General features: G+C 35.8%; 1 protein-coding gene across 3 annotated transcripts; it reads left to right on the top strand.

The window, feature by feature from the left end:
- The first annotated feature begins 120511 nt into the window (after window positions 1-120511).
- Window positions 120512-271441, top strand: prr16 (proline rich 16). Of its 3 annotated transcripts, XR_015936023.1 has the most exons (4): window positions 120512-121702; window positions 180725-180781; window positions 214914-215827; window positions 269457-271441. XR_015936023.1 is itself a non-coding variant. In XM_088629890.1 (3 exons), the coding sequence occupies exons 1-3, from the start codon at window positions 121565-121567 to the stop codon at window positions 215667-215669; spliced, it is 951 nt and encodes a 316-aa protein (XP_088486016.1). In that variant the 5' UTR covers window positions 120512-121564; the 3' UTR covers window positions 215670-215959. The 3 variants fall into 3 exon arrangements, 1 of the variants encoding a protein (XP_088486016.1); XR_015936024.1 differs by lacking the exon at window positions 180725-180781; XM_088629890.1 differs by lacking the exon at window positions 269457-271441 and having other exon boundaries at window positions 214914-215959.
- The last annotated feature ends 721 nt before the right edge of the window (window positions 271442-272162 follow it).

Genomic DNA, 272162 nt, shown 5'->3' with positions numbered 1-272162 from the left:
TAAACATGATTGAGGTTTGACTGTTGACTAAAAAGCCCTTTGTAAACATTTTTTTCATTGAAGCATTACTGAATGATGCCTGAATGTCTACCACTGAGAAAATTGGATTTTTTCCCCAAAATAAAGTATATTTTATTTTTAGAACAAATTCTCTGCTCTTTGCAAACACATTTACAGTAACAATATTAAAAGAAGAAAGGCAGGTGTAATTACTAGTGCTTAGCAGACCAGCTCTACCTGACAGTGAATGTGGCTGTGCATTTGACACAGAATATGCAGGTGGGCCTGAAGGGCACATACGACAGGCAGAATTACTACAACAGAGATCGCATTCATATTTACATTAGAAGAATTAATGGTTTGAAGTCAAGATTTCTTTAAACAATATCCAGTCCAAATGTGGGTCCAAGTCTAGTAGCCTCTAGGAGAGCATTAACATACACATGCAAAGGCAAGTTCTGACAGCAGTACAACGTGCTGGATTCACACACATTTAGACAATATGACATTCTTTCTACCTCTAGGAATACTATGTATGCTATTCATTTTATAGAATTTCTTTTTCATGTCTTTATTGTGTCTGTTAGGCAATGTTGACCTGGTATTTTTCAACTCCATTTGTATAAAAGAGCACTGTGTGACAAATGGTAAAGTCTATCACATTTTTCTACAATCATGCACTGTATGGGCATAATCAAGAATTATGTCTACAGAAAATGGCTACAGCGAGAGATGGTTCAGTGACGGTTGTTGTCACAATGAATCACAATCACGCAAGGCCAGGCAGAGTGCCTGCCCTTAGGTGAATCACAGATTCATGGTAATGATAATACAGTTACAATTGTTCCAGTTACTTATTTTCAATGGAGGGTGTCTTAAAAAGTGGGTTATGGTTTCATAATAAGGAATATTGGTAGACAGGTGTAAGTGAAACAAGCACACAAAACATCTATAAGTAAAAGAGCACTTTCTCACTTTACATTGTAAGGAAATCAGTTCCAAAACTTAAAAAAAGTATCTTTGACCCTAAGCACCTCTTTGAGTTTCTCATTAGACTGCTTTTAGACTGGGACTTGAGAAAATCAGGCAGCTGGTTGCTTAGTGGCTCCAAACAAAAGTCTGTCTCTAAAACTTTCAAAACTCACAAAATGTTCATCAGGCAGCCAGTCCATGTTCTCCTTATCTTGCTCCCTCTGGTGCAGGTTGTACAACAGACGTTTTTCCCTGTCTCCGGATAGCTGATGTTGATTGACCTTAAAAATCTCCACTTCTAATAATTTAAATTTTCACCTGCTCAACTGTTTAATGCCAAACAACAGGTCATTCCTCACAGCCTTCTGGGAAATGTACTTCAGTGAAATGTTTAATGTTGTCTGAACCTACCATCCTCTCACAGGGAGGCTGCACAGCTAATAGACTCCAGAGAATTTCACAAACTTCAATAAAGGTTTGAAATATACTGTACTACATCTCTGAAATTAAATAAAGAGTGATTTTTTTTATATTCACATTAACAAATTGATGTAACCTTAAGAAAACATACATAACGTGCATATGCATAAAAAAACAATTAAATAGCATAACCCCTAGCATTTAACACTTTAATACATAAATAGAGTAAAGTAAATGGAATTGCTAAATTTTCAAATTCACACGATTGTATTAAGGTGCAACTTAACAATACAGTATGAAATGTAGAATTAGTATCAAATATAGCAGTGATAGCTTTGATTTAAAAAATGTTATTAATATGAAAATAAATAATTTGTTAGAAAGTTGATATAATGTTAAACTATGACTGTGGAAGAGTACAAGCATTTTTTTCTACTGTACATATTATTGAGGTTTTTCTTATGAAAATGCCTAACTAGTGAAAAGCAAACCTAGCATGGGAATTGATATTCTCAGATGACATTTACAATAATTATAAATGTTTTTTCCATAACCTTTCAAGTATTATTGTCAGTGCAATGTCTAGCATTTTCACTCCAAAATTGAGCTATTATAGCAATGTGATATTGGTGTTGTTTAATTACAAATCCTATGCATAGAAAATAAAATAAAAATATTGATATTTTCAAAATGTTAATGTATGAATCTGTTTTAGGGACTTAACCTCTCTGTAATCTCATTGTAAATTTTAAAGGCTGAAGATGTTTACACTTCGCAGAAAGTTTTTTTTGCCATCATCGATTTTTTACATTTCACTTCTGAAATACTTTTGCCAAACTATGACTTTGATGTTTGTTTTTTTGTTTTCCCTTACACGCTGCAGTTTAGTTGAGTTGTAAAGCCAACTGTAATATTCCTTGAACGTGTTAATGAGTGGATGCTTGAAAATTACTTGAGTACTAAAAACTTTTTAACACTCTGAAAATCCAATATCTGAGTATGTAGATTGCTGCTTGGTTTGCAAGGGTAAAGCCGACACAACCCTTGATAGCTTTGATATTGATTGGAAATTCAATTATGTTTTTCAAATTACAAACTAGGAAGGATAGCAAACATTGTAGAAGCTGCAAAATAAACTCACAAATGTTAAGGTCCACAAAATACGGTCCTTGGGTAAGATCTGGCCCACCGAGCTCATTCATTAATCCTAAGTGACAGATGATGTGAAAGCCTAAACTGGGATTCCATTCACACCTTCTCTGAGCTCGAATACCCACTTACCAAGCAAATGTAGGTGATGTTGATATGAGAGTTTCACATACTGTACACAGAGTTACCTCAGCAACTGAAATGCCATTACTGTCACTGAATCTGTACCTGTGTGGTCTTTTTACAATCTCAAAAGCATAATATTGAATATTCTAGTAATTCACACCTGAAGAAGGCTCCACTGCCAAAACGTTGTGTTTTCTTTCTTCTCTTTTCAGCATGGAATAAACCTATAACTTGTTCCTTTGCATTCGAGTAACTACTGCTGTTTAAGAAAAGTGAAAATAATACTGGGTGACTCAAGAGAAGTGGTGAAATTTATATTTCTTAATTGAAGAGAGTGGAAAGCTGCTATGTTTAATGTATACTCACCAGGCAGCTTTTGGTAAAAAGCAACAGAAATAGATGTAGAAGTGAATTTATTGCAGTTTTTGTATCCCTTATAACAAACAGACTAATAATTCTATATTTTCTGTGTTTATTTTGTCACTCAACATCCATTTAACCTTTTGCTGATTTCAGTTCCCATGTTAAAACAATAAAACTCTGCTAATTACAAAACAAGATGCACTTTACTTGACTTCATAGCCATAAGAGTTACTCTTAGCAATTTGTCAAGCACAGTTTACAGCCGATGCTGATTTTCATCCATTATTAAATGAGATGTCACAAAACATGAAACACTATAAATTAATACTATATAATTGTGTGCCTATTATTTCAATGCTTTATGGTATGTATGACCCCATTTAAAACAAATCTGCCCTCCATACAAATGAGTTTGGCATCCCTGTTTTCACCTGTTTACTATTAATACCCAACACATCCATTTAGCATTACAATATAATGAGAGGCATTAAACATAAGAAATGAATACTGAAATCAGTACAGTTTTTATTCTGTATCTATACAGACTGGAAGCCTGCATGGCTGTGTTGGACTTGGAATCCAGCTGGGTCAATGCCAGGGCCAGCTACATTGTTTGCACACTGAACCTGAACTTTCATTCAGACAGTTTACTTTTAAATGCGTCACATTACCGTTTATTGTTTTTTTTTATTTGCATTGACATAAGGATGTAAGACTATGCACATAGAACCATTGCATTAATTTTTTCAGGGTTATAGTGGAGACCACAATTACAGACGAAGCCATTCAAAATGCACGGTAAAACCGTGTACCGCGAGATCAGAGCTATAGACAGCCCCAGTATGTGATTGCTGGCCAAAGATGATTGACAGGTGGCAGTTGGTAGTGCATTGATAGTGAAACAATTGCTTCATTTAATCTCACTTCTGTGCATGTTTAAATCGGCTAAATATGGAATATTAATATGGAATTTTCCAACTTAAGGCATAAAAATAATGGAGCATAATGTCTCTGAACTTCGATCCTCATAAATGAAATTAAAACAATATTAATTTAGGAATATAAATATATATATATACAGTGCCTTGCGAAAGTATTCGGCCCCCTTGAACTTTTCAACCTTTTGCCACATTTCAGGCTTCAAACATAAAGATATAATTTTTTTATTTTATGTGAAGAATCACCAACAAGTGGGACACAATTGTGAAGTGGAACGAAATCTATTGGATTTTTGAAACTTTTTTAACTAATAAAAAAATGAAAAGTGGGGCGTGCAAAATTATTCGGCCCCTTTACTTTCAGTGCAGCAAACTCACTCCAGAAGTTCAGCGAGGATCTCTGAAAGATCCAATGTTGTCCTAAATGACTGATGGTGATAAATAGAATCCACCTGTGTGTAATCAAGTCTCTGTATAAATGCACCTGCTCTGTGATAGTCTCAAGGTTCTGTTGAAAGCGCAGAGAGCATCATGAAGACCAAGGAACACACCAGGCAGGTCCGTAATACTGTTGTGGAGAAGTTTAAAGCCGGATTTGGATACAAAAAGATTTCCCAAGCTTCAAACATCCCAAGGAGCACTGTGCAAGCGATCATCTTGAAATGGAAGGAGTATCAGACCACTGCAAATCTACCAAGACCTGGCCGTCCCTCTAAACTTTCAGCTCAGACAAGGAGAAGACTGATCAGAGATGCAGCCAAGAGGCCCATGATCACTCTGGATGAACTGCAGAGAACTACAGCTGAGGTGGGAGAGTCTGTCCATAGGACAACAATCAGTCTTACACTGCACAAATCTGGCCTTTATGGAAGAGTGGCAAGAAGAAAGCCATTTCTCAAAGATATCCATAAAAAGTCTCGTCTAAAGTTTGCCACAAGCCACCTGGGAGACACCCCAAACATGTGGAAGAAGGTGCTCTGGTCAGATGAAACCAAAATCGAACTTTTTGGCCACAATGCAAAACGATATGTTTGGCGTAAAAGCAACACAGCTCATCACCCTCAACACACCATCCCCACTGTCAAACATGGTGGTGGCAGCATCATGGTTTGGGCCTGCTTTTCTTCAGCAGGGACAGGGAAGATGGTTAAAATTGAGGGGAAGATGGATGCAGCCAAATACAGGACCATTCTGGATGAAAACCTGTTGGAGTCTGCAAAAGACCTGAAACTGGGACAGAGATTTATCTTCCAACAAGACAATGATCCCAAACATACAGCAAAATCTACAAAGGAATGGTTCACAAATAAACATATCCAGGTGTTTGAATGGCCAAGTCAAAGTCCAGACCTGAATCCAATCGAGAATCTGTGGAAAGAGCTGAAAACTGCTGTTCACAAACGCTATCCATCCAACCTCACTGAGCTCGAGCTGTTTTGCAAGGAAGAATGGGCAAGAATTTCAGTCTCTCGATGTGCAAAACTGATAGAGACATACCCCAAGCGACTTGCAGCTGTAATCGCAGCAAAAGGTGGCTCTACAAAGTATTAACGCAAGGGGGCCGAATAATTTTGCACGCCCCACTTTTCATTTTTTTATTAGTTAAAAAAGTTTCAAAAATCCAATAGATTTCGTTCCACTTCACAATTGTGTCCCACTTGTTGGTGATTCTTCACATAAAATAAAAAAAATTATATCTTTATGTTTGAAGCCTGAAATGTGGCAAAAGGTTGAAAAGTTCAAGGGGGCCGAATACTTTCGCAAGGCACTGTAAATATTATACAAACTGTATATGGCTGATAGTGGTAGCTTAAATAAAAAGTACACAACAGTATTCCACTTTCTTCATAAGCATTTTATGCCCAAAGTCTTTAACTCAGTTACTTACTGTGGTTATTTTGGAAAGGTTTTGACATGCTCATTCTGACTATATTAAGTTTACATACTTTGTAAAAAGCTATAATGCTATAATTATATATAATGCTTTTTATAAAGTTATAATACATTTCTATGAATACTTGCTGGCTTTTTTCAGTAAAAAAAGACGTGTACTTTTAGAATTCCCTTAGTAGGGAACATTGTAATGGGATCGTGTTAATTAATAATGATATTAATTTAAGGATTACAGTAAATATAATATATTTATATAGCTCAAAGTATAACCATATTCCACTTTCTTTGCAAACATCTGCATCAATTTCTTAGACTCATTAGTTCGTGATTACATTAAACATTTTAACCTGTCTGTTTCAGCACTGTCTCTAAATGACGCTTTGGTACAGCAGAACTAAGTCTTTGGAGAACTTTACAACCATTTTTAATAGCTTTGTGATTCAAGTTTGAAGTGTTACAAATTAAACCAATTGTAAATATGACGTTTACATTGATGTTTTTATTAATTTTATATTTCACAGTATATTTAGGTGACATTCACGATCACTTTAGCGCACAGAGGAGTGTCTGATGTCAAGGAGAAGCCCCCCGATGGTCAGACTGACAAAGCAATTTGGCAGGGTTAACTATCCCCCCATTGCAAAGGGTGCAACTGCACCAGCCACAAATAAATACAAAAATAAACTTTTCTTCTGATCATAACTAACAAATTGTCACATTTCACTTCCTTGTGTAACAATCATGACATTTCCAAATTATGAAGCTTCTTAATTTGTGAAGAATGTGCTACCAATAAGTTTCTGAGCATCGTTAACAATATTAATTTATAGATAAAGATATATGTATTTAGCTGGTTATATCAGGGTATTAATTTTATACATCACAGCATTTAAATGAATTCACATTCAAGTTCATTGCACATTCATTGCACTTTATGTACCCTATGCCCCGTCAGAAATGTTTATGTCTACATTGTTTATAGCATTGTCTTGTCAGTGTCTTGTCTGTATTCGAACCGTAGACCTGGAGAACGATATCTCGCACCTCTGTATACTTGTATATGGCTGGATTGACAAATAAACTTGAACTTGATGTTCTCATAGCGGAGTACTGGGGACCCCACCCCCCCGTTCAGACAAAGGTGATAAAGGTGTTAAAAATTCAAAGGGGTGCCGTGTGGCAGAATAAAGTGCATTTTAAATTAATGAGGGGTTATGAACAGCAGCAGCACCTGTGTCAATGTTAGTTAACAATAATAATAATAATAATTTACAAATAATATAATAAATCGAATTCCAAAAAGATTAACTACAGAACGTCTTATTTTTTCTGTTTCAGCTTAATGGGGCAAATAAAAAGTCAAATCAGTGAGGATATCAGAGTTTAACAAGTGCAAAAAAAGAAAAACACCTTAAAATTAGATAGGGTATCTCCGTAGGTTTCTGAACAGTTCAATGAAATAAACTGCAATACAGTTAGGCAGACAGATTTTAAATTCTTCAAGCAAAATCAGCTCTTTAAGGTTAGTCAAAATCAGATCTTTGCAATCAGTACAGGGCTTCTCAAAAGATACCCTTTTCTCTCATCCAAACAAAGGTATGATTTTTTTTTTTTGAATTTTGAAACCTTGGATGGCAAGCCTCAGGGAGCCATTCATAGTTTAATCCAAATAAAAGAGCTCCTGGGCACACCGTGATCTTGACATGCAGGTGTGAAGTAGACCATGGTGAATTTAATTGAGATTCTACTGTTTAAAGTTTAAACTTTTAAAGCCATGCAATGTCTTAGTTCAGCAGGGACATGTCATTGTTTCTTTTTTTGATTTTCTTTAAAAAGGTTTAAAAAATCAGCTTCACACTTGCCTTGCCATAACTGCAGTGGGGATGCAATATATTTGGTTGCTTGTTTGGGATTTGTTTTGTGGAGCCATTATTTTTTCTTTGGTTTACGCATGCTGTACTTGGGGTCATTTTAGTTTCTATCACAGGTATTACGGTACTACAGTTTGTGTTACGTTATATTACTGTTTTTATTTTCAGCTACCAAAATATACAGTACCTTTGGATTTTCTCTATGTTGATGTAAACCTGAAAGAGGCACATCATGTTCACAAGCTACAGTATAATAATAAACTTTTTTATATATCCAACAGAGCAATCTTGCTTTTACAAAATATACCTACATTTTAATTAGTTTAATGTTTAACATGCTGTAATATGCTATTTAAAATTATTAAATGTCTAAACAGTATACAATTTAAATTCTTAATTGAAAATCATCCCTCAGCATTGACCGGGATTTGAAACCAGGCTTTTTTTTTGGTGACAGCCTAAATGGTCCACACGCCACATTAAGTTTTCACTGCTCCACATGGTGGTTTTACAAAGTAGTGCAGTCACACAGCTGAGTTTTTCTAAAAAGCTGCGGTACTCCGCAGCCACTGAACTGCAATTTACTGCAGTATCCCCTGTGCATTCTGAATGGATGGATCTGTATATGCTTATTTACAAACCTTTTTTTGTTTTAAATAAATATTGCTTTTCCTTTGAATCTGTCATGTCTGTTTCTTTCAATGCTACATAGCTAGCCTATTCACTATATATTAGTTGAACTATACTGTACCTATGAAATCCATCGACAATCAAGTCAAACTGGATAAAGCAATGTTTTTAGAATAAAAGCCAGAACAGAGAAATTAGGATCTGAACTAAAGGATTAAGATATTTGTAGGAAGTGGTGGTATATGGCTACAGCATTGCATTCTCAAAACCAAATAATATTAGAACAAGACAGAAGAAATATTTCATCCTGCTGCAGCCACAAAAAAGTTAAATGGTATCGTGGAATATGCTGAACGTGAATGCAGACAATGATGAAAATATTAGAAAGACTTACTTGCTACTGCTGATTACTGGGGGTTTCTAAAGTATACAGTATGAAGCAATAATGTAGGAGGACATGTATGTCACAGAAACAAGAGGGATGTTTAGATAATGTAGGCTAGCCGCAGAAACAATACAGCAAGCACAAAATATTTGTGGGCTGCTTGAGAATTGGAAAGTTCATAGATAATTGGAGCAGGAAGAAGGCAGAAGTATTTGTGCTTACAGTAGCCTCCCAGCCAGTATAATAGATTAGTGTTGTCCAAAGTTGCCCTGTAGCAGATGGAGATGTCATAGTTATAAATTAAAATCAGATGCATAATATAGAATTTTGCGGGAAAAAAAAGATCATTTGAATACCATTTCAAATGTTATTATGGCATTAAGCATTACTACACCATTAAGCAAGGATGAACTGGAATATCTGCTTTTTAGCCACCCTGGGTCCAGCTAAATTTCACATCACTGACTTCTGATGGAAGGAAAAGTCCAAATAGCTGTATTCTCTTTTTATTTATTTTTTACAAGAAAATATAGTGGGGACTTTATTACCCATATTAATTTCCAGGAATTTTGGAAATCTTTGTACACATTCATACAATATTACCCTAAGAAGAAAATTCCTCAAAGTGATCCTTTGCACATTTCCTTTGCACTGGGTTCAGTGGGTGAACTATATTTTTTGCATTTTTCAGCCATTATCCAGGCATTTCTAGTAACATTTTTAATATTTTCAAAATTGGACTCATGTTAATTGTTTTTTGTCTGTAAAAACAAAACAATCAATCTGTTTTAACACATTTTGTTTACTAATGAAATAATCACAAGAGTACTTATAAAACTGAGTATTTAGAAAGAAGTGTACATACTGTAAGTCACAATATAGTAAAACTTTTTTTCCTTCCAATTTTCTGTTAAAGGATAATGGCACAGTTCATAATAAATTCCATAGGAAAAGCATAATGTTCGTATTGAAAGTACTGTATATTACAGAAATAATTACAGAAAAAATGACAAATCTAAAACCATGGGCAACTATGAATGTCTAGTGGAAATAATACCACAGTGTTTTGTAGGTATATTCATTTCAGTGCTGGAAACAGTTATCTACAATGAGATGTACAGTATTCTCTATTTTTTTGTTAGGGCACAACATATTTATTTGTAGTGTGTTGGTGATCCAATGTGGATAATGAATGGCTAAGTTGAGTAGCTTCAACAATTTGAGATATGTTTTCATTAGAAACCTTTCTAAACCTTTCTAACCTTTCATTAGAAACCTGACAGATTACAGCTCGTCAGAGCTAGTGATTACAATTAGCCACACAGTGTCTTCCCGTTAATAATTATTTACTGTACATGATGATTTGGTATCAAACGTAGAAGCTCAGAGTGTGAATGAACATGTCTTATGATGGGTATATTAAGTCCCAAATTTTTAAATGAGGAATACAGGTGGTGAAGATAATGTGCAGTGCCAGAACTTGATTGCTTGATACCTCCTGACTCTCTGCTCTTCCATTCAAATACTGTACCCTACACATAACAGATATTTGTTGTTCTGAAAAATGTCATTGGTCTTAACTGATAAAAAATCACATATTTCAATTTGAGTAAACATGGAATACATAACATGATTTACTTGTTTTTTGAGATATGAACTGATGGTGCTTTCTTTTCTAACATTTCAAAATTTGTAATTAATCAGTATTTCCACAACTTCTTGTGGAGACATATAGACTTGTGTATATTTTTTCTAAATGTTAATAGAAATACCCTCCTAACAGAGATGTCAAAGATGCAGGATTATAAGAATGCAATTATAAGAAGGCAAAGGAAATACATAAACAAAGATTAATTGTTTTACAGAGATATGTTCTCAGGGTCAAAACAAAGGTATAATTCCCAGCTCCCCTTATGTTTTTGTGCAGCAATGAAGGCTTATGTATAATAAACAGCAGTGTTTATGATGTTCCTACTTGTGCTGCAATTATAAATAAAAGTGTTCCAGGCTCTTTTTATTCATTTTAGGCTCAGGCTGCCTAGTTCTTCATTCCATGCTAATTGTACTGACCCCTGTCCCCTTGCACAGCTGGATCTTAATTATGCATCTTCTACTACAAGATAAATAATTTATTTTGTTCATGCAGGGCTTAATTTTAAAAAATCAGACTTTCAAAAACAAAATTACATAGTTCTGCAAATACAGTACTTATGGAAAACTATGAATAGCTTGGATAGATAATGTAAAGGATTATGTATATACTGTAGATTAATATTTTTTTGTGTAAAAACGAAATGTTATCAAATATAGTATTATAGTTATATATCTGTAGTAAGAGAAGGAAATCTCACAAGAGTAAGTTTTATCTTATAAATACAACTAGCTCCAGACTACAGCCCAGCTTCATATTTCACCCATCTAGTTTTGTAAGGCTCAGAGAGAGGTTATTGAGACTGGTACCACTGAAAATAGAAGATGTGAAAACCACCATACAGTATGTGACATAAAGCTAAGTGAAGAAATGGAGAATTATCTTGAGGCAAGTTCTTTTTTCAAGAACATTAAGATATATATATATTTTACATACATTTCAATAAGTGAGTATTTCCAGGGTACCTAAAGTTCTATCGGTAGCCGCAATCCCTATCATCTAGGTGTGACTCAGGTGTGCCCTAACTCCACCCAAATTTAGAGGCAGTCTCCTCTTTTCAAATTTTCTTTTGTTGATGAACCCAAGACAGAGGCTACCATGGGACTTAATCAATTTGGCGGTTTCCCTCTCCTTTCAAAGAACCAGAATTACTGGAGCAACCTAACATTTCCTTTCATTTTGAAGAGTAACCACCCATCAATAGTATAGAATACTCCCTGTTTCAAAACTTCCTTGTCCCTCCTCTGAAACTCCTTCCTTTCTCTTGCAAAAGCTCCATAATCTGTTTATGATCTGTTTTCTGAGCATCCTTCGTCTCCCCTCCAAATCAACAGAAGTAGTACTGTACAACGAGATCTGTGTGACAGATAATCTGGGAGACAGTAGATCAAAAGGGAGCATGCAAAATTCACAAGGTTTCCTCTGAAGGTACTTGTTATGACAAGAACCAAAAGGGGTATGAACATGAGTATCCTTCAGATAAACCATTAAAAGAATGATCTGGATAGAGAATGTTCTTGTGCATGAGCATCTTGAAATACCCCAGTATGAGGAGCTGCTGAAATACTTAGATCTACTATAAGATCAAGTAGAGCCTACTGTCATTCTGAAGTATCAGGATGTATTTCAAATTAAAAAAATTGCAGGAGTGGGGGTTCAAATTCTTGGTTAGTAAGAACGAATTACTTTAGCTTCAAGGATGACTGAGTGAGATGATATCTGCACCATCATCACCATGACTGGCTTTAGATTAAATTGCTGTTCATAGACAGATTAGATTGTATTGAGCACCAGGTGCGCAACATGATGAAATTAGAAAGATCTCTGTGTTAAAAAGATAAAGATGTCAGGGGTTCTTTGCAGGCTGCAATGAAAGGGCTTTTAAATGACCCAATGTAGGAAGATTACTTTTATGAATGAGGGAACTCCTGGGTCAGACCACAACAAGTGGCACTGCCATGAAGGCCTGGGGATTAGGGCTGGATCTGGGTCAGACAGTGCCAATGTTCCCGGAGAGGAGCAGGTTCACAGCTTTTTCATTAATGTAGTTGTAGAGGGCCTATTGTGAGGGAACAATTTCCACAATTGCTAGGAGGATTCCTGCCATCAAATGCTGGATCAAAAGCAGACCGTATTTTGAAAGGGGTTTCAAACAGAATTATGTTTTTTTAGTTGGTGATACTGACACGTTAGAGATGCAAGACTCCCGACACCAGAGTGTGAACGGAGCTGGGTGCCATTCAGAACAATCTGGGAGTTTCTAAATGGGGGTGCTTCACACAATTGAAGGAAGAGAACACTTAGTCATTGAGTAGTCTAAGCTACTGTATAATGAAGACGATTCTATACCTATTCTATGGAGCCTTATCTTCAGTAGGATATACTATATGCAAAATAAGAATGGTTCCTGCATAGCACCTTGTGGTACACCCTAAATTGCAGGGAATTCATGAATCTGCAAAAGCCAAGATTTTCCAAATAATAGGAAGCTACAGTAGTTACAACATTTTCAGTATTATAGCATTTTGCCTCTTAGGGGTACCCATAGACTTCCGAGACAATTTGCATGATATTTTTGCCCTCCCCACACATGCTAGTCCCCCTACTCCTATCAAAAGTGAGAGATGGGCATTGAGTCTATGTCACACAGATTGCTATAGCTATGCTCCCTCTCATCCACTATGACTAACAAACTAACACCATAACACCTGTTAATGATGGAAAAAGATAAAACATTGTGAGCTTTGTAACAATGCATCATAGCCCCCTTCATCACTTAGCCCACATTGTCTGAAGGGAAAAAGAGGGAGATTGTTGTAATATACTCATATCTAGATGGAATAACTACATTTAACAGCAAAAAAAAACTGTAGGACTCAGGTTTCTTTGGACAAATCCACTTTTTATGAATTATAAACTCATTGAGAATCAGGACCTTATTTAATGATTTAGTAATGAAAAGTCAAATCTTATAGAATTTCTTACTAATTAGATACAGTACATGCTGATGGTTTTGGTAAGATTGTGCAGAGCAAAATTAAAGTCATTACCCTGGGATGAATAGTGATAATGGTATGACCAAAAAGCAAAAAAATACTACCATTAGAGTTACAGTATTATAGACTTCTGCATAAAATTAGCAGGCCATGGTAGTTAGCATATAACGTTCTCTGTTATATAATGTGAGGGGTTAAAATCTCAGTAACATGGAGAGAGAAGCAGAACTCTTGATTAGTCCAAAAACAATTGAACAGTTAAAAAAATCTACAGGTTAAAAAATGTCTTCCTCCCCTCACCAAAGGTTTTGACATTATAGTGCATTAGTATAACACTCTTAAGTAACATTATATTTTCACACAAAAGCTATGAATTTTGAGGGAATAATTTACATTATACTGTATATTCACTTGTCCTCTTGTTTTCATATTTCATATAGCATCAAAGCCTTTTATCCAAATATAAGACAGAGCACCTGTTATAGCCAGTAGAATGTAAATGCACTTTCTCCTCTTTACTTTATAACAGGAAATGAAATGCATTTAATTTGATTTGATTCTCTTGAGGACAGACAGGCTTAGCTACTTCCAAACCAAAGGAAATGTATTCCTCAGTCTGCCACTTGATGCAATGCTGTTCAATATATACATGTATTTCTTATTGCTTTGTGAAGAAAAATATGCAATGGAAAGGTTCCTTGTACTTAGGAGGTACTTTACAAACCTCACAAATTTGTCAAATGTCTAAATTTCTGATAATTCATTTTAAGCATGCATTTATTGGTTACCTGGAATTCAGAATCTCCCCCAGTGAGGCAATCCCAGATATATGCACATACTGTATATTATCTCCATGACTGATACCAAAATAAGAGCAGGAGGTATTGTTCCAAGCTTTTTCAAATATTAAAATAAGGCTCTCAAAAACCCTAACCTACACTAGCACCATGCATTTAAATACCAAACAACCACTAATTAAATCCATATAAGAATGTGACTTTCTCCATTCAACATCAAAAATCTAATAAAAAAGTGGTATGGTGTGTCTATTTCCAATAGACACACCATACCACCAAATAGACCCGGTGTGTCTATTTCCAATAATTAGAGGTCTTGTGGTTGCTTTATTAGAGTCAAGTCATTAGAGTCCTTAATGTCATAAACCTCATTCCCTATCAATACATTTTCCTTTGTTTATATTAACATGCAGTATGTACTATATATGCAGACTAGTTTAACGGTGAAGTTACTAAAAAGAACACCAAGTACAACTGAAAGATTAACCTTACCGTTAGTGATCAATACAAGTCAGACAAGAATTAACTTTAACTTGATACAGTAAAACATGGGTCAATGTAAGGTACAGCTACTGTATAAACTTTCACTTTACACAAACCCGGATTAAGCCTGTTAAACATTTGGAAAAAAAGTATAATTACACAGAGAAATCTATTCACACCTGAAAGATATTAAGATGTAGGATGGAGATAGGATCTAAGCTGTTCCAAGATTTTGAATTTATCCTGAAGTATAAAGAAACATTGTTTTTGAGAAAGCAACAACAAAAAAAACATGCTGCATACAGTATGACAACACATTTTGTACCCAAGGGTTTACTGTATAGAAAGATTTGAAAATGATCAAATAGTCTTGATATGACCAGGAGAAACAAAGCTTTTAAACTGGGTCAAATGGCAGGTCGAATGTAAAGGTTGAAAACTGGTTCTGATCAGTTCACAATTTGTATTGGGTAGATTTGTAGAGTGGCATTAGAATTTACAGCATATGCAGATTAGACTGAGTAGTCATTTTGTACACTTGAGAAGACAGAAGTCCCCATTTATTAGAATTAGAATTCTATTAGAATTAGAATTTAGATATTGTATGCCTGTTAGTTAGAAGTAACAAATAATTGCTTTATACTGTACATTATTTGTTATTGCCAAATTTGTAATACCCAGATACCTACTGTAGAGGCATGTTTATTACACATTATTAGAGTTAAATAATTGGCCAGGGCATTAGAGCTTCTGATTACACAAGAGCATGCATTATCAGATTTCAGCAGAATGGAGATGCAGTTTTAGATTCTTCATTTTTTTATTTGTACATCGGTCCCCAGGCATAAACTGCATAAAAATCTACTACTGAGCACCAACTAGACACAAACTTACAGAAATGTTTCAAAGGCACACTGAAAAGGTGTCTTAACCAGACATTCCCAGTTTTCCATCTAATGTGCAGTATATTCTCTATACTGTATACAGTATTTCAGGTGGGTAGCTGCATCAGCATGCGTAGGCTGCAAAGGAACAAGTAATAGGTTTATTCCATGCTGAAAAAAAGAAGAAAGAGAACACAACATTTCGGCCGTGGAGCCTTCTTCAGGTGTGAGAGGGACAGGGCAGTAGGCAAAGGTAAAGTAGCGGGAGAACAAAGGTTGAGAGGGAGGTGGAGTGAGAGGCGGGAGCAGGGGACAGAAAGAGAGGCCAATCAAGAGGTGTGAAGTCAGAATGGGTGCAGAGAGGTTTGAAATGAAACTTCCAATGAATGGAGAAAATTTAAAAGAACAGTAATCTGTCGTTAAGGGAAGGGAGAATGTGTGATCCTAGCTGCAGAATAATTTTAGTTTCGGTGGTCATTCTGATGTATGAGTTCGGAAAACCGTCTTTGAGAACACAGACGGAGAGATTAGAGTGGTCGTGGCCGTCAGAGGTGAAATGAGAAACAATGGGCTTGGAGAGATCTTTAATCTTCACAGCCCTGATGTGTTCTCTGAAGCGGTCTCCAAGTCTCCTTCCTGTTTCCCCAATGTATATGGCTGGGCATTTACTGCAAGAGATACAGTAAATAAGGTTGCTGGAGGTACAAGATGCTGTCTGGGTGATCCGGAATTGTCCTGAGGGGCCTGAATGAGTGTGGTGGTGGCTGTGTACTTGCAGGTGATACAGCGAGCTCTGTTGCAAGGGAAAGTGCCTGGTGTGGATGGTTGCTGAGGGCGGTCAAGGGATCTGTGAACAAGGAGGTTACGCAGATTAGGTGGTCGGCGATATGAGATGATAGGGCGATCAGAAAAGAGGGCCCCAATGGAGGGATCTACTTGTTCCTGTATACAGTATTGTACTTATATTGTATATATCTCTTATATCAACTAGCTCTGGCATAAACAACACCTGTATTTTTAAAGCCTACCTAAACTAATAAAAAGAAACCACAAACCATCAGAATGAATGCATGTGGCTTTCTGAAATCTGGCTTTTGTAATTTGCTTAGATTTTTATGACACAACATTGTTTAAATACAGTTAAGACTTTTCTTTCTGAGTTAAGTAACTCTGTTTTACCAGTCCTGGGATGAAACATCTGATTTAATGAATAAAAAGGACATGAGTTACATTTTTGTGGAAAAAAAAACATTTAGATGCAATTGATCCCCTCTAGAAATATTTGTATACAGTACATTTCCCCAGGGAAAGCCCAAATAAAAATTGAATTACATCACAATTATTTCAGTGAAAGAGTAATTCCATGCAGAAGAATTTCCTAGAAATAATTACTACAGATGCAGCCATTCAAAACAAGCGGGCGATACCGCATTATTTTGCGGTGCGCTTTACGCAGTCTGCCAAGAGTTACTGTAAATTCTCGCATAGTACCGCAAGTAAAATAATAGTATCCGGAATTTCCGCAAGGTGGAGCTAATAAAGCTCAACCTCTCATGTTTGAGCTGTCGCCATCAAAGTCTTTAATGAAGATATTATTAATAGTATTAATAATGAATGACCTTGGACAAGCTGTTAACTCAAAGTATTGCCCTGGTCCACATTTTTTTTTTCATTGACCGTCTTTGTAAAAGTAACACCACAGCGTTTCGCAATCACGCATTTGTTTCCAATCATGCAAAGTACAGTAATTTTTGAGAATCTCCGATTCACCATGCCTTTCACATGCTCATAAAAGTGATTGATTTAGGAACATAAACATATTACTGTATGCAAACTGTACTGTATACAGTATGTATATGTATATTTAATGTCTTTACTGTGCCCGTTTAAGTGTTGAAGATTTATATGGAATTTTACCACTGAAGGGAAATCTTAGTAGCTTAGCATAAAAAGAATAGGAGCATACTGTAACGCGTGTGAAGGCCATAAATGATATTAATTTTGGAACATAAACATACAGTATATGGCTGGTCTCGGTACTTTAAAGAAAACATACACACCAGTATTCCATTTCTCCCTAAACATTTTAAGCATCAAAGTCTTTAACTAACATGATACCGGAGTCAACAAGCATACTTTTAGAATTTGATTAAAAGGGAATATAATATGGAATCGCGTATCTAAAGAAATTAATAACGATATAATTATATTCATGTACCGCAACACAAGAATAGTACATGCTGTACATTGTCTGTTGATAATGTTTCTGTAGTGCTTTTTCAGCACTCTGCATGTGACCTTGCCGGTGGTGCTGTGGGTTAGGTTCCTGACTCCCATGTCACATGGTCTGTGATCGAATCCCACTGGAGCCATGACTTTTTTTTTAACAAACATTTCTTTGAAAAAATGAAACGTTTCCCTTGGTCAGAGATTAAATAAAACCTCACTCGCACCAAACAAATTTATATTTCTAAATATCACAACATGATAGAATTTAAGTCATTTTAATAACAATGAATAGTCACCTATGCGTTACAATATACATTTATATTGATTTAAATCGCGTTTAAATCGCCTTTATTTAAAAGCCATAAATAAAGCTGATACTGTTTAGACTTTTAATTATTTAAAACTGTATTACAGCAGCACAATGCACAATGCAACGTAAATCGCTATCTTTGTCTTCTGGTCTTCTGCGTAATAATGTTCACCTCTCTGTTCAGCAAATTAACAATAGTAATAATAATGAACTTTATTGTATATGGTGCCTTTAAAGGTGGCTCCTCAAAGCGCTTTACAGGATAAAAACAATAACAACAATACTGTTAGGCTGGGCAAACGATTTTTTGTAAAGAAATACAAAATGAGATATAATGATGTGTTCCGGCTTAGACATTAACGAAGAGCATAACGAAGGTCATAAAGGTCATAAACGATATTAATTTTGGAACATCAACATATTATGTAAACTGTATGTTGCTGTTGGTATTTTGGTATTTTAAAGAAAAAATACGATAAAATCCTGGGTTCGGTATAATGATTCAGGCATTCATGTGAAGGACAACAGAGCTTTCACTGGCCGATTATCAAACTTTATTGATAAAACAAAAACAAAAACTATCCGACCAAGCCAGAAGAAGACAAAAAGAATAACGGACACAGCGCGAGCCTGCATTCTCTCCTCAGCCGTCCACACCACACTTCTCCCTGGGTCAGAGATTAAATAAAACTTCACTCGCACCAAACAAATTACCACACACTGAACACTGAACATGTTAACCCAAATATTGTATGTCATGTTTACATCCTTGAAACATCATTATACCTTAAAATGAAAAGAAAGGAATATTGTGCCAAACTGAAAATAGGACATTTTCATGATTTTTGTGGATCTTATATTCTTGACTTTCTGATGAATTATGAATAACATACAGTTCCACATATTAAGGTTTAGTTCTAAATGGATTAAGTTGGATTGGAATAGATAAATATTTTATAGATAATTAAAATACTATAATGTCATGCTAAACAAAAATGAAAATAGAAATATATACCGTATATATCAATATCGGATGACAAAAAATACCTGCACACCTTTTCAATTAATAATACATACTATATTATAGTTTGTAAGAGGACAGGATGAATCAGATTTGACTGGGTCAAAATGGTAAATTATAAGCAGTCACTGATTAAAAGAGTGCAATGTTTTGTGTGACAGCTTTTCTAAATTATATAGTATTATATGTTCTTCTGAGGCTAATAGTAGGCCAGTATTTATCTTAGTGTCTATTAGATTGTTACTAAAATCTCATACACACTATTAATAATTATTAATAATGCAATTGTTAATGGTGTAAAAATTGATATGTGATACATAGGAATATACACTTAGGTGTAGTAAATGGTAATAAGCTGTGATTAGTAAAGCTTTTATTATGAAATAAATGTTTTTTTTTTTAGAAATACTAAATATATAACTTTTATGATTTTAAATATGTTTTAGCATAAAGTTGTTACTTGTAGCCTTGACATTTGCTCAAGTGTTCTGTGGCTTCACAAAAATGCAATTGACTTGAAAATAACAACACTTTATATACCCCTTGGGTTTTAACTGCTGTGACAAATCTGTGCTGCCAGGCAGAACATAACATAAATAAAAGAAATGTTTCATTTTTAATCTATGCTTTAGGTTTTCTTCAGTCCTCCTACCCCTGGGATATATACTTGTTGTTACACACTCCGTGCAAAGATTCCCTTTTCAAGGAGGATGTAGGGTTTAATTCAGTATATATTAAAAAAAAATCTTCCTTATTTCTCTACAGAAGAGTTCTCAGAGAAATTAATCTAGGGCATACACTATTTGTCTTTTTTTCAATGTAGACAAGAAATACGATGTTACTGTTTATATGCACATTTACAGGTCATGATTTGTAAGAATTTTAACAGTAACTAAAAAGTTTTAGAATGTTTATTTTCTCTATTCATTACTTATTTAACTTTTTATGTGATGTCACTGTTTTGAAAAAAAAAACAGGGTAATAAAGAAGAATTTTGAAGACCATGGCACACCAGCCATCAAAACCCATTACAACAAGGTTGTCGTACATATTCAGGAAAATCAATTATCTTTCCTTCCTCTATGTAGGTTATATATACAGAAGATAGTAAATCACTGTAAAGCAGGAGTAGGGATATAAATTAGGACTTGCTCATTTTTAAATTACAAAATGTAAATGTGGTCATGAAATGTCATATTATCTGAGGCCTATCTTGTATGTTTCGAATACCGGCCTTTTCAGAGGGGGAAGTGTAGAATGTGATGATAATAATGATACTAAGAAGCTATCCTTTAGTACTGTAAATGCATTTATTGTGTAATCATACATAGACTTATCACATCAAATTATAATTAAAACTGAGTTATCACTTTTTGTCTGTTCTTAGAAAAATATAAATTTGAATTAAATGTTATTGACATCAGTTTGATTAACTGATCACTTATTACTGATCACAATACAGTTGAATTACTTTTATAGATCCCTAAGCACAAAATCACCTATTTTATGACAGAGCTGAATGAGCATTAGTGAGGAGGATATCCAGTTTCATGCAACAGTCCAAAGATACATCGGTAGGCTAATTAGCTTCTGGGAAAATTGGCCTCGGTGTGATTGTGTGTGTGTGCGTGTCTGTGTCTGTGTGTGCCCTGTGATGGACAGGTGTCCCATCCAAGGTGTTTCTTGCTTTGCACCAGTTGCTTGCTGGGATAGACTATGACTCCCCTTATTGATTAAAGTGGTTAGAAAATCAATGGATGGATATACAGTATTTACAAAATGTATGTCCCTCCTCTGATTCACATCTTTCATATTATTCAATGTGTGAAGCTACTGTATATTTCCCAATGTATTTTCACCTTTATTTTCACAGCTTTTGAAAACCCTTGTGTTACTTGTGCCTCATTCATATCTTAAACTATAAGATTAGTATGAAGAAATCTGTGTCTGGGTTTACATTCTTCCTAAAAAAGGCAGATTTTTTAAAAGACTTTGACACTTGCTGATTTGTCTTCTATTTTGCAGCATGTTGTAATGAAGTGAGCTGTAAAGAGGGAATGTTACTTAGCACTGATTAAGGTCTATGGGGGAACTCTGTAGTGAAAACTAGAAAGGTATTTTTATCTTTCTGTCGTTACTGTAGGTACAGGTATCTTTCAGTAGATTTGACTACTTCATGTCCTAAGATCTTCAAAAGGAAACACTGAACAACATTAATAATAATTAAAAATCTGCTGATCAGATTAGTTGAAAAGTTATGATTCAGATCCTTCTGCAGCTCGCCCTAATTAGAACAACCAAGCTGAGCCCTTAGCACTGTAATAAGCAATTGAGCTGGAGACGATCTCCAGTTAGTACCAAATTAACTTGTCCACAATTTAGTAAGCCGCTGTGTAGTAAATCTGAAAATATCTTGCAATGACCCAGAGTTTTGAGAGCTACAGCAAGCTTCCCCACCATTTTGTTAATGTTAAGATCCTATTTGAAATGGCTGGATGAGGTTCTTGGATCAATTACCAGCTAGAAACTGAACAAGAGAGGTGTGTCAAATGGCCTCCTCTCCATTGTAACCTTCTTGTGTTATGTTCATTCTTGTATTCCTTATTCGTTAGATGCGCACATTTAACTAGACAGTTTTGACTGGATTCCAAATTACAGAATTTAAATAAAAAGTAGCAGTAATATCTGTGTGAAAAAATTAATAACCATACATTTTAATAATGATTTATTTTATATTGTAGTACAGTATATTCCCTTTTCAATGGTGTGAATGTACAAATAAACAGATTACAATATTTTTTGACAATATATTATTGCCAAATACTGTAGGATTTATTTTATTTTTATTTCAGGAAATTAAAAATAAAAATTGTAAACCACTAAATTGTGGTCATTTAGGTTAGCAGCTCAAAGTGCCTTTTAGCAGCTGAAAGGCAGATGCAAAGCACAACGTTACAGGGAAGGGACAATACTAGACAGATACTGTAAAGTCCAGGCTTTCAAAAAGAACACCACACATCTACAGAGGTATAAATTAAAATAATTATCCAAAATACAAGAACCTATATTTATTTTATATTTCTTAATGTTTAAGTTATTATTTCACTTTAAAACTTTATCTCCCAATTCAGTAAAGAGTCACTTCCCATTATTTCTAAATTTTGAAGTACAGTATCACAGTAACAAAAGAAAATCATTCAGAGGGGTAAATATGAAAGAGTGCTAAGTCAGAATCCAAGAGCATGCAGAAAATGAGACCAGAGACCATTGTAACCTTTAAGGGTTAAATAACTATCAAGTGAATTGGTTAACTGAGGCATGATTTCTGCAAATACTATCTTACTATCTCAGAACTGTATTACATACAGCTACTAAAATGAGAGCTGAAGGAAACTGTATAGCTGATCATTTGACAGATCACTGGTTTCAATATAGCTCTGTATTTGCATAAAGCTTAAAGATAGTTTGTATGAATCTAAATTTTAGACACTTACTCATACAGTAAGTGCTAAACCTCACATAGTTATTTCACACAGGAAATTTCTGAAGAGTAATGAAACTGTCTCTATTGCATGGGCTGCCAGTTTAGCCAAAAAGTAAAATTAATTTATTGATACAAATATTTTCTTATAAAGTTTTTTTTTTCATATACAGTAGGAAAAACATTTCTTGTACAATTTAATTTACTGTATAATCATCAAAAAATATTTACTAGGGATTTGCACATTACACATTCCAATACTGTCGGAAGGCAGCATTGTCAGAGGCAGGTTTACTCCGTGCTCTTATGCCTTATTAGGGAGAGACAGGTAAGTCAAATATTACAAGACACACATAAAGGGAAACGTAATATATAAAAACAAATGCACTGCTCTGTCTGAATAGTATCTGATGTCTGAATAGAACAAAACACATCTGTGACATCTGAGTAACACAGTGAAAAGGACAGGAAAAGGGTATTAAATGTGTGGGTTTCCTCTGGGTGTTCTGATTTCCTCTCCCAGTCCAAAGCCATACTGGTAGGTTAATTTAACTTCTGGGAAAACTGGCCCTGGTGTGATTGTGTGCTTGTTTGTCTCTGTGTGTGCCCTGCAGTGGACTGACACCCCATTCAGGGTGTGTCCTGCCTTGTACCCATTACTTACTGGGATAGTCTCTGGCTCCTGCAGCTCTGTATTGGATAAAGATGTTAGAAAATAGGTGGATGGATAGAGGGTTACAACCAAGGTAGTTTAGAATGATCAATTAACCAGCCATGGCCTTTAAATAAGAATGGACAGGAATCCTAGAGAAAGTGTGTCTCAAAGTCTAAAATATTGTAATCCACATGTTTTAATACATAAACTAAGAAACATATAAAGAGAAAGAAAGTGTTTTAGTGAAAATAAAAGTAATGGCAATCTAACTGATGAAAAGTCGGGTTGTTCGATTGGCAAAAAAAGAGGTAAGAAGTTGGATCCCTCCTTCTGACAACACAGTGTCATTGCAGATAAGTAGCATGTCTGTAAACATTCTCTGCCAATTAGCCAATCACTGCACTGCAAATTGATGAGTCAAAAGACATTGCAAAACTGGCATATCTTTTGGTTTATGTTCACTACTGTACATATTTGAAGGTACAGTATTTGAGGTTTATTTGTTTTGTTGGCCCCTTGCCATCCATACAATGGGGTGAGATTTTTTTAAATTAAATTGACATTTTCACAAATGCCAACAGAATTGACTAGGTGCCCAGCATGGGAATTTATATCAACAAGGTTATTTTGTTGACAGGGAAACAGTTGTAAATCACATCAAGAAGGTTGCTCGACTGGTTTCCTGGGTACACTATAGCATTCATCAAGAGGCCCTTGCCTCTAAAAATATGCAAGGAGAACTCTTGTCAGTACTAATTGATTCTGTGAAAATTGTTAGCTTCATTAAAGTTTGCCACCGAAGTAAACAATTTTTACAACACTAGCTAATGAAATGGACATCTAACGCAAGATATTTCACCTGCACATTGTAGTGTGCTGGAACTTACACGGCAAAGAAATATGAAGTTAAGCAATTTTTTTTTTGTGGACAAATTGTTTTAGTTATCTCCTTGCTTGCATGAAGAAGACTGGCTGCAGAAACTAGATTACCTGGCAGATATTTTTTCTGCTTTGCACAAAATGAATTTGAGCTCTATGTTTTCACCATCACAACATTCAATATGAAAGACAAAGTCCAAGCAATGATCCAAAAACTGGAATTCTAGGCTACAGTAGTTGCCTCCAACAAAAATTCCTTAACTGCTTTCCAACAGTGACAGAATTCACTGAAACAAACAAAATGCTCTTAAATAAGCACTTGAAAGAACTCAAAATTGAACATATCAATTACCACAGTCAGTTCAAATGAAAACCACTCATGGATTTCTGGGCACAAGTGATGGGAGAATACCCAGAACTATTGAAGTGAGCCCTGAAGACATTAATGCGCTTTGCTACACGTACCTTAGTGAGGCTGGTTTCTCTGCACTCTGCACTAAAGACAAAGTATTGCCAAAGGCAGGATGCCAACAGCGTTTAAAAGGTGAAACTGTCTTCTATTAAAACTGACTTCATTAACCTTATTTCTGAAATGCAGGACCAGTCATTGCATTAGCAGGTAAGATATTATTTTTATTAGTAGAAGTAGGGAGTGATTGCATGTTTACAAGTGCATCAGTAAACAAGGAAAGTGACGGGGGTAACGCAGATGAGGTATATACAGTAGTAATTGAGTTTCATCTATGCAAACAGTGTGTTTTTTTATCTTTGTTGATTGCTAACTGTCCTGCCCTGTGTGGAGACTGATTAAATGCAGCAAATACACAGAATGAAACACACCAAACTTGACAAAGACACTGGCTATCACAAACATTCTTAAAGTCAATATAGGCCCCAAGCTACTGCCATACCCCACTCTGTGACAAGGGAATTTGCTAAAAACACAACACAATACTTTCTACCCTTTGCAGTTTCTAAAGAAAGGAACTTACAGTAGTATGAGGTTTCAAGTATATCTAGACGTGGTGTGATCCCAGATAAATTGAGAATAATTCTTTTGAATGTAATTTTAAAGTTCGAAAGTCAAAATCAAAAACCTACTTCTAACACTGTATTATGTTTTGGTTTTTTTTTTAGAAAATATGATGTAGTCTGCTCAGGAAAATGGAAAAACTTGTTCAATACCCTAGAAGTAAGTCTTTTTCAAATCAAGCAGTAATGTAATCTAACAATTTACAAAACAACAGAAATAATAGAAGTAAATCTGATTCAAAACATCACATATATAAATACAACTTTGCAAAAGATGTATTTTTGTTTATCTTTGAGGAATTCTTCATTCTTTCTGCAAACAAACACTTTCATCTAGTACACATAAGTGGGGAAAAAAGCACTGATTTCAAAATTCTTTCTGTAAGTTGTTTAACACAATGTGCAGGAAAAGCAATTCAGTTTTGCACTAGCTTTAAGTGTTTCAATTAAGCTTTGCTTGTAAGTAGGAGAGGGGATGCACATTATACAGTACATATAACTAAGCCTAAGAAATTATTAATCAAATATTTTAAAAACAATAGTAACTGTATCTTTGATGACATTCTAAAACAATACAGGAAAGTAAACAGGTCAAGGGTTTAGGTTCAGGTTTAATGTAAGATGTAGGTAGATTATTTTTTGTCAAAATATATGGATTTGAACAAGAAAAAAGTCCATAATTACCTCATTATAATTCAAAATTCCACTACAGAGGTGTAAAACCAAAGGAGATGCAGTACATAATTACGGTAAAGAACATGGTGCTCAAGGATAATAGCATCAATTGTATTTGGCAGGGTGTTATATAAGGGAGGAAAAAAGTAATATGATGATACTTCTGAATATAAGTATGAAATAATTACCAAGGATACAATTATGGTTTTAGGTTTATGGATTTGTTGAAATAGATCTATGGCTTACTTAATAAATCTTCTTGTACCATCAAGTCAAGTTTCTACTGGAACATAATGTAAGAGTGGAAGACAGCTTGTGAGTGACAGTCATCAGGATTCTCTGGGGAATGACCTGTCATCCTCTGTCACCTGACCAATTGGTGTAAGATAATTGATTGAGTAACCGTTAAAAACTTGAAGAATGGCTGAATGAGCGTGTGTTTAAGAAGAGTCTCAGAGGGAAATTTATGGTCTGGAGCCAGTAAGGAGCTTTTAGAAAAGGATAATGAATTTCAAAGTTAAAAGCTATTTACAAGGTCCAAAAAAGCTTAGGCTTTTGCTGTGAGTCCTGGAGTTTTGGCTATTTTGCCTTGCACTGTAAATAGAAGAGCCCTGCTTCTTTATATTGTTTTGTTATTTTGTGTATCTGTTTCACCTAGGCCTATAAACAATTTTGTTTATGACATCCTCCTCCAGGGTGTTTCAAACTGACTTTACAATATTAACACTTAAGTTGGTGTTTTTCTGGATTAGTGTTAACTTTGTAAACTTGGTTGAATTACTCCAAACCAGAATACAATAAAGGTAAACGCATAGTTCCTAAGAAGCCAAATAAATCAAATTTGAAGTAACAGCATTTTCCAAAGAGCAGAAGCTCTTATACAGCAAACCAGTTTTTTCCAGATAAGGATTCGTTGTCAGCAAACACTACCATCCCCCCTCCCCACAACCCCTTGTTTCAGTCTGCATTTATCTAGACCTAATCTGACAGCTATTGAAAATCCTACTGTATTTCTCAGAAGTCTTCTGGATAATGTTTATTTGACCTAATAAAATCAAATGTCAAATGTTAAATTTAAAATTCTGCAGAATTTGAGAACAGTCCAGCAAATGTTAAATTGAAATTCTTAAGTGTGTTAGAATAACTAGGGCTCTTTGCTTTAGTTGCTGCCCTGTGAACTGACATATTACATTTTTATTAGTCTTATTTCAGTAGCAGTTGTAGAGTGATAGTGCCATCAGCAGCATGAGCAGTAGCAGAATGGCTTGCCACTTTATGCTAAAGAAGGCACTGTACACCTATAGTATATAATAATTCAGACTCATAAATCTGTTGGCCCTGCCAACATTTTCTATAGAATTAGCCATAGCTAGTTCTATAGAAATTGAATGATTTAAATTCAGGCTAGGAGAGTAGAGTAAATACTGGACTATAATAATGGCTCATACTCCTATCCACATTTTTTACTCTGAATAATGTAGCTACAGTACATAATTTCCATTTTGTGGAAAAAGCAAACTATAAAGGGAAAGACATGGATTAAAAATAATGGAAATCAGTATAGAATGGGTGACAGCATTTTAAAGATACTTGCTGTGGTATCTAAATCTACTGTATACAGTAGTCAACACACTATTTTCAGAATCTGGCAGCCAGAATCCTGACCAGGCCATGTGCAAGTGATCACATTACTCCTGTCCTGGAGTCCTCACACTGGCTTCCTATCAGGTTTCATGTCAACATCAAAGTCCTCATGCTCATTTATAAGGTTTTTCATGGCTTGGCAACTCTGCCAATTCTGGTCTCCTGTTTGTCCATCAAGCTTTCTTCCATCCATAGCTGAAAAACCCTTGTTTTTAAATGTACTAATTTTGTTACTTCTTCTCCTTGTAATTTTTTTTTCTCCTTCTGAAAAATTCTTTGATAAGTTAATTTTAAAAGCCCTATGTAAAATAAAGTTTCTTGTATTGTGTTAAATGACTACTTTACAAAAATACAAAAAAAGTATTTTTGAAAAGGTATTTACCAAATAATAAAATGGAAAGAAAAAAAGAAAAGGAAAGACAAGGTACAGGTATGTATGAAATAGTATAAACACATCCCAAGGTTCAGATGGTATTCTAACAGTTGTACAAAGGGCAACAAGAATTCATAAATATTGTATGTAGATCATTGAGAATCTCTTTTGACAGGAAAAGGTAACTCCCAAGACCACCACAATCTGGACAGGGGTATCGCTCACAGATCGTAAAACTGCAAATGTAACACACTTCCACTAAAAAGGCTGTACAGACACCTCCAGGTAATTATGGATTTAACAATTAATTAATAGTAAATTAATTTAATATGTAATTAATAAGTTCTACTTCTATTACATGTAAGATTGTGGAACCAGAATAGCACTCAGTACTCACTGTACTGTACGTATGTCTCTGGCCTAATGACTGGTAGCCTAGTGCACCAATATTGTACTGTATCTTGAATGAGGAACTTCACATTGATTGCTCTAGTCCACCCAGCTGTCTGGATGGGGACCAGTTACTGTTGGCAGTAGTCTCTGCAATGAACTGGCATCCCATCCTAGGGGGTAGCCTGGTGCTCTCTGTTCACGTAACTCCATGGAAACCATACTAAGCTCTGGAATGAAGGGCAGTTGTGGCATTAATAATCAGCTGTCTACAGAACCTCTTTGTAAGGTTATAGATATGCAGTTTAGGGTTTCTTATTTTATATGTAGTAATAGGACTTTAGGGGATAGTCAACATGGATTTAGAAATATCTTGCTTGAGTAATATGATTTTCTTGTTAAAACATGCCCAAGTAGTAACTGACTTAAACAAAACATATGAAATGATAGGTTTTTAAATTTTCACAAGACTTTTGATAAAGCTCCACATAAAATATTAATTCTTAAATAAGAGGTTGTAAGCCTAAAGCAGTGCATATATTTTTAGTGAGAGCTGGATAATGGATTGAAAACAGGATATAGATTATCAGAGAATATTCAGGGTGGGGTGAAATAATTAGAAGGGGACAACAAGGATGTATAAGGCCTGCAACTTTATTCTGATTTATATCAATGTTCTAAATTCTGACACAGTGAACTCTTCAGATTTATAAATTATATCAAAATAAGAGTAGGAACTAACACTAGAAATAGCTAAACAAAATCAGAAAAGCTAATTCCATGAGCAAGTTCCTAGCAGATAACATTTAATGTACAGTACTGTATATACAGTAAATACAGGTTGCACAAATGTATAAAATGTAAAACACTCATGTAGGACGTAGGATGTAGGATATACCTACAGCTCAGATAAAAAAAAATTCTAAAAAAATTATTTAGGTTTTTGGTTTTTTCACCACATTTTTCTCCACTAGACAATTTGGGGGAAGCAATAAAAGGGCAAAAATAATTTAAGATCTCATGTCATTAGAGGTGTACAGATGCAGCCATTCAAAATGAGCAGTAAAAACCCGCGGTACAGTAACCAACCCGCAGGGCACCGCGGTAAGTGATTGGCTGGCCAAAATGACCGACAGGGGCACTCGTGGTGCATTGGTTGGTAGTAAAAAGATTTAATCATTTAATGTCTTTACTGTGCACATTTCAATCCGCTTAGTTTTGAATATTTATATGGAATTTTACCACTAAAGGGAAATTTTAGTAGCTGAGCATAAAAAGAAGAGGAGCATAACGCATCTGAAGGTCATAAACGATATTAATTTTGGAACATAAACATACAGTATATAGCTGGTCTTGGTACTTTAAAGAAAAAAATACACACCAGTATTCCATTTCTCCCTAAACATTTTAAGCTTCGAAGTCTTTAACTAACGTGATACCGTAGTCAACAAGCATACTTTTAGAATTTGATTAAAAGGGAATATAATATGGAATCGCGTATCTAAAGAATTTAATAACGGTATGATTATATTCGTGTGCTGCGACAGGGCTGTGTAGGGCTGTTTCGCCTGCTTGTTCATGCGAGCTGTCTTGTAGCCTACTGGTCTAGGTGCGTGACTAACAACGCCCAGGTTGTGTGTTTGAATCCAGCTGGTGCTGGACTTTTCTTTTAACAAACATTTCTTCGAAAAAATAGAATAGCGATATTATGGACAATCAATTGACTTTTATATTTCAAAATATCGCAACATGATCGATTCTAAGTCATTTTTGATAACAATGAATAGTCACCTTCTTCCCTTCTGACAGCGGTTCCTGCTTCTATTGTGTGTGTGTGTGCAACAGAGTAAATTTTTATAGAGAAATGGAGGCTGGACAGTATGCGTTACAATATAAACATTTATATTGATTTAAATCGTGTTCTGATTTAAATCGCAAACGCGTGTTTAATTATATGTGTTTTTTAATCATAATCAGGCTAATGCATTTCTACATTTTCTGTATGAACCATCTTAGAGGTTCATACAGAAAGACAGCTTGTGTTTAAATTGAGTGTAAGGTAATTTATGCTTCTAAAGTCATGGTCAGCATTTATTATTGTACTGTGCTGTAAACTTTTTCTGTGCCTAGTCACATTATTTTATAGCGTTTGTATTGTGTTATTAAATCCGGTGGCGCTGTGTGTTAGTTTCCTGACTCCCATTATTTAAACTGCGACACTGATCATTCATCTCTAAATAAACTTTATTTTATATAGCGTTTTAGGCGAATAGGTAATTAGATTGCTCATAAACCTAATCGCTTTTTCTACATAAACACAGCGTGATTGCTCTCTGAAAATGCTTTTCCTTTATTTTTAAAGTAGGCTCAGATTTCAACTATAGATCGTATTATTATAAACTTTCTTGGAAAAATGTATTTTATGTAAACCATGTTTGCTATTAATTCATTTAGGGCTAAAATACGTTCATTGTCTTCCAATCGAGTCGAGTTGACATTGGAAGCCTGCCACACCCGGACTGTTAAACCAACCCATTAGCACGTCACCAGTATTGGCTTTAGTATTCCCCCCCTCTCCCCTCAATTCAATTCAATTCAAGGTGTTTTATTTGCATGACAGATGGGTACAAGCAGTGTTGGGTATGTATATTGTAACGCTTACGGCAGACAGGCACTGTGTAAGAGCCGGCGCACCAGAGCAGCGCACCGAGGGAGCGTCTGCATTTGTAACTTAGTTTTTAAAATTAGTCAAGCAATATGAAGCATCTCCTTTTACTTAGTGCCTGAGCATAAAAAGAATAGGAGCATACTGCAACGCGTGTGAAGTCCATAAACGATATTAATTTTTGAACTTAAACATACAGTATATGGCTGGTCTCGGTACTTTAAAGAAAACATACACACCAGTATTCCATTTCTCCCTAAACATTTTAAGCATCGAAGTCTTTAACTAAAGAGGTACCGGAGTCAACAAGCATACTTTTAGAATTTGATTAAAAGGGAATATAATATGGAATCGCGTATCTCAAGAAATTAATAACGATATAATTATATTCATGTTGCAAAAGAACTGCAACGGACATAAAAACTCCCTTGCTTTTAACAGAGCGTTCCATAATTTCTAACTACGAAAAAGCCAGGTGAAAGGATTTGTAAACATATTTTGTTAAAGCAAGTCAGTTTTTTCCGCAACACATAAAATACATTTTTCGAAGAAAGTTTAGCCTTTGTCACTAATGAAACCACTAAATAAAGACATAAATATAGAAATCTTAAGATTTGTTTTATTTAATGTTGGTAGCAGGATGAACTGTCAGGGTGTATATTTTGTCGCAGAGTTGCTGCAAGATGTTAACAGTGAAAAAGGTATTTAGAAATGAGTTATTTCAAGATGAAAATTTTCAGAATAATTGCAAATCTAGCAGGATAGAGAAAGCACAGAAAACTAGCAGTTAGATTGATCAGATTAGTATGAAAAGTCATTTAGCAAAGGGAATGAGAAGAGTGACAAACTAGTATACTTTAGATCTTTTTTTCTGAACCAGGGAAAATCTGATCATGTTTCCCTATAACAATAATAAAAAACTTTATTTGATATATCACCATTAAAGGTGGCATCTCAAAGCAATACAGTAGATGTAAAAACAGATAAAAGGACCACAGATTACAAAGTAAATGCATATAAGAAAGACAAGCAGTTAGAGGTGCTACCAAAATTAGAAAATGAAGCAGATACAGACACTAAGTCTTCTGAAAAGAAAGGTTCTGAGGTTAGATTTAAACTGGCCCTGGTCTGTGTTTGTGTCTGTCTGTCCTGTGATGGACTGGCGCTATGTACAGGGTGTATTCTGCCTTGTGTCCGTCGCTTACTTGGATAGGCTCCAAATCCTCTGTACTGGATAAAGAGATTAGAAATGGATGGAAGTAAAGGCACTGAAGAAACCCAGAAACCCACTATGAAATGGCAGCATCTCACTGAGAATAAAACATTTTATAGTGCTGGCTTAAGGAAACAGCCTTTCCACCTCTCTTGCACATCAGTATCCATACCTAGTTATTTAAACAAATTGCCTCTAATTATAAACATCTTAATATGCTGGCTCTGTGGATCCGCATCAGCTATGTTTGCCCATTCCTTCAATTCATGTGCATCCAACACACAGTTCAACGCTAGCAACTACACAAAATCTAAAATATGAGCTCTACTTGCCACTTACAATACCAACAGTACCAGCTAACTTTAGTAGTGACATTTTCATGGATCTTTTTAACAATAAAATTTACAACATCAGACTTCAGACACAATTAAACAGGCCTCAAAAAAGTCTGGTACAAACATTTTCAGCATGGAATAAACCGTTACTTTAATGGTATAAACCTTAAATGGATTCATATTCTCAGTAAGATTTGGTGCTCAGTAAACTGACTTAGAAAATGACAGAAGACATACGTATCATGCTTATCCTTCTATTTTTCATAATTGTAAACTCCTTAAGGCAGTTACATTTTCTCTGTTCTGACCTGGAGTTACAGAGAAATGTAAATTCTAATAAGAGATTTGTAATGAGGAAAGTCATACCAATCACTCATACAGTACCAGGATTTGCAATTACAATACAAATACTTTCTTTCTGTATGTGTTTATTTTGCAGTTTGAGTCTATGGCATTCCTTTGGGGGTCTATACTCCAAGGCATGACTTTTTTATGTATAAACATCAGTATTTACTGCTATTAATTACTGTACGATGTATACTTGAAATCTGAGCCTAGATATAAAGTTAGATATAAAGTTAAAATCTCGACAAAGCAATGTAGGAAATACAGAGAAAATAAATCCTTTCTGACATCTAAAATCAGTTTCGATCAAGGTCTCTAAAACGAACAAGAAAAAGAGGGCAATTACGCTGTGTTTATATAGAATAAGTGATTTATGAGCAATCTAATTTCTTGTTCGTTTAAAACAGTGAAATGTCAGCTGCAAAAGATTGCACCAGAAACAGCACTCTCTCTGCCTGTCATAGACGTTCAGGAAAGGCTGAATGAAGTCATGTCAAGTACAATAATTCGGAGATCAATAATAACAGTTGTAGGACAGTATATAAGGAGGATAAGGATTTTGAAGTTGACTCGAAATCTGATAGGTAACCAGTGCAAGGACTTGAAAACAGGTGTAATGCATCCCTGATAGGATTCTTGCTGTCATATTCTGAACATATTGAAGATTGCTCAGTGTGGATTTAATTTCCCCAGTGAACAGGATGTGCATTTATTAATTCTAGAAAAAAAGCCTTTCTTGATTTCTCTAGTTCTTAGTTTCTCTAGTTCCCTTTAAAATAAACTATTATTCCACAATGCAGAGTATTACATGGCCAGTATTTACACATGATATTTGTGATTTAAAGAAATTAACACAAGCAGCTTTTGGAGATTTAAGTGTTGGCTGAGTTATTGCAGGATAAAAGACTAGAGATGTTGGCAAGAAGAAGATAATTTGCGGAAAGCTGAGGAATACACTTATAACAAGAACACTTCCTAATGGGGTTAGGCATACTTTTGATGAAGATGATGAAGTTAACAGACTATATGTTTACATAGATACTGAAATAAGGATTGTATTTTAGATTATGTGTAGTTGCTGGCATTGAACTGTGTGTTGGATGCACATGAATTGAAGGAATGGGCAAACATAGCTGATGCGGATCCACAGAGCCAGCATATTAAGATGTTTATAATTAGAGGCAATTTGTTTAAATAACTAGGTATGGATACTGATGTGCAAGAGAGGTGGAAAGGCTGTTTCCTTAAGCCAGCACTATAAAATGTTTTATTCTCAGTGAGATGCTGCCATTTCATAGTGGGTTCTAACACTGTGTATGGTTCCATCCACACAGTGCCTTTACTTCCATTTCTAATCTCTTTATCCAGTACAGAGGATTTGGAGCCTATCCCAGTAAGCAACGGACACAAGGCAGAATACACCCTGGACATAGCGCTAGTCCATCACAGGACAGACAGACACAAACACACACACACACCAGGGCCAGTTTTCCCATAAACCAATTAACTTACCAGTATGTTTTGGAGTGCGAGAGGGAGTCATATCACACATTTGGAGAAAAACCATGTAACCCAGAGAGAACATTTAAACCCCACACACACAGGATGGCAGGAATTGAACCTAGGACCCCAGTGCTGCAAGATAGCAATGCTAACCACTTTGCCACCATTATAAATGGATGGATATCTTAGTTATCTTTCTAGTTCATAGGTTTGCATGCATAATTTAATTTTGAAAGCCACTGAGACATCAGGTACTACTGTTGTATTTATGAAAAAGAAACAAAACAAAAAACATACTAACAACTGTGCCATCCTTCTCGTTAGTTAATACATTTTATTATTCATAAACAGTTAACATTGTTAGCAAAATATTTTGAATTATATTTAACCCTATTTTTTCTTTAGTTTTGTATTTAACTTATTATATGATAGTCAGACTTAATGTATATTTGAACAATTAGAATATATTTTTACAAGATTTTACATTAAGCACTTAAAATTAATATGGTTAATAATAGTAAACTGTAACATGCTGTAACAAGATCGGTTAAACTGCGAAGAAAATGCTTTCAGAGAAAATGTTTCAGGTGTGAAGAACATAGATCTCCAATGCAATTTCAACCAAACCTGTTCCCACACACCCTGCCCCCACTACCATTTGAATATACACAAAGCACTCAAATCTTTCGAGCTAATGATCAGGTGACCCGAGAGAGAGCGAGAGAAACACCAAGGGGTGCGGAACCAGGGAACTATTTACATGGAAAACGGGCGATCTCCCCAGACTGTCCGCCCGTTTCACTGTTACCTGGATACCTCTTTATTTAGAACTCACTAACACTCATTTTTAGTTTAGAAGGATTCAAGTAGGGTTTTAGATGAAAGGCAGCGACCTTAATCAAGCCCAAATCATAATTGAACTAATTCAGAGCCTACATTACATTTTAGCGTTTCATTCTGAGCAGAAGACCCTCACACCTGAAGAAGGGGGAGGTGTTTTTCGCTAGAAATCTCGCCTGCTTCTACTTTACAACCGGAGTGCTGGCTGTGACGAATTAAACTGGTTTTACAGGTTTCAATCACAGACCATGTGACATGGGAGTCAGGAAACTAACACACAGCGCCACTGGATTCGATAACGCTATAAAAACGCTATAAAATAATGTGACTTGGCACAGAACAAGTTTACAGCACAGTACAATAATAAATGCTGACCATGACTTTATAAGCATAAATTGCCTTACACTCAATTTAAACACAAGCTGTCTTTAGCCCTCTAAGCTGGTTCATACAGAAATGTAGAGATCCAGGCTCAGAACACACAGCTTCATTAGCGAATACATATGCAGGACAACTAGAGAAGACGTTTTACAGAGGATGGATTTTTAGAAACATCCCATCAATGACATCACTGAAGTCAACTCCTAGGTACTGTAACTGTCGTGTGGATAGTTTCACAAGAATCAGACAAAGGTTTAAGCATCGCTTGTTCTAGATAAAACTGCAAAAAAAAAACAACAACCTATAATGTACTTCTTTGCGGCTCTGTTTGCCCAAATCATATATTCACAACGTGAAATCTAGAAAATAATATTACGTAACCAAAATCCGCAATATGGAAACAGAACCTGTGTAATTGTTGATAGATGATGTACTCGTAACATTTTTTCAAGACGAACTACAACATTTAAAAAATGACTTGTATGTACTTGATATCTCTAATCAATCCACGGGTCCCAGCACAAAACGAAACTAAAACGCATACCGTTTTGCGCTTTTTATTAGTTGCTCAAAAGTAATTTGACCGTATGAAATGCATAATATAAACCTAGAAACATATACCTGAGCAGTACTTAAGCACTGTAGTATCGGTGTTAAGACATACCTCTCAAATACTGTAAATCAAGTTAAAAATATCTCAAGACTGATTTTGGTCATAATGAAACCATGTTTCGTGTATGTTTTCTTTAAAGTACCGAGACCAGCCATATACTGTATGTTTATGTTCCAAAATTAATATCGTTTATGGCCTTCACACGCGTTGCAGTATGCTCCTATTCTTTTTATGCTCAGCTACTAAGATTTCCCTTCAGTGGTAAAATTAGATATGAATATTCAATACTTAAACGGGCACAGTTAAGACATTAAATATACATATACATACTGTATAGAGTACAGTTTGCATACGGTAATATGTTTATGTTCCTAAATCAATCTCTTTTATGAGCATGTGAAAGGCATGGTGAATCACTGTACTTTGCATGATTGGAAACAAATGCGTGATTGCGAAATGCTGTGGTGTTACTTTTACAAAGACGGTCAATGAAAAAAAGAATGTTGACCAGGGCAATACTTTGAGTTTACACTTACAGCTTGTCCAAGGTCATTCATTATTAATACTATTAGTAATATCTTCGTTAAAGACTTTGATGGCGACAGCTCAAAACATGAGAGGTTGAGCTTTATTAGCTCCACCTTGCGGAAATTCTGGATACTATTATTTTGCTTGCTGTATTATAGGAGAATTTACGGTAACTCGCGGTATTTACTGGTAACTCGCGGTAGACTGCGTACAGCGTACCGCAAAATAATGCGGTATCGCCCGCGCATTTTGAATGGCTGCATCTGTAACTGATTGCATAAGTATTCACTCCCCTTACTGTGAGTCTATACTTGGTAGAGGTATTTTTGGCAGAAATTACAACCATGAGCCTTCTAGGATAAGCCGCTACCACCTTTGCATGTCCAGACATCTGCTGTTTATGCCCATTCATCTTTGCAAAATTGCTCAAGCCCTTTCAGGATGAATGAGGATATTGGTGAACAGCAATTTTCAACTCTACCACAGATTTTTAATTGGAATGAGGTTTTTAAGGCTTTGGCTATATGTTTTGAGTCTTTGTCATGCTAGAAGATACTGTAAATCTCCAAAGTCCAAGGTCTCTTGCAGACTGCAACAGGTTTATCTCCAGGATTTCTCTGTACTTTTTACCTTCTGTCTTCATGTCTCCCAGGCCCCAGTGCACTGAATTACCATAGCATGATACTGCCACCATTGTTCTTCACAGCAAGGATGGTCTCCTTAAAATAATGTTATACAGTACTTGTGCCAATTATAGGTTATAGCCTTAGCATTGAGGCCAAAAAAATCAGTTTTGATCCCATTGCATCATAGAATCGTCTTCCATTTGGTCTCCGAGTCTTTCACATGCCTTTTGGTAAACTGTAGTTGAGATGTGATGTGTGTTTTTTACAACTTATTTGGATATTCTCCCACGAAGCCCAGATTTGTGAGGTGCTTGCGCCTGTTTGTTGTTTGCACAGCTCCTCCCATCTCAGCCATGGAAGACTTTAATTCATTTAGAGCTGTCATAGTCTTCTTGGTGGCTTTCCTAATTAGTGCCCTTCTTACCAGGATACTCAGTTTTTGAGGACTCTCTGTCCTGCACAAATTTATAGTGGTGCCATATTTACTCAGTTTATTTATAAAGGACTTTACTGTTCTTCAGAGGATATTGAATGCCTTGGAAATGATCTTATACTCTAGTCCTGGTTGGTGCTTTTAAAAAAAATCTATCCTGGACACGCTTTAAATGTTTCTTTGTCTTCATGATGTAGTTTTTGTTGCGAGTTGTACTGTACTAATTAACCATGGGACCTCCCAGAGAGGTGTATGTACAGATGCAGCCATTCAAAATGCGCGGTAAAAACCCGCGGTACGGTAACCTACCCACAAGCCACCGCGGGGCACCGGAGCATACCGCATACCGCAGGGCAGCCGATTGGCTGGCCAAAATGACCGACAGGGGCACTCGTGGTGCATTGGTTGGTAGTGCAAAGATTGAATCATTTAATGTCTTTACTGTGCACATTTTAATCCGCTTAGTTTTGAATATTTATATGGATTTTACCACTAAAGGGAAATTTTAGTAGCTGAGCATAAAAAGAAGAGGAGCATAACGCATCTGAAGGTCATAAACGATATTAATTTAAAACATTACTGTATGTATGTAAACTGTACTGTGTATGGCTGGTCTTGGTAGTTTAAAGAAAAAATACACACCAGTCTTCCATTTCTCCCTAAACATTTTAAGCATGAAAGTTTTATGAAACGGTACCCAAATATGCGATTGCTGTATAGAATGAATTTTAATTAAAAAAAAATATTTAACACGAACATTAAGCTGTTTACATCTTCCGCCTGAGAACAGTCACCCGTTGCTACCCAACGCAGAATGGTGATTGGCTGACACCATCTGACACCCCTCTGATTGGAGAAAAAAGACGTGCTGGTTTGCTATACCAGGAAGAGAATTTCTTTCAATTCTAAACGTGTATTTTAAAAGTTTAAGAAGTAAAAACCTTACAGCGTACACAGATTTCTAAACTGATCAGGATCGTTATCTTTGTCTTATGCATAATAATGTTCACCGCTCTGTCCAGCAAATTAATAATAAACTTTATTTTATATAGCGTTTTAAACGAATAAGTAATTAGATTGCTCATAAACCTAATCACTTGCTTTTTCTTTTTATTTAGGCTCAGATTACAACTATAGATCGAATTATTAATAACCATAATAACAACCAACCAACAAAAACAACCATATAAACATAATGGTGGTGCTGGACCTTCCAGTTTTATTTATTTATTTTTTAATCGCGTAACATAAACATATTACCGTATGCAAACTGTACTGTATACAATATGTACATGTATATTTAATGTCTTAACTGTGCCCGTTTAAGTATTGAATATTCATATCTAATTTTACCACTGAAGGGAAATCTTAACATAAACATACAGTATATGGCTGGTCTCGGTACTTTAAAGAAAAAAATACACACCGGTATTCCATTTCTCCCTAAACATTGTAAGCTTCGAAGTCTTTAACTAACGTGATACCGGAGTCAACAAGCATACTTTTAGAATTTGATTAAAAGGGAATATAATATGGAATCGCGTATCTCAAGAAATTAATAACGATATAATTATATTCATGTTGCAAAAGAACTGCAACGGACATAAAAACTCCCTTGCATGGTTTCATTACGACCAGAATCGGTCTTGAGATATTTTTAACTTGATTTACAGTATTTGAGAGGTATATCTTAACACCGATACTACAGTGCTTAAGTACTGCTCACGTATATGTTTCTAGGTTTATATTATGCATTTCATACGGTCAAATTACTTTTGAGCAATAAGAAGCGAGAAACGGTATGCGTTTTACTTTCGTTTTGTGCTGGGACCCGTGGATTGATTAGAGATATCAAGTACATACAAGTCATTTTTTAAATGTTGTAGTTCGTCTTGAAAAAATGTTACGAGTACATCATCTATCAACAATTACACAGGTTCTGTTTCCATATTGCGGATTTTGGTTACGTAATATTATTTTCTAGATTTCACGTTGTGAATATGATGGGATGTCTGATGGGATGTTTCTAAAAATCCACCCTCTGTAAAACGTCTTCTCTAGTTGTCCTACATATGTATTCGCTAATGAAGCTGTGTGTTCTGAGCCTAGATCTCTACATTTCTGTATGAACCAGCTTAGAGGGCTAAAGACAGCTTGTGTTTAAATTGAGTGTAAGGCAATTTATGCTTCTAAAGTCATGGTCAGCATTTATCTTTGTACTGTGTTGTAAACTTGTTCTGTGCCAAGTCACATTATTTTATAGCGTTTTTAAAGCGTTATCAAATACGGTGTTACTGTAGTTTACTGAGTCCCATGTCACATGGTCTGTGATTGAAACCTGTAAAACCGGTTTAATTCGTCACAGCCAGCACTCTTCAGGTGTGAGGGTCTTCTGCTCAGAATGAAACGCTAAAATGATTGTGTATATTCTAATGGTAGTGGGGGCGGGGTGTGTGGGAATAAGTTTGGTTGAAACATTTTCTCTGAAAGCATTTTCTTCTTGTAACCGATCTTGTTACAGCATGTTACAGTTTACTATTATTAACCATATTAATTTTAAGTGCTTAATGTAAAATCTTGTAAAAATATATTTTCATTGTTCAAATATACATTAAGTCTGACTATCATATAATAAGTTAAATACAAAACTAAAGAAAAAATAGGGTTAAATATAATTCAAAATATTTTGCTAACAATGTTAACTGTTTATGAATAATAAAATGTATTAACTAAGGAGTAGGATGGCACAGTTGTTAGTATGTTTTTTGTTTTTTTTTAACCCAATCTCCGGGAAACCATTAGTACGATGGTGAATCGGAGATTCTCAACCCTTGCTGCGTACGACTGGAAAAGAATTCGTGATCGGATCAACGAAATGCTTCGTAGGAGGAGGCAGTCTTTTCCTCTTGTCTAACAGTCTGTCCACAAACAAAACATTCCTGTTAGACAAGAGGAATTGAAAAAAAAACAATGTTGTCAATGAAAACCGGTGTGTGTGTCTCTCCCTGCTGGATGTCCCTCTCACAAACTGCTGAATGAATAAAATAATTTTATTGAAAACGAGTTTGCGATTGTCTGGTCTTTAAATTCTGTAGATACGCGATTCCATATTATATTCCCTTTTAATCAAATTCTAAAAGTATGCTTGTTGACTCCGGTATCGCGTTAGTTAAAGACTTCGATGCTTAAAATGTTTAGGGAGAAATGGAATACTGGTGTGTATGTTTTCTTTAAAGTACCGAGACCAGCCATATACTGTATGTTTAAGTTCCAAAATTAATATCGTTTATGGGCTTCACACGCGTTGCAGTATGCTCAGGCACTAAGTAAAAGGAGATGCTTCGTATTGCTTGACTAATTTTAAAAACTAAGTTATAAATATAAAAATTGCAGGCGCTGCTCTGGTGCGTCGGCTCCTACACAGTGCCTGTCTGCCGTAAGCGTTACAATATACATACAGTACCCAACACTGCTTGTACCCATCTGTCATGTAAATAAAACACCTTGAATTGAATTGAATTGAGGGGAGAAGGGGGGGATACTAAAGCCAATACTGGCTCAATGGGCTTTGACGTGCTAATGCGTTAACGGTCCGGGTGTGGCAGGCTTCCAATGTCAACTCGACTCGATTAGAAGACAATGAACGTATTTTAGCCCTAAATGAATTAATAGCAAACATGGTTTACATAAAATACATTTTTCCAAGAAAGTTTATAATAATACGATCTATAGTTGAAATCTGAGCCTACTTTAAAAATAAAGGAAAAGCATTTTCAGAGAGCAATCACGCTGTGTTTATGAAGAAAAAGTGATTAGGTTTATGAGCAATCTAATTACCTATTCGCTTAAAATGCTATATAAAATAAAGTTTATTTAGAGATGAATGATCAGTGTCGCAGTTTAAATAATGTGAGTCAGGAAACTAACACAGCGCCACCGGATTTAATAACGCAATAAAAACGCTATAAAATAATGTGACACAGTACAGCACAGTACAACAATACTGACCATGACTTTAGAAGCATAAATTACCTTACACTCAATTTAAACACAAGCTGTCTTTCTGTATGAACCTCTAAGCTGGTTCATACAGAAAATGTAGAAATGCATTAGCCTGATCATGATTAAAAAACACATAATTAAACACGCGTTTGCGATTTAAATCAGAACACGATTTAAATCAATATAAATGTTTATATTGTAACGCATACTGTCCCGCCTCCATTTCTCTATAACAATTTACTGTTGCACACACACACACAATAGAAGCAGGAACCACTGTCAGAAGGGAAGATATATTCAAAATATCGCAAATATCGATCATGTTGCGATATTTTGAAATATAAAAGTCAATTGATTGTCCATAATATCGCTTACCTATTTTTTCGAAGAAATGTTTGTTAAAATAAAAGTCCAGCACCAGCTGGATTCGAACACACAACCTACCAGTTGGAAGTCACGCACCTAGACCAGTAGGCTACAAGACAGCTCGCATGTTCAGGTAGGCGAAACAGCCTTACACAGTCCTGCCGCAGTACACGGATATAATCATACCGTTATTAAATTCTTTAGATACGCGATTCCATATTATATTCCCTTTTAATCAAATTCTAAAAGTATGCTTGTTGACTCCGGTATCACGTTAGTTAAAGACTTCGAAGCTTACAATGTTTAGGGAGAAATGGAATACCGGTGTGTATTTTTCCTTGTGATATTTTAAGCTCTAGTTGAATGATAGGTGTCGCATTTTAAATCATTTTCGTAGCTAGAAATTATGAAACGCCCTGTTAAAAGCAAGGAAGTTTTTATGCCCCGTTGAAGTAAAACAAAATGCCTGACAAAGTATGGCTTGGACAGATTCCAAGTGCTTGTACAAATGTGCTAAAGAAATTATACTTTGAGTATACAGCTTGTCCAAAGTCATCCATTATTAATACTATTAGTAATATCTTCAGTAAAGGCTTTGATGCATAAATATTTCTGATAAAGGTAGGTTGTGTACTTCTGTCCAACTGAGCAATCTTGCTTTCATAATATATACCAACATTTTAATGACTGATGATTAACATGCTGTAATACACAGTTCAAAATTAAAGGCTCAAATGCTGTACATGAGAGGTTAAGCTCCCCCTGGCGGTTTTACAAGGCGACGCCGGATAGTTAGTCACGTGACACACGTGAAATGCGTGATACCGCGTGATACTGTGACACGCCCACCGGGGTATGCCGCGAAATACCTCACCCATTTTGAATGGCTGCATCTGTAACCTCTGCTTATGTAAACACCTTAATTGCTGATAGGTGGACTCAATTACCGTAATTATGTGACTTCTAGATCATCCCAAAGTGCAAGTACATCCACATTGCACCCGGGGCCTTTTACCAGTTTCCAGTGGATGCTGCCAAAAGATCCCTTTAGGTTTCCACACTTTGGCAGGAACTGTAGGCTTTCACACACAGTAAAGCAATCCATCTATTTGCCCCCCTCCCACCTCTGTTGTTGAGGTGAGGGTTGAAATGATTTCTCATACCAAAGAAAGATGGCTCTGTATGCCTTATTCTGATCTACTCCTATAAATCCCTTGTTGTTGTCATATAAGTTCCACGAACAGTACATACCATTCACCAGGAACTCCAGACTGCTCATCCCAGTAATCATAGGATTAAGGGGTGCTAAACTTTATATTCAAATAGTAGGGTAAGTCTTGTGTCTTAGTTCTTACAATGAAATGCACTAAACTGAGAGAACAGCACCTTGGCCCTGATACAAGTTTTGTCTTTTGTGGAGTACACCTGGACAAAATCTAATTTCTAATGTACTTTGACATTACAAAATCTGAGGCTTTTTTCCATTATTAAGATCCCTCTTTTATTTTCAGCACTATAAGTAATTTTCAGCGTTACTTTGTAATGTTTAATTTGAAAAAATGTGCCAAAACATAAACACATCACAGAATAACTTTACTGTATTTTTTTAAATAGCTAGATGCCAGCTATTTAAGACTGGTTAATCTTTACAGTCTGTAAAACTGTAGATTAACCAGACATATGAAACAAGGTATAAATTGGGGTGGTTCATCTCTAGTCTCTGAGGCCTGGTGTGTCTGCAGGTATAGATTTTAAATCGGATGCCTTAAATCAGTTTGTTATTAGCTTTGAACTCCCCAAATCAGTTTTTTTATTAGCTTAGTTCAAATGTGCACAATTTCAATCCTTGAGGTCCAGAATCCAGCAGGTTTTTCATGTCTCTTTAAATCAGCAACAGCAGATGACCTTTGAAAAGTGTTAAATTGATCCAGTGAAGCTAATGATTCACTAAATTAGGCAATTAAGAACATAGCTGGAATGAAAGCCCACAGACACTGAAGTCCTCTAGGACTAAAGTTGTGCACTACTGGCTTAATGGCACCAATTTACTAACTTAGTCCTGCATTTCAGGTGCTGCTGCTATGAAGAGACCTAGAAAAATGGCAGACACATGGCCCTCCAGGACATGGACCACTCTGATCTAAATCAAAAGTGAGACATAATGTGAATTATATAAATGAATAAGTATGCACTGTATGATTTTAGTTTTCGCAAGTCAAAGAATTTTCCACATCTAAATTCTTTTTCTGATACTAAAAACACATGCTTGGTAAATGTGTATACAATAGCATACTGTATTCATATATGGCATGTCTCTTGTCTCTTCAGATGCGTATGACTTCTTACATCGACCACTAAAAGTACCTTCTGTGTTTTCTCGGAGGATTTTTAAAACATTGTGATGTTATTTATGCAATTTGGGCTTGAAAACAAATGGAAGGTTCCATCCTTGTCATAACAGTACACAGTTTAAGTTCAGTTACTCCAGCTAGTGCATAATATTTACGAATCATGTATTTTCCCCTTTTTTTATGAAGCCTATTCAACATCTTTTGTTTCCATTTCCATTTGTATTTTTTTCCATTAATTATCACTCATATGCTGTATTTGTTTTCAAAAGCTATTAATGAGTATATTGTAAACTGTACATAGGCTGAACATTAAAGAAATGGGAAGTACAGGCCTCCACAGTTCACTACAGTCTCAGATCAGAGGGCAGATACACTGAAATCCAGCTTCTAAAGTTGCCAGGAAGAAAGGTCAAGTGAGTTCCAGAGCTTCAGAGCAAGAAACAAGGTAGAGGTTTTTAATTTAGGTTAGCAGGTTAGCAGAAGGTCTGAAGAGTTTTGTTGGTGCTAAAAGACACATGGTAGTTTTCTGTTCTGTCTTTCTATCATCACTATAAATAACAACTATTTTACTGCCATCTGTGTATGTGTGTGTGACTGGAACCCAACACCTGTCTTTTAAAAGATTCTGTTTCACTCACTATTAGCATATTGCTGGAACTATTGATGCATAAATGTGATTAGCCTCCATATAGAGGAGTCGTTTAGGTTGTTCTGCTTCTATTTCCATATGGCCTCAGCAGGCTGGCAAAGGTTGCTTGGTTGACATTGTCTTCAAGTGTGATGGCACTGGAGAGTTGGATTCATGGATGTTATGCTGGATTCACTCAGGAAAAGCTGAGTATTTCTTGAAATCAAACTGTTGTAAACCTAAAACTGTGTGGTTTTGAATTGTTCTACAGGAATATTAACACTTTCAGAATCGACAGTTTTCAGAGAAAATGTTACTTGGACCTTGGATATATTTTTCTCAGCAGTAATGGTATCAGTTTGAAGCACAGGCATTCAAGGAGACTCCTCCCTAAATCATTTTCTACACCACTACTTGTCCAACAGTGTAACAGTCAATATAATGCTCATCATTAAATCTCCTTTGTCTTCCATGAGGTCTGCCAAGGTCAGAACATAATTTATCAATGAATAAAGAACTCCACTACTCCTTCCACTACCACCTGAAATATTCTCTGGTCCACAGGAAGATAATGATTGGGTCTCTCAGCTGATAATGTTACTCCCAAATGGCCATTGCAGATCATACCAGTGAACTACTGCCTTTCTGCTGTGTGTGATATTTCATCAAAAGTTTAATGACTGATAGAGATACAGTAATGTACGTGTATCACACAGAAGTTAAAGTCCTGGGTCACTGTGATAATGCCTTTGCCTCCAAGACATAGCCTGTTCCTCACATAGCTAATTTCCTGGATTCTCTAGACTAGTCTTCTGATTGCAGCAAAGCATCTCAATCATTGGGCAGCTCCTTTCATACAGTACAACGGCTGCAATTAATTATGTCAAAAGCATCTTCATTATGTAAGCAGGACATGGTCATATCTTTCACTAATCTTGGATAATTAAAATCAAATCTTTTGAATGTCCATCTATAATTATATGTAAAAGAGATTCATTGCTTATTTTGGCAGATTAAATCAACTACCAAACAACATATTGAGAGTAGTTTGGAAAAGAAATGTAAGACAAAATTCTTATACTACTGATGCATGAATGGATTTGAATAAATCAGCTCAAAAACACCTACACATACTAGTAATTCATTTCTTGAAACACCCGTATGAAATATATGAATATTTAGAGATAAATTTGAACTTGACATTGAACCATATTGTCACATATTCATTACACATTATTAATTGATGTTCAGACTCTCCAGTTAGGTTAGAGAATTATTGTGAAATTAACATTTTACACAGTATATAATATATTGTGACTGAGTGAGATATTAGAAGATAATTCAGTATTGTTTATATTCACTAGATTTTCCTTAATACTGTAACAGTTTTGGGTTTGGCGAGGACGTACTCAGTGACTCAGACACTCGTAGAGTAAAGAAAACAGGGCTTTTATTGAACTTTGGTACAGCCAGCACAGCACTCCTGCACCTGCACGCCAGCAGAGCAAAAGACAGACTGAAAATGAGAGAGAACAAGCAAGCACCAGAGAGAGAGCAACACACTGGGGGTCTAATTGGCAATTGGATACAAGTATAACAGGGGTGCAAAACCAGGGAACTATTTACAAGAATGTGGGTGATCTCATCACACTGTATGCCCGTTTCGCAGTGGGTCAGCTGCACTGGTCAGCGGCTTTCCTCGTCCCCGCCCTGACCACTACTACTCCCGTCCTGCCACTCGCCGCGTACCCCAGCCGGGCGATCTTCGGCCGCAGCGCCAGGCGAATGCACTACAATACCTTAAGGGTTTTTAAAACCTATGCCATCTTCACTTCAAACAGCATGTCCTTTCTTTGTGTTTTATGTACTCCCAGTGAATAACAAATAAGGGCCAACTTCCAAAAACATACATGATTTTCCTTCACTTTTTTTAGTTATTTCTATTAGAGGTCTTTAGCTGTAGATGTTAAAGACCTGCCCCTGAAGCCTTCTTCGAGGACTGTTAGTGTTAAGAGCCATTTCTCATAAAAATAGACAATGCTGTTGCCAGACTGCACTTAGCACAAGGATTGAATGTTAAATATAAAAGTAACACTGAAATTAAGAGTAATTAAAAGTAATGTAATCTCTTAGGTAATGACTACGTTAGACCCCACCAGTTAAAGATTCTCATTTTCCTGTTATTTTCTTCTTCGAGAGATGTTATATGGTGTCTGCCATCTGTCTGGTTTGAATTATATGTGCAGACAGAACCATTAGCATCATCTTAAAAGGAATAGTGGGAACAATTAACTTTCCCATGAGTGTCTTTACAAATAAGTCAAAGTTGAGGTCACAACAGTTTAATATCAATTTAAATATTGTATTCTATGAAACAGATGTTTTATAACAGTGAAACCTCCTTGTCTGCATTCAATACAACAATCATGTAAAATAATTTAAATTAATCATAAGTGTGCAAAATATTTTATAAACTTTTCAGAGTTTTAGGCTGTTCGCTGCATTAAGCATACTTTTCTCTTTTTTCCTGTGATCTCAGATATCACATCCCAAAACATTGCTTAAGATTGGTAATTCTGGCAGTATAATAAAATTAAACCCCCCTTTTCACAATGAAATCAATATGCTCTCATATTTTTTTAATTAATTTGAATCTTTAATATTTTCTTGCAAAAAAGCACCATTGTTTCTTTAGTAACAGAATGTAGTTTGAATTTAGAATTAATTACTGTACGAATAACTAATTTGATGTTTTGTATTTCCAGATCCACCACAAAGCAGCAGCAAAATAACGTGGTGAGAAATGTGAAGACAAAACTGTGTACTCTAAGCTAATTTCTTGGTTTTCTTTTTAGGAACTTAAATATATTCCTAAAACTGATGTTTTACTTGTAAAAAGAGTCTCTGACAGAATTTAAAAGTGAAATTGAAAAGTGAAAAGCTTGGGAATTATGAAAGAGGCACCACACTATCCGCTTGGATTTAATTTTACTTTTATATGCTTAGTAAACCTAAGTAGTTTGCTTAGTAACCTGTTTCTATTACCTAACACTGTTGGGATTAAAAACAATTGTGGACACAAAACAGTCTGGAAACAGTAATACTGTCACCTAATCCACATGATTGTTGTGGATTGAAAATGCAAAGAAGCAGTAATTGGCATGCAATCACTGTCACCTGGGAGCTTCATCTCTTTCCCTGACCTGAAGCATTAGCATTTTAGCTTTCTAATTGTAGCGTTCCATTTTTTTACGGACCAACTGTGATCTCTGCAGCTGCCTCATCTGTAGCCAAGGTAAACGTATAGGGATCAAGGAGCACAAATTGGAGCTGAAAACATAATCAGGAGCTAATGTTGGCAGGCTAAAATACTTCAAATGCCATGTCAGTGACCTAGGGTTAGAGCTCCTATTGCTGCTACCATTTTGTAATCCACCTTGTCTTTTTCTAATTGTATTTGTGATCCAATTTGAGATCATTAGGACGCAGGTCCACAAGTATGTCTAGCTCGAGGATGAAGAATATGTACAGAATGACTCTACTCCCCTTGTTTTACCAATTAGGAAGGACCTGGAAATATGCAGTTCTCCTGAACTAATTAAAGTGACTGCTGCACACTCTAAGCAACAGCAAGCTCAGCTTCTAAAAACAGAAAAGGGAGCAGCAACCTCACTGATTTTTGCAATATATGTGGACTTAAACCTTCAGATGTCAACCATACAGCAATCGATTTTACAGCTGGACTTGGTTTTGGGTAAACAGTGGGAACATAAACTGGTTCTGAATAGAGAAAAGCATTATCCACATAATTGGTCGGACAGAGTAGAGTGAACAAAACAATCCAGTAAGATTTTTTAAATAAACGTGTTTCCTAATATGGCATAGATGGACGGGGACGTGAAGACTGTATTCAAAATCAATAGGAAATCTCTGTCATTGAGGTTGCAACAAGCACAAAGCATTTTTGTTGCTTTGGTGGATGCTTTGGTGGATGCTGCACATTGGTGGTGGTGGAGGGGAGTCCCTATTACCTGTAAAGCGCTTTGAGTGGAGTGTCCAGAAAAAGCGCTATATAAGTGTAAGCAATTATTAATTATTATTATTATTATTTGTTTGAAAATAATTGTATGTGAAAATTGATTCTTTTAAAATGTCCTCAATAACTATAACCCATCAACTGCCCAGTGGACATGGAATTTCCACTAGTCACTGTTGAAGTCAAGGTAGACTCTGACTTGAAGAGACGGGACTTCAGACTCAAAAAATGAATGCATTTCCTGACTTGAATTTTAGTTCTGTGATTTTTTCTTCTCTCTGGGGTAAAAAGGAATAATCTAATCTCTGTCCATCAATTTCCTAAACTGCTTTAGCCAATACAGGGTTGCAGGGAACACTGGTGCCTAACCTGGAAAGGCATGGGTGCAAGACAAATACACTCTGGATGGGACAGCAGTGAATCACAGGGTACTGTACATAAAAACACAAATACACATACACTGACACTAAGCACAATTTGAACAGAAGCCAATTAACCTACCAGAATGTTTTTGGACTGTGGAAGGAAAACCAGAGCTCCCCGAGGAAACCCACGTAAACATTGTGAGAACATACATACTCCATGCAGATGACACCCCAGGAATTGAACTCAGGGCCCCAGTTCTACAGTGTGTGTCCAAAATGCTTACCAGTGTTCCCCTGTGCCTTCCAGATTGTAAAATCATATTCATGAAATTCATACGGAAAGAAAGTTCAGACTATCGAAGAGCTGTGAGTTTACAAATTTTCCATTCTGCGAGATGAAAGATGTGTGTGGAGCTTTGCTGTGCCAAACCTAAAAATGTTATGTCAACAAGCACTGAACATTGTCTGTTTAATCCTTACCTTCTTGTATCTTGTTGTTCATGTGAACAAGGTCGAATCTCTACCAACAGATTTCAAGATTTATTTTTACCCTCAGATACTTAAGACACTGTAAATAGAATTTTAAACCTATAATTATTGTACAGCTTGGCATTTAACAGAAAGATTCTCCTATTTTCTATAATCAGCCTTCTTAAAGGAAAATGTATTTTCTCTACCCTACTTTGAAGAAATAAGGGGATTCTAATTTTAGGAGTCCATAATTAGGATAGTTCCTGGACTTAAGAACTATGTGAGCTACAGTACATGACCTCGTTTTCTTCCTTATTTCACCGCTTCATAATTTGAGGACACCCATAGTGTCCCCAGAAAAATGAGGTTGTTTACACACCCGGTGCATAATTTCAGGGAAAAAACAAAGGGATTGACTTTCTCTGTTTAGGTCTCTTCTGTTAGAGATTTCTTGCAAGTCTTTGACAATTGTGTGTTTTTTTAATAGTAATTTGAGTGTTCATAGATGAACACTTTTTTGAAAAATTAAATTTGTTTTCCAAAACAGAATGAAATACTTAAATGGTGTGGACACAGGTCTCTTACTGTACCACCAAGTAGACATTATCACATCAGGTTTATCACTAGTCACTTGTATACTCTCTATCCATCGGATGTTAAGTGTTCTCATGTGGCGGTTTTGGAAACAGGTTAAAAGTTTCATTACTCGTCAAGAATGATATTCCTTGTTCTCACATAGTACTTTCATTAAATGATAACTAATCTTGCCTCTTGTAGCAGAAATGGATTCAATCACCTGGTTTAACAACAGCATCTGTATTCCCCCCTGTGGCATAATTCAATCCTAGATTATCATGATATTTCTTATATGGAGCTCTTTACTGTGCGCATCTCATGTCCTGGAGATAGAATTATGGGGACATACAGTACAGTGCCACTGTCAATGTAGTCAAAGCCTTATTTGACAATATTTCCAGTAAATGATCTAATCTCATTTTTGGATCCTTTATAGCACACAGATGAGGGGGTATGACTGATGATGCGGTTAAGGGAGAAGGCGTTGTAATGTTATGCTATTTTGTTCTTATTTGCATTAGGTAAAAATGTATAAAACAATTTCACAAAGAAAATAAAATGCTTATGTTTTGATCTGTGGGAAAAACAGTATAGCCAATAACCTTCAATAAATGTATAACCACTATTTTACTGCCTCAATACATTTTCAGTCACCTACTGTAGGTCAGCTGCTATTGTAATACATTACACGTTGATACATCTATAATATCTATAATGGAATAGTCAAGCACAATGTAGTATAGGTGAATGTCTATTTTTGTCTTTGGCTTCCATATATAAAAATAAAAGTAAAACAAACCACTTTTTCCTCATGGGTGTGCTTATACTGATGTAGAAATATTTTACATTTCATCTGAACTACTGAAAACATGATTGAGTTAAAGACAGTGATGAAAGCTTTATAATTAGCAAATGAACATGCTTTAAGTACTGTTTCTACAACATTTTCAATTACAAAAAGAAAACTATGATATAGCTATTATATATATATAAAAATCAGTTTTTAAAATATATATTAAAATTGAACAATACATTTGCATGCTTCATTACACATCGCTGTTTTGCCACCATAAAATTACAGTTAAAAACTGGATTTCTATATCTCTAGCAATGTTGTGGAATAAAAAATAATCATATATTCTGTGACAGTTCTATCAACATACTGAATCAATAACTAAATGTGATGTGGAAATGTGCATACTGTATATCATCTATAATTGTAAGATGAGGGATGTTTTTGAAAACCAAAATATTTACTTATATGGCCACAGGAATTTTACATTGTACTCAACCTTGTAGATACAGTACTGTATGTATCAATCAGTACAGTGCACCTCAGGAGTTTAACTGCCTGAAAATCTGGACTTAATATGCTATTAACATGCCTCATAAGTTTCTAAAATTGTCCTCACTTCCCCTATAAAATGCACACACCTCAAACATAATTTAATATCCCTTGATAAGCTTTCAAGAGTTAATGAAACAAGGTCATAGCTAATGTATTTCAGTTAAATTACAATGTCTCATAGTCATTTAATTTTCTGCTTTGTCATGTAAGCCCTATATGACACATGGGAAATCTATGTTCCAGCCATGCCTTGGCAACATTAAATGTTTATTATCTCATCTTTGATAGTGTTTTCAAGCACCAGGATTAAATGTCGTCTTTTTGGTTAGACATTACAAAAATTAAAACGCCACTTCTGATCCTTGACAAATGGTCATCTAGTATGTACTATATACTTTAACTACCATGTGGACAGTCACAACAAAAAACTTGACTTCCATGCAAATGCAGTAATAAGGCAGATACTGTAAGTGTGGTCATCATTTGCCATTTGTGGACTTTTCTCATCTTATTTACGATATCTTTTGCAAAGAAAATCCAGCATTATTATAATTAAGATTATAGGAATAAAATCATTCAGCCCATTTTGTTAATTTAGTAGTTTTGCAGATAAGCAAACCTAAAGTTTTATCTAGCCAACTCTTTAAAAAGCCTAATGCTTAGGCCCCAACCACCAAACTAGGAAGCATGTCTGGATAACCAACTCTATTTTATAACAAAGCTTTTCCTATTCTCTGATCTACAGTAAATATCTCTGATCCAAACACTTACTAGTTTGATCTACCTATACCCCTTAGGATTTTTGATACAATACTTGGATCAAATCTCCTTTCAATCTTTTTTGTTCTACTGTATACTGCAGAGATTTAACCTTCTTAAATTACAATCCTCTGAGACTATATCATATTTTTCATAGTATGGCTAAAAATATTGAAAACGAGGTTTTACTGGTGTATAGTAAAGCTTAAGCATAACTTTCCTGGATTCCAATGTTTTTCTGTGTAGCTAACCATTTCATTCACTTTTTACTGCTTTCCCAAATTGTCTTGATGAGGAAGGATTTACACAAACCTTTGATGATGCTCTTCTTGCTTTGTTTTAGCATTCTAGACAATTAAATAAATAAGACCTTCCTTCTATTGGCTGTATATTAAAATTACATTTTTAATACAAATACTTCTAATTTAGCTCTACCATTTACAAAACCTAATCTGCAAAAGAAGTTGGACTAATTGTTCCATGACTTCCTGGTTCAGTTCTGTCTCCTATTTTATTAATTAATGTGAATTTGCAGTTCTTCATTCAATGTGTTCTGTTCCCATTCTAAGTAAGAGTTCACATATCCTACCTAGGAGGCTATGAATAGCATATTTCATTTCATTGTGTTTGACAGGAAAAATATCACCAGGACATTTTAGGTTTGGAAAAAGGCTCCACAGCTGATACGTTGTGTCTCTTACTATTTTAATAAGTAATTATTAAATAATTAAATAATTTTTGCTTCATAGTCTCACTATTTTGATTTCACCAGTTAATAATCAATCTAGTTTGCTAACATTATCCCTGAACAAGCACAGAGGAAAGAAGAATTTGTCTATATCCTCTTTCCCCACCTGTTCACCATTGAGAGTTACAGTAATACTGATCGAAATATGTAGCATTCCTTTATTTGCAACAAGGTCACAGGCAACTGACAAATGTCAGAGGCTTCTGTAATGCTTCAAATCAAGCTCACTCAATGTAGGAGTTACCTGACAAACTCTGGACTGCAGTGAGCTAGATAATGAGAAAAGTGATTGTATGGTCTATACAGCTTAGCCTGCACTTTCAGTAAGTGCCATTGCTTACTGGTTACATTGGTTGACATACTCTGGAACCACTTTGCTTGCAGTATTTTTGAAGTATATATACAGTGTATACTGAACTTACACTGTATACCTATTGAGGGGGAGGTAATTACACTACTTTTTAAAACTATACAAGTTTCACAAACATAAATCTAGCTTTAGGTGTACTGTGAACATTTTAACATTTACTCCACATTACACTAGTCTGCTTTCTTATTGAAAAATTCTTATTTTGAGCAACACCTTATTTCTTTCTAGAGACAAAAACCACTTGAAAGAATGGCATTATCTGCTTTTAAAAAACTCCATTCGTCATTTATGTGTTTGTGCACTTTTCCAAATAGTCTCAGACAAGCTTCCTTGCATACCACTTATTTATTTAGTAAATTAAAATTGCATGTTGCTGTTATTGAAGTATGCTATTTAATATTGCATAGTTGTGGATTACTGTTGCAACATAATGGCTTCTTGCTGTGAACATTACCTCTTATACACCTCCTTTGGTATAATGCTTCTTGTGTTATTGCTTAGAGAATCCCCTGCCAGCAAAGGGAATTATTTTCTCTCAGAACCTGGAGAGTTTAAAGAGTCAAAATGAACTCATGCAAAAAAGGTTTCAGTGTTTCTATTATACATTTAGCATATTTCTTTACGGATTAAAAATTAAGCAGTTCAGGGATGCAGATTACCTAATTTTGGTGGATAGCCAGTTTTCATCTTTGCTTCTAGCTCAGTGCCTCACCACCACACCTACAGTAGGTACAAACTAGAGTATAATGCCAGCAGCCATATCACCCTGCAACTCACAACTGGCAACCCAGTGAAGCTCAGCAGGTGTGAGCCTGGTGAGTACCTGGATGGGAGACCTCCTGGGAAAACTAAGGTTGCTGCTGGAAGAGGTGTTAGTGGGGCCAGCAGGGGGCGCTCACCCTGTGGTCCATGTGGGTCCTAATGCCCCAGTATAGTGACGGGGACACTATACTGTAAACAGGTGCCGTCCTTCGGATGAGATGTAAAACCGAGGTCCTGACTCTCTGTGGTCATTAAAAATCCCAGGGCGTTTCTCGAAAAGTGTAGGGGTGTAACCCCGGCGTCCTGGCCAAATTTCCCTTTGGCCCTTACCAATCATGGCCTCCTAATAATCCCCCTCTATGAATTGGCTTCATTACTCTGCTCTCCTCCCCACTGATAGCTGATGTGTGGTGAGCGTTCTGGCACACTATGGCTGCTGTCGCATCATCCAGGTGGATGCTGCACATTGGTGGTGGTGGAGGAGAGTCCCCATTACCTGTAAAGCGCTATATAAGTGTAAGAAATTATTATTATTATAACCAAAGAATTGCATGTATACATTTTCTACCATTGATTATTACAACGGTAGATTACATTGACAACAGTCAATGTAAGTGACTATAATTCACACTTTTGAGGCAGATATTGTGGTATTGTTTTGAAAGGTTCTCTCAGTGCATTTTTAGAGGCAAGAATGTTAGCAACACAAATAATGTAATGAAAGTAATGAAAAAGAACTACTAGAATTCTTCAGCTAAATGTAACAAATTTATGTGTGAGTCACAAGCCAAAAACTTCACAGCATGTCTTAACTTTATTGCTCATCTAATGTGATGCTGTTGGAGTAATCAAATTAAATACAGTACAAATGAATTTGTTTTTAACCACCACTGAAGTAATTACAAGGCTTGGGTTGAAAACATGTTCAGCATCTCCTAAAAACAAAAGGAGTTGCTTAAAAACATTTTTTTTCTTTTTGGGTTTACATTCCATCCACTTCTCCTAAGCTGTAGACACAGATATCACATCTCAGCCTTTAATAATTGCTCTTTTATACACGTGTTTAGTTTAAGATTCTAGGGTCTCATCTCTATATCTCTTAGCTATTGACTGGAAATGTATCTGCTCTCGATGGCTGCTTATCCCATTTTAAGATGTTCCAGCTTAAACATTTCTATTACCCATCCATCCATTTTCTAAGCACTTCTTCCAATTCAGGTAACGGGGGAGCTGTTGCTCGGCAAGCAATGGGAGTAAGGTAGGGTACACCTTGGATAGGACACTAGTCCAATGCATACACAGACACAGATGCACAACAGAGCCTTTTCCCCAATATTTGTCAGGTTTTCCCAGAAATCAATTAAATTACTGTACCAGTATGTCTTTGGACTGTGGGAGGAGACGGAAGCATCTGGAGAAAACCAATGCAAACATGGGTAGAACATACAAACAAAGCATTTAGAATCAAGGCAAAATTATTACAATTTTTTAGGGTTCCATTATTACTAACTATAAGTAATCTATGAATTTAAAAAAAAAATCTGATTATAGAATATTTTTCAAAGAAATAACTATTATATGACGGTAGTTTATGTACTGTAAGTGGTTTATGTTACATGTCTAAAGCGCAAGTTCCTTGTGTGGATGAGTAGCTCAGAGTTAAAATCTCCACCAGGGCCGTTTTGCTCTTCAGTCTCGCTTTGTGAGGTAACTTTTTTATATTATCTCATGCTTTTTCACTGCAAATGGTGAGTAGCCTATATAGCCATCATATCAGTGAAGCACATACGTGATTGTATTATTTTTATTTTTTATTGTGTATTATATTTTGCATTTTATTACTGAACAGTACAGTGTAAGGTAATGAGATGTACAGTTTTATAAATATGTAAAAAAGCTCATTCTAATTTGATGTACTGTACATTTCAAAGTGTATGTTAAACTTGGTGTTTATTCTATTTATAGGGGTTTAAAGCATTTTTCAGGGGTTGTGGAGAGTTACAAACAGTAAATGGATTCTAACCATCCCTATCCACATACAGTATGATGAAACTCTTCCTGTGGAGGAGGAGGTATGATTAGGCTGAGGACAATGTCCAAATAAGGAAAAATAAACAGTAATAAGAGGTGTGTAGTAAGGTTGTGTTTAACTCAGGTCATTAGTTTTCATCCACCAGAGAGGAAAACACAAAATATTGTAGAGACTTCCACTTCCCTACAGATCCAAAGCACTAGAATTTCCATTACTCTTTGCAGACTGTTTTTCTATGAAAACTGTAGGGACCAGAAGTACATTTAGAGAGAAATAGCTGTTTTTTTTATAATTGAGTGAAGATTTATTTTCTTTTTATTATCTTCCAGACAATGCTTGTATTTCTTGGATGCAATATCTGATCTAGAGAGAGAGACAGTACTCATAATTTGGTATCAGTTTTAAAGAGAAGATTGTTGGGGGGGTCTTTTGTCATTTACAAATGATAAATATTTATATTTACTTCCATACTTTTAGATTTACTTCCCTAAACTGCTATGCGTCAGCTAATGGCTCTGTTAGTTTGTACTAACAATACATTTTAAATGGTTGGTACATTTTAAAGTGGATGTGTAAAGCTACAGATAATTTTGGACTGTAGAAAACCTGGACTGAGAGACTTATGGTCTTTGTAAATAACTTATAAATAGTAGCTTACAGTATATGTTAGTTTATAATTAAGTACTGTAAATAGGTATTGGTTTGTATTGTAATTTGCAAAAGTCTTTATCTATTTGCCATCTTACTGTTTTTTCCTATATACAGGATGGGAGTGTTTAATCAGGAACAGTGTGTTAAAGTGGTGTGAGGACTATTTCTACATTCACCTTCATACAACATCTCCCACTCTGACTTTATTATTACTATATTATTGTAATTTATTACAAATGGCATCAAAGCCGGGTATTTTGTTACAAAGGAGATTCTATTTATTATGTTTAATGGATATACAGTATAAACTATTAAGCTTGATTCATGTTGCTTGTATTCGGTATGCAAAATCCCATTATGGGCATTTTTACCTGTTTTTTTTTTAATTTGATGTATTATGCAGAAGGATTGAGTGTTTTGGTAAACTGACATCTTTAGAAAATACAAATGAAATTTCAATATAGTTTATTTATAATTAATGTATACTGTATGTCAGAAATGAAATACTTTGGGGCATTATTGTGGTGCAGTGGTTAGCATTGCTGCTTCACAGCACTGGGGCCTGAGTTTAAGTCTGGACCTATTGTGCTCTCTGTGTGAAGTTTGTATGTTCTCCTGATGTTTACATGGGTTTCCTCCAGTTGTTCTCGCTTCCTCCCACAGTTCAGACACAGTTCAGGTTAACTGCCTTCTGGGAAATTTGGCCCTGGTCTGTGCCATGCAGTATATGCGTTTCTATGTTTGTGTCTGTCTGGCATGTGATGGATTGGCATCCCATCCACTGAACGCTGCCCTGAATTGCAAGAAGTGGTTAGAAAATGATTAGATTGATTAAATACCTCGGAACTGATGGTTGATGTTAATTAGTGTATGTGTGTGTGATTCAGAAGCCTATATGGAAACATCTGTTAGTTTAGTATATAGTAAGTAGAAAGAATAGTGGATGACAATTTTTATGTTTTCATATAACTGTTTTCTAAATAGGTTTGACAGCACAGTGAAAAAAGCTAATTGACTTGTGTTTTCTAAAGATGCTAGATGTCCAAAAATCAATCACCATTAATCACCCTAAGTTCTCCGTGACAGCCCATTGACTAATTAAAATCCTCAGCCAAGTTGTAGCTGTACTATTGCCTATTTAACAGAGCTTTGTCTCCAGCAGGAGGCAGAGGAGCAGAATCACTGACCAACTGTGAGCATGAACTAGTTAAAACTGGAGCATCTACAGTACATCAGAGCAATAATACTTGGCTAGAGACATACTTTCTGCTCTTTGTTCATGTTGTTTTTGTGTCAGGGTTGTTCTCTTTTTTCAGGTTTGGAAACTCATGGCTGGAGCTCTTGATGGTAATAAAAATGCAGTTACATTACAGAATGAAAGATCTCTCAGAGATTATTTGTTCACCTCATCGCACTTTCATTCTGTTCCTGGTTGCATTGCTAGAGTTAAACTAGAGTAAAAGAAGAACAGCCTATGCTGGATTTTCCCCACACAGAACACAAGCAATACTCTCACATGGCCTTCAGAGACAATATAATGTTCTGGGCATGTAATGATCAATATAATTAAAAACTTTCAGGTTTTTGACCAGACAGGTACTGCATGTCTCTTTTCCTTAGTATTTTCTTTTCTCAACAGACCAATTCGGTTTTACCTTCCACGAGAACCTCTTATTCATATATTAAGTCAAACTCCAGCTTCCTTACTTAAATACACCCCCCAGCCAATTTAGCACCTGTGTACTTAATTCCCTGCTATGATTTTTCAGGTGAGATAAATTCTCATGTGGAAACTTAAGATAAGCTGCCTTATGCTGATGGGTTTAACTGTAGTTGAAAAAATCTGTTTTAAAGATTACAGACTTTACAGAAGGTTACAGACTGATATATCTTTATATTGTATTGTGTTTTAGGGAGAGATGTACGGCTAACCTAAATTTCCTACTGATGCAAAAACCATGAAAGCATGGTCTGATGCCTTTTTGTGTTTTAAATAGCATTTAGCTTTCTCCACTTGACTTGTATGTTGGTTTATGACATTATTGTTGCCATTAGTTTACATTTTCCTAGAATCTTCAATTTGATTTTTAGCACATGAAAATTGTGTTTTTATTTTGTACTAATTGAGGGGTATTTTTCTATCACCTTTATGACTCTTAATTGACAAAAATGTTTTTTTTATAATCAATGTTAACTAACATTTTCCATCAAAATGTTTTTTTTTTCATTTTATACACCTAATATTCTTTTCTTTTATCATTTAATGTGCTCATCATAAAATAACAAGCCAATATCTAGGCTCTTGTGCAGATATTAAAATCAAGTCAGCAGATTAGTATCCCCTTTAGACACATCTTAACATGCCAGATAACAAAACTATGTGGAAATGTTTATTTTAATTATTGATGTGTGAGAAGAAAAGTGACCTTTAACAACCTAACTCAGACAGTTTCTCAAGATAATTACAAAACAGACTTAGACAAAATCACTGGACAGACACATACCAAATAAGATTGTACATTGGTAAGTGCAAAGCTGTCCACACAGGTAGAAGAAACACATACTATACATATTGCATATGTTATTCAGAGCTACTGGAAGTGGCCCGTGAAAGGACTCTGAACATTTGTATAGAATGTTCTACAGTATGTCCTCATCAAGATGGGGAAGCACTAAAAAGTTAATAAATGCTCTAATATTGTAGAATATAAAGAAAGGAAATGTATGCTTTACCTTTAATATGCACTAGCAAACCCTTGCTTAGTACTGTACAGTATATTACATTTTGTTTTAGTCACCATTCTACAAAAAGGATTACAGTATATACTGTTGCCTTAGAAAAAGTATGAGGAACAGTACGAATCTGTTTTCAGGGTATTAACATTCACAGACAGGTTAAGAGAACAAAAATGTCTTCATTTTAAAACAAGGAAAGTAAAGATTTGATTCCAGTATATACTGTAAATTCCTAAGGGATGTACTGTACTATAGTTATGGGAATTTTTTACACTCATTAGAGAAACAAGGAAAAAGGGTCATAATTGGTAACTATAAGGGAATACATTTAGGATGAAGAATAGGGAACACTTTAAAAAAAAGTTTCAAAGACAGATAAATAGTGTTGTAGGTATCTGCACTAGGTTTGCCAGCCAGGGAGCTGAGGTCCATTTATTGGATATTCTTAAGAAATTAAAATGAATACATTTTTAGTTTCACATACAGTAGCTAGTACAGTATGTATTGGTAAACAAATTTTACTCTTTTACTGCCAAACAAGCAAAGGGGGCAAATGGCCTTCTCTTGTTTGGATCTTCATTTTTTATATTCTTATTTGACAGTGCATATTTACAGGTTAATTTACTTGCTTGTTGTTTGTGTGTGGAATTGTATTCTACAGATGCTAAAGTGGAGTTAAGTGCACCTCTGTATGTGAGTATGAAGATTTAGTTCCTATAACTTAAGCACATCTGCACATATTAGAGCTGTTATCAATCATGTTTAGCAGTTACCAACACTGACAGTCTTATCCTGTGGTAAGATGAGTTTCTGACAGCCAGAAGATGCTTTTCTCCTCATCTATCAACGGTACTTCAACAATGCATTATTTAAAATTCAAGGACAAATGTGAAGTATGCAGCCTTGTAATTCACATATTTTCATAGTTTCTGCACATTTTTATGTCTGCCATGTTAAGATGTGTTTAAAGGGAAGAATAATTGGAAATCATTTTAATTTAAATTCTGCCGTTTCTCCTGAGGTGCCACTCAGCACAATACTAATTATGTCCCTGAAACCTATTTCCAACTATAACTTTGTAAGTGATTGATTGTCAACATGTAAACAACACATCTATCAGTTTTTGTAACAGCAACACTGCTGTACCACATCAGTTTTAACAAAACAACATTAACAAAAATTGTAAATATTTCTAAGACATTTTGGTTAAAAGTCACATTGATTGAACAATTGTTTTTTATCATATCATTTTGATTTGGCTTTTTTTTAACACTAGGTTGCATAACCAAGGGTCATATTGTTCAGTAGTCCTTAAATCACTCTCCAACACATATGCTCTATCTAATTTCAAGTTTCTATTTGATTCTATTTAATTTTCAGAAAAATTAACTATCATTTGATTTGAGTTCAAAACAATTATACTTTGTACAGGTACAGAAACAGTAATAGTTTGAATGTTCAGATTGCTTCCAGGATTCCTGGTGTTGAACAAGTGAGACCATGGATTTTTACTGCTACTTGTGTCACCACACTTAAATGTCAGTATCACAACATACAAGTCCTAGAGGCATAAATGCTGTATCCATTTAGATTGACATTAAGCATTTCCATTGATTCCTGAATGATAGGAGTGAAAAAATAAAAACTTTAATACATAAGAGAACAGCTGTTGAAAAGTTATTTTTTCTTCGGAGTTCTGTCAGGCTTGCTCTTGCACCTGCTGCAACAGTTCACTGTTGTATATATTTTTGTCAATATTCTTAAAGCTGTAGGTGACTAGGAAGTGTCCCTAAGAGATTAGATAAAATGTATAACACTGGAAAGCATAGGAGATGTAGGGGGTCCAGATTCTGTGATCAAAGAAGTCATAAAGTTTTCCTTGATTCACCTTAGTTAAGTTCTAAGTTCTAGGTAAATGATTAAGTGTCAATGAACAGTCTAGAACGACACCACATGAGATGATTAAGACAGAGAAAAGGGGGAACAGAAGCGGAGAGACATAAGACAGAGGAGACAGAAAGAGATGGAACTTGAGGCTTGTGTCAGGTGAGAGTCCCTTCTTTATGATAATTTGAAAAAAGAAGGTTTGGAGAGAAATATTTGAATCTTGCTTAAGAGAGCTTGCTATTCTGTGCTTTTAGGGAATTTGGATTTCTTGAGTAAAGAATACCTTGGTTAAAAATAGACCTTACTGCTCAGTGGGTGCATTTTTAGAATAGGGAGATAGGCTGCCATTTATTTAGTAGCATCTGGGCTAGAGAAAGAAATTTAACTGCAATTTGTATTGTGTTTAGTTTAGGAGGCAGCTTTTTTATTTTGACATCTGTAGGCATTATTTAAGAGTCAAATACTTGGAAGCAGTCTGAGGTTTTGTGAGTGTTCTAGATGTAAGTCTCTGAAATACCTTGTCTGTAAAACATACACATAAAAACTATATGTTGTGTGTAGTGTGTTTCATGTGTCATTCTTAATAAATATGTTTAACCAAGTGCTCTTGAATTATCGCTCTTTTCACCAAATTATGCCCCTAATTATACCAACCATTTGGGTATATTCTTGGAAAAAGCCTTACAAATCGGAGGTTTGATTATTTTACTTATTGACTCATCTGCTAAGTCAGTTTTTGTTATTCACCGTTTTCAATACCCTAATTTGTAACAATATTATCATACTCCCAAAAGAACTAAATCACTGAAAAAAATCAAACAATAAGCAAAACATTATTTCTGTTGTTTGCAAAACCTCTTTAATATAGTCAAAAGCTATTAAAAGGACAAGCCAAGCCACTAAAACATGTATGGTCAGAATACCTTTTGTGAAACAGATTAACTTAACAATGACAAAGACAAGGAACAAGTCATATAAAATTACAGCACACTACAAAACCATCCATTAATAGCAAGACCATCAAACCAACATTTTTTTAAATCAACAGCTCATTTGAATAAACCATTCCTTGACATTTTCAGCTTTTATGTGGCAAACACACACACTGGTTTATACTGCTCATAGAAAATAAAATTGATTAGCTTAGTTTAATAGGGTAATGAAAGGAGTATGTGACAAAATGGTCAAATAAATAAATATCTGCTCCTGACACCAGTTTGGTATGCATACACATAAATAAAAATTAATAAAATTAATAATTTCACCCCCATAAAATCCAATTATATAAAATGGATCCTACTCTGGACTAAATCTCTCCCCCTAAAGAGATGCTCACAAATGAATAGCAACCAAGTTCTAAACATGTAAACAGGATAGACATTTTAAGCCTGTGGATTCCATACAAAAATGAAATCAACAATTCAGAAAAAGATAGTAAACCTCTCTTATTTCAAACATTGATAATTCAAACTAAATGTGTCTACATTTCTGTTCAGGGATGCTCAATAACCTTATTCCTAATTTTGTTTTATACAGTACCTTGCAACAACATTCACTCCTTTTCCAGTAATGTCCTATTTTGTTAAATTAAAAATAAAGTGTATATATTTTTATGGTGAATTTTTTTTAACAACACTTGTATGCACATTATTAAGGGTATAAGAAGCTGAGTTTTCATGTTTACTACGTTATTCACTCTCATTAACACAAGCAAACATGGGGTTTAAATGTTCAGTAAGCAATGGCCAAAATTAATTTTGTCAGAGGACTATTAGGAGATCAGGTGATCAGAACATGGACCCTCCAAGCTACAGTCACTCAAGTGCCCAAGTTCCCTCTACCTACAGTTTGGATATCTACAGTAGCTGCTTCTCATGTCACCTGCAGCCAGTCGGGCTCCCTTACAACTCAAAAGGTCTACTTCCATGCTTTCAGTCCTTGGCAGTACACTATACCTGTTTTCATACGGATAATTTCAACACTTATCTGACAGTGATTGTGTCTTTACATGCTAACAAAACAGGCACAGATACTGTATGTCCCTTCATTTAATATAATCAATCCTCAAGCAGCTCAGACTACCACTTTTGTACTTAACAGTAGCAAAAATATTGTTTTTGTGTTTATTGTTCCATGTACAGACAAAAGTCGTGATTACAAATTGTTCAACTAATCTCTCGTGATGTAGGTGTTGCTTTGTATGTTAAGGGTTAATTACCAAAATTGAGTTTCTAATAGAACTTGCTAAAGAAAACATAGGTCAAGTGGACATTGTGGTTCATCACATGGCAATTATACAGTATATCTCAAAATACACATTTGCTTGTTCATAGAATGATGCCAGCTGATTGGCTACAAGGTTTGTAGACAGTCTAGGAGTTTTTCGAACTTACTGGAACAATTTATTAACTGTAACAGTAGATCACAAGGTGATTCTTTTTTGGCTATTAGAGGATCAATCACCAGAACAATCAGCAACGCACATACACGGATTCAGATACATATACTTAGTATATAACATATAGTTGTAATTATGAGTTTTTAAGTCGCAATTCTGAGATACAAAGTCACAATTCTGAGATACCAAGTTGGAATTCTGAGTTACTAAGTCGCAATTCTGAGTTACTGAGTCGGAATTCTAAATTACTAAGTCGCAATTCTGAGATACCATAGCGCGTTTTTTTTACTCAAATCAAATCAAATCAAAGTTTATTTATCAAATGCACAACAATTGCGTGCAGCAGTAGTTGCTGGCAATGAAATGTCTTTTTCTGCGAGCTCACAAAAATCACAAGAATCACAAAATTCACAAAAACACAAAAAATCACAAAAATTAAGGTTACATTTTTTAAATTGAATAAAACTCAATATGAGTAGAGCTGTTATGTGTCCATGGTGTATGCAATATATACATGTAGTGCAGTTATGCTGAATATAGTGAGAACTGTGTGTCCACGTAGCCATTACAGGTGATTTGCTAAAGGAGCTGCAGGTTGGCTATTTTGCAGTCTTATTGCCTAGATGTAGAAGCTGTTCCGTAGTCTGTTTGACTTGGACCAAATGCTTTGATACCGTTTACTGGATGGGAGGAGGGAAAACGGTTTGTGACTGGGATGACTGGGGTCCTTGAGAATGGACATGGCTTTCTTCAGACATCTAGCTGAGTAGATATCCTGGATGCTTGGTAGCTCACAGCTGGTGATAAGCTGTGGTGACTTCATGGAGCAGTTTCCATACCAGGCAGTGATGCAACCAGTCAGGATGCTCTCAATAGTGCACCTGTAGAAGTTGGCCTGGATATGTGATGGCATGCCGAACTTCTTTAGCCTGCGGAGAAAGAACAGGCTCTGCCGTGCTGTCTTGACCACGGTGTTGGTGTGGTGGGTCCAGGTTAAGTCCACTGAGATGTTAACTCCCAGGAACTTAAAAATAAACAGAGTTTAACGACAGGAAATTGATTCCAGTTGTCAGATCACATATACGCATACCTTAGCTTTGTGCAACAACCTGAAACTTTCAGGTACCATAAATAATATTATTGCTAAACATATGCCATTCTAATCTGCAAGCGACCAGAATATAGAATACCAATTTTTGTATAAAAATGCATTAAGTCCTGTCCTGCTGACCCTCACCACTGCAGTCCCATTGATGTAAATAGATGTGTGGTCTCCTCCCTGATGTTTCCTATAGTCCACAATCATCTCCTTTGTCTTACTGATGTTAAGAGAGAGGTTGTTCTCCTGGCACCATGCTGCCAGGGTTTCAACCTCCTCCCTGTATGCAGATTCCTCACCATCAGTGATCAGGCCAATGACTGTTGTATCATCCGCAAACTTAATGATGGAGTTTGAGTTATGCCTGGTGACACAATCATAGGTAAATAAGGAGTAGAGGATAGGGCTAAGAACGCAGCCTTGGGGGGCTCCAGTGTTTAGAGTCAGGGTAGAGGATATGTTGATGCCCACTTTCACCACCTGCGGACGTTCCGTCAAGAAGTCCAGGATCCAATTACAGAGGGAGGTGTTCAATCCCATCTTCTGTTGACCTGTTCTGGTGATACGCAAATTGCAGTGGGTCTAGGGTGTCAGGCAGTGAGGAGGTGATGTATGTTTTGACCAACCACTCGAAGCACTTCATGATAACTGATGTGAGTGCAACAGGGCGGTAGTCATTTAGGCAGCTGACTCTGGGTTTTTTAGGAACAGAACAATGGTGGTTTTCTTAAAGCAGGAAGGAACTATAGACTGAGCTACAGAGAGATTGAAAATGTCCGAGAAGACATCTGCCAGCTGGTCTGCACATGCCTTCAGAACACGGCCAGGGATAGCATCAGGGCCAGGAGCCTTGCGTGGATTGCTCTTTTTAAAAACTGTACACACATCCGCTCTGGATATGATCAGTGGGTTTCCGTCTTGGATTATAGCTGGGTTGCGTTTTGTAGTCTGTAATGGTGTGTATACCACTCCACATGGTCCTTGTGTTGCAGCCATGATAATATTACTCTAATTTAACTCTGTAGTTGTATTTAGCTATTTTGATAGCTTTCCTGAGGTCGTATCTGGATTTTGTGCATTTATCCATATCGCCAGAATTGTAAGTAGCTGTCCTAGCTTTCAGTTTGGTGCGTATCTCACCATTTACCAACAGTTTCTGATTTGGATATGTGCGAACAGTAATCCTGGGAACCACATCTTCAATACATTTACTGATGTAGCCAGTAACATAGTCCGTATACAGATTGATATTATTTTCGGCAGCTTCGTGGAAGATCTGCCAGTCAGTGAAAGCAAAACAGTTATTTAGTATAAAATCCGATTCATCCGACCAACGTTGAATGGTTCTTAACGCTGGCCTCTCCTGTCAATATTCGATCTTATGTTTATAAGTGTTTGTCGGTTATAACTAATCACCGAGCAAACTGATGTGCAGTTAGCAGTATGAAAAACAACAAAAAATAAAGAAATAGACAAGGACGAATGGGAGCTCGCAGGACGGCAGCCTTCCCTGTCGGCGCCATCTTGAATGTCTCCCTGGTGGAAACAGGCTTCCATAAACAACAGTGGCAGTCACGTGATTAAGTCTCAAGAGTCTGGAGGAGTGAGGTTCTGGGCATTGCCTTTTAAAGGGGAACAAATAGGCCGGTTGATTGGTCGAACGTTTGGCTGGCATTTGAGATCCACATGGGGTTACCACACCTTGCAGGTTCCTGATTGGTTGCTCAACTGTAGGAAAGAGGAGTAACATTGACCTCTTGACCCTAGGACCATAAACCAGGTGTTGTAAGGTCAAGTGGGCCTGAGCAGACATCCCGGCACCAGGAATAGCCCATCCATTATAATAACTGGAGAATCCCCTAGGAATTGTTCCTTATCCTTAGTTGCTCCTAATTGTTCCTAACAATTCCTTAATTGTTCCTTAGTAAGAAAACACTTTAAATCAGAAACCACATCGGATGACCTCTGTGTTTCCTGCTCAGAGATGAGAGAGAGGAGCTTCTGGAAGAGGCACAGCGACACTTAATTCTGTCGTATTAATAAGCATTGCCGCTACAACAGACATTTTTTTTAGTTTGAGCCACAGAGTTACAGCGTTTTTTAAATTGAATATATGTTACTAACAGCTTATGTTTTGCAAAGGAGCAGAACATTGGACAGGGTCCTGGTTTATTAACTGCAAAGTTGTGAGTTTGCAGCCCCTGTCAGTCACTGGAGTTGTGCCCTTGAGCAGTTTATTATATGACTTTTCCCTGAACAGGATGCCAGTTACAGGATATTAGCAGTCATTGCACTAGTCCACCCAGCTATGCAAATGCGTACCGGCATTTGCCAGTTATAGACTGGCACTCAATCCAGAAAGAACCCATATACTCTCTGTTTACTTCAAGCCACAAAAACTGGGATAAGCTCCAGAGCGAATGGCATTTGCCAAATTTCAAGTCAATCACTTGATGGTTCAGAGGAAAAAAGATTTAGAAATGTATTTTGCAGAAACACGTCAGGCTGCCATTCTGGTGTAAGCCATTGCACATTTATTCTAACTTGAATAATCTGTCCCTGATAATTATAAATAGAAATTAATAATTTTAAACTTAATAACATAATAATTATTAACTGTCCCTTCGATGTCACTTACTATTTTTGGAATTAATTGCTTAAACAATTTTGGATCAAGTGTACTCAGAAGGACAAAAGTATTAGGCTTCCAGCTGCAAGAAACATGGAACCCTTAATAGTGTTAAATTCACAAGCATTCTTCAGCTTTGATTTGATTGATTTCATGGGTCAGGTAGTGATGTACAGTAGAAGTTGACATGCTCATATAGTGTTAAATTGTTTGCTTGGAATGTCTTTTGTTATTTAATTTTGGGAATGTGATTTCTCAATGTCCACATCTGTTCATTAAGGGGGCACTTCAGAATTTTACAGATGTAATAATAACTCAGATTTCACTAAAAGAGCAGTATTGTACACAGAATCACAGAAGTACTACCCTAGCCTTATTCTAATTTGAGTGAAACCACTGCAGTAACTTTAGATTATAATAATAGAACAGCTACATTCTTTATTTAATGAATCAATTAAATAAAGATTAATAAACAAAATTCTACTTCAGTCCAAACAAATAAAAACTCAAAAATATACCCAATGTGTTTTATTTTCTTTCAAAAGTCCAAACAGGATAAGCAGCTTGATTCCCACATTACAGCACCTCAGGGAGAGTATACAGAGACTTGACCACCTTAGCACAGTGTCCAATAAAAATCTGATTCTGTAAAATACTTAAAAATAAAAATATCAAAGTAAGCAACCTCTTAGGGACTGAAATTCGGCAGAACATTAACGTGTTTACTGCTCACATTATTTTATTTTAGTTGACTTGTACTGATTGAAATAAAAAATGTCCAGTTGTCTATCACCTATCTTTTTTGTGTGGCATACTGTCTGCACAGACAGAAATCCATATTCCCTCCAGTCTTGCACTTCTCTGTGTGTATCAGCTGGTACATTCTGTGTCTTTCATAATCTGTCGAGAATCTGTTCCAGTGCCCTATAAATAACTTTGTTAATTTATTTTAATGTACTGGGTTAGATGCAGTGCGGACCTGGGAATTTGTTGGTTTTTCAAGCTACCAAACCATTTGCTATGTCTTTTTCATTTATGGTAAGTATACCAACTGAAGCATAAGGGCTGGCTGTCCTTAGTGCTTAGTGCGTAGTGAATAATCTGGGGAATATTATTGATGTGTTTGGTGTTACAAATACAGTATATATGAAGTGTTAATGGCCTATATTTGAAACAGTATTACTCTTCTCTCTTTTATAGTTACTTTTATTATTGTCACAATTAGATGATAGTGTTAGAATTTTGTTCTTTACTGTTTTTTACTTTTTTATTTTTACATTCCCTCTTAAATTTTAAAATGCTGAGTTAGTGCATCACAAAAATACATATTTATATTAATTATATGTTTAAACTCTGTTTGTCTACCTTTTCCAGTGGATACCTAGACTGGACATTGAATCAAACACATTTAAAATGTAAAATAATGGCTGTCACCCCTTATTTAGTCTTACACTTTGCATACAGGCTTGTTAGTTAGTTATAGTCTTTACTGTATTGCTGTTTTTATGTTCCACCTGGAGTGCACTGTGACAGATACTCTGGGATTAAAGAAACATTCTTCCCTAAATTCAGAAATCTAATCCAAGAGTTCCCACACCTGCCAGAATCACAACGGGTCCCAATGGGACTGGGAGAGGGAGAAGGGAACTCAGTTGAACTGGCAGCTCAGTATGTGATTTCCTGTCACACCCTGAGGAACAGTGAGTCTATCTCCCAGTAATGCTTAATATGTTTAAAGTATATGTAAATATTTTATGATATGTCTTTGTTGTCAATGTCTGTAATATGTCTGTAGATTTTATTTTACTTTTATTTTTTTGTTTTGTTTCATGTTAATTTTAATATTTTTATTTGCTTTGGCAACACTGATTGTACCCATCGGTCTTGCTAATAAAGCACCTTGAATTGAATTGAATATACAGTCCTGTTAGAGGCCAGTTCTGTTAGTGGGTTCAAAAAGGTCAACAGAGAGTAATGGCCATCATTGTCCCTTGACCTCCACATCTCATTAAGTGGAATGACATGTCTTTTCCTCAAGAGGTCACCTCTTCAGCATGTCCTTGAGAGACTGTCTGATAAGAGCTTCCACTCATTTCAGGTTTAGCACTACATGTCAAGCTGCCAGTAAATCACCTCACTGTACCTTATTTTCTTTGTCAGTACAACTGATGCTGTTAGGTTTTTTTATCTCAGAAAATTGTGAGAAAGTAAATCATGGAACATGAAGAAGGAATTGAAGAACCTATGATGGTCCCCCTATAATTAAATAATAAAGTTCACAAACTATTGTATTCAGGGGCAAATGAAAGCTGTGGTTAAATTATATAAATAGCATTTTTTTATTTTCAAATAATTGACCTTTTTCAGTGGAGGTATTCTCCTGGGGGTTACAACTTAAATTTGTAATTGTAAAAATTAATGGTATTGTGTAAACGTAAACAAGCCACTTAATGACTTTTAAGGAGAAAAAAGTTGTTTGTTCTTGAAAACAAAATATATACCTGTTTGCGGAACCATATTATAGAAAACCAAACAGTAAAGGGCAAAAGTGGCAGTGGTTAATTATTTTCTCGAGTTAGTCAATGCCTTATAATTGCACAATAAAAATAAAACATTCAAGCACCCAACTGTCAGAGTGATTTAACCAGCAAAGGCAGCAGTCTGCAGCACGGATGTAGCTGAGAGATCACAATTCTGAGTCTTGATTGTGTCATTATCGGGGATGCAGGGATTCAATTTGTTTGATTTGGCCAGGATTGCCATGCCAGGCATTGTGAACTTGCAGCATTGTCAGTGATAGCCTAATGACTTCTCCAATAGAGAAATGTAACTTCACTTGTACAGTGTGAAGCAGCATGAGTGTGCAAGCAGTGTTAATTTAATGACCAATTTTTATTTAGTTATAGGCTTAGTCAAGTGGCTAAAAGTCACATTTTAGTCACAGACTTTTCATTTAGTATAGTAGTTTAGGTTTTGATTAAAACCACTCTGGTTAATTTAAGCTTGTTTTGCATGTTGAAGTTGTCTGTCATGGTGTTTAATTTAACTTTTCAATAAAATGTATGACCATTTTAATTTAATTCATTTTTAGTCTAAATGAATTAAGTGAATTTAGGAACAAGTAAAGGTTAATTCCATGCTGAAAAGAGAAGAAAAGAAACAACATGATGAATTTCTTCCGGTGAATTTAGTTTATTTCTTTTTAGGTTTAGAATAATAAGGATAAATAAGTTTAGTCCTTTTTAATTGACAATTAAGTGTATAATTGAATAAGCTTATAATTGTGTTGCAACATTTTACTTACCAACTTAGGTAAGGAACAAGAGTATAAAAAAAGATGAGAAAGCTTAACTGTAACTCTAAGAAAAAATATTACACAATGTGATTACATTTTATCAAAGAGCACAAATCTTGGTTGCACAGTGTAAAGTATATTGATCTCCAGAGAGGTCAAAGATCAAATACAACAAATGATTGTGCAATAAAGGGTAAATCATAAATAATCATATTCAGAGACACAGTTTGAGAATTTCCTCATACGAAAATCTATTTTGGCACTATTATTATAATTTCTTACTTTTATATAAGGTTTGTAAAGTACCCAAAGTGATATTATTATTAATTTATCAAGCAGAGGCCCCTGCCAATACTGAATTTGCAAAAACTATAGAGGAATTACTACATGACTAACTCAAAATAATTAAAATTGGACAGGCCAATTGACTCTGTGCACAGTCTTCTAAAAAATAAAAAGAATGTACAGAGGATTATAGGATGTGATTTACCATCCACATAGGATGTGAGATCCACACCATCCGCTGTCGCAATAAAGCCCAATCCATCATTCAGGATCCCAACCACCCCAGCCATAAACTGTTCTCCCCCCTTCCCTCTGGCAAGCAGTACTGCACTGTTAATGCACGGACCACTAGACTCAAGAACAGCTTCTATCCCACTGCAGTACACATCCTCAACAGTTAACTGCAGTGCCTTAATACACATCTGCACTACACACTTTTTACATAGTCTACCATTGCTTTTGGTCTAACTACTACATTTATTTATTTTTGCATTGTGGGTGTTGTCTGTTGTATGTCCCGAGAGATCAGTGTGATTAAGAATTCCAATGTACATGTACATCTGGGAATAAACTACTCTGCTCTACTCTCTACCCTACTAAATACAGATTATGCTTGCTTAGTTTTCTAATTAAGTTGTTGTTTAATGTAATTGTGTAATTCCAGAATCCAGATCTTTTCCAGCTGAAAGCATGGGATACTACAAGAAAGTATTACTTGGTCTCTGTGGCTTTTCGTTTTCAACGTTTTCTTAATCTAATTACAGTAGTACAGCACATTAATCACACTTTTTATTTGGGTGCCATTCAATTAACAGACATTAGTGGTTCTTGACATGGTGTATGGAAAAGATTTGCTGGAATTGAAGGACTGATACAAAACAAAAGAAAACAGGAAAGAAAACAGCAATTGTCACACAGAAGTAGGCCTGCAGCACTGTGCAATCCACACGCAGTGACAACTCCAGGATTATACCCATTACAGTCAGCATGCTCAAACAAAAATGCAAACCCATTTAGTCATTGTGGATTATTTCGTGAGCGCTTTATTATTGTTGACTACAATGAAATAAATCATGTTGAATATAAATATTATTGTTTTGTCAGAATTTTCGTCAATTAAATTATCTCAGTGTAAAGGTATAGGGAAAGACATCAAAATACACATAAGAACATAAAAAAAGGTTAGAAAAGAGAGGAGACCATCTGGCCCATTTGGCAATGGTAGTAGTAGTTTGATCCATTGATCCAAGGTTCTCATATGGCTGTTACTTGAAGGAAGCTATGGTACCAGCTTCAATAAAAAGGTTGTTGAAGTTACCTTTGGATCACTAGATGGCCAGAGGAACTAAAAAAACCTATAGCTTCTCTGCAACTAGAGGCTGTCAAAGAATCATTTAGGAAAGGTCAATAATAACATTACTATTCAGATGAAAAGCTATATTTGCCTATGGTGTACAGACATGGAAATTGATGAAAGTTAACTGCATTTAGGCATGTGCTTCAGCTGCATGATCATGTTATAATAAGTTATCCCTTAATGACTTCTTTGTTTTACAATAGATATAGTAGCTTACAGCGATCTTTGTAATTTTGTAATAAATATTCTGGTTAAAAGATGCTGCAAAGAGGTTTGACAGTGTAAGTATCCTTTCTCTCTAAGAGTCTGACTGTCTAGTGTAGTTTTCAGTCTGTAGCATGTGTGTTTTCCCTTCCTTGTGTTCTCCACATGTCAAGAGGGAGAGACTGCCTGCATGATAATCTCACCCAGTATGAAGAGTGTTTTTCCCTACCTTATGTTTTGTAAATACAGCGAGACTGGTGGAAAATTCACTTCATCTAATAGTGTTTTCCATTTCTATATAAGAAGGTATAACCATCAACTGAAAGAATCATTGGCAACCATCTGAAATCTGAAAGATTTCAATATACAGTAGGCACTACAGGACTCACAGTGTGTGAAATAGTTCTGATGAGTGCAGATTCCTGGAGGAAAATTATGTACTGTCCTTATGCCCCATAAAAGAAATATGTAAGCCAGGGAGCCAAGATGATGAACAATCTACAATTCCAAATTAGGAGGGACTAAAAAGAAAAATAAATGGTTATTCCAAAATTTCTAACTTCTAGTGAGTTGTCAGTCAGAATATGCAGAATATGATATACTATACTTTGTAAGTGAAAATAGGATAGATATTTTGTCCTAGAACATGAATTTTTCAAATTTTTCATTTACAATTACTGAACATAGCAACAGTGGTTAACAACTGAGAAAAAGTGAATTTTTGAAACCAAGTTACAGAAATCGTAATGGTAGTGATTATATACAGTGCAGTATGTCACTATAGAATATCTCCAAACACAAAAGCTGTGCAACTTTTAAATTTTTGTGGAATTGTGGAGTTTTAAGTTTTGTGATCTACAAGTTATCTGTATTATGTGAGAATTAAATTGTATTTTATCCTCCAACAGTTTTGACCAAATTTATACCACAATGTCTCACAAACTGCAGTATAGTTTTATGATATGGACAGTGAAATGTTTGTAGCCCAAGTCCACATTAGGACGAGGGATAATTTGCTTCTATCTGCAATTTTACAGTATATTTAGGATACTTTTGGCTGCTTGTGTTGTATATTGCACCGTTCAGTAACTGCATCTCAAAACTGTGTCAGATCAAAACTTTTGAGTCTAACTGTTCTAATAGGTAAACACTCTTAATTAATTTTATTATTTAAAGTGCACTTATTATAACTGCGGTGAACATTCAAGTGTTCTTCTAACCCTAACTCTACACAGGCCTTAAATGCATGCAAATTTAAATATCATTTTTACTGTGTTGACAATGCTATTGAACAGATACCTAAAGGTAAAAAAACAATCCCCATTTCCATACCTAAATCATCCTTTAAAAGGCTCTTGAAGAAGATGAACTTCCAAGAGTTTATATCAACAGTTTTGACTGTTTTACAGTCATATTTTTTTAATTTGAGGAACATTTCAAATCTGGTGACTAGAAGGCATTAGAGACTGACTGCAGAAATGCTCAGTTGAAATCCCAGCTAGGGTTAGGGTTAGCGCTCCCACACTACGTAGACATTTTTTATGTTCAGTGCCGGATTTTGGGGTCCAAATCCACTTTAGGATGAGTCATAATTTGCTCCTATCAGCAGTTTTATATTTTGGAGACTTTTTGTTGCTTGTGTTATATATTGCACCGTTCAGTAATTGTTTCACAAAACTTAGTCAGATCAAATGTTATAAGAAAACCTGTTCTAATGGCTAGGCACCCTTAATTTTGTCATTTAAAGTGCAACTAGAAAAAATAACTGCAGTCAGCGTTCAAGTATTCTAGTAACCTTAGTAATTCATATTAAAGACAATGCTAGCCAATACTGTAATTCTTCTGATGGCATCTTCCATGCAAGCCAATGGTAAACTATCTACCTGTATTATGACTCCAAGCAAAGACAAAATTATATAATTTAGAATTTAACTTTGTCTAAACTAATTTATTTTGATATATGCAGTTTCATGCCTTCCTTCACACAATGTTCCTTCACACATATGTAATTAAATTTGTTTCAAACTTACAGTTGTCTGTATAAACGATAAAAATAAAATAAAACTTCAGTTAATTAGGCACAGTTAATAAGCAACAAACATGGCATGATTTGTTGGATAAAGTGATCTTTCAAGCTTTCAGATGTAGCCTAAATTCCAAATTAATTGCTTTTCCAAATCTAATTACAACATTAATCAAGACCCAGGAGATATTTATGAACACTACAAATTAAAAAGTGTTCCAGGCATAACTTGGTGTCAATTCTGCTGTCATTTTCTGTTATGAAATTCCATGTGATTTATTTAACATTCATTATATAATAATAATAATAATAATAATAATAATAATAATAATAATAATAATAATAATAATAATAATAGCATTTTAGCAAAAAAGTATCTTAACATTTAATAGAGTCATTTTTATTCGATATTAGAATTCATAGCAAAGTCTTACCTTCTGGTTAAGGTATCTTTTTTGCTGTTCAGTGTTCTTTGACATGATACAAATATCCCACCTACTGTAAATATTGTATAGTTCAAATCTAAGTCCTTATGCATACTTTTAACATTTATGATTTTCCTGTTCAGCTATTGAGTCATTTGAAAAAATAACATCCTTTCCAGATCTTACAAGGGCTTTCTTCATTTTACTTCTTAATCTTTAACTGTTTTTAACTGCAGAGAATTCCCCAAATATTTGAGCATGTACAACTATGTCAAACAGTAAGAGGTGTACAGTATTTCTGCTATAACTGAAGACTGTTCATGCTAGCACTAAATGGGTGGGCAAGTACCGTACAGTGCTGAAGATAGTTCAAGTGATAATTATGAATAAATATATTAAAATACATTTTGAAATAACGAAAAAATAAATAAAAAACTGCAAATGCCATTTAAAACAACTTCAAAAGTTGTTACTTTTCTAAGAGTTATCCACATTTATACTCACAATTGTTGATATTTGGAACAAGATACTTATACTGTAAGTTATACCTGCAAAAGTACATAATATGTTTTGACTATAGGTGAATATAATATAATGTTTTTTTATAACATCAGTATTATAAAAACAGCTTCTTATTATTGTAACTGACTGGTAGACTATGATTCAGTTTCTTGCACATTGTGGGCAAAGCTTTTTGTACTTCTACTCCCCTGTTATAAGATGCTGAATTTATAATGTGTAAATGGCATGTCTTGCCTATTAAAATACCTAAATATGTTTGTTTTAAACACTAAAGTGAACACTTTCAGCATGCCATAAATACCATTTAAAAGTAAAAAACATTCTGACTGTTCCACTTTTTGTGTTTTTCAGCACAATATGAAATATTTTACAAACATGATTGAAGTGTCTTTATTAAAGTATGATATAAAAGGACATAACCACAAGAACAAAAGAATAATTAAAAATGAGAAGAGGCCATTTCACCAATAGATCTGATTATCTCATAGAATATTTTCAAAGATTACAAGGATTTATTTCATTGCCCATTTACATCTATTCATCTACTCTACAGTGGTTGGAGCACTTTACAGAACAGAACAAACAAAACATAAAATAAAAATAAAAATAACGACTTAACAGACATAAAGACAAAGATAAAAACTGCGAAAAAATGGATAAAAATTAAAGGCTAAATAATATCCTGACTAACCAGGTAACTCTAGTCTAGATTAAAAATCAGTAGAAGAGTTTACATTTCTCAGACTGGCAAGGAGTGACTTCCAGAGCTGAGTAGCAAGGTGGTTGAAAGTACATGACCCGAATCGCTATTGCTCATAAGGAGGAATGACTATAAGAGGTGCCTCAGCAGAGAGTAAAACCCTGCTTGGTACATGATACATAGTGTGTAATGAGAGATGCTAATTATTGCAAGTATTTAGTACTGTACAGTATGTACAGCTTTCTCCTTTACGTTCCGAGTGACTTCCGGCGGGCACCAGGTAGTCTATTATTAGCATTAGGACGCACGTCTCATTTAATCGTTTTTAACAAACAAAACAACAAAACCTTTACAGAAAACCTAATCTCAATCGAAAATAAACAACCGGAACTTCACAAAAGAGTTTTCAGAACTGAAAACCATCAAGGAAATCGATCACAATAATAATCTTTATCTCTTGATGCACTTTAGCAAACTTCCAAAGTGCATCGATAAATAGTCAATAAGCCAACAAAACATGATTGCAAAAGCAAAAACCAGCAAAAAATAATATATCCCATGTTTTTGCCTTATTCGGAAGTAAGTTATATACTGTATCCATAAAACACTAGCCTGACTCATCTCCAGACCTGGAGATTACTTAAATGTATTGGCTATTGGAATCAAATTTTGATGCTGACCACCTGAAAAAACCTGGTCTGATAGGTGAACAGTGCTGTCATTCATTGTTTTTTCAGCCATTCAGAGCCCTTAGGGGATGGGATGTCCTCGGGGAGTCTCTGGCTGCCTTTTGCCAGCATTCCAGCTGTCAATCATTGACACAGAAGTGGTAATCAATCAGATTATTATCAGTGGTCATTGTTTTACAACTGAAGGCCACTCTAAAGTTTATTTTCAATGCCTACCAGCAGGAAAGGCTGTCTAGCAGTGTCTAGGGGCTTTTTATAGCACTTGCAATAGTTTTTTTCCCCCTATTTCTTTGGCTTTCCAGTAACTTTTATAAGTTTTATGGGGTGGCAAAAAATTAAATTCCAGGTCCAGTCTTCAAAAAATTATGTTGATGTTTTTTAAAAAATGTGACCTTTGAAGACCAAAAATATTGTTTTCGCCTGCTGTTTTTTTTCATATCTTTGTCTGCTGAGTGGACATATTAACAGATAAAAGGAATTTGACTCACACTCAAAGCCAAGGGGGTTAGCTTCAATTTAAGACCTGCACCAGGCTTCTGCTGTGTTCTGCTGCAGAGATATAACAAAATATTTAAGGGGAGAGAATTCCAGGTGGAAATTGTCTCTGGATGTAGGAGGTACTATGTTTGATCTTCTCAACACAGGTTACCAGCTTTCTGTCTACAATATTGATAAATATTTTACTCTTTCTGTTTCTAACAAGGACACTAGAATGCAAAAGAGCCTGAAAGCAAAATAGATCCCTCTCTGTGGTTCATAGAGGAAATGGGAATGTTTTAACATCTGAAGAATCACAAAATTTCTGACCATACTAAAATTGGGAGCACTGATGTATCATTGAGGATAGTTGCACAGTCAACTATGAAAGATCAGCTATGTATTTTTATAGGCTGTGTTGGATGATGAATAGGAAGTCATATGATGCAATATTTAACAGATGAAGATAACAGATACTGCACCCACGTCCTTAAAGGAACAAATCCTGTAATGAATGCTTCACAGCTATGAGGAGTTCTTTACTATACCTAGCTGGCCCTACAGCAGAAAGAGACATTTATCAGTTATGGTTACCATTATAATTTATTGAACAAGCACTTGAAATTGAAATTGAAAGATTTGTGCATCTAAATCCCAAATGTACTGTAATCGTCTTACTTTTTTATATGTCTACAAAAGACATTCAACATTGGCTGATATTGAATATACAGTATGAATTGGCTTAAGACTAGAATTTATGTAATGCCTCAGCTGGTTACAGCTGTGAGAGGGATGTGTCAGCACCCAAGCACAAGTGACTGGAGAGTAGCGGAACACGCAAGGAGACACGACTGACTGAGGGCTAGGATGCTCCAGGAGAAAGGGAAAGTGAAAACAGAAAGGTGATGATGGAATAATTGATTACTGGCCGGTGGGGCTTAACCAGCCCAGGCCAGACAGTAATGGGAAGGAAAAAGGGAAAAACAGAATTGGCTGGTGGAGCAGGTAAGCAAGAAAAGAAGCCAAGTGAATGGCAACATTCTGGGAGATGCCGGCTGTCTGGATCCCTGGCGACTAAAGAGAGAGGATGACAAAGCAAAGTGCCAGCCCCAAATTAGACTGCTGATTTCAGCCTGCTGACTGGAATTTGGTATCCTTGGCTCCAAGATGGAACCGGCTCTTGAGCCAGAGGTGCAGGCTGGCAAACCCACTAGCCCATGCGCAGGACAGGAAACGGAGTCTCCGCAGAGCTCAGCTGTGCTTTGCTCTAGGGACTGAGAGGGGCGGTCATCGAGCTGGCGCGGCAGGAAATCTACACAGTGTGTCCCACACAGTGGTCCAGTCAGAGGGCTCAGGAACGGGTGATTCAAGGTGCACGCCCTTATGAGGGGTCTCCTCTGAGACCAGGCAAGGCGCTCGCTGTCAGCACGATCTCCCAGGTTCACTCTCTGATGGAGGTGCGAATAGAATTGGATACCCAGGCATCCTCTGGATCAACTGGGGGAAACATCTGTGAAAGACTGTAGAAAAAGCATCCTAAGATGCCTCTCAGCTCTCAGAGCACTGAGTCAGCACAGCTGCAGAGAGCAGTCCCAGTTAGAGCCCAGAGACAAGAATCCTCAGGGAGACCAGGCTAACAGGGAAATGCTCCCCAGACAGAGTGGAAGCAGGATGCCTGGCTCCTCAGGTAGGAATAGAAGGCTCTGCTGGAACACTAAATGGAGACTAGGGTAAAAAGGAGAAAAAGATAAGAATCCAGGAGGGCGAGGAAAAGAGCCCTGAACCAAGAGAGAAAGCCATACCAAGGAGGAGCCAGAAGGGAAGAGGACAGAGAAAAGAAAAAGTGCAAGAGACAGGACTCTATGAACCAAAATTGGGCCCCTGGGCAAAGAGGTGAGGGGACTGCATGGACAGAGCCCTGGGCTCCTGGAAAACAGAAGCTGTCTCCTGGAAGCGGGACAGAACCGCTGGAGGAGGCCAGCAGGGAAGAGTCCAGGATTCCCAGGGCAGAGGCCAGGAGAAACCAAGCAGTCAGAATGAGGACTGAAGTGCACGGCTGTATTAGGAGAGCCTCAGGGTCCTGGATGGCAGAAGCTGCATCCTTGATATCAACATCAACAGACTGCTCAAGCCAAACTGCCCCACCACATTACCTGCCTCATCACAACTTTGCAACACATTCTTAGATTTCTTTAGTTCTAAGATTGACAACATCCGGCATCACATTCTCTCCACTACGGATATAATTTCCACACCTCCTCCCTCCTCATCCAACTTCTCTGGTTCCCGTCTCTCCAGCTTCTCTCTTCTTGACTCAGCATCCCTAAACAAACTAGTTACGCGCATGAAACCCACCACATCTATTTTAGATCCCATTCCCACCACTTTATTCCAGTCCTGTTTCTCTTCTCTCTGTCCCATTGTCCTCAATATAATACATGAATCCTTGAGCACCGGCATTGTACCAACGGTCCTCAAAACTGCTGCTATTACCCCAGTGCCAAAGAAGCCTAACATGGCTCTCGACAATCTTAACAACTTTCGCCCCATCTCCAACTTACCCTTTCTCTCTAAAATTCTAGAACGTGCTGTCACACTTCAGTTACATAACCACCTCATGACAAACAACCTTTTCGAACCCCTCCAATCTGGCTTCCGTCAACTTCACAGCACAGAAACCGCCCTAGTCAAAGTCACCAACGATCTCCTAATAGCTTCTGATTCTGGTTCTCTTTCCATACTCATCCTTCTTGATCTCAGTGCTGCCTTTGACACTGTTGACCATAACATCTTGCTTTCTCGTCTCGAGACTGTGTTTGGAGTCTCTGACACTGCCCTCAAATGGTTTAAGTCTTACCTCACTGATCGCTGTCACTTTGTCTCTCTCAATGGGTACAGGTCTGAAATTGGTCTTGTCAAGTCTGGTGTCCCTCAGGGCTCAATACTGGGCCCCTTGCTCTTCAGCATTTACATGTTCCCACTTGGTCAGCTTTTAAGATCACATGGCCTCAGCTTTCATTTTTACGCTGACGATACTCAAATATACATCCATACCAAACCCGACACTGATGTGGCTGTCTCTATTCTATCTAATTGCATCTCTGACATAAAAATTTGGATGACTCAAAACTTCCTTCATCTTAACTGTGACAAGACTGAAGTCATGCTTATTGGTACCCCCCATCAACTTCGCAAAGCCAGTCCTGTAACCCTGTCTGTAGATGGCTCTGTACTTGAGCTCCAATCAAAATTGAAAAACCTTGGGGTTATATTCGATTCTGGCTTAACATTCGACCCACATGTACAGCATACTGTCAAAACATCTTTTTTTCACCTTAGAAATATCGCAAGACTACGCCCTATGCTATCATTAACTGTGGCTGAAAAGCTGATCAACATATTTGTATTCTCTCGAATTGACTACTGCAATGCTCTGCTCCCTGGGGTATCTAAATCTACTCTGAACAAGCTGCAGTATGTCCAAAATTCAGCAGCCAGAATCCTGACCAGATCTAGTGCAAGTGTTCACATTACTCCTATCCTGGAGTCCTTGCACTGGCTTCCGGTCAAATTCCGCGTAGACTTTAAAATCCTCATGCTCACCTACAAGGCTTTACATGGCTTGGCACCTCAATACCTGTCTGAACTTTTATCGCCCTACTCCCCACCTCGCAACCTCCGCTCTTCAAATTCTGCCCTCCTTACTGTCCCCCAAGCCCGTCTACATTGTATGGGCGACAGGGCCTTCTCCTGCTATGCCCCCAAGCTCTGGAACTCCTTGCCCAAGGATATTAGAGAGTCACCTTCTCTAAACTCCTTCAAATCCAGACTCAAAACCCTCCTTTTCAGAAAAGCCTTTACTTAACTGGTTCCATTCTTCACCCCTCTGCTCTTCTTAATACCATCTTCCACGGTCTCCTCTATTGTTATTGTTGTATTGCTGTAATTATAATTGTGTCCTGTCTTGTGAAATTTTTCTTATTTATTGTTGTAGTCTTCTTATTTATTGTTATTGTCATCCTGTAAAGCGCTTTGAGAAGCCACCTTTAAAGGCGCTATATAAAATAAAGTTTATTATTATTATTATTATTGATATGGGACGGAACCACAAAGATGGAAGGTCAGCAGACAATTCCAGGGTTCCCAGGGTGCAGGTCTAGGGTCGCTGGAATAGAGGTTACAATGCTGAGAGAATGGAGTAATCTGGATCAGAGACTGAGCAGACTGGCTCAGTGGCGAAAGGTGGCTGGTCCGCATGCAGCCTGGGGATCTCAACCCTGGTGAATAAGCCTGTCAACACAATTGGGCAGCCTTGACTATGGAACAGAATCCTGTGCCGAGATCCCATTAAAAAAATTAGAACACACGGATATCTTGGACTTGCATCAGAATCCTGAAGCCAATCCCCGAGGAAGAAGGGGAATTTAACTTCAGAGCGGAATCCTGGCGTCGAGAGCAAAAGACAGGGGTATAGACAAGCTTCGTAATCCAGGGTGAGACGACCACCCAGAGAGGCCACCAAAGCATCTGCCCAATGAAACAGAGAGCAGACAAAAAAATAAAAATGGAATGAAGAAAAGAACAATGATGGATCAACTTTGTAGTTGGGGCTCCGGCTTCAAATGGAGAAATTGAGCGATTAAGAAGAGAATGGAATAATTGGTAGTTAAAGGAAGATTAACTGAAGAGAATTTGGTTAATGCAGCAAGCCCTGGAAAACTGTGAGCCCTAGTGAGAATATGATGGTTTCCCAGGGCAACTGCTACTTGAGAGACACCATATGGGCGTGATCATGACAGGTTAAATGTATAAAATGTATAAAATGTTTTTTTTAGGTTCTATATATATTGATTGCTTTTATTTCCACATAATTTATATTTCAGCTACAGTTTTTAGATTTCATATTTAATTGATAATTATCTTCTAATAGAATGATGAAACAGATTGCTGAAATAACCCTTGTATAAAAAGTTGTATCTCTCTTATCATTTCCAGAAATAATTAATGCCATTTATATAAATCAGAATAGAAGTTGTTATCAGTACCACATGGCACATTTAACAAGCTCATTGGAATGCACTCCACTGAGTTAATATTAAACTATGCAAGGGTCATCTCCATGGAAAGTTAATATGAAAACCTGTCCTTCCTGTACAAAATTTAAAATCATGAGCACAGTAAATCTAAATTAGAAAGTAACAATTTAATTATCATAACATTGATACTCTTGTGTTTTTTCTGTACATTTCTGTAATACACATTCTTTTACTTTTTAATGTATGTATATAATTATTTTCATATGATATTCTGTGTTTCCTGTCTGTATTTCTACTCGACTTAGCAATTATGTTTTCTAGCATAGCAGAATTTGAAAATACAAAACATAGACAGGCTACTTCTCTGAAGTCCATCAGGAGGTATTGTGAACTGGTCTGTGCAACACTGACACACTTCCAAATCTCATTCCCTTATGTTCAGTCTTGACAAATATCTTCAGAACCAGACTTTAGCACAACAAATAGAAAGGAGAAGCTAAAATACGGGAAACAAATGAGATATTATTAAAGGGCTCAGCCATGGGGTTGCTGAACAGGATTGTTTATGGTTCTTTTTTTCTGCCATTACTTTCAGTTTAGTACTTTGATTAAACCGTAACTAAAATGAAGTTGAGGCCTCTTTGGAATTAGTTTTCTTTACTGGCTTAACTCGCACATCTCAGAGAATAACAATTTGATTGTATGGACAAGGCTATCCAGCAGGACATAAGAAAATCGAAAGGAGCTGCTGCAAAGGTGTAATACACATTTAGAATCATGATGTATAAACATAGAGAGGTGGAACTATGTGAAATGTTTGATCTCCTAATAAATCTTCTTTTAAAAGTATGGTTAAACTCTAATTATGAAGGAATTACAAGCATAGTTTAAGTTAGTTTAGTTTATTAGCATACTATAACACATCCATCTGAGAGAACAAGGCAACACACAAAAGAAATAAAGGATATAAAGAAAATGGCTTATAAAAAGATCTGATGAAAACCTTAGTCACATCTACATGCCGACCAGTGCGAGTAGAGAACTCTGTACGTGATGCTATTAACAATATTACTTGAGCAAGGGTGACTGAGGTGGCACTGGATTATAAAGTCTGAACTGGGAAGAGTCATCTAAGAGCTGCGTTGCTTCTGGAGCTTGCCTCTACATAGAACTTCTCCCAAAAACTGTAACAACACAGATTATTGCAAAATACCATTGAAGAATCCAAAATATAGACTTGGAGGCCATGTGGTTTCAAGTCTGTTTTCCTGTAGGCAAGTATTCACGGTACTGCGCAGGTAGACTGGGGCAGCAGTTGGAAAGGAAGGGGATAGGTGTCCCATTCTGCTTAAGTCAGACACCCAAAGGAACTGGAACTGCATTGTAGGTTATCGGTCCAATGCAAGCTGTGAATGAGGAATGGGAAGAGAAGATAGAAAAAAGGAAAAGAAAACAGGGCAGACAGGGCTTGAGGAATAGGAGAGTGAAGGAAGGACAGAAAGGGTGTGGATGGGAAGCTGGACAGGGGTGCCCCCAGGGATTGTGTTTGGTCTGGAGATTCATGGAGATCCATGGGAGACATTGTCAGGATGGACTGAAGGTGAAGGGAGGATGGCTTGTGACCCTGACAAGTGGGTTGTTTTCCAAGTGGAAAATTAAGACTGATGTTGTCTGATGCAGGATCAAAAGAGGGATAGATTGATGCCTGAAAAAGGGGAAGATTGAGGCCAGTGTAACAAGGTCAGTTGTTGGGAGATTTGAGAGAAGATCAAGGAATTTTCAAAATTGTTGTTCTCTGTAATTAAACGTGATAGAGTTTTAAAAGTTTTTAAGCTTTGTCATGCCATTGTAATAATCAGATCTGGGTCTTTTGTCCAAGTCTGGACTTCATGTCATAAAAAATAAGGATACGAATTGTCATAAAACAGCAAACATATATAAATATATAATCTTTTGATTTAGGACAAACTAAATTGAGAACACAAATCAGTACAAGCAAGGATTACAAATTTAAACTTAACCAAGAACAATGAAATATTGAACAATGAAAACCGAATCACACGTAACAAAAGAACATAAAATGGTTTCATATGAGAGGGGACCACCTGGCCCATATAGCCTTTTTATATAACAAAACAAACAATCATCCTTTATTGGCCCTAAAGTATATGATGTTTTCACAAAAAGATTCCTGGATTGCTTTTAACATGTTATTTTGAATTGAACAGTCCTTGCCTTTGTATGACAGTGAAGGCAGCTGGCCTTAAACAAAAGAAAACTGTCTTTTTTGGTCAGAGCTTCCTGGTTTTTCAATGACATAGCAATCCAAAGTTTTGTCCAAGGCACTAATCCAGGAGAGATGAATTTACAACAATAGAATGCTAATTCCTTGTTTTTCGTTTTGTTGGCATAACATTTTAGCAAAAACAAACTTCGTTCCCAGACAGGACCCAATGAAACTCTAACATAAGGCTGAAACCTTAAACATGGTAGGGCCACTTTTGAAAAACAAAATCCGCCACTTCAAAGCAGTAGCTGCCTTGAAAAGAAAGAAAAATCCCATGAAGCCAGCCTAATGGCTAAGATTCAGTCTGTAAATGTAGATTGGTCACCTAATTTAGTTGATAAAAAAACATCCCAGCAACATTTTCTCTGAATATGTTTGGCAGATTGGAACTCATTTTAGTATACTGGACATAGACTAGGGCACATTACCTCTCAAAACTACATTAAAAACATGAACATAAATCAATCCCAAATCAGGTATGTAATATGCATTTCTTTGCATATCTTTCAACATGTGTTAGAACGTTGTAGGTCATGAATCATTACAGAGAAATAAAAAAAAACAGTCCACAAATATATTAAGAGGACTAGTCCATTATTTAAAAAAAATGATTGACAAAAAAGTGATATGTCACATTGGCCACAGATGATTGCTACATCAGGTGGTACTGTATATTAATCATGATGCTATTTGACTGACTCTTTTATCTGAAAGCAACTTTATACAACAGGATATGTTACTGGAGAGTAGTTAGTGAAGTACCTTAAGAGTATAACAGCAATCCTGGCCTTATTTCCAGAGGTTTTTAGTGTTGTTCCACTGTGCTAACCCAATATGAACAATCTATTTACAGTAAAACAAGGGTATGAAACAAGACGAATGAAAAAAATATAAGAGAACAAGGCAATAAAATTAGCCTTGCCTTTATTTACCACTTTTGTCTAAAGTGTCAAATGTTTAGGACTAAGGGGAATGTTTTTGTGAAGTTGAAGTTGAAGTTGAAGTTTCTTTCCTCAAAATGTACTTTACATATTCTTAAAGAAAATAAAGATCTATTGTCTTGTTAATTTCTATGGTGATCTACTAAAGAACAGAACTATAATAAACATTAACCCAAGCAACAGTGGTGATATGTGTGTTTTTAATAAGCATATTTTTTTTGTCAGGAATGCAAACTGTAAATTCTGCCTCATTTACCAAGACTATTATTTATAAGGTTTTGATTGAATAGATCCTTATCTAAATTGTTCCTTGTCATTTTTTGATTTAAAATGACTTTACAATCATTGCATAATTAAAATGGCATATGAGAACACAAGTGGCTATTCATGCAACTAAACAATGCACATAATAAAAAAGACATTAGGAGGACAAAGACATGCGGAGAAATGAATACAAAAGCCATTAAACAAAATTAACCCAAGACCCCAATAAGTTCCAGCATGCTTCTTTGCATCTATTTGCATATGGGCAGTACTTCTCAGTAGGCTTGCCATTCACCTCTCACAGCATGTTGTCCCATTATGCCCACTCTACAGCAAGTGCTCCTATTTATTCAATACCTATTTTCCTTGAACAGCTTTTATAAAGAGGGCTTTGAGGACAAAGCACACATTTGTGAGAAGGTAAGGATACAATTAGATTAGCACAAAAACAATCCATACATTTAAAAACCAAAAATGCAGAATTATAACTTTCTGACTATACATACATTTACTCAAAACAATACTATTCTAACCTTTGTTACTGCAATTTAATTGTTGATGTTGCACAAAAGAGAAGAAAACTGAGAATAGGTCATCTTTACCTACAGGTATTTACCGGATTTACTAATTAGAGCATTTCAGGAGCATTTGAATGATGCAATTAACTTTCATTTCTGGTTCAAGGAACCTACCCTGGCGTATCAGTGCAGCAGCAGCAGGCGAAGAACTGGGAGAGGATGGTAAATTAGGCCAATAAAGATACGATTAAAATCATGAAGTGCTGAGATGAACTGAGTTGGAACATTTTAGTATGTCTTAAAGGACAAACTAAGTCAAATATAACTTCCTGTGTAACTCCAAATTAGATACTACAGTTGACTGACAGCATTACAATTCTGAAATGTTAATTTAATTGACATCTAATTGATATGGAAGAAGTGATTCTTCTGTATTTGAGTCCCCAATCCTTTGGGAATTTTACAGGAATTCAGGAATCCTTTCTTTACTCTTTGTCCTACTGTTGGGTTCCTGTTGGACTGCCTAATGGAAGGTTGAATTTGAGACAAAATCATAGAGATAGAGACAAAGTCTGTCCTCATTCCTTAAGATCTCTAAATTACTGTAGAAAGCAAGTTTATTTGGTTTGAGTAGAGCAGCAGTATTTGCTGTGTCTTCTTTGGCAGCTCTTCTAACAGTACATCACGGTTTAGGTGAGAAATTTGGGGAAAAAACACCTTTCCACATTCTTTTGTCAATCAATCAAGGTTTATTTATCAATGCATGAACAGTACATCATACAGTGGTGTTATCGGCAATGAAATGCTTTGTCTGTGAGCTCGTTAAGAGGGATAGAAGAGTAGAAGGACAGGAATTTATAGGGATTAGATTAAGATTAGGATGCGGTGGCTCTGTGGCTCTGTGGCTTATCACCTTTCGCGATCAGTCCGATGATCATTGTATCATCCGCAAACTTGATGATCAAGTTTGTTTTGTTTCCTGGTGACGCAGTCGTGGGTGAATAGGGAGTAGAGGAGAGGGCTGAGTAAACAGCCCTGGGGTGAGCCGATGTTCAGAATCAGGGTGGAGGATGTATTGACCACCTGCGGTCAGCCTGTCAGAAAGTCTAGGATCCAATTGCAGAGAGGTGAGCATAGTCCTAGGTCTTGGAGCTCGGTGATAAGCTTTTAGGGTACGATGATGTTGAATGCTGAGCTGTAATCAACAAACAACATTCTCACATACGTTTCTTTCTTGTCTAGGTGTGAGAGGATAGTGTGTAGAGCAGTAGTGATGGCATCCCCGGTTGATCTGTTTTGTCGGTATGCAAATTGCAGTGGGTTCAGTGTAAGGCAGTAAAGAGGTGTTGTGTACTTTAATCAGCGGCTCGAAGCATTTCATGATGATGGATGTGAGTGCAACAGAGCAGTAGTCATTTAGGTAGTTGACTCTGGTTTTCTTGGGGATCAGGATGATGGAGGTTTTCTTGAAGCAAGAGGGGACTGTGCATTGAGTGAGGAAGAGATTAAATATGTCCATGAAGATGTCGGCTAGTTGATCTGTGCAGGCCTTCAGGACACAACCAGGGATAGCTTGTCCTTGTCCGGTTTGCATGTTAATTTCAACCGAGTTATGTTCTTCCATCTGTCCAAGTTCTTAATATTCGTTGAAGTTCCTCCACCAAAAGATCAGTCATCTAAAAATAAATCATTACTCTTTCTATCTCTCCACCTTGTGTGATGTTCCTTGCAACCTCCATTACTCTCCTGCTAGACAGTTTAAGCCGAGACGAGTATTTTGTATTCACATAAATATTGACTGCTGGCTGATGTTTTTAGATAAATGACAAAGTTGATGTTATTTGTCAAATTATGTAAGGTATATCTACTATTAGAACTTGGTGGGTACTAGTTGAAGATCAGATATGTCTAAAAATGTTAAACCATAAAATCTTAAGGGGTGTACTTACTTTTTCATCACACTGTATGTCTATTTTTATTGAGACCTGTCTATTTATTTAAAACCCTGTTATGGCACCCCAGTCCTGGGTATTTCACAACCAAAAATAATAATATTGCAGGTTGTGGGGAAAAAATTAATATATTCTTCCAGGATGTAAAAAGCTTTGCTTAAATAAGTTATAATAACTACATATACTGTACAGTAATAACTATACATAACTAAAATAATAACTACAATAGCTGACTTAAGCTCTAACTGTAGCGTATTGTATTGTTATTGCAATTGCAGTTACTCACAAGAAGTGGCCACAACAATCATGCAGCATTTTTTTGTAAGTCACTTTCAAATCTTTAATCCATAAACCCTTTCATCCAATTAAAGTGAGTGCTATAGAGAAAGAAAGGACTCCAAAAACACACAAAGCACAGGTTCTGCAGAATCATTATTTCCTCCACTCTGACACATACAATGACAACTGTAAAAATAAACAGAAGATGTTTCATTTACAGTGCTGTAGATTGTGCACTTGAGCTAAAGAAATAGTAGCACTGGTGCTGGTAAATCAAAGAGATAAACAAGACACAAATCTTATTTCACGATTGATTTAGTGAGTTTTTGTTACTGCTTAGACCATGTTTCTCCCAATAACACAAATCCCGCTCAGCTACCAGTCTTGAAATTTGCAAAGGTGAGGTAAAAAAAGAACCACACATTTAAACATAAAAAACCATGAAGAGAGTAAGGACAAAACAGCACATGATATATCAATTTCATAAAGAGAAGAAGAGGTGTCATCAACACTGTCAAAAGCAAAAGAATGAAGGGACCTACCTTATACAATTATTTTGATATCAGAATGGAAGTACAGTAGCTAGGGAGCAGAGTGCTGTTGAAAAGTAGGAAATGAATGGCTAAAATAGAGTAGTGATTGAATAGCTTTCTTTGAAAGGTTATAAGAAATGGGAGGATCATGGTCATGATTTTGGAATATCAAAGGACTGAAGGTGACAGACAAATGAATGAGTAGATGAGTACAAATGAATGAAACAAAACCATCCAGTGAGTTAGAAGAGGAAAGTATCTGTAGAGATGTTGATAATAAACACACAAAAGCAAAAGGAAAAGGTAAAGAAGGGGTGATGGAAATGTAGAGAGGAGAGCTGGATGAAAAATTACAAATGAGGATTTTGTTGAAATAAGATTTAATGTGAAAGAGAAGTTTACGATGACAGGTATCCAAAATGGAAAACAACTCAGGAAAGTGCCTCTCGGTAGGGGATAAGACAGAAAGGTCATGTTATCATGACCAAGAGAATTAAAATGGAGAACTAATGGCTTGAACAGAACTTTGAGAAAGGATCTCTGACACTAGTAGCATGTTTGAGTCAATGAGTACAAGCCTCCTCAAGTTTTTGCTCACCTGATACTCCACCCATTACAGTCTACTTATCTCCCACTCTTCACAAGTAGTCATATCTGCCCTCTACAATGCTGCCCTGTGTATCCCTAGTAAATGTGTCAAGAACCATTTAAAATAAAAGAGCCCAAATAAAATAATATTGCACTCTCACAAATTTCTCAGCCGCTCTATAAACAATAAACAATTCAATTTCTCTTATCCAAAGTAACACACCTGTGCTCGATAATAATTTAGGTTTTCCTACCCTTGTTTATGCCTTGCTGTCCTTTGCTGTACCACAAAATAAACTTAGACACAAATGTAAATGACTTAAATAAACACAGTTATGTAAATGACTTTTAATATCGTCTCTTATTCTGGTAATCCCAAAACAAGTATTCAGCTCCCCACACATATAACTCTGTACTTACAGTGCAAATTCTTGCTACCAACTTCTAATACCTTGCACAGTAAATCCCATATACAGTAGTAAATGTCTACCCAGATCTGAATAATGTCAGACCTTTTTCTGTAGTTTGCACTATGGAAACAAAACATGGACCTTTACTGTACATAGCTCTGTTTTAGCCACATACTGTATTTGATGTTTTCTAACTACTGTATGTCATTTTTAGATCATTTACAGAAGAGTAGTAGGAGACTTCACTCATGACTTCATTCCACTCTGAGATTATCAGTACACCCTGTTTTTGGCAAAACACCAAATCTTTAGGATGTGTGGAGCATACATTAACTTTTCTAGTGTGAGGGTTACTCTTACATGTGACACTTTTTGAAGTCCTAAAATTATCCTCTGATGTTGGTGCTTTCCCAAAATTATTTTGACATGATTAGTGTCCTCTGGAACTAGAACTGGAATATATTTTTTTCTTTTAGTTTGTTTCTTTCATTTTTTCATAGCTTTACATGTAATTGATTTATGACTATTAGTCTTTAATTGTCTATCTCAGATGTTCCCAAGTTTATGAATTGGCATTGCATTTGGGTTGGGTTAAGGGGGGGGCAGATCAGGGAGCTGAGATTTGAAGTAAGGGAAGAAAAGGAAATGAAGTTGACAGAGCTTACTGGGAGTTAAGAGAATGAGTCTGATGGGAAAAAGAAAGAACAGAGATAATGAGAGAAGATGGAAATAGAGAACTAAAAAAGAATTGCAGGAAGAAGGCCAGCAGAGTTGTTAACATTAGAAAAGAGAAGGTTTGAACTGTCTGAAAAGATTGACAGGAAGAGAAAAATACATTAACATTAAAGTAAGAAGCTAACATCATCTAGAAAAGATTGTCTAAGGGGCATAGGCACTGTATTGTGTTGAGAGAGGCAGAACTGGTGTCAGGCAGCTGTAGAATGTTAATTTCTCCATCCATTTAAGGGAGTTAGGAATTAGCATTTCGTTTGAGAAGAATGATATTGAACTTAATTTCATATTCAAAGATAATAATACACTTTCAAGAAATGTTGAAGCAGTTTTTTTTGGGAAAGTTGGGAAAATGTAACACATTAGCAAAAATTAATATATATTAGTAGATGAAAAGTTATATCTACTGTTGAAAAGTAACATACAGTATAATTTATATGTTTTTAGTGAAAACATTGCACTTGTTATCATTGTACACACCCTTATTGTGCCTGTTTTTTAAAAGTACTGTACAAGAGATCAAAGGAAACAAGAACTGCAGTTTGTTTACTATCTAGAGTCCATCTCACGTAGCTCCAGGAGACAGAAAAAGAGGATGGTATTTTCATATTGATTTTTCACTGAGAGCAGTAAATCTGAAAAGTGCACCACTTTCATTTTTTTATGAAGCACCTACAGTACATTTGATATTTTTACACATATAAATCTTATATTAACTATGATGAGATTTACCTGCTTTATTTATTTTGATGAGACAGCTTGGTGGTGTTGTGGTTAGAGCTGCTTCCTCACAGTTCTTGGTACAGTATCTGGACTTTTTTCCAGGAACTTTTTTGTTTTGTTTGAATCTTTCATGTTCTTACTGTGGTCACCAGGGTTTAGACTGGGTGTTCCTACTTCCTCCCACAGTCCTAGACTTACTGACTAGGTTAATTGGCATCTTTAAATTGTCCCGTTATTATGTGTTAACGGTCAGACTTTCGTCTACATGAATTGTGCATTTATTATACCATCAGTTATACTAACTTGTTAATCAGTATCATTATACATACTGGGTATTCCAACACTCACAAGTAAATCCTATTACTTTGATGAATTAATTTGATATCAACAAGTGTAGAATAGCAATTGAATTATTGAGGTAATGTTGAATATTAAACTATACTCATCTTTAGCCTTGAATCTGTAACTCCAGTGCAGAAGGAGAGTGAACAGCTGACAGGGTCTGTCTATAGTGTTGTCCACTCCATGCTCTACTGGATTGATGCTCATTCACTCTTTGTGAGGTTTAAGGGGGAGAGCATTAGAGAGATAGCAATCCTGCTGTAATCTCATGCTGGCAATCAGTTCTCTTCAGTGAGAACTGTAGCATTCAGCTGAACTGGGACAGTCTGTGCACAGAGGTGTCTGCTTGGTCAGGGCAAGTCACACAAAAATGGGAGAACTGGGTTTGTTCTTCCTACATAAATGAGGTATACTGTACAGGCATGTCGACAAAAGCCTAACTGTAATGCTCTGGTGATCAAGTAGATGCGTGGTGGTAGCTAGCTAGTTGGAAGGTCCTGGCTGCAGGCTAGATCTTTGGTAGTATTCTGTTAATGTATGGGCTTAATCTCTAACTTGGTGCTTCAGACAAAAAGTTTAAGTTCCAAAGTATAGACAACATTTGTGGCAGTAACGTGTTTCTATTGTCAGACAGCCAAGTTGGTTCAATGGAGAGAAATAGAAAAATAGAAGCAATTTGATGTGACAAAGATGTCACCAAGTATTGTGGGTCTCAATGCCCTACAAGTTCCTGTTGGTCATCTTTGGCTTATTGACCACAACCTGTGACTTTAAGACCATCATCCAGACATACCTATGGTTCTCTGCCAGACATCCAGGTGCCAGGGGCGGACATACATCATAGGTAGTGCTGGTACTGGTTGGTGTCACTGTCCTGGGAGATGCTACTTATCAAAAGACAAATTAATCTACCCTACATTCCAGCGAGTAAAGATCACTAGGTTATTCTGTGGCTGGGACCACAGAGAAGAACCTAACTGAACAATGTACATCAACACTTAATTCTGTGGCTTATTAATAAGCAGTGCTGCTAAAACTGCCTTCCACTCATTGTCTTTTGGGCAAGATTCCAGCTCATTGCAAACCTATATTGAACTAAACAATTATTAAAAACGATGCTCAAAAACTTGCTACAGAATGATTTCTATAAATAGAACTCACCAGAAAGTGGAAATATAATCAAATACTGAATAAGAATGGACAACCAGTTTACTTCTGTTTTCACACAGAAATCACATAATTGTAATTAATTAATGGAAGTGGAGCTTCCTTACTTAACTAGGTAATAATTTTACTTCTCCTGCATTAAATATAAAATATTTTCTGCAAGAAACAGAGAAATACTGAAATACTGAGATGATTTTTGTGTTAAATCCTATTTAACAGTCCAAGAACCAAATGCTGTCAGTCACTGTCATAATTCATAGTTGTCACAAAGAAATCTATAGACACAGATGAAATAGACAAGACTGCCACTAAAACTGTAACTGTCAAGATCCATTTCTAAGGAGCATTAACATTTTTCTAGTTATTGTACAAAATCATTTAAAAAACCAAAGGCACTGCTTCATATGCAAGAGCTACAGATAATGTAATTTCAAGCGTATCAGATACTTAATCTACCATAGACTTCAATTTGGTAAATTCTGCCTGGTGGTGGATTTATTCATATGCATTTAAATTGAAAAATAACTCACATAGGAATTTTTCTTTTTAGAGAACTATATAATAATGTACATGGCATCTACACCAGAATATGTTTTGTGGTTTTATAGTAACAGGCACATTTTGCAAGAAGTTTTTGGTAAATTTTAGATATCTAACAGTTTCTAAAATATTTTTTTAGGTTTGTGTCAATATCATTTCAAAAGTGTATAGGATAATATGCTACAGAATCACTGGTACTGTATACTGTATGTGGTTATCTTGTCTATTATCTTATATTACAATCATGTTTATCTTAATAAATACTATCCATTTTAATGTGTAACATTTGCAAACCTTTTGAAAAAAATCAGTTTTAAAGGTAAATATAGTGCTGACTGCAGTTCATCTTAATATGTTCAAATTCAAGAGAATTTAAAGGGGAACTGCAATGCTATTTGTATATTTCGTGGTTAGAAAGACTCAGCATTGATAAGTGCATTTCAAACAACAATAAAAATGTACACAGTAACTTGTAAAACCTCTAATTTACCTCTCAAAATTGACAAAATTTCCAGGTATGCACAGCGCCATATTCTCTGATTCAGAGCGAGGCAACAAAACTTCCGGTGATGTGAAGCCTTATTAGTTTTTAAAGAAACAGGTTTGTGAATTCATCTCTTTTAATCCAATCACAATATTTCTCTTCATTTTGATATGGTTTTGCAGAGAACATTTGGGACATTTGGAAATTGTCTGCTGTGAAATGTCTGCTGCACAACCTGTACTTATTCACTCTACATTGCACTACATTGGTCATTACAGCGACTACAGAGCAGGAAGGGGCTGCATCATGTCACAATTCATGTGAACTCTCCTTCTCACCCATGGCGAGACCAGTGGTTTGCAAGTGGTTTACAACATGGGGACATTACAGCACAAAGTTCACAATTTTGTGCTTAATTCAAAATCTGTAAAATTTTTCTGTACTGTCACTGAATTTAGTTACTGAGATTTAAAAACTTGAATGAGAATTTGGGACTGTAGTTTCCCTTTAACTTTACATATATGTTAACTGTTCCAGTTACTGTATATAATATAAGGAAAAGGGAATTCTATTTGACTGTCCAGCATTACAAAAGGAACACGCTTTTATCTTCAAAACACATTGCCTCCCTGTTGGATTTTTTTGCCACAGTGAACTCTTATTAAAATGATCATATTAATTATTGCTGTGAAAGCAACCTTTCCTGATGATTGTTTTAAAACTTAGTGTTTGTTAATTTCAATGTTGTCATTTGTCATGCTGAAACTTTGTTTAGAATGAAAACCCACTTTTGACATTTTTTTAATTAACAATCTTAAAATTCTCCTTAAAGCACTGGTAATACAGTATATTCTCTAATATTCAAGAAAATGTGTGTGAATTTTTGTTTTCCTGATTTCTGAATCTCTAGATTATAGCATTCAAGGCTATTCCAACTTCAGCTCTCCTATTTTTAATTTCTGTGCTGCTGAAGCAATACACTCAGACATCTCAAATCCTTTATTTGCACACCATTACACTTCAATTAGACTTACCAAAGAGATTCTAACTATATTTTTCCCATTCATGCTAATCAGTAAACAAATGGCTTGTTTAGGTCAGAATGATAATAAGGTCTTGAAATGCAACCAGTTCAACAGCTTTCAAGACAGCAAGTCTGCAATAAAAAAGACTCGATAGTTTGACCATCTTTATGTATGTAGAAATAATGTTTTCAGATTTAAAGCTACTGTATATTGTCTCTGTTATGAATTTCATTTCATTAGCTCTGCATTCCAAATGTGACTTATTAGGCTTCTGACTGATTACTTGACAGGTTTCCAAGGTAATTCTAATAGATTTAAAAGATACACTGAAAGAATAAGTTCAAGTATTTTATTCCAACAATTATTACATAATTCATAAAAAAGAAGATAATACGTTTAAGATTGGAAAGTGTTTGCATTAATTTTCACTAGCTAGTAACATCACATCTGATAATAATATGCATTACAAACCTGAAGTGGGCCAAGGTGCTGACAATGTTTGCCATGTTTCAGTGTTTCCCACCCCTTGACCTGGTGGACCCAGGGCCTGCTAGTTTTCGTTACCATTGAGCTCTAAGTCACCAGTGATAACTGAAGTGATTGTTTTATAGGCTTTTGTCTATCTGTTTCTGAGCTTAGTCCTGAATTTCAAGCAGTTTCGCATCAACTTGTGTGCTCTTATTTCTGATGAAACAGCTATTAATATGTAATCAATATATGATGAATATATATGTGAGTCTTTTTTATCTTTATTTATTGCATATTTTTATCAGTTTATCAAATATTCCCAAATAGTAATGTTTTCTTTTTATGCAGAGTTCCAGTTGTTTATATTTCAGCTAATACACTTGAATGAGGAGTGTTCTAAAATTCAGACATTCCAACAGGGCTCATACAGTACCAATTACCAAGTGTTAGAAGCAAATTTGAAAATGTGCCTAAAAATTGAAATCAATTAGCCTGTGATTCAGAACTTCACTGGAGCAAAAACCAGAGGACATAGAGGTCTCCCAGGACCACCGTTAGGAACCCAGAGCTAAATGGTATTTGAGCATAAATTAAATTTAAAGAAGTGAAAGAAAAAAAAAACTGACTATCCCTCCAAACCCCTGACAGTAATATACAGTACATAACTAAAATGTTTTTTGATACATTTGTTGATATTTTATGTTGTATAAAGAATTGCATGTTTTTGAAGAACTGTATTATATATTTTCTTTATTGCTTTCACTTTTTAACTAGCATATATCTTGTCAAGATACCTGCATACCTGATCACAAATAAAAAAAACTCTGCTTGATATTTACATTTGAGTTGCATTTCTTTTAGTGAAATTTGAGATGTTTCTATTCTGAAGGAAGTATGCTCATAAATGAATCAAATGAGTGTTCACAGAGAAAAAAAATCATTAATCAATATTAACATTCATTTATAAAAGAATGTAAATATACAGTTTAACACTGTTCAGACAAGAACGTAATTCTCACAATATACATTCGATTGGCCTCACCCTCCACATCCTAAAACTTTTAAATGTATAGTAACATGCAAGAAGATTTGACTTACAGGCCAGTATTAAGAAGTATAGATTGCTTCTTCAGAAATGGGTCCTATCAAAATCCAGTGCAGTTGTAATGCCTCAAAATCCCCAATGTACAAATTCTTTGCTTAAATGCTACAACATCAGATGGCTAGTAGCAAATTTGCATTTTTGTTCTGTTCAGATGTTTATTTTAATTGTATATTAATATAATTAAGACTATAAACAATATTTATATTTAAATAGTATTTCTACAAATTAAGCGTATATTACAGTTTATATTTTATATTGGGACCTATATTCAAAACCTTAAGATGAATGAATACTCACAGATTCTTATGGAAATGCAAGCTCTTAAGTACTTTCAATGTAGGGCCTCTAATATACTGTATAATAAAGTTATTTTGTTAAGAATAAGAATAATAATTATTTTATAGAATTTCATTCAGAACAGTTTTGAACAAAATTTTGAATCAAAACAATTTTGTTTTGATGCCCACTGTCTTTCTAAATGTCATGTTTTCTTGAGGAAATCAATATATTCTACATAGTCTAAAAGGTCACATCAGTACAATCGCTAGTGGCTTGTTAAAAAGTACTTCTTAATTGTAACATTTTTATTCCTGTTGTGTTTTGGTGGCAACATCCTGTGAACACCTTCTCAGGGAGGAAAGAAAAAATAGACACATTAATCATCATTCAGGTCTCCCTAAATAAAAGTATAGATTACTAACTAATTGATAATTGAAATGTTCCCACGAACAGCTGTACATATATCATATAAACCCATACAAGTCAGCTAATTAACCAATCAATCAATTCCTCCAAAGCAGTAATTCAATTAATTCTAGGAAAAAATGCAGTTAAGTATGACACACAATTTGTACAGAAATACATAAAAAACATACTCATTATTGAGTTCCTAGAGGTATAATAATCATAATTAAACATAAAAAAAATAATTTCCTTACATTCCCTAATCAAATTGACTTCACGTTTAAATATTTGCGATAGTTTATCCATTTTGAAATTTCTTCTTTCGTTCCTGAAGAACACTGTTAACTTTTTGATACTGATTATTGGTAATAGAAGTAAAGTGCCTTAGAATACTAGATTCACAGTGAATGCTAAGATTTGAATAAATGGAGATTTATGTCATGTCATTTGCCAAACTGCTTTATACCATATAGTGTCACGGGAAGCCGGAGCCTATCCGGCAAGTAACAAGCGCAAGGCCTTTTTTGAACAATTTGAAGGCCACAGTAAAGGCAGAGGGGGGAAATTTGGCCCGGACACCGGGTTAACTCCCTACTCTTATCAAGAAATGCCCGGGGATCTTCAATGACCACTGAGAGTCAGAACCTCGGTTTAACGTCTCATCCGAAAGACAGCACCCACTACAGTATAGTGTCCCCGCCACTATACTGGGGCATTAGGACCCACACAGACCGCAGGGTGGGCGCCCCCCACTGGTCCCACTAACACTACATCCAGCAGCAGCCATAGCCATAGACCAAGAGGTCTCTTATCCAGGTACTGACCAGGCTGAACCCTGCTTAGCTTCAGTTGCTAGCCACTTGAAAGCTGCAGGGTGATATACAGTAGCTGCTGGCATGGAAATGTACTGTATATACTCATAAAATTTATAAATCTTTATATGTTTATATGCTTTGGAATAGCTTAGGTTCAATTCTGGACCTGGGGTGTTGAGTTTGTATGATCTCCCCATGTTTACGTGGGGTTGGTCCAGGTGCTCCGGTTTCCTTCCACAGTCCAAAGATGTACTGTGTGGTTAATTGGCTTATAGGAAAATTGGTCCTGGTGTTAGTGTTTGCGTGTCTGTGTCTGTCTGTGTGTGGTCTGTGATGAACTGACATCCTGTTTAGGGTGTACCCCACCTTGCAACTGTTGCTTGCTGGGATAGGCTCCATGACTCTAAAGCAGTTAGGAAATGGATGGATGGAATGTGTATACAACAATTTTATTTTATAAAGTGATTACACAATGTCCCATTTCTGATGCCTAATTCAAAAATGTTCTTGCAATTCTATATTTTTTTCTATTTGGAAATGGAAAGAATATACAGTATATAGCCAAAGTTAGATAAAGTTATTAAAAGGGGGGCTTTTGTGTAAACATAAAAGTAAAAGAATGTCCACAGAGATGCACCGCTAGATTAGTAATAATAACTAACCTCATTAGAGAGACTGGTGAACTTAAACTCACTCAGTTTTTATAAAAGACAAATATTAATTTTTCTCACTTAACACATAAACGTAATCATTTACAGATGCAGCCATTCAAAGTGCGTGGTACAGACACATACCGGAGGTAATTGGCTATGGCGTTGCGCATTGTGACGCACGATGATGCGCGGTACCGCGGTACGTGATTGGTTGACCGACAGGGGCACTCGTGGTCCATTGGTCTGTCGTAGAAAGATTTACAGTAAACGTCTTTACTGTGCCCGTTATAATGTTACAACCCCAAGTGTCTAGGGGTAAAGGGGTGTAACATTTAGGATAATTCTTTTGGAAGCAGGTGGGTTTTGGTGAGGGACTAGGAAGCGTGATAAGGGTAAGGAACTAGAGTGGTGCCAAAGAAAAGAAAATAAACAAAATGGAGCTGCTAGGACAGTGAGGGAAAGCTAATCTGACTACAAAAGAAAACCCGAAACACACGGTCTTCGGCGACTCCAACACCCTAGCTAACCTGCACTTACTACCCAAAACCATACAAGACAAATGGCACTCACCCGTACTAAACTAGTGTACTAATACAAAATCAACTAAGTGTGTAAAGTGTACCCAACAACCTAAACTAACCTTATATACAAAAGTTCACACAAAAACACAAGTGAACCAGGAATACAAATAAGGGAAAGCAAGAGTAATCAACAGGAGCAGGGTACAAAAGAACACAAAAGTTGAACATGTAACACTGGGGCAAGGTAATGACAAAACAAGGATGAACACACAAACAAACGAAAGTACAAAGAAACTAACGTAAAACCAACAAAACAAAGACGAAGCTTTACGAAAATACACACACACACAAAGCAAAACAAACCAACAAACAAAACCGAAGCAATAACCAGAAGCAATAACCAGAATCAATAACCAGAAGCAAACGGGACCGAAGTCAAACGAAAGGCCTTTTCTTCCTGAAAGCCTCCATGTTATATAGTGAATAAAATGAGTTCTGATTCGCTGAGAGCTAATTAATGATGACATCATACTGAAACAGTGGTGTGATGGTTGGCCAATGGGGAAGGGAGAACAATCAAGGGTCAGCAGTGTGGAACATAGAAAAAAACACACACAGAACACACACTGGGACGTAACAGTAGTATTGAATATTTATATGGAATTTTACCACTGAAGGGAAATTTTAGTAGCTGAGCATAAAAAGAATAGGAGCATACTGTAACGCGTGTGAAGGCCATAAACGATATTAATTTTGGAACATAAACATACAGTATATGGCTGGTCTTGGTACTTTAAAGAAAACATACACACCAGTATTCCATTTCTCCCTAAACATTTTAAGCATCGAAGTCTTTAACTAACGTGATACCGGAGTCAACAAGCATAATTTGATTAAAAGGGAATATAATATGGAATCGCGTATCTAAAGAAATTAATAACGATATAATTATATTCATGTACCGCAACACAAGAATAGTACATGCTGTACATTGTCTGTTGATAATGTTTCTGTAGTGCTTTTTCAGCACTCTGCATGTGACCTTGCCGGTGGCGCTGTGGGTTAGGTTCTTGACTCCCATGTCACATGGTCTGTGATTGAATCCCACTGGAGCCATGACTTTTTTTTTAACAAACATTTCTTTGAAAAAATGAAACGTTTCCCTTGGTCAGAGATTAATAAAACCTCACGCGCACCAAACAAATTTATATTTCTAAATATCACAACATGATCGAATTTAAGTCATTTTAATAACAATGAATAGTCACCTAGGCGTTACAATATAAACATTTATATTGATTTGAATCGCGTTTTGATTTAAATCGTAAACGCGTGTTTAAAGATATGTGTTTTTTGATTCACAATCAGACAAATTCAACATAAATTGATATCTTTGTCTTCTAAGTATCTTAATAAACTTTCAGCATAACTTTCTCCCCGTTTAGATTTATTTTTCTTGGGACTTGGGATCAAACGTGGAAAGATTAGATTGTAATCGTTTTTATTTTTTAAATACATTTTAGAAAAGTGTAATCTATGCTAAAAAGTTGTACACCACCTGCTATAAAGATACATATTGTAATACTTTTGGGTTCGGATAGGACAGACACGAGAACTCAGACTTGCGGAGTTAAAGCAAGTTAAAGCCTTGATTTTATATATCACCTTTAAAAGCGGAATCTCAAAGCAAAGTAAATACCCAACACTGATTGTACCCATCTGTCATGCTAATAAAGCACCTTGAATTGAATTTAATTGAGGGAGAGAGGGAGGAGGGCGAGCGAGAGAGCCAGGACAGACAGGCAAATAAGATACACTCCACAGACATTCACAACAGCGACATATCATAAAACGTTTGCACATATAGTTAAGTTATTACTTGGTTTTCAAAGTGCAATGAAATACAATATTGTTGTTGTTGCTGTTATCGTTGTTTTTATCCTGTAAAGCGTTTTGAGAAGCCACCTTATATGCCAGCAGCCGTATCACCCTGCAGCTCACAACTGGCAACCCACTGAAGCTAAGCAGGTGTGAGCCTGGTCAGTACCTGGATGGGAAAAACTAAGGTTGCTGCTGGAAGAGGTGTTAGTGGGGCCAGCAGGGGGCGCTCACCCTGTGGTCCATGTGGGTCCTAATGCCCCAGTATAGTGACGGGGACACAATACTGTAAACAGGTGCCGTCCTTCGGATGAGATGTAAAACCGAGGTCCTGACTCTCTGTGGTCATTAAAAATCCCAGGGCGCTTCTTGAAAAGAGTAGGGGTGTAACCCCGGTGTCCTGGCCAAATTTCCAATTGGCCCTTACCAATCATGGCCTCCTAATAATCCCCCTCTATGAATTGGCTACATTACTCTGCTCTCCTCCCCACTGATAGCTGATAGCTGATGTGTGGTGAGCATTCTGGTGCACTATGGCTGCCGTCGCATCATCCAGGTGGATGCTGCACTTTGGTGGTGGTGGAGGGGAGTCCCCATTACCTGTAAAGCGCTTTGACTGGAGTGTCCAGAAAAGCGCTATATAAGTGTAAGCAATTATTATTATTATTACCTTTAAAGGCGATATATAAAGGCGTTGAATCTTATGGAATGTGTTCCGCCGGGGATTCAAAAAATTTATTTTTTTTAATCGTGTATCTAAGGAAATAGCAGTATAACTTTGTTCATGCACAAACAGTGGCATGTTACATTATTAATTTGGGTGTCTCCTCTTGCCAGAAAGCTCTAAATAGCATTTTGAGTGCGGTTTTTGACTTTTTCTAAATTGCAACCCATAAATAAAGCTGATACAGTTTAGACTTATTTTAAACTGTATTACAGCAGCACAATGGACAATGCAATGTAAATTGCAAAAATGCACTTGGAATCTGTCCAAGCCCTACTTTGTCAGGCATTTTCTTTTACTGCAACAGACATAAAAACTCCATTGATCTTAACAGAGCGTTTCATAATTTCTAACTACGAAAATTATTTAAACTGTGACACTTATCATTCATTCCATTCCATTCCATTATCAGTCTTCCATTTCTCCCTAAACATTTTAAGCATGAAAGTTTTATGAAACGGTACCCAAATATGCGATTGCTGTATGGAATGAATTTTAATTTTAAGAAATTATTTAACACGAAAATTAAGCTGTTTACATCTTCCGCCTGAGAACAGTCACCCGTTGCTATCCAACGCAGAAACACAGCCACTAACTAGCAAAGAGAGGACATTAGCTAGCCAATATGATAAAGAAATAAATGATTATTTTATTTCTTTTGCACATTTATTTGAACATTTCCATCGATTGTACAAGCACTTGGAAACTGTCCAATCCCTAGTTCATCAGGCATTTTCTTTTATGCTGCGGGCATTCTCCTGGTCTGGTGCCGATCTGTTTCTTCTAGGATATAATGCCAGCGAACTCTTGTTTTTATGTCCACTATAACAGACAATCTCCTTTGCTTTTAACCGAGCGTCTAACCCCTCTAATTGGAGAAAAAAGACGTGCTGGTTTGCTATACATACTGTACCAGGAAGATGATTTCTTTCTATTCGAAACGTGTATTTTAAAATTTTAAGAAGTAAAAACCTTACAGCGTACACAGATTTCTAAACTGATCAGGATCGTAATCTTTGTCTTATGCATAATAATGTTCACCAAATTAATAATAAACTTTATTTTATATAGCGTTTTAAACGAATAAGTAATTAGATTGCTCATAAACCTAATCACTTTTTCTACATAAACACAGTGTGATTGCTCTCTGAAAATGCTTTTTCTTTTTATTTAGGCTCAGATTTCAACTATAGATCATATTATTATAAACTTTCTTGGAAAAATGTATTTTATGTAAACCATGTTTGCTATTAATTCATTTAGGGCTAGAATATGTTCATTGTCTTCCAATCGAGTCGAGTTGACATTAGAAGCTTGACACGCCCGGGCTGTTACACCAACGCATTAGCATGTTAAAGCGATTTCATTGAGGAGCCTAGCTTTCTTAACTAGTAAGTACTGTACTTCCTTGGCTTTGGAGGGGGGAGGTGTCTTTCGCTGGAAATCTCGCCCCCTTCTACTTTGAAAATACCTGTGAAACCGGTTTAATTCGTCACAGCCAGCACTCCCGCAGAGAGGGGAGTTGTACTCGTTAATGTCTTAGCCGGAACACATCATTATATCTCATTTTGTATTTCTATAAAAAAATCGTTTGCCCAGCTTAACACTATTGCTGTTATTGTTTTTATCCTGTAAAGCGCTTTGAGGAGCACAGCTTTCTCACCACTTCTTTTTGATACCATCCTTACACAAAGCAGAAACTTCTTGTATTTTCCGATGACATACAAGTGGAAAGATTACAGATTTTAATCGTCTTTTTTCTGAACCAGTGAAAATCTGACCATGTTTCTCTATAACAATAATAAAAAAACCTTATTTTACATATCACCTTTAAAAGTGGCATCTCAAAGCAATACAGTAGATGTAAACCACAGATTACAAAGTAAATACCCAGACAAACGCAAATGCGTTTTTAATTAAATGCTTTTATTCATTCAGCAGAGAGAGAGCGTAAAACCTGGGCGTAACAGCTATTCCTTTTTCTGATCACTCGCTCTCTGGATAAACTTCTCACCTGTCCTGTTCTTTGTTTTCCTAATTTGCTGATTATGCCTTCTGCGATCCACTCCTGCCCTCACACCTAAAGAAGACTATTTTAAATTTCTTTGCGTGGTCCATTGTGCAATTAACCCTTGTATGTGCTGTCCTTAAGGTGATATCACATAAAGGTGATATGTAAAATAATGTTTTTTATTATTGTTATAGAGAAACATGATAATAAAAGATCTAAAGTATACTAGTTTGTCACTAGTATACTTTTAATACAGTCTTTGCTGTGCTCTAGAGGATCCTTGTGATATTTCGAGCTCTGGTTGAATGATAAGTGTCGCAGTTTAAATAAATTTCGTAGTTGGAAATTATGAAACGCTCTGTTAAAAGCAAGGGAGTTTTTATGTCCGTTGCAGTTTTTTTGAAACTGAATCAGCGCTGAACTTGTTCGGATTGACTGAGCTCCGTTCTGTACCACACAATGATCCCCCCATCTCTGCCCCGGGTGATTTGGGGTTTTTTGACAGAGGGTAAAAAACTCTCTCTCTCGCTTGCCCTCCCCCCCCTGTGTATTGTCTGTTTTTTTTTGTGCTGTCCTTTGACAAAACAAGGCTTGCCAGATAATGTGAATCGAAACCTGTTTTTCTAGCTTTTAAAGTCGTACGATGTGTAAGCGGGAACACATCATATCTTACATATGAAAAATACATAATATAGCTCCCAAACAAACACAAACATGTTTTTAATAAGATGCTTTTATTCACTCATAATCCGACAATTTCAGGAAGACTAAGGGAGGTCTGGCTTTTTTTCTGGAAAACCATAACTCTGGTCTTGTCCAGATTGACTGTCAGCGCTCAGGTCTGACAGTGCTGATCCAGCAGTGCCAGGTTCTGCCGCAGCCTCTGTTCTGTGGGCGACAGCAGGACCAGGTCGTCTGCAAAGAGCAGGAACTCGATTTCTGTAATTAATGCAGATCAGTTAATCAAGGGACAAAACAATTATTGCGCCCAGCTCCTCAATGGGCTTTGACGTGCTAATGCATTGGTTTAACAGTCCGGGTGTGGCAATGTTTTTTATTATTGTTATAGAGAAACATGATCAGATTTTCCCCGGTTCAGTAAAAAAAGTATACTAGTTTGTCACTCTTCTCATCCCCTCTTTGCTAAATGGCTTTTGAATAGAGTCACATGAAGAGAGAGGTGAAACAGCCCTACACAGCCCTGTCACAGTACACGAATATAATTATATCTTATTAATTTCTTTAGATACGCGATTCTTTTAATACAGTCTTTGCTGTGCTCTAGAGGATCCTTGTGATATTTCGAGCTCTGGTTGAATGAAAAGTGTCGCAGTTTAAATCATTTTCGTAGTTAGAAATTATGGAACGCTCTGTTAAAAGCACGGGAGTTTTTATGTCCGTTGCAGTTGTTTTGCAACATGAATATAATTATATCGTTATTAATTTCTTGAGATACGCGATTCCATATTATATTCCCTTTTAATCAAATTCTAAAAGTATGCTTGTTGACTCCGGTATCACGTTAGTTAAAGACTTCGATGCTTAAAATGTTTAGGGAGAAATGGAATACTGGTGTGTATGTTTTCTTTAAAGTACCGAGACCAGCCATATACTGTATGTTTAAGTTCCAAAATTAATATAGTTTATGGCCTTCACACGCGTTACAGTATGCTCCTATTCTTTTTATGCTCGGGTACTAAGATTTCCCTTCAGTGGTAAAATTCCACATAAATATTCAATACTTAAACGGGCACAGTTAAGACATTAAATATACATATACATACTGTATACAGCACAGTTTGCATACGGTAATATGTTTATGTTCCTAAATCAATCTCTTTTATGAGCATGTGAAAGGCATTATGGATCGATTCTCAAAAATTACTGTACTTTGCATGATTGGAAACAAATGCGTGATTGCGAAATGCTGTGGTGTTACTTTTACAAAGACGGTCAATGAAAAAAAGAATGTGGACCAGGGCAAGAGTTTACAGCCTGTCCAAGGTCATTCATTATTAATACTATTAGTAATATCTTCGTTAAAGACTTTGATGGCGACAGCTCAAACATGAGAGGTTGAGCTTTATTAGCTCCACCTTGCGGAAAGTCCAGATACTATTATTTTACTTGCGGTATTATAGGAGAATTTACGGTAACTAGCGGTATTTACCGGTAACTTGCAGTAGACTGCGTAAAGCGCACCGCAAAATAATGCAGTATCGCCCACGCATTTTGAATGGCTGCATCTGTACAAAGACTTTCATGTGGGTAGCTGAGTCAGCATGCATTGGCTGCAAAGGAACAAGTAATAGGTTTATTCCATGCTGAAAAGAAAAGAAAGGAAACACAATGTTTTGCCTGCTCTCACCCGAAAAAGGCTCTACGGCCAAAATGTTGTGATTTCTTTCTTCTCTTTTCAGCATGGAATTTACAAAGACTGTCAGTAATGCTAATAATATATTCGTGTAATATATTATTATAGTGTAATATTATAATAGCTATATACTATACTTATAATTATGTACTATGGTAATACTTCACTTTCATATCATTTTAGTCATCCATTCACTGTTTTGTTAACTCTCATATCATTTACAAAAGTAACGATGTTTATTTGTTCATTAGCTGGGACAACATATTGAAACTGTAAACAAAATAAGACTACCACAAAACAAAATCATAATTACCTTGAATTAAAATGGTACTTTCAATTACAACATACCTAATCATATCAACCAAATCAGATTTTATTAATAGTCTCATCAATCACAACATAAGGTTAATGCTTATCTCTCAAAATGATTTATTAGGAATGGAATAAGACAGCTCAGAACTAAGGCATTAACAGGTTATAATGACATTATTGGAATGGCTGAAAAGTTATGAATATAAAATTAATGGTTACATATTTTAGATAGACAGGCTAGATAGGAGGTGGGACTATATATCAAAAGTAACTTCCAAGCTAAAGAACTCAAAAAAGAGAATTCAGTCATGGGCACAAGTAGCTTTCTATATCAGGAGGACAGAAGGCTACAATTTTTCAAATTAATTAAGGATGTTGTGGTAATACAGCATCTTGAAAATCATAATGTGGGAATAGTTCAAGGTTGCTTTTTTAATCTTGTTTTTTTAGTTTGATTTGCTTTTTTAGTTTGTAAAGGACCCTACTAAGGAAGATGTTCTTACAGACCTACAGTAGTCTTTTCCAACTGTAAGGATACAATTAAGTACTGCAGCTGTGATAGAACCACTTGGAAATTGTGGCCATAATATGTAATCATTTAAGTATATGTTAAATCTATGAAATTCAAGTCTAAAATTAAATTTGCAATTTTAGAAAAGCGGACTATGAATGAATTAGGAAGAGCTTACCAGTAGCAGACCGAGAACAAATGGATTCAGAGTCAGTAGAAAATTAAATAAAATTGCACAAAGCAAATTCATCTATAAAGTAAATTAGTAGTTTAGTTAAAGCAAGAAAATAAAATTAAAATAAGACATTAAGTTTTCAAATGGAGAACTAAACAAAATCATAATTAACACTCCATAGTACAATTATGTGTTGTTTATATTATGTTTAGTAAGTCATTTGCAATATAATAAGGAATTAATAATACAAGATAAAATAGAAAGTAAACATGCAAAATTAATATTTCAAACAGTCATACAGTAGAAGATTTCAATAACCGGTTTTATACAAGGAGCTGCATTAATATTGATTGACACTGAGATTCTGTAAGGGACTATTTCACCTTAAATCATAAAATTGGGCTTGAGTAGTTTTCCATTTGTATTTAAAGAAATGATTGATATTATTCACAGAACCCTAGCTGGGATATTTCAGCTCTCACATAGAATGGGAGCTGTACCCACATATTGGAAAATTGCAAATCTAACAGTAGAAAGGGAACAAAAATGGACCAGAGAGCTATATACTGTACCAATTAGTCTTACGTTTGTTTTATGGGTGTGCCATAATGGGATCTTTAAAATAGGTAGGTCCAATCAATAGATATACCAAACACCCAGCTTTAAGTTTTAAAATTACCAGTGTAATTCATGCACAGTGCAGGGAAAATTTAAAAAGACCACAACCAACTACCAAAACAAAAGCCTCAGCTCTTTAAGCTTCTACCTGACCTTTTCGAAGTTCCTCTCCATTAGGGCCGAGCAGCTACCCTACTTACCAGCCTCCAAACAGTCTCTCCCAGATTCTTCAAAAAAACAAAACTTCCAAAACTTCATAAAACGTACAGTTCTTTTGTTCATTGGTCACTCCTTCTCCCTTTGTTGAGTAAAGCACACAGAGGTTCTGCTTTTTGAGCTCCCCCATCAGCAGCTATCTACTCCCACAGATTGACACTGGAGGTTTCCTTTTCCTGATACTGTATTTAAACAGTTGCAGGAATTTGATTGGTTAAGTGACAATTAACCAGCTCATTCCCCCAGAGGAATCTGGGGAATGTGGTCCCTACCAAGGCTGGGCTCTGCAAAAAACATCACAGATGCTCCAGAACCTGACAAAGCAAGAAACAGGTGCAAGGCAGGGTACACCCTGTCTACTACAGGGCAGAAACAGACACAAACACTCACACAATCATACCAGGGTTACTTTTCCCAGAAGCCATCCAAACAAGCAGTATGTCTTTGCACTGTGGGAGGAAACTAGATCACCCAGAGGAAGTGCATGTGAACATACAAACATCATGCAGATACTGTAGAACCCCAGGTCAGAAATTGAACCTAGGGACCCAAAGTTGTGAGGAGGCAGTGCTGCCCTAAAGAAAGAATAATGAACTAAACTTAAAGAATGCAACATGTGTACAAAGAGAAAACCCAAATACCAAAATACATTTATGAAATAAAAAAATGTTTTACATACTAGAACTCTTTGAACAAACAACAAATACAACTGATAAGAATCCCCCCATTGAAGTAAGCATTACCCCCCTATTCACCCTGCCTGTTTTTGAATTTCACTTTTCAGATGTTCCTCTGTGCCTTAATGCTGTGTTTTCTTCTGGCTATGAAACTTGCTTTGCTCCTGACTTTGCCCTCAGACATTTAACTCCATCACAACCAACAGACATTACAATTACACCATACAACTTCAGAAACTAAAACCATAGGAATCCAAAGTAAATTATGCACATGGATCAAGAATTTGCTAACAAGATGCAAGAAGACTTTAGTGGTGTTCTACAGGGATCCATTTTAGGTCTGTATTGCATCTTGAGCTATATCAATGATTTATATTCTGGTATAGTTTGAAAACTAGTTATATTTGTAGAAATATAAAAACAGGTAAAGCGGCAAGCCCAGAAACCCATCATTTGGATCTGCAGGAACATATGCATTTATTAAGTGTTTTTTTGTAGATTTTTCTACAACCTCATAATGACAGTGTGAGAAAGCAATTGAATACCATAAAAAATAGAATACTTGGATACAGAGAAAAAAGTGAAGAATTGAAATCAAGAGATGTTGTTCTCAAGTGTTACAATGCACTACTAAGACCTCACTTTGAATACTCTGCTCTCTTTTTGTCAACTTACTTGAACTTGAAATTTATTGCCATATGTAACCAGTACATGTACTGCTACAATAGAATTCTTACTTACAGAAAGTCTCTCGATTGTTAAAAAAGTGTAAAACACAAAGTGCAGACAGTGCATCAAGACAATATACAAACAAACAGTAGACAATGTACAAGTAAACAAGTACTGTAAATAGTCAAATGTAAACAATGCAGACATGTAAACAATGACTGCAGATGTGCAATAAATAAAATTATAATCAGGTTGGTGGTATAGGTGTGGTCCGATGGGCATGGCCAAATATGTTCACCAATTGCACTGCTTGTGCGTAGTAGCTATTGAAGAATCTAGTAGTAAGTGTCAGTATGCTCTTTTATCTCTTGCCTGAGGGCAGTGGGATGAAGAGCTCATGCCCGGGATGGTAACTGTCCTCCATGATGGCCAGAATTGTACCACGGCAGCGGTCCTCATAGAGCTGTTTAATCTCTGTGAGACCACAGCCAATGATCGTCTGGGCCACATTCACCATTCTCCGCAGTGCCTTGCTCTTTTAAAAGAGGTATTGCCATACTACATGGTGATCCGGTTGGTGAGGAAGCTCTCGATGGTGCAGCAGTAGAAGTTTACCAACACAGGTACTGGCATCCCCCATCGCTTGAGGCAAGGGGTCCAGGAACTCTGTGATGGAGGAGTTGATGTCTGACAACACCAGCTTCTCCAGGCATTTAATCATCACAGATGTCAATGCTACTTGGCGGTAATTGTTCAGGCACGTTACTTTTGCCTTTCTGGGGAGTGGAACAATGGTGTTTTTTTAAGAAGGTGGGGACAATGGACTGTGACAGGTAGGAGTTAAAGATATCTGTAAACACTGTGGTCAGCTGGGATGCACATATCCTGTGGAGGTGGGGTGGTATCCCATCAGGCCCTGCAGCCTTACTGATTTTCACCCTGCTCAGAGTTTTCTGCACGTGCTGCTCAGAGAGTTTCAGAACAAACTTGCACTGTGCACTTGAGGCCTTCTCAGCAGTGTCCGTGTTCAGAGCATCAAAGCAGGCATAGAAATGGTTCAGCTCATCAGGCAGTGATGTGTTGTTCGTGCAATCTCCTGGCTGCAGCACTTGTAGCCTGTGACTGACTATAATCCCTGAAACAGCCTCGGGGTGTCAGCGCATTGCATTTCAAAACCAAACACCATGGCTCCGTTTAGTGTGTTTAATGGCTTTCTCTAATGCATACTGTGATTCCCTGTACAGCTCTTTGTCCCCCGATTTGAATGCGGCGGATCTATTTTTTATTTTATTGCGAATGTCGTTTTTGAACCACGGCTGCTGATTGGGAGATGTCTGAATTTTCTTTACTGGTACACAATTGTACAGTCTGTACATTCAAAGCAGTCTATTAACCTGCTTTCCGCCTCCTCAAACCAACAGCGCACTGACCTGTTCACAATGGGGGAGGTCTTCGGCCACTGTTTGTAGTCCGCAAGCAACAGGAGAGCGATGTGGTCTGACTTGCCGAAACTTAGTTTGGGAAGCACTTTGTATGCTCCTTTTATTGTTGTGTAGCAGTGGTCCAAAATATTGTTTCCTCTTGTTGGTACAGTGACGTGCTGAATGGATTTTTGCAGTACTTTCCTCAGATTGCAGTGGTTGAAGTCCCCAACTACAGTTGAGACGGCTTCCGGGGGGGAGTTTTCTCGTGTACTGCTAATGTCGTGGAGTTCGCTGTGTGCTGCTTCCTTGCAGGCTTGAGGTTGAATGTAAACGGCCGTAATAATGGTGGTGGAAAACTCCCTTGGCAAATCAAATAAAACTTACCGTAAAAAGAATATTATAGTTTTAGAATTAAAAGAAGAGCTACAAAACGTCTTCCTGATCTGAGGAAAATTGTTGTTTACTAACAATTTAAAGGAGCTAAATCTCTTCAGCCAAGAAGGGGGACTCATCCTGCAACCCTCCATTCTGCTCCTTTACAGATTTTTTTAAATAACCAGCTATTGATATCATAATTAGCAGTATGACTATACTGTAGGAGTTAAAGAGTCGGTTGCATGAAAGCACCGCAATGGAGTGTACTAAATAGGCCCAAGTGAATAAAACTCTAAAGGGATATACAGTAGATAGAATTAACCTGCAGGACTATTTTGGAATCAGTGGTGAAATAAGGACACAGACTTACAACTGGAAATTAAAATTGAATTAATTTAGGATAGAGAACAACACAAACAAATTAATGCAACATAGTGTGGGTATCTGATGGGTATCTTCACATCAAGGTTGAAGACTGTAGAAAACAACTTATTTTTTCCTTTAAGAAACAGCTGGATGAATTTTTTGATTCACAGATCTATGAAAGTACTTAATGATCTTGATTGCTCTTTCACACCTCTCTGCATGAAATCCAATACAACAAAAGAAAAAATAATATTTAAAAATAAAAAATATTTCTATTGAGAAATATACTGTATGTGTGCAAATCCACATTACAGAATATAATGTGCTTAGCTTAATCCTTACTAGACTTTTTTATGTTCCTAAATTCTACAAAATATTTTCTGCTATTGGATTTTTCCAACTTTGAGCTGATATGAACCTTTTGAAACCGTAGAGTCATTTGCTGAAGGAAATATATAACTAAAATAACTCTGGACTGGACAAAAAATATGAAGCCTGAATACAATTTCAGTGTACATAATGGGATAATCTAAAATGAATGTGGTTTTCATCTTAAAAACCTGCCCACAAAAAAAACTCTTGAAAAAGAATATATCAGAACAAGAAACTATCTATATGAAACTGTACAGAAGACAGTTTAGAGGAACAAGTAATCAAATTGAATGGAGATGTTATAACAACATATAGCAATACTTTAATTTCTATATGAGTTGTATACATGCATAAATTCACTACACAACATTAGTGAGATGATAATGTTACAATCATTTTCCTCCTCTGCAGACAGATCCACAGGGAATTTCCTTCTGGAAGGTTTTCTCTTACTTTTTTTCTGCTGCTCTAAATATTGTTTTGTTAAATTGTATACATTACAAATATTTAAATCAAAGGCATTGTTCCTTGAATATTTTCAGTAAGCATGTAAAAAATATCCAGTATCAAAAATATCCTTTTAGTTGATGTCACATTGGGAGAGGTGTAGATTACAACAGAGCAACAAAGCTGTAACGCTGGAGTGAGGGTAAGAACTCTATTCGGCAAATAAAAGCCCTGTTGTTTTGCACTTCTTCACAAATTAGTGTGTTGTAACTCAAATGTTGTAGCTCAATTACTCATATTATTTGTTTATTTGTATAAAAAGTCTTATATTCTGAAACTTGTAGAATATAAAACTTTTTTAGAAATTTGCTGGGGGGCTTATAATATAGAGGAATGATTTCCACTAATAATACACACAGTGTTTTGAAAAAAGTATTCACCCCCTGCAAAGTGTACACATTTTGTTGCAATCTAAGCTTGTAATAATGATTTTAATATTTCTACTCTACGTTACCTGCTGAAAATCTAAACCTAGTCTGCATTACCTTCTAAACCTAAAAACCTAAAATCTAAAAATGCTTTAAGTAAGTATGTACTGTAAATAATTTAATTTTTAAAGAAAAGTTTGAGATTCTCATTTGCATAATTATCCAGTTCCCTTACTTTAACAACTATAAGTCAATTGGAAATAATTGGGAAGATCACAAAATTATGTGTAACATTATGTGGGTTATTAAAGTGCTTTAACCTGACTTCAATGTACATGCATCTGTGTCTGTACATACATTTCGTTAGAGAGATATTGAATTTCAAGGCATATCTTGCACAGTGATAGGACAAATTGATTCTTAAGACATGGGAAGCTTTTGAAACATTCCGGGGAAATGGAGAGACAAAGATCACATGGTAGTCGGGCCATCATTAAGAATTGGCACACACTCTATATTATACCACCCAGACATTACCTTGATCAGGCTACCTTTTCCAACTGAGCATTTTGTGAAGCAGGAAAGTAGTTATGGATACCATTTGAAACTGAATTTGAAAGACGTGCAATGTTATGTGTCTGAGATGAAAGTCACTGTTCATCATCATATATACAAAAACAACTTTTTCTTGATGTAATATTAATATTTACAATAAGTTTAAATGCAAGGAGTTATGTCTCACACAATTCTAACACTGCACATCACCCATTTAGCATTATTCCAGCTGCCAAGTATAGTGGTGGTGGCATAATGTTACACGGATGCTTTTTATAAGCAGAGACTAGGAAGCTTGTCAGGAAAGGGAAAAATAGATGATACAAAGAATAGACAAATCCTTGAGAAAAACCTGCTTGAGTCACCCGATAAGCTATAACTGGGTTGTAAATACACATTTCAGAAGGACAGTGACCTAAAGCACAAGACATAAGTCACAGTGAAGTAGACTGACAAGCAGAGAGTGAATGTTCTTGTCAGAACTGGGGCGATTTTGTCAGGAAGAATAAACATTCCAATATAATTCCAATATACAAAGAGACCATTCCTGAAATTCTAAGTGCAGTAATTGCTGCCAAATGTGCTTTTCCCATGTACTTTCTTAAAGTAAATACTTATGCAATCAATGAATTTCACTTTGAATATCTTCTTTTTTCAGTTTTTGCTGACATTCAACCTCCTTCACATGTGATAGTGTTTAGTTTGATCATTACAGCTTTGAATAAAAAATAAATAAAACATATATACTTTACTTGCAATTCATTGAAAGCTGTTATTTTTAACAGGGGTGTATCTTTTTGCAAGGCACTGTATATACTGTAGAATTCTGCATAAATTAAAACCTGTAAAGTGTGGACTGCTTTGTTGACATTCAGACATCTAGGAGACCTAATGGAAAAACTTTAAAATAATGGTCTAATATATTAGACCGTCAGTGTCACGATCGTCATCCCTCCTCTAGAGAGCACTCTGCCCCTTTTGTATTTAGTTTCATTATCATTTTCACCTGCCCCTTGTTCCTTTTATTATTTAAACCCGGTCCTCCGGAAGCTCAGGGCCCTGCATTGGAAGACGGACACCTGGAGGCCCGCCAAGCATCAGGTCGCCCTATGTCTGCCGCCTGAAGATATAGGCTTCCGATTGGCGCCCTGACCCAGCTGAGTCCGGAGCTCGGAGCACCTGGCCTCGTCTTTCTGTTTTTAACTTTCTATTCCTGTTCCAGATCCCGTTCCGGATTTAACTCTTGTCTCGTTTTGGATGGATCACCCTGCTTTGGATTTTGGACTGTGGCTGGATTTCCCGCTTGGACTGTTTTGGACTTGTTTGTCTGAGCTCCCCCCTTGCACCTGATTACTGTCGGCACCATCCCCTGTTCGCCATCCCTTCTCTTCCTCACCGTATTTTCCCTGTAGCCTTTCTCCACTCACTTCCGGATTATACCGTCTGCATAGGCTGCTAAATATACACTACATGGGATTCAGGACCGGTTTCCGTGACAGTCAGTAATCTGTGGCAATTACTGAGTTAAGACACTAACTCTAATAATGATTAGATAATCTAATTATAATAATGTAACTAATAAGGATTCGATAATAATCACTAACAGTCCCAAATTTATAAAGAATACTACTAGAATTGTTCATTATTCTGCAGTATGACAAATTCATGGTTTATTCTGATGTCAGTCTTCTTGACACAAACATAACATTTATTAAGTTTATTATCTAAAAATAAAATTTTTACGTGAAAGTAATTAAATAGAACAATAAAGAATACTCTGCTTTTAAAAAATAGAATTTCAATATTTATAGAAAGATTTGGCATTATTTTGATTAATCGATCATTCAAGAAAAACTGAGATACCCATGAGTGACCTTCACTGTTGCCCTACAGCACTTCCCTTAGTGAAAGAGTTGATTCAAAAATTCAAATAAGTGATAAGGTGATTTAACCTGTTCAATATCAGTCCTGGTATAAGTAAAGAAAGGAAATTAAAGTTTGAATATACCTATGCCTGTTCAATACTAGGTGCGTTTTTTGATGCTCTGTATATAACTAGATATTGTCAGGCCGGCGACGTAATAAACAGCTGGACCCTATACGGAGCGTTTAGTTCATATGAGAGCAAACTAGTTTAGTTTATCCGAGAGCAGACTATCCGATAAGGGCAGAGCAGAAGGCTAAATCCAATATTCTTGGCGGAGGTCGAGAATCCAGAAAATCCAAAGTAGAGAATAGCGTGGAACGAGTAGACTGAGCTGGCAGCAAGCTGACAAGTCAGGGACTCTAATACTGAGTGGTGAAAAGTGAGACAAGAGGGTTTAAATAGCGGAGAGCTGAGATGTGATTGGAAAAAGAGGTAATTAGTGAGGGCGCGTGTGGAATGTTGTTGTAACCAATACACAATCTGATCTACCATGCCATTACCACACAGCAGAGCTCCTCCTCAAAATTCCAAGTTCCAAGTTCCCCCATCCCAAACAGCTAATTAAATGGTACCACACTACTTTGCCAGTGACCAAATTGATACATGTTGAAACAATTGATACATGTTCAATGCTTGTAGTGCCAGGTTTGGAGAGAACACTTATATTTTTACATCTGCTCACCCATGTGATATGTAAAATCTTTTGAGAAACAGTGCAATGTACTGTATATTATATGACTCAAGTAATGTATTCTTTATTGATACTGTAAATGTCATTAAAGTGATCATTGTAAACTTAAATCTGTCATACTCCACAATACACTTTGCTAAGAAATCTCAGACATTTTCAGATATTATATATCTCATTCATAGCAAAAGTAGCATGTTTTACTACTGCTTAAATTTTCTTACAATGTAAAAATCTTTGGTAATTCATATTATGTAAAAACAAAATACAAAAACGAAACCTTCTGAGATTGTTTGTGACCTATAAAATAAATACTTTTTCATACAAAATGTGAAGTATTTGTGGCACGATGGTGGTGCAGTGGTTAGCTTTGTTTCCTCAAAGTGCTGGTGTCCTTGGTTAAATTCCAGATCTACAATGCCATCTGTGTAGAGTTTGTACTGTATGTTCTCCCAGTGTTCGTGTGGGTTTTGTCCAGGTGCTCCAGTTTCCTCCTGCAGTCCAAATATATACTTGTAGGTTAATTGGCTTCTGTAAAAATTGGCCCTTGTGCTCCAGCTGCCCCATAACACTGCATTGAATAAAGCTGTGGAAAATAGATATTAAGTATTAGTTAAGTAGGTAATCTAAATATAGTGAATTATGTGGAATACTGATTTAATATTCCCTGAACTGCAATTCTGAACTAGAGCTATTTCTAGTTTGGTAGTTCTAGTTTGGTCAGATCCTAATGTAATTGTGAAATAGAGATGAAATGTATTTGAGTTGTTTTGGCATGGCTTCTTAAACTGAAGGAATGGCTGTAATTCCATGAAGATGAGTCTGACCAAACCCATCCTCCCTTTTGCTAGGAATGACCTCTGGAGCTGCCACAAGAGTGAAGATAGAATGGCAAGGGTAGTGTGTAAGATATGCAAGAAGGGAAGCTAAGGTGTGTACTGTAGATACATATGTAGGAGAGAGGAAGTAGGTGAGATCAGGATCTGATCTTCCTCCTAAATTTCTGTTATAAAATTATGTGATGGGAGTGTAAACTGTGTGTGTAGATTAGATAATGTGGGGGAAAAACAACATAAAACGCTACAAAATATTAGGGATACGTAGAAAAAAGTTGTAACAAACTAGCAATTCATATTGTTGAAGCAAACTCTCTTGAATTGTTCAAAAAGTAGTGGATGTGATCCCATGATCTGTAAGATTTTAGTAAACAGTCAAATATGATGAGGCAAATGGCCACCTCTTATTTGGAAGCTTTATTAAACTTCATATTTATAACTGAATATATTATTATATATTATTTCTTATTTTTACAAGTGTGCTATATTGTATAGAGTAGTGGGCTTTTTGCAGTACAACCAAAAGATAACACAGGAGCATTTTGTATTTAAAAATATCAAAAAAGAAATGTACTTGTGCTTTTCATAACCCCAATCTAATGTGTTGACTGGAGATGAAGCAGGAGATGGTATCAGAATCAGGTATCAGAATCAGGTATCAGGTGACGCTTGTTTCAGATTGAAAGCAACATTTTTATATTACATAACACAAATGTATTGTCTGGGTTTTGTGTTAAAATTAGAGTCTAAATAACAATCAGTCACACAGAAACAGTTATCTTTTTAATAAGTGTGCATGTTGTTTTATATTAAAATTTATTACTGAAGTACTATATATCCGTTTCGGTACATGAAATAGAGAGCAAACACAATTTTGCCCGTGCTTCCGTTGTGGCTCATGTAACTTGTTTATTAACACAAAGCATTCTAATTTCCTTTTAAGCACCCACAAAATCTTATTAGCTGCCTAACATTCTTGCTACACTACCTTTGTACTTGTTAAAAGCACTGATTTCTCAGTGCACCCACCCACACTAGTTCTAGTGCCAGTCACAAAAGTCTATGATTTGTGTTTCTCATTTCCATACATTGCTAACCATAAGATCTGCCATAATATATATATTATATATTAAATATTTTTTCTATATTGCTGCTTCATGTTGTTTATTTCTGGGTTCAAAAGAAGCATTTATTAAGTGCTTAGACTCACTTAATCAAGTTATCAAGACCATTTTTTTCTAAGCATAATTTAGTATGGATAAAATGTCTTGACTGCAATCATGAAATTGTTTTTAAAAATCAGAAAGAGAAGCATTTTAATAATACAGCAGTCAGTAGCTACATAATTAATTGAATTTGATTAATCCATATTTTTTCATGGAGTTGCAGAATCTGGAACCACCAAAACGCTTCTAATGAAACACTTATTTTTCAGTTCTCTATACTTGTCAGGGTTTTAAAAACTGTTGGACTGTACTGTTATAGTGTGTTGACTTACGAAACCCATCAAACAAATCTATATTACTGTATATTGTAAAGCAACGGGGGCTCAGGCGGGCGCCCTTGCCGCATTAGGTCGGCCCCCCACCGTCAGGGGCTCGAACCCAGGACTCCTACGTCACTCAGCAGGGACCCAGCCCGGTGAGCCAAAGAGAGATCTCTCTACAGCCCAGTAGCTGTAGTCCTGCTATCACAGGGAAGGGCGGTGACGTCACCTGCTCTGGTACGCCGGCTCTTACACAGTACCTGTCGGCCGTAAGCGTTACACTCTCCCCCGCTTAATTTGCCATCCCCGGTGAAGGGCTATCCCATCCCACCCTCACACCAATGTAACACAACAGGGGCTCAGGCAGGTGCCCTTGCCGCATTAGGTCGGCCCCCCACCGTCAGGGGCTCGAACCCAGGACTCCTACGTCACTCAGCAGGGACCCAGCCCGGTGAGCCAAAGAGAGATCTCTCTACAGCCCAGTAGCTGTAGTCCTGCTATCACAGGGAAGGGCGGTGACGTCACCTGCTCTGGTATGCCGGCTCTTACACAGTATCTGTCGGCCGTAAGCGTTACAATATACAATAAGAAAACATCTAACAAACACATATAACAGATCTTCATATACAGTATGACATTAACACTATGAAACATATTATGTTGTAAACAATTTATGTTTAAAACAAGTTATGTTTTAAACATACATTGTTGCATTATCTTTGCATAGTAAGAAGAATCATACAGTACTGTATATACAGTAGGAACTACAGTATACTTCTAACCTATACCTATTCGCATTTATTCGCATATATAATCTAGTTAACGATCCAGTTGTAATTTCAGCATGTGCGGTACAGTACGTGCTTATTTATAACAAATATTTTTCAAATTATATCATTGTAGTTCATATTTTACATAACAAGCTAAATTAATATGAATATCTATTTATACTGTACAGACATGAAATTCGTGCAATTATATGTTTGCTGGAATGTTTTAAGACAAAATGACACAACATAATTATCCTTCCAGCTACTGTAACTTTCGTAACTTATACTGTAGATCAGACCTTTTCAAGGTTGTGCAAAGTGAATGCCAATTTATTTTAGGTTACAGCCTCAGAGCAGTGTAATCGCGTCTGCCTTGCTTAGTGCCTCTGGTGTGCAACTAAGTAGTGCATTTTCGTGTTCGTAAAGGTAACAAGGGACCGTTCTTCATACAAGTCGAGGAAAGCCAGATGTTTTTTTTTTCTTTTTGTTTTTGCTTTTATGGCGCTCACTATAAATGCACAAACAACGTCGGGCGATTTACGTTGAATTTTGTCCACTAATGGGTTTAGGAAAATATATTTTAAAGTGTTTTCGACCTTGTATTTTTAATTCCCACACTGGTTGGTAGTCTGCCCATTCATTTCTCGTTTGATAGCTAATGTTTTTTTTAAAACTGTCGGGGGGATAATGAAGAAAAGCGTTGGCACTACCACGAAAAGAGTAGCACTATCATCGGCGTTGAGTCGGCGCCAGTGTCATTACTTTTTGCAAGCTTCTTTGGAACACTATGCTATGCTACAGTATATCCAAAAGCGAAGTATAGAAAGACATGGGCTCTTTATGTGAGGGGAGAGCGCTGAGACGAAATCTTAATCCATAAAGAGGGTCTATTTATATACAAAAACGAAAAAGCAGGCGACTAGTTAATGTTGTGAACCATTTCCTTGCAATTTTAATAGTAACCACTAGATGATCTCAATCTCTGCCGTCACATATCTCGTGAACACTAGAATTGTATCAGCGCCGCTTCACAGCAGCATTATGCGTGAGAACTGTCTTATCAAATGAGTTCATTTTAGTTATTAACAATGGCTGCATCTGTAAACTATTCAGTTGTTTACATAACTACTACTTCCACAGTGATTTAGGAAAATACAGATACTCCAAGAAGTACAGTAGGTATTGTAATGCTTGATGTGGACATTTGCCATGCATTACCTAAACTGAAGGTAAGAGTCGGGAACCATCAGATTATAAGAAGGGTGATTTCTGCATTAATTATCTGCGCATCTTTGGATACTCGTCTTTTTTCTTCACTCTCCTGCCTCAGTTCAAGAAAATAGTACTTCATACTGTTGATTCCAGTAGATACATTTTCTTAAATAAAGAAAAATGCAGGACTTCGGGCTGACTTAAGGGAAAGACACGGTCCCCCTTTGGATTCAAAGTGGATCTGTTATTTTTTACATACAAAATGCAATGGAGTGCACAGAGAAGAGGATTTTTTATGTAACATTACTTCAGCCGCATCTTTTAATTTTTATTTTTCTTCTAATTTTGATATGGACTCTCGCGCAGGCGTGCTGGCCAGGATTCTGCAGCCCTGGCTCAGTACAGTTTTGTTCAATGTGAAGGAAAGTGTACAACACAGACCCTAAAAATGCAGGGGCACACTTTTCTTACTGTGGCGAAGGGATTTATTTGTGATCCTTAAAAATCTCCTGACCTGTACCCAAGAATGTCAGGGAAATCAAAGGCAGAGTCGTCAGAGGGAACAGCCTCCAAAGCCAAGGTAAAAGAGCAGATCAAGACAATTGTGGAGGATCTAGAAATTGTCCTGGGCGACTTGAAGGATGTAGCAAAAGAACTCAAAGAGGTTAGTGGTGTTATTTTGGGGTTTATGTTTGTTTAAATGCTGCTGACTTGAAAAACAACTTTTTCACAGTAAAAGGTGAGAGGAACGAAAAGGCTTGCGGATGCGCTGAGGTCTGGAGGAGTAAAGCTATCTAAAATATACAGTTTTATCAGTTTGGGAAATTCTGCTTTTAAAGAAGTGTCTTAAAGAAAATTAACGTGTTTTAAGTTTATATTTACGAAATCACGATTGCTCTATATGCCTTATGTATGTATAATTTATTTACTTTAAAGAGGCATATATTGTTTTTAAAAAAATCATTCATGCCCCTCCGCCACCCAATACATACACAGACACATAAACCTCCACATCTGCGCGTAAGATTTATTAATTTTTGTTGACACGATGCATGTTACGTGTACAGGGACGTGACCGTGCGTTTTTTTTAACAAAGTGACTAAAGCAAAACCACCTCATATCACACTTCTATAAAACAATGCTTCATATATTGTTTTGAATTCAGCCTTTTTGATTATTGTTAAAAATAGATCCGTTTGAAATTATAAAGTCACGACAGCTCTTGACAGCTGAAAATATATATTTGTATTTTAGTGAAAGAATGATTTATTAAAGCCAAGGTTTCGGGCGAAAGCACAAGTACATCGAATGTAAACATTTCCAAGTACTTCGAAGTAAATTGGAAAAATAATTGCTTTTCGTCATTTCAGTATAATTGCAACGGCCAATTTGCCGTTATCAACGCAGAATTATTTATTTTAAGGTTAGGTGTTTAGTTTATGTGTCTGTCTGTGTTTAAAATAAAATCTTAAACTCATACTGGGCATTATAATTCTCAATTTGTAAGTATGATTTTTACGATCAGACATTTTTTTTCTCAATCACATTTCATGTCCTGCCCCCTCGCTGCAAGTTAACAAAGCCAATCTTTGCATCTGGTTTTAATTAGATGGGCCCTTCATTTACTAGCGGAGACTTCAAGCAAAAAAAAAATCAAGTGAGTCATTTTGCTACAATGTAATTGTGGTAGACTGCGTGCAGGATGCGCCACTTGTTTTTACTATGATTTCAAGGTTGTGAATGCTTTGCGGATTACAGCATGTTCTTGATTCAACAAGCTCTTGATAAAACCACTAGACCCATTGTAAGTTTCTGTAAAGAACCTTAATTTTTTATTTTTAATAGCATTAGCAAAAATTACAAAGTAAAATACATGCATGAAACTTCTTCTGCAACGCACAGAGCAGGCAGTAGTAGTTCATGATTTGAGCAGTGAAGTAGTTGGCTTAGTGACAGCAGTCAAACCCTATAGGAGTTCTGTTACTTTTTGAAGATCATGATGGCTCAGTATTGTAAGGTCGTAAGAAAAAGGAAAACCACAAATGGTGAAAGAAACAGATCTTGATAAATGTTTCATACTGACGGTATGAAAACATATTTTAAAGCAATATTTTTATATTTATTTTGAGAGAAAAATAGAATTCTCATTTTATAAAGCAAGATTGGAAATAATTTATTGATGAACAGAAAATAAGTTTCTCTAAAACTGTATTTTCATACTATAGTCAAATTAACTATTAGGGTGATGCTTTTGATAATTATGGCTATTTGGGTGTGTTTTGACGATGTAATCTTAAACCTTCTTGTGCTAATTCATTCATCTCTTATCTTTTCAATTAAAAAATAATTTCCTTGCAGACAATACTAGTGTATCTATTAAGCAATGTTTAAGTTATGAAACACAGAATATGCAGGTTTTTAATAAGAGTGGGTAAGAATAAAAGAAAAACAAAACTCAGGATTTCAGTCATGCTAAAAAAGGTTGCTTAAAGCATGTATTGTTATGAGCTAGACTGGACGGATGGGTCTTTGACTATGTGTGTTTTCTCAGTGGTGGTAAGGCTTACAATAAGAGTGTAAATGGCTACATCTTCCATCCTGTGTGCCCACTGTGACCAAGGACTCTGACCCACACTCGTATGTCAGTCTTGCTCTTTCTCCCCAGCACAAACCCAAGTGAGTGCAACAGAATCAGCCCTGAAGGCAGTAGCTGTCTTAGTGCTGGGTATGCCAGAATGATTTTAGTATGTACAGTAGGTGCACTTCTCTGGTGATAATATGCATCTGTGCAGACACTCAGAGGACACATTTCCTAGATGGGAATTAATCACTTTCAGTTTTTGAAACCACCTTTTAAATGCCTGTTATTTGCATAATTGTTTTCCCTCAAATGAAATGTAATCACCAGCATGCACTCTTAGACATCCACTGGACCTCTGAATCTTTTATGTCACAGACCCTTTTAGGTAACACTAAGTTGCAAGCAGGGAAAATCAAAGGATGGAACGTTCACATTGTATGGATTTTTTTTCTGTGTAAATCATATTTTTGCTGAGTGGCCATCCTCAAACAGGAAATTAAAAAAAACATTTGACCTTTTGTAAACTCTTATAAAATGTGTCCATTTCATGCTTTATATTTGTCAAATACTCTACAAAATATACATACATATATAAAATTATGTATGACAGAATAAGGCACTTAGCTACCTACCAAAATACTGTAGATGTGCAGGTCCTGTACCCAGTGCTAGGACATACTGTATGCATGTCATTCTAAATTGAGTGGAAACAAGTGTTCTGTGTCTGGTGTTGATATATATGAGATTCTTTGGGATTCATCCAGGGTTCTTTGGATTTTCACCCGTTTTTTATCGGTCATGTACATGCAGCTATGACACAAATTATAATACTAATAATGGAAACTATAATGTAGATAAAATGTTACATCAAATATACATTTAAGTGCTGATGATGTCATGTTATTGGCCAAATTTAGTCTGTCCTATGTTGCTTTTAATATTGTTTTATTTCCTACAAAAACATTAGGAGTGAAATGTATCTATGATTTGTTTGTATGGGCAAATATTTGACTTTTCAGAAACAATGTTGCATCCATATTCATTGTTATTAGTGCAGATTTGCAAATAATAGACTTGTTTGCACATGGAAATTTGCTCTTGATGCAGCACTTTATGATTATAAAGGAAATGTCTCTGGTATGCTACAGTAGTAATATTTTCAATGTGCATACTTTCACGTATGAAGACATATTTAGGAAATAAAATAGAAATTGAATATCCCAAAATAATAGGCTTTGTCTTAAATAAATGTGATCAAAGCAAGAAAGATATTCCTGTTTTATTCTCTTAGCAACACTGTGTCCATACACAGAAAGCTGTAGTGCAGTATGACTAGAACCTACCTATGTATTCTCAAAAACTGGTTGATTCTTTTTCTCTTTTATTTCTTCAGTGAATGGCATAATTATTAGAGCACTCTAAGATAAAAATATGCCATGGTGGCTAACAATCGAAACATACTGTAGGTCAGTATTACGTCATGGCAGAGGGTGTCACCTTTGTATAACATTACTTTTCATGCTATTCATTTGCAGTATGTGGATTTATTTGGTATTTGGTTTCTGACATCATAATTGACAGAGTACATTTAATAATTGCATACAGGTTATAAAGTCACAGCCTTATCTATGAGAATATCCATAAAATTAACATAAAGTGTTTGTGTTTTATATTACCTGTTGATTGAGAGATCTTTGATTATATACATATATACATATACAGTTCACATTGCTTCTTGCCATTCTTGCTAATAAATTACAGTATACACTCTTTGTCCAAATTTGCATATATCTAGTTTACAGTGGGATACACACAAACACAATTGACGAATTTAAACTATGGTCTCATACCTACATTTAAACGTTCTGAAGTTTCGGATCAGCTATTGGGATCAAACACTTTATAAACAGCAATTACCTCCCTCGTGGTTGGTCTTTTTATTTGTTTCCCTTTAATGTCCCTATCACTTGCAGTAACCAAAAGAAAATGTGCCTTCATTTGTGGGAACAATTTATATTTAGACCTAATTTATGTGAGTTAGATCTTGTTGAAAACTGTGTATGTATACAAAACAATGCTAATACAACACTAATAATGAAAACATAATAGGCTGAAGTTATGGTTATGAGAAACTGCTGTGGTGGAATTGGAAATATGAATGCCTGTGTTTAATAGACGTTTCAATATTAAATTTGGGTATTTGCATCTAGAAAAAAGGAAGACTGGAAAATGTTGTGCCAGATGTGTTTTGTGCATTTTCAGGTAAGAAAATCTGCTGTTTTACTAATTATTTCGTTTGCAACATTGTGAACATTTTTCCAATAAATCCGGCTGCTCCAAGGCGAATGGAAGTCTCTCTCCCTGATCTAAAAATGCATCCCTTTCCAGGAGAGAATGTCCTTACTCTGTGGATTCCTTATGAAGGAAATCAGAATGGCAAGATCTCTTAAACAAGGTTAAACTATTTATCTAGAATCTTGTTTTTAATGTTGATTCAACCAAGGTACTCCTCCCTGACATTTTCTCTTCCTCTGTCTGTCTCTCTCTCTCTCTCTCTCTCTCTCTCTCTCTCAGTCTGTTTCCTCCTCCTCCTTGCCTGTTGGAGTATTAATTTGTGTCATGCTGAATAAAAATCCATTTCCTTGCCACTCTTGTTTTTGGGTGTTCCTATGGTCTGACTTTTGTGTTAAATGCTCAAAATGGCTATTGTGTATAATCTTTTAGGTAGCCACTTAACATAAAATTGTTGCTGTATTGTGAAAACCTAAATGCTATGATGGTTGCATGCAGAACAAAATAGTGCTGTGAATTAACTGTCCAAAAATATGTGTGATTGACGTGAGAAGCTGCAGATAGACTTTTATAATGAATAATGAATGTATTAGGATTTATTAAAATAAATGCACAAACAATAATGGTTGTAACTTAATAAATAAACCAATGAAAGGGGATAAACCAATCTATCACAGTAATGCAATCTGTAGATATTATCTAGAATGCAAAACTGTTAAAGGAGGTCTGATTAGTATACATAGAATCCAAGTTTTGTTTCCCAGTGACTTAGAAAAAATGAAAAAGCTACATATTTTCAGGGCTAAAATGCTTCAGTGATCATTGCAGTTTAATATTTTGAGGCAAAGATTCGGGCTTATTAAAGATAATGAGTTTTTGAAAACATTTTGTGTTCTTTAACTTGTACAAAACTGCCCTAAAGATTTATTTTAAGCATTTGAAACTGCTTGGACAAACTTTCTAGGACAAATCATTGGCATAGTTTTGTACATGTAGAAAGTCTGATCTGCGAAATGATTTCTATTAACAATGTTAAAGCACAAGTAAATACCTTAATACGTTGTGACACCTCAAGAGGTAGTGAACACCACTTGAACATGCATAGGCATGCCCAACGCTATGGACAAGCGGCTTTTCAGCCTGCTGGAAGGTTCATACACTGTCCTCCAAGAATGGTGTTGACATCGGCCCTGTCCTTGATGTAACACAGACACATGGCGTCACATACTCTGAGAAATCTGGGCCCTTTGCTCACAGATTTCCAGGCCCAAAGTCTCCATCACAGCCACACTACAGTCCTGCTATAGGAGTCCCTCTTCTCGCCAAGCCCTTTGCTTGCTGTTACCTTTCTCGATGAGCGTTACCTCCATCCTCCAATCATACTACACAAGGAGTCCTGTGTCCACTTCCAGCCACTGGCACCCTCACGCAACGCCACCAGGCTGAGTCACACACTAACTACACCAAGAGGCCCTTTATTGCATACTCTCTCGTGGAGAGACCCAACACACTCTGCCTTATTACAACTTTGAACTTTGAACTTTATTGCCATATGTAACCGGTACATGTGCTGGTACAATGGAATTCTTACTTACAGAAAGTCTCTCGATTGTTAAAACAAGTGTAAAAACAAAAACACAAAGTGCAGACAGTGCATCAAGACAATATACCAACAAACAGTAACAGTAAACAGTTTGAATGTAAACAATGCAGACGTGTAAACAATGACTGGAGATGTGCAATAAATAAGAAATCATAATGAAGTAGAGGGTGTAGGTGTGGTCCGAGGGGCATGGCTAAATGTGTTCGCCAATCACACTGCTTGTGGATAGAAGCTGTTGAAGAATCTAGTGGTCAGTGTCCGTATGCTCTTGTATCTCTTGCCTGGGGGCAGTGGGGTGAAGAGCTCATGCCCAGGGTGGTGACTGTCCTCTGTGATGGCCAGAATTCTACCATGGCAGCGGTCCACATAGAGCTGTTTAATCTAGGTGAGACCACATCCGATGATCTTCTGGGCCATATTGACCATTCTCTGCAGTGCCTTTCTTTCTTGAGAAGAGGTGTTGCCATACCAAACGGTGATCCCGTTGGTGAGGATGCTCTCGATGGTGCAGCAGTAGAAGTTCACCAACACAGGTACTGGCATCCCCCATCGCTTGAGGCACCCGTCTTATGGACCCTATTCTCTCCCCCGATACGCCATATCACCTGGGGAGGGTCCCTCTACCACTTCCAACACTCTGAAAAACTTACTCTGACACATGGCACACTAACTGACATACCTGTGTACACTCATAAACCCTTTTACTCAGCGGACATCCTGACAGCCCTGCTGTCACACCATAGCAGACATCAGTCTCCTCTGAGACTATTGCTCTTTTCAGGTGGGTAGCTGCGTCAGCATGCGTAGGCTGCAAAGGAACAAGTAATAGGTTTATTCCATGCTGAAAAAAAGAAGAAAGAGAACACAACGTTTCGGCCGTGGAGCCTTCTTCAGGTGTGAGAGAGACAGGGCAGTAGGCAAAGGTAAAGTAGCGGGAGAACAAAGGTTGGGAGGGGGGAGGAGTGAGAGGCGGGAGCAGGGGACAGAAAGAGAGGCCAATCAAGAGGTGTGAAGTCAGAAGTCAGAATGGGTGCAGAGAGGTGTGAAATGAAACTTCCAATGAATGGAGAAAATTTAAAAGAACAGTAGTCTGTCGTTAAGAGAAGGGAGAATGTGTGATCCTAGCTGCAGAATAATTTTGGTTTCGGTGGTCTTTCTGATGTATGAGTTCGGAAAAACGTCTTTGAGAACACAGACGGAGAGATTAGAGTGGTCGTGGCCGTCAGAGGTGAAATGAGAAACAATGGGCTTGGAGAGATCTTTTAATCTTCACAGCCCTGATGTGTTCTCTGAAGCGGTCTCCGAGTCTCCTTCCTGTTTCTCCAATGTAGATGGCTGGGCATTTACTGCAAGAGATACAGTAAATAAGGTTGCTGGAGGTACAAGATGCTGTCTGGGTGATCCGGAATTGTCCTGAGGGGCCTTGAATGAGTGTGGTGGTGGATGTGTACTTGCAGGTGATACAGCGAGCTCTGTTGCAAGGGAAAGTGCCTGGTGTGGATGGTTGTTGAGGGCGGTTGAGGGAGCTGTGAACAAGGAGGCTACACAGATTAGGTGGTCTGCGATATGAGATGATAGGGCGATCAGAAAAGAGGGCCCCAATGGAGGGATCATCCTGTAGGATGGAAAAGTTGTGGTTAATGGTCCTGGGGATAGGAAGTGTGTTAGGGTGGTAAGGAAGCACCAAAGGAATGCGGTTGTTACGGAGGGAGTTCCTGATCGGGTTGATGGTCCGGGGGGTGTTTTTGGCTCGGGCAAGGGTCCTGTCAATCACACTGCTGGGGTATCCTCTGTTGATGAAAAAGGAGTACATTTCGAGGGCTTGGTTCTCGAAGTCAATGTCGTCGCTGCATAATCGTCGTAGCCTAAGGAACTGTGAAAAAGGAAGAGGGTTTTTAGTGTGGTTGGGGTGAAATGAGCTGTACAGGAGGTAGCTGTGTGAATCCGTGGGTTTGTAATAAACTGAAGTGGACAGTCGGGGGTAGTTGCTCTTTTCTGTACCTATCCGGGATTTTTCTGACTGTTTTTTCACAATCCCCTTTGGGACTGTTGCTCCCAGAGCTCATCCCCTTATTGTACTTATAAGGCAGGAACGTTTTCCTAACAGCGCAAGCACCAAGAGCATCTCACCAGCTGTCTCACTACCGAGCCTCTGCACTTGGTATTTGGTGTGCTCTTAAACATTCCCACAGCTGAGGTTCGTTAACAGTCGAGAGCTCCGCCTCCACACTGAACACACCCCGCATGACTCCACAACTTATTAAGACTCAACAGAAATCTTGTTTTGTAAACACTGGAAAATCAATATTTATGTCATATCAGTTCAAATATTAAGAGTTTGGTTATGGTACTGTATGCATTTAGATTCATTGTTGCTGTTCGCTTCTGATGTTCCATATAGAACTCTCATGATGTTCATTGAGATATTGGTTAAGAAGCTTCATTGTAATAATGACTTTATAATGAATTAATGAAGTTTAGTTGTAAAATATAAATTGTTTTTTCTGAGTGAAGCTTTATTTGCAGTTATCGTTTAAACTGTAACAGTATGAGAGTTTAAAGCTATAGAAAGCCTAAAGTAATTATTTCATGCAACTGTTAAGGAGACATAGGAATAATTATAGGGATAATTTTATCATATATAATAAATAAGTAATATCTTGTGAACACTTGAATCAGGTGTTTTGTGTGCATTACCTTCATTAATACAGAGACTGAAAACAATTGAAGTTAAGCATAATTAATGGCAGTTAATGTTTCTAATACATATACTGGAGAAAATCGAAGTCTGTTAAAAGACAGGTAGGTTAACCAGTTAAAAAAATGAAAACAGAAGGCCCTAACCTTCAAATTCTGTTTCAGATGACCAGTTTTAATTACATTTTAGTTTACTTTAATATAATGTTTTTTTAATCTAAGATGCCCTTGTCTTTCATTTCCACTTGCTTGTTTGCTGCTCTGACTCATAGTTTCCAAACACACCTCTCCATTATATAGAACAAATGTGGGTGAACACATTCCTTCATGCTTTTTGTTGGAGGTAGCATTATTTTGATAAAAAATCTTTTACAAAAACGATTCTTGTCAAATATGTAAGAACACGTATTAGTATGTTTGTCAAACGTATTAATGTGAGCTTCATGGATGAAAGAAAAACAATGTTTATATTCAGGGAAACTGAGATGACATGAATGATATTTTGTAGAGCATAAGCTATTTGAGTTTTGACATTTGCGGAGGAAATTAATGTTAGACTCAATAGGAGTAATTTCAGAAATTGTTTAAAAAAATTAGAAATAGGCAAAATCCAGTCCTTCTGACTCAGATCTATAAAGCATACAACCCACACAGCAATTTTTTAACCCAGTATTTTTTTCTCACTTTACTTGTTACATTTTTTATCAAGTGCCAGTTAAATCTTTACTACACGTGAAAGATTAACAAAATCGATGTGCTTTTATATGTAGGTATAAGCATTTTAAAAACTTTTGAGGTTTCCACATATTTTAAGCAAGAATGATTAGATTCAAGACCTTTCAGCTATTGCCTAAATTACAAATTTGAATGCATCTTTAAAAATATTCATTATTTAAAGAAAGAGAAATACAATGCAGAAATACAGTCATTCCATTCATTGACTATTGACATACTCCTTCATTTTTACAGTCTAATCATGCTATTCTCATTGCCTTGAAAAAGTTCTTACAGTCCTTGACCACTGTGTTACAAAACTAGTTTCATGAGTTTGTAATTAGAATGAAATAGCTGAGTGAGTAATCAAATGTTGCCTAACCTTTTCATCTTATGACAAAAAGTCTGGACTGTGGCAAAAAGAAAATGTGATTCATTCAGAATATAAATGAAGGGATTGTAATCAAATGAAAACTACAATACATTGTGAATAGTAAGGAAAGAATGCTACAGAGTATGCAAGAAAAATACCAAGATTTATACTGTACATTATATTCAGTTTTAATCAAATATGTGTCCCAAGACTAATGGAGAGACATGTACTACATAATATGTAATTATGTAAGTAATGTATGTGTATGTAATTTTTCTGTATGCAATTTTTTGTATACTTTGTGCAACTTTTATGTCTACAGCCAACATGGCTGGTTTCTAGCAAACAATGAAATAAAGCCGGACTAAGTAGTTATAAAGACAATATGGCAACTTCTTTTATGACCATCTATTTTACATAATTTATGTGATGAAAAAAAATATGTCTTGGAAATCTAGGATTTTCTTTTTAAAATTGTTTTGCAGAAGAAAAAAATAATGATCTGTATTGGTATCCAGGTGCTGTGGTAAGAAAATTAACATGTCTGGAGACACTGTAGCTCCCTGTTCTGACAATAAGATCTTGCTTGTTTATTGCCATTATGTAGTCTAATTGAGCCCAGAATTTCAACCCAATACTTAGGATCACAGTGTATCAGCCTTAACAGCCAGGCTTGGAAGTTTGTCCCAGACCCTTGTAACTATTATTGTTGAAGGAAGTGACATATAATTTCACATCTCTTAATTTATATACATTCTTACTTCTCATTTCATTGACTTAGGAGAAGTCCCTTTGCTTGACTGTATCATTTCATCATAAATAAGGATTTTCAATGTTTTGGTCAAATCTTTTGATGATCTTTTGATGACCAAGGTGGATGCTGCAAATTGGTGGTGGTGGAGGGGAGTCACCATTACCTGTAAAGCGCTTTGAGTGGAGTGTCCAGAAAAGCACTATACTGTATAAGTGTAAACAATAATAAATAATAATAATCTTCTTTGCTCAGGACAAAAGAGCAAATGTTATTATGCCCAACTTGCTTGATTCTAAGTTGGTATTTGTTCTAAGGATCTAACACAGTTGTTTCATGATGGATTTAAGGGCATTTAAAGTATCTGTTTGAGCAACTGACTAAGTAGTGTAGCCTAGACAAGCACAGCACTTTCTGTAAAGAAAAGACCACTTGTTCCCAGTTTTAAATACACTTCTTCTTAATTCTCATGTACATGGTCACATTAGATATACAGTAGCAAATGAAAAACTCTACAGGCCTAGCTTGTCTATATAGGCCATTCCTTTGGGGGCAGGAATTAACCTAGTTGTTCCTCTTTGAATCTATTCCAGAGCAGTATTTAAGTAATTTTTGTAAAATGTCAGCCAAAATGGTACATAGTGTTATAAGTGAGATAGAGTAAAAACATTGTTCAGGTTTAATGTAGGGTCTCTGTATGTAATTTGTATGCTTTCAACTATGTATCTTAATAATTTTCTGTCCTTTTGAGTGCTACAGTCCAGTTTAATATTTATTATAGAATTGAAATAAAATATTTGTTAGCTCTCTGTTTCTTACTCTCTGATATATTGGTGCCCTTGTTATAATCAATCAGATTAAATTGGACCCTGAAGGCCAAGATAGAATGAGGTGGTTAAACTGTATATTATTTTCCCCCTAAGGTTTTTGCTATATTGTGTCCTTAATATATAGATTTATATTGGATTCTGACACCTACAGTTATCTTGGTGGTATATTTTAACACTTCTAGCATTGTAGTATAGACATTTAAGGATTACTTTGGTTGACACAATATTTTTCATATTAATATTTTCTTCTTTTCTACTTGTCTTACTTCTTTCTTGATTTTCAATGGTTTCCCTCTCCTTGTGATCAGCTATAGTGTTTTCTCCTCCTTTTCAGCAAGAGTGTGACTTTCAGGCTCAAAGCTTGAGATCACACCAGATTTCAGCAATAATTATTTTAATTGATGTCTAGATCTGGGCAACAGTCAGTCAAATTTTAAAATATAATTAATTAAAATAGTAGTTAGTTATGTTGACAAACTGAATTATCCTCAGAAAATGAAAAACAAATTTAACAACCATGAACCTAATATGTATAAGATTCTGATATAAAATCAAATGCACAACAAAATTAACTGTACTATTAAATTAAAAAGGGGGAACATTTTACTAGTATTTATATAACTAGTAATCTGCACTGGTTGGTTATGCTAGATTACACTCGTTCTTTACATATATAGCTGTAGTTTATCTTGTATTTTTAAAATAATTTACAGTTGTACATGTTTTTATATTTAAAATACAGGCTTGAATTATAAAAAAAGCAATAGGATGCAGAGCCTATTGGTGTGCAGTTGATGTGCAGTTTGCCATACCAGTGTAGATTGCAGCATTCTCTATAATTCGCATGTAACAGGAATAGATGCTTGTTGACTTCTGCGTCTCATGTGTTGCCAAACAAAGCACATGACAGCCAACAGACAAACACCACTGAGTGCTGAGAGTCAATTCAACAGGATATAGCAGAGAGTACATTATTCTCTAAAATGCTACAACTTTTTTTTAACAAGTTGAGCATATTCAGGGACTTGGATTTTAACAAAAACATATATACAGTATATCGTATATGCTTTAGCTTTTTTGTATTGATTCCCTGGAAATTCTGTAATTATTTCCTAAATACTGGTGCACCCCTTTTCAGGCTCGAACATGTTGTCTCCAGACAACATTGGTGAACTGTTATCTCCCTTAACACCTTAACACCTGCTCTTCAGAGTCTGGTCCTCTTTCTTTTGGGATGGAGCGGTGGCACTGTGGCTAATGATCTGCACCTATGGCTGAAAGGTTGCCAGATCAAATCCTGTGGCTGGCAGAGGAATCCTACTCTGTTGGACCCCTGAGCAAGGCCCTTAACCCCAACTGCTCCAGGGTTGCTGTACAATGGCTGACCCTGCGCTCTGACCCCAAGCTTCTCTCCCTGTCTGTGTGTCTGTGTCTCATGGAGAGCAAGCTGCTGTATGCGAAAAAAGATGAATTCCTAATGCAAGAAATTGTATATGGCTAATAATGTGAACTTATCTTATCGTATTTTCCTAGTATGAGGCTACACACGCTAGGAGACTGTGCTTTCTCTTCTGTTTTTCCAAGACTGTGGAAAGACAGTCTGTGAAGACAGTGTGAAGACAGTGATTCCCATATGAAACCTTTCAAGTCAGAAAATAGTTTCAAATATAGACAAATATAATGTTGAAACTCACTTTCATTTCTGTTTACTGGTTTTATTTTGTATACCTGTCTTATTGTAAAGTGTCTGGAGATTATGGATTTTAAAACAGAAGAGTATAATCTGTGGTGTCATATATACATCAAACACAGTCACCCTTGAGAATTAAAGGATGTAACTGTGTGTACTACATCAACATAAAGTTAATATATAGTATATACAGTATATACTATATAGTATATAGTATATATAGTATAAACTCCTTTCCAGGCCTTCTAAAGTTATAGAATCATTCCTGTATCTACTTTCCAATGTCTCCACTGTAGTTTTATCAGATTGCTTTGGTCTGCATCATCCCAAAAAAATATTTCAAGGTTGGAATTGTGCTAAATTAATGTGGGAATGTTGCTACTCCAATTGCTAAATCATAGTCTCAAAGGTATAAATGTAATATACATTTGTGCCCTTGCCTCCTTGAGTCAGTTCAGATATTCAGTAATATCCACCATGAGAAAAGTCTTGAAGCCATTATTGCTTATTAATTCAGGAATATCTTTCCCTTTCTGATCCATGAACATTTGTACCTCACATTGCAATTCAAAGAAATGCTTCAGTATGGCTTCCTGACTTAGCCACTGAACTTTATTACAAGACCACAGCAAATGTAGTTTTCTTCCAGCAGGCAGCTGAACTGATGGTAGTTGAGAACTCTTGCCTGAAAAAAAAATGTTTTAAAATCACATCTGTAAAATTAAAGAGTTTTGTGTTTACTGTGTGCTTCTCAGTTGGAAATACAGAACTGACTTTTTAAAAATATTTTTTTTTTATTTGATGTTGTTATTTATTAAAACTACACATTTCTACTTTGCTATGTATTTTATATACAGTAGATAAGTCTTGCTCAGGAAGATATAAAAAAGTTAAAATAAATACATTTTAAGATACTGTACTGTAGTTTATATAGATTATATGTATTCAAGATAAACAAGTCAACATATCTATGTCGATGCTGCTTGGATCCAAGGTTTAAGTGGATTAAGATAAGTAGATTAAAAACAATTCTTTTGCATTTCAGGGTGAGTATTGAGAAAAAAATAAGGTAAATCAAATCTTTATGCAATCTTTAAGCTTCAGTACGCAAGGGTGTCCTTAGTATTGCAGGCTATTGGTTTCACATAATAACCCACATAAAATTTGTGGAATTTGTTTAATTGTAGAAGTGTGTCAATGAAAGAAGTATCCATAAAGGTGCATAAACAGAAGTAGTATATTCATGTCTAAATAGCTTCAGATTTCTTGGCTATATTAAAACTATATTTTGAAATTACTTAATGAACTGGACTTTTAACGATTTCTATGTAAACCTAAACTGCATTTGTACTGTATCTTTTCATTAAATACTTCATCTCTGCTTAAAAACTGGAAGTGCTTTATAAAAACATTAACATTTTTTATTCCCAAAATAAACTACTATTCATTCCTTATATTTAAAATTACAGTGTTCTATGATTTAACTCATGTGTAAATGCTATACTGTACCAGACAAACACACATCACTTTACTTTTGTATTTTCTTGTCTAACTCTTCAGGACAATATTAAGATTTAAGAACTGTGTGCACTTTGGTCTGAAGGTGTAGGGAAATTGTCACGACCACCAGGCAGTCAAGACCAACTCTTAAGCGAGCTAATCAGCACCAGCAGCGGGTGATTATTAACAAACGCCGCCGCACGAGTTAAACCACCTTCTCACACTCCACCGTGCGGTGCGCAGTGCTATTTATACCATCTTCACCTGGTTCCCGCTGCTCGGTATTGAGTCTACTCCTTGAGAGCTCTACCTGGCGTTTTTCCTGTACCTAGTTTATTCTGGTTATTGGACTCCCCTTCTGCCTTTTCGACTTTGCACCTCGCCTCTCGCCTCGGACTGTTTGCTACCGGAGTTCTCCCTGGATTACGATTTGCCTTACGCCTTTTGACTACGACCTTGCCTCTCGTTTTGGAGTGTTCGCCTGCCTCATCTATTACCCATGCCTGCGTCTGCACAGGATCCTTGTATCTTCCCACCAGGGATCCCTAACAGAAATGTTATGTTGGTATTTTGTATAATGTCTTACAGATTTATGTTTCTGCCCTGGTGACATTAGATTTCAGGTAGATACAGTATCATGCAGCAAGTGAATATGAACTGTATATTTAAATGTTTTTACTTATGCTGTTGACATACAATAACAAAATGGTTTATATAAGCATTGTAATTCTTTTGGAATTATGGTGTATTATGGCATATTAGACAGTACCACAGCTTTTCTGCTGTCATATGTCCTGTAGTTATTTTTGGGTTATATAAAATCAATTAAAACAGTATGCATTTTGTCACGCTTGTAAACCCCATCTCTTAAGGATGCTCCAGCCCTTCCTTGTTTTCAACTGATCTCCTGCACCTGCCTCTGGTTCCTGCCCCCTGTCCTATAAAAGCCAGGCGTTCCTGCCAATCGTGGCTTAGCTTTGGAAGATGGACAACCGGAAGCCCGCCTACCCACGAGTCCAGGAGCGACTCAAAGGCATAGGCTTCACAATGGCGTCCTGACCATCTGGGTCCAGGATTAGGGAGCGTCTGGTCCCATTACCCCCTTTTTTATTCCCCTGACCCTCCGCGGGATCCTGCTCCGGCTTTTAACTCTGTTTGTCTGTCAGGATGGATTACCCGGTCTTGGACTTTTGCTACCCTCTCGGATTTGCCTCGGATTGCCTCGGACTGTTTGCCTCGGCCACACCTCCCCCGAACACCAGAGGACTATGGACACGCCCCCTGTTTTCCTTCCAGCCCCTTGCATGCCTTTTTCCTAGTGTTTTCTTCACTCCCCCCAGATCGTGTTGTCTGCATAGGGTCCTGAAAGAACGCTTCGTGACACATTTAGTTTAGATTAGTTACTTTAATAAATTGTAGGCTCTTGGTTGATGGGTTTTAGGCTAGATATTCACCTTGTCCACTTTGGGAACTTTTAAGTTTTGTAGTATAACAGACTTTCATATGTGTCATATAGCAAACATCTCATTTTCCACACTGAAGTGTTGTTAGCTCCAGTTCATTTCATACTGTCCAAAATGGGCTGTTACGGGTTGTACATTGCTTCTATAGTATATATCTTTTCTTTATCAATTACCTTCCACACAGTGCAATCACTATGATACTCCCTTACTATACTAGTCAATAAAGGCTGTCCTAACACTTTAGAGCTATAACTCTATGGTACATGTACTGTAGATACTTGTACAGTTGTCTAACATGATCGATTCTACAGGTTATGTGCTGTGGCCTGAATTGTCTAAGTGAGTGCTAATGTGGATTTGACAAAAATGGGCTTTAACACTGGTATCCTCGACCCGATACCTACAGTAGTTCAACAGTACTTTGAATACTACAATGACCTCTCAGCTTTGGCCTAAGCCAAACGAGACAGAATGTGTGAGGGATTCTTGTAAGCAGTCTCATCATGAATAGCCTTAACACATTTTAAGTCTCATTTATACAAAGAACTTGCTTACAGTCATTTGTTTAAATTTTTAATCAAAGAAGCAGGTGAAGTATATTGCTGCAGGTATAGTCTGGAGTAATGCAGAAATGTGTGCCCTTAACATCTGGGCCAGTGCATTAAGTCCAGACAGTTTTAGAAGGATGTATCCATACCATATATGTTTTCAGAAACATTTTCAAGAGTTTGGCTGGTGCAGGAAAGGAGTTACAAAAATGTGTCAAAAAGGGGTTTTCCGTTCTTCCCTTCAGTAGGTTGAGCATTTTCAGGCTACAGTGTGAAAAGGAACAAGTAATAGGTTTATTCCATGCTGAAAAAAAAGGAAGAAAGACAACACAACGTTTTGGCCCTGGAGCCTTCTTCAGGTGTGTCACCTTATATAAACATTTATATTTTTTTACATTTTTAAATTGAATCACAAGATGGAGTACCAAAGTTTAGTACTTTGCAACATAAAACATAAAACAATAAGATAATGTTATTTAAAAATTAATACAAGGAAACCTAATCACGTTTTTAATGTTACGTAAATTTTATTGTAAAGGCTAAAAAAGTTAATTGTCATACTAATAAGGAGATATTTGTTGTTTATACATGTTTATTGCAGTCACCATTATGCTGTTACACCAATAAAATATTGCTCGGTCATTACAAAGTGTTTCTAATTTGTATTACAAAAATGACAGACTATTCTTGTTATGAATCTGAATTATACAGATATTGGTAAATGTTGGTATTCGCCCTATTACAGTATGTGATTTATGCTGTGTATTAGGACAGGATAATGTTTTTATTTATCTTCCGGTGCATGGAACACTACATGATAAAATTAAAAATGACATTTAAAAATGTGTGCTGAATCATGTAGGTTTTGTGTGGTGTGTTCTGAAAAATCCTTATGATTCATGGCCTTTGAAGGATTGATATTGACATGAACCCAGTGAACTATGCTGCTGTATGTCTTTGTCAATAACCCACTCACTCTGAAGCACCATTGTATGTTAGTTTAGCTTACCACTGCTGATTCGTAATCTTACAGTAGTAGGAGGTACACTTTTTTCACCATTTCACAGTCAGTTGTAAAACACTGAAGGGAGATGATCAAATCTAATTGTAAATGCATGGTGGAAGCATTTCTTAATTTTTCAAATATGTAAGTGTTTTATAGGAAACAATATAATGTGCTTTGAAGGTTAGGTGTTTTCGACTAAGAAATTATCTACATTACAGCACAGTATATATATATGAGCTAGGATTTATCTGTTCAGCCTTTAAATCTAAAATATTCTATCGAAACATAGAGAACTCTGAGGAAGGAAAGAGTATGTGATTTTTTCCTCCATGAAGTGTAATTTTCTGTTACATAAGTTATTACATTAACAACTAAAATAAAAAATAAATGATTATGAAAAAAACAATACTTTAGATCAAGTTACAGTTCAGTCAATTCTAATTATGTTAGTGTAATTTACTTGTGCAGCTGTGCTCACAAAATATGACTTTTTAATTTTTTGTTCAAACTAACCCATTTATAATATAAAATCATCTTTTATATGTTTTCCTGGAAAAGATAAAAGTAAAGTAAGTTTGACATGATGTGTAACACCAAATTTGACAAAATATATGAGTATCTAATAGTTTCTGATATCCCTGAATTAGAAGAATGGGCTACATTATATACTTTTTGAGCTAAAGTAACAATATATTGCAATTTGAATAAAAATATAAGTTACTTCAGTACATGTGTCTAATTATGAAGAATCTAAGATGTGGACGTATTCTCAGAATTGTTTTTTTCTTACTTGGAAGAAGCAATCTCCTTCAGTTTTACTTCATCTTAACATTTTATTGTGGTATTCTTTCTCACTAATTTTGTTCTGTAATACAAAGGTCTTTTAGTTTATTTTAACGTGCTTGCAGCTATTTGTAATTCCTGTAAGGCTGTAAATCCTGGATTTCAGCATTGTATTATTATTAAAATAAAAAGCATGTACACTCTCTCCAAGGGGTTCTACTCCAATACATATAGACAAGGTAATGCACATATTTATTTTATTTCAAGCTGGATTCTTTAGTCATAACAGAAATACTTGTGAACAAAATATTTGTGAACTATTTACAGATGCAGCCATCCAGAATGTACATCAAAGTTTGCACCAGTGGAAAGTGTACTGTGTTGCACTACAATTCTGTTCAGTGTGTCGTTTTCAGCATTTCACTACTCAAAGCAGACTGATAGGTGACACGTGTTTTTCTTTAGATGTTACTGAATCATTAGCTACATGAAATCTGTATTTTTGTTCAGTCTAATAATATTTCTTGAAAATGCAACATATTCTTTATGTTATAAACATATGAATAGCCTAGCAACCCTTTTGTCTTATGGCTGCAAATTTTATTTTTTCTAAAAATGGGATTACAAGCCGTGAATGTAGCCTGGATCCATTAGATGCATTAGACCACTTTGTATGGTACTTCCAAGTACAGTACTATAACATTTATGTACTAGAAGTCTACTTCTTTAAATGCTTTTAATGTGGAATCATGTAACCATTGGGACATTTTGGTAGCTGAAAATAAAAATAACCAAAATATAATAATATTTCCAAATGTTATTAACAATATTAATGTATTAATCTAAATATATTTATATGGCTGGTACTGTAGTTGTAGCTGAAAATAAAAAAAATAATGTACAAATCAGTATTTCTCCTTCTTCGTGAACATTTTCTGCATTTAATTCTTTAACTTGCTCTCTTGCTGTCATTATTTTTTTAAGGTTTTCACTACTGTGTGCCCAGCAGGAGTTGTGTTTAGATTACTGAGTGTATAAAGATTCAGCACTAGATTGAACACTGATTCTCTTTAAGGAGCAGAAACCACACTTTTGCCACAATGCCACAATATTTCCAACAAAATTAATTTGATTTATAATGTGTTGTTGTGTTTCTCAGAAATTAAATGTAAGTTTTCTTTCAGTGTTTTTTACTCCCGTTGTTTTATTTTTGAAACACTTCTGTTTGGTTTAGTTTCACTTGCTCTACAAGCAATTATAGAATCTATATTATTTATAATCTAAATTATTTGTTGTTTATATAACATTTAAATGTACATATTTTATATGTTTCATTGCGTGTAATGGAAATTGAAACTTCATATCAAATAAACATCCTGCTAAGCATTGCTTGTAGTTTTTCATTTAGCTTGTGGCACTAAATACATTAACTAAGAAACTACATTTCCCATTGTACCACATATTAGGCATCAATGTGATGCACCTCCGCAATAATGTGTAATGTATGTGGTTGTAGAAATGTTTTAATTGTGAAAATGTTAAAACTGTACCTGTTTAATAGTACTGTACACCCAGCGACTCTACTGATATAACACAACAGTATAACTTGAAATGTTAGGTGATAAATAGAAGAATCACAATTATATTTGCCATTATATTGAAGGAATTATTCTTAATTCCTTGTCTGATAATTCTTTTTTAAACACTTGTGTCTTGTAACTTTCCACTCCAACGGTTGTGAGAGTACAGTATGTAGTTCTGCTTCTGTCTATACAGGATATGCTGAATTCTCAACGTATGTTATGTTGCAAGGCATAACTGCCATATGTTCCTGGCAGAGTTACAAAAACAATGAGGAACTTGCTTAACTACTCTTCATGTGCACAGCTAATGTGCCTAAATCCCTTTTATGGACATGGTTTACAGCAAAACATATGTAATCCATCCATTGTAGGAGTAACCGTTTAACTTGTTTTACTGTATAAAAAGACCACCCTTTGTAATACTTCTTTGAGTCTTGCTTGACAAAGCTTGGCTCCGATATGCATATGCAATAAAGGCGTTTTCTGCTGCATGAACACCAGAGTCACTGCCTTTTACCTGATACTACAATATTAACAGATTATGTTTGGAATTAGACCAATAGTTTGTTGCTAGTATAAAATAACTGCATGAATGCATTAACACTAACACTTTAAGTTCCTTTTAACTTTTAATTTTGATTCTACATAGTACCTACTGTATATGTCTGTCAACCACATACAGCTACAGTGTACTCTTCAAGCAACAATTCCAATGTTGTTTCACCCACGGCACACTTTGTCAATATTATTAAATCTCATCTTACACCACTTCTTCAGCAGTAAAAAAAAATCATTTTAACTGCTACATTCATGATTTGATCAAAAAAATATGACATTCAAAATACCCTTTTGAGGTTTTAAGTAAATGTTCTGGACTTTAATGATGGATTCTGGGATTTTTTGAGGGGTATTTACAGTAAGCTGCCTTGTATCTTATAACAATGCATCTGGAAATCTCATTCAACAGGAATTAAAAAAAAATGTAGTCATAAATTTTAAAAATTTACATCAAAATAAAAAAAAATATATTGGCGATAGTAGTAGTTTGAATCCCACACACACCATTATGTTTTCCTTACTGTTACCTCTCACCAGTACAGCCAGTTGTCTTCCTCCTTCATCAGTGAACTTTTTGCGGTTGAATCCACAGTGTTTACATTTGAACCGAGTTTATCGCAATCCACCTTTCCTTGTATCCGATCCCAAGATGTTTTAACTTTCATGTTAAGTGTTAAAATTAAAAGTTAATTTATACTTACTGCAAGCCCCCAGGATTACTTTATTATGTTAATAAAGCTGTGTCATGGGATGGTGAGTGCCATAATTATTATTTTGGTTTTACTATATTTACATTATATAATTACATAATGACTTAATTTCATTTTTTGTGGTGTTGCCCTAATCATTTTGCTTTAGTCGAGGTGTTATTGCATATCAGTTGCTTTAATCTCATTTATTCAAAAAATCCTTGTTTTTTTCTGGATACAAGGAAGTTTACTGTATTAGTTTTACATGCTAAATAATAAATATTTTTTTAAGTTTTTTTACATCCACACTTGACCTTGACTGACAGAACACTGGTGAATTTAAGTCTTCACTGCACCACTTGGCAGTGTTACAGTGTAATGCAGTCCTGTTTTTGGCAACTGGGGTAAAATAAGATCGAGGTGCTGCACGCAGATACTTGAAAGGTACCATTTGTACTACATTAACATGAGCTACAGTAGTATTTCTAAGATCATTAAAACATCATCCCCCCATCCATTTTCAGTCAACAGCTTACAGTATTTCTTATCGCAGCAACCTGGACCCCATCCCAGAGGTATTGATGTAAAGCATCTTTGGGCTGCTGGGATGACAGTTCAATGCAAAACAATTAGAACATAATGTTGCATTAAACTGTTTATTTTTAAAAAAGAACTTTGCACATTTTTAGATCTTAATGTGAAATCACTGTTATGTTTTAACCCCTATCTCACTGCAACACACCAGTAAGCAGAATGAGTTTCACTAAAATATTGCCTGAATCAAGGACACACGTTAAAATAAAAACATCTGTACATTTTAAAAAAAGATGTATAATATATCCAAAATAAGAAAAGAATCTCAGTGTGACACTGACCTTTAGCCATCTTACTCATGGAATGAGCAGGCTCAGCTGCACCATGTTAGAAAAAGTCACAAATGACACATTCGTCTGTAAAGTTGGGAATAAAATCCTTTTCATCAAATACTCAGTGGTATACAGTACATACAAATTGAGCAATTCTGCAATGAACCTCAGATGTGGTGCTTTCCTGTCATACTCTCTTGTGTTCAGGAACATATCATTGAGCTGTTTGTGAACATACTGTATAAAAACTGATTAAGGCAGCAATAAGCTTATTGCAATCATCTTTGAATGAAACAAACTGAACAATACTGTATGTAGCCCAGATAAATAATGTCATAACTCTAAAAACACTAAAGTTTAACATGGTATTATCTTTAAAAATATTAATATTGTACTCAAGTGAATCTAGTGTATCCTGAACACTAATGTACAGTATAAAACAAGTCATAGTCATACTGTAGGTGAGAACAGGCCATGTTTAAATCCAAAACAGGAGATTTGTTTATTATCATACACTGTGTAAATCAATAGAGTGTCTGTCAAGCAATCAGATAGTAAAGCCTGTGAACAGCAGATCAAGACTAAATTAAGTGCTATCATTTATAATGAGTGCTATATACAATGTAATTAAATTACAAATATAAGCAAATACAGTAAGCATCAGTATTGATGCATAAAACCATTATTTACTATATTACATTTTCCCTTTTCATTTAATCTAAGAAGACTTATAATACAGAAAATTCAGATACAACATTACATGCTATTTTGGGTTAAGAATAGTTTAGAATAGTATATCACGTCACATTTTTTGTCCAAAGGTTGTGAATTATTTAAACCAGTAATCAGATTAATCTATTCACTAGACCAATTTTGATAACTACCATTATGGTTACGCCAGTTGTATTAGTGATAAATTAATCTAGTGATTCTAATTATTTGTGATGATATATTCAGACACAAGCTACTTGGACATATCTCTGAGGAATGTCTATCAGTCTAATTTCCTTGAACTGTTTGTTTAATTTAAGTAGCAATTAGCATTGACCTTCCCTTCTAAGGAAATTAGTGCACCCCAACCTTGCCAGGCAAATGTACCCCAAAACATTAGAAATTATACCACAGTCCTGCACTATTGGAAACAAGACTCCATATAGAGTTCTTTGCGGTAGTGTCATATGTGTTTTTGTCTATTTTTGATCTTGTGAAAGATGATTCTTTTGATAGTATCACATTTCTCCACTGCTCAGTGGTCCTCTGCCTGTGCTGTACTTGACTCGCAGACATGCATTGCCAAGTTCGATTAACAGTTTGCACACCTGACTGTGGTATTCTGTTCTGTGGATTTGCCGGTGGACTGCTTTTGATGAAACTGGCTACTCATGCCCCAGGTTGTGATTTGCAGTCAATATAAACTGAATTGTGCTTTGATTAATTCACACATATCACAATCCTGTAACTTTCCTCTGCCCTGTTGCGCTTTGATGATGATGTCTTTCCCTTTAAGTTTCTTGCTGAGAGCACCATTGATACTGTTGCTTGTGAAACATCAAGGTTGAGCTATCATGGTCACTAAATCGTCTGCCAAACATCCCCTTAACAATCACCTCCCTTTCAATTCAGTGGGGTCTCCTTACAGCTAGGCCAGCCATTATTATAGGCAGCCGTGTCCGTCCAGCTTTTTCATACATGGCCATAAACATGGATATCCATAGCTCTCCCCGTTTCAGAGAAATTCCTTTACTTAGTGCTTAGAATCATTACTCTCCCATAATATACATTTTCATCTTGCACTGAGTAATATGTAAGAGTGAAAATTATCTTATTTGTTTCAGTGACAGACATTGAAACAGTTTTTTAGTGCTAGAAGAAGAAAATGATCCATACTATCTGACAACCAACATCAAATACCAATTCATGCTACAGAATAAAGATAAATGAGATATTTATACAGTATACAGTACATATGGGATTAGACAGGGAATGCCAATACTTATTTTTGCAGTACCACGGTGGATATCAATGATAAATAAGTGCTATTTTTACAACAGTATTAAACTGTTTCAAACAACATGATCAAAAGCTTTTGTCTAGAGCACTGAAAAACATAAACACCTAACCATCGGTTTCTTGTCCATATAAACTACCACCTACCTGATAGTTATACAGTACATTTTGACTGCTTGAAAGTAGTTCTCATTTATATGCCAGTGTAGATCATACATACAGTATAAACTATGAAGACTAGAGATGATATACAGTATACTTTCATATGGTACTCCTCTACTCCATCTATTTCAGGCTTTATCCAATTCACAGTCTGTATGCATCCACCTGAATTATAACACGTTTCTATTTTTTTATTTACTAACCATTGCCACAACTCTTTACCAAAAATTGTTTTTTACATATAGTTATACGTATACATTTCTATCTCATGAGTATGAGCATGACGTTATTTGATGAGGTAGTCTTTGGTCATGGGAAAAGCTTGTTTCTATTTTTTGGTTACTGTATTAATAGATTGGAATCAGGGTCACTTCTTTCATTTTAATCCATTGCAGAATTTTATTCCATCCAGCTCAATTTTGTTTCATGATTATCCAGATCATTATAATAATTTAAGAGCTGTTTGTGTAAAATTGCTGCAATGCAGTGGACTGAAAGGCTTGCATCTACTGAAGGAAACAATTCACATACACAGGGACAACAGCAAATGGATCTTTTATACTAATTCAGATGTCAGATTCAGATGTTGCATTCTAAATACAGGCACAAAGGTACTGTAGATTCAAGATGTGTCATTCCAAACTTTTAAAAATATTTTAAATATATTTAAAGTTTAAAAAGATGAAAAGAAACCAATTAGGTGAAAGTAATGAATAAAGAAATTGAATAAATGAATAAAGAAAGTAAAGAAATATTAATGTATTATGTTAACTAGAGTGGTGAAAAGAGTAAACAGTAGAACATGCATCAATGGTACTAATAATAAAGTCATTTGAAAGGTGTATATAAAGGAGACATCTGGGCATGTGTGGGACACTATTTCCCATATGGGTTTAGAGATTTAATTAAGGAAATTCAAGTCATTTACTTTTCATTATTTCCCCATAATGTCTTCTTTTATGTCTTCATAAAAGATGAAGACAGCTAAGGAAAAAGTCTAATTGCTGTGGGAACCTGTGGTTAAGGGAGAGGGAAATGAAGATTTAATTGCTTAATAATACATCATAGTGAAGAGAATTTCGACAGATTTCACAATTCTGGAGGTACGGTGGACAAGTGGAGTGTTAACTCTAGTATGAAAACTTCCTTTTCTTGGGCCTCTTAGTAATGTAGTGATCAGATGTAAGCTTGACTTTTCATTAGAAGGGTTCTATACAAAATCAAAATAGTGAGATGCTCATTTTAAAATTCTCTTACCTGTGAATAAAACAAATCTGTTTTAAGCTGTTCTCAGCAATGATTTTCTGCTTGCAATTAAAAAAAACATTATTTTGCGTATTCTTATTAGGTATGAATAAAAATATCAGTGCCATTTACAGTATGAAAACCTTATTTTGCCTTTGCAAATGTAGGTATGATGATATTAATCATACTGCGGTTGAACTTACTGTAGGTAGCATTTGTAGTACTGGCTGACATTTTTTGGGTGCAGTATGTCAAGCTTCTCCACTATTCTGATATCCACTAGTAGTCAAACCCTTGTGCCTTCTCCTTATCTGAAGAAACACCTATTTTGTCTTCAGGAGTATTTATGTCGGACTCAAAATCATATCAATGATGTCATGATATACAGTACATATCATCGAGAATCATAGAGAATTCCCTGTAGCTGATTTGGATTAATTAGTACTTTTACATAAAAGTCTTCTTGATTGCTTGACCAGTGTAGCAAACAATCAAGAAAAGGTTTGGAGAGGCTTCCCGTCTGGGACTGAAATAAATGGTTAATTCTATTCACTCACCAAGAGCACTTGTTAAGAAAGTTAAGATTCAGTTTGTTCTATGGGCTTGTCATTTTGTGGTCTTTGACATGCCTAATTGCAATCAGGAATTTCTTGCTGATACAACACTGTGGAAATTTTTCCTCCTCATGTAGGCTGCCTTGTTGCTGCTGGCTGGATGAGCCACCGTTTGGGATTTCAGCCTCATGAGTGTCATAAATTGCCTGTTAAAGTTTCTTTACTTTGTACCGTGTGAGAATCAATTGTGGATTTCAAACACAAGAAAATCTAGATCCCCTGCAATGCATCAGTATCTTTGCTCCCAGCTAGGTTTAATGAGTGACAGATGCACTTCACCAGTGCTAATGACGTTCTTTTCCCTTTATCAAGGTGTACACTGAATGGTTTCATCCTATCATTACACTTGTTCCATGAGTACTTTTGCAGAACCGTCTTCTTCCAGTGCATTACGTAAGGCTTGAATGAGGAAAACTGCATGATTTCATATTCTGAGTTTCTTTGAAGAACTAGTGTAATAAATCAGACCTGAAAATGTCTGCAAAATGTATATTGGTGTTGTCTACACTAACAAGTGAATAAAAACTGTTAATAGAGTCTGTTAGGACCCAAAATGGTAGCGGTCCATGTAATACGCTTGGTTTGACATAGTGTCACTGTCTTCAGAGCACAGGATTCAGCATCAGTAGCATTTCGGGTAAAATTCAGTTATTCTAGTCAGGTAATGTTCTGATGTTTAACACCATACTTTTAACTCAGTTTCTTTACATGTACTAAGATTTTTGAAGTAAAAAAAGCAGAAAAATAAAAGGTGATGAAGGATAAATGTGTTTCCTTCTACATTTTAAGAAAAAGCTGTATATAGCATCTTCTCATCATATATATTATTTGTTACATAATATAGATTTTTTTCTTAAACAGTACACTTTGTACAATTATAATGGTTTTGCAGATCATTATTGAGACTTAAAGGCTGTTAATGGCAATTTAGCTTTTCACTCAAAACCTACAGCTTGACTTTCTGGAGTAAACTAGTTTTCATCATTTCAACTTACCTGGATTCCTGTAAAAACTGTTAATCAGCAACTTTTCTGTGTAACAACGCATTTTAATTGAAACAAGATTTTTTACTTTTTTTTTCTTTTTCATGTTTTTATGTACATGCAGGACATAACAAATTAGTAAGTGACTTCAGTGAAGATAAAAAGAAAAACTGCTTATTATTTGGGTATACTTCACTATATTCCTTAAATTCTTCTAAATTCTAAACTTAGGATTTCTACAATTACTTGTGTATACTTTTTAATGAAAATTAGATGATGTAAAACCTCAGTTATAGATAGATTAAGGTCATTCCAGCCTGTAATTTCACAATAGTAATATATGACATGCCTGTGAAAATTCTACCAGTTTTACATCTCACATACTTCTGAACTGTTAAAACCATAGCAGTGAAGAAAATCAAGGAGAAAACATTAAAACAAATAAACACATATAGAAATAGTAGTTCAGGTGGGAAGCTGCGTCAGCATGCATAGGCTGCAAAGGAACAAGTAATAGGTTTATTCCATGCTGAAAAAAAGAAAACACAACGTTTCGGCCGTGGAGGCTGAAGCATGACACACCTGAAGAAGGCTCCACGGCCGAAACGTGTTTTCTTTCTTATTTTTTTCAGTATGGAATAAACCTATTACTTGTTCACATATACAGATGCAGCCATTCAAAATGCGCGGTAAAAACCCGCGGTACGGTAACCTACCCACAAGCCACCGCGGGGCACCGGAGGGTACCGCAGGGCAAGTGATTGGCTGGCCAAAATGACCGACAGGGGCACTCGTGGTGCATTGGTTGGTAGTGCAAAGATTTAATCATTTAATGTCTTTACTGTGCACATTTTAATCCGCTTAGTTTTGAATATTTATATGGATTTTACCACTAAAGGGAAATTTTAGTAGCTGAGCATAAAAAGAAGAGGAGCATAACGCATCTGAAGGTCATAAACGATATTAATTTAAAACATTACTGTATGTATGTAAACTGTACTGTGTATGGCTGGTCTTGGTAGTTTAAAGAAAAAATACACACCAGTCTTCCATTTCTCCCTAAACATTTTAAGCATGAAAGTTTTATGAAACGGTACCCAAATATGCGATTGCTGTATAGAATGAATTTTAATTACAAAAAAATATTTAACACGAACATTAAGCTGTTTACATCTTCCGCCTGAGAACAGTCACCCGTTGCTACCCAACGCAGAATGTTGATTGGCTGACACCATCTGACACCCCTCTGATTGGAGAAAAAAGACGTGCTGGTTTGCTATACCAGGAAGAGGATTTCTTTCTATTCAAAACGTGTATTTTAAAAGTTTAAGAAGTAAAAACCTTACAGCGTACACAGATTTCTAAACTGATCAGGATCGTTATCTTTGTCTTATGCATAAAAATGTTCACCGCTCTGTCCAGCAAATTAATAATAAACTTTATTTTATATAGCTTTTTAAACGAATAAGTAATTAGATTGCTCATAAACCTAATCACTTGCTTTTTCTTTTTATTTAGGCTCAGATTTCAACTATAGATCGTATTATTAATAACCATAATAACAACCAACCAACAAAAACAACCATATAAACATAATACCAACCAAAAACATAGATAACAACCACAATACAAAATCAAATAATCAAACCATTTTACACTCGCAAAGTCCTCCAATTAGCATAATCCCGCCCCGTATGCAAAACCAAACCTTCCTCCCATCCCAGTTTATCCTGTTTATCATAAACAAAATCCACCTCAATTTTCAACATAAAGCATTACACAAAATCAATACCTCAACACTCCATACTCAACAACGATTATTCACAAACAGCCAGAACATGTAACTACACATTCCCAAACATACCTACTTTCCATAGCCCCGCCCCTTATGCAAAACCAACATCCCTCCCCTGTTCTCTCTCTCCCCTGGCGGTTGTAATTGTTTTTATTTTCAAATAAATTTTAGCAAAGTCATGTATTTTAAAAATCTTAAGATTTTTCTATATATGTCTTTATTTAATGGTTTCATTAGTGACAAAGGCTAAACTTTCTTGGAAAAATGTCTTTTATGTAAACCATGTTTGCTATTAATTCATTCAGGGCTAAAATATGTTCATTGTCTTCTAATGAAAGAAGGGTTCCTTTCGCCGTAGTCGGGAGCCTAGCCTTTAACTAGTAAGTACTGTATTTACTGGGTTTTTGAGGGGGGGTGTCTTTCGCTGGAAATCTCGCCTCCTACTTTGAAAATACCCGTGAAACCGGTTCAATTCGTCACAGCCAGCACTCCTGCAGAGAGTTGGGTTGTACTTGCAGTGTATACAGTACACGCGTTATGCTCTTCGTTAATGTCTGTGAAGTTTTATTTAATCTCTGAGCCATACTGATTCTTCTGGAAGCCAGTTTCTGCCAGGGAGTAAAAAAAAAAACACACTATGGTATTCTCTCCAATGCAGTGCAGTTAAAAACATACCTCTGATGCTGCTCCTAAATGAATATCGTTTATGACCATCAGAAGCTTTATGCTCCTTTTCTTTTTTCCAGTGGATTGAACAGGGAGAGGCATTTCATGGTGTACTTTTCACTGATGAAACAACAGTGGCTCTGGAACAGTTTTCAACCAAGTCGTTTTATAAAAAGGGGAGATATGTACACGTTACTGAAGCTAAAAGTTTAGCCTTTGTCACTAATGTAAACACTAAATAAAGACATATAGAAATCCCTACGTTACAGACTGTATATGGCTGGTATTGGTAGTTTAAAGAAAAAATACACACCAGTATTCCACTTTCTCCCTAAACATTTTTAGGATCAGAGTCTTACATGTGGTTATTTCGAAAACGTTTGTACGTGCTCCTTCTTACCATGTTACTGTTTACCGTTACTGACCATATTAAGTTTAAGTGCCTGTGGGCACTTTTCCTGTCCGTGGGGGTGGACCGTCTTTCATTAGAAGGTTAGTCTGTTCTACTCTGAGAATGTAGAGGGGGTGGGAAGTGCCCGCGGTCATTTAATTAGTATTAAAATCTTAGTTATCTTTCTAGTTCACAGGTTTGCATGCATAATTTAATTTTGAAAGCCACTGAGACATCAGGTACTACTGTTGTATTTATGAAAAAGAAACAAAACAAAAAACATACTAACAACTGTGCCATCCTACTCCTTAGTTAATACATTTTATTATTCATAAACAGTTAACATTGTTAGCAAAATATTTTGAATTATATTTAACCCTATTTTTTCTTTAGTTTTGTATTTAACTTATTATATGATAGTCAGACTTAATGTATATTAATGTATATTTGAACAATGAAAATATATTTTTACAAGATTTTACATTAAGCACTTAAAATTAATATGGTTAATAATAGTAAACTGTAACATGCTGTAACAAGATCGGTTAAACTGCGAAGAAAATCCTTTCAGAGAAAATGTTTCAGGTGTGAAGAACAAACCTGTTCCCACACACCCTGCCCCCACTACCATTAGAATATACACAAACATTTTAGCGTTTCATTCTGAGCAGAAGACCCTCACACCTGAAGAGTGCTGGCTGTGACGAATTAAACCGGTTTTACAGGTTTCAATCACAGATTGGGACTCAGTAAAGTAACACACAGCGCCACTGGATTTGATAATACTGTACCTAACCAAAATCCGCAATATGGAAACAGAACCTGTGTAATTGTTGATAGATGATGTACTCGTAACATTTTTTCAAGACGAACTACAACATTTAAAAAATGACTTGTATGTACTTGATATCTCTAATCAATCCACGGGTTCCAGCACAAAACGAAACTAAAAACGCATACCGTTTAGCGCTTCTTATTAGTTGCTCAAAAGTAATTTGACCGTATGAAATGCATAATATAAACCTAGAAACATATACGTGAGCAGTACTTAAGCACTGTAGTATCGGTGTTAAGACATACCTCTCAAATACTGTAAATCAAGTTAAAAATATCTCAAGACCGATTCTGGTCGTAATGAAACCATGTTTCGTGTATGTTTTCTTTTTCATCTTGAAATAACTCATTTCTAAATACCTTTTTCACTGTTAACATCTTGTAGCAACTTTGCGACAAAATATACACTCTGACAGTTCATCCTGCTACCAACATTAAATAAAACAAATCTTAAGATTTCTATATTTATGTCTTTATTTAGTGGTTTCATTCGAAGCTTACAATGTTTAGGGAGAAATGGAATACTGGTGTGTATTTTTTTCTTTAAAGTACCGAGACCAGCCATATACTGTATGTTTATGTTAAGATTTCCCTTCAGTGGTAAAATTAGATATGAATATTCAATACTTAAACGGGCACAGTTAAGACATTAAATATACATATACATATTGTATACAGTACAGTTTGCATACGGTAATATGTTTATGTTACGCGATTAAAAAATAAATAAATAAAACTGAAAGGTCCAGCACCAGCTGGATTCGAACACACAACCTGCCAGTTGGTAGTCACGCACCTAGACCAGTAGGCTACAAGACAGCTCGCATAAGCAGGCAGGCGAAACAGCCCTCCCGCAGTACACGGATATAATCATACCGTTATTAAATTCTTGAGATACGCGATTCCATATTATATTCCCTTTTAATCAAATTCTAAAAGTATGCTTGTTGACTCCGGTATCACATTAGTTAAAGACTTCGAAGCTTACAATGTTTAGGGAGAAATGGAATACTGGTGTGTATTTTTTTCTTTTCATGATAGGTGTCGCATTTTAAATCATTTTCGTAGTTAGAAATTATGAAACGCCCTGTTAAAAGCAAGGAAGTTTTTATGCCCGTTGAAGTAAAACAAACACCCATTTTGAATGCCTGCATCTGTAGAAATAACCTACTATTCTGAAGTTTTCTAAGGTTTTCCATTCTGGCAACTCTGATTATAGGTTAGTTTCTTGAATCAGTGGCTTCTTGATCAATCATCTATTTTCTTTCCTTTTATGATACATTTCCTTGTAGGTCTCCTGTATAAATACAAGTCAATCCAAAATTAATTAAAATTGGTGTTTAGATTATGTTTTTTTCTGGCTAGAAAGCAATGCTTACCTTTATAAGTGACAGAATATTTTTATTTATGACAGTATATTGTAGATTCATTTAGCTTTCTGTTGTTCCCTCTTAACATAAAGTTCTATTAGATGCAGGTTCAAAGTGCATTTTTTTATTTTTACCACATGAGTTATATCACCTTTGGACATACTGTACAGTAGTGAAAAGAGAATTGTAGTATGTACTATGTTACCTTCAAAGAGAGGTTTACAAAAGTTTTAATGTTAAAATGCAGTAGTTAAATGAAAATGACTGGAGTTGCCCTGTAGCTTTTTAGTGGACCGACATACTCAATTTCTTCATTGGCAGTAGAGCTAATTCCTCCAAATGTTACTGGTGATGTAGTCACTTCTCTTAGTAAAACATTTAGAATATGTATTGTACAGATTATTTGGATTTTACACACAGAAAACTGTTGTATATTTAAGGTATTGCGCTGTACATTCAGGGCACATTAATTGAACAATTTTATTTATTTTTTAATTTAATTTGAAAAAACTTGTATGAGGTACTAGTGAATGTATTAATTTACATTTAATAAAATTAAATTTATTTTAAAATGTAAACCTGTAATCAGAACATATATAACCTGTTGTTCTGAAGAGGTATTCACGGTATCCAGGAACACCATTTCTTAGTATTCCTGGGACAAACATATTAAAGACACATTGAGCCTCAGTACAGTCTTAATCTCTTTTATTTTAGAAAAAAAATCTTAATACTGTTTAGGAAAACAGTGCTTGTTGTTTAAAAAAAGCTTGGTGTCTATTACGCTCAACACTCCTTGACTGTTTGACCAGTCTTGGGTTAGGATGATCCAAGCAATTGTATTACTTTATTAGAATGTTTTACTGGGTTTAATTTTGAATTAATTTGTTTCCTGTCAATTCTTAGTTATTTTTTTACTGGTTTACTATACATTTAATGTTTTTTTTAACAAAAGTCAGTCTCACAGTAAATGGCAGATCAACGCTCTTCTCCTTAATCTGTTTGCTACAGTATCTGAAGTGAACTACAGCCAAGAATATGAGCAATGTATGAATATTCATAGACATAAAACAAATGAAATACTCTAGTTTGGTTCATTAATATTTATGTTTTTGCATTATTTTAGAACATCTGAATAAAGTAAATGAATATATTTTAATATAAATATATTACAATAATGCTATACACTGCAATATAGGTGTAATATTAAGATCAAACAATGTTTAAGATAAAAGTTCATATTACTATTGTGTGCATGAATTCTTTTTTCCCATTTTTCTTCCTTTTACTACCTTAACCAACTGTTTTAAACATGAGAAAATTATTCCATCAAATATCTGCACACACACACACACTGTATTACAATTGTTTATTGCAAAGAATGGAAGTCTGTTTAAATCCATGTATTTGACATTTTAATGGTGTGCCTTAGACCACTCAAATACTGCATTGCCTTTTTTTAAAAAAGAACATATTTTCATCAGTTGTCTGATTACATATTTTGATTCAAGGTATAAGGAACAGAATACTTTTATTTAAAAGCTGTTGAATAACACAAGCAAATTAATAATAATGTTTCTTTATTAGCCCTATACAATTTCTTGCATTAGGAATGCATCTTTTCGCATACCCCAGCTTTTTCTCCAGGGAGACAGACACAGAGACAGGGAGAGAAGCTTGGGGTCAGAGTGCAGGGTCTGCCATTGTACGGCACCCCTGGAGCAGTTAGGGTTAAGGGCCTTGCTCAGGGGCCCGACGGAGCAGGATTCTGCTGCCGGCCGCAGGATTTGAACCGCCAACCTTCCGGTCACAGGCGCAGATCCTTAGCCACAGAACCACCGCTCCGCCCCGATTAGCTTATTTGGTTACTAGATACTTATTGATTCTAGTTAAAAAATGTTAGTTAAAATAATAAAAAAGTGAAAAGGAATGTCTAATTTATAATGGAAGGTAGCAAAGTAGTGGTACATAAATGAGTGGATAAATTCCTCTGTTTGATGCTCAAGGCCAAAAGGTGGCATGCTAGAAATGTAAGACTCGTTGGATGGTGAGAGTAAACAAGAGCATCCATAGAAAATCTGTGTGGATGAGGGAAGAATATACAAACTCCCCATGAAAGGATCTATTCAAGGATCCCAGAATTCCAGCTCTATGTGCAGTGTCATCCATGCTGCCCAGCTTCTGGGACATCTGGGGAAGATTTTAAAGCCATTAAAATAGATCTGTAGCACAAGGACATGAAAATTAGATAAGATCTTATAAGATTTTTAACTAATTAATAATCCACAAAACAAAATACACATACTATTTTGATAAACTTTGTGTAAAAATAGTTTTAGTCCTTTCATCCCCAAAAAAGAAGGGATTTTTTATGCAAATAGCATTATTCAACATTGCTTTGGTACCTGCTGAATAACCAGAAAGGCACAAAGTGATATGTTGAAAATGTCTCCCAGGCATTCAGGCTTTGTTTACATGTACAGACATGGAAGAAAAGAACTGACCTTTGTCAGTGTTTTTATTTTGGAGGAGACTGACAATGACAGAGTCATCAGCAAACTTAATGATGTGTCTGTTCTTAAAAGGGCTTCAACCACAGTGTGCATATAGAATCCATAGGATGGGGGATAGCACACAGCCACGAGGAGACCCATTAAAAATTAGAAATCTACTGTATAAGTAAAAGCCTGGTATATGTCTTGGAAACTTCTAGATGTGAACATAAAAGCTTTAGTAATGAGAGGGTAGCATCTTCAACTCCTCTTTTAGGCAGGCTTTGCAGGCAAGCTTCATGGGATCCAGTAGGTGCTCTACTTGATGGAGCACATGCCTTTTAACAATTTTCTAAAATGGTGTCATAACTAAAAAGGTCAAAGCCACTGGTCAGAAATCATTTAATGTCTTGGGGGGGTTGTGTATTGCAACTGGTAACTGATTTAAAATTTGGGGTACTTTTCTGCTGATTCAGAGATATGTTGAAAATATAAAGAAATTTAGTACTGAGATGCTTAGCACATGACTTCACTAGCTGCCTACTGATATTATCAGGTCCAAGACTTTTTCTTACTTTCCTTTTTCTTGAAAATTTTTAAAAGACTATTTATCAAACTCAACCTTGGTGGAAGCAGTGAACTGATTTCTTTATTAAAGTCATTCTTGTAAAAACAATTTAGTTCATCAGCCAGCATTTTCTAGTGTTAAAACCATCAATATTTACAATGTTTTTGGAGAGATTACTCTTGTCCTGTAGCCCCACCATGGTTTTCATTCTGCTCCATGCAGTTCTCCAATTTTTAGAACTGAGTTCACTTTTCATTTTTTCCTTGTACTTTAATTTTGCCATTCTAATTTCTGCTCTAATTTCAGATATAATTTCCCTCTTAACAGACTCATTACCCTGTTGTGAAGCAATGTGCTTTGGGCACAGTAGGCTGTTCAGTGATTTATTTACCCAAGGCTTTTTATTTGAATAAACTCAACGGGTTTCATAAAAATCAAAAAAAGTTTTGCAAAAAGATATATCACTACAAAACATGTCTGTGAGTTCATCTTGGCTGAAACATGGTAGTCATTATGCACTAGGAACTCCTCTTCATAGCAGATTTGGTAGAGAAATAAGAAACTGTTTCATAATTTGAATTAAAGGCAAACTATAAGTATTTTAACATCCTTGAGATGATTAGTAACCACAGATTCAGGATCTTGGTTTAACATCTTCTTTAAAGGACTAGAACAGCGTTGTGTATATACACCATATACTGTAGAGCTGCAATATGATTTACCCAAGAGGTCTCTCATCCCAGTACTGATCTTGTGCTCTTGCTTAGCTGCTCTAAGGCTGTTGCTCTCTGGATTCCAGCTTCATTGTTTACTCTCCCTCCATCATCGAAAAGGTTGTATAAATTATTGTAAATTATATGCATTCAAATAATCTTTGAGTATTTGAAATAATGGAATATAAAAGATACAGGTCAAGACAAGACAATATTAAGTACCTACAAAACCACAAAAATAAAACTATTACAACTTACAGAGTATCATAGAATAGTTTGGATATTCTACCATTCAACCTGGGGTCTGAAAAAGTTCTAAACAATTACTAATTAAATGTGGTTGAATTACTTTTGCAAGCCTGTCTATGTACCATATATAAAAAAATAGTTTAATTTTCATTGTATGTTGCAGCACTCTAATTGTAAGGGCACTATATAACACACTTTTAATAATAATAAATAACATGAACAAAAATTATAATATGAATAATTACTGTAAACAGTTTAATGTGCAATAGCTTATTTGGGTGTTATAGCATGATGCTATAAGTCTGTTATGCCACATAGATAAAAGCCTGAAAATAGATAGAAATACAACATTTACAACATTGTATCTTAGTTTGTGCACAATGATATGATATAATTGTTATGCTTAGGGGGTATTAAAACATTTTAATTTCACATCAAAGTGACTGCTCTGTTAGTTAAAACAGTAGGTATTATTTGAATACTGTACAACTTTTGGTCCTTGAAACAGTCAACATAGCCAGATAAATGTAACATTGAAAATACAGGTCCCAAGAAGGTGTAAAAAGGAGCATGCAGAAACCAGGAGAGAGCTGTTGGAGAAGAATAGAGAAAAGAAGCAGTGAGAGAGATTCCTACAGTACTTTATACACAGAGACTATAGAAAGTACCAGTGATTTGAGCAATACACTGAATCTAGGCTTTGATTAAGGGAACCTTTACATTTGTGGAAATACTGATTTCCTATACATGTGGCATCCAGTAGGCTAAAATCTTTTTTTCTAAAATAAATGTCATTTTCTTAGTGATACATTATTCTCTACAGGGAAATAGGCTCCCTATTGTTTATTGTATTTTATTGAGAAATGTAGTCCTGAGTGGGAGCTTTTATTTGATAAGACACAGGTTCTGTGCTGGTGCTTTATTTGTCAGTAGAGGTCTGTGTTCCCGTGTCTATAGAAACAGGATTCTGATGCTTATAGATTTGTAAATATCTGTACAGCTGTAGATGTTGTGTGCTCTGTATTTATTACCAATAAATATCTGATTGTGTTTTTTAAATTTGACACCTGGTTATTACTTTGTTACTACACTGCTGGAAAACAAAGAAAAATGTGCTTCAATTCTTTGACTTTATTGATGGTATAATTTCTAAAATCTATTAATTTGCTTGCACAGCAACCAGTTGTCAGTACCTGATTTTGATTTTATTTTCATATTTATAATAATTACTGCTTGGGTCTTCAAATCTCCTTATTTATTACAGTATTATACATATTGCAGTGTTTACTTCTTAACAAAAGTATATTATAAAATTATATTTTATTATTCTTTATTTTATTATTCTTTATTATTCTTTCTATACAAAGAAAGCTTGTCTAACTCAATGATTGATACATTATTTCTTTTATTTTGTAAATTATCCACACCAATGTACACAACAGTTTCTTGCACAGTATAATAATGATTAATATTAGACTTTGTAGCATGTTTGATTTCTCATAATAGTTTATGATTTACTTTACATAATATTAGCTTTAGCAGCAATTCACAGGTCTACCCAATTGATTATCACTGATCGATATCTGTTTTAATGCATGCCAAATTATATAAAATGAAACAGGTTATCATTTCAAAATTAAAATTATTACTTTCACTCAATGGTATCTCAGTATGCAGGTACAAAAGGGAATGACCATACTTTATAAATGTGTTGCCATCTGACGCTTACACATGTCAAAAGCTCATGCAACATCCAGTATACTGTTGTTTTTGCTCTTGTTTTTGAATTCCTTGCATGACAGCTGCCCCTTCACTGTAATGTATTTTCATCATGCTTAAACATACTGGTTTTATTGAAAGACAGAGTGTTGTCTTTCAGTTATTTACTGATACACTAATAGCACATTCTGGGAAACCAGAAAAGCATTAGAGATTGCCATGCAACATGGTTTTGCTTTATACATTACATAATATTTGAAGTTCATAAGGTGGACGAAAGCTTTTCAAACAAACGTGAACCTCTAACAATCTGACCTAAACGATGAATGACTCATTGACTGAGCCATTTGTGCATTCAGTCAGAAAGGGGGTATGGCTATTGATTTTTTTGTGCGCTGTCCCTAGTATACCATATCTTTAAAAGCATTTTTTTTCATTTCTTCCCTGTCCTTTCATTTAAGTGCTCACCCTGATCGAAGGTAGTTGAGAACTTGTCAAATGACTGCTTTAGTGATAAAATGAATGGGGATATCAGCCTTCACATGAATCTGAAACAGAATCTGTCTGTGCGATTGAAAGATAAGACACAAGCTTTAATGCCAAAAAAAAATGTGACAACTAATTTCAAAGGTAATGTAAAATGACAAAACCTTGTAAACAGCCTTAAACAGTTACTAATTTGTACTGCAGACCATCTGTACAGAAATAGATTCTGCATCTTTTACCTTTTAACCCTTGTGTTCCTCTCTACCTAAGCATTTACTGCATGTATTTATCTTCATTATAGTTCTCCATCTTGTAAAGGGTTGAGATTAATATGACAGCCTAGGAAACCAGAAATATAAATCATTCTGTAGTCTTTCCTGTTTGTAACACATTTTTAAGGTATGGTTTCTATCTTCTTGCAGATAAATCTAAGTAGTTGATACGATTGCATTTGAATATTCTACAGAATATTAAAGAAATGTTTAAAGCTTTTATTGGTGTTTATGTACAGACAAAAATTACCAAATGACTGGGTTTTATTTATTAAACTTATTTCATTTATTTATTCAGTTTTTCCTTTTGATTTATTTAAATATATAATGATTTTTTTAGAATAAAAATTGAACATAAGAATACGTTTTGCTATAATCACCTGAAATATTATATTCTTAGCTGCCACATAAAAATAAAGAGCTTTGGCATTACTGAGTGATGGCTTATTGCTAACACAAAAGCATTGATAGTGATGAAAAGTAGTCAGTTGGCCTTACTGAAGTTAGTTGTACTTTTAAAGTAGATGACTATTTAATAAAGACTGAAAAGCTGATATGTATACTTCTTTTTAAACACTACAAATTAGTGTCTGTGAGAGTTACTGTACTTCATCGTGACAAACTATTCAAGTTTTAAAAATGTTCTGTGTGTTACAATACATTCAACAGATGTTAGGAGAACAGAAATAACTGAAAATACAAAAAATGTACAGATGTTACATATTATGTATATCTATAACTGATAGAATGTATAAATGATCAAATTATTTTTCTCTTTTCAGCCACATAAAGGATATTTCCAAACTTGCCACTGTAAGCTCAGTCACTAAATTAATGTACAATACAAAAATTTTCAAAAAACTCAGCTTCATTAACATATTCTTACTTCTTAGTGCATTGTCTTTCACACTTAAATTTCAGGGGGAATTTTTTTTTTGTACAAAAATAAAATTCTAAATCATGTAAAATTCAAAATATGTTAAATATAAAAAATAAAATAAAACAGGATTCAAATAAATTCAGAAGTTCAAAATAAACTTCAAGGAAGTCACCTGAAATCCAACTTTGAACTCAAAACAGCAGCAAGTGAAAGTTTCGATTAACTGTAGGATTTGCTAATATGAGCTGCAGTGATGAACACTGATAAATAATAAACATGTAGATTATATCTCTCTCGGCTGTAGTATGATTTAACTGGGTTAACACAGTAGTCTATTCTGACTGTATTTTTATTTCAGGAGATGAGCTATATACAGTATGACAGTAGTTCACAAGACGAGCTGTGTAGGCATAGGTTTACAAGACGAGCAATTTGTTTTTAAGCTAAACAATTTTACGTAACCCAATCAATGTAACGCTATGACAGGGTGAGCTGCTTATTGTTAAATAAACAATTTTTCGAAGTAGCCCATATTTATTTCTGATACGATTTGCTAGCTTTATGTCTTTTCTTGTACAGTCCTTTGAAAAGACTACTATCCATATGGTGTGGGTTAAGCAAACGGAAAATATGCTGCAATAGCATATTAAGTTGAACTGCAACTCTGCTAACTTTAAGCTAATAGACAAATGAGTGGGAGCTTGTGGAATTTTGCATTTGCTAAATACTTCTAGTATTTAGAAAAATCGAAAACGGAAATATTTGTCGACAAATTTTTATTTTCAACATTGTCAACTATTTCGAATAATCATTTCAGCCCTAGTTGCAACAGATCATTATTTTGTTTTGGTTGAATAATTTTAGTTCTGTGATCTTTCTGCACTTGTGACTCACCACATAATTACTAATAATACTAATTAAATACTAATTACTAACAGCTTAATTATTATTTTGGGCTCCATGTCCGCAAGGAATTGATGTTTCAGGTTCTCACTATCTAGTCTTTTCTGTTTTTGCAAGATGAAATTATAATTTTCAGTCCCACTCACCCTAATGAGACAGTGGTTTGGAAATTCTGGTTCAGATGGAGGGTTTCTACCTACTGATCTACTGTATTAACACCACAAGCAGTGACTAGTTTTCCTTAGATGTTTTAGAGGAAAGTGCACAAAATCGAATTTAATCCCTCCTGGGTTTAGTAAGAGGTTTTTAATTATTATTTAAAAAGTCCTGCTTTCAGTTCAAGTTCTGGGCAGATGTTTTTAGATGAGTTTATTTATTGAGTTGCAGTACTCCACCCTTTACTAATAAAAGAAAAGATAACACTAGTGACATTCAAGTGTAAAGTGATCAGTGGTTTCATTCATTTGAAGTCTCCCCATCCAGTAACATTAATGAAACAATTCAAATTGTCTATGTCAAAACCCAGCATCAACAAAAAGTGAACAGTTGATTTTGAACACAGAAACACTGGAATGAGAAGTATTTGTTTTTTGTGGAATCTAGATTCAAAGGGAAAGGTTACGTGACAATTGCAGCTCTCCCTGCCCCTGCTAGGATTCAATCCTGCCACTTGCAGGGTCCCCAGAATGCACTGTGACACTCTCTAGACAGTGGATAATTCTGCCACACCAAAAGCCAGGTTCTCTGACACGGAAGAATTTTACACCATCTTGCTTTCAAAGGGGGTGATGTCACTACTGCAACTGGCTCGGTATACTGTATGAGCTCTTATTACACTTGCACATGCCTGATTTGCCTGGAGTGCATTGCAAATTTACAAAACAGTAAATTCAAAGATTTATCAGTCACCTGACCACAAACAGTTTCCCAATCTGAGGAGAGAAGGACTGGAATTGTTCTCTGTGTTTGGAAGCACTTACAAATGCAAGGAAGCATTCTTCCTAATGAATCTGTCAAATGTCACATCTGAGAACAAGAATAACTGATGAAAACTTGCATTCAGTGCTCAGAATGGCCACCAACTCACTCTTGCCCTACATCCTTCACATGGTGTAACATAAGCACTGCAATATTCAGATATATGTATGTATATTCAATATACAGAATTATTACTATTTTTATTTTTGGCTGTTTTTTTCACACTGCAAAGCATCTGGAAACACACATGGGTACAAATAACAAGCTAGTATATATGTCTTTTTTATATTCAACACTATAGTACAGTATACATATGTGCTTGAACATATCATGTCCATTTGTCTTTTATTTTCATGCAAGACTGGCACCTCTGAAAAATAGTCTTAGATGGTACAAACCTAACTTACTTATCTTTCAAAATGTGATGATTTCCATGTAAGATGGTGACACTGCTGTCTTCTCCCTGCTGCTATCTCCCACACCACAATGTCCACAGACCCTAACAGGGCAGTGTATGTGTCCGCCACATTAAGGCAGCAAACAGCAACGGTCTAAGAGGAGTGATGATCTCCGTCTTCAAGTTGGTAAAACTTGAACTATATAATAATAATTTCTTAAATAGGACTTTTATGAACACACCACTCGAAGCACTTTACAAGTATTGGGGACCCCACACATCAGCTATTAATGGGGAGGAGAAGAGAGTGATGAAGCCAGTTCATAGATGGGAATTATAAGGAGGCCATGATTGGTAAAGGCCAATGGGAAATTTGGCTAGGACAATGGGGTAACACCCCTATTCTTTTTGAGAAACATACTGTGATTTTTGTTTACTACTGAGAGTAAGGACCTTGGTTTTATGTCTCATTGGAAGGACAGTCCCTTTTAACAGATAGTGTCTCATCACTATACTGGGGCACTAGCACCCACACATACTGCAGGGTGAGCGCCCCCTACTGGCCCCACTAACACCTCTTCCAGCAGCAGCCTAGTTTTTTTCAGGAGGTCTCCTGTCCAGGTACTGACCTGGCTCACACCTGCTGAGCTTCAGTGGGCTGCTAGTTGTGAGTTGCAGGGTGATATGGCTGCTGGTAAAAAAATAATACATTTTTCCTATTCTGGATATTTAATATTTGTTTAGCTTTTTCATGATTGCTTTGATTGCTTTCATTTGTTTCATAAATTATATTTGAATATTTCAATGTCCTCAGTGGTATTCTTTCTTGTTGTATTATAATACTAAATCTGTTCAGTTTATATTTTGGGGTCTTCTGACTTTTCATGTTTCTTTTTATTTGATTTCTGATCTTTACTGAGATTTCTGGTGACATTTAATGTTCCATCTCACAACAATGTATTTTTGCTGTATCATTCTAATGTTTGGACATTGTTGTATATTTTGTTTTTGGGTGATATCTTGACTAGATCTTGTAGTAAGATTAATCTATTTTTCAGATATAGTTGGAAGAAACATGCTTGTGAACGGAATTACTAGATTTTAAATTTCTCTTCATTAGTTTTGCCTTCTCAATAAATGTATTCAAAAACATTTTGCACTTGAGTAGTCATTAGCTAAACCAGAATTGAAGACCTTGATAACTGATGCATCCTGTGTCAACTGTTTCTTGTTTGTCAGCATATAGTCACTATACAGTCATTTTTTCATATTCAATCCAGCGTAGCATTTAGTGTTAGGTTTCTTTTGGAAAAAGAAATTAATGATAATCAGGTTTGTATTTTATTGTCTCTCTCTATATAGGTATATACAGAATATATATATATATGTGTATGTTACTGCAGTTAAGATGTAAACTGAGAAAACAAGTAGATTTTTCATAGATTAGGAAGCAACATAAAGCATGTGGATACATACATCTACCCACTCAGCCTTTAACACTGAGTTGTAATTTGCAGGATATGACAACATGTTGCAGAACATGTGGGAGTAAATTTAACATTCTCCTGCATATTGCAGAAGCACTGCAGGAATGTAACTTGTCCTTACAGATAAAATAAACATAGATGTTTGCTTCAGGTTGTATAATCACAATGATTTCACAATCAATAATGTTTTCAATGTTTACCTAAATTACTAGTATAGGTAACAAGGTTTACTGCACAGAGAACACTAATATTTAATAACACTAATATGGAAACTTGGCTTCTAGATGCTGTTGAACAGTATGTTTTACTGTTTGTATTGTTGAGAAACATGGACAGTATTAATGTAGACATTTCCGCTATCTATTTTAAATTGATTCCAAGGCTTTTACAAAATCATTGACTGACGAACAATATTTTTTTAAGATAACATAGACTGCAATTGTACTCTCTGTCCCTGAGCTTCACTGACTAGATCAAAGCAAAAACTACATTTAATAATCTAGTTAGTTATTTTATAATTAAATAATCTAGTAATAAATCCTGATTCCTAGCCATGCTACATAATTTACTCTCACTTCTGAATAAAAAAATATAATCCTGTAAATGCTGTGTGTCCATGTACAGTACATCATGTGATCATTCATGAAAAAAATAAACCTTAAAGGAGCTGTATTTACTGTATATGTGATGTGTCCCTGTTTAAATAGTTCAATGCTTGATGTAGCTCCTTCGTTGTTGCGTGGAACCCTTAATATATTCCTGTAGTGGTATTAACAACCAAAAAAAATGTAGTTTTGGAGAAAGTCACATGTACCTTCAGTAGAGAGAAGGACTGTTCTTTCCATACTTAAGTATTAAAACAGTGAAGGTTATTTGCAGATACTGTATAATAAATTTGTACTAGTGATCAAAGTGAAATATACTGAATGTTTAGCCCATTTTAATTGTAGTTTATCTTGATTCCATTGACATATATAGCAGCTTGGCTGATGCAACCTTTCAGTTCTTGTAAAAAATCTACACTTCATGATTTCCTAAACCAGTGATCACATACAGTAGCAGATTTCATTCATTTTACTTTTCTGGACTATTTTTGTGTGTTACAAAAGTGAAATTCTAAATCAACACTATTTGTTTCTCATTATACATATAAGCTAAGTGGGTCCCAAATGAAGATTTGAACATCTGCTATTACAGTATGCACACAATATTTTATGGATTTAATTAGATGACCCTCTGAGACCTAAACCTTATTTTCATGGAGGCCTTTCAGATCCTACAAGGAGAAATTATTTTTCTGTTTTTCAGCTGAGCAGCTGTCCCTGAAACATGTACTGTATATACTGCATTACCAAAAAATATTCAGACATACCTCCCTCCAACATAATGAATTATCAGAGGTTACAGGCTATGTACAGTAGGTAGCACACAAGGTAGTCGTAAATGTATATGAAAATAGAGTGCAACCTGTTATACGCAGTTACTGCCAATAGGATACATGGATTGGAACTGACAAAAGTTTACTCTTGTGGAAATGTAACTATTCTTATTTTATATGTCTGACCATCTGTACGAATAAGTAGACTACAGAACATTTGGGTCCTTTGGGTACATTTTGTATATACATAGAAGACTGTGGGAGGTGCCAGAGTGGAACACAGACAAATCAAGCTATCAGGATAAAGTGGCATCCAAGTTACTCACCTAGTGAAGGTACTGTCTGAAGCACAACTTGAGTTCTATCATCTTGGGTTCTATCCTGGGTCATGTGACTTGTTGACTCCACCACTCAGGGTAGTATGGGATTAGTTACTGGGGCTGTCAGTGACACAGCTCTGCTCCAGAGTAGTGCTATGACTCCTGAGTACTTGAAGGTTTGTGGTGGTGTTCAGGAGAGATGTGCTTCTTCTTTAATCAGCACTGAACCTCTAATACAGGGGTATTATAAGTGATGAGTGGCTCGAAGTTGGGTGGGTTGGAGTCCATCCTTCACTTGCTCATTCCCCCTCCAGTGTGTGTTCCAGGGGTTCATTGCTATGAGACTTGAAAAAAAGGCAGATTATCTTATTCAAAATTGGATGGGTATAAAAAATAATAATTAACAATCTAAATGACAAAAATACAGTAAACAGTGAAAAATCAGGTGTCTGACCAAAAAGCCATTAATTAAGAGTGAATACATTCTACAGGTGGGTACTCTGAAGGGAGCTGCATTTTGTGGCAATGTGACTGGCTGTAGGTCCATGACTAAACATACTGTATATCCAGCTACAGTGTTCACAAGACCCTTAGTTAAGAGGTATAAAAAAGTGTTATCTCATCATGTAGAACGGTGAGCACCGCTAGACAGTTTGCATTTAATGATGGAGTGATTGGTAATGTGTAACTTTGGGAACCATTTTGATCAGAATTGCTCTGATGATGTTTTATTATAATGTTTTGTGCTTGTTTATTGTAAATGCACTAGAGTGCTTAACATTCTTTTTATATGTGCAGTGATGACTTGAAGTAAGATAATTAAGTCTAGAAGAACATATGAACCACAGTACAATTTACTACAATCCTTTACTAATACCTGAAAAAGTGTAATGTGTTTTCAGTAAAATAATAATTCAGAATTCAAACCATTACCAAAGTGATAGAAAAGTCTTCTTACAAATTGGGGATGAAAGAATCATTTTGTTTTTTATTGGAGCAAAAAGGGAACGTAAAAGGGTAAAACAAAAACAAATTGCTAAAATGGGAGAGTAATTTTATGCTCTCTTTGAAAGTGGAGTGTTGTCTTCCAGAGCAATGAAAAGTATCATGTTTGAAAGTATTACTCTGAATAACAGGCTTAAGAGTTTATTAAATAAATCCTTTGTAAATAAAACAGCAAAACCTCCTCGGCCTTCCAGAAGCTCTTGTAGACACGACTGTGGTGTGTTTCAAGAGGTGCCCTAGGCTCCAACATACTGTATGTCCTGCATTTATCAGGAAGGCAGCACCCACAAGCAAGGAATTTACTATTCAGTAAGTCATTTAAGCAAATATGTTGATTTGACTTTATTAAAATAAGGCGCCTAATCCACTGTATCAGTCTCTACCAGAATTCCCACCTACTATTCAATCTGCATTACAATATTAAAATTAATTTTAAAAATATGCATAGATTAAAATTAACATCAAATCATCTGATCCCTGTTTTTTGAGTGTTACAGTATTCGTCTTTCCTATATTTATTTTTATGTAGGTCACGTAACACAAAACACTTCAGATATTATTATAACATCGGAAAATCACCCGTGTTCATACAGAACATTTAGATCAAGTGTTCTAAAATTTTATAAAGGTGACAAAAATACAGTAGTTTGGTTTGTTAGTCTTTGCACCTTAGTATAAAGTGTTTTTAAAAATGCTAAATAAATCCACTCCCCACAAGGAAACAAAGATTTGCAGATGGAGTAATATCATTAACATTCTTTTAAACAAACAATACAGTAACTTTCTCACTTTTGCATAACCAAAAATTGAACCAAAATTATTATAAAATCAATCAGAAAATGAGAGAAAGAGTACAAAATGATATTTTACATTCATTCCTTTTCTGCCATGATGTCTTCATTTTTCTGTCAGAAACGTAATCAAGTTCTGAGCACTTGGTAAATAAGGTGTGTTAGTTTTGATTGATGTTGTCTTTGTTGATTCTGATGTTAAACAGGTCTAAAACCACCACTATTAATTTGAACACCTTTGGAAACACCACGTGTTAGTGAAAGAGCAATACCAAGCTAATATGTACGAAACCTTTGCCCTGGCACAGGAGAATAGACATGCATTTTGTTTGTGCTTTTCCTTTATATAATATACAGTATAGGCATACTGTATATGTGTTTTCTAAAAAAAATAGGCATGTATATAGGCATGTACTGTATATGTGTCCTACAAAATGTGAACAGTAGGCCATTGTGCAACAGGAAAAATTCAGTACCTTATTTAATCATTTTCTTACTTGACACTGTGTCAAGATTTGATTTCCTTTACTGGGCTTGGACTCTTGGACACACTATGCTTCTACTAAATAGGACATTCCCTGTAAATGGGTTACTAATCTACTAATATGTGCTAAAGGATGTTCATTTACATAAGTTGGACTTTCTCTCTTAGCTCATTTATTTAATTAGGGAATGGGCAGTCTGCCCAAAGTGAGAAAAAGACCAATGCCTTTGTATTTAAGACCACACTGCCCACTTGGGCCTGTGGGCACTTGGGTATGTTAGGATGACAAAACTTCATCTTACTATTTTGAAACACTGCACTTATGCTGAATCCATGTCTAGATTAGCGGTGAAGTGCAAATATTACAGGGTTTTCTGACCATCTGGAGGTAACCGAATAAGTTTTAGAAAAGGTATTTTGTAAGTAGTTGACTTTGAATTATTTCACTATACTGTAGATGCAACTTTAGGTGAGGGATTTGTGTTTTCAAGCAACAACTCTTTTAAAATAGTAGACCATTGCATTTTGTATACTCTGGTAATGTTTATGTATACATATACACAGACAAAAACACAATAAACAGGGAAATTAAATGGAATTTCTGGAATAACTGCTGTATATTGTCACGCTCTCTGCAGCCAGAGGGCGCTCCTTCTCTGTCCTGTCCCTAGTTTCCGGTCTGCTGTCCTTCCTGTCCCTCTCTTTCCCTTGGGCTATATATTTCCGGGTCTTGCACTCTGTCCTCGCTCAGCATTGACGTTCGGATGTCCTGAGACCCGCCTAGCACCAGGGCGCCCCTCGTCCGCTCCCTGAGGGCATAGGTTTCTATACGGCATTCCTGAACTCTTTGCACTAATGAGCCCGGGCCTTTTTTCCGTCTCGCCGCTACGCATATGGGTCTTTTTCCGCTCTCCTGCTCCCCACGGTTAGTCCCTTTGGACGTCCGTGACATATATCCCACCACTCTTACTGTACAGGTGCAGCCATCTGGTCACTAACCCGAGATAAATTAGGCTTTTGGGGATGACTCAGGATTAAAAGTTGGCCAAAGATGAATGGTCTTCAGTTGTCCTGCTGGAAAATTATTACTATTGGATTGACTTGCAGGTCTGTAAAGGGCAATACAGTATTCTTCAGTGAATAAAACACTACATCTCTACTACTACCTGGCACACAGAAGGTGACAATTTCAATTCTCAGTTGTCAGCATGTTACCCTTGCATGGCCTGTGAGCATGCAAATCATTTTTATACAGATGGTGAGATATAGTCATTCTGCTGATTTAAGTTTTTTTTTCTTTCTGGATGTTATGCTGTAACCACTGCAGACTGAAAATGATTTTGCAGTTGAATTGGACAGATGTGATGGTCCTGGGCTGGTGCGGTGACTCTCTGCCTTCTAGGACATGACCTGCTTCTCACAGAATTGATTTGTGGTTTCTCTGGTCTAGGCTGCTGTTAGTTGAAGCAGAACATCTCATTCTCTAGGCACCCAGTCGATTTTCATTACTTATGTGAAACATAATCTTTCGTTATCCTTGACTTAAATTATTTTTTAAATGCCCATTTATACAGATTCTTGGCGTTTCTTCTGAAATCGCAGAATTTAAACTGAGCATTATATAATCCCAAGGGAAAAGAGCTACTCAAAAATAATTTGCTGCTATTTAAAATGTAAATAATGTTGTGTATATTTATTCTAAATGAGCTGTTGATATAAATCATGGATTCATGCGTTCTCATTTTTCCTCAGTATGTTAGTGTAACCTTGTTACTTGTATACTTGCAAATTGTTTCAGCTAAAAGTCTATGAAGTCATCCCATACGGAAATGTTTCTATGTCAACACTGTCCCTTCTCAGGCATAAAATTTGTGTTGGCGGATTCTGTCAGTAAAACTTAATCATTGGATGAAATGCCCTGAGGTATAAGAGTTAAAATACTAGATTTCTTTAGAGACAGACATAATTGTTTACAGGGACTAAGGGACTTTTAAGATGCCCAGTGATCCAAAACTTTGATACCTGATTGATAATACATTTAAGTGCACTATATGGAAACTGGTAGCTGCACATTGCTATTTAAATATTTGTGTAATGTCAGTAGCAGAAAAGAGCAGCATTCTATTTTATGATTATGATTTTTCAATGCAAAATTTGCCTAACAGACTTCTGTGCAAATCTGACAGCAGCATAAATTAGTAAAACTAGTAGTAAAACTTCACAGTAAATCTGTGAACTGCTTTACCCATTTCCAATGGATAGTTATTAGGTCTGATTTGTTGGGATTTCTAAGTGTCAAGTGAAAGGGATCATGGTGAAACATAAATTGTCATCACTAGCAATTAAAAAGAACTTAACTTACTATAATAATAATAATGTTTCTTTATTAGCCCTATACAATTTCTTGCATTAGGAATGTGTCTTTTCGCATACCCCAGCTTTTCTCCAGGGAGACACAGACACAGAGACAGGGAGAGAAGCTTGGGGTCAGAGCACAGGGTCTGCCATTGTACGGCGCCCCTGGAGCAGTTGGGGTTAAGGGCCTTGCTCAGGGGCCCAACGGAGTAGGATTCCTCTGCCAGCCACGGGATTTGAACCGGCAACTTTCCGGTCACAGGCGCAGATCCTTAGCCACAGAGCCACCGCTCCGCCCATCATGAGGTGATGAAAAAAACATTACTGGTTCAAAGTATTACCACTTTGAACTGAAGTATTGCTGTTCAAGAGACAGACATAACAAGTGATATCTATACTCACAACTATAATTTGTAACTTAAGTATATCAGGTTTATATATTTCCAAAATATTTGTATTGCATCCAATGCAACCACTTTCAGAGATTGTTAAATTTCAGGTGTTGTTAATCACTGGGCATACGAAGTGTCTATATTATAAATAATACCCAGCGTTGTAACGAGTGTCAGCCTTCCATTATTCCTATATTTCTACTAAAAGAAAAAAAAGTCTTATTGATTGTATGTGGCATTATTGGATTTTCATGTCCAGTACAATAATCAGATCTGTGAAAATACTCTATAGGTAGAATAATATTTAATTACAGTTTTTTTTTCCTTAGCATCCATCCATTTTCTAATGTCTTTATCCAATACAGGGTTGTGAAAGAGCCAGAGCCTATCCCAGCAAGCAACAGGTGCAAGGCAAACACAGAGACAGATTTAGATCAGCTATCTTCTAATTAGGGATGCTCCAATAGATCGGCCACCGATCAATTGGAAATCAAAATGCAATATATGTGCAAAAGAAGTCGCTTGTAGGGGATCGTCGGCTTAAATGTTGAACACCAGAAACCTTATTAGACATTTGAGAACTCAACACCAAAAATAATATGCAGAGTATGAAAAATGTGCATGTGCAAAGGTTGCAACGACTAGCAAGCCGACTCTCGCTCAACCATCAATAATGGCAACACTTTAAAAAATTGAGCCTTACAGTAGGGATAGCAAGAAAGCCAAAGCAAGAAAGCTGAAAGTACTACGGGTAGGATCTTTGCAGGCGATGTATGAGAAAATTCTGAATGAAGATAAAAGCAATGGTTGGAGCAGGAATGACTCAGCAGCATCGGAGATTAATCTCAACCTCAGTGAGCAACTAATCCCAAGAAGCGCAGAGCCGATGGCTTTCTGGAAGAGCAATAAAAGCTGTTTCCCTGCCTTGGCAGAAGCAGCTCTGGTCTACCTTTGCGCTCCTTGTATGAGTATGGACAGCGAACGTCTATTCAGTACAGCAGCACACATTTTGAATGAGAAGAGGACAGATTGTCTTCAAAACATGCAGAGAAGCTCATATTCTTAAACAAGAATCTGCCCTCGATCATTAGTAAACAATAAGCTTAGTAGCTAAAGAGCCACATTAGGCTGACTTGTTTCCTTTTGGTTGTAGTAGGCTGCTATCTTCTTGTTAAACATCTTATTGAACATTTTATTTTATTAGAATTGTGGGTTGTGATTAAGACAAGCCTTTTATTTTAGTTAGTTTTTTTGTTATTGCTATATATATATACTGTATGTGCCATATGTATATGTAATATGTATAAATGTTTTGTGTACATGTTTTATTAGTAAAAAGTCTTTATTTTATTATTAAGTGATTATTTTATTAATTTTAGTAAGAAGTGTTTATTTTGTGGTAATTGAACAATACCTACATTTCATTTTGTTAATAAAAAATAAACAAATTACACCTGTCATCTACAGTTTATTTTAATTGGACAAAATAATAAGGGTAACACTTTACCATGGGACATGAGGCTTGTAGTGTACATGGCTGGTTAAGTAGGAGCTTAATGTAATGTTTTTTAAAAGAAGAAATCGCTATCAATAATGGTATCGGCCGATTCTAATGACAGAGTTGGTGATTGGTATCGGCCCTAAAAAGCCTGATCGGAGCATCCCTACTTCTAATATTATTGCTAAACGAGTTGTTATCATATATACAAATTGTATATCATGCATTTACAGAATTGAGAGCTTTTCTGTACCTTTTGCTTTGTGTCAGAATTTTGAATCAAATTATTTGAAAAACTATGAACAATATAAAGTTGCTTTTTAATGATTTTATGTCATTTTGAAAAATATCTATTTAGTAATAGTTACTACAAAAACTACAGTATACACACTATTTTAAATGAAATGCATTGCACTGTTTAATTTGAAAATAAGTTATGTGGATTTCCTGTATATTGCCGTGTAAAGGTATTGGGGTTCAGTAATCTGGTTTAAAGCAGAAGCAGTTCTTATTAACTTTTTAAAGCGAACAAACCTAAAACAACCTTAGCCCCCAGCACCAGAACAGAGACAACAATGCCACTTAGGCAGTCGAAGGGCATACAGATGCACCCATTCAAAATGCGCGGACGATACTGCATTATTTTCCGGTGCGCTGTACGCAGTCTACCGCGAGTTACCGGTAAATACCGCTAGTTACCGTAAATTCTCCTATAATACGGCAAGCAAAATAATAGTATCTGGAATTTCCGCAAGGTGGAGCTAATAAAGCTCAACCTCTCATGTTTGAGCTGTCGCCATCAAAGTCTTTAACAAAGATATTACTAATAGTATTAATAATGAATGACCTTGGACAAGCTGTAAGTGTAAACTCAAAGTATTGCCCTGGTCCACATTCTTTTTTTCATTGACCGTCTTTGTAAAAGTAACACCACAGCATTTCGCAATCACGCATTTGTTTCCAATCATGCAAAGTACAGTAATTTTTGAGAATCGATTCACCATGCCTTTCACTTGCTCATAAAAGAGATTGATTTAGGAACATAAACATATTACCGTATGCAAACTGTACTGTATACTGTATTTAATGTCTTAACTGTGCCAGTTTAAGTATTGAATATTTATATGGAATTTTACCACTGAAGGGAAATCTTAGTGCCTGAGCATAAAAGATAGGAGCATACTGCAACGCGTGTGAAGGCCATAAACGATATTAATTTTGGAACTTAAACATACAGTATATGGCTGGTCTCGGTACTTTAAAGAAAACATAAACACCAGTATTCCATTTCTCCCTAAACATTTTAAGCATCGAAGTCTTTAAGTAACGTGATACTGGAGTCAACAAGCATACTTTTAGAATTTGATTAAAAGGGAATATAATATGGAATCGCGTATCTCAAGAAATTAATAAAGATATGATTATATTCGTGTACTGCGACAGGGCTGTGTAGGGCTGTTTCGCCTCTCTCTTCATGTGACTTCCTTTGTAGCCCACTGGTCTACGTGCCCGATTACTAACTCACGGGTTGTGTGTTCAAATCCAGCTGGTGCTGGACTTTTCTTTTAACAAACATTTCTTCGAAAAAATAGAATAGCAATATTATGGACAATCAATTGACTTTTATATGTCAAAATATCACAACATGATCGATTCTAAGTCATTTCTGATAGCAATGAATAGTTGCCTTCTTCCCTTCTGACAACGGCCCCTGCCTCCGCTTCCTGCTTCTATTGTGTGTGTGTGTGTGTGGGGGGGATTCCTTCAGATCTCCCTTCAGATTTTAAAGGTTATTAATCATATCTTCGGTGTCGCATCTTACAAGTGCAGCTGATCTTTTAATGCCTGGGTGGGTCAACTATCACAAAGCTTTAGAGAACCTAACATTTCTATTATCAACAAATTGTAAATTTGTAATAGAGTAAATTTTTATAGAGAAATGGAGGCTGGACAGTATGCATTACAATATAAACATTTGTATTGATTTAAATCGTGTTTTGATTTAAATCGCAAACGCGTGTTTAATTATATGTTTTTTTAAATCATAATCCGACTAATGCAACATAAATTGATACAGTATCTTTGTCTTCTAAGTATCTTAATAAACGTTCAGCATAGCTTTCTACCCGTTTAGATTTATTTTTCTTGGGATTTTGGGATCAAACATGGAAGGATTAGATTGTAATCGTTTTTATTTTTCAAATACGTTTAAGAAAAGTGTAATAGAAAAGTGTAAAAGTGTACACCTTCCTAAACCCTGCCCTGACCACTTTCACTCCCGTCCTGCTCTTCCCCGCACACCCCAGCCGGGTGCTCTTCGGCCTCTGCCCGGGACGAATGTATATTTAGATATTTACACCCGGCGCGGCACCGAGGGAGCGTCTGCATTTATAACTTAGTTTTTAAAATTAGTCAAGCAATATGAAGCATCTCCTTTTACTTTTAAGTCCCTTAAATACATTGAGCACAGCTTTCTCACCACTTAGATTACTTTTTGATACCATCCTTACACAAAGCAGAAACTTCTTGTATTTTCCGATGACATGCAGTACAAGTGGAAAGATTACAGATTTGAATCGTCTTTAATTTTGCTACGTTATACGTCTTAGGAACGTTTCATCTATACAAACACCACAAAACTATTCTCAATTGTATTTCTGAATGTTATGTTACACCTACAGTAGTTCACTGCTTTAAATACATCGAATTAAGAAAGTTAGGTGTAGCACTTTAGATCTGAACCGGGGAAAATCTGATCATGTTTCTCTATAACAATAACAAAAGACATAATTTCACATATCAGCTTTAAAAGTGGCATCTCAAAGCAATAAAGAAGATGAAAAACAGTTAAAAGGGACCAAAGTACATACCAGACAAACGCAAACGCGTTTTTAATAAAATGCTTTTATTCATTCAGCAGAGAGTGAGAGGGACATCCAGCAGAGAGAGACACACACACCGGTTTCCATCGACAAAAGTCTGCATTTTCAGGAGTGTCTCTAGCCTCCCAATCCTCCCCAGTAATGCGTCGTACTGCTCCCACTGCTGCCGAAAAGTCTCCACACAGGTGCCTTTTGCCGAAGTCGGGAGACATTAGAGGCTTGCCACACCCGGAGTGTTAAACCAACGCATTAGCACGTCAAAGCCCATTGAGGACCCGGGCGCAATAATTGTTTTGTCCCTTGATTTACTGATCTGCATTAATTACAGAAATCGAGTTCCTGCTCTTTGCAGGAACCTGGTCCTGCTGTCGCCCACAGAACAGAGGCTGCCGCAGAACCTGGCGCTGCTGGAGCAGCACTGTCAGACCTGAGCGCTGACAGTCAATCTGGACAAGACCAGAGTTATGGTTTTCCAGAAAAAAAGACAGACACCGGTTTCACTGGAGAAATGGAATACTGGTGTGTATGTTTTCTTTAAAGTACCGAGACCAGCCATATACTGTATGTTTAAGTTCCAAAATTAATATCGTTTATGGCCTTCACACGCGTTGCAGTATGCTCCTATTCTTTTTATGCTAAGGCACTAAGATTTCCCTTCAGTGGTAAAATTCCATATAAATATTCAATACTACAACGGGCACGGTAAAGACGTTTACTGTAAATCTTTCTACGACAGACCAACGGACCACGAGTGCCCCTGTCGGTCAACCAATCACGTACCGCGGTACCGCGCATCATCGTGCGTCACAATGTGCGACGCCATAGCCAATTACCGCCGGTACGTGTGTGTACCGCGCACTTTGAATGGCTGCATCTGTAGCTCTTTCATGCTTTTAAGAAACAAGGAACTACAGCTGGAATTGTAATTATAGTGTTTGTAATTGTTCTTTAAATATGGACTTGTAAATATCAGGCCTTTATAAAAGTATACTTCTTGAACAAGCTGTTTTTCTTTATGAATTATGAGGTAAATTACATTTCTTAAAATTACTTATTGGATATTTTAAATCATTAATGGTTTATGTACTGTGAAATATTTAGACTACTATTCATTTATACTGTATCATTATCACAGAATTATGACTGTGATAGTATTGAGTCATTTCAATATCTTATTACTTAACTTTTACAGTATTTTTTAAATTATTTTATTAAATTAATTTATTTTACTTTAATAATTCAGATAAACGAATAAGTCTCTTTGTACTGAACATAATATTAAGAAAGGAAACTGATGTTGCAAAAATTAACATATTTTATTTAAATAACATTCTGAGAAGGCCTTAAAAACTCAGCTTCAAAGATATTGGAGACACAATGCTTGTACTGTTGTACATTTGTCATCATAGAAATTTGAATTTTGAGTAAATGTGTTTAAAGGACAAAGGATAAATGATTTTTTATTTGAAAAAAGGATGAGTGGTAGTTCTTATGTTTAGATGTTACTAAAGAAGTTTCTTATACTTTGTTGAGATATTAACAATGTTTTATTAACATAAAATTGTATGCTGGTGTATGATAAAAATAAACATCTGATAGGGGAATTTGTTCCATTACCCAGTTCCATCACTAAAACCATCTTTATATCTCTTTACGATCTTAGTAAGAATGATTCTAAATGTGGTATTCACATAGGTAGTATTTTGTTCAACATGTAAAGTGAGTCAGAGTTCAAGAAGGGAAACTGAGGTTCCAAAGTAAAGAGTTATACTCGTCAAAATGAGCTAAGCTGGAGATCAACAGACTTGGTGCGTTGATTATATAGTATCCGACAGCCTTTCTTCTGAAAAGGTATGATATATTTAGATTCCAGAAAGCTGCTGGTATAGTCCCACACAAAATGTTCATCTGTAAGGCTATAGAAATCCAAGGGTACCTCTGTGCATGCTATAAGAAATGGTGTGTGAACAGAAAATGGAGGAAAATAATGAGAGAAACCTTTAGCTGAACTGATGCAATTGCAGTGTGCCACAGTGAATTGTCTTTTATGGGCCCTTTTCTTCCAGATGTATACCTGTGATCTATATTCTTGAACAGTTCATAAATGTTTAGAAGGTACACAAATGTGTAGAGTGACTAACAATATACAGAAATAGCAGTAAACAAAATGCAGAAGGCTAAACTTGGTGGAATGTCATTTGAAAAAGATGTACGTGTCTATCTACTGCAAGATTCTTGCCTTGATAATACAGGGATGTAATAAAATATAGTGCTTTCAAAGAAAGGTAACAAAGATGTTAAAGTAAAAGCATTTTGTCTATGGTCTTGGAAAAAAAGGGCTTTTTCATGTTTTCAAAATCCACAATGGCACCACAAAATGTTGCAATGGTTTCCCCTCAAAGCACTAAAACCCCTTCAAGAATCCAGGGAATTACTTAAAGCTCACAGTTAAAAAAAAGGAAATGAAAATTTGTAAGAGACACATTCCAGTTTCCAGGCAGTTTTCTATAGAAAGTCTTAGGGCTCAGGAATCAGATTGCTGGAGCTTATAATTTGACATTCTTTACAATGTGGATAGATAAACAGATCAATGTGTATTTAGCGATCAAGTATTTAAGAGACTTTCTCTCATTTGTTGCCCTTTAATGATTTTGCATTTTATTAGGCATATTTATTACATCAATTACTTTTACAGTTTGGTGGTGTTACATAATCAAATCACTCACATGTGCAAGTAGTTTCATTCACTAAATCCACCTGAGCAAGTAGTTTTTGTTTTTAGTAACAGGCTTCACAAATTAAGAAGAGTTTTTTTTTTTGGCTGGTACATTACATGAGGCCATACATTCCACCCTTTCTCCCTACTTCAAATACTTAACCACATGGAGCTGCAAGCAGTTATGTTCCTGAAGATTCTATACTGTATATTGTTTCAAAATGAACAAACTGATTTGTTTAACCACTGTAGCCTCTTTATCACTTAGCACATGTATCTTACAACAGAAAACACATTTTCACATTTTTATGTTTCATAACATAAAATTTCATTTTAAAATTTCATAACATATGTTTCATTTTTTTTGCCTAAATTAATCTTAAAACTATGCTACAACCTAACAAATCATACTCATCAGCAAGAGTCACATGAATGCTGTCAAGCAGCAGCAGACACAGTCAGTGTGAAGTTGTCAACTTTCACCTTGTGATTTGCACTTCAGATCTCCCTATTTACTAATACTATATTATTGGCCGAACAAAGGATAGGGTCTACAGCTGCCAATACAGTCATGTATTGTAGTTTTTGTAGTTACCCAGTGGTGAATGTATGCTCAATTAGCTACTATTTAGTACTCAATTAACTACTATTAAACCAGTTAGATTGGCCAGATGGCCTCCTCTTATTTGTAAAGTTGTTCTTGTTCAGAAGTGTGTATATTGTGATGAGCCATTCTTTTCTCCATGTCATATGGGCATTCTACAACAGGCAAATATTGTTAGACAAGACAATACTGAGAGTTGTAGTTGTGCATTCATATTCAGGTATTCCTGAAGGTAAACAGGGGCATGATCTAAACTTTCAGAACATTTTTGGTTTCCTTCTTTCTGCAAATTAAGGAGTGAAATGAAGATTGTCGTAGTCAATCATATTGCTGAAGCACTGTAAATAAAAGTCCACTGGAGATGTCAGAAGTATGAAGTAAAAACAATCTGACTTGACACCAATGATATATAGATGATTTCTGAAGAAGTCACATCATTTGAACAGAAAAAGGTATCATATGTTTTCAGAAACAAAGAACATGAACCTGGAATGCAAAAAAGGTAAGAGAAATTCTTGATGGCAAAAAAGTATCACTTTGAGAACTGAATTGAGGTTCTCTTGTGAAACCACAAGTGAATGATGTTGAGTGTATTCAGCTGTTTTTCTCAGTGATCAAAATGAGAAGCAGCCTATCTTCCAACATTGAGAAGACATACAGTACCACAATACAGTTCCTGCATGGAAAATAATAATGGAAATAAATAATAGAAATAATTCACATTAATTGCAAATATTCTTGAAAAAAACATTTTACAAGCTAGAACTTTTCTATGTGATTATTTTGTCAAAATACATTTTTAAAATACATTTGTAAAATACATTTTTAGATAAAAACATCTGTAGCTAAAAAAAATATTTGATTACATGCCCCAAATGTATTGATCAATAACATTTCACAAGAAATCGTTCTCTTTTCCACCAATTCACAACAGGTTTAATTCTTCATTTGCAGGGAATTTATTTGTCTTTTCCAAGCCTATAAACTAAATTATGATTAAATACAATTGTTGAACTGTAAGTGCTTAACTTTATTATCATATTATTTTATTTAAGTGTAGCACAGTTACTTAGATCACATACAGTACATTATTTTTACATTATTAATTTGTTTTTTTTAAGTGATTACAAGGTTACAGCACAAGTAAGGAAAGGATTAAATCTATCATTTTCTTAGCAATGCTATTGAACCAATGTAATTTCATCAAAAGAAATTTATTTGTGTGTGACACATTGTCTAATGGTTTACCAGTACGGCTGCTTAAATTAAAAAAAAGTGTCATTAATTATTATTATAAGTATACTCAAATAAAAAAAATCCCATTGCCTCTTGGGGTGAAATAAGGGATGCATGATATGTAAAATTGAGCATATCAAAGTTTAATGTAGAAATGCAAAATGTTTCAATAAATGACAACAGTAATTTTTACATTGTGGCAACCGTAGCTGCTACCATTCAATTGAGCTGTTTTAGCTGGTCTTGTCCTTTCACCTTTTAATCCATTTTATTTGTTTCCTTTCAGAAGAGCCACACAAGCCAGCTAAAACAGGTCCAACTTCTTGTCCCACAGCAAAAGGAGGTATGACTCCATCATGTTTTCCCTTAGTGGCTAAAAGACATCCGTGTAAAGAGTCACTGATTACCAGTAACTAGTTTTGAATATCGTTACACCTTTCCTGTGATAAACCAAGATTTCTGATTCATATCAGTTACTTCCAGGAAACTATCCTTATCCTAAACCATACGGCTCACAAAGATTAAAGGGTCCTTTTTTACATTCAAATCTTCTGGTTCTATCAATACTGCTGTTTGTAATGGATTTATTATTCAGAAAAAGATTCGTTCTTTTTGAGTTTCTGAAAATATTTCAACTACAGGAAGTGAAGAAAGCCAGTGCGCACACAAAACAAAACTTTTCTTACATTTTACATATTATAATGTCAAGAAAAGCTCTCAAAAATTCAAAATTTAAGTAAACATTTCTAAAATTTGACTGTTGAATGTCTTATATACTGTATAAAGCAAATTCTAAACCCTGGCTCACGCTCATATGACCGTTTTAAGGATAATTTACTTACGTTTACTTACTGATATGAGATTGAAACACTAAACCATTATTCAGTAAAAATAAAGACAGACCTGAGGTCAAGGAGGTGGCATCAGAAAAAACAGAGGGAGGGAGGAAACTTTTGGGAAGGTACAGAAGATGTATACATCTAATAAGGTTATTGAATAGAGAAAGATTATCAGAAAGTCCTTGGTCCAGAAGCTTGGTGGGGTGAGATTTCTTCACTGTTTGGTTCTTTTTAGCAGAAGTTGATTTGTAAAGTAAATGGTAAAGTGCTGGATAGACCCAAGGCTGAGGAGGTGGAATCAGGAACGGGGGGGAGAATTCCTTGGCCAATAGCTCCAAAGATGTTTAGCTGTGTTGGACACCAGAGATATAAACAAAGGGAAAGGTAGATATTACATTTGAAATAGAAGTCTTGGAATGCCTGATGGCTGAGTCAAAGGTAGACGAACCCAGGTCCGAGAAGGTGGAGCGGTGTCAGGAACAGCAGGGACCAGTGAAATATGATGAATAAAGAATTCAGACCCATGAACTCAATATTTGGTGGAAGTACCTTTTACCAAGTGTTTTTTTGTTCCTACCAACATTTCACTCCAACATGGTGCAATTTTTAGCAAATTTGCTCACATTGTCTCAGTTAGATTGATTTAATTTTCTTACTCTTTAACTATTCCAGTGTAGCACTGGCCTTGTGCTTAAGATTATTTTCCTCCTGAATGTTGATGCTAATTCTAGTTTAAGGTCTAAATTAGGGTTTCTACAATTTGCCATTACTTTGCTGCATCTATGCTTTCATCAGTCCTAACAAGCCTCCCAGTTCCTGCTGGTGAAAAGCAGAACTATTATAAATAACACTTGATATATTTATACAAAATATGCTACAATGGTGCTACAGTATCAATCAGTGTTCTTTTGCTGACTGAAACATGTTTTACTCTAGTATTTGCCCATAATTTCCTGTCTTTCCATACTAATGAGTTTCCAGTCCTTGCTGAGGAGAAGCATCCTCATAATATGATACGCCCACCACCATGCTTGACTGCAGGAATTGTGTTGGTTGGGAGCTGTGCTGTTTTGAGTTTGACCAAATGCAATATTTGACTTTAAGACCAAAAAATAATATTTAGTTTTCATATGATAACACCACCTTTACCATATTTTACAGGTGCTTTGATGCAGACTCTATATGGGGTTTGAGATATACAGTATACTTTATGTAATGTCATCCTTCTTACCACCCTGCCAAACAAATTAGTTTTGTGAAGTGTTCTGGATATTATTGACTGGTACACATTTTCTCCCATGTCAGCCATTGAACTCTAGCTGTTTCAGATTTGTCACTGACCTGACAGTGGCATTACTTTCAAGTTCTATGTGCCCTGTTTGGAGGGATGGCCTAATTGAGGCTCGCTTCAGTGGAACTACTGAGCTTAATGATTGTGCTCAAAGGGGTAAAAAATTTCACAGTTTTTTTGTACACTTTTGACCTATGTTTTTCAATAGTTTTATCCCCTTGACTTGCATTGAGTGTGCCTTCATTTCATTTTTGAACCACTACTTGACTAAGGAACCGCACTTAGACATATGAAATCATGTAAGCCATCGTTATTGCATATAGACAAAGACCACTTGGATAATTGTGTGGCTATGATTTTATACACCTTAATTAATTTAGGTTTATTACAGCAAAGGGTTTGAATACTTTTACTAAAATTACTCTTATATTTTTTCTTTCATATTATTTATTTACTTTTTTGTTTTTTGCTTTGAATGTGTGGAGTTCATTGTATATAACAAATATTAATTGTTTCTTCAAAGTGTCATGACTGCAAGGTTCAAAGACACAAAATGTGAAAAGTGTCTGAATACTTTTCCAAGACACTTTATATCTACTTTGTTCAGTCTACTGTACATGTATGTGTATGGCAACTTATTTGTTCAACAGCCATTGAATCTGACAATTCCAGCCCAATGGTCTGAAAGTCAGTCCATTCCAACAACTCATTAGTTTGACAATTCCAGTCCATTGGTTCAGTCTAACCCTAACCAACAAACTGTCAGAAAAAAAAGTGATTTCCTTTGTCAGTGGGCTGTGAGATAAATTGTCAGTTCTACCATTCTGCTTCTGGAGGAACATGCACGTTTTTTCAAGTGCTTCTCCCCTTGAAGTCATGGATGTATCATTGAAGAAATCAATCAATCAGCAAGCCTGACCTAATATGGTCACCACCATAATAAATAAAACCCAGTATGGAGAAAACATTTAAATCTATTTTCTGCCCACAGACTACACATCTGTTCAAATCTATTGAGAAGCTTTGCAATTATATATATATACTGTATACTGTATATACTGTATATAGTGAGGTAGAAAGGTTCCAAAAATAATGAAAATCATTTAGTTTATCTGGGAATCAAAGGTCAGTCTACCAAGATGATGAAACTGTCTTGAAATATATTAATATATTTATATTATGTTATATCATGTGAGGTTAACATTTTTTCATACAGCTTTGAAAGGGGATGAACTAGCTAATCAAAACAATAACTGAAGCACCTACATGATATAATTAATTTAATATGGTTATATACAATTTAAATATTTAAAATATTTCTTCAGGTTGACTATGTCTGTAACTAACTGAAGTTCCCCAAGCAGAGATTGGACAAGCTGCTTGCTTGAGTGTGCTTTTGTCCATCATGATATCCTTGACTTGCTGAGGAACAATGTGCTCTGTGACTTACAGAGATATAAGCGAAATCACTCTTCCAATTAACACCATCTCTCATATAGACACTGGTAGAATCACAGCGTAAAGAATGGTGCATGGTTCTGACAGGGGACTGCATTTCTTTGTTGTCAGAGGCATACCAGCTTGCCCTCTGAGTAAGGAAAGCATTTGAAGGGGGAGGTATGAACCTTTTGTAGATTATAGATATACACACAAAATATTAGAAATATTAATGTAATCACACGGGTTATGCAGATGCAGTCATTCAGAATGCCTGTCAAAATTCATGTCCACAGTAAACTTTCTGTGCTGTACTCTGGTTTGATTTGCCTTGCTGAGTTTAGCTTTTCACTGCCCATACAAGATCGATAAGTGGCACTTGTGATGCATTAGATGTTAGTGAACCAGTAGTTTCATTTAATCTGTTGTACTACTTCTTTAAATCCACTTAATAGGGAATCATGTAATTACAGGGACATTTTGTTAGCTGAAAATAAAAATAACCAAACTATAATAATGTTTCTGAATGTTATTAACAAAATTTAACTTATGAATATAAATGTAATTTATTTATATATCTGGTAGTTGAAAATAAAACAAAGTACACAACAGTATTCCACTTTCTTCATCGATCACTTGATGTAGATATTTTTGTTTTTACAAGTTCATGTTAACTACATTTTCCATCAACACTTGCTGCTGTTATTATTGTAATTGAAAAAGAAACACTTGTACAAAATGGGAAAGGCAATACTTGTATTTTTTCATTTAGCTCGTCCAAGCAGAGTGACCCATTGGTGGTTCAGCAGTAGAATTGAGCAGGAACAGGGTGAAACAGATACAGCAGACAGAAAAATGATTTGTGAATCTGAATAAGCTGGGTGCTGTGGGAAGATGCCACTAAATCAGTGCTTGATACAGGTTTCAGACAGATCAGATTTAAAGTTTTCTTGTTACAGGTTTCAGGTTTCTGTGTTTTTTTAGGGGTTTTAAACTTTCAGGCTGACACATTTCTCTGAGTAGAGACTGCGTGAAGCGCCTCCTGGAAAAAGGCTCACAATGCCGAGCACTGATACCAGCGTAAACAGTATTGAATAGAGAACCTAATAGAATAATTAGAAGGACTAATTGAATGACTGGTAGAATGTAGTCCAAATTAATAAACGACTTGACTGTGTTTGTATGTGATTCCCGGTGGCAATGGTAACGTCTCCCAGGGCAAGTAAGGACTGTGTGCTTCTGCCCTGATCAGGCGTGACATTATCACAGCATGTTAAAATTAAAGTAATATTAACAATAAATGAAGTAATAATGTGACTACCTCAATGTAGTGTACAGTTAGCAAACGTGTGAATACTGCTATGGGGGAGTAAAGACCAATAATCTGAGTGGGTGAGGGATCAGGAAATTATGTGATAAAATACATTAAAATGATAAGATCATTTATGTTAATGTTTTTTCAATGCAATTTCATTTATTCATGGCACAATTTGTCTTATACTGTATATTTTTAAGATCCATTGTTAGACTATGTACTATACAACCAAATATTTTTTAAGTAAAAATGAGAGAAAAATAACTTTAGAGGATTAACTTTACAGGTGCCCATCTCACTGAAGCATTTCACACTATTGTGTGAAAATATTGTGTATCACCTTTTGTATAGGAGAGCATACTTTTTATTACAAATCATCACATATCTGCAGTGCATTATGTGAAGTTAACTGAGGACAAGCAGAATGTCCTGATTTGGGGCACAGCAGACACATTTATACTGAGGAGCAAATAGATGGGACGGACAACAAGTGCAACATATAAACCCAGCAGTCACCCCAGGGAAAGTTCAGTGTTTGAAAATAGCATTTGGCATGTTTCTCTCTAGCTGACTTAATGGTCGTTTTATAGACAATTAGTTTCATTGTGCCTCAAAGTGGCATTATAAAGACAATAAAGAACAAAGATTTGAAACTAGTGATGTAATTAAACCAACCAAAAATGTGTTTGCATCTCCCTTGATATCCACTTCTTCCATTTCCCTTCTTTGAGGACAAGGATGCTGGGACTTCCTGCAGAGTGAGACGTAACCAAAGGGTAGCTGAAAAAGTGGAGATGGGATGGAGGAAGGGTGCAGATAGTTCATGCTGTGGATGAGTTATACTTTAACATAATGTTCTTAACCATGAATATAATTTTTTATATTTCATATACACTTTAAACATGAAGAACAGATTTAGGATTCAAATTTTAGCAAATCATAACTGTTAAATTACTACATTGAAACCATTGTAGAAATGAATATGAATATGAAAGTAATAAAAAACAAGTTCATGTTTATGTTCACCTCCCTTGCACTCAGTAACAAGGGAGGTGATATCAGTACGTCTGAGAAGATGGGCAAGTTTTATACAAAATCGTTCTATAAATCAATTTGCCTATATTTTCAACCTCTGGTAAGTTTTAATCAACTTGAGCCCTAAAGAGATCCTCTCTGCTCCTTCAGTCTGAAGGGCTATAGGTTGAGTTCACAATACCCCTATTTAATGAAATACAGGAGGCACAGCAAGGAAGACAATGCATTTTAATGCTGATTACGTATTATCGATGAGCAGTCTTTTAAATTGTACATTTGCTTTCACGTTTTTGTTTGGCCAGCCAGCACTGATATTTAGCCAGGCAACCCACACAGCAAGCCTACAATTGTGGGAAATTTGAATCTGTTAAATTCTAGTAAAAATAAGTGATCTGCCAGCAGCTATATCACCCTGCAACTCACACCACTGAAGCTAAGCCAGTGTGTGTCTGGCCAGTACCTGGTTGGTTCACCGCCTCGGAAAACTAAGGTTGTGCTGAAGGGTGTTAAAACAAAGGTGTTAGTGGGGCCTGTAGGGGATGTTCAACCTGTGGTCTGTGTAGGTTCTAATGCCCTAGAATTGTGATGGAGATACAATACTATAAAAAGGTGCCTGTGATCATTAAAACTTAGGGTTTTCTTGAAAAGAGTAGGGGTGTTGCCCCAGAATCCTGGCCAAATTCCCCCTGCCTTTACCAGTCATGACCTCCTAATAATCCCCATCTATGAACTGGCTTCATCACTGTTCTGCTCTCCACTGATAGCTGATGTGTGGTGAGAATACTGTGTGCACTATGGCTGTAATTGCATCATCTAGGTGGGTGCAGCTTATTGGTGGTGGTACCTAATATAATATTACCTAAGGAATTATTATTATTATTGTTATTATTATTATTAGTCTACTCCAAGAGTCAAGCTTCAAGCTTGAAAAATGTAACATCTACGATTCGCTAGTTACATGCAGAATATGTTCTGTTGCACATTTAGAGGGCCTCTGGGCCCTAGGCAGCTGCTTAGTTCACCTATGCCAGGGCCTGGCCCTGCGTATAGCAGCAAAGTTAATTATTTCTCTTTCTGTCTGTGTTTCTTCATCTTTCAAGAACAATAAACAGGCTGTAGGGAGGTGTCTTTTTGGACTGTGAGCTTACATGTTAATATAAACTACTGAAGTTCCTTCTTTTCACTGTGACAACATTGGCAGCATCCTGCAGCCACGAGGAAAACAAAAGTAATAAACGGGACTTTTTTTCTCCCAATTAGGAGGTCTTATTTCCTAAATGGACTTCATGAACTCCTTAATGGACTTTTATTTCCTACATAGGACTCTTGTTTACGGCAGGCTTCGTATTTGCCCAGTCCAAAGGTAAAGTAGCATTAACCTTTGGTGTTGTGGCAAGGGGTTACTTTTCAAAAGTATTTAGCATACAAACACAATGACTACTGGTGCTAAAAATTTAAATTTCCACATATTAAATGAAATGTGTGAAGCACTTAGCTTGGTATAGTGTAACTTACATGCATTTTATCATCTTAGTGATAAAAAGGGTGGTGTATCTCTTTAAGAGAAATGGATTTGTCATATGGATTTGCCATATATTGCCATAGTTGGTTGCTCTGGTTTACAGCAGCAACACACTTTGCGACCACTGAAACATGCATTATTAGGAAACTACAAGTATCAGAATACAATATGCCAAAATCTCGGCAGGTGTCTGCAAAGTTCTGAGCTAATGTTGTTTTGTCAAATAGTAACACACCTAACTTTCATGATTTTTTTACCTGCAACAACATTGGGATCACTTTTTGTTTTATGTTGGAGTCCCTAACACTCAAAATGTAAAATTCTGGCCATGCTACTGCTGACAAGTGTTTCAATGTCAGCCAATAGGTGATTAGAGTAACTGGTTTCTTGGTTGATTGACATGATAAAGACACCTAAGCCATATTATGTTTCGGGGGTAGGAAAATGATAAAATTAATTAATGTTTATGGCTTTAGAATAAATATGTTTTTTTTATATATTCATGGCAAAATTAATCTTACATATTTTATGTAACAGTGTTACTTAAATTAGCATTAAGAAAAAATATAAATCGTTTTTTAATAGACCATAGAATAATCTGTTGTTTTAGATATCCTGTTGCTTTGTGAAACAGCACTAGGGTGTCACATTTGCTATAGTAGCTCTAAACTAAACAGGTTCATCTACATTGACACTACTTTTATTAATAACACTAATTTAATATGTAACATACTTTAACATAAGTTTAATAGAAAAATGTCAGTATAGTATATTATCATTATTTTATTATTATTATTATTATTATTATTATTATTATTATTATTATTATTATTATTATTATTGTTGTTGTTGTTGTTGCTGTTATAAAAAAGAGTCTTTATTATCCTCAAGGAACATTTTGTTAAAAGTACAACTTGCATTGGGTGGAAATTAAACATGTGCCTTCTGTGTGACAAGCAAGAATTCTACCCCTGAACCACCAAGGTGTCACTCTGACTGGATGAGATAAATTAAAAACAACAAGCATTTCATTTTCCATTACCCTGAAAAAAAACATTATATATTGTATATAAACAAATAATTTAAATTACTAAGGTTATAATTTCTTGCAGAGGAATTGAAACCAATGGAACCCAAAGTGTTTTGAAATGAACTGATATGAATATGAAAACGTGCATGAAAAATCTGAGAAACATTGTAAAAACCAGCATATTATAAATCAAAAACATTTTGTTGTAATTAATCAGATATTGTTGTGCCAAAATTGTGGTTTGCTTCATGTAAACCCTATTATATAGTACAGACTTGTATCAGCTCCCGTTCAGCTTACAGTACTCGACCATATTATAAGTCATTCAAATCACTACTGGCCCTAGTTTTTTTTTTTACATGCTTATATGCTTTTAAATACACTATGTTTTAAAACTACGATGTATAATATATTTTTAGCAATCAAAATGTAAAATCTAAGTACACATGAAATTAAATTTGGCTGGTTGACCTGCACAGTAAAATAAACATTGGTAAGGCCAGAATTAGATTACTTTTAGCAATTCAAATAAGTAAGATGGAGCCAAGCTGTGTGGCACTTTGTATCATACGGTATGGATAATGGATCTGACTTGACCTGGGTTCACTCCTTTGCATTTTAAATTTAGACACCTACTATATGTGAAATTTTCAGGAGTAACCAACATATGGGAATAACTTTATTAGAAAAACCATTGTGTCATGAGTGGAAATATTCTGTGTAGTTCTTATCCATATGCAATGATCATTTTTAAACACCCATTCATGGTAATAACACAATTTACCAGAGCTGTACCCAGACTATGACATTTTCAGAAAAATCACTTGGATTCAGAGTACAAAAGGGGACACACTTTAAGTGTCTTCTTCTGTGTTCTTTGGAAAATTGAATTTTTCATAATAAATTAAAACTCATTTCCAAACCTTCATTGAACTGCACTGTGACTTCTTGCATCCTCTATATTAGGACCTAGTGCCATTATTTAAGACTTGTATCAGTAGACGTTTTTGTGTTTCTAGCCAGAGTTAAGGTCAATATACTGTACATGCTGCCAAATTATGAATTCATTTTAAGACTGATTAAAAGGAAAAAAAAGCTGACCAACTGAAGTAGATGCATTTCTCTTATTGATATCAGTGCAAGCTTGGGGGCACACACAACAAGTCTCAGGAGATGTTGTTTCACTGAATGCTAAGAGGTTGTGCAGAATATTGTGGAGTGTGGAGAATAACTAGCATAGTCAGTTAGTGATATAACCCACTCTACAACTGGTTATGTCTGGGCCATAGAGCTCAACCTGTACCCTTTCTTGAAGAGCCACTAGGGAGCCCCCAAGGTCGCTTATACTCTGAAAATAGGCCAGATTACAAACATTTGTAATGTGCTAAACAAGCATATGTGCAAGTAGAGTCGGTGTTGATAAAAGGAAGCTCTTTTTCATATGGATATATTAGGAAAAAACTTCACATGCTAAATTTTATTGTCTATGATGCATATCCCGATAAAAACCTTTTCTGAGGATGTACACTTGTGTAAAAATCTGTTTTAAAATGTACATAAGACAGTGCAAATTTCATATGAGCATCAGAAAAGGTCAAGTATGATTTAAGAATTATTTCTGACCTTTTGGAAAGTATCCCTTTAGGAGGCTTTCTGTGTTAGGTTATGAATGATATATTCAGCTTTTTACAGCTTGTCCCTAAGCAGGCTTTAGGGCAGCCTTGTTGGTAAGACATGCTTACATTTTTTAAAAGGTGGCTATAAAAACATGCCCAAAGGTAACATTTATTTAAGGTTGTTTCTGCACTTCATTCTACAGCAAACATTTGTTTGGTGTTCTGTTTTACATTGCTTTTAAATTAAATGTAATCCCTTATTTAACTCGATACATTCATTGACAACAATGAGATATAGCTGACATGGGGAACGTGGATCAAGCACTGTGTGACTTTCATTTTCTCACATCTGACTTTAATTTCTCACGTGCAAGAACTCAAAATGGGGGATGAAAAAGCAGGCGGGGGTAAACTCAGCATTTTTTCACCAAACCATCTGGAGCACCTTACTCCATGGTCCAGGAAATGCACTTTGATCGATGTAGCTTGTGCTCAAATGTGTAATTAGGCACTTTAGTCATTACATCTTTCACTTTTCATTCTTAAGCTAGATACTTTCTAAATGCATCATAGAAAAAAAAGAAGAAAACAGAAAATAAAAAGGTAGATATTGGAATATGTTTGTTTTTGCTGGTAAGATATTTGGTCCTTGTGTTATTTATTTTTTTAAAAAACAAATTGTATGGTTTCAGTGAATTCTCTAAAGAATTCTAATTTTTTACTTTTTATGGGAGGAAAATATGAAAAATAACATTCTAAATGGTAAAAATGGTATTTTGTGAACACTGATTAACTTTTTAGAGCAGATATTGTGTTCCTGTTCAAGCCTTAAATGTACAGCCCATCCTGTGTATGTATTGTAACAGAATAGCATCTTGCCTCTAAACCAGATGCAGTTTTTTCACGCTATTTGCCTGGAGGTTTGCAGCCATTAAATTCAGATTTGAAGGTTGTTTGTGTACTGTGACCGAATTTGTTTCACCAACAATCCTGCTCCTATGCAGCTTTGGGGAGACTATATTAAAGAGACCGCACCCTTTAAGACTGAACACCCGGAAGCCCTTAACCAGGGCTATATCTCCCAGCTATCTGCTGAGAAACCAGATTATGTTTCTTTGTTAACCAATTGGAAACTGGTTTCCTTGAAATTGTCTCTTGCTAAGAATGAAGGACGTACACATTGCAGGATCCCTAGCCCTTTGTTTACAGACCCAGGGTATCTGGATGCTGACAACTGCTTCACGGCTTACAGTGAACCTTTTCCCTTCCTCAGTCCATTAGGATCAAACTAAATCTCATACAGTCTCCTGGAGTCTGTAACCCTGATATTAAGAGAAGTGCTTGTCTCAGCTTCTTCATTGTAGGAGCGTATTTTGTTTTATCTGTACATACCTGAGTTCTTATGAAGGAGACCCTCACACCGAACCCATGGAGCTTGATGACACTGTATGAGAGCTTCTGTACTGTCACCCTTTGGCTAGACTGGGGTTCCAACAACCTTAAGCTCATTTTCTTCTGGTTTTTTCTCCAGAAGGGCCTTTCTTGAAGAGAGCAACACATAAGCTCATCCCCTTCTGGGGGTTTTTCAAAGCCACACTTGAGGAGCGTGGGAGCGAGATACCTTAAGCTCAAAACTTTCTGGGGCTACCCAGCTACTCAGTCCTTCGTCCTGGGTCTCGTCTAGTCCAATCGGTCTACCTTTATAACATAGATTATTTTACTCACCGTGAGCTTATCGTTTCAGTTCTGAACTGTTTTCCTTGTCTCTTACTCAGAACATGGAACCTTGAATTGTTTATGCTCCTTCCTGGAACCAAGAAAACACATCTGCTCCTGGGAATCTTTTAATTTCCCTCTGGGATTTATAACAAGCTGATTTCCAACTTGTAACCAACCTTTGTTATATATCCTCTTCTGTGGTAAATAAATCACCTCCAAGACTTATAACCTATTGTTGTTATTACCAACCCCTCACAGGGAAGTAGGGAGACAACCTTGTCCTGTCAAATGATAACAGTGCAGACCCTTATTTAGGTTGTGGCTGTTTAATCGGAAATTCCCTACTACCATCTTTAGCTTACTGTTGGTCTGAAATGTCAACAAATGAGACTACTACTATTTTTGTTTACTACTGTCTCAGTAGTTAACTAGCACCTAACCCAATCATGCTATGATGTCTTCTCTGAGAGAGTCTTAGTCACTTTAACCCAAGATGACAGTCACCACTAAACTGTCAGGGCTCCATAGGGAGAGAGTTAACCCTTGTTCCTCTTCTATCTGACTTCTTTGTTCTTGGAGTCACTTTTTGGGAGAGCAACTCCATAAGCTCATGCCCTTCTGGGGCTATTTTTCCATTATAGCCTCGGCAACAGCTCTCTGGCTACTTCCTAAGTCAGCCTATTGTATTCCCAACCTGAGATGTATATACCAGATGGCTAATAGACTTCCATGACTGCTGGTGTAGTCGTTGGGTCGTTGTGGGGAGTAGCCTTCTCTCTACAATGCTGTTTGATGTTCTTCCTGCCCTTTAGTACTTTTGAATCTCTTTTAATAGGCTGTTTAGTAAAGCTGCAGCTGCAGAGTGTTGCTCTGGTGTCTGACCCTTAATTACTTCCATGGGGAAAATGTGCACTTCTAGCTCATGCACGCCCCTTTCTCAGAGTTTTCCAAAAAGCTTATTATGCAGGATTCGTTGGCCGCACACCGATTACTATATTCACATGCATTGCACAGCTTAATGTGAGGAATATGTGTGCACTTTGTGTTCACCCACATTCTCTCACTATCTTTCTTTGCACTGTATTCTTGATATAAATGACTTGCTCAGTTCACCCCTGAACTGTGTGTTCAGCTTGCCCTCCCACACATCTTCCTCCTCTCTGTCATAGTGCTCTCCTCGCAACAGTATACAGTATAATCCTGCTGCAGTACTGGTATCAAGACTGACATTTATTTGAGAAATCATATAATAAATTAAACTTTAATGCAACTTTTATTTTTCACAAGAAAGTACTTCAGAGGTGTAATTCTGGAAAAAAGGCAGGAAAACATAAAAAGGATGAACACGTGTACGATAAATGAGAAACATGAAAACCTGCAGCTTGAATCAGTTGATGGGCTAGATGATAAAGAGAGATGTGTAACAGATTAAATATTATTATAATATTATTAAATATTAAATATTATTATAATATTATTAAATATTAAATTAATATTAAATTAATATTAGTTTTGAGATATAAACACAGGCTGAAGCCAAATGAATGTTAAATTCCTTGTCTGTGAGACTGATATATTAGTCATTTCAGTTTGTTGTCAACGAAGTATATATGTAAAGTATGTGCATTGATATAATGAAAATGACCTTTTAGCAGATGCTGTGAGGAATGAAAACAAAACAATATACATCACAGTATAGCTTACCCATCTACTGTATATCATTGGAAGAAGTAAAGGTTCATTAATGCTGAAAATAGAAGAAACGAAACACAATGTTTCGGCAGTGAGTGGTCCAGAATTGTCCAGAGGGGTCTGGCAAATGCTGTATACTGTATATCTTATACCACACACATTCAGGGCCCCTTTGGAGAATTGCAGATCACTCAAATAACATATTGTATTCCCAGCAAACCTTATTTACTGCATCTCTTGCAGAACATCCCCAGCTATTTACATTGGTGAGACAGGAAGGAGACTAGAAGACCATTTCAGGGAACATGTCAGGGAAGTGAGGATCAAAGATCTTTCCAAGTTCATACTGTAGTTTCTCTTTTCACCTCTAACGGCCATGATCGTACTAATCTCTCTGTCTGCGTTCTCACAAAACTCATAACTCTTATGGCAGAAAAACATCTGAAACCAAATTTATCCTGAAACTGGGATCACACCTTCCTCTTTCTCTCAGACTTAACACCACTTGAATTTCGATACTGCTTTTCGCCTGCTCCCACCTGCTCTCCACTCCCAGCTTTAGTTCTCCCATGCTTTATCTACTGCAGGTTTTCCTCTATGCCTCAATTGGTATAACATTGTGTTACTTTTCTTCTCTTTTCAGCATGGAATAAACCTTTACCCGTTCCTTTGCAGACTACACATGCTGATGCAGCTACCTACTGTATATCATTTGCTGGCCAGACAATGACTAATTGATATAATCAATATATTTTTGCATACAGTGTATATGTTGGAAAATCATGCAAGTCAATACAAAATAAGTTGCTAGAATATTCTCAGCTATTTTAGAGTGCTTATTTACCCTACAGCAAGCACCTGAGCAACAATAGACACTTGTCAGAAATTTGTCCCAATAACCTTGCTACTTTTAAATAAAGCTATTATAAAAACTGCTTACTTGACCTGGGAGGATAGAAATGAATCGATATTATTAAAATAAAATACTTGTACTTACCACTTACAGATGCTTTGAAATGTATTCCCTCGCTTTGGATGTCTTCATATTTTATTGTTACAATATGGAATTGTAATGTATTTAATTGGAATTTTTGTTGCCATTGATTAACACAACACACTCTGTATTTCAAAGTTAAAATAAAACTGTACAGATCCTCCTAAATTACTTATATATATATAAAAAGAAAATAATTGATTGATTAGTACTCACCCACCTTTTTGGTAGAGTAACCTTTGGCAGAAATTATGCCTATGAGTCTTCTTAGATACTGCAAGTCTATACCAGCTTTGCACTTCTGGACACTGAAATTGTTGGCCATTCTTCTTTGCAAAATTGTTCCAGCTCCCTCAGGTTGGATGGAGACTGTTGGTGAATAGACATTTTCAACTCATCCCCCAGATTATCAATTGGATTAATTTATTTAGGGGGATCTGGTATTGTGTTCTCACTTGGACATTATATAGTGTTTTGTGTTGATCAATGGCAAAAAATTGCAATTAAATACATTATGATTCTATATTACAACACCACATGATAATGTCCAAGGGGATTGAATACTTTTGATAGATTTATTTCTTATAAAGAGAAATAAGTATTAGGATTCACAGTAAAAATTCCAGTTTAGACTTCAGTTGTACATATCTTTAGCCAAATTTTATTATGACTGAGACTGGCATGTCAGTGAAGAATTTGGAACATTAGGTGAAATCATTACCAGGATGTCATAGTTTTAATGCTGCTAAAAGTGAACTAAACAACTTTAGTAGAATAATATGTGTGTTTACTGAGCATATGTTTACAATTCGAATAAAACATTTGAAAGTTACTAACACTTGGCTAACACTTGGTGGCTGTGGTACTGTATGTATCATCATGATTCCTTTAGCAGACTAAGACTTACAGAAATGGCCAGGTCATTCCTGTCCTATAGCTAGTACTTGAATTCTACTATTTATTTTATTAGTTTGTTTGTTATTCCTATGAGTTAGTGTGATAGTGCTGCCATGAGACAGGTTTTAAAATCACAAATGCTTGTATAATAAATTTATGCAAGCAAGAATATGGACATGGATGTTAGGAGGATCTAGGCTTTCTGGTAATGTCCTGTTAATGTATAAGCAGTCACATTTCAACCCTACGTTTTTTTGCTTTTAGTAAATTAAGAATTTATATAAATAATCAGAGGCATTGCAGTCCACTTGTAACCAGACAAAACACGTTTTTTGCATCCTCAGTGAGTCTGACAGCTTTAATAGTTACAATCTAGAACCATTTCCAGCATAATGCTTAAAATAAAAAATGACTCCTGTGTTGTAGGCAAAGGGTATAATTCTATAAGCAAAAAGGTACCTAGTTTAGCACGTTTTTTAAATCATTACTGAAAGAAAGGAATAAAATTAAGGATAAGGATTTGTACATGCATTACATTACTGACTGAGCAAAATAGTATTTAAATAATGCCGTTGAGCCTGCTTTCCTTCTTCATTACTTATTTGTGGCAGTGAAAAAAATGGAAATCAAGATCTATGAGTCCATAACTCCTTCCAGAAATGAAAAACAATAGTAGATAATAATTTACAATAGTAGAGCTAAGTGCCACGTGCAATAATTTCAATAATGGGAAAAGCTTACTAATTCCTCCTTGATGTAAAACTAGACTATGCATTAATGAGTAAAAGAAGTGTATACATCAGCCATGTTTTGGGTGCTGTGCGTGATTATGTCCAATGTACAATTATTTAAAACAGCAGCAACTAATCTTTAAGGTGTTGAAAAGAACATCCATCTAACAGGATACAGTACATGCAATATCATTGTATCTTATCTTCTGCTAAGAAATAGGTGCCAGTTGAGGAGAAATTAGAATTTCTCTTGTGCTTCATATACATAAGAATTCAGCTCATATATCCTGGTGATTTCTGACGGTTCACTTGTGCACAGTAGTATTATTTGGATTTAAAGTCTAAATCGTCAATAAATACAAATATGTATTACTCACCAATTGCGAATGACATACCTAATACCTGATAGTGACTTTTCATGTAATAATAGTATGAAAAATTCTTACCATAAAACAACCTAAGTATTCAGCCACTACAAATCAGCTGTGAAGACTAAGGATCTTTTGAACCAAATTAGGGATAAAGAAGTACAGATTAGAAGGAACAAGGTTTATTCCATGCTGAAAAGAGAAGAAAAACACGATGTTTCAACTGTGGAGCCTTCTTCTGGTGTGGGGTGCAGCTTGGCTGCTGTCAGATCATCCAGGTGGATGCTACACATTGATGGTGGTAGAGGAGTTCCCATTATTGATAAAGTGCTTTGAATGAAGTGTCCAGAAAAGAGCTATATACAGTAAGTGTAAACAACAATAATAATAATAATAATTGTGTCTTTATACTTATGAAAGCAGAATGTGTTTGTTATTGTTACTGGAACACAGAGAAGGATGCTGTAAAGCTTATTCTAAAATACTATAATAGCATCTGGTGCAGCCTGGCCCCCTAAGTCTGCTATCCCCCTTCGGCCCAAGACAATAGGTCAGAGTTATCACCCAAAGGATAATCGACTACAGTGAGGACACCAGTACCATACATAATGGCATCCTAACCAATCAACAACTGTGAATTCCTGCTTTATAAAGGGAGTACCCAACTCATTTCATTGGCTCATACTGTATCTTCTTTCTCCAACTAAACTGGCAATCTGAATGTACCAACCAAATGACTGCTAGCAGTCAAAGTTGAAAGGCCCAGAGAATCTGTCATAAAAACAGAATTCTGTCCACAGTATTCTTTCTGCAACAGGAGAAATCTGGAATTTTGCAAACCAGTTGTTATTTTTGTCTGATCAACAAAATTAAAAGAAGTGGACTGCTTTGTCAACGTCTTGAATATCTGAGCACGTCCAGTAAAAAGCTATAGCCAGGAAAATGTGAATTTCTACCACTTGTGTCACGGACGTCCAAAGGGACTAACCGTGGGGAGCAGGAGAGCGGAAAAAGACCCATATGAGTAGCGGCGAGACGGGAAAAAGGCCCGGGCTCATTAGTGCAAAGAGTTCAGGAATGCCGTATAGAAACCTATGCCCTCAGGGAGCAGACGTGGGGCGCCCTGGTGCTAGGCGGGTCTCAGGACATCCGAACGTCAATCCTGAGCCAGGACAGAGTGCAAGACCCGGAAATATATAGCCCAAGGGAAAGAGAGGGACAGGAAGGACAGCAGACTGGAAACAAGGGACAGGACAGAGAAGGAGCGCCCTCTGGCTGCAGAGGGCGTGACAGTACCCCCCCCCCTTCATGGGCGGCTCCCGACGCCTATACAAATACATAAGCTGCACAGCACTGGGGGGAGGAAAAACCTCATTTAACTGAAAGGAAACCTCCGGGAATCCACGGCTGAGAGCTACCCCTTCCTCCGGGGTATAAACCTTTATTGGGTGGAGGAAGGGGGGGTAGAGAAGAGCTCCAGAGACTAAAAACAAAAAAGTACACAAGCACAAACACAACAGACCAAAACCTGGGAAAGACCAGGGAGACAAAAACAATAAAAAGTACACAAGCACAAACACAAACACAAAAGACAAAAACCTGGGAAAGACCAGGGAGACAAACCACACAAAACAGATAGGAACCAAAAACAGGTAGGAACCAAAGTTCCGAGACACAGAGAGCAGGGGGGACCAAAAAGGAGGGGAAACCAGGAAGAAAAAAAAATCAAAACAAAAGGCAAAAAACAAGAAAAAAAAACACAAAAACCCCGGGGAAAAATACCGCAGACTGGGCAAATGGCACGTTCACATTCTAACGCTGATATCGGAGAGGACAACCTGAGGAAAGCCAGACCGAAGTCCGCTCACAGACACAGATGCCCGGAGTGATATCCAGCGAAAAGAATGGAGGAACGGCAGAAAGCTTACCATTCTATCACTGATATCGGAGAGAGCCAGACCAGGAAGAGCCAGGCACGAGAACCCGCTCCAGACACAGAAGCTCGGAGTGATATCCAGTAATAAGAATAGGCAAGCCAGCTCAACATTCAATCACTGATATCGGAGTGATCTACCCGAGGAAAGCCAGGTACAGGACCCGCTCACAGGCACGGAAGATCGGAGTGATATCCAGTGATTAGAATAGAGGAACTGAAAAAAAAAACAGCCCAGAGAACAAGAAAAACAAACTGCGGCAAGACAAAAAAAAAACACCGCTCGCGGGGTCAGTAGGTGGCTCAGCATTCTGTCACGGACGTCCAAAGGGACTAACCGTGGGGAGTAGGAGAGCGGAAAAAGACCCATATGCGTAGCGGCGAGACGGGAAAAAGGCCCGGGCTCATTAGTGCAAAGAGTTCAGGAATGCCGTATAGAAACCTATGCCCTCAGGGAGCAGACGTGGGGCGCCCTGGTGCTAGGCGGGTCTCAGGACATCCGAACGTCAATGCTGAGCCAGGACAGAGTGCAAGACCCGGAAATATATAGCCCAAGGGAAAGAGAGGGACAGGAAGGACAGCAGACTGGAAACAAGGGACAGGACAGAGAAAGAGCGCCCTCTGGCTGCAGAGGGCGTGACACTTGTCTTCCTTGCAGCCAGACTCGTGCAGACAACTACACCAACTTTTAAAGTTCAGCAAGATACTAGCTTCCTTGCAGAGTTGTCCTCAGTAACACAAGGCAAAGCTTTTTCTCCACACTGCAATATTCCCAACAAAGAGCAAGCAAACTACAGCCCAGCCAGCTCTGACTTCAGCCTGAAGTTCAAACTCATCAAGAAATGTTTGACCAACATTACAATTCTCAAGAGTTGAACTACTATTCCAAACATGTTTGGTAAAGTTTAGTTCACAATAGTAAATGTATATTTAATAGTATGTGAGAATATAAATGTGATGAATTATATGAGATTGATATAACCTACTGTATGATGAAGACAACTCTACACAACACATTATAGTTGATATACAGATAGAGACACTCAGAACACGTCACAAATGTTTTATTTGCTGCAAGCTGCCTGCGGCATATAACAATATTCTTTGGCATACCAAACTTATCTTTTCACTGGCCAAAGAAAATGAATAGGTGCCACTTGTGGTGCATTAGACATTAAAGAAACTACTGTATTGCTTCATTTAATCTGTTTTACTACTTCTTTAAATCCATGGAATAGTAATATGAAATCATGTAACGAAAGGGAAATTTTGGGCAGCTGACAATAAAAATAACCAAAGTATAATAACCTCTCTGAAATATATTACTTTATGAATATAAATACAATATACATATACTGTATACAGAAGCTGGTAGACACAGGTAAAAATAAGAAATAAGGTACACAACAGAATTCCGCCTTTTTCATAAGCATTTTCTGCAGTTCTTTAATTCGGTCACCTGCTGTGATTATTTTGGATAGGTTTTGATGTGCTCATTTGAACTACATTTGTTGTAAGGGAAAATGAGACACAAATCAGAGTGACATATTGGAGACTTAGTGGTAGAATTCTCACCTTTTACGCAGGAGGTCCAGGTTCGATCCCAGCCAACATACAAGTTGTACTTTTAACAATTTGTCCCTTGGGCATGATACTCTTTTTCTAATAATATAATAAATTATATGTATACTATATTGACATTTTTATAATACAAAATGTTAAAAATTAAAATGATATTATTAAATGACCTTTCAGATCAACATACTCCAGGAATGCTGTGTGGGAGTTAGGGAATTTAAAGATAGAATTAAACAGAAAATCACAATTGAGATTTTTACGTGTAAAAATTTACTTGTAAATACTAATTTTTTGTGTATATTTTTATAATTATGATCTAAAACGTATATATTTTTTGCTGTACTTTTTGTCTACTTAGTAATTGATGAAATCATAGTTTACATAATCATTTGGATTCACCAAACAGTTTTGAAGCAAAGTTTTCTCGTGTAGCAACAATTTCACATGAACTTTTCTGATTTAACACTGGATGGAGTGTCTAATGCCTTGGAGGTTGCATAGTTTTCTCATGCTGGGGGAACTGAGGGTGGACTGGACTCTTTACAGTCCTTGATGCATGAAGAAGCACAAGCTAAAAGCTCTTTGTGTTGTAAAGCCAGCTATACAGCTTTGGAGCAGTTTGAAACCATCTTTATATTCTTATGATGCCACTTTGAGGTGTAAAATTAACTAATTGTCAATAAAATGACTGCTAGGCCAGCTAGAGAGATGAATTTTTATTTAAAAATATGTTATTCGGTATAATATCTGACAAATCCCTAGTATACTCACAGATGCTGCGTAAGCATAAGAATTATTCCCATAAAACCCAAAGGGCAACTTCCTACCAGCATGTCATGAGTCCCTATGCTGCCTGGCTGTGGTGACGTCCTGCAGGGTCCACCACACCAGTGCATTGCAGAGTAGACACACAGATGCAGACACGCACAAACTCATACCAGAGCCAGTTTTCTCAGAAGCCAATTAATCTACATTTTTGGAGAACCCATAGGAAACCCATGTAAGATAAGATCACTTTATTGGCCTTATACGATTTCTTGTATTAGGAATTTGTCTTTCGGCATTCCCCCACTTGCTCTCCATGAGACACACAGACAGGGAGAGAAGCTTGGGTTCAGAGTACAGGGTCAGTCATTTATATAGCAGTTGGGGTTAAGGGCCTTCCCCAGGGGCCCAATGTAGTAGTATTCCTCTGCTGGCCGTGGGATACGAACTAGCGATTGTCACAATTGTAGTCCCTCCCCCTTAAGGGCGCTCCAGCTCTTTCACTTTTGAGTTGATTTTGTGCACATGCTCCCGGTTCCTGCCTCCTTATAAAAGCCAGACGCTCACTTTGTTCCGGGCTCTGCATTGGTTCCCGTACCAAGCGAGTCCGGGATCTGAGCGCCTGGTCCCGTTCCCCCCTTGTTCCCCCCGACCCTCCACCGGATCCCGCTCTGGTTTTTAATCCTGTTTGTCTTCGTCTCGGATGGACTACATGCCTTTGGACTTTTGCTTTGTCTTGGATTTCCCTTTGGATTCTGTTTTGGACTCACCCCCCTGAACACCTGCGCACTATGGACACGCCACCTGTTTTCATTCCTGACTCCTGCATGCTTTTTTCCCCATGTTTTCCTCACTCATCCACGGATTGTGTCGTCTGCATAGGGTCCCGAAAGAACGCTTTCGTTACAGCAACCTTCCAGTCACAGGCGCAGATCCTTAGCCACAGAGCCACCACACCGCCCCAAGTAAACATGGAGAGAAAATATAAATTCCACACAAATTGCACCCAGGTCTGGAAATAAACCCAAGGCCCCAGTGCTGTGAGGCAGCAAAGCTAACCACTGTGCCACCATGCCACCCTCTAATTGTTACAGTATATTAAAAACCTCACATCTCTACCATTAATATATTTTTTAATTCAATCGTTTATTCATTCTGTTACATGAAGTTTTTTTCTTACATATTTTGAAAATGTTATGCCTGGAGAACAGTAGAGAACATACTGTATAAGGATGAAGATTAGAATAACTTCTTAAAAAAAGAGTCATGGTTTTCTGAAGGAAACTACTGAGCCACACTTATTCACTGCAATTCTCAATACTTCAGGATATGGCAGTGTGAGATTTTTGTACTGATTTGAAAATTTCCTCTTCGCCTTATTACCTTAAGCTAAATTTAAGAAATGTGTCTCCCATTTCCGAATAACATTTTTTTTCGATTTAGAATAAATGCAACAATTTGACAAAGAGGCCTCACAATGGCTAATTCTAAAATCTCATGAATTCTAGTTAGGGTTCTATATCTTGTAAAGCAGAAGAAAATTACACCAGTAGATATTCAGCAAATAACACAAATTACCTGAACAAAATGTCTTCTAAACAATTTTAGGTTTACAGTATGTCAAGGGCAACCTCCATGTACAAATCACCTAATAATGAAGTGATTTACTTCATTACAGATGACAATTTGATTGTTGTGAGGTACAGGTGTAGAATTTCCTTGTAGAATCTGGCATATTCTACAGGCAGCATGTCATTGTGGCAGTAGTGCTGCCTCACTGCTGTTGGGTCCTGGGTTTGATTCTGAACTTACATGGTTTTTGTCCCAAGTTTGTATATTCACCCCATTCTTTTTTATGAAGTTTCTTCATGTGCTCTGGTTTTCCTTCTGCCTTCAAAGTCATGCTGGCTAGTTTAATTAGCCTCTTTGAATTGCTGCCATGCGTTTGTGTGTGTTTTCCTGCCCTGTGATGAGCTGGCATCTCATCCTTTGTGTAATTGTGCCTTATTCGTTATGCTTCCAGGTTAGGCTACAGGTTGCAGTAACCTTTACCTGCAATAAGTGGTTTTCTGATAATGAATGGAAAATCTGTACTTTGGGTTCTGAAATAATGTTTTTATAGTTATGGGTTGTTTTATTTTTGCTTTTTCTATTTCTTTGCATTTTACATTTTTTCAAACAAGATGGAAAAAAATTTAAAATAGAGTCTTGGATGTGTTTGGATGGTTTGACTGAGCACGTAATGCACATGACTGTTCCATTTTTAGAGGCATTTTAAGAGTAGCAAGCCACTGAACAGAATGCCAATTAGTTCTTTGTCTCCTTCTTGGTTTCCCAGCCATGAATTCTGAGATAAACACTTACCTGTACAGAATTTTTATTCTTAAACCATAGGTTGCAAAAGCTGAATGGGTAAGAAAGCACAGCTGTGGCCAGCATTACTCTAGGGTAGATTCAATTACATTAAGTATTATTAGGAAAAGTACAACTAATTTGCCGTAGTGTTTGTTTTCTATTATCCAGAATAGATGGATTGAGAGTTTAGTCTTCCATGTCTTGTTACTAACAAAGGCAAAAACACTCTTATTAAATGATAAATCACATTTCTATTAATATGGTTTGAAATTTAATGTTCTGTTTTTTTGTAGTTTTCACTATCCATGCTAACTTAAAAAAGAATAAACCTTTTTTTTTAAAGATTCTGTCTAAAATCAAATAATTTGTTTGGTGAGGTTTCATTCTCTCTTATAGTGACCTACTGTAGTCATATATTATACACCATCTATTGACCTGGCATAAATAAAATCAAACAAACAACAGAACAAGGCATTTTGTGCACAATTTCTTGCCATTTCTAAAATGTTTTTTAGGAATTAGGAACTAATTCATATCAGTGATCTACTGTAGATTTTAGAATAATTAGTAAAGTAGTGAAGTTCACATAGAAGCCATAATAGGAGGATTGGTTAACACAAACAGATCATTTTTAATGCAAACAAATGAAGAGTGTTCAATGCAGGTAGCAAGAACAAGAAAATAAATATAAGATGACAACACTGAGCTAGAAATACAGTGGTTTTGAAAAAATATGTAGGTGTTTATATTGTCACTTCAGTTTAATGTGGGGAAACAACAACCAGACATACCGAATGTTGGGATATATAGTTTGAAGAAAATATTTAAAATCAAATTCCATAGAAATTGTACAGTGTGCTAGTAAGACCTCATTTAGAATATTGTGTACAATTCTGGTCACAACACAGCAAAAAGTATTTTGCTCTGGAATTAGTACAGGAATAATTAAATGCAGCACAGTACATTCCCAATGTCAAAGGAATGTCCTGCTCTGACAGACTAAAAGAAGTACAGTACTGTAAATGAAGTAAGATGCAAACAGACAAAATTACAAGGAGGCCTGATGCAAATATTTAAAATGGTCTCAAATTCTTCAACAATATCTATCCTCTAAACGTCTTGTCACTTAAGTGGTAAGGAGAAGTACATTCAACACTGAAATGAGGAAGCACTTTATGAAAAGGGGGTGAGAGCAACTGGGACCAGCCATGTTGTTGAAGCAGATACCATCACATTTTTCAGGAAATGGTTAGTAAGACCAAGTAACTACAGTTAACCAAAGACATTACAAGGGCCAAGTATTCTCTTCTCATTTGTAACCTATCATGGGTTGTCAAAGCAGCCTTCCAATTTAATGTTCCAGTTTCCAATTGTTACATCCATCTCCTGTATTTATGAACTGCTTTACCCAATACAGGGTCATGGGGGAATTAAAGCCTATCCAGACAAGCAACAGGTGCAAGGCAGGATGGGATCCTTGGATGAGATGCCATTCCATCTCAGGGCTTAGACAGACAAACATGCACTTACTCACATCAGAGCCAGTTTCTACAGACACCAATTAACCTACCAGTATGTCTTTGGACTGTGTGGGGAAAGTGGAGCACTTGGCAGAACATACAGATGCAGCCATTCAAAATGGGTGAGGTATTTCACGGCATACCGCGACACGCCCACCGGAGTATCACGCGGTATCACGTGTGTCACGTGACTAGCTATCCGGCGTCGCCTTGTAAAACCGCCAGGGGGAGCTTAACCTCTCATGTACAGCATTCGAGCCTTTAATTTTGAACTGTGTATTACAGCATGTTAATCATCAGTCATTCAAATGTTGGTATATTTTATGAAAGCAAGATTGCTCAGTTGGACAAAAGTACACAACCTACCTTTATCAGAAATATTTATGCATCAAAGCCTTTACTGAAGATATTACTAATAGTATTAATAATGGATGACTTTGGACAAGCTGTATACTCAAAGTATAATTTCTTTAGCACATTTGTACAAGCACTTGGAATCTGTCCAAGCCATACTTTGTCAGGCATTTTGTTTTACTTCAACGGGCATAAAAACTTCCTTGCTTTTAACAGGGCGTTTCATAATTTCTAACTACGAAAATGATTTAAAATGCGACACCTATCATGAAAAGAAAAAAATACACACCAGTATTCCATTTCTCCCTAAACATTGTAAGCTTTGAAGTCTTTAACTAACGTGATACCGGAGTCAATAAGCATACTTTTAGAATTTGATTAAAAGGGAATATAATATGGAATCGCGTATCTCAAGAATTTAATAACGGTATGATTATATCCGTGTACTGCGGCAGGGCTGTTTCGCCTGCCTGCTTATGCGAGCTGTCTTGTAGCCTACTGGTCTATGTGTGTGACTACCAACTGGCAGGTTGTTTGTTCGAATCCAGCTAGTGCTGGACCTTTCAGTTTTATTTATTTATTTTTTAATCGCGTAACATAAACATATTACCGTATGCAAACTGTACTGTATACAATATGTATATGTTTATTTAATGTCTTAACTGTGCCCGTTTAAGTATTGAATATTCATATCTAATTTTACCACTGAAGGGAAATCTTAACATAAACATACAGTATATGGCTGGTCTCGGTACTTTAAAGAAAAAAATACACACCAGTATTCCATTTCTCCCTAAACATTGTAAGCTTCGAATGAAACCACTAAATAAAGACATAAATATAGAAATCTTAAGATTTGTTTTATTTAATGTTGGTAGCAGGATGAACTGTCAGAGTGTATATTTTGTCGCAAAGTTGCTACAAGATGTTAACAGTGAAAAAGGTATTTAGAAATGAGTTATTTCAAGATGAAAAAGAAAACATACACGAAACATGGTTTCATTACGACCAGAATCGGTCTTGAGATATTTTTAACTTGATTTACAGTATTTGAGAGGTATGTCTTAACACCGATACTACAGTGCTTAAGTACTGCTCACGTATATGTTTCTAGGTTTATATTATGCATTTCATACGGTATGCGTTTTAGTTTCGTTTTGTGCTGGAACCCGTGGATTGATTAGAGATATCAAGTACATACAAGTCATTTTTTAAATGTTGTAGTTCGTCTTGAAAAAATGTTACGAGTACATCATCTATCAACAATTAGGTTCTGTTTCCATATTGCGGATTTTGGTTAGGTACAGTATTATCAAATCCAGTGGCGCTGTGTGTTACTTTACTGAGTCCCAATCTGTGATTGAAACCTGTAAAACCGGTTTAATTCGTCACAGCCAGCACTCTTCAGGTGTGAGGGTCTTCTGCTCAGAATGAAACGCTAAAATGTTTGTGTATATTCTAATGGTAGTGGGGGCAGGGTGTGTGGGAACAGGTTTGTTCTTCACACCTGAAACATTTTCTCTGAAAGGATTTTTTCGCAGTTAACCGATCTTGTAACAGCATGTTACAGTTTACTATTATTAACCATATTAATTTTAAGTGCTTAATGTAAAATCTTGTAAAAATATATTTTCATTGTTCAAAAATACATTAATATACATTAAGTCTGACTATCATATAATAAGTTAAATACAAAACTAAAGAAAAAATAGGGTTAAAGATAATTCAAAATATTTTGCTAACAATGTTAACTGTTTATGAATAAAATGTATTAACTAAGGAGTAGGATGGCACAGTTGTTAGTATGTTTTTTGTTTTGTTTCTTTTTTCATAAATACAACAGTAGTACCTGATGTCTCAGTGGCTTTCAAAATTAAATTATGCATGCAAACCTGTGAACTAGAAAGATAACTAAGATTTTAATACTAATTAAATGACCGCGGGCACTTCCCACCGCCTCTACATTCTCAGAGTAGAACAGACTAACCTTCTAATGAAAGACGGTCCACCCCCCACGGACAGGAAAAGTGCCCACAGGCACTTAAACTTAATATGGTCAGTAACGGTAAACAGTAACATGGTAAGAAGGAGCACGTACAAACGTTTTCGAAATAACCACATGTAAGACTCTGATCCTAAAAATGGGATTTCTATATGTCTTTATTTAGTGTTTACATTAGTGACAAAGGCTAAACTTTTAGCTTCAGTAACGTGTACTTGCCTATCTTTTTCAATTTTGTTCTGGCAGATTACTATCCAAGCAATTCAGTAAATTTTTCATATGAATCTTAGTGAATTACTTTCCAAAACATTCTGATGCTTGCCAGTTTGTTCCATATATGTAGCTCTTTTGACACATAAAGAGCTTTTTTCCCTTGTGGTCTGGGTAGTGTTGTATTGTATTTAAAGTGATTTATTTGAACAAGGTTAATGTTGGTCTAATTTCATATGTTTCCCTATGTTCTGTTTTAACCTAAGGGAATTGGCTTTGGTCAAAGGATATAGTGATCTTTACTTCTTCAGGCTTCCATTGGCTGTTTTTACTTTACAGCTAATGCATTGAAATACAAAGTGTAAAAAAATGTTTTTAAAATTAGCCTTGCATCCCATTTACAATTTGATGATGGTTGTCAGTTGACATTTTGTTTTGGTAAAATAGTTAAAGGCAGAGTGTGAATTTGATGTAACAAAGCTATTATTTGTAAATATTAAATTTAACATGCTAGTAATATATATTTAACAATGCAGTTAACAATAAAGCAATTAAAGAGAAAAACAGCAAAGGAAGACAACTCCCAAAGCTCTTAATAAAGAAGGTTCATGTACATTTTGAAACGAAATGCAGGTTTTTCAACAAAAATGGAACTGTCATTCTCACATGTAAATGAAAACACACAGTTAACACAGAATAACCACATCTAGAAGCTCCTCCACATAATTTCACTTTTTATTTGGACAGTGAAGGAGATTAGACTCACAGACCCAGTGCATAATAATCAAAGGTTCATTTTATTAGACAAGCTCAAGGGAAACAAATGGAGGGAGAATCATTTGCATTTTCAAAAAATAACATAACAAATTGCACTTTAGAATGGCTGTTCTCAAAATATTTTAGATTGCATCTACATCAATACAGTTGTTTTCTTTAATGGGGTAGTCCCCTACCAAAACAAAAGGTATATTGTATGGACAATAAGCATAATTTTAAGATACTAATAAGCCGGGCAGGAGAGGTGGTGCAAGGAGTGTTAATATTTGTGCAGTTTTAAAACACTCAGAGGATGATGGGAGTCTGGAACCAATTCTCTAGTGAAGTACTGTATGCACCATGGGATAATTTATCAAAAAGAGAAGAAGGAGTAGTATCATTAAACTACTAGCAAAGAGCAATATGGTCCATTTGACCTCTTGTTTGTCTTGGTTTGTATATTCTAATGTATTATAAGTTCAAGCATTTTCAAACATACCGGGATATTTCTACCGAAAATCAGGTTAATTTAAAATGAATATTCTAGTACTGAGATTAAGTTAAAGTTAAATTTATAGTGACATCTACAATACAGAAGTTATAGAAACCTGAAATAATCAAATTATTAAAAAAACAGATATTTTAATGCTATTTTAAGATGGATGGATTCTGTGAATTGCATCAGACATTGGTCCAGGGAGTTAGGAGCATTGTTATCCAAAGTTAACTGTTCTTCAAAAGAACAATTTTACAGCACTTTTTGCTTTATCCTTCAGATTGACAGCCAGCCTCACATATATTTGTTTTCAGGAATAACCTCTCAATCTCACAGTTATGTTTTGAACTTCTAGCATTTCAGCTGTTTTATTTGGGATTGCACCCTCCTGGGATGAGAATTCCTAGTCTTTAGTCTGCACAGAAACATTTAAACATTTACAGTATGCATCCCAATAGGTAGCATTCACATTGCCAAACCAGGCAGTCACACTTTATATGTGGATAGTAGTCAGAAACTCTAAGCTATAGTACCAATATACACTACAGTACAGGTGTAAAAAAATATACACCATATTCCAAAAAATATGCCATTACCCTTATTGATCCATCCATTATATGAGTTGTTCTAGAATAAGGCCAAGGCTGCTAGTCTGATAATCTATAGCTGATTTTATATAGAGTATATAAAATGTGTATATACAGTATATATATTTAAGAGTTTTTATGGATGCTTAGTCTTTATACATTATAAATTAATGTTTTTCAGATTTAACACGTTAATTGGCATAAATAAGGCAGAAATATTGGAGTAAAATGTTTCACAATATTTCCCCAGGTATTCTTGATTTTATTCATTTCTACATTTATTAATTTATCAGAACATTCATATTTATAAAGGATAAAGAAAGGGAAAATGTTTTCAAACAGTTTTAGCAGATACGTTGCAAGTTCAATTGCTTACTTGAGGTGATATTGTGATACCATGTGTGCAGGGGCCCTTTAAGAAAAGAAAGGATTTAAAATTTGCACTGAAATGGAATGATGTTAACTTATAAATTAAGCAGAATCCCTTTGCAGTGGTTTATACTAATGTTTCATGACCATATGCATTAAGTTTCTATTATCTATCAGATTAAATCCCTGACAAGAATCAGAACAAGAAAACAGCTGGTCATTATCACTGATTACGTTGTCAAAAAGGTTGTAATATCCGATGTATCATTAACAAAAGTCACTTTCTAAAATTAGTAACTGGGGAATAATAAACAGCAGTGAAACAAACAACAATGAAAGCATTGCTTGACATTTGTAAAACTTTATTATTTCTATGTGGGATAATTAAGCAACAGCTCTTAATTTATCACAGATTTGCCTTGCAAAAGTACAAAGACCCATGCACATTTCTCAAAAGCACACATTCAAAGCATAAAAAAAAATAAACAAGTAAATAGATTAATAAAGAATTAATAAAGAAAAATTGAAAAGTCATAATTCTGTAAGTATTCAAATCCTTTGCTGTGAGAAACCTTAATTAATGTACTGTAAGTGCACAAAATTACAAAATCACGCTATAAGGTTAATGACCTCTGTGTGCAATAATAGTCACATGGTTTCAGAATTAAAAAAAAAACTTACTCTGTGCAGTCCTTAAGTCAAATAGTAAATTTCAAGCAAAGATTCAAGCATGAAGACCAATGACCTTAAAATGGACAAAGCTATATAAAGGCACATATCAGGAGATGGGTATAAAATATTTCATAAAAGAGATTAGATCTCTTTGATTATGTTGAAGTTGATCATGAAGAAGTGGAGGGCACCCAGACAAAGCCTAGGCCTATGAGGCTGATCATCCAAACTGTGTAGCCACACAAGGGTGAAGCTGGTTAAGATTCCATCTTGCGGGCAACGGCACCTTTAAAAGAGAGAATTCAGTGGCTGAGATAGAAGGAAATGTCCATGGGTTAATAAAATCCCAACGTCTCCCCAAAGGAGGCTTGTGTGGAAGTGAAGGCCAGGTGTTCAGATAAGACAAAATTTGAAAATATTGTTGTAAATACAAAGCATAACATTTTACGCAAACCCAACATCGTCTATGACTCGCTGCTGTAGCAGCATAATGTTAAGAATAAAGCAGTGAATGTGCTTGAATGGTTCATCAAAGTCCTGGCTTGAATTCTACTGAATTTCTGTGGAAAGACTTTTGAAATCTGTGCAAAATGTCTATACATAAGTGAATCCCAACCAACTTGAGAAACCTTGAGGAGCTCTGACAGGAAAAGTGGACAAAGTGTGCAACAATTCAGTGAATTGTTAGACAATGCTGAATTGTTAGAAATTTACCCAGAGTTACAGCTGTAACTGCAGCCAAAGGTGCTTTCACCAAATATTGAGTTCACAGGTCTGAACACTTACAGTATGCAATTCATATATTTCATTTTTTCCCTTTAGTTTTGCAGACATTTATTATACCCTTAAAAGTACAGTACAATACTGTAAGTTAACCCACTAGTGCTTTCCTGTGCTTTTCCTGTACATACAGTACTGTATGCATAGTAGGGACAAAAATGTCATTAAATACAATGTTTATTTTGTTCAGACAGGATGTTGTTACCATCCTGTTGCTACTGTACCACAATTCCAAGTGAGGTATGTTACAATCCTGTATAAGACTAAGAGAATTGTATTTTCTTCATTGCATACAGTATACAGAATTATTAGTAATTTTATAAATTGTAATTAGAAAACAGATCATTTTATTTTAGATACGAATTATAAAATGTACATAGTGGCTTTAGAAGCATGATATTTAACACCAAAGAAAGAAGGGAAAAAAAGAGGCCACATTAAAATAAAATTTTGAGTTGTGATTTGATTGACTTTGTCACGTACTGTAAGTTTCAGTCTAGCTGATATACAGTAGGTCTGCACTATAGTATATTAAGATCAATATATTTAAATAATTAATATTATAGTTTGCCATTGAAGACCCGTTCAGAAGTTTTAATATAATTGTAATGATCACTTGCAAAACAGTGGTATTAACTAATGGCATCAAGATTACGGCAGCATGCAAAAATGACGATGATACTATATTTCATGTACAGTTTGGATATCTTTGGATATTACTTCACAGAATCCTTTAATTTCTGTGATTTATTGGGAAATGTTGTTTTTTCATCCATTTATTCGGCTTATGCGCAGTTAAAACCTACATGCTGTGAAGGAGACACTTCCTGTTTCATTTTAAATAAACCTTTGAAAATTAAAAAATATATATTTGAGTAATGTATATGCCACCCACAAAATCCCAAAATATTTGGATTGTAAATATTTGTCTTTTATCTTTGTCTCTTCATGTCGAAGCATATAATCAAAATATACTGTATAATAAAGCCTGAGGGAGGAACTGCAGGGCAGCATGATTGAAAAGCAGATTAGCATATCTGTGTGAAACACCACATAATAATTTCTGAAATTCACTATCTTGTCACTAGTTGTTACCAAAAACCAAACAAGATGCACCTCAACTGATCATGGGTGCATTTCACACTTTTGTGCATCACCATTTGTAATGGGGATGTATCAGATATTAAACTAGATATTAAACTATGAAACTGTAACATTTTATTATATTTTATATAATATTATATTTTATTAAAATAGTATTATTGTTAATCTATTAATGTTGTCATTTATTTTATTATACTATGTATTATATTTTTTATTATAATTCATCAGGTATCTACAGAACTATGCATTACTGTACATGAAATGAACTGGGTTTAAAAATGTCCTGATTTGTGACACAGCACACGTGGACTTATACACGCAACTTGTATAACTCCACACAGAGGACAGTCTCCTGGTGAAAAATTCTTTTGGTTTGTTTAATCCCAGTAACATCCATTGTGAGGAACATTGCAAGTGCAAGACACTCCTTCTAGCATTGTATTGAGGGTGTCATTATTTTCACAACCTTTATGATCAGTGTCTATTTATAATACTCAGTATTTCAAATAAGATAGATAAGATCACTTTATTAGCCATATAGAATTTTTGCATTAGGAATTTGTCTTTTTGCATACCCCAGCTTGCTCTCCATGAGACACACAGAGAGAGAGAAACTTGGGGTCAGAGCACAGGGTCAGCCATTTATACAGGGCCCCCAGAGCAGTTGGGTTAAGGGCCTTGCTCAGGGGCCCAACGGAGTAGGATTCCTCTGCAAGCCACGAGATTTGAACCTGTAACCTTCCAGCCACAGGCGCAGATCCTTAACCACAGAGCCATCGCTCCACCTCAAATGTTAATAACTTTATGAGGAAAACACTGTTTAAATGTTTAAATACTAACATTAACACATACAACACAGATTTGTATGTCAATAACAAGGAGACTCACACTAAAAAGGAGACTAATCTATTTGTGTTCTTGAGGATGACGGTAAAGCAAATTCAGGAGAAGGAAACAAAGAATAATACTTTCTAACATTATTTAAAGTAATTGTAAATATAAGACCTTTAATATTCACCTGTGGCACAAACCAAATTAACACTTTATCATAGATATAATCTGTATTTTGTAAAGAGCACCTACTGTATAGCATTGAGACATTTTGTTCTTGAAATGAGTCTGTAGGAACCAGAATTAAAACAACTGCTACCCTCTTCCCATATTTGTATTTCATTTATCAATATGATCTGTACCATGTACAATAAAACCAATGATTATTATCAGACCAAATCATTGATATTCTGTCAGTTCACTTTGGTTAGAGGTACTCACACAGCTGTCTGTTATGACTATTATGTTCTTTTGTTTGAACTACTGGTGTAGGTCATTAGACAAAATACCAACAATATTTCCATTGATGTGGAGGACTCTAAACAGCATATTTTGTACTTTACTGATACACTGTTTCTCTTTCAAATACTTTAGTTTATCTGAATATACAATAAATACTGATGACAAAATAGTTCTTTCCACTGCTAGGACAATTTATCTTCCCGCCTACAGTATGTACTGTACCTACTCAGTCACAGTCCTCAGGTTTTAGTTATTTAGGTATTGATATGCCCCTTAAGATATATAAAGAGAATATGCATTAGGCCCTGAACGAACTTAAAAGATATTTTCCTAGATCATCTTTTTACAGTGCACACTACATGGTAGGATCTCCCTTATAAAAATGAACATACTTCCTTTCATCAGTTTCTCATTTTCCACGATTATTTGGAATAAGCTCCTCCTCCTGTAAGGTTTTCAAGTACTCACTCTAATCTATATATTTCTATAATGTTGTTGACATCTTTGATGTATTTAGTATATGAAAAAAACGTACTCTTCCCTTGGGTTTTCTTATTTTAAGTACCTCTGCTTCTACTCGGCCATTCATACTTTATTCAGCTCGTTGAAACTGCTTTACCCACTTACTGGCTGATCCAATTATTTAAAAAATCACTACATCTCTTCTCCATATGACATTCACTATCATCAAAGAGGAGTGCCCTCTGAGTTACTTTTTTATGGCACATGGAACATGTCAGGAACAACTCTTTCTTTTCCTCTGAAATTTTAACACACTAGCTAATCCATGTAAACTAGTGAGCTTGTATTTACAATTGTCTTTGATGGCTCAAATTTTTGCTAATATTTTTGTTTGAGTCTACCTGCAACCACAACATTTTTAATAAAATAGGGTGAAGACTTTAATACCTAATTGGTTGTATTCATTTTAAGAAATGGTTCTCATGGAAATAAATTCAGAATTTTCCCTTTCTTGTGAGCTCACTTATTTGTACAGTATGTTTTGGTCTTGTTTTGTTCTACAGTATTTCAAAAGGTTAATGTATTTTTTTTTTAAATTAAAACTAGCCATATGAATTGGAAGGGGGATTTTTGTTGTAGATTTTTAAGTGAGGTTTATGAACATTATTTAAAATAAATAATTTCCTCTAATTTTCAGAAACACGGTTTAACATTCCAGATTGATCACTGATGACTTTCCTCTGTACTTTGCAGGTAGTTCACCAGATAGACTCACTAACCTGTGACCTGCAGCTTGAGGAAGAAATGACAGACAGTTCTAAGACAGATACGCTTAACAGCAGCTCCAGTAGCACAACCACAACCACTGCCTCCAGCATTGAAAAGGTCAAGCTGCACTCAGAAGGACAAATCATCAAGGCTCTACCAGCCCCACCAGCTATCCTGACGGTGTTAAAGAAACCAAATCCCCCTCCTCCACCACCACGCTTGACTCCAGTCAGATGTGATGATTTGAATAAGACTCTACCTTCAGGGAACCCTCTTAAGACAAATGGAACTCTTCTTCGGAATGGAGCCTTAGCTTTACCAGGGATACAAAAAAAGGTGCCGAATGGAGATGTATGCTGTATGTCCAAAAACATCCCAGAGAAAGTGCCCGTACCACCGCCTCTGCTAAGGCCTGATAAAGACAGATGCCCACAGGCAACGAGAGAGAGGGTCCGATTCAGTGAAAAAGTGCAGTATCATGGTTACTGTCCAGACTGTGATGTGCGATACGATATTAAAAACAGGGATGTTCACTTACACACTGAACCCCTTCACACAAAATTAAAACCACCTCATCACTGTCTCCCACCACCACCTCCTCTGCCTCCTTTTGAAAATGGCGGGATAGGTATAAGTATCAGTCATAGTTTTCCTCCCGTGAACCCTGGATCTGTGCCTCATCCAGTTGCTCCTAAACCACAGAAGACTATCCTCAGAAAATCAACCACTACAACAGTTTGATATATACTGTTTGACAGCTTTATAATTTATCATTATTATTTTTTTAATGTTATGAGCACTGTCTACTCCAGGAAAAAAAAATTTGCAAAACAGGATGTAAAAAATAATTAATCCACCACCAGTCATTTTCAAGAAAATAGCAAGAAAACACAAACATGGTAAGTGAGATTTCCTATGCATTTTGGAACAAAGTTGGTTTGTTTCTTGGCTTCTCTGTACAAAAGACTGTTGAAAAACAAGCATTTTAACTTATTAAATACTGTTTGTAAATTAAACAAGAATGTAATGCATCTTCGTGTCTGTATCGTCTGTTGATTACCTTTGCACAGTTGTGCTGATTTAATCATAAACCATGTCACAAAATGTGCCTTTTCAAAACCCTTTTATGTTAGGCCGGTGGCGTAGTAAACAGCTAGACCGTATGCGGAGCGTTTAATTCAGATCCAAGAGCTGATTGTCCGATTGGGGCATAGCATTAGTCTAAATCCGACATTCATGGCTGAGGTTGAGAAACCAGAGAATCATATCAGTTTTATTACTGATATGATTAAACACAGGAAAATGGACCAGTTCTAATAATAAAACTACAGAATCTACACACATTTTCAGCACACTTAAAGCAATTAAAATACTATCAAAAAATAATGTTTTTAAAGGATTTGTGCCTATCCATAAAAACTATTTTTTAAAATATTCTTGAAATGTCATAATTTGATCTTCGTGTTGATTATATCACAGAGTCCACAGCTAAATTAAGAGACTGTGTAGTTTTGAAAACAAGGAGAGTGCCAGGCAGACATTTTGATATCATAATCCACACTTTTGTAATAATAATTGTTTTACACTTTTAAGTACATATTCTACAATTTTGCTAACATAATCCACTTATGGTTAACAATATAAAAACCAAAACAATTCAATAAACTACTGTATTTATGTAATAGATTTCAGGCATCAGTTTAATTTATCATATTCAATTCATACTCAGCACTGCATCAGAAACAAGTGTTTCAGTTCACAATAAATATTTTTGTTAAATTTCTTTGGAAATTAAATCAATGCACTCATCCAGTGATATTACCAACTTAAAGATCAAAAAGTGGTGTCACAAGAATGTTTTAGGGGAATAAAAGATGGCAAAGGCAAGTGTTAAACAGGGAAATACTGTACTTATACTGCTAATTTAACTCTTGCCATAGTTTGTCTTTCATTGGTTTGTTTTCCTGTTTGCCTGAGCACTTTTTTCATGTTCTGAAGCTGTATTTAGAAAAGTGAATAATAAGTATTTGCATGAGTGCAGTAAAATGTATTTGCATGAGTGAAATTTTGTTTCCAAAAAGTCAATATAACCTGTTCAACCCTAATAGAGAGCATACTGTAGTAGTACAAAGCTTATAGCATAGAGCTCTAAATTTGAGTAACAATCTTCACAGAACTTGAAGATGAGTGGTTGGTAAAGGCTGTGTAGTTGCATGTAGAAAATATTAGGGCCCAGCTGCATTGTCCAGAATTTTGGGTTTTGAAGATTGCCCTGCAAACATTATATACAGTATATATACATCCAAACATTTTCTAACTTTATCCAATACAGGGTCATGGGTGAGCTGGGCAAACAATGGGCTGAAGCAGGATACACACTGGATGGGACGCCAATATACAGTATATCGCAGGACACACAAAGACACAAATGCACACACACTCACCAGGACCAATTTTCCCAGAAACCAATGAACCTACCATTATGTATTTGGACTGTGGGAGGAAACAAGCATGAACATGGGAAGAACATATAAATCCCACACAGATAGCAAATCAGATGGGAAATCATCAGAGTCCCAGTGCTACAAGACACTAATGCTAACCACTGTGCCACCATGCCTCAATTTCTCAAAAATAATCAAACTCTATTTTCATGATGAATAGAAAACATAGAAAAATAAAAAAATGAAACTTTAAAACACTACTAAAGTGCATGAATGAAATATTGTTATAAACAAGAGCTCATAATCCTTCATTAGATTAAGATACACTTTTGCCCTTTATGGAGGATGTGTACTGTTTAAGTGGTTATTTATTCATTTTTAAGCTATAATTAGTGGTGGTTTCTGATAATGTTTTTTAAATTTAATTCAGTATTTATAAATGCTTTAAGAGGTGCTTATCTTACACTATCTGGACTTTTGTTTTTTGACTCTGAAAAAAGTTAACCTTTCAGGAGAACTAATGATCATCTTTGCACAATAACCTACTAGATTCTGACAGATCATTTATTTTATAACCTTTAGAGCAAACATTCTCATGTGCAGTATTTATATAATAGGCATTCCTTGATATCAGCATTTTTTTAAAAAAATGGAGGTCACTAACAGGTCTTCTGGAATTCAAGAATGTACTTTGTTACAGTAGAAAAACATTTTAATACATAATACTGTACATATATTTTATATAATAGTTTGGGAAAGCAAAGTAGTTGTTTAATCTCTTGAAAGTATGGTAGATAAGCAGGTAAATACCAAAAAGTTTTCTGCACAGTGAAAACATTTTGAGCATTTTATACAAAATAATGTAAATGTCCTTATCGTTATCTGTTTTAGGTATTAAAAAATAACCTTGGACCTTCTGAGAGACCTTTATATAGTGAAAATACATTGCTCAGTATTAAAGTTCATTTTCTTTGCCATGCTTATGTAATGAAGTTCAAGTAGGTACAGTGTAGCTGCGTCAGCATGCGGAGGCTGGAAAGAAACACCTGAAGAAGGTTTCCACAGCCGAAACGTTGTGTCTCTTTTATTTTCATCATGGAATAAACCTTTACTTGTTCCATGATTATATAATACTGTACTTTGTATAATGTGCAGTTTACTTTTGTTTCACATGTCAGTGTTTTACCAGTTTGCCTAAAATAATTTGTAAGAAGAGCCCATAATAATTACAGTTGTTCTGTGAACTAGTCTGCTGAATAAATCTAAAAACCTGTGTATACAAATGTATACATACACATACTTAATGGCAAAAATTGCAGGAACTTTTCCAATAAAGAATCAACAATCAATCAAAACATTCAGTTGTATGGATAATTATAATGCTTAAAAGAAAATGCAAAATCATATTTTTGTAGCTGTTTTACAAATTGCACTCTTTGGTGTAAGGTAATACTCTTATAAAGATGACTTATAGTGAAGGGCTTGTTCAGTCAACACAGTCATAACAACACTAAACACACAGCCAGAGCAAATCTAAATTGCTTAAATGAGAAACACAAATGATAGGTTTTAAAAAAATGTGTTCTTCTTCATAGCGTTATTGGACAGGCTTGACAGGAGAGTGCAATCTTTCTCTGAGAGAAGATTGCACATTGTATAAAAGATAATCATCAGTCCCAAATAGTCTCAGAAATGAAATGAGAAGAAGATCATCATTCCAGAATTTATTCAGACATTTATGTAAATGCTTTTATATTTAAAATAGAAATTACCAACAATAAGTGAAACAAACCTTAGGAAAAGCACAGAGCAAAATGTTTTCTTTCATTTCAGTTCCATCCAACCAGGTGAAACCAGGAAAGAAACACATCTAATCCATATTCAAAGAAACATAAGTACAAATGCACAGAAGAGCAAAATAATTACAAAGACAAGTTGAAAGATGTAAAGTGTAACACTGTACAATACTAGAAAATGAAAATGACTTGGCCTATTCTTGTTCAGAAAGGTTTTGATTTAACCAGCGTGTCTTCTTTTTGCACCTTCTACTGCATTCTAAAGCCTTGTATTTAATTGTGCTAATATTGTTTTCTCCTTTTCTTGTTAACTCTTTCTTCTTACTGTAAAGTGCTTTGAGAAACTACTTTCAAAAGCATTATATAAAGTTTTATTATTATAATCCTTCCAAATGTTCCTATGGGCTTATGAAGGGCTATTATCAAAACATTAATTTCACTCATATAAACTAAAAGTGAAATTAGTTTAGTTATTATAATATTTATAAAATTTTGTTTTGAGAAAGAGCGAGATGAATGCATTCAATAATCTATTATAGTCTATTATAAAAAAGTTATTATCCTTGAACACAATTTTTAGAATTAAACACCTGTAAACAACTATGGGTTGTTTGTAGCAGTACAAGAGTCAGAGCTGACCCTAGATTTTTGGGGGCCCTAGGAAAGATCTTGGGAAAGGGCCCCTCCAGATCACGATTTGCACAGACACTACTATTATCAGCTTCCATCACAACCTTATTTTATTACTTAGAACAATCAAATAAATTGATTACGTAAATAGAAAGCTATTATTGCCCATCCTTGAAGAATGCATATTAATTAACATACATACAAACACAAGAAGCACATATTTTACAAAAATAACACACATTTTAAAGTATAAGTGTGAAATATTAATCTTTTCTGCTCTTCATTTTCTCAGCGCCCAGGAGGTATGTCCTTTTGGAGAATGGCGTGCGTTTACCAGTGCCACCTACTTGATTTGAATTTTAAACCATTACAACATCATTTGCAATGCAAGTAAAAGGTCACTTGTAATGTTTAATGACATGTTAGGGTTAATGAAAGATTAATACAATTAATCAAATATGTTGTGCTGCACATCGAGGGGGACCCTGGTGGCCTTGGGGCCCTAGGCAATCGCCTAGTTCGCCTAAGCCAAGGGCCGGCCCTGAGTGGACAGATAGTAAATCTACCATTGGTACATTTCATTTCTTGTTTATTCTCATTAAACAAAACTTGTGAAACAGTACCTTTTACATATGGCTACACAGGAACAGAAAAGACAGGATTTCACAATTCTAAAGATAATCATGCCAAAATTAAAGAAGTGCATTTGTGAAAGTAATCAATCAATCCTTACTAAGAAGTTTACAGTAATTAATGTGTCTATTTCCACCAGTGAGCACTGTGCATGTCTTCATCAAAATCTTTACCCTCAGCTGAGACACCAGCAGTGCTGCCAGCGGCCTTTTAATTTTCACTGATGATGTCTTCATGTGTGACATAATTAAAGGAAAGCTAATCCTGTTTTACTGTTCTCAGGGCTATTTTGTTCCAAATAAGGAAAATCATCCACTTAGACAAAAATAGATAGCATACAACATAGAAACAACTTGTCTAACATTATTTTATTTGAAGCACACGTTCAGTAAAAGTTGAAAATTTGTGAGAAGCAGCAGTGAACAATAATCTCAATTTGTACACTGGTCTGGAAGTCGTGAACAAGTGAACTTCCTGAGAATCAAAAATGTTTGTAAAATTTGATGACCCTAATTGAAAATGTTAGAAAAAGTACATTTTATACGAGTCAAGGGAAACAAAATAAGCTATTATGTCAGTGGTTTCTGGGGTTTCTGGGAAGATTTAATGGGATTTTGTTGTTGTGGTAATTAGCAACAGAGCTAATGTTGTTTGTCACTTCCATTAGCAACATAATACAAATGTGTATTTAAATATGTCAGGCAGTGAGAGCATTAAAAATCAAATATGTCAGAGAGTGAGAGTATTGAAAAGCCTTTTACACCCAAACACAAAGAAGAATGTCTGTGCTAAAATGAATTCATCATTTGTATTTAATTAATTCAGGATGCTGATATTGAAACGTAGATTCTTAACTTCACTATTTGCATGTTAGACTTGCCCTCCTAGAGCACAAGGGTTGTTTCTAAGGAGTATAATGGAGTTTTCCTTTTTAATTTCTGGATATAAGGAATCTTTAGAGTCCCACGTGTAGTACTTTTAATTACATGTAGGCTAGCTGAAATGATTCAGTTAAAATGTAATATTAGAAAAGATATAGAATGCCTGATTTGTCCCAGGGGATTGTCATTTTATGTTGGTTTTTCAAAGTACTTATTGTCCTTACAGCAACACAAACAAGCTATGTTTCCTCACAGAAAAGAAAATAACATGCAATAACAACAGAAGACTGGTGGAAGATACATTAACAGTGAATTTGAGGGATGGAAGGATGCTGGCAAAGTGATGTAGAAATTGCTCTAGTTGATTGCTGGATCAGGTGGCAGCACCTACTCAGTCATTGATGTATTGCTTATAGAGTTCAGAGATGAAGGCAGTAAAGGAGAAGAGTTGTTCTCATTCCCAACTGAAAAAGATGTTTAAATAACTTGGTGACAATCCTGTACCCAACGTGGTACTACCAGTGGTACTAGTGGAACAAATTCAGCAAGTTAGATAAGGGTGTGGGTTGGTAAATCTAACACTACACATACCTTTTAAATTCATTGGTATTCTTTTGGAATACATTTTCAAAGTAACATTTGCAATAGTGTATGTATTTGTGCACAGGACATTTCATGATATATACTGGCATATTTGCTTTAAAATTGAACACTATGTATCACAGAACCCATCATTTATACAAAAGTTTGCTTTTTATTTTCCACAAACTTTAACGAAAACGTTCTTTCCTGTCCCTATGCGGAGGACACAATCCGGGGTTGAGTGAGAATACACGAGGGAAAAAAGGCATGCAGGAAGCGGGGATGAAAACAGGGGGGGTGTCCATGAAGTGCTGGTGGTCGGGGGAGGTGTGGCCGAGGCAAACGATCCAAAACAGTCCAATGCGAAATCCAGGACGAAAGCAAAAGGTCCAAAGCCGGGTGGTCCATCCGAGACTGACGGTTAAAAATGGGAACCGGCTTGGAAACGGCAGGGGACAGGAACAGAAACTTAAAAGCGTAACGGAGCCAGGCGATTCCAGGTCCTGGACTCGCACGATACGGGAATCAATGCAGAGCCCCGAACTGAGTGGGCGTCTGGCTTTTAAGGGGGGCTGGAAGGAGGCTGGAACAAGGGGCAGGTGCACAAAATCAGGTCCAAAGTGAAAGAGCCGGAGCGCCCTTAAGGAGGAGGGACTACAATCGTGACACAAACTTTTTCCAGGGGAGCTGTGAAACTGAAAATAAGATACATTTATTTTACATTTTTGGCTAATACAGCACTGGCAGACGATAAAGATCCAAGTAGGCTTTTCACAGGGATTTTATAGTGTATATACACCCATTACACAAGTGTTAGTCTATGTCTTTACTTTTTCTTGTATACCAAAAGTCATGTTTAAAGGTTGAGGAGGATGACATTTATTTTGTACATTTGCAGTGTACTTTTTAAAAAGAAATTTTGAAGGAACAGTTATTACATAATGAATACACAGTCTAAACAGCGTGGTAATATACTGTGTTATAAATTGTAATTTCTGCATAATCCCCATGTGACCTTTAAGATCATGGAAAAAAAAAAGATCAACAGAGATTTTCATGGTTAAAGGTTGTTTTATATTTCCTTAGAAATCAATATTGTATGTGACATCCATTAGCTGAAAAGCAGGCTATATGTTGCTTCACTGATTGAATAAGAACATGGTCAAAAATCAATAAATTCCATGTAGGCATTGTTCAGTGGGAACTGCTATTGCTGTAATTTCACTTGTGGACCCAAGATAAATGGTAGTTCCCTCTAGGGGAGGTAACTGTAAGGTGACTTGAGAAGATATTGTCCTTTGTGCTGTCAGTCAGCTACTTATCCTCATTCATTCTTTAACCTGTGAAAGCACTGCAGTACTCTTTCAGTCTTACCAACAGTTTGGCATCGAGTATTCCTATAGCCCTTCCTCTTCCCATTGTTGTTAAGCCGTGAAACATTCTAGTTGTTATGTGTGTTTACTGTAAGTATGGCATTCTAAAATGTGTTTGTTAAACCTTGAAAACTGCTAGCCCTGTTCTTGGGTCCTGGGTTCAGTTCCAGACTGGGGTGCTTTCTGTGTGGAGATGGCATATTCTCCCCCAGTTTACATGGCTTGTCTTTGGGTGCTTCAGTTTCCACCCTCCTTTTAAAGACATTCTGTCTAGGTTAATTGGTGTATCTAAGCTGTCATGCTGTGCATATGTTTTGACAGGAACAAAAATCACAAACCTAGCAGTGTGACATCCTTGGATGTATGTAAACTGCAGTTACATGTGAAATTATCAATTATATAGCACTAATACTACATATAACATATATATATACTATATTTTGGTATAGTACTATATTAAATGATAACACTAATTTCCAGAATGAAAAATAAAATAATAATGTAACTGTATAACTGTAATAAAGAAAATCAGCTCTAACGATTGTCAATGCCAGTTATGACCCTGAAACTATTGTTTTTTTTCTTTAGCCTTATGTTGATTGCCATTGTCTCTCAGCAGTAGGGTGATGGCTCCCAACTGCATTTTTAAACAAAAACACCACTTTACTGGTTGAAGTATAGCACTTTAAGTTAGCTGCTCCTCACAAATATTGAGTTTTCTATTGGCAAGCATTCACTGTGTAACAATGGCTCTATTTGGACCTCAAAGTAAAGAGAAGTTACACCGTTTTTGCTTTATTGTAATTAACAGACCTGTCTGGATTTTGAGTTTAGAAACTGTTGTCTTCCAGAGACAGAAATTATCCTTCGAAGTCCATTTTAACAAAAGGAGGGAAGGAACATTAGTTAGAAACATTTATACAAGTACCCATTACATTTCAATGATTGCATTGTGGGATTTTGCCCACTGATCATGTTGTTCCTATTTGAACAGAAAGTATACGCATTTCAGAAAAGCTGAATCCAAGTTTAGGTGTATACATTAAGACCAAACAAAATGAGCAGGAGGAATTACTGATCAATCATCACCTTATCTGATAAAAAAACACAGCAATGCAAGCACAAAGGACAGTTTAGAGACGCCAACTATGCTGGGTTGCCTTGGATGACAGAAGCATTAAACACCAAGACACCAATCAAATATTGTATTATAGAAATGGTCTAATTATGGTATTTGATCAGCAGTTCTTACTTACTTTTCCTCCTCATCCAGTTTCATGTACAGACTGAATGGAGAGGTATTCTTGAAAATTCTAGAACATTCTTAGAGACCTGAATCTTTGTGGCTCAATTCAAAATTTGCTCATATTTTTCTCCATCCTTTCTCTCTCACACTTCATCACATCCTCCTGCATATTATTGCACTCAGTAGCTGTTAAGGTATATGCTTTGTGTTTTTTTTAATAATATAATATATAAATAATATCCCTTTTTATAACAGAAAATTGTGCAGTACTGTGTTTATTTTCTGTGATATTATTTTGTTAATTGTTATATTTATGTTGATTTATATGGTGTATTAGGTATAGCGATGGTATGTACTGTATTTGGTATAGGAGAACTGTTTCCCACTATATACATTTTTCGTTATCTGCGTTATCCAGAATGTTATAAGGATGACTGGGTATGTTCTGTTATTAATGTTTTCTTTAATTGTAATGATATACCTAAAAATTGTAACACTGTGTGGCATGGTGGCACAGTGGTTAGCATTGCTGTATCACAGCCCTGGATTTAATTCTGGACCTGACATGCTGTCTGAGTGGGGTTTGTATATTCTTGTGTTTGTGTGGTTTTCCTTGGCATGCTCCAATTTCCTCCCACAGTCCAAAGACTCAATGGTAGGTTAATTGGCTTCTGGAAAAATTGGCCCTGGTGTGAGTTTGTGCCTGTTTATGTGCCCTGTAGTGGACTGGTGTCCCATCCAAGGTGTATCCTTCCTTGTCCCCATTGCTTGCCTGGAAAGGCTCCGTCTCTCCCACAATCCTGTATTGGATAAAGAGCATAAAAACTCATTTCAACAATTACAATTGACTCAAGTAACATCTAGCTTCCCCCCAGAGTAAGAAAATGAGTCAGTCAAAAATACTAGAAAAGCAAGTTTACTTATTTTAAGAAGTATGTTTAGAATACACATGACAATTGTCTTTACAGAGCTAATCATAGAGCAAAGCTCTGTTTCCCTCTGAATTTTAAAAATGTAAAAAAAAGGTATTATTAAGGAATTTTGGGAAAACTGAAAGTTTTAGTTAAATATTCCTGCAGTTCACTTTAATGGGGATGATAAATGTTCTGGGAGGCAGACATCCACTGCTCCCTGAACATTATAATGTTGATGGTGAAGCATAACAATTGATAAACCTATGTTAATGTATTCTGATGGACTGCAACTATATACTTCTGATCTTACTTATATTTTTATTGGTTACTTTTATTACCAATTTTCCCTGGGACTCCAATGGCATTAACAAGCAATTGTTCAAGCCATTCATAAGATAGATTTGTGATCTGGTACTCAATTTAACCTCCAATGAAATGACCGAACCACATCATAATGGAAGGCAGTGGAAACAACTTCAAGATACGACCTAAGTACTTGTCACACTTCCACAATTATGCTGTTGATGTATATTCGTATGATTGATTTTTACCCCTTTCAATACTGTATCAAGATGCTTTTTTCTACTAGAGTATAATGTAGTCCATATGAATTAATATGAATATGAATTATATAAAATATGAAGTATTCACTTTTCTGGACTCAAGAAATGTGCTGACTACCTGCAAGTAATCACCAGTGGACCTCTTTTTTAATTCATAATCCCCCCAGATGAAATTCATACTGAGAGAAAATGTGATTTAGACATAACTGTAGGTATGCATTGGCTTTTAAAAATGAATAACACATTGAACATGAAATGTCTCGTTAAAATCAGAATTAGAAGTAAAGCTGACCTTCTAGAGTAGTTGCATTTACTGTACTTCTATTACTTAAATGCAAAAATCAAGTTGCTTTATATAGTCAAGATAGTTTCTAACTAAAAGGTTTAATCTGAACATGCTTCAGAAATACATGTAAAAACAAGTTTGAAAAGGTTACAATCCATCACAAAAGTCAAGCATTAAAGTGCAAACACTTCTGATGCAAACACACAACAGACTAGTGGAGCTAATCTGACAGCAGCATCTTAGTCTGACTGTATAGAAAGCAATGGAAAGTGACAGTGCATTTTTTGAGTTTTTTAATTACCTTGCCCAGAATCTAGCAGTGACAATCTAGAGTTTAATCCTCATTTGATATCCAGAAATATGATGCAGTTGTTCTGCTGTCCTGTAGATTCAAATGAAACATCATACCTGACTGTCAGTGAAAAAACATGTATCTACATCCAGTATGGTGTGGAATCATACTTTATGGATGAAAAACTGCAAATATACCATGCAGTACTGTTAATTGTAATGTCACTCTACTGTATCTATATTATTTTCCAGGTGTCAATGTGCATTTTGCTCACCTGTGGCACTTGTGGAAGAAAATGTACAGTATGTTGTAAAGAGAACATCTGTGAAATATTTCTTGTGTAACATCACAGTTTTGTCCAATGCTTGCCTGTCTGTGCTTCTACAAGCACTATGCTTTGCTTGCAGACAGGATTTTAGTTATTAGTAGTCTGGTCCAATTTAAAGTAATAACTAAACTAAGCAGAACGCAATTAAAAATTAAAATAAGCATAAATCCAAATAAGAAGACAACAGTATTCAATATTTCCACTAGTTTTAATTGAATTGGTACATGGATTCATAAGATTTCGAAAGGGTTTTTGAGAATATGAATCAGGCTGCAATTTTCAGTGATGCAGAACCTTTCTGTCCCAATATACTGTATGTTTCTAGTATAAAGTTGATAGTCTGCCTTATCTGTGACCACAAGCCATTTCACAAGTGAAACAACAAAATCATACTTTTTGCAATTGGCTCCCACCATTTAAAAACCTAAATTAAATGTATTATAAACTTTCTACTATTCAAAAGACTTATCATTTATCCATTGTTATCATAATGAGACTAATCACAAAGGTAGATCTGAAGACATATATGACATATGAAGACATTAAATGCATTATTTTATGGACATATGAACCAATACAAATCTCTCCCATGTGAAATTTATGAGTGGTAGTTTTTCATTTTTTCCCACATTCATGTTCATCTTCATTCAGCTACTTTAGGGAGAAATACTTTTTTGGATTGTGTGAAGAATCTTACATATCCATGCATTTTCAGTCCTCCTCTTCTCCTGATAAGTGTTGTGAAAGCCTATACTGTACATGCACACTGATAACATTTCCATGTGTGTAAAGGTGTGTGTATACACAAGGTTCCTGAATTGGATAAGCATCTATTAAAAGTGATTTTGATGTGATACACTGGATCACCATGAATCTATATGTTTCAATACTGGCATATCATTGTAAACAATGACCTGACATACTGTGATGCCCTTAGGGGTGTTATAGTAGAAGAACAATGTGCAGAAAGACATTACTTTCCCAGGTGATTCATGGAATTTTTCTTTGTTTCTGACCATATTGAAAACACGAAGTCATGTCTGGAACTAGGCACAGCTGCATGTCATGTTCCAAATAATGTAAACCAACAGTGGAGCAGATGAACAGTGAATGTGAATGTGAAGAATACACTATATGCTGAAAAAAGAAACTTGAACCAATGCCAGTTTGTGAGTAAAAAACTCCTTTTGATACATTACACCGATGAAAGGAGTGATTTGATTGCTGGAAGTTTGTGAACTGAAAAGAGGTGCTGAAAAGAGGTCCTCTACAGTCTGTGTCACTTCAGAGAAGGAAACTGAACACTATATTTAAAGGACAGCTTATTGGACAAGAAGGAAAATAAGACTAAGAACACAAAACCAAGAGAGACAATAAAGAGCACCAAGATAAACAAAAGTGAAAGAGAACAAACAGAAGGGAAACAGGCTCTGAAGGAAATAAAAGGAAAACCAGAATCAAAATGAAAGTTGGATTATGACAAAGATTTACTTTTTTTAAATATAATACGGCAACAGATATTTATTTGGCATATTGGGGGGGGGTAGAATAGCTACCCCTGAAATTTAGTTAGAAGACAGAGTGAGATTGAAACTCCATCCATAAGCTATTTGTGTACTTAAATATAAAACAACTTTTATCACAAAGCAAGTATATCACTGCTTTGGGGATTTGTTGTTTCAAGACCCACCTACTAAAGGTCCTGTATGATGAAACACCCCCAGCAGCATCACAATACATTGAGACGTATCCCAGTTCCCATGTATTACGTTTATTGGGGTCATTGGCATTTCAAGGAAATGTTCTCAGGCATGGCACCTCTTAATGCTGGCAGATGTGAACATCTTACTATTTTGTCATGTAATCTTACCAATTTTTTTCTTCACATTCTAAGTGAAGAATATTTTACTACCATATCATGCAGGCATTTTAATTTATCCAGCAGTGCTAAAAAATCCCCAACCACACCGGTAAGATATATATCCTTTATATACCAAACAAGCTTAACTACACATATGTCAGATTGTGCATTTCCTTATACATCTCCAATAACCCAGTAATCACTTAATTATTACTCAGAGTAACTATTTACAAAAGGTAGTGGCTGCAAGAGCTTCGTGAAGTTGCCCCCCCCTACAAACAGCACAAACGATGAAACCCACCTCATTCGTTAGTGCTCTGTTTGTGCCATTGAAAGCAGCTTTTGTGCTTTTTTGATTCCGAGATACAGCACCTTGTTTTCAACAATGATGCAGGAGAACCGAATCAGTTCCCAGCTGCTTTCATTTCTGAGAAGTAATGGGTGCAATTTGTTTTCTGAGTCTGGTGGGGTGTGCAGTTGAAAGTAGACTCCCAGCTGCTTTCATTTCCGAGATTTAGCATATTCTTTTTTCTGGGTATGACGTCACTCAGCCCCCTTCTCCCTGTAGGAGAACTGCACCGGTCTCATTTGTTAGTGCTCCGTTTGTGCCATTTCCTGCAACATTGTAGGGGGTGCTGAGTGATGTCACAACCCTAATTTAACTGACCTGGCAAAACTTAAAGAATTATAGACTTCAGAAGATTAAGAAGGCCTGAATCAGCACATTTCAGATTAAATGTTTGTACACTTATTCCATAAGTATTTAAGGTACCTTGAAACCATTCCATTTGGTGTTTTTTTAAGATCAGAAGAAAATTATAGTTCAATTTGAAGTGTAATTTATAGAGGATGAGAGTTATATGCTGATGCAGCATAGCTTTATTTAGTACTGTACTGTATATGAGCTGCAGAATTCTGGACATAATAAAGTCTATTTAGAACAGTAAAAGATTACTCAATAGGTGAGTCATTAAAGTAACTATATCTTGATGATATACAGTTAAGTCAAATATCAATATTTAGCATCGAATACACAGAGCAAAGATAGATACATATACGTGTATATATACGGTATGTGTATAGTTGTATGTATGTAAATGTTTAATTTGTAGGTGACAATACTGGCCTTAGATGTGAGCTAATTCAATGTGTAATGATTTTAAATACCATATATTCAAACTGAGGTGAAAAGTTTCTTTGTGGGAACCCTTGTTAAAGGTCCATTTATTAGATACTGTATATACAGTCAATGAGGGTTAGGGATTTGCATATAGTTTCGCATATGTAATTTGCATCACATTTTACCCAGAACCCATATAAAAAAACCCTACTAACCTCTTACAGTATTTCAAGATATTAAATATAACTATAAAAACAGTAAATTAAAGTAATAATATACTATCTCCGAATTGAGCATCCTCACCAACGGGATCATCGTATGGTATGGCAACACCTGTTCTTGAGAGAAAAAGGCACTGCAGAGGATGGTCAATATGGCCCAGAAGATCATCAGCTGAGGTCTCACAGAGATTAAACAGCACTACGAGGACCGCTCCCATGGTAATTTTCTGGCCATCACAGAGGACAGTCACCATCCTGGGCATGGGACCACTGCCCTCAGGCAAGAGATACAAGAGCATATGGACACTTACCACTAGATTCTTCAATAACTTCTACCAACAAGCAGTGCGATTGGCGAACACATTTGGCCATGCCCCTCAGACCACACCTACACAATCCATCTCATTGTAATTTTATTTATTGCACATCTGCAGTCATTGTTTACATGTCTGCATTGTTTACATTCGAACTGTTTAATGTTTACGTTTACATTGTCTACTGTTTGTTTGTATGTTGTCTTGATGCACTGTCGTCACTTTGTGTTTTACACTTTTTTTAACAATCGGGAGACTTTCTGTAAGAATCCCATTGTACCAGGACATGTACTGGTTACATATGGCAATAATGTAATTGCCATATAAGTTACTGTCTCGTCACAAGATAATTTCTCATAGTTACAAAATACCACATGAAATATCTTTATTTTTCCTTGATGGCAGCATTGCACTTCTGTATTAATGTTTTTGGCACTTCCAAGTACAAACTGTTTACTGTATATAAGAAATTTTTGCTCCTCCATTTATGGCAAGCTACATCATACCTGGAGTGTAGCTTTACTTACATGAACGTCTTTAATGTGATTACTAGTCATGGTCCATCACTGCTGCTGTCTAAACCAACGTGACCTTAATTCAGTTAAGTATTTTGTATTGTTTATTGACATTTTCAGTATATAGTCAGTTTTTCTAATGCTCTTTGGGTCAGGCTGTTTCCTATGTTCAGCAGTGGTTTCAATTGTCTTTTATATAGTGATCTGTCACATGGTGTTCTTGGTTCCATCGTGGTGCATGTTGGGTTTCCACAAGTGGTAGATCAGAGACATTTCTGGTTTGTTGTTCCTTGGACCAGAAGCAGATCAATTCTGCCCGTAAGATATTGATTTATACCTTCATAGCTTATGTGTTCAGTCATTTAAAGAGTTAACTTGTGTGAATTTTAGTCAGTTTAATATTTGTAGTCATGTCTGTAGTTTCATACATTTTTATCTACTTCAATGATGAGATACAGTCCTAATTACAGTTTTTGATATTTGTTTAAGGATTTCGAAGTTGCATCTCTTTTTTTCACAGGTATAACTTTTGACATTATTTATTTAACTCTCATAAGGAGAGTTGTAATTAGTTTTAATTTTAGGTATTATGATTATTAATAATAACATAGACAGGCCTAATACTGAGATTAGAGTGGGCAATTTAATATTGAGATTAGTTTTATATGGGGATTTAGATAGTTACAGTACATCATGGGTAGGCTTAGCGTTATGCATTTGGTTTTTATCTTATAAGCAAAATGACAAAGTGACCAAGCAAGCTGCTTTAATATATGAATCAAGAAAAGCATCAGTAAACATGAATCACTACCATGGCTAATGTAAATACTTGAGCACAGTGAAAATAGTAATGTACTGTAAGTGCTAAACACCCTCAGACCTTGAGGGGGGTTGGGTTAACTGTGAGTGTGTCCTTGCTGGTGCAGCAGCACGATTGAGAAATAAACAACACATACAGTATAAGATTAGCATGAGCTAGAATGCAACTCAGATCAAGATATTTGACTGCTAAGGATGCCAATGTGTATCTGTATGTTGATGTTACAATATATCTTTTTATTATGTTGTATTATTATGTTGTATAATAATAATGATATTTTATTATGTTGTATATAATAGTGATATTCATACCTACTGTACATTATATAACATTGCAAAATCTCTTGCTTAGCTGTTATTACAATAGGAAACACATACTGTATTTAAACTCTTGTCACTATTTTAATTAGATTAACCTTTTTCTTTTACCATTCTCTCATTTCTTCAGTGTGATTAATATTTTTCTCAGTTATATCAGTATTTTTAACTTCTGGAAAATTACATCCAGTTTACAGATTAAAGTAGTTTATGTTAAGGAATCCCAATAAATTTACATGCATTAGAAAAAGAAAAAGAAACAAAGAAACAAAGAGACAAAGAAAAGAAGTAATGATGTACAGCTGCACATAGTCCATTGAAATTCAGGAAAAAAGCCAAGATGTAGAGGACAGCACTCCCAGTAATTTGTGTGTTTTCAAAACCTGCTTTTCTTGAATGAAATGCTTGTATATATTTCTGAAGCCAGAGAGAAATACGAAGGGTTTTACAAATAAAATAATAAACACTGGTGATTTTGAACACTCAGTTGTAGAAGAAGAAGTAGTAGAAGAAAAAGAAGTGTACATTTTACTTTTAATGTGGTTTCAAATGCACTCATTGTTGCTGATTCTTTCTAACTCTGAAATATAAAAATAGCATTGCAGTTGCCCTTTAAAAACACTTTTGAAAATAATTTGACACATGTTCAATGCTGTTTCTTTCAACTTTGTTAGTGTTCCAGTACTTTGCAGCAAATGTCCTAAGATTATGTTACATTATGCTCAGTAACAAATACCAGATTTACTTCTGTTGTGTGTCCTCAATTTCTGTGTTTTATTTTAATGACAATCAAATGGGATCTTTGAACAAAACAAATATAGATCAAAAGAGAAGCTTGATGAAGTGATTTTCATATACAAACTCAGAAGTATATACAAACATATATAGTACTGTTCTTTACATGTTGTTGTGGGCTTTATTATGAAGAGGGTGAAAAGTACTAGGCATTGATCCTTCAAAGACAAATTTTACAAAGACTTTTTACAGCTACTGTACTTTGTCAATCTTGTTGAGCAATATAATTGGGAAATACAATAATGTGATTAGACTTTGATTTTGTAATCAGTGTTATTTATAGATAATTACATTTTGTGTCACAAATCTGGTAGTAAGCTTTTTCACTCAGATATACATCAATATTTTGATTCAATACATATACATTTGATACATTTTTATCAGATGTACATCATAGTAAGCAATAAACTTAAATAGTGGTGCTCTAGTTGGCAAATTGATTTTAAATTCTAATCCTGTCCGTATTTCCTTTCATAAATGACTAAATCTGCTTGCCATACAGAAGTTAAACAAGATAATATTTTACATGGCATTCACATGAAATGCAGGAATTGACTCTGATATGTAAAGTGTTAATGTCTAGAATTAAACTGTCATAACCTTACAAAGAGATTTGTAATTGGATTACTGACATGACTTCTGTAATGTGTGCAGTTGTGCCTCTGACTGTTTATACACTACTGTATGTATATACAGTACATACCTCTTTGAATACAGAATATAGTGTTTTTACAGTAGTGCATGAAAACACCATACTATTTGATAAGTAATAGTTTTATAAAGCCAAAGCACTGTAAAAGTAATCCTTATTTATCATTATGTCTAATCTTTAATAGAAATGACATAAACTAAACCTTAAAACCTTAACCACAGGCTCTAAAGTGTTCTTTCTTTATCATGTTGATTTAAAAAAATAACTTTTCTTTCCATTGTTTTTCTTTTGAACAGTGGTATTTGAAACAGACTAGAATAGGCATGAACTCATTTTAACATTAATCACTACCAAGTCAATCTGGCATTTTCTGTCATACATTTTCAACACCAGTGATTAAGTGACAGATAGCTGCTTTGACTTAATATACCGAGTAGAATTACGTCTCCTTAGACAGTTTTGATTTCTATTGCTGTAAAATGGTCAGAACTAATTAACATTTATATATCCTTTGAGTCATAGCTACTTTTGTCTGTTCTTAAAACCACAGTAGACACTGACAAAATCGTAGTCCTTATAAGACAGATATCTTTGGATCACACAGCTACAAAAACTATACACTATCCACTGTAACTCCTCCAGCGCTGCTACAATGTTTTTGAACTGAAAAAATCCAGTGCTATTAGATCACAATGCAATTTATTGTACGTTAAGATAAACTAATAAATCACTGCATGCTCTCCCTGGACAATTCCATACCACACTTCTATGAAATGAGATGTTTCATACACCATTTCAAGCATACTGTAGTTACAAGATTACTTATTATTGAAACAGGTTCATTAAACACAGACAGTAGCTGTGATTTTTTTAATGTTGTAGACATTCAACACACCCATATAAAGTTGTTTGAAAAATATTTTCCTGTACCTCTTTTAAGCTTTCTTTTTCTGACAGACATTTTTGCCAGTATGCGGACACTGTAAAGATTGTTCTTACTGTTTTTGTCACACTAAAGGGGTGAGAATTGTATAAAAAACACAGTTTGAAATACCAAAAACACAAAATAGTATGCTGTATCCCATGCCTAAGTGTAGTGTAACACTTATATGAAATATATGAAAGAAACAGATATGAGTCACCCAAAGCTGAAACATTATTTATCTAAAACCATCCTCAATTTCTACTCTTTCTCAAAGATTATAATCTATATAATGTGTAAATTAAAGATTCAGAAACAAGAGTTGATATCTAAATAAGCCTTATATGTATGGTCTAAGGTGGGAAGACTAATTGGACTACAACAGTTAGTCCAGATCACAAGAAAAAGCACATTAGAAATGGGCTGAGTATCTTTCAGGTTCAAGTTTTTTTAATGACATGACTATAGCAGTTTTAAAAGCTGCCTACACCATAATATAGTTCAGTATGTCATTTATTATTATTTTAAGTACCAAGGGACAAAGAGCAGAGAAACAGAAAACAAAATAAATGAATGAAATTCGGTAAACGGGTAGGTTTTATAATAATAGTAATTCAGTAAACCATGCAGGAGTAATGTGTGTAAAGTGAGAGAGAAAGACACCAGCAAAGTCAGTAACACAAGACAATGCTGTAGAACCTTGCAAACAGAGTTAGAATATTGTGCCAGATGAATTCTGAAGACATTTAGGTAGGTTTTGCTTAAGTGAAATGAAGCTGCTAATATGACACAATGGTTAGGCTCTAGCAACCATTTTAAATGTGGTTGTAGGGCTTTGCCGTCTAGATAACCCTTTCCTCTTTCTCAATTTCTGTTAAAGAGCAAATTGTAAGGCTGTGGCTGGATACAGCTGCGTGGGTAGTGATTTGCTAGAACCCAAGTGCAAGAGACCTGAGAGTGAAAAGTGAAAGGTGAAAATGAGATGTTGAATTACTGGCCGGCGGGGCTTAATCTGTCCAGGCTAGTCAGTAATAGGGAGGAACGACAATCCCAGGATAAGCCGGAGCAACTGCATCCCTGGCAGAAAGAAAGACTGTAAACATAGCCCGGGGGGAAAAAGGGAGTCTCGGTTACAGAAGTAACCCAAATTGCAAGACTCCTGAAAGCAACCGAATAGGCTTGGAAGGGCAGCCTTCAGGGTCAATGTGGAGAGCAGTGAAAAACATGTGTGGAAAGAAGTGCTTACTAGAATCAGAGGCTGCTGTGTCAGGCTGTGCAGAGAGCAGGCTAGTAGCTAAGGCTGGAGCATCGGGTGATGCTGAGAGCTGGCTTGGAGTTAAAGCTGTTGCACCGGGCAACACTGAGAACTGGAGCTGGAGTATGGAGCTGAAGTTGCTGTCCTGGGCGATACTGAGAGATGAAGATGCTGCACAGGGTTGGAGATGAAAAATGGGATTGCTGCCAATCTCGCGTATGGGAGAAACTAAGTTGCGCTAGTTAAAGGAGTCAGATAGCTTAGAAGAGCAGACTTGAGGCCGCTGAGGCTACTACTACTCAGAGCGAAGGCTGGCTCAGCGCACCGGGCTGATGCTAGAGCAGAGGCTGGTGCACTGGGCAGTGCTGGAACTGAAAACTGATGCACAGCCTGTGGGTCAGAAAAAATAAAGGGAGGCTTGGATACGGAGAAACCAAATATCAAGCCTCCTGAAAAAACAGAAAAAATATAAAGGGAGACTTGGATACAGAGAAACCGAATAATGAGTCTTGTAAAAAAAGAGACATAGATTAAGGGAGGCTGGGGTACAGAGAAACCATATAATAGCAAGCCTCCAAAAAAAACAGGACCAAATGGTCCTGCCCTGTTTCAGGGCAGTCTTGAGACTGCAACTAACTTGCAAGGTAAAGACCATCTAGCTCAGCAAAATAAATGAGGAGAGTGAGACAGGAGTGCAAGGAAAAATCAGGGTGCAGTGAAAAAATCCCATCAAACAGTGCCTCGGCTTTATGTAGAAAAGCAGGAATTGTATAATAAGCTAATTAACACAGATCACAAAAAGATGAGCTGGTTCAGAGCAGCAATACTCTGAAAGACTGTGAGCCCCTTGAGAATGTGATGGTATCCCAGGACAACCGGTAGCCGAAGGACGCCATCATGACATGGATATTTTGATTAACTGATACTGCCAATTTCTCTAAAATAGTAACACTGGCATTCTCATTGTGATGAGGAACTGAAGAATCAAAGCACTTTCTATTTTTAAAACAACAGCACAGAGCACTTTAACACACTTCACATGACATGAAAAGCACTGAAGTGTGTGACATTTATGACTTGATTACCATTATTAACTTATAGCATGTATTGCAGTCATTTAAAAAAAATCATGACAAGCCTACCACAGCCCAACTACTTGAGCTCAAAAAGTGTTAACATTTTCATATTCAGATATTAAAATTTACAAGCTAGAGGTGTCATGTTCTTCAACAGAACATTATACCAAGTTTGTCAGAATAGAACTAGTAGATAACAAGGTGGGTTAATAAGGAAGGGGCTGAATCACCTTTGTCTTCAGAATAGATGTTTAATTGTTAATAAACCTACAAGCTCTGGCTCTGAGAGCTGGAAGGAAAACCCACATGGACGTGAGGTGATTAGTCAGATTTCACACAGAAAAGCGGTACCCTCTTTGCTTGCAATCTTGGGTTTGCAAGCATGGTTGCGAACCCAAGATCATTCAACTGGGAGGCAGAAATATTAACTGCCAAGCTATCTTGCCACATTCACAAATTAAGGAAAACGTAATAATAACAAGACCTAAGAATTAAGCACATAGAAATGTTTATTGAATGTTTTAGTCACAGTAAATTTGGCTTAACCTGTTTGGCTTAGGGCCAACTTCCTGGCCATAGAAGTAAGGATTAATTTAGGGCCATTTGCTAAAGTGGAGATGGAATGGGGGAGGGATGCAAGACAGATGTAATTGGAGAGAAGGGGATTATGTGTCGTATTTATGATTTTTTTTATCTAAGGAAATGACGTCAGGAATGATTACAAATTACCTACAGATGAGGTTGATTGAATTTAGTTGCTGTCATCCCTCCCAAAGCTTTGTTATAAACTCCATTTTAATCTGGATTCTAGATGTTTACAGTGTACGACCACATTACATGGTTTCAACCTGTGATAGTTATGATAGTTTAAACTCTTATGCTCTTACTACATGATTATAATCATTATAATCTAGAGAAATACACGGTGCTAAACCTGTCTCTACGGCCAAAACAGAAGGCTCCACAGCAGAAACGTTGTTTTTCTTTTCTTCTCTTTACAGCATGGAATATAACTTTACTCGTTGTTTAATTTTGTCAATGCCTCTGAGCATTTTACATTCTTTTATCAGTTCCAATTGTCATTTTCTTTGGTCAAGACTAAAAACATAGAGTCCCTTCAGCTTTTCAGTGGACAATCCCTTAAACTCTGTAAACTATCTAGTTGATCTTCTTGTGACTGCTTCTAAAGTAGCAGTATCTTTTCAATAATGTGGTGAACTGGGATTCCATAACATCATAATTCCCTGCTAACGTATTAGCTTCTATCTCATGTATGTTGTTTCTAATATTCTTAGCACCTAGTGTATAAATAGTGTTTTAAAAAAATACAAAAAAAAATTTCCAGATACCCCATACACATTAAAGAATTCTGTGAAGTAATATCCACAGATATCCATACTGTACATTAACTAAAGAACCTTTGTTCTTGAGACCAATTTAATCTATATGCAATTATTTACACCGGTTTTGCTAGCTATCATTTAAATTATATTGAAATATTTTGAGTGATGTATTATTCAACAATATAACAGCAAATTGCAATATAAACAACTTCGGTTGTTTTGATTAGTTTATTTTCACTCCATGAAATTCCTTATTTTCTGAGAATTTCTGTGAAATTAGGCACATTAAAAATCAAGTTCAGATCCGGGCTCCATCCATGGCATGTCATCTCCTTTTCAGAAAAAAAACGGTACAGCCACGTTACAGTTTAAAATGGTAGCTAGACTATTTTATATGCTTATATACTGTAACATATACAATTATAATTTCCAGGAATATGGTCATAAGAGTATGAAAAACACAGATTAAATTAAGCTGCTCTTTCAGTTACATCTAACACAACAAGTGCAACCTAGAAATCTGTTTTGACCTGTGAAGGGCTGAAACTGTAATGCTGGACAGGACTGTGGTATACTGTAGTAGGAGCCTGCATTTGTACCTATACAAAGAGCACCAAGTGTGTACTGGCCAAACAGACTAGTGTGCAAGTCATCACACAAGGAGCTGAAAGGTGCTAACTACCATCAAATTCATAACTGAGGTAGGAGACAACCTGATTTTAGTAGACCACGTAGTGTGATAACATGGCTTTGGTATAAACTGGACACTTTCCACATCTTCAATTGTTAATCCATCAGCACATGGGAATGAGAACATGCTGTGCAAAAGAAGAAGGCTTCAACTTTCTTGGCCACTAAAAACCTTTCCATTGCAACTGCCATCTGTACAGAAGTGACAGACTACATTCAGATGAGATGGGCACCAGTTCTATTGGGAAAAGGTTTTAGAAAAAAATCATAAACATTTAAACTTCAATTGAAGGAGTGTGAAGCTAAAGACAATCTAAAAGAAAGTTACATGGGAAACAAAGGCAAAAGGAAAGCCAAAACAAATTACAACAAAGGATAGGTAATTACAAATTTATACCTAAACACTAGGCATGCACTAAGTATCAGAAACAATATACAGTATATGAAATAGAAGGTACTGTATCTATTGTATTTTGCGAATGACATTTATTAATTTTACATTTATTTGACTAAAATATTTTAATTTATAAACAGGGCCTATTTAACATGGATCAGAATGTGTGTATCCCTTAACAAGCACATGTAGTTTTTAATTTGGCAAATGACCAAAAGCTACATTTCCTGAGATTCCACACACATTCCGAATTCCCTAAAGTTATATCCAGAGATCCATACTGTTTACATTAACTAATGCAATACTGCAGATTCTTGAGATTGCCTTCATCTACATGCAATTATTTCAACCACTGTTTTGCAAGCAATCATTAAAATGATATTAAGATGTTTCAAGCTGTGCATATCTCAACAATATAACAGCAAATTGAAATATTAACAATTTAAATATATCGATCTAAATATACTGCAGACTTCATCAAAATGAGCACTACAATGCAACTTACTGTATACAACAAAGTCATTTAAATCACTACTCAAAGTTTTTATTTTAATCTGGAGTCTTTTTGTTTTAAGGTGTTTGTTTTTAAATGTGATAAATATTTAAAGCTGTTACATATATTTTTTATAATTAAAATCTAAAATAAAGTTATTTTCTACAGACTATTTATACACAATTACTAATAATTCTATGTACCGTCTGTAACAAAAAATAATTATATTATTTTTATACAATATTGTAACATATCTCATTTGGAGTTGCCATAGCAACATGGCAATGGCATCTTGCCTCAACACTGTAATCTTTGTATTTAATGAAAATGTTTGGCGCTAGTACTGTAATAATACAGTGTGACAGGGTGATTATTAATCCATTAATGATCTATTAATGCATCAGAGTATTTGATAAAATTAAAAAAGCAATGACGCACTACAATCCATGACAATCCATGGTGAATAACATGGTATACATAACACCTCACACATTCTACAATGGTGAGAAAAAGTTTTTGAACCATTTGGAATTATTTGTATTCCTGCAGTAATTGCTCCTAAAATGTGATCTGATTTTAATCTTTGTCATAATAATAGATAACCACAGTCTGATTAAACAAATAACATACAAATAATTGTGCTTTTTTATGTCTAGATTGAACATATTGTTTGAACACTCACTGGATGCTGGATAAGGTATAAGAACCTTTGGATTTAGTAACTGATGGAACCTCCTTTAGTGTCAATGACCACAACTAAATATTTTCTGTAGCTGCTCACCAGTCCTGCACATCAGTTTGGCAGTATTTTGGCCTCAGCTTTACAGAGCTGTTTCAATTCATTGATATTTTTTAAATGTCTTCCATGAATAGCTTTCATCAGGTCATGCCAAAGCATTTCTGTTGGGTTCAGGTCTCTGATTTCGCCATTGCTAAATGCAATTTCCTCTGTTTAAGCCATTCTGTTGTAGAATTACTTGTGTATTTTAGGCTCACTGTTATGCTGTGTTACCTAGCTTCTATTAAGCTCCAGATTACAGATCAGAATTTACTGATATAATTTGGAACTGTTACGACCACGAACTGAGATCCGTGTCAGGTCTTGTAGTAGACCCTATGCGATGCGGTAAGAGCTGGAGAAAACAGGAGGCGTGGCAAAAGGAAACACACAGGGGTTTAATAGTGCAAAAAATAATAGTGACAGTCCATGAGGCAGTGAACGGGGGAGACAAAGAACCGCATCCAAATCCAAACAGGTCCAAAGGCAGGTCAGGGCACAGTTCGAGAGTCCATCAGCGAGTAATCCATCCTGGGAAGTGACAAGGTTAAAATCCCCAGGAAGGGAGAAAACAGGAACACGCAAAACATGGAGGTCCAAGGGTTACGGGGCGAGATCCTCCAGACCCTGGGCTCAGGAAGCGGCAGGTGTCAGGGATGAGGCCTATGCCCTCAGGAGACAGACATAGGGTTTCCTGGTGCTGTGCGGGCCTTGCGACGTCCTTACCCTAATGATGAGCCCTGAGGACTGGAGAAGCTAGTCTTTAAATAATACACATAAGGGAGTACGCCTGAGGAGCTTAGCAACAATCACAGGAACAATAACGGGAGTAGTGGAGCACCCTCTAGGGAGGGATGTCAATCGTGACAGGAACACATTGTTCCCTCAATGATTGCAAGACTTCCGGGCCCTGAGTTGACAAAGCAGCCCCAAACCATAGTGCTTCCGACACCTTGTTTCACAGTTTTTTGTATTATAATGCAGTGTATACAGTGTTTGTTTCCATCCAAAAATATAATATTTCATGTTTGTGCTAAAATGTTCTACTTTTGTCTCATCTGAATCCACAGAACATTGTTACAGAAGCGTTGTGGAACTTCCAGTTGGTCTTTGGCAAACTTGAGAAAGGTGCCAATGTTTTTTTGAGAGCAGTGGTTTCCTTCATGGTATCCTCCCATGTTCACCACTTTTGTTCAGTGTTTTTCTTATTGTGGACACATGAACACAGACTGGCGTCCAGTGCAAGGGAGGCCTTCAGATCCTTAGCTGTTACCACAGGGTTCTTTGTCACCTCCTTCATCATTGTACAGCTCGCTCTTACAATTATGTTTGTTGGACGACCACAATGGTACTTAATTTCTTCCATTTGTACACTTTTTTCCTGACTGTGCATTGATGGAAGTCTTTAGAAATGATTTTTGTCCCATTCCAGCCTTATGAGCATCAATAACTCTTCTTCTGAGGTCCTATGAAACCTCCTTTGATCGGGGCATGTTTCAATTAAACAAATCTGTGTTGTGAAGACCAGGCCGTTTTGGTAACCAAACTTTCTGGGGTTCTTTATAGTGCAGGGAACCTCCAATTCACACCCTAAATGGCATCCCACTAATTTGAACTCCTGATTGCAATTGCCCCCTTTAATAGAGGTCATTATCCTAAAGGTTTGCATACCTTTTTCCAGCACAGACAGTAAATGTTTAAACAATATAGAGAAGAAGAAGTACAATTGTCTTTGTGTTATTTAATCAGAATGTGTTTCTCTATTATTATGATTTAGATGAAAATCAGATCACACTCTATGAGCAGTTAATGCTCGAATGCAGATGTTCCAAATGGTTAGACTGCAAAGACTGCAACTGTAAATCACTGGGTACAATAACACTATCTTACAAATAAGTTCTTACCTAGTTATTGTGATTATTGTGCCACTATGACATTATTTTCTTTTTCATTATTGTATAGCTTCTGAGCATTTGACCCCTTCAACTATGAATTTTCTCACTTTTAAATTACCACTGTACTTGCAAGAATGTGTGTGTCACAGAGAGAGCTGAATGAGTGAAGGAGTGACTCATGTTTATTGACTAATTACAAAGCAAATTAAACATTAACAATAAGAGCAAAAGTCTTTTTCCATGCCACTCTCAATCTGTGTTTTGTGTGAAAGAATATAGCGGGCACTGAAATTATTTTACACAAACCCTGTCTTTCTGAATGATCGTTGAAGTTAAAACTGCTAGTGAAAGTTGTCACAACTACTGTATACTGTATAGGCTTGTGTCTGAGCAGTCAGGCATTATCCAAACTACCGTATGTTGACAATGGGTAAAATACTTAATTGTAGCACTTGCAAACAGAGAGCTCCTGTATGAAAAGGACTTTTAATTATTGGCTGTATGTATGTGCTGTAGGTAAACATTTTTGGAAATAATATTACATTTTTATTTTTTTTCCTTAAATATTTAAACAAATATAATGTCTTTCCTGTAGCAACATGGTATGTATAAACACATTTTCATGAATTGGATAATTTTACTGATAAAAGCACAATTTAAAATGACAAATAACAATTTATGACTTTAGAAATTACATAATACAAAATACAAAACAAAAAATATAGAGATAATTTTTTTTTTAAATGCATGCCTTGTTCCCTAGATATGATTAACTTTAGGATATTTTAACTTGCTCAATTTTCTTACAAATGTCTTACATTTTTGTTTGTATGTGTATGTTATACTATGTGAAACTTGGGTTTTCAGAAAATTCATAAAAATGTTGAGATTTTATTAAATCCCTACATTTTTTAGTAAATAAATGAAATACCTACTAAAATATTTAGGGATTTTGTGAAATCTCTGGTTTCATGTTCTTGCATTAACAATTCACCTAGCACTAGTTATTGAAAAAGAAAAAACAAATGGATTTCAAAGTTCAGCAAATATTTCAATGAATAAATTACACTTTAATAGTATTTAAACAACACAGTAAATATTAAAGCTTCAAAAATAATTAGCATGTGGTATAACACTAGACAAATGTTGAGTAAATAGGCAACATGTAGTATAGTATTTATCATTAGTTGGATATAACTATAATACAACGTAATGAGAGGAAGCTTTGTGAGAAAGCCACTATCTTGCTCTAAAGTTAAGGTCCAGTTGTGTGACTTTGTGCCTGATAAATGAGAAAACATATAGCATCAGACTCAGCTGCTTTAAATGAATAATTAGTACTCAGCGGTAAATAGAATACACTTTAGTGAAAGCAGCTCTTTGGGCACTCCTTTGGGCTATATACAGATGCAGCCATTCAAAGTGCGTGGTACAGACACGTACCGCAGGTAATTGGCTGCGGTGTCGCGTATCATGACGCAAGATGACATTGGGTACCGCGGTACGTGATTGGTTGACCGACAGGGGCACTCGTGGTCCGTTGGTCTGTCGTAGAAAGACTTACTGTAAACGTCTTTACTGTGCCCGTTGTAGATATTGAATTTTATCACTGAAGGGAAATCTTAGTAGCTGAGCATAAAAAGAATAGGAGCATACTGTAACGCGTGTGAAGGCCATAAACGATATTAATTTTGGAACATAAACATACAGTATATAGCTGGTCTTGGTACTTTAAAGAAAAAAATACACACCAGTATTCCATTTCTCCCTAAACATTTTAAGCATCGAAGTCTTTAACTAACGTGATACCGGAGTCAACAAGCATACTTTTAGAATTTGATTAATAGGGAATATAATATGGAATCGCGTATCTAAAGAATTTAATAACGGTATGATTATATTCGTGTACTGCGACAGGGCTGTGTAGGGCTGTTTCGCCTCCCTGTTCATGCGAGCTGTCTTGTAGCCTACTGGTCTACGTGCCTGACTAACAACTGGCAGGTTGTGTGTTCGAATCCAGCTGGTGCTGGACTTTTCTTTTAACAAACATTTCTTCGAAAAAATAGAATAGCGATATTATGGACAATCAATTGACTTTTATATTTCAAGATATCGCAACATTATTCGATTCTAAGTCATTTTTGATAACAATGAATAGTCACCTTCTTCCCTTCTGACAACGGTCCCTGCTTCTGCTTCCTGCTTCTATTGTGTGTGTGTGTGCAACAGAGTAAATTTGTATAGAGAAATGGAGGCTGGACAGTATGCGTTACAATATAAACATTTATATTGATTTAAATCCTGTTCTGATTTAAATCGCAAACGCGTATTTAATTATGTGTTTTTTAATCATAATCAGGCTAATGCATTTCTACATTTCTGTATGAACCAGCTTAGAGGTTCATACAGAAAGACAGCTTGTGTTTAAATTGAGTGTAAGGTAATTTATGCTTCTAAAGTCATGGTCAGCATTTATTATTGTACTGTGCTGTAAACTTTTTCTGTGCCTAGTCACATTATTTTATAGCGTTTTTATTGCGTTATTAAATCCGGTGGCGCTGTGTGTTAGTTTCCTGACTCCCATGTCACATGGTCTGTGATTGAATCCCATGGAACTATGACTTTATTTTTTAACAAACATTTCTTTGAAAAAATGAAACGTTTCCCTTGGTCAGAGATTAAATAAAACCTCACTCGCACCAAACAAATTTATATTACTAAATATCACAACATGATCGAATTTAAGTCTTTTTAATAACAATGAATAGTCACCTATGCGTTACAAAATATACATTTATATTGATTTGAATCGCGTTTTGATTGAAATCGTAAACGCGTGTTTAAATATATGTGTTTAAAGGCGATATACTGTATAAAAGTTCTGATTCCTATGGAGTGTGTTCCGCCGGGGATTCAAAAAATGTATTTTAAATAAGCTGATAAAGCTTAGACTAACTGTATTCTAGCCTGTATTTCAACAGAACATTGGACAATGCAACGTAAATTGCAAAAATGCACTTGGAATCTGTCCAAGCCCTCCTACAAAAATTATTTAAACTGCGACACTGATCATTCATCTCTAAATAAACTTTATTTTATATAGCGTTTTAAGCGAAGAGGTAATTAGATTGCTCATAAACCTAATCGCTTTTTCTACATAAACACAGCGTGATTGCTCTCTGAAAATGCTTTTCCTTTATATTTAGGCTCAGATTTCAACTATAGATCGTATTATTATAAACTTTCTTGGAAAAATGTATTTTATGTAAACCATGTTTGCTATTAATTCATTTAGGGCTAAAATACGTTCATTGTCTTCCAATCGAGTCGAGTTGACATTGGAAGCTTGCCACACCAGGGTATGCTGCGAAATACCTCGCCCATTTTGAATGGCTGCATCTGTAGGAGGCTTATAGGACCAGTTGTAAAGATTTAGGTTTCAGTTTGCATCCAGTTTGACTCCAGTTTGACTCCAGTTTGACTCCAGGGACATTTTTGTTCAGCATTTTTTATTTATATTATTTTATTTTTTAAACACTTCTGGTTTGTTTGGTTTCACTTCCTCTGTAAACCCTTATAACATCAGAAAACTTATTTCTGTGTTGTTTGTATGATATGTATTATATGTGCTTCTTTGTGATGTAATGGGGCATGAAAACTTACTATCAAAAAACCCACCACTAAGCAACACTTGTAGTTTTTAATTTAACTTGTGGCACTAAATACAGGAACTAAGAAATTACATTTCCCACTGCCCCACACATTCTGACATCCAATCAGAATGACACCACTGAAATAATGTGCAAAGTATGTGGGAAGCAAAGTTTTCATTGTGAAAATGTTATAAATGTACCTGTTCAGTAGTACTGTACACCCAATGACATTACTAATACAACACCCATGCATTACTTGCAATATTTGGCAATAAACAGTAGAATCACAATTATATTTGCTATTGTATTACAGGTACATTTTATGTTGCAACTGAAATATAGATAATATACAATAATTACAACACAAAACAAAATGTACACACGGATTCTAAGTTATTGCAAAAACTATATAGTGCCAGTACTTGTAGAATTGTCACTGTGGTCATTACATTGAAAGGGGGTTTATGTATGACGTTGTTGGACCAAGTGTTTGTCGCTGGTATATAATCAGTATAATCAGTGCATGACAGCACTAACACTAACAAGTCAATAAATTATTAATTTTGATTAACAATAGCACCTATTTGTCTGTTGGTAATACACAACTAAAGTGGACTCTTAAGGCACAAATTCCAGCATTTTTACACCTGCAGTAGACTTAGTAAAAATGATTAAATTTCACTGCACATCACTTTCTCAGAAGTTAAAATAAAAAAACAAAAATTATCTGCCTTGTTCATGATATTATCAAGAAAAGTACCCTTTTGATGTTTAATTAAGTGGAATGAAAAAGCTTTGGATTTTTTCAGTGGTATTTAGTAGTTTTACATATTTAAAATATATTTTTATATGCACACTTGACCACAACTGACAGCACACCAAAGCACCAAAGAGAAGCAGCATACCGGTTGGAAAATGTTAGACTTCACTGCGCCACCTAGCAGTGTTACAGAAAAATGCAGTCATGCATTTGACAATAGGGAAAAAAATAAGAATGAAGTGCCACTGTGCCTCACCTCTGTACACCATGGTGCCTCATGCATTCTAAATGGCTGTATCTGTATGTTTAAAAGCCTGAACTAGATTTCTCTGACAAAACCATTTGTTGTGGTGTCAAGATTACTGCGTTCCATAAGTAAAGAATTGTAATAATCAAATATCTACACATGCACAAGGTGTCAGTCAGTATACTGCAGTACACACTGTGGTGTCTTGACCACCACCGCAAGATGCCTTTTTGATTTTTTCAAATATTCTGCTGCTGGACTTCACTTCTCTGTAAAATTTCCAGGTGGCACAGTGAATCCTTAAAGCACCACAGCTGTGTGTGGCTTTCAGAAAATTAGTACAGTATTAAATGGTTATTAATCCAATAGTGGTTTCTTGCACTAATCATACCATCTGCCTACTGACAAAATATTTCATTAAATATAATGATCACATTGTTGAGACAGGATGTTGTTACCACGTTGCTATCACAACTCCAAATGAGATATGTCACAATACTTTATGACACAAATAGAATTATCTTTTTTTAATTGCACACAGTGTACAGACCTATTAGTAATTGTATATATGTAGTAATTAGACAACTTAAGTTTATTGTAGATTTTAATTACAAATATAATTACATGACATAGTGTATTTAAAATATATCACATCCAAAAGCAAAACAATATGCCAGATTAAAAACTCAAAGTTTTGAGTAGTGATTTGAATGACTCTGTCTTTTAGTGTAAGGTGCATTGTAGCCGATAAAAGTGCTCACTTTTTTTAAGTCTACATTTTTAGATCAATATATTTAAATTCTTAATATATTATATTGAGGTTAAGCTATGAACTGCTTAAAATATTTTAATATCACTTTAATGATCAGTTGCTAAACTGTGGTTTAAATAAACGCAACCAGAATAAGGCAGTCTGCAAAAATGGCTGTAATATGTATGGATGTATGGATATCTGTGGATATTTGCTGATTATTTTTAACTTAGTAACTTTCCTTTTGACATTACTTTGCTTTGTCAAAGCAAGACAATATCTCACTGTAAACAGTAACATTATGTTTGTGGGGTGTTGGAAAATGTAGATTATATGTCAGTGTATTTGGTACATGTGCCAAATTAAAAGCTATATTCTCTGCTTTGTTAGGCTTACACTTCTTGTTTCCTTTCAAAATAAAATTGTTTTGGAAAATTAAAATTACTAAACTTCTACTCACAAAATAAAAAAAAAATATGATAAATATATGTCTGTCATCATAGTTATGAGTTAAAATAGATAATAAGGCCTTATTGGGACCTGCAGGTCAGCATGATTGAAAGGCAGATTAGCACACCTGTGTGACATACTACATAATAATTGCTGAAATTCAGAAAACAGATGTCCTTGTCACCAGCTGCTACCCAAAAATAAACAAGGATGCATTTTGCACTATTGTATATTGAGTAAGAATCAGATATTAAACTGGAAAAAAAAACATTTTTACTGAAATTATCTATTTTTACAATGCATTGCGGGTAATGAAGTGAGCAAGGAAGTGGGAGGGAGGACAGTTGGAACATACTGTATAAACTCCGCACAGTCACCCCGGGACAGGACGTGTCCGTGTATGAAAAGAGCTTTAAGTTTGTTTCTCTTTAGCAGCAGCCATATCACCCTGCAACTCACAACTGGCAACTGTCACGGACGTCCAAAGGGACTAACCGTGGGGAGCAGGAGAGCAGAAAAAGACCCATATGCGTAGCGGCGAGACAGGAAAAAGGCCCGGGCTCATAGTGCAAAGAGTTCAGGAATGCCGTATAGAAACCTATGCCCTCAGGGAGCGGACGTGGGGCGCCCTGGTGCTAGGCGGGTCTCAGGACATCCGAACGTCAATGCTGAGCGAGGACAGAGTGCAAGACCCGGAAATATATAGCCCAAGGGAAAGAGAGGGACAGGAAGGACAGCAGACCGGAAACTAGGGACAGGACAGAGAAGGAGCGCCCTCTGGCTGCAGAGGGCGTGACAGTACCCCCCCCTTCATGGGCGGCTCCCGACGCCCATACAAATAAATAAGCTGCACAGCACTGGGGGGAGGAAAAACCTCATTTAACTGAAAGGAAACCTCCGGGAATCCACGGCTGAGAGCTACCCCTTCCTCCGGGGTATAAACCTTTATTGGGAGGAGGAAGGGGGGGTAGAGAAGACCTCCGGAGACTAAAAACAAAAAAGTACACAAGCACAAACACAACAGACAAAAACCTGGGAAAGGCCAGGGAGACAAACCACAAAAAACATATAGGAACCAAAAATAGGTAGGAACCAAAGTTCCGAGACACAGAGAGCAGGGGGGACCAAAAAGGAGGGGAAACCAGGAAGAAAAAAATCAAAACAAAAGGCAAAAAACAAGAAAAAAAAAAACACAAAAACCCCGGGGAAAAAATACCGCAGACTGGGCAATTGGCACGTTCACATTCTAACGCTGATATCGGAGTGGACAACCTGAGGAAAGCCAGACCGAAGCCCGCTCACAGACACAGATGCCCGGAATGATATCCAGCGAAAAGAATGGAGGAACGGCGAATGGGCACGTTCACATACTAACGCTGATATCGGAGTGGACAACCTGAGGAAAGCCAGACCGAAGCCCGCTCACAGACACAGATGCCCGGAGTGATATCCAGCGAAAGGCATGGAGGAACGGCAGAAAGCTTACCATTCTATCACTGATATCGGAGAGAGCCAGACCAGGAAGAGCCAGGCACGAGAACCCGCTCCAGACACAGAAGCTCGGAGTGATATCCAGTAATAAGAATAGGCAAGCCAGCTCAACATTCAATCACTGATATCGGAGTGATCTACCCGAGGAAAGCCAGGTACAGGACCCGCTCACAGGCACGGAAGATCGGAGTGATATCCAGTGATTAGAATAGAGGAACTGAAAAAAAAAAACAGCCCAGAGAACAAGAAAAAAAAAACTGCGGCAAGACACAAAAAAAAGCGCCGCTCGCGGGGTCAGTAGGTGGCTCAGCATTCTGTCAAGGACGTCCAAAGGGACTAACCGTGGGGAGCAGGAGAGCAGAAAAAGACCCATATGCGTAGCGGCGAGACAGGAAAAAGGCCCGGGCTCATAGTGCAAAGAGTTCAGGAATGCCGTATAGAAACCTATGCCCTCAGGGAGCGGACGTGGGGCGCCCTGGTGCTAGGCGGGTCTCAGGACATCCGAACGTCAATGCTGAGCGAGGACAGAGTGCAAGACCCGGAAATATATAGCCCAAGGGAAAGAGAGGGACAGGAAGGACAGCAGACCGGAAACTAGGGACAGGACAGAGAAGGAGCGCCCTCTGGCTGCAGAGGGCGTGACAGCAACCCGCTGAAGCTAAGTAAGTGTGAGCCTTGTCACTACCTGGATGTGAGACCTCCTGGCAAAAAAAGGTTGCTGCTGGAAGAGGTGTTAGTGGCCAGCAGTGGGTCCTAATGCCCAGTATAGCGACAGGGACATTATGCTTTAAAAGGTGCCGTCCTCTTATAGAGAGATAGGCTTCACACAGATAACACCAGTTCCCTAATAACCTTGTGCATATGCCGTTGGTTTATTAATGCATTTCTGCCTGTATTTGGAATGTCTCTATCCTTCCTGCCATTGTTCTGTTTTGTAGTTGTTTAACCCATTATTCTACACTCTAGTCCTCACTGCCTTCTTAAAGTAAGGCAGATTCTGAACATTTGCAAGGTCACGAAAATTCAAATGTGAACCGAGAACATGCTCAAATTCTTCTGAGAGATCAAATAGTGTTCATCATTCCTTGCATCATGAGTACATCCATTATCACTTCATTATCTCAGGTGGCCAAAAGCCCAGAGAAAAACACAAGAACAGAAAGGAAACAGAAAACATATGCCTCAGAATGTGGATCCGATTGACCATGTTCAATCAGTGCCAATAAATGATTAAGTTTTCTAATACAATCCTCTCCCCTTCACATTTAATATGTTGAAAGAAGGTAAAAAGTAAATTTCAAGAAGTAAATAATTTAAGTTAAAAAGCATATTTGCTCCACTAAAGTTTGTAAAAATGGTTGATAATTCAATTGATCTTACAGTTATTGCTATTACAGTTTAAACACTATTCAAATCATTGTCTTAAAGATCAGTAATTTGATGAGTCAGTTGTGATTAGACAAGCTAACAAAGGAGGGAAATATGATTATAAATACTGACATGTATAAGATTGAACTACTGAATACAGATACAAATTATTGTAAGATATTGTGAAATGTTACCCAATGACCTGAAAACTACTTTGTCATGGGAAATTAATTGTTTCAGTTGATCCAAAAATAATTGGTCATTTTTTATTTTGTTTTTTCTCATCCTCTTACATGATATTTAATTCCTAAAATAAACAATGTTTTTACTACATCTGTTATGTCTACTATGGCTCTGTAAGTAAATCTTTCAAAAGTGGTTAATGGTTAAGACCATTCTTTCAGTCATTATAGATAGTAATAAAGCTTTGACATTATTAGGGGATTTTGAGCAATTGCATAACATACAAGTAATTACAGTATGTGTACCTTAAATATTAAGTATTCCTCTACTAATATGCCTCACAGGGATGGTTTGACAGCAGTGGGTTATTAAGTCTAAGAACTGATTTGAGTCCTCCTATTATTTTTCGTTGAAATAACAGCATTGTTCCTTTTCAGTTAAACTGAGCTTTATTTGATCATAATGATTTTTTACAGATAAAAGGAACTGCTATATTCTACACCGACACCTATTTATAAAAATCAATGTATCGGTCTTTATAAGCATTTTATTTGAAGTTCAAAAGATCCATTTAATTGTCACATTAAGTTATGTAGGTGACATATTTTGATTTTTTAAGGAAGGTAATAAGTTGGAAGTAAGATTATTCAATTGATTACATAAATGGTATAGAACATAATTTACAATTTACAGATTAAATTGATTATACAGAAATGTATTTCCTGGACATTTTGATTAGTGCAATGTTTATTATTCATTACAGAAGTGTAATGAAAACCACAGATCAAATTAGTTTCTACATGTTTACATCCCTTACCTTTTCTCTACCTTTTCTTTTTAACTGATTTGATTTACTTTGCCAAGATAAAGATTTTTAATTTTTTATGATTTGAAAAAAACATTTCAGAGATTATAAATATAATTCTACTGGTAATACCTTTGGTAAGATTAGTTTTAAATCTAAAAGAATCCTTAATATCGGTTTACAAAGAATAATAAAAAACAATTATTAGAATCATATCCAAACATTTTTCTGATTCTTCATTAGGTATTTTTTGTCATCATCCATGTTTGTTTTTAAAAGTGCAAAAGATTTTAAATATTTAGCTAAGGTTGAGTTAACAGACCTTCAAAAAGACCATTAGTCTTTGTGGCACAAGTGTCCAACATAAATTTACCTATAAAACAAAATCATTTATTTAAGGGGTAAACATATTAAGATCATTACTATTTGTTCATCTCAGAGTGAAATATACTTTACCTTGTAAAATACCTCTGCAGCTTGTAATACATACTGTATGCGATATTGATTGGGAACTTATAAACAGGGTTTGAGAACACAGGGATTAAATATGAAGGAAAGCTGTTAAGAATCCTTTTCTAAATCTCAGCATAATATCTCTATTTATATATATGAAAAATTAATTGCTAAAAACAATTAGAAAGGGAAATATTGGACCATTAGTTGATTTTCTTTGTGTTTTGGTTCATTTGGGAATTGGTGCTCAATCAGTCAGTTTTTCTCTGATACAGATGCAGCAACTCATAACGTGTGGTAACAGTCACTGCTGCACTAGAGGCTCTGTAGCACAGAGCTTCTGGTTTGGCTGTGTGATTCACTGGCCAAAGACGATGGATAGGTGGCACTTGTGGTGCGTCAGATGTTATTGAAACAACTGCTTCATTTAAGCTATTTCCCTGCTGTACTTCTTTAAATCTGCTTAAGGAAAAACTAATATGAAATTATGTACCTTAAGGGAAATTTTGGTAGTTGACAATAAAAATTACAGAAGTAAAATATCTCTGGATATCATAAAATATATGCAATAATTAATATAAATGCATTATATATACTGTATACAGTATAGTTGGTAGTGGTAGTTAAAAATAAAAAAAATAAAGTACACAACAGTTTTCCACCTTCTTCATCAACATTCCTGGATCAAAGTCTTTAACTGTCACTTACTGTGATAATTTTGGAAAAGTTTTGATGTGTTTGGAATTACTATATAAAGTTTATATACTTCATAAAACTCTTTAATGTTTTAATGTTTTCTATAAGTATTTGCTGTCATTATTGTAAAAAAAAAGTTGTAGTGCTTTTTAAATCCACTTAATATTGAATATTAATATGGAATTATGTAACTAAATACATTTTGGATGCTAAAAATAAATATAGTTTCTGAACGTCAGTAACGGTATTAATTTATGGATATAAATATAATATACTGTATATACTGTAACTGGTCGTGGTAATGTGTTCCACTTTCTTTGTAAACATTTGCATTGAATTCTGTAACTCATTCACTTTTGGTAAATTTGGAAACATTTTGAAATTGCAATGGAAAATTGCAATGGAAAATGAAAAGCTTGTCCAAACAAGGTGTTTAAACTGGGTGACAACTTGTTCCGTGGTAGCATTGTTGCCATCAACCCAAGATGCCCAGGGATTGCTTCCTGGCCAATGCCCAATCTGTAATTTTAAGAAATAAAGACTTTCTGTAGTATTTAAATCAAATAAATAATATGTATACGTGAATATGAAAATAATATTAAGAATACATGAATGAGCATGAATGAGCCAATGTGTAAATACTGACAATGGCAGGAGTAAAACCCAGTTTTATCGGCCAACAATCTGCAGTTGTTTACTGTCATGAAGTGGACAATTAACAACAAACATTAAAGGTTAGTGATACTATGAAACAAAATCAAAAATGTTTTTGCATTTCTCTTGAATCAGCCTTTTTTCCTTTCCCCCTTTCCCCCTTTGAAAAGCAGAAAAGGGGTAGCTTTTGTTTGAACAGTAAAATTAAATTGGTCTCCAATATCATACTGTATTGGAAATACAAGAGTTGCCGTTTCAGACCTGAAAAGCAAACATGTCGTAATACATTGTAGCTGTAACACAAAAAAATAAATATATTTGATTTTATAAAACTGAAGAAGTAATAATTTTTTTCATTGTATCCTTTTTAAATAGGCAATTCGAAGAACCTGATGATTTATGGAGAAAGGTTCTGAACATGTGTGCTAATCAACTTAGGAAGTTCTAACTCAGTCATTTCAGACGCTACTTGAAACTTCTATTGTGCCCAGTATGTGAAAAGTTTCAACTAATATACCTGTATCTAAAAAAACCTAATGCAAAAACATTAAGTGACTTTCGACTGGTGCCAGTAATTCCCATATTGGCTTAGTCCATGAAGAGAGTTATTAGGGAACAAACAATGAAAACCACTGCTGAGATTTGGTGATCGCATTAACACAATGATCAAAGGGTGATGTCTTACCCTAAAATAGAAGATGGGGAAGCTGAGGCAACTTCACAGAGCTGTGCGACAGAAGAAATGTGAAAAAAGATTCAGTGGGACAGATGATGCTGTGATATGAGTATATTAAATATTAAAATAATGCGGGTGGGGATGGATATTTTGCATTGGCATACCAGTATTTTCTGTGTGTTTGCGTCAATAGTCAAATGGAATGTTCTGCAATATCTTAATGTAACCACAACCGTTGCCATTTTCCTTAATTACTTAATTACCAGAATTATAATGGGTATTAAAATAGATTGCTCACAGACATTGCATTAGCTTGGGAATACTACTTCCCACAAAACTTTCCATTAAATCTTTTTTCTAGATCTCTTTGTCTCTCACTAAATTGGCATTTAGTTCACAGCAATCAGTTCCAAGATTAGAGTTTCTTTTCCTTTCAGTACTGAATGAACCATTACCCATACCTTTACAGCCTACGTATGCTGACACAGCTCCCACTCAGACTTTTTTTCTTTATTTTCTTACTGTCAAAGCACCTTGACAAGCCATTTTTAGAAGCTCTATAAAAAATTAAAGTTTATTGTTTATAAATAAATAACGGTTTACGGTTGGTTACATTACGGTTACTAGTGACCAGGAAGGGCCACATCACGTCGCAATTCGTGGGAACTCAAAAACAAGTTTGAGACAACATGACGACTTACAGTACTTTCACAAAGTTCACAATTTTGTGCTTAATTTGAAATTTGAATTTTTTTTTAACATCAATGAATTTATTTTGTTACCATGATTTAATAACCAAATTGGAACTGCAGCTCCCCTTTAAAAAATTCTCTCATATTTTGATGCTTGGGACTAGACCATGGAGTCAGTCTTATTTTATTATTTGACTGAGTTAAAGAAAAAATAAAGTAGGAAGAAACAGAACAAAGTGAGGGGGGAGACCAGAAAAATTCTGACATCATGCAGAGCAACCACTAACCCAAGAGAAACGTTTTACTCAAGGAAAAGAATAAAGTGTTAATGTGGAAACCATCACTTATAACAATTCATCCAAACACCAGGGCAGTTTTCTCAGAAACTCCCAGTATGTCGGATTGTGTGAGGAAACCAGAACACATGGAGGAAACCCACATAACATACAACAACACAGCATACAAACTCCACACAGATAGCATTCCAGGAATTGAACCCTTTCAAATGAACTACTTTCAACAGCACAAATACTGTATGTGGACATCTGGCTGAAAAAAGATTGGAGTTGTTAGAGAATCCACAACCGTGTTAGAGGTATTTTGGCCCCAGTATTCAACAGATAATTCTAAGTTCTTCATTTTCTGGTTATATCTATGTACAATAAGGCTGCTTGTGCACTAAGAGCACTTTGAAGAGACTGTTATATTTTGTATTAAAACACAAAACAACATAACACATCAAGTAAACATACTTTTTATAGTCAAGATTGCATTTTTCTTCTGGATCTAGTGCAATAAAAATCATTCCTTATTTAACTTGACAATTATATGAATAAAACATTGCACATGACTATTTTTATATTTAGTTTGCATTATATATATATTATACATGTATGTCTACTTATTCTATTTTAATTAAATAATGCAATTAAATTTGAAGTTCATTTATATGTAAACTGATTTTATTTCCATTAGTGACTAAAATATTTTCATATTTAATTTGCTGTTTGTTCTGTAAAACTGAATTATATAAAGTTTGATCTGTTTTAAAATAGTCCTAAATTTCTGTAGCCATACGTTCCTGATATACTTTATCTTGACTATAATGAACAATATATTTTCTATATATATATTTCTATTTTCATACATTTGAGGTTTAAGTAACAAATTGAGCTCAATGTTTCTTAATTGAAACAAACATTTCCCCTAAGGTGTTGCCAGTGTAAACAATAGAGCTGTACATTACATGTGTTCTATAGAAGTAGTAAGATATAGGCATTTTCATATACTTTATATTCTGATGGTTTTATGTTTTTAAATTATCTGGCAGAATACTGTAGATAAGACACACAGTAATGTTATACAGAATTGTATCTGCTGAAAAGAACTTCATACATTTTAGACTAAAAGTGTTTTAAATTCTTTATATACAATCATAATTCTTCAACTAAAACCATGCTTTCATTTAAAGTAGAATGGAGGCAGTGAAATAAAAAGAATGTTGATCAGTTGTTATTTTGAGCTGAAGAAAGGCAGAATAGAAATGAGGTAAATGATACAAAAGATAACAAGAAATGTTATGTGCATTGAAGCCATGATGAGCTAGGAGCTGCAGTGATCTCACAAAGGAATGGTTGAGGCTGGCAATTCTGGCAGCTTCCTCCTACATTTGAATATCTTATTCACATGTAAAGGGTCAGCTTCCACTCCATTTCTGGCTGTGGTTCAAAGTTGTAAATTATACTGAAAAGCACAGATGAATCTTGTATTATGTAAAAAAGTTATGCCAAAATGTCTGATCATAATGGCTAGGTACTTTAAATAAAATAAGTACTTTTTTCCAAGATGTGGTTGCAGTACAGCAATTGTAAAAGGCAATGCAGCAAAAAAACAAAGTCACAGCTGAGAAGAGAAATAAGACAGGAGCTGAAAACATATTTTACACTTGTTAAAAACCTCAAGGAAAGCTAGGGTTTGTTTAGTGCAATCAAGTACATTTCATTACAAAGGATGGATGAAGAAATATGATGAAACTTAATTTGTCATGACTTACAGTAAGAGTTTGTTAATCATTTTATGAGGAAGGAAACAGATCCTAGCAGGTTACAAAGTTTTTTTCAGCTTCATTTGCACATTAGCAATTTATGAATCACAAGTAACATTAATGAGTTGTACTTTTTTACATAAATGGCTCTATTTTACAGAACAAAATATTTGTATGGTAATAATATTGGAGAAATTAGAAGTTATACTGTATATGGTTTTATATCTTATCTCCCACACTTACATTTGTGAATTTTAAATCCTAATTTCCTTTTAGGAATGAAAAATCGAATCCTTTAATAATAATAATGAGGAATGTAACTTTTGCAGATGATCGGCGGTGAATCTGGTCTTTTTTGAATGGGTGTCTCTCTTCCAATGTCATTTATTTTTTTAAAAAGCAGTGTTCAGACACATTCTATAGAAATACAGAAATACATGTAGCATGTTGTTATTCAGAGTACTATTTTTATAAATATATAATATAAATATTGCACATCATCTTTAAAAGAATGTCATCAGAGGTTTTAAGTATATTTTGAATATTCACAAATTTCACATTTTGGTATAATTTCCATTTAATACCATAATGGTCAGTAACTTTGAGTATATAATATGTACCTTTTGAACCAAAGGTAATATAGTAGAACAACAGCTTACTTTTACAAAAATATAGTTTTCTCCATCTAAGATTTACAATACACCTGTTTTATTGCCTTACACATTAATTATGACTTCTGAAAGGCACATTTATTAGCACTGTCACATACGGTATTTTTGTTTCACATCTAGATATAAGTGGGGGTTTAAATTGTGTTTTTGTTATCTTGCACAGCCTTTTTAGTCTCATTATTGTATAGAAATGTATAATAACGTATAGTATAGCAGTAATATTTTCTTGTATGAAAGAGTTGTGCCTTTTTCCTGTCCCTGTTCTTTCTCGGGAAACGTTTCTTTGTTCAAATTCCTTTTCATAGATCTCATTCTTTTCTTTACATCTGTATTCTTCTAACTGCGGTGTCTATGCAAATTCATTTCTTGTTCTTTGTATAAATTTAATGTATTTTTGCGATGACCAAATACTTCTAGCTTCATGAATACAAGGCTACAAAGATTTAATAGATCCAATATTGAAAATGTCAGCATGGGAACATTATTTGAATTAGAGGTAAATGTTCTGAAAGATAACCATTACCTTTCAAACAACGTGATTAAAAACTAAAACAGTATTTAATACCTACACGCGATGTCTAAAAGTTGACAGATTGAATAGCTGTCAAAGTATATTGCAAGTATTTGTTGCGGACCTACTTAATATTTTAACTGAAATGTCCAAAGGCTTGAATGGAACTGAAGCTGGAAAATTGCAGTCACCACAAAGAATAAAAGGTGTATCTTATTCAAGCCTCCATATCAAAATAAAAATGCCTTTTTACATAAAAATGGTTAAAAGTGAGAGGCGACAATTTCTCCAATTAGTATCTACTCGATCCAAGAACCTCATCCAGCTGTTTCTTGAAGCCAAAGTATCATCTTCAATGTCATTGTTGGGTACAGTAGCTTGTTCAATACTCCCATAACTCTTTCCAAAAAGAAGTACCTATGCCTACTGTTCTCAGCTTTAAATGCATTTCCACACAGTTTTTGTTTCTGTTCTGTGGTTCATGTTTGACTGGAAAAGTACACTTAAGGATTTTGCTGTTACCAGGTACCTGCGGTGCAGTGGTTAGTGCTTTGTAGCGCTGAGACCCTGTGTTCAGTTCTGTCCACTTTACTACCCACCAAGAAGCTAGTCAGTGCTTAATAATCTTAATAACATGTATATTCAGGAATCAACTTGAAAGACATTCTGTCCTGTGATGCCAGCCCTCAGCCAAGCGGGTTAAACCACAATTTCATTCTATAACGCTTTCATCTTGGGTGTTGTCATTCCTCTTGAAATGGAGTTTATAACAAAAGTTTGGGATGGATGACAACAACCAAGCTCAATCAGACTCAGCTGTCACTAATTAGCAATCGCTCCTGACAATCCATTTCTCTCTCAAACGCTATAAATACCTACGAGATCCCTATCTCTTTCTCTTTCATTTTCTCTTGCATCCCACCCCATCTCCACCTCTGCAGCTATCCCTTGCTTACCCTGCATGGGGGTTCTGGGCTCCTTGTCCTGTGGCTGGGAGGCCAGCCCTCAGCCAAGCGGTGACATTCTAGTCCTGTGCGAATTCCAAAGTTAACTACTGTCAATGTATTGTAGAAATATAAAAAAACAGAGCAAATACACTCACAGTCAATTTCTACTAAAAAAAGAGAAATCTCAATATATCCCACAAAAATGGATTTCTGGGAAGAGAATAACAAACGACAAGATAATTTGTCCCTCTTCTAAACACCCAAACACCATGGCAAACTTGCAGGGGTAGAAGTCCAGCTCCCCTCATAACATAACATGGAAAAAGAAGGTAAAAATAACAAAAACTAATATTTTTAGTTACACTGTTTTGTATATACTTCCAGGATTTCAAACTATTGTTCCCATTATTTATGGTAATAATACAGTAATTGTAAAAATTACTGTTTTACTTAGTGCAGTGGTTCTCAAACTTTTTGGACCAAGTACCACCCCTGATCAAACCAAAGCATTCATGTACCACCTACAAGTCATATTCTCATATGAACCACAGAAACTCTCAATGACCAACATGAGTGCACATGTGTGCACACACTCAAATACACAAATAATAAATATTATAATAATAAACTTATTATTAGACTTTCATATCCTGCAATTACAGCTAAGCAACCCTTCACTATTTCCATTATCATTACCCCTATATCATCAGATGCTACATTTATGAGTCAGGTGTCACACAGTTGACGAAGTGAGTTAAAGCAAAATACATTCAAATACGTTTACAGAGCATAGGGCTTGTCTGTGACTTTAAGCACTTTAGCATTTTGGGTTTCTTGAACAGTGCTCACAAATAAAGTTGTATTATTATAACTAAAATGACCCTTGTGGCTAGAAAAAGGATTGATTATTATTAAATGCAAATTAATTCAGATGTCTGTATATGTTAAAGAGCTTAGTGCATTGCCCTTTTCCAAACAGTTTAACTTGTATTTAACAGTTTAAACATTCCTTGATGTTTGATGAGCGTTCCTCTTCACTTGCACTACAACATTTTAAAAAGTTTTATTAAAAGATTGGAAATTAACATATTTTCTTGAACAACAGGCCATTTCCTTATATTGTATACAGTGTGATTTGCGCTAGTTATAAAAAATAATCATTTTACATTACAGACTTTATAATCCATATAACTTCAATAAGACAATTTCTCTCATTCCTTGTATTTACCTGTGTAAGAACCTTTTGAACCTTTTTTACCTGTGAACAGAAGCCTTTTAATGCTTACTAAAAAAGAGAGAAATTTCCATTTCTTCTACAGATGCAGCCATTCAAAATGCGCGGGCGATACCGCATTATTTTCCGGTACGCTGTACGCAGTCTACCGCGAGTTACCGGTAAATACCGCGAGTTACCGGTAAATATCGCTAGCAAAATAATAGTATCCGGAATTTCCACAAGGTGGAGCTAATAAAGCTCAACCTCTCATGTTTGAGCTGTCGCCATCAAAGTCTTTAAGGAAGATATTACTAATAGTATTAATAATGAATGACCTTGGACAAGCTGTAAGTGTAAACTCAAAGTATTGCCCTGGTCCACATTCCTTTTTTCATTGACCGTCTTTGTAAAAGTAACACCACAGCATTTCACAATCACGCATTTTTTTCCAATCATGCAAAGTACAGTAATTTTTGAGAATCGATTCACCATGCCTTTCACATGCTCATAAAAGAGATTGATTTAGGATCATAAACATATTACCGTATGCAAACTGTACTGTATACAGTATGTATATGTATATTTAATGTCTTAACTGTGCCTGTTTAAGTACTGAATATTCATATGGAATTTTACCACTGAAGGGAAATCTTAGTGCCTGAGCATAAAAAGAATAGGAGCATACTGCAACGCGTGTGAAGGCCATAAACGATATTAATTTTGGAACATAAACATACAGTATATGGCTGGTCTCGGTACTTTAAAGAAAACATACACGAAACATGGTTTCATTATAACCAGAATCGGTCTTGAGATATTTTTATCTTGATTTACAGTATTTGAGAGGTATGTCTTAACACTATACTACGTAAATACTGCTCACGTATATGTTTCTAGGTTTATATTATGCATTTCATAAGGTCAAATTACTTTCGAGCAACTATTAAGAAGCGCGAAACGGTATGCCCAGGGCGTTTTAGTTTCGTTTTGTGCTGGGACTCTGCTTTAACAATGTCGCCGTGGATTGATTAGAGATATCAAGTACATACAAGTCATTTTTTAAATGTTGTAGTTCGTCTTGTAAAAATGTTACGAGTACATCATCTATCAACAATTACACAGGTTCTGTTTCCATATTGCGGATTTTGGTTACGTAATATTATTTTCTAAATTTCACGTTGTGAATATATGATTTGGGCAAACAGAGCCGCAAAGAAGTACATTATGGGTTGTTGTTTTTTTTTTGCAGTTTTATCTAGAACAAGCGATGCTTAAACCTTTGTCTGATTCTTGTTAAACTATCCACACGACAGTTACAGTACCTAGGAGTTGACTTCAGTGATGTCACTGATGGGATGTTTCTAAAAATCCATCCTCTGTAAAACGTCTTCTCTAGTTGTCCTGCATATGTATTCGCTAATGAAGCTGTGTGTTCTGAGCCTGGATCTCTACATTTCTGTATGAACCAGCTTAGAGGGCTAAAGACAGCTTGTGTTTAAATTGAGTGTAAGGTAATTTATGCTTCTAAAGTCATGGTCAGCATTTATTATTGTACTGTGCTGTAAACTTGTTCTGTGCCTAGTCACATTATTTTATAGCGTTTTTATAGCGTTATCAAATCTGGTGGCGCTGTGTGTTAGTTTCCTGACTCCCATGTCACATGGTCTGTGATTGAATCCCATGGAACTATGACTTTATTTTTTAACAAACATTTCTTTGAAAAAATGAAACGTTTCCCTTGGTCAGAGATTAAATAAAACCTCACTCGCACCAAACAAATTTATATTTCTAAATATCACAACATGATCGAATTTAAGTCTTTTTAATAACAATGAATAGTCACCTATAACCTAAACTGTATTACAACAGCACATTGGACAATGCAACGTAAATTGCAAAAATGCACTTGGAATCTATCCAAGCCCTCCTACGAAAATTATTTAAACTGCGACACTTATCATTCATCTCTAAATAAACTTTATTTTATATAGCGTTTTAAGCGAATAGGTAATTAGATTGCTCATAAACCTAATCGCTTTTTCTACATAAACACAGCGTGATTGCTCTCTGAAAATGCTTTTCCTTTATATTTAGGCTCAGATTTCAACTATAGATCGTATTATTATAAACTTTCTTGGAAAAATGTATTTTATGTAAACCATGTTTGCTATTAATTCATTTAGGGCTAAAATACATTCATTGTCTTCCAATCGAGTCGAGTTGACATTGGAAGCTTGCCACTCCCGGACTGTTACACCAAGGCATTAGCATGTTAAAGCGATTTCATTGAGGAGCCTAGCTACCAGTTAACACTGTACTTCCTACTTTGAAAATACCTGTGAAACCGGTTTAATTCGTCACAACCAGCGCTCCTGCAGAGAGGGGGGTTGTACTCATTAATGTCCGATGACATACAAGTGGAAAGATTACAGATTTTAATCGTCTTTTTTCTGAACCAGGGAAAATCTGATCATGTTTCTCTATAACAATAATAAAAAACTTTATTTTACATATCACCTTTAAAAGTGGCATCTAATCTTTGCACTTGTACAGTATGTCATCGGAAAATACAATCAGTTTCTGCTTTGTGTAAGGATGGTGTCAAAAAGTAATCTAAGTGGTGAGAAAGCTGTGCTCCTCAAAGCAACAATAGTGGCTGGGCAAACGATTTTTTTATAGAAATACAAAATGAGATACTGTATAATGATGTGCATGAACAAAGTTATACTGCTATTTTCCTTAGATACGCGATTAAAAAAAATATTTTTTTTGAATCCCCAGCGGAACACATTCCATAAGAATCAGCGCTTTTATACAGTATATCGCCTTTAAACACATATATTTAAACACGCGTTTACGATTTACATCAAAACGCGATTCAAATCAATATAAATGTTTATTTTGTAACGCATAGGTGACTATTCATTGTTATTAAAAAGACTTAAATCCGATCATGTTGTGATATTTAGAAATATAAATTTGTTTGGTGCGAGTGAGGTTTTATTTAACCTCTGACCAAGGGAAACGTTTCATTTTTTCAAAGAAATGTTTGTTAAAAAATAAAGTCCTAGCTACATGGGATTCGATCACAGACCGTGTGACATGGGAGTCAGGAACTTAACCCACAGCACCACCGGCACAGTCACATGCAGAGTGCTGAAAAAGCACTACAGAAACATTATCGACAGACAATGTACAGCGTGTACTATTCTTGTGTTGCGGTACATGAATATAATTATATCGTTATTAATTTCGTTAGATACGCGATTCCATATTATATTCCCTTTTAATCAAATTCTAAAAGTATGCTTGTTGACTCCAGTATCTCTTTAGTTAAAGACTTCGATGCTTAAAATGTTTAGGGAGAAATGGAATACTGGTGTGTATTTTTTCTTTAAAGTACCAAGACCAGCCATATACTGTATGTTTATGTTCCAAAATTAATATCGTTTATGGCCTTCACACGCGTTACAGTATGCTCCTATTCTTTTTATGCTCAGCTACTAAGATTTCCCTTCAGTGGTAAAATTCAATATCTACAACGGGCACAGCAAAGACGTTTACTGTAAGTCTTTCTACGACAGACCAACGGACCATGAGTGCCCCTGTTGGTCAACCAATCACGTACCGCGGTACCGCGCGTCATCTTGCGTGACAATCCGCGACACCACCTGCGGTACGTGTCTGTAACGCGCACTTTGAATGGCTGCATCTGTATATCATCATATGGCAAAGTTTGTAATTGTCAATGGATAGTAGCATGCATGTAACCTTAAACATTTTGCCAACTGGCTAGCTCAAACAGATTTACTGTATACACATCCAATTAAGGATGTGGCACAAGAGGATATCATTGTTTTAGCACTTTTGTGTTCAGTCACAGACACATAACCAAAAATTCAAAGGAAGTTTTTACATTATGCAGAAAGTTTAGAATAAAAATATAATCTTATACTTATTTTTTTAATTGTTTAGCTCAAATTATTTATAACACTGTATATTTCTAACCTATACAGTAGGTTATATACTGTACATCTCAATATTCGCGAGGGTTCCGTGCAGAGAACCATATCGCAAATAGCCACATTCACATACAGTATAACAAAGTCCACCCCTATATCATCGCAAAATAACCCAAATATTTAGTACAGTATGTATGGTAGAAGACCATACTGTAAGTAACTTAAAAGATAATTAAAGTACTAATGCGTTGGCTGAGTCAAATAACATTGATCAACAGTAATCACAAACGTACAGTAATCAACTTAAATAATCGTGAATATTTCTGTGTTCCACCTGATGAAACGAGCAATACATCTGTCAGTAAGACTGTAAAGTCGTCTCCAGCCTGTCATTCAGCAGTCTACAGACACAGATCCAGGAGTGATCATTACAATATAAAAACAAGAGCACGCTGAGATGTGGATGCTGGGTATCGGGTACGTGTGCCAGGGGCAGGGAGAGGCTCACTCACAACTTTTGTCTCACAATCCTAGTCTGTTCCCCATTCATTTGAAAGTTGTAGTTAACAGCCTTTAGCTCAGTTTAATCCTGCTCTGCTCTTCTTCCATATAAAATACCATTGGTCAAACAAAATCCCGAATAAGCGAATTCCGAATTTTAAATTCACATATGTCAAGACCCTACTGTATTTTCTCACACTTCAGATAACTAACAAACATTTTTAAAGAATATTGTGGACAACATGCGGTAACAATAATTATGATACAAATAATGTTGTATTTCTGCATTAAACAAGGTTTATATGAGGTAGGCATTTAAAGGAACGGAGCTTAACAAGTTTTTAATCGAGCTTTGTGGTGCTTTTAGCAATCATAAAACCTAGTCTCACATTTTCATTAGAGAAGAGCTAAGCATTATTTGTAAAATCCTTTAAATCTGAGCTTAGGAAGTCAAAGTGTCATCTGCACATTACCAAATCAGAGGAGGGTAAATAATTGCTGCCTGCACAGTATTTTCTGCTTGTTCTATATGTGAGTTAATGCATCTTTCAACTAATGAATACAACACTCACTTGGAACAGTCTTATCTAAGAAACTGATTTGCTTCTATGTATCATCAAAGCCCAGACAAAATGACACATTTCCTACATAATAAAAGCACAATTTATTTGTAGGATAGATGTATAGCATTTTTTAAAATAATGATGTTCTTAAGTATTTATTTAATAAAGCATTGACAAATAATGAAATAATGGAGTTTACTAAACAAAATTCTGGTCTTGAATTTCAGTTTCAGGGTGCTGTATACATAATATTGAGTCTGTATGTTGTCCTTGTGTTCACGTGGACAGTTGTAGCGGCAATGCTTGTTAATAAGACAGAATTAAGTGTTGCTGTGCTTTCCCAAATGAGGCCCCATCTCTCTCTTCATCTCTGTGGTGCAGCCACAGAGAAGCTATTCATGCAGGCTGATTTAAAGATATTTTCTTTTGATAAGGGACAGCTCCCAAATGGGGATGCACTTAGCTAAGCCTGGCTATCATGATCAGTGGTCATCCATTGGCGCCTACCTGTCTAGGGAGTGCCAGATGGACATCTGGACTGCATTCCTAAGTATCAGGAGTAAGTGACTCATATCTCACCTTGATCAACACATCAGGGACTGGTAGGGCAGAGTAACCCACGTGGGACTCTGATGCCCATGGAACTTTCAGCCAATGAATGAGCTGAAGTTCCTCCAGGTAAAAACAGGCAACACAGAGGGCCTGAGAGACTATTCTAAGGACTATTCTAGTAGGAGAATTCTAAGGAGAATTCCAGGGGTGCGAGACAATTCCAGGGCAGGACGGCTCAGGAGCAGAAAGGCTCCCAAGGGCAGGACATTCTCACAGCGCGCGCCTCCTGACCACCCTGAGACTCTGGCATCCCGGACAACCACGGAACGGCCAGTGTGTCCGAGTGCCAGAACTTTCCTTTGTTCTAAGAGTCTAGAACGGAGGTTGCCACGAGTAACCAGAGGATACACCCGAGGTTAGCATCAGCAGCAAGCCTCGTGAACAGGTCGGAACTGTGGACAGCTGAATCACTATTCAGAACTAGCGCTTCATCAGGAACGAACCGGTCCTCTTCCTGACTTGCTGGGACCCACAGTCATCTTTTCTCCTGTGATCAAACTCTTGCTAGCTTCAACCAAAACTAACTAGCTGGTCTTCAGAGAGCAGCGCAGAGCATCAACAGCGCACCATCGCAAGCCGCACAGCACAGCCTGGCACGGAGCCAGAGAGCACAGATTGGACAGCTTAGAAGCCTGCAACTGCTTCTTTGTGCCCGCAGGAGATCTGAATCCCCAGAGATTGGATGAGTATTCAACTTCACTACATTACAGCTCGAGAATTCAATTGTTATCCCCACCAGTTGATATCAATTTAATTCCTAAGAGTTATGTACTTGTTTTGAGTATCTAATGTAGAAGTTATAACCAAGTTCATTTACGAAACGGTCTAAATGAATGATATACCGAGCGTATGTCCTCTTGATATATGTAACTCTTCGTAACTGACTGAATATATATATTTTGTATTCTGATACCCTCATGATAAGATCTGTTAGGTTTACATACATATTCTATGTATTAATAAATGTATCCTCATGTATTAGTACCTGTGTGTGTGCGTTGTTTGAGTTATATCGCATAGTTGGATTCTAAGGCCATCAAAAGAATCATTTTGTGATTTGCGGCTACAATTAATAATTGTCCCCGTAAATGCCCAAACCCTACAGAACTGGTGCCTTGTGAGAGCACACTACACAGTTCAAAGACATACTATTTAATTAATTGGAAAATTGGCCTTAGTGTGAGTGTGTGCATATCTGTGTTTGTCTAAGTATGTCCTAAAATGGAATCGCATGAAGCAGTTAGAAAATAGATGAATAATAATTCAACAAGATGTGAATATATATATATATTGTAGTATGAATACAGAAACAAGCTTCTTAATATTTATTGCCACAGCCACTACTTAATTTTACAAAATGAAAAATTTCACCATGTGGAAATTGCTGAAAAACAGAGATAAACACGAGAATTTCAAAATCAGAAGTACTTTTAAATACCAGATTGTGCCAGGCTTACCAAAGGACCAGGATAGTATGAATAAATAATTTCCCTAACTATTATGACCACTACTACTCAGGTTCTCATTGGTTGAGCATTAGCACCCTAACTATTAATAAGATATGTTTTTTCAATGTTACATAAAGAAATGTCATCATTCTATGATTGCAAGAATGGATGATTATGCATTACATTATAATATGTACTTCTGTGAGTACAAATGTCTATATACAAATGAAAATGGTTCAGATTTGACTGTCCAGAATACAGAATTAAGTCTTGAAGATAGTTGGTTTTAACCAAGATTTTACCATTCCTGCAAGCTGGAGATGGGTTTGGTACAAAACTGAATGAAAAGCACATGAATTTGTCAGATTGTTATAAAAAACATGATCATTCTGAAACACTATACTTCAAAGAATGCTTAAGTATTCCTTTGGTTTGTGCAGGTGATTTCTAGAAAAGTGAATTCCAGCTGATGATTCCTAATTGAGTAGCAGCGTAATAATTGGAGTCTAAATTTAGAAGAAGATCAAACAAACACAATCCGGTCATATATAAGAAGATGAAATATAATCTCTTGAGTGTGTCAGAGCAGCAAATTCATAACAGCCAAAGAATAAACCTCCTGATATTCAGGAAACACTATAAGTAAATATGTATGGTAATAGAAAGCACTTGCCTTTCTAAAACAAACCCTGAATCCATACACTGTAACATTAAAAGAAAATGAAAGCAGAATCTCAACAATATATAATATATCATTTTACATAAAGATTTTTTATTTCTTTGAATCCATTTTATATTATTCTGATGTACACATTGGATTGTGCCAAATGAAGAAATTACTTTTCTGGCTTCTTTGCCACACAGATGTCTTTTTATTTATATTAATAATAAGGCTATCAGTGCAAGATGGGATTGGCTATACACACTCCTAACATAAAGTGTTGTTTAAAAAAGCCATGGAAATTCACTATGTAATCATTCACAGAGCATTCTTTCTGGTGTCATGCATAGGACAGCAAGGTGCAGTATTTACCACAATAGTTTTTAGTTACCATTGTTTTTACAGTCACACATGTGAATTTGTGATCATCTTAATATGATATGATAAGTACAATATATGTTTTATTCTGAGGTAATTTCATGCATACATCTGGCCATATTAGATTAGAAACATACTTTGTGATCACCCCGTTGATTTCAAGTGACCATAAGCATAGAGGCACATTCACTTAAAGTACATTTCAGAGTGAAAAAGTCTGTATTTGGTTGTGCATCCCTTTTGAGGAGACAGTAACAGCATGTAGTCTGAAATGTATTAAATGTGCCAATCTCTTCGTTTATTTGTAATTCTTTGCTGCAGCCACTTTGACCTCATGCAAAAAGTGGTAAAATCATTTCCTGTCCAAGTTAATTAAATACAATTGAGCAAACATTTCACATGCCGAAGAAAAAACTTGAATTCAGTAAACCGTCAGAATAGGCAAGATATTAATGTTGCTGCAACAGTGCATCTCATAAAAGTTTGATGAGTTTGGTGAGCACAGTGAGACTTTTCAACAAATAAATGTTAGGTATTTGTACTTTTGTACATTTGTTCTCTTGTACGTCTTTTGCATGCACAAAAAAAGGTGTTTGATTTCTTGCTTTTCAAGTGCTGAGCTACTTGTTGCAGATTCACAATTGGATCCTAATTTCTCGTTGTCACACTACTAATGTCATTCTGTGTTTTTCTTCTGTCCCTACAGCTCCTTCTGACTCAAAGGCAAAACAATATTTGGAGACACGTCAGTAAATTGTGTTCAATTTGATACTTCATCAGTACATTTGCAAGCCACTTTTAATTTGGCAGCTACTCCCGATGTTTCCACCAAGCACCAGAAATCCCTCTTGAAGAAGAAGAGTTTTGGAGTCATCTGCTGCAAAGTGTCTACGATCTTATAGCCACAAACTTACACATGAAGAATGCTGAAAATTCAAGTTCAGTTTCCCCTGAAGTTGTCAATGACACCTGGGTTAAATCAAACATTTTTGCTTCTGAATAATTCACATTTGGAACAAGAAACAACTTGGGGAACTCAACAAAAGCAATCGAAATATGAAGTCCTAATTTTGGAATTTATCATAAATTCTTTCTTTGCATAAAAGGGAAATATAAACCTCATTCTGCAAGACTACTGAAAACCCCCAGGAGGGAATGAACTGTTTACAGCACTACTTAAATAATTCTTTGGGATATCAAGAAAGGAGGAAATTTATGAAAGACGATTAGGAAAAATATCTCATGTCATATCCTTTTTTAAGCCATAAAAACAAAGATTGACATGCACACTTGTGTTTTCCCTTTCTGGCATGTATTGTTGCCAGATAATTCTAAAAAATGAACTATTTCAGTGTCTTGGCAATTGCATCTTAGTGGTCCTCTGATATTTGTATCCTCACTTCCATTCAGGGAAATGAATGTGTGCAGTCATTTTCACAGAAGCTGAAGCTTGTGGTGGCTCAGTATCTGAAGAAACTGATATTGCACTTTCTTAAACAGCCAGCCAGATTTTGCTCTTCAGGGGATGTTTTATATCCAATGCAAAGTCAGCAAAATAACAAAAATCTTGAGATCACACACAGTAAAACAAAAATAGAAATAAACAAATAAAAATTAATAAAAAGGAAGCTGGTTTGGAGAAAGAACTAAATAGAAATTAAGCACCTGATAAATTGTTTAGTGCCAAGTAAAATGTCGGAAGTGACAGAAAAGGTCCACTTATTTTGCAATTGTGCATTTAGATCAGACCTTTATCTGTAATCTGGCGTGAAAAACTTTTATAATAGACAACTGAATTTTGTTGAGCTGTAGCAAACAACAAAAGCACTTTTGATTCATTATTTTTTTAGAAATGACTTATTTGTATGGATTACCCATTTCATGATTAGTATGTGACTTCTTAAACTGTATTTGTTTATATTCATTTATATATCCTCATGATGCAAGCTCTGTGTTTAATTCTGACTTTCAAATATGTGGCATAAAGCTTTAAACAAAGGAAACACTTTAAGAATGATTAAAGTATATTTCTATTTGTACATCTATATATTTAGAGGTATTTTATAATAGAATTTTGGAATACAAAAAAAGGATATTTTGATAATACTAAGATGGAGAAGAGTGTAAGAAAGATGGTTACTAAAGGCGTAAACATCTATTATAACCAAGTCATACCCAAATTGTAATATCATTATTGTTATCACTGAAATGTTTTCAGTTCAATCTGCATCACTCAATGAATAAGAATTTGAGTTTTGATCAATTTTTAGAAGCTAAATTACAGGATTTGTAATGTTTTGATACTCAGTATACAAAACATTTAACTAAACTGAAAAAATAATTTTGAATAGGCCTGTGTTACATGTTGTTGCTGTAATGTGAAAAGACACATCTAAAATAAAATTACAATTCCATAACAATTCGGAAACTGATGATAAAATAAAATACTGTATTGTAAAGAAGGTTTAACAGGTTCAGATGTTTTAATTTACATTTTTCAGAAAACAGTTGTTTTTCATGACTATTTACTGTACTAAAAATATGTATTTTTTAAAATAGTCTTAATAAATGTGGGTTTACCCATATTACAATTAGGCTTATGTCAGACTTAATTGGATATAATGAATTGTTAGTTTTTGTTCTTCTGAATCTTCTGAATAAACTCTGTCACACTCCTATTAAATTAGAAAATTATTAATTCCTCAACAATGAGTTGTGTCACAGTTTGAATTGTACCATAATTTTTGTTTTATAACATTTTTTAATTAAAAGTTCATTAACTTTTGATATTTTAATGTGACTTAAGGAATTTCATGCAAGAAACCTAAAGTAAAAAAACACTGATCATGCCAATGAGGTCATAACAAAAAGATCAGTTCCATATGCCGTGAAATGAATGTTTAATTTTGTGTTATAAAAGCACAACAACCTTTACTGTATAATGCAAAAATAAGATGACATTCAACATTGTTCCCAGCTGCAACCATATTAAACCATAATCACTAAGTTAAACCATACATTTTGCTAATACCTTAAACTTTGCTTTTCCATGTGAGTTATAAAGTTATGGTGGACTGTTTATTTTAAATCCATGTTTCTTAGTCTTCTTACATCAAGTATAAAGTAGTTCCCAAGTAAATTATGATTTATAGTAGGTTTTCAGAAAGAATATGTACTTCATTCTAAAATAATTTCAGTTTTATTAACTATTCTTCTTTGTTTTTAAGAGTAAAAACACTGGAATGCAACTCCTACTAGAGCTGGTTCATATTAGCATCTGAAGCACAGACAAAAAAATGATGATACATTGCCTAAGGAAAATTAATAAAAATATCTGTACTTTTATCTTCTTGGAAAAAAAATGTTTTTTTCATGTGGTGAAGTAAAGTTTACACCATAAAACACTACAAAC

Source organism: Lepisosteus platostomus, chromosome 4, assembly GCF_059453375.1.
Source record: "Lepisosteus platostomus isolate fLepPlt1 chromosome 4, fLepPlt1.hap1, whole genome shotgun sequence".
In the NCBI taxonomy this organism is placed as follows: domain Eukaryota; kingdom Metazoa; phylum Chordata; class Actinopteri; order Semionotiformes; family Lepisosteidae; genus Lepisosteus; species Lepisosteus platostomus.
This window is presented reverse-complemented; position numbering and strand designations above follow the sequence as displayed.

Coding starts and splice junctions, on each gene's coding strand:
- prr16 (XM_088629890.1), top strand. CDS start 121,565: ATGTCAGGGAAATCAAAGGCAGAGTCGTCAGAGGGAACAGCCTCCAAA. Junction 121,703..180,724: donor TAGCAAAAGAACTCAAAGAG/GTTAGTGGTGTT, acceptor GTTTCCTTTCAG/AAGAGCCACACAAGCCAGCT. Junction 180,782..214,913: donor TTGTCCCACAGCAAAAGGAG/GTATGACTCCAT, acceptor TGTACTTTGCAG/GTAGTTCACCAGATAGACTC.